Genomic DNA, 288,358 nt, shown 5'->3' with positions numbered 1-288,358 from the left:
TGATGTGGCTGACAGCTCTGCCCTTTATTCCTCAGGGTTGGAAGGTCGGCAACTACAACAGCCTCTGGTGTTGACTGGACAAGTACCCCAGGCAGCCAGGCCTACTCCATCTCTACTGATCTACACTAAAGGCTTTATGCCGCCCTCCCCAGCCCTTTATTCCGAAGAGATCCAAAACTCTCTACACTGAAGAATTAAGGCAAAACGGTCAATAGGCAGACACTTGGTGTTTCACTCTACCTAGGCCAAGCCCTAGCCATCTCAGACAAAGTAACACAGAGAAAGCACAGAGGTCTGCTCCTTTGTACAGCCACAGCACTGAGGTCAATGAACTCCCCCCTCTGTTGTGTGCAATCAAAACTCCCCTTCCTGATATGCTTCAAGCAAAATCCCAGTGTTCCCTAGGGAGCGCAGGGGGAAACAGGTTGTCTAATCATCAGCTGTAATAGCCACTAATTATGGAGAACTTGCCACCTGCTGGCCGCTGTGCTAAATACTTTCCGTATAACCCTTTACCAAAAGAGATTGGTAAACCCCTGAGAGCTGTGCTTTTATTAGTCTCATTCTGTGGATAGGAAGCTAAAGCCAGGACAGCTAAAGTATTCGTGAAGACCATACAGATCCTATAAGAAGGTTTCCAATGCATTATCTGCTCCCAATCCGGACCTCCTTAGAGGTCTTCCTAAAAGTGGGAATGGATTTGGAGGACATTGGTACCCCAATACACCCAGACCATGCCATTGCTAATAAAGGGGTTCAATCTGTAGCTGTGACAGCCTTGGGAAAATGGCACCAAAACTCTGGCTTTGCAGATGTATGACTTGGGTCAACCATCAGCGTGCGAGGAATCTCATGTTCCCAGAGGGCAGAGACCCTGTCTGTGTACTTTGCTTAATTATTTCTGTATACAAAATAATTCCATGCCATGCTCAATGCCACGCACAATTAGGGATTTAATACATGCTTTTCTGGGGGAGATAAAGATCTCATCATCTCAGCCAGCAAAATAAACACTGCCTCCCTTCTCCCAAAGAGGAACAAAGAGCCACAGGAGGCTGTGACACCCCAGGCAGCTGGCACAGTTGTGCAGACAGCATAGGTAGGTGAGTCTCGCACACCTGGGTTTGGAGTCTGACTCAGCTACATACTAACTGGCCCCTGGGGAGAGGCCACTGACTTCTGCAAGGCCCAGTTCTCCTGAATGGGGGACAAGGTCACACAGCACCTACCTCATATAGGTTACTGTGAGACTTAGATGAGAAGATGCAGGGAGGCACCTCATAGAGGGTGGGTATTTCACATCAGTGTCCTTCTTCATACCCAGGAGTCTGTCTTCTTCCTTACCCAGAGATCTTAGCACCGAAAACATTTTCATTACATTCTGCGACACAGTGGCTTGTGGATGCTGGAGCTCTGGCCAGGAGCAAGGACCTCCACTTGAGGGCCTGGATCTTCATTGGTTCTCCTCGGCGCTGGAGACATTCCCACCAACATGTGCTACTGATGGCCCGCCATGTTGACTGGCATGCTACCACTGCTCTTGTCCAGACGTGGGTTTCCAGGGGCTTGTCTGAAAGCAGTCTGCAGCTTTTAAGATGCGGAGATCACACAAGTGGGGTTCACCAGCCGCTGAGAGCACACTGTGGGTGACTCATAGCTGCTTCTTTATCATATGGTGGACAGCAGGAAACCTTTCTGCCCAGCCCTACCAGTTCCAAAAGGGGACCCATCCAGGGTCCTCAAGATGCAGGCTGGAGGGGAAAAAATAAAGAGGCTAAACTCTCTCCTCAGTCCCTGCAACATCTGTTTTCTGAGTTCCTACTACAATAAACCCTGCGCCTAGACAGACAATGTCTCCCTACCACAGAACAATAGGAAAAGGAAAAGCAGTTTTTTTATGTCTTATACTGGCTCACTGGATCCACACAACAACACATCAGACAGGACTGCCATTCCCAGCCTGCAGGTATCTTGGAGGAGATAATCTCAATGACTGCCTAGCAAACAGTAGAGGAAGTAGCCATGGCCTTGCTGTAAGCACAGTTCTCTGTCCTCCTGCCCTTGAGTCCAAGAACTAACCTCTGTCCCTAGTTCTTCCCTAGCGCCAGCAGGGCTTCCTGGAGTCAGCATGAGGGGGATTTCCCCAGAGCCCTGAGTTAAAGGAACATTGATGCGCTTACATGTATGAGGCAAAGGCTAGGTTATGAACGTTGGGAAGCCTACATTCAAGTCCAGCTGTTGTCACGTGGAAGAGCATGTGGTCTGAAATCAGTACTCTCCGTGCCTCAGTTTCCACTTCTGCCAAATGAACAAGAATACATCAGCTAACACGCATAAAGCGTCTAGTACTCTCCATGCAGGTCCAGAATGATGGAGGGGTATTGAGATGAGTGCTGACAGTCCCTCTCTGTGTTTTGTGGGAGATGGCAGGTGTGAAAACATGTTGTAATTAGCAAATGTGAAGGGTGGACATTCATGGGCTGAGAGGGGAATCTGAAAAACGCTTGGCTTCTTTTTTTTTTCATTTCTTTCTTAAAATATATTGTATTTATTCTTTGAGAATTTCACACATATATATGCTGTATTTTGGTCATCTCTACCCTCTTTTCTGCCTCTCCAACTCTTCTTGCACCCCCACCCTGGTTCCCTCTCAGTTGTGTGTCCTTAGATTTTTTTTTTTTTTTTACTAACACATTCAATCCAGCTAGTGCCGCCTGTATCTGCGGACGTAGGGCCATGAGCCAGAGCATGGCAACCTGTCAGGTGCCACATACCTGAAGGAAACTGGCTTGCAAGCTTCAACAGAAAGCACCGAAATACTTTCCCCAAAGCAGCTATTTGTCATGTGCTTCTGTTTCATTTTTATGTCCAATGTGGCTGTTCGCCTTCACTTGTGTGTACTCAGTTATCACATACCACAGGCACTGTCTCACGTACATAGCTTCTGAGTGTCTTAGTATGAACAGAGAAGACAATTAGGCTCTGTCTCTCCTTCTCGACTAACCCAGATGCAAGCCTTCGCAAAGGTCTGGGGGAAGCAGGCCGGCCAGGGATTCACTGCCGGCTGCCAGGCATTAGTGGTAGCCCTACCAGGCATGGCATGCCACCCCTCCATACCTTCTAGCAAAAGCTCTTTGGACTGTCTCTCACTGAGTTCAGGATGGTGTCTGACCAGATTGCCAAGCATGAGGGACTAGGTGTAACTCAGTGCAGGGTCAAGCTGGACACGGTGAGTAAGGAAAGTATCTTAGTACAACCACTGCCTTAGGAAGCTCAGTCTTGCTGGTGGGATAAGATCAATGAAAGAGGAATGAAGAGAGAAGCTCGAAAGGCAGTAATATAACAGAGGGTGGGTGTAGATGTTACTAATAGAGTAGAGAGAGATGGACAACAGCTGGAGCAGGCAGGCAGGAAGAGGTCTGCTAGTGGGGCCTCGGCAGCTATGTAGGAGTTGCACTGGGAGAAGGGAGATGGGAGATGGGCATCTGGGAGGTAGGAAACCATTAGGGCTATTCACAGGGGGAAACAAAACCAACCTAAGGGTGGTAGAGAGACGCCTTCCTCCCAGCCTGCTCATTGCTTTGTAAGAGCCCGGGAAAGAATTCCTCATGGACACGGAGGTCATTTGAAGGTGGTTGGGTTCCTCCTATTCTACTGTTCACATACATAGTTTTATGGGAGCCTTGGTGACTCCTTCAAACTCTGTCTCCTCACCAATAAAGTGGGGTGGTGATTCCTGTTCAGCAGAGTGGATTAAAGGGAACCAGGAGAATGGAGGGTGATGTTCCTTTTCAAATAGCCCAGGCTCCAGTCAGTGTTCTCCCTTTCTCTCTCCCCCCCCCCCCCCAATGCTCATCTCTTCCCAAGGCTTTAGAGGTTAGGTTGCTTTGTCCACCTCTCCTCTGGCTAAGTTTTGCACGGTGGCTAAGCAGAGTCTTCTGGAGGGCCTGTGTGCTTCTCCTGCTCTTGGCAGTGACTTACATACAGCTGATGCCTGATATAGTTGCTTAAGCCCACCTTCCCAGAAAGCCACTTGCACCCCAGTCATGGTTGAATCTAGTAAATGCCCACCCGCCCCCAAAGCTCAGGGGCTCTGAACAGATAGGGCTTTCTGAATGGAGTAGTTGTCTGTGTGTGTTGAGGTGTGTACCCTGCTCTCACCGTGCCACTCTCTTGAGGGGACAAAAGTGTGGGTATGGCCAGGAGAAACTCCAAAGTGCTGGCTGTCCCAGAAGACACTGGTGGCCTGGTAGGGAGCTGCCCAAAACTGACGGAGCATGTCAGAGGTTGATCGGAGAAGGAAATGAGCCTGCTGACCTCTGCAGCCTAGCATTAGGGACTGCATTTGTAAACAGAACAAAGGAAGGAGGTTGCTAGGTTTGCAGATAAACAAACAACCCACTGAAAATGATTTGGGAGGAAGGAACATTTAATCAATCAGCCCCGAGGGACAGCAGCACTGCCTTACAATGTTCCTGTGCCTGGTTTCAGGCCACTGAGTCCAAGTTTCTGCCACAGACTCCGGTTTCCAAAGAGCTCCGTAATTGTTTTCTACCTGTGCCTTGCCCAAACCACTGCCAGGCGTGCAGAGCTCTTCTTCCAACCCAACCTAGATATAGAGAAGCGTGGGAGGGGAGGCCGGGGCAGCTTTGAGCCAGCGAGCCCTTGGAGGGTCGCGGGAGCCACAGGTCTGCTGAGAGCTCTGAGGTTCCGTGGGGAGCAGGAGCAGGGGGGTGTAGCTCCCTGAAACTCTTCAGCCTGAACATTTGCTGGGCTGTCCCAGCGGCAACACTTCTCCAGAGCAGTTGTGGGCCCTGGTCACGGCACTGGGCTTGGGCTTGGGAAGATTGCTAGAGACGGAGCAGTGCCTGCGCTGGCATGGGTGTCTTGAACAGTGTGAGCAAGGTGTGAGCGCGCAGGCATCGCATCCTGAGTAAGTGCGTTATGAGTGTGTGCACCAGGGGGGACAATGTTATGCGAAGGTATGAGGTGCATTCTTGGAAACAGTAGTCTGAAGGGGGACCCTACTAGAGAATTCTCAGCCAGAGGAATTCCAGATGCTGTTTGATTGAAGCTCCCTAAAGTAGGAGCTCCTGGAGGAGAGGGCGTTTTATTTGTTCAGTGCTACATCCCGTTGTGATACCTGGTACACAGGGAGGGCTTTAATAGATCGTTGCTGAATTACAGAGTGTTGCCAAGGAGGGATAATGTAGGATTGGAGAGAAGCCCGAGCTTCCTCGAATGTCGTCAACCTTTTGCCGGCTCACGGGGCTCACTCACGTTGGTCCTATGCTTCCCTGCTGTGCGAGCAGAAGACAGGAAAGTGGCTATCAAGGTGGCCTCCTACTCCTGGGGGGAGGCAAGTGAGATGATGCGGCCTGGCACCCTTCCTCCACTCCCCTGACCCTCTGCTCCCCCACTTTAAGACAGCAGCTGTTCCTCTGGCCCCCCAAGTTTGTTGTGAAAAGCTAAGACAGGTGGAGAAAAATGATCTGAAAGCCACAACAGGTCCCCCCCAATCTGAATGTCCCCTATGTGGGAGGGGTTAGTTAGGGTTTGAGAATCTATCAAAACACATCTCCTCTCTCCCCATCCCCAGCAGATACCTGGAGGGGAATTTAAAGGTTGTGAAAAGTGCAGGCAAACTTCCTTTGAAAACATTCAGAAGTTCTGCCAGGGTCTCTTCTGTCAGGAGTAGGACTCTCCAAGGGATTAGCAAGTGGTTGTGACCAAACTCAGCTCAATAACCCTTGCCCCTCCCCTGGGAGACATACTGCTGCCTCCAAGGTCTCTGTGGGGATCAGCTAGATACCACTCCCACCTCCCCCGCTTCAGCTGCAGAGGAGGTGTTGAAAACCTACACTGTGGTAAATGCCTCCTCACCCAGTCATGAAGGAAAAAAAATCAGATTTCACCCTCCTGGATGTGTTTAAGGACCCACCAGGAAGAGCAGACACTGCGGGTAATTAAGAAATTTTTCTCTGACATATGGGAAGACGTCTCCTTTCTTTTCTTTGCAGGTGACTGAAAGAGGTTTTTTCCTTTGCTGTGATAGCGATGACGCAGCGGAAGCTAACCACACCACCAAGGTCATGGTTCACACGTGGGTAAGCCGATAGCTTGCCGTTCCTGGCACACCTGCCAGTGTACTCCAGATCGCCAGGTCCCCTCCTGCAGCCCTCCCTAACGAAAGTAAAACCTCAGCGCTGTTCAGTGACAGCAGCTCCCTAGTCAGAGGTGGCGAGCTATACCAGAGCGAAGGAAAGGCCCCAGGATTGGCAAAACACGGGTTTGTTTAAGAGGAATGAGATGTGTTTCCATCCGAGCCTGGTTAACACTACCTGTCTCTGAACTTACAGGAAATAGCACAAATATAGACAACTCAGGAAAAAAAATTACTCAGAACCTAGAGAGAATTTTTACTTTGATAGCAAGGGAAAGTTTCTGAGATTTATATGCCTTGATCTATTCTAATAAATCTTCCAAAAATCGCTGAAGAATAAGACCAAAAGCCCAAGCCTAAAATTGGAATCAACCAACATCGTCCATCCACCCCGATGTATTCCATCTAACACCCCCTAAGTTCCACCTCTAGATAGCCGTGTTCCCCACAGGGCAGACAAGTCTTCTGGGATTTTCACTCTGCTAAAAGAAGTACTAGAATTATATATGGCTGTAACTAGTGACCTGCTTTGGCACTTCTGCTTAGCCCTCAATATATCAACACACGCATTCTCTCATTTAATGCAATCCTTAAAATAACACCGGGTGTCAGAAGGTGTTGCTATGCCCAGTTTCACTGAAGAGGAAACTAGGCTGGAGAAGGTGCAGAGACTTGGGAAACATCATGCCACCAGGGCGTGGAGCAACAGGATGGAGTCTACCCTCCCAGGTCATTAAAAATGACTGTCATCTCCTGGGGCTCTTTATGAAAATGATCTCATAATTAAATTAACACCCTATTGTTGATCTCTGAGAAAAGTGACAAGGGCTGCCCCTTCCAAATGCATTTGCATTTCAACACAAAATAATTCAGAATTCAAATGGAGAAATCACAAACGATAAAAAAAAAAAAAAAAAAAAGATCGGGCACCAGTACCAAGCTAGAGGCAGCAAAATAGAAGGGCTGAAGATGAGTTAGGATCTCAAGTCATGAGCGAACTGGCAGGAGGTTTCTTTCTAGTAGCTTCCACAAGCCGCATGGATGCCTCCGTGCCTCTAGCCGGCGCCCCCAATCTACGCTGCATGCTGCTGACTGTTGGAACAGACCTGGATGTGGAAGCGTCAGAATGCGCACCATAGTGGAACGGCTCCCTAAGTGTAGACCCAGCGCCAGCAACAGATACCCAAATCCTAAGACCCTGCTAAACCAGAAATGCCAAAAAAGCTCCCAGTCACATGTACTCTAGCGTTTTATAATTTGGACCTCACAGGCACCCCCAAAGGCTCCCGTGTGGAAGACTTAGCTGCTGGCCTATGGTTTTAGTGAGAAGTTGTGGAACCTAGTGGGAGTTACGTCATTGGGAATGTATCCTGCAAGAGACATGGGGAGCCTGGCCTTTTCCTGTCTTAGTCTTTGCTTCCTGGGCACCGTGAGGAGAGCAAGCCCACCTGCTGTCCTGCTACCATGATACGCTGTAACACCACAGCCTTCAAAGTCGTCAGGAGGCCAAGTGGCCGCGGACTGAACATTTAAAACCATGAACCAAAGGAGACCTTCCCTTCTTTGTGTGGGAGGTTTGGGTGTATATGTGTGCACCTCTACACCTCAAGGCCAGAAGGCAATGCTGAGTGTCTCAGTCGTTTTCCGCCGTAATTTTTCAGTTTCTTACAGATCTGAATCATGCTGAGTCAGCTGGATGGGTCACTCCGCAAGCCCTGGGATCCTCCCATCTCTGTCTCCCCAGCACTGGGATTACAGATGTGCGCCTCATTCTTCTGCCTGGGAAACTCCTATTTATCATTTCCAGCCCTTACCAAGACCTCCCCTCTGGAGTCTCCGCCTATTCCTTCCCAGCTGAGTTCTACTTACTCCCCCCTGACCCCTGCTGGGCCTTAATATGTCTTAGCAGATTGGCTACATGAAAATATTCTGCTTGACCCTGACAGTTGACTATAGTCTTCTAGGGGTAAGTGCATACCAGGGTGCCAGGAATATGACAGGTGCCTGATACATATGCATTAGGTAAATGAATAAGTTAATGCATGAGCTCAGGTATTATATCATCCTTCCCTGAGAAACCGAGAGAGGCAGCCTAGCTGCCCTGGGGCACAGAGCTGTCTGCATTGGAACCAGGTCTGGCTCCAAGGCATCCTGATTCTTGCTTAGGTTAATAAGTAATCATTGGGTTTGTTTCACCCAAATTCTTTGCCTTTAGGTGAAGAATTGCTAATAAGAGTCTTTTATTTGGCTACTCTGTGATGGATAATTAGGCCAAACACACAGACATGTAAAATCCTTCCCTTTGGGCCATTAAGATATGATTTGGTGAGGTCACAGCCTGGTCTCAGTTATCTCTGCATCTCTGAGCTCCTATTTATATATGGCACCAACCTATCACAATGGTATCTAGACCAACCATTAAACTATTTATAATACCCAGGAACCAATTTGTGGCAGCCGGCAATTAGTCCTAGTCATGTTTTTAATTTTTCTTCCTTTGAAGTTTTAATAGTTGGTTATTATGAGGTCGTCTGTACAGCCTCCAAGGCTGCAGGCTGCTTGAAGTCTGGCTGCAGCTAGAGAAAAGTCGAGTCTACAGAGAACCTGTAAGTCATCTAATGTGACTCCTGATCTGTGTCTGAGTCTTTCTCCAGGCAGAGTTGGCATGACTGCCATCTAGAATACAACCGCTGCTCATTTATTCCCAGATACTTCATGAGCTTTTTTCGATGATTGAGGTACAGGTGGCATACAAGGAAAGACACGGCACCTCCCATTCTAGAGCTTTTAGACTTTTGGGATGAGGGGAGGAATTTGCAATTGGGGTGATGAGCCTGTGACAGAGGGATCTGGAGAATGGATGGTTGTCTACAGAACTCTCAGAGTAAGGGGTGCCCAGCCAGCCAGAGACAGAAAACTGGCACAGACGGGACATGTAGACAAGAGGGGACGGGGTACTTCTGCAGAGCCCTGTTGCTGTAGCACAGGGTTGCTATGGCAGCTGCATCTGGATGAGATGCCTCAGACTCTCACTATACTTGCAAGCTCACAATTTCTCTCCTTACTTCATTCACTGACCCACAAGTTCCTTGGGGAGAAACCACGCTTGCCTTTCCACTCGTTCTATGTCTGTACACAGCTGCCAGGCTTGTGCCTATAACCGATGGCAGAACCATAGTGACAAAAGTTTCCGGGGCACTTCAGTCGCCATATCCTATGGTCCTATTCATGCAACAAGATCTAGTGTGAACTTCTTTTAGTTCTTGGATCCTTGCCACATTTGCCAGCATGGACCTTCATGTTCTGGGAATGCTAGGTACCCCATGATACCATGTGCCATAGCGCCCTTCTGTCTTATAATTCTTCCTTCGCTGTCTTATTTGTAGACTCTGCTTTCTCTGCCTTTTCTCTAAAGCCTGATACTAAATGTGGTAATCTCTGGGTCTGGGCTAATTCCCCAAAATTCTGTCTTTCCTCTGACACACACACACACACACACACACACACACACCTCTTAATAGCCATAGAATCAGCTAATTCTGGTCAATGCTCATGGACAGCTCTCAACACAGACATACCCACAGGGGGTCTTTGTGTGCTATACCCCCAAGTTGTTCATTCTGCGTTCTCCATCTTGCTGGATCCTGTCATGTCATGGTAGAAGCTGGAAGCCAGCTTGGGCTCACTGTTTTCTACAAGTGTGCTCCCTGTGCCCAGGCCTTTGTTCTCATTCAGGGTCTTCATTGTCCTTCCTGGAAACCACCATAGTCTCCTGATTCCATCCTGCTCCCTTCCGACTCACCAGCAATGCTGCTGGCCGAGTGTTTTTCCTGTGTTCCAAATTTGGCCATGGACCTCCTCAATAGTCTTCATCCCTTGTAGCAACAGATCTTAAAGTACAACCCGGGCTTATTCAGGCTTGGCAATTGGTTTTTGTGTTCTCAAAGTTAGTGAACTGAGTGTGCCACTTCAAGGAAAACAACCAACAGTGTTTGCTTGTTTGGCAAACAATCAGTCAAAGATAAAATAGGAATTTGACTTCTGTCATCTTGAGCATGACAACATCCCAATACCTGGTGATTTTCTTGGTGAGACTGGTGGTGACTTTGACAGAAGCGTGGCTTTGTTTGGAACCTTGTGCAATGAGATACACACGTGTTTAAAAGAATCATATGACTCGCTGAGCTAACATTTCCAGAATGATCAATTTTGGGAAGACAAAAACGTGCATATGTACAGATGATCTACCAGGGTGCATTTTAATGCAACAGAATCTGAAATCTTCATCAGTGTGGCCTCATGTTACACATTGCAGCTAATCTTGAAGAAAATACCACTTATGACAGACTGACACCTCTAATCACAGCATTCCTGTGTAATCTCCAGGCCTCACCATGGGTAAAAATGGACATATTTTGAATGATGAATGAAAGGATTATACTGGGCTTATTGCTGTCACTAACAAGTCCATGTTGGACAGGCACCCACAGGTCCTTTGGGGCACTTGTACACACAGTTGTCAAGAGAAAATTCCTGGAAGGAGTATTAGGTCAAAGAGTTTATGTATCTTCATTGTTACTAAGTGTTGCTAGGCTACTTTCCAAAGTGCTTGTAAATACGAATCTAGAACCAGCAATGAATCAGAACTGGTCTCCCCTCATTCAGCACTAATATCATCATGCTAATCATTTTCACTAAATTGGTAGCTCTGAAGTTTGTTATTCTCCTAATTGTTAATAATGGTAAAAATGCTCATTCAACAGCTCATTCATGTTACCTTTCCTATGAGTTGTCTTTTTGGAAGTATCCTTTCTTATTTCTGTGTGTGTGTGTGTGTGCACGCACGTGTGCATGTGTGTGTGTGTGTGTGTTTCTTCCATTACCTTCCAATTCCTTCTAAATTCTGTATACTAAATCTGGCCCGCTTCTGCATTTTTGCAAATTACTTCCTGTGTCTTTTAATACCATCTCTTTCATTTTGGGGGTTATAAATTTCAATGCAGTCAAATCTAGCAGTCTTTTTCTTTACACTTTATGCATATTGTTTAACAAATGTGGGTTTATCTTTTCTTAACCCTTTACATTTGACATTATGTACACAAATTTCCAACAAGATCTGTTAAAAAAAACTATTGTGTATAGTTTTATCTAAAACAGTGAGTTTTAATTACCAAGTCTTTAATTCTGCTGAATATAACATATATAGTATATAAAGCATATATAATACACTTCATAATAAGATACAAAGAAGGATCTACCTCTATTTCTTCCCAATTGTGACACAAATCCACTAGTTAAATATTCCATCCTTCATTTGACACGTCCTTTCTGTGCATATAGTCTTTGATCTTTCTCAGAACCTTTTATTTCATTCAAGGGTTAGAAAACATTTTTATGTTGAGAGTCAGATGATCATTTTCTGTTCCATGTACCTTAGAATCTGGGACAGCCACTTCCCTTATTGCAGTGCAAAAGACAAACACACACCAATAAAGAGAAGTTGTGTGCGAATAAAACTTTGCTTACAAAATGGTCAGTGGGCCAGATTGGCCACAGGCCATAGATTGATGACCTATAATCTATGTGATTGTTTGTGCCAATATCACATAGTTTTAATTATTTATAGCTTTATATGTGTTTTGAGTTTTATTTCAGTTAGACTTTTCTTTAGCAATTGTACTTCTTTTTAAATTTGTTTCATATCCCTGTGTTTTCATTGAAGCACTTATTCATATTCCCTTTAAGGTCCTTGAACATAAAATTGCTATTTTGAAATCCTTGCTTGGGTGTCAGCTAAATTGCTTTTCTTGGGGGCCTATTACAATAAGCTTGCTGGCTTCCAGAAGAAGCATATTGTCTTGGTTGTTCATGTTTGTGTTTTTGTTTGGGACCTGGGCATCTGGTGTTATGATGTGTGTGGTGTTTCTTGGTGTAGATATCTAGACTCCCTTTGTTGCATGTTCAATTCTTTGGTTGATATCACCCCAATCTGATGAATTGTGGACGAGATGATCAGCTATTTGTCTTGGGGCCACTCTACGTTTCTCTGCTCAAACTCCAAATGGCCCCAATCTGAGTTTCTGGTTGGAACTCTGAGTTCAGATTTCCAGACATCCCAAATCAGTGCAGTAGGTGGCGTGGGTGGGGTGCTAGTCTTAGCAGGCAGGGACAGGATTGACTCTGGGGGCTCTTACGTGGAATCAGGGAGTGACAAAGAAATGGAGGCCTCCTCTTTGTAGCTGTTCAAATGAGCTGTCTCCCTCCTTCGTTCCCTTTGGCATTGTCAAATATCCCCATGGCCTTTAGGTCACCTTAGAAATTCCTTTAACATTCTTTATTTTGCAGACATGGAGTAGCATGCCTATCTTCCTAGTACTCGGGTACCTGTAGATACCCTGAGCTCTACAGCTAGATCCTGCCTCAAAACAAAACAAACAAACATCAACAAAACAGCTGACTGTAAGGAGGCGGTGTGTGGCTTCTGTTTTTATTAATTTCTTCAAATGAACGGCTAACATTTTGGTTTCCATGTCTCTTCTGCCTGCCTTTTACTACTATCTTGGCTATCTGTGTCTTGGGCTTGGCTGCTACTGTTTCCATTGTCACTATAATATTTCATTGACAATTAGGTATAATGTATCACAACAGTGATATCTTGCTTGAACTAGAGATAATTTAAAAGTATCCACAAAACTAATTTAATATTTAATTTCTCTGTGCTTGAAAAGTCTGTTCTAACTGTATAAAGTGGATGTTTTGGGGAGGATGGGTTTGGGAAGATGGTATTGTTGAAACTTTTTTTTTTTAACGTGGAAACTTTCCAACACCATTTCTTTCCCAGTCCAATGGCCTAAGTGCCCTTATGAATAATTGATTGGCAAATAATTGTGTGTACAGCTTTATTTCTGTACTCTGAGAATCATTGCATTGGTCTATATTAAAGTTTCAAAGTTTTTCAAATAGTGGTCCTTTAAAAATATTTTATTATATATATATATATATTTTATACATATATTTATATATAAGTGTTTTGCCTGTGTGTATGTCTGTGAACCATGTGTGTGCCTGGTACCTGTGGAGGACAGAAGAGAGCATAGCATGCAGACAGTTGTGAGACATCATGTCGGTGCTGAGAATCAAACCTGAGTCCTCTGGAAGAGCAGCCAGTGCTCTTAACCTCTGAGCCATTTTTCCAATCATTCATGACCTGTTTTACACAAGAAATCTTTACATGATCCCAGGTATTAAAGTGATAAAGTAGATGTATAAATCAAATGTTTGCTGATCAAAACTCGTAAAGAAATTCATTTAAAAATTTGTCTGGTTGGGGTTGAAGAGATGGCTCATTGATTAGGAGCATGAACTGCTCTCCTAGAGGACCAGGGTCAAATTCTCAGCACCAGCACCTACATCAGCAGCTCACAGCTCAACCATGTGTGACTTCTGCTCTGGGGGACCTGACACCTCTGGCTTCTGTAGGCCCTGCACTAATACACACACGTGTGTGTGTGCACATTAAATAGTGAAAATTAAAAATTTAGAGTACTTTGATTATATCTGTGTGTATGAAGAGAGAGAGGGGGGGTAACTTTTATAATAGTCTCAAAAAAAAACTCTTGGTATAATCCTATCCAAATAAGTGAAAGACTTACATAATAAAAAAATTAAGAAATTGAAGAAAAAAATTAAAGGAGATAGAAGCTCTCCCATGCTCATGGATCAGTAGAATTAATATTGAGAAAATTGGCATCCTATCAAAAGAAATCTACAGATTCAATGCAATCCTTATCAAAATTCCAACATAATTGTTAACAGAAACTGATGAGACAACTTTCAGCCTCATGTAGAAATGCAAAATACCCAGGGTAGATAAACAATCCTGAATAATAGAAGAACTTCTGGAGGGACCACTACCCAGATTTCAAGTTCTACTGTAGAACTATCACAATAAAAACTGTATAGTATTGACATAAAAACAGACATCTTGATCAATGGAATTGAATTGAAGACCCAGACATAGTTCTATATACCTAGGGTCACCTGATTTTTTGCAAAGAAACCAAAACTAAGACTGAATCTTCATCAAATGGTGCTTCTCAAAATGGACAACTGCATTAGAATGTAAATAGATTCACATTTCATATCATGATACACAAAATTGATCTCCAAATGGATCAAGGACCTCAACATAAGACCAGATACCCCAAACCTGATAGAAGAGAAAGTGGGAATAGCCTTGAATTCACTGGCACAGAAAAAGACACCAATAGAACAGGCATTTAGTCCAACAATTAATAAATGGGACCCCAAGAAACCAAATAGCTTCTGTACATATATATGAGACAATGGATTTACCTGTGTATATAATATTATACAATGCTATGGGTAGAAATTTCACAAGTAAATGAATAATAGATGTAAGGAAATAAAAATAAGTTAAAAGATTTGAGTAGATACTTCACCAATGAAGATACATTATGGCTAATCACATGATAGATTCTCAAACCTATTAGTCATCATGAAATATAAAGTAAAACCACAATTAGATATCACTTATACCCAATAGCATGTTTACAATTAACAAGATCAACCACGCCAAGTATTGGCACACATTGTGAGGCAATTAGGAGTTGTAAAATGATATATGCGCAGTAGAAAAGTGTGGAGATTCTTAAAAATAAACATACCAAGCATATGAACCAGTCGTCCCACCCCATGGCATTTCCCCAAGAGAAATAAAAAACATGCATGAAGACAAAAGCTTATACAGGGATACTCATAACACCCAATAGCCTCAAACCAGAAACAACCCAAATGCTCATCAACAGGTGACTCAAGCAAATCCAGAATGTTCACTGTGCTGCAGGCCAGCAGGCCTCGTCTCTGCAAGGGATCCCATGGAACAGAGAAGAACAAATATCTCTGATGTGAGGAATGAAGGACACGGTGACCACCCAGAATGCTTAGACTGAATATGGATCCTAAATGGAAAGGGAAAACAGAAAGCATATGACCAAGGCAACTGAAAAAGATGTGGTGACACACAGGATGTAGCAAGACAGAGAATGACGCTGCCTTTCCAAGACACGGTGGTAGGGTTATGGCTTTTGTCCTTTGGAGATGTCTGCTGAAATATTCAGCGATGGAGAATCATGATGTGTGTTGACTATTTTCAAATGATGTACCTAAATATCAGTGAAGTGTGAGCTGGGCCTGGTGATGCACATCTTTAATCTCAGCACTACAAAGGCAGAGGCAGGCAAATTTCTGTGGTTTGAGGTTCGGTTGGTCTACTTAGCAAGTGCTAGGACAGCCATGGCTACAAGAGATCTGGTCTTGAAGGAGGTGGGGAGATATATATATATGTAATGAGGAGGTGGGGAGGAAAATGGGGAATGGAGGGGGGAAAGGGATGGAGAGAGGAAGACAGAGAGACAGAAGAATAAAAGTTATAATTTGCATTTTCCTGATGGCTAAGAATTTTGTACAGTTTTCAAGTATTTCTTGGCTGTTTCTATTTCATCTGTTGAGAACTCTCTGTTTAGTTCTATACCCCATTTTCTAGTTGGGTTGTTTGTTTTCCTGATGTTACGGCTTTTAAATTATTTATATATTCAAGATACTAACCCCTTATTAAATGTATAATAGGTATCTTTTGTCATTCTGTAGGAAGCCTCTTTGCTTGAGTGATAGTGTCCTTGTAGGGGGAAATGTATCGCTGGAGTGGGCTTTGAGGTTTCAAAAGCCCATATCAGACCCAGTCTCTCTCTCTCTCTCTCTCTCTCTCTCTCTCTCTCTCTCTCTCTCTCGACCTGAGGATCAGGATTCAGGATGTCACTCTCAGTACCACGCATACCACCATGTTCCCCAACACGATGATAATGATCTTCGTCTCTGAAACTGTAAGCCAGTCCCAATTAAATGTTTTCTTTTATAAGAATTGCGGTGGTCATGGTGTCTCTTGACAGTGGCAGAACAGTGACTAAGACAGTCACTTTCTGCTTGGTTATTAAACACCTCCTCCACAGCTGGATACCCTCTGGACTTCACATGTTCACAAAAAAAGGAAGAGCCTTCATCTTCATCTCTCACATATTCCTTGTGGTGAATCTGCTAATCCTGTCTTTCCCAAGTCTCTGGTCAGCTGGTCAATTGGTTAGCAACTTCCCCCAAACCAGTTTTAAATTCACACCTCATCTTCCCCACACACAAAAAAACTATATCTGCTTCCAGGTGTGCTGTCAATTGGAGTGACTTCTCTTCATGACAGTCTTTCAGGGAATCCTGAGGGGAATTACACTGCCACGTAGGTGCCTTATATTTCTACCACTGCCCATGTATTTCACAGACTTACTTTAACAATGGGCCTGCGAGTGTTTCTTCTTCATTAGTAAGCCATAAAAATGTTCCACAAGGTCATAGCTATGCACTGAGTCTGTGATGACAAAGGAGTCAGTGCAGATACTATAGGATAGAGCCTAAGTCACCTGCCCATGTCACTTATGTGAGTCCTGTCTATGTAACATGTTGTATGTATCCAGATTTACAATGTAGAGGACCCAAGAAAAATCCTTTCCGTGGTGCATGTTTCTAATATGGTTGCTTTTGCCAGACACTCCCCTTCCCCAGGGGTGTAGTAGCAACCAAACTGCCTCTTGTCCTAATTAGCAGAAAATGGGGAGCATTACTGCCCACTCCTGGGGATGTCTGCTGCGATTGTCTCATTGGTTCTTACTAAAGGCCCCCCAAACCTCTCTGTCTGTGAGAGACACCATGGCTACCACTGGGACTGGCAGGTCATAAAGCCCAGTGGAAGGATAGCTTATGTTGTGATATGGATCAGTTTTTGAGTCCTTTGCTCCAGGACTCATTAAAATGGATACATTTATAAATTACCTGGTAGTTAGGTCTTAGAGGAACATTTAAGTGAAGTGTACGTTTACTTTTTAATCTAAAGAGGCTCATCAGGCATTATGCCTCTGTCTTCATGGTGGGTAGTATGATTGTCTCCTCACTTTAAATAAGCCCATGGACTTTTAAATTTATTTTTCTGTTCCCTGAAGTTTCCTGGGGGGTTATCTCCTATCTCCTGGCATGTATATGTCTGATTAAGATATTTATGCTATGTGATACTTCCTGCTCACCAGATATAATTAGCATACTGTCATCGTTGTAATGTTCCAGAATTGGGCGTTGTGGAATATCAAGTTTCTCAAGATCCCTCAGTATAAATTATGACAAAGAGTGCTATGCCTCTGAGGAATGGCAGTGAAGGTGAACTGCTGACCCTGCTCTATGAAAGCAAATGTTTCTTGTCTATGTCTGGTTGTCTTTATTCGTAGAAATATAATAGAAAGCATTGGCTGTAACCATCCAATCAGTATGTGGGAAAATGAAATGACTGGACAGTTCTCGAAAGAAGAAATACAAATAGTGAATAGGTACAGGAGAAAAAAATGTATAATGTCTTTAGATGTTGGGCAAATATGAACTAAAGCTATTGCAGCTCATTACATTCAGAATGATTTCCAACAAGTAAACAAATGGAAGAAAATGATAAAAAGATTATTGGGAGAAAGGAACTCTTATATACCTCTAACAGGAATGTAAATTAGCGCAGACACTACAGAAGTTAAAAACTGAAAATTGAACCACCATGCCTTCCAGCTATACTGCTTCTGGAATATATCTGAAGGAATCAGAGTTTAGTATACCACAAAGTTTCTTGTACACCCATGGTTTAATATAGGATGCCCTTCTGTATGTTGAGAATATGTTTTATTACCACTTGTTAATAAAGAAGCTCATTTGGCCAATAGCCAGGCTTGGAGGGAAATTCAAGCCGGGAGTGGGAGGGAAGAAAGCCAAGTAAGAGAGACACCAGCAGCCACTGAGGAAGCAAGATATGAGGTAACAGGCCATTAGCCTTGTGAGAAAATATAGAATAATAAAAATGGATTTATTTAAGTTGTAAGAGCTAGTTAATAATAAGCCTGAGCTAATAGGCCAAATAGTTTGTAATTAATATTTAAGGCTTAGAGTGGTTACTTGGGAACTGGGGGTGGGAGAGAAACCTCCAGTTACAAATGGCTACCAATATGAGGCTCTCAAATTTCCATAGGACCTGAGAAAGCTTTAAAAAAAAGTTCTAACCACACAGAAACAGAGCTGTACTGGGCTTTCTAGTCTCATAGTCTCAAGTCAGCAGCAGTACAGAGATGCATCTTCCAACAACTGCCTACAAGATGGAGCTGGCCACCAGCTGCCATGAGCTAAGCAGTCTCACACAGGTCTCGATACAGAGAGGCCAATCAGTCATGTGCTGTGTTGAGGATTTAGCTTTTACTCATACAGACAAAAATGGTCTGTGGGCCCAATGCTCATGGCAGCACTGTGGGGCAAGGGTAAGTGTGATGCTCATTGCCACCACCCCATGGTGAAAAGCTGAATGGTATGGAGCCAGCAGCCAAAGCAGACACTTTGGACCCAGCCACACCCACTTTAAAACAGTTTAAAACAGTGATCATAAAAGATCACAGATACACAATAAAGAATTACATACAAAAATAAACCTTTAAATGGGTTACAGTGTGTTTAGTAAATATGTGTAGGCTTAAGAGAGAGAGGAAAAAGAGTATAGGTAGTTATAAAAAATAGTTTTAAAAAATAAAAATAGAGTCTTTAAAGAAACAGTAAAAATAATATAAAATTATAAGCCACATGAAAATAGAAAATATATAGAGTCTGGATTTTGTATATTATTGTGTTTTCTTTGAATTTTTTAACTCTTAATGAGCTAACTGCAGAGAGATATTTCATTGTGGGGGCTGCTAAGCTAAACCAACATAAAAGTATCTTAACTTCAATATTTGGTTCTCAGGATATGTTGCTTTGGAAAATAAGTTCTGCTTTTGTTTACACAGACGATGAAAAGCTGTGGATTCCTTTCAGGCTAATACAGTTTGATGAAGCAAGATCCCCTTGAGAGGTCTCCCATGGGAACAATGACCCAGGTGATCCAACATCCAGACCAACTTCAAGACTACGGACTGAAATGGAGCAATCACACAAAATACCCTAGTCAGAATGTAATCATAATTCTAAATTTTCTCAGGATCCCCATAAGATTACCAGTGCCCCCAATCAGCAGGAAGTAGTATAGAAAACTATACCCAAATTCCCAAAATATTGTTCATAAATGTTTATTTTCATTTAAAGGGGGTTTGTTATAAATGGTTCATGGTTATAGTAGTCAATTTTGTAGTCAATCTTTTTCTAAAAAAAAGGGGGAGATATGATACAGAAATGATAAAAAGGTAGATTATTAAATCTACTTTAATCCAAAAAACAAATTGTTAATCTCAAAATGCTTCACATTGGTGTGGATTTTGTTTTACTGATATAAATTTAAGGTCAATTTTGTTATACTATGTGTGTATTTATACTCTTGTTATTATATTTATGTACTTCATTTAAAAATATAATGGATAGTTAAGAAATATAAATTAATAGTCATCTATAATAGTCAAACTTATAGGCACATTAGTTAGATTTTCTAAAATATGCAGAGATATATTTCATTTGGATTGGTATTCTTCAAACACTTCAAAGACCTACAGAAAATGGCATTCCAAATGTTTTAATAATTTAGACATTCCTCAACAGTGAGACACATCTGCTTCTGGCAGCACTAATTACTTCAAGAGGATAATAGGCATTGAGGAAGCTCCTTATGGAGTTTGCTTTTTTTTTTTTTTTTTTTTTTTTTTTGATTTTCGAGACAGGGTTTCTCCGTAGCTTTTGGTTCCTGTCCTGGAACTAGCTCTTGTAGACCAGGCTGGCCTCGAACTCACAGAGATCCGCCTGCCTCTGCCTCCCGAGTGCTGGGATTAAAGGCGTGTGCCACCACCGCCCAGCTGGAGTTTGCTTTTAATGTGGAAAGACTAGCCATTTGGGAAAGAAACTGCTCTTGTCTGAACTGCTTGACTGTATGCTATATAAATTAGATATGTAGGACCCACAGGAAAATGACTTCTAAACGTTGTCAAAACAAGGTGGGATGGTCCTTCAGGGCTCCTATTTCACAGAAGAAACTGCCAGACATTCTGCAGGACACAGAGGAATATGACTGAAAAACTGCCAAGATAAATGGGGTAGTCCTTCAGATTTTCTGTTTCACTGAGAAGTCTGCCAGACACTCTGGGCCTGTAGGCTAAGATGGATGCCCCAACATTACAGAGGAGTTTAGAGTTAATGTCCAGGCAGCCAGATATCTCTGTCATTTCTAGAGTTTTAGAAGTTGCTTACAAAGCACTTCCTGTTTACTTAGATTATATTATAATCTTCTGGGTCTTTGATAGAGTTTAAGACTAGATAGTTATAAATTTAGTTTTCCTTAGTTGTGACAAAAGATAAATTCGATATGAAACTTTGGACTCACAATGACAGAATAGATGATAAAGTACTTTCTTTGGTTTTGTCAAATACAAATAAACTAAATATTATAGCTGTACTTCTTGCTTGATAACTATTTTGTTATATGTAATTTTACAGTGTTAAAGTTAAAACCTTCCTTTTCAATTAGACAGAAAGGGGAGATGATGTGAGATGCCTTTCTGTATTCTGTGAATATGTCTTATTACCATTGATTAAATCAGAAGCTGATTTGGCCAATAGCCAAGCAGAATATAGCTAGGCAGGAAATCCAAGCCAGAGCATGGATGGAGTTGGAGAGACTCCAGCAGCCACCAAGAAAGCAAGATATGCGGTAACAAGCCACTAGCCTTGTGGTAAAATACAGAATAATAGAAATTGGTTAATTTAAGTTGTAAGAGCCAGTTAATAGTAAACCTGAGCTAATATGCCAAACAGTTTGTAATTAATAATAAGCTTCAGAGTGGTTATTCAGGAACTGGCAGGTGGGAGTTACAATGGTTATTTTTGCACAAATCAAAATAATCTAGCTATGGGACCAGTCTAGATGCCTATCAATAGAAGAATGGAGAAAGAAAATATACTGCAAAATGGAATTATATTCAGGAATAAGGAAGAATTAACACATGTCATGTAAATGAAAACAGGTAGAATTAGAAACCATCATGCTAGTTTAGTCCAAGTCCAGAAAAGCAACTATTACATGTTTCCTCTCAGATGAGGGATCTAGGTGTAAATGTTTATGTGTAGGCATGAAAGGAGAAGGGGAACTGCGTGGGGAGAGGTAGAAAAAAGATGGGAGAAGAAAGAAGATAAAGAGAAAAGATTAACTCTGAGATAATCCAGTCCCTCTCACAGATCCACATTTTTTTGGTCAACAAAACACGTTATTTAAAGTAAGATGTCATAGGTATCACCACCCCCCCCATGCCTTTAAAAGTTCTTGATGAAAAAAATAAATGTAAAATGTCCTTATGAGAAGTCAAGTCTAAGGGCTCTGTTTTGGCCCACCCTAACCTAATAAGCTCACATCCCTTGGGTCAGAGATGCAACATTCATGTAATGAAGCCTGCCTAAGTTCACTATACAGTCTTGAGTGGGAAAGGAGGACAGGTTAGCTTCTGTAACTCATCAGCCTTGAAATAAGATGGGTTTGTATCTTGAGTCCATCTGTTAACCAACGCTGGTTTTCTTCTGCTCAAAGCATTGTGTTCTGGAGCATTTTAGAGCTTTAAGAATAGTCATCAGCTCAATACAGTGCCTAAGAACATTCATCCATCAGTTCTCAGTTGTCCAGATAAGCCTGGGTTCCTGAAGTTTGAGAAAATATTTATTGTATGTGTGTGTGTGTGTGTGTGTGTGTGTGTGTGTGTGAGAGAGAGAGAGAGAGAGAGAGAGAGAGAGAGAGAGAGTCGGAGGGCCCTCTCCTCAATCTCCAAGTTTTGTATCTTTGGGACTGCCATGTCTGAGATTTGGCATGAGGCTGTGATACCTCCACTATAGTGACCATCATCATATTTCTGCCCTCCAGACCTAGATTCCTTCTAGTTGTTCATTTCATCAGTACTTCTGTAGGCTGACTGGTCATTGTGTTCCTTGGGGACTCTGATCAGTTTGTCATCATATGAATTCATATGACTAAAAACGCAGTTGCAGGTCTGTCTTTGTCTGTCTGGAACAGTAGAATGTATACCATCAATTGGGTGGACTGACAAGCACCAGCAGTGCTGTGGGAGCACATTCTGCTCCTTCAGCCAATAGCCTTTAAGATACCAGCCCACTTGGGCATGGTCTCTTATAGTTTAAAAAGCAGCAGGAACCTTGCGCCCGCTCTCTTGCTTCTGGCTCCCATTTTGGCTGTTAGACTCTATTTCATGTTTGCGCTGAAAGGACTGTTGTTTAGGATGGTGTTCTGTAAGATTTTCCCTTAAATAATAACCCTTTTTATAATCAATAATTCTGAACTGGTGTGGGATTGTTTTACGGCATCACAGCAGCTTATCTCTCATAGTTGTACAGGCTGAGTAGCCTGACCAAAGTCCTAGGAAACTGTCTGATGAAGGTTGGACTCCCATGACACCTTCACTATGTCTTCACATGTTGAAGGAAAGACCTGCCTCTTATTTACATTTCAAAGCATAATTTTTATTTACTCTTTGGTAATTTCACACACATATATACTGTATTTTGATCTTATCCACACTCAACTCCTCCCTGCTGCTTCCAGAAATCCTGCAGTATATACTCCACTCACATTCAAGTCCTCCTCTTTTGTAATCCTCAGAGTCTAACTAGTATTGCCTGCATGTGCATGGGTGTGGAGCCATCATTTGAGCCTGAGCAACCTCCCAACACTCATATCCTTTAATAAAAATAGCTCCTTCTTCCCCAGCAGCCATCAGTTGCCAATAACTGCTCTGCTAGGGATGGACCTCATGAGCTCCTCCCCCATCCATGCAGGAATGATTGACTGGCTTGATTTTGTGTAGCTCTTATGCACAGAAGCTCACGAATACAACATCCATGCCATGATCAGAAGACAGCTTTTCACGGCAGCACACCTCCTGGAGCCTTATAAGGATAACCATGTTCCTGAGCCTGCACCTTCATGATCTAGCCAGAGGACAAAGTCCCCAAGCCTCCCTCTCTCCCCTCACCCTCTCTGGTTGGTCAGGACAGAGTTTCTCTGTGTAACAGAGCCCTGGCTGTACTGGAACTCACTATGTAGACTCGTCCAGCCTCAAACTCACAGAGATCTGCCTGCCTCTGCCTCTCAAATGCTGGGCTTAAAGACATGTGCCACCACACCCGGCAAGTCCCTATCTCTTAATATCATCACTCTGGAGAATTCAACATATGGACTTTGGGACGACACAAGTTTTTACACCACAGTACCACTCTCCCAGCAACCTATAATGACCATTTTGTGCACCCCATCTTTGATAGCTAAGCACTGCCACCCACAATCCTCCACCATGATGCAACACATGATTTCTGCTAAAAGCAGAGAAACTCACTCCATCAACACCAGCCACCACAGTCCCCAGCCCCTGGCCTGCAGCTCCAACCCACTCTCAATAGTTCTTGCACTTTCCCGAGCAATGCTGTTTTTATATCTTACCAAAGGGCTATTCTGCGGGACTACCTTGGGACCACTGAGTTGCTCATGTAAGTTCAGTCACACATCTTGTCTGAACTTACATAGGATGCTTTCCCTCTATGATTGATTGCAGGCTTCTGACACTGGAGTGGGATAGATGCTTTAGAATCTGTCTGAAATGTATAACGTCAGGCGCGTGCCAGACCTACAAATTCAGAATCTGTATTTATAACAAGATCAACAGGTGGTTCTTCTACAATGTAAATTTTGAGAAACTCTATTATAGATTATTGTTGAGACCAGCCTTCTGTCAAATACATTTCTGGTGTCCTAGTCAATATATATTTAATCTAGGATGCCAGGTGACTGCTATAATGACAATGAATTCAGCCCAATTTCATCTCCTATCTTCCTGTATATCGCAGCTTCAAAATCTGTTATTTCTGCTATAGATTCTACTTAGAAGAAAACACACAGAATAAAACTAGCAGAAAGAAGCCAGGGCACAGCCACCATAAGGTATACAGGGTCCTGAGAAGACTTTTTTTTATCTGCAAAACTTCTTTTTTATTGAGTATTTCATATATGCAAATAATGTGTTTTGATCAAATCCACCCTCTATTCCAGTTTGTTTTATGTTCTCAAACCTTTCCCTTCCTCTGCTTTATTTGTTGTTGCTGTTGTTGTTTTGTTTGTTTGTTTTTAAACAACTCACTGAGTCCAATTAATGTTCCCAAATACATGCATGGTATAAGGTTAGCTACTGGAGTCACATCCCTGAATAAAACCAACACTCCCTCTCTCAGCAACCACCAATTGCCATAGCTCCTCAGCCAAGGGTGGCATTTCATAAGCCCCTTCCCATCCATGTTGGGATTTGGTGGCTTGATGTTCTGTAGGTCTCATGCATGCAGTCACAGCAGCTGGAGTTCACATATACATGAAGCCCTGTGGTGCACAGCAGCCCTGCTTTGTCCAGAAAACACTACTTCACTGCAGGCATCTACTGATTCTATTTCCTATACTCTTTCCACCTCCTCTTCTGAGATAAGCCCTGAGCCTTGGGAGGAGAGAGTGCAAAATAGATGTCCCGTTTAGGACCAAGCACTCCACAATCTCTTATTCTCTTAATTTTGACCAGTTATGGGTCACTATAGTAGTTTCCATCTCCTATAAAAAGAGGCTGCTGCAGTCAGGATGGCTAAGATCCAGAACAGCAAATGCATGTGGAGAAAGGAAAATAGTTACATTCACTACAAACTGTAGCGGGCACTGTGGAAGTCAGTGGGCTAGTTCCTTAGGAAGACAGAAACCTGATCCAGCTATACAACTCATATACCCAAAGAACTCTCTACCTTATTAAGATATACTTGCATGTTCATTGCTGCTCTGTTCACAATAAGCAGGAAATGGAAGTAGCCTAGATGTCCATCAACTGATGAACGGATAATGAAAATGTGGCACTATACACCATAGATTTTATTCTTTTAATTTATATTGTTCAAATAATTTGATAAGATTTTGTCTGCATAAACAATTCCACTTAAAATGCATTGCAAAATTCATAGTTGCATATGATCTGGTATAATTTCTAATACATGTAACTCTGCCACCTGTTCACAGTACGGATTTCCTTAGCTCTGCAGATTCCCAGACATTGATTGTCTAGTGCAGTTACATCACTGCTGGTGGCTTTGCTTCGTCACACGCGCCAGGGAGTGCTAGCTGCCAACAGCTCTCTCAATAATCATTACTGCGCATCATTTATGGGGACCTAAGTACCAGGGTAAACACGACATGGGTTTTCTTATCCTGTTGAATTTACCATTCAGAATTCTATAACTTAAACATAGGATAGTGTTTCTTTCTGTCATGCATGGAGCTCGTTGGACCTTAAAAACTGCAGCCCTAACTGGTGCTTCTTTAGTGTTAAGTACAACCCTGTCCTTCACACATCATCAGCAAAAAAGAGAAAGAAGTAAAAGCTTCTTGGAAGAGATGATGTCCCATTTGTACCTGGGAATGTGGCCCTTGGAGAGCCTGGCTTAAGACTGATCCACTGAGCTGAGCACACGACACATCTTTGTTGACCCCTTTCTGTCTGCCTCCGCTTAACTCCTGGTCATAGAGAGCTCCTCTTAACTCCTGGTCCCTTGCTGTACCAACTTCTACCCTGCCTCCCCATTCTGCTGTTGCACCGACAGCTTCCGGACCATAGCAGCGATCTTTCGGGATTTTGTTCTTTTGTGTTGTTTTAACATTTCCTTGTTTATCTTCTGAGCTCAGCTTGGTTTTTAAAATTTCACACCCATAGGCTATCTAGAACTTCTGGGAATTTTCACTGGGAGAAGTGCCGTGCTGTTTTGGCCTGCCGTGTTTCCAGAAGCAGAAGGAAGGCCTCCTTGGCTTTCTCTTTCAGGTAAACCCATTGAATTCATCCTCATTTATCAAGCATCTACTGAGACTCTTCAGTGTGTCCATTCATCAGTTCCTACTTGTAAGAAACACAGTGAAGTTGGAGTGATGGTCACGGTTAACAGTTTATTCAATTTGTCAGAGACTAGGAAAGTAATCATTGGAACATGGGCCAGGAGGTGGGGGTAGAGGTGGAGGGGTGGGGTTTGAGAAATGGGGTAGAGGTTTTATAGTGCTGGGGGGGGTGGGATTCCCAACATTTACAGTGAAGTATGTATGTTTTTCTAAGCCTACCTTAAAATACAATTGAATTGTTTTAATAAGACAAGAATTAGCTTTAAAATGAACACAAGGATACTGTTGAGTCAAGGGAATTCACGGACATCAAGACAAAAGTAAAGGCAGGGATTCTGAACTGCAGAGGCAAATCTTAAGACTGGAAACTGTGACGGAACTGCGTAAGAAAGAGGCAACTGTGAGCTAATCATTCATTGCTTAGGGCTATTTCTGTGTTGTGAATGAATTCTGTGCCCCTGTCTGCTGGTGATAAGTCATTCTTTAAAAAAAATTAAATAAACAAATATTAATAATTCTGTATGAAGTATGCATCATACAAGCTCTAAGAGCACTTGCCAGGAAAGAACAAGTTAGGAGCAAAGTGAATATCCAAACAGGCCATCTTGTCATCCACACCCAGAGGGTGCCAAGGACATGTTAGAAGACCTGAGCATCGTGTTCCGTGAGCATTACCCAAGGATCGCTGGCATCTTCTAGTGTTTACATCTGTATTAGACACTTGGTTAACTTGCAGATATTTTAATGGAAGGCTACAACATTCTAGTAAAAAAGCAGAAAGTTATCGAAAATTTGAACTAATCAAAGTGACGTCTATTTCAATAGCCGTAGGAACGCAAAGACGAACAGACAAAATAGTTTCCTTGATAAAAAAGGGAATGAACTTAATTGAAGCAGTATGTTCCCTAAAGGCCAACTCAGAGATGATTCTGAACACATCTTCAACCAACCAATTCAACTAATATCAAAACAACGTGAAAGACACTTTTCTATATCTAAAACATGGTTCCCTCCCAAAGATCAAAACCCTTCAACAACGACATGCATACTCAGTTTTAATTTGAATGGTCTTTAAATATTAGAAACTTGGAAGATGATTTTCATTTATTTATTTATTTATTTTATTAAAGAAAAAAAAATTTCCGCCTCCTCCCAGCCTCCCATTTCCCTCCCTCTCCTCCCACTCCTCTCCCCCTCCCTCTCCAGTCTGAAGGCAGTCAGGGTTCCCTGCCCTGTGGAAAGTCCAAAGTCCTACCCCCTCCATCCTGGTCTAGGAAGGTGAATATCCAAACCGGCTAGGCTCCCACAAAGCCAGAACATGAAGTAGGATCAAAACCCAGTGCCATTATCCTTGGCTTCTCATCAGCCCTCATTGTCCGCCATATTCAGAGAGTCTGGTTTTATCCCATGCTTTTTCAGTCACAGTCCAGCTGGCCTTGGTGAGCTCCCAATAGATCAGCCCCACTGTCTCTGTGGGTGGGTGCACCCCTTGTGGTCCTGACTTCTTTGCTCATGTTCTCCCTCCTTCTGCTCCTCATTGGGACATTGGGAGCTCAGTCCGGTGATCCAGTGTGGGTCTCTATCTCTGTCTCCATCCATCGCCAGATGAAGGTTCTAAGGTGATATGCAAGATATTCATCAGTATGGCTATAGGATAGGGTCATTTCAGGTTCCCTATCCTCAGCTGCCCCAGGAACTAACTGGGGATATCGCCCTGGGCACCTGGGAGCCCCTCTAGGTCCATGTCTCTTGCCAACCTTAAGATGGCTCCCTTAATTAAGATATGTGCTTCCCTGCTCCCCATCCAACCTTACTTTATCCCAATCATCCCGTTTCCCCCATCCTCCCCTTCTCACTTTTCTCTCCCCATCACCCCTTACCCCCCTCTCACCCCACCTCCAAGATCCCAATTTTTTGCCCGGCAATCTTGTCTACTTCCCATAACCAGGAGGATAGCTATATGTTTTTCTTTGGGTTCACCTTCTTATTTAGCTTCTTTAGGATATCAAATTATAGACTCACTGTCCTTTATTTATGGCTAGAAACCAATTATGAGTGAGTACATCCCATGTTCATCTTTTTGGGTCTGGGTTACCTCACTCAGGATAGTGTTTTCTATTTCCATCCATTTGCATGCAAAATTCGAGAAGTCATTGTTTTTTTACCGCTGAGTAGTACTCTAATGTGTATATATTCCACACTTTCTTCATCCATTCTTCCATTGAAGGACATCTAGGTTGTTTCCAGGTTCTGGCTATTACAAATAATGCTGCTATGAACATAGTTCATTTTTTTTAAAGAAAAGTCTTAAGACAAAGTCTGGCAATGCTTCCCAAACTGGTCTCTAAACTTGTGGTCTCAAGCAATGCTCTTGCCTCTACTATCTAGAATGACAGATAACACAGGTGCCACACGTCCAGTTTACATCTGTATTTTAAATTTTTCTTTCTGTGTCATGTTCTGTGTGTTAATGTTCTGTTCTAATGCTTCCTTTTATCGAATCATATTTATTGAAATGTATCATAATGGAAATATATAATTAAAATGTATAAATTTATCACAGTATTTTGGTCTACCTTTAGTAGTAGTAGTAATAGCAAATTGTTTGATATATCTCCTTCTTGCTCTGTGAGAAAACTCAAATTTTTAGTAGAGCCCTATTAAAGAAAAATTATTTGTTCTTTATTATTACCACCACCGATTATGATAGAGACGCACGTAAGTTAAGTGTCATGAAAATATTGAGTACCTATGAGTTTGGGAGTTTAGCGTCTGCTTTTCCACCAAGAAAGTCGGTGTCTGTCAGGAGTTTGGAATCACTACCGTGTTCTGTGATAACGGTGAAGAGAGACAAGGCTAGAGAGACTTGTAAAAAGCAGTATCATCAGGATCAAATGGTTGATTAGATGGAAAGACAAGGAAAGAAAGGGGAATCTGAAGACTCTTTACATCTGGATCTGTGGGGTTGAATAATAAAGGCTGTGATGGGTGTGAGGTGGCGGGGAGCCTCCCTGAGCAGAACTGGTTAGGACACATGCAGGGGGCTGAGTTCTTCCGGTGTCTGGAGCTGGCAGAAGGGTTTGCTCTGGGGAAAGAGGGCTGAGACACACTAGCAAGCATGAGAGTTTCAGTCTCGGACAAGTCAGCATTTGTTTCCAACCATCTGGGGCTTGTTTAATCTCAAATGTAACAGAAGAGGTAAGTTGGAAGGAATATGGGATAATTATTTTACGGCTTTCCCGTCTCACCTTAGTCATTCTGCAAACACGACGTGACAGCTGCCTGTGGCTTTTAGCCTCTTGAGGTACCAGAGTGACAGATTTATATTCCATAAAAGTAAAAGACAAATGTCATTTTTAAAAAATTTTTTAAGTGGGTATGGATGTTTTGGCTGTGTATCTGTACACCACAGGTGTGCTTCGTGCCTGCAGACACCAGAAGAGGGCATTGGATTCCCTGGAACTGGAGTAACAGATGGTTGTGGGCTGCCATGTGGGTGTCAGGAACTGCACTGGGACTTCTGCAAGAGCAGGAAGTACCCTTAACACTGAGCCATCTCTCCAGCTCAGCCATTTGGTTTTACTTTAAATTTAAACCAAAATTTTCGTGAGGAGCAGATATTAGTTTTTATCTCTCTTCCGTTGTCTTCCATACACACAGAGGGACGTTTGTGAAAATAAATATAACCAATCAGGGAAATAATCCAGCATGGGTGAGACAATGACCAACTTTTTCATATCAATACAAAGCGGGGAACCTTTGCAGCACGGTACTCCATCTGATTTATTTTTTAAGCGTTGGAGATCAGAGGCCATATTCCGATGCATGTATTACAGAGCTCAGAGTTACGGGCAAACGCTCCAGAGTCGGCTACATGAACGTTTGTATCTTGATTCTCTTGCTTCCAAGCTCTGTGACCTTAGGTGAGCTTTGTAATCCTTCTAAGCTTCAATTTCCTCCTGCAAAGAATGAGTCACTCTTGACTTCTCCAATCCCCTCACCTCCTTCAGCCACACACTCAACATTCCTTGTGCTCCTAAGTCCTCTCCATCCCACTGCCAGTAGACAAAGGTATGGGCAGCTCTTGCGTGGACCATTTTGAGAGCCTCCCCGCATCAATCCCTTGAAACTCCTTCTTGCATCTTAGCCAGTGGAGTGACTTCAAGTTGTGAGCCAAATTAGGTCACTCTGCTGCTCCAAAGGCTGTAGGGTCCTCTGCAAAGTCACCAGAGCTCTCTGTGGCCACTGCCATCCCACAGAGGAGGGACTGGCAAGAGTCTCTAAACCTCCTCTGCCTTCTGGTCTTTGGACAAAGTGAAGACATTTTCCATCTCCTCTACTCCATGAACTTTGACCATCTCTTTTCAGCTTTCATCTCTCAGCCCGAAGGTCAATTTCTCAACAAGCAGCCCCCTCCCTGAGTGTTCTTTGTCAGTGCGCCTATAACACAGTCAGCACACTTCTGTCATCAATACACACATCTGTCTTGGTCAAATCTGGCTGCTCCCTTGTCTGGGACTACAACTGGATACTAAGCATCTTAGGGACAGTCACCATGTCCATTCTGTTCACTGTCGCACCCTGCACATTAACAAAGCACTTAGGAGCGAGCAAGTGCTCACAAAATGTGTTGCATGGACAAGGACTTGAATCAAACTTCGTGCTTTCAAACCTGGTATGGTGTCTCAAGCAGGCTTTGCTTTCTGCTTACCATGCCGGATTCCTGCCAGGTGCTGATGACATGTAACTGAATGCTGACTTACAGCAGATAGCGCTAAAAGTTATTTTCTGCATATTTCCTACCCATGGTCCCTAGACAAAGCAATGTCTCAAGCCAAATTATGCAAGAACATTGTGATTCTGTTTATCTAAATAAGTCTTTACTCTAAACTCATTTATTTAATAATTATACCCATCTAGAACATATATGTGTATTTGAGAGCTTTGCATGTCTAATATATTATTGCATAAACATAATTATTTTATAGTTAATTAAATACTTGATACACTTTTTAAAAGGGATAAAAGAGGAACATGGGATGTACTCACTCATATTTGGTTTCTAGCCATAAATAAAGGACATTGAGCCTATAATTCGCCATCCTAGAGAAGCTGAATAAGGAGGTGAATCCAAAGACAAACATATAGGCATCCTCCTGAATATTAACCTTCATCAGGCGATGAAAGGTGACTGAGACAGAGACCCACATTGGAGCACCAGACTGAAATCTCAAGGTCCAAATCAGGAGGAGAAGGAGAGAGAGCACGGGAAAGGAACTCAGGACCGCGAGGGGTGCACCCACACACTGAGACAATGGGGATGTTCTATTGGGAACTCACCAAGGCCAGCTGGCCCAGGTCTGAAAAAGCATGGGATAAAACCGGACTTGCTGAACATAGTAAACAATGAGGACTACTGAGAACTCAAGAACAATGGCAATGGGTTTTTGATCCTACTGCACGTACTGACTTTGTGGGAGCCTAGGAAGTTTGGATGCTCACCTTAGTAGACCTGGATGGAGGTGGGTGGTCCTTGGACTTCCTACAGGTCAGGGAACCCTGATTGCTCTTTGAGCTGATGAGGGAGGGGGACTTGATCGGGAGAGGGGGAGGGAAATGGGAGGCGGTGGCTGGGAGGAGGCAGGAATCTTTAATAAATAAATTAAAAAAAAGATGTTTATTAATTATGGCCTGGGAACGTAGATTCTTTATCCCACATTCCATGTTCCAACATAGTCACAGTTTCATAACCTTTTTAGTAACAGAACAGAGGAAATCATAAATCATTACACTTTTCAGATACATTGGTGAAAACATCAGGTAGGCGGGTTACAGCAGAATGGAGAAATCTCTGCTCTGGGCCACAGATGTTATCAGATGGCATTCTTAGCCTTTTGGTTGGTGGAAGCTCATGATATGTTTATACGTTCCAAAGAATATACCCAACCAACAGTCACAAAGTTATTAGGTCACATTTACATGTGCGTAATAAATGGTTATTAAAGGGTCAAGATAATTGTCAAGTAGGTTCTAGACCTGCAGCATTCCAGCCCCTCCGTAACCAAAGTTCTAATCGGTCTATGGCCAAGCAGATGGGTTTTCTTTTTTATTTATGTATGTATGTATGTATGTATTTATTTATTTATTTATTAAAAATTTCTGCCTCCTCCCCACCACAGCCTCCCATTTCCCTCCCCCTCCCCCAATCAAATCCCCCTCCCTCGTCAGCCCAAAGAGCAATCAGGGTTCCCTGACCTGTGGGAAGTCCAAGGACCACCCACCTCCATCCAGGTCTACTAAGGTGAGCATCCAAACTGCCTAGGCTCCCACAAAGTCAGTACGTGCAGTAGGATCAAAAACCCATTGCCATTGATCTTGAGTTCTCAGTAGTCCTCATTGTTTACTATGTATCAGCAAGTCCAGTTTTATCCCAGGCTTTTTCAGACCTGGGCCAGCTGGCCTTGGTGAGTTCCCAATAGAACATCCCCATTGTCTCAGTGTGTGAGTGCACCCCTCACTGTCCTGAATTCCTTTCCCGTGCTCTCTCTCCTTCTGCTCCTGATTTGGACCTTGAGATTTCAGTCTGGTGCTCCAATGTGGGTCTCTGTCTCTGTCTCCTTTCATCGCCTGATGAAGGTTAATGTTCAGGAGGATGTCTATATGTTTTTCTTTGGGTTCACCTTCTTATTTAGTTTCTCTAGGATGGCGAATTATAGGCTCAATGTCCTTTATTTATGGCTAGAAACCAAATATGAGTGAGTACATCCCATGTTCCTCTTTTTGGGTCTGGCTTACCTCACTCAGGATAGTGTTTTCTATTTCCGTCCATTTGTATGCAAAATTCAAGAAGTCATTGATTTTTACTGCTGAGTAGTACTCTACTATGTGTATATTCCATACTTTCTTCATAAGCAGATGGGTCTTCTCTCCAGCAGTGTTTAGCCATAGCTCATCCTGTTAATGGAGCATCACATTGTATTTACTGGGGGAACTGGTGTGTTTTATTCTTCCACTGGAAAATCTTGTTGGTTTTTTTTTAAGTCAATGACATTGGCAGCTGATTTTAATCAGCTGCTTATATGTTGTTTCTTATTTTATGTTGATGCTTTAATAATTATTGTATCAAGTTGGATTTTAACGGGAAAATTAAATTCACTGTCTTTCAAGCAGATGTTTCTGCAGACATCGGGAAGGTATTTGAAGCCATTGTTGACCCTGTATAGCCCGGGGGAAGGAAACATGTAACTGGGGACCTCACCACAGAAAAGTTCATGACTCTCGTAGCTGCTGCCACCCACGGTCTGTAACATGGTAGAAAAAAATCTCACATCTGAGGCCTTCTGTCTGCAGCTGCCTCTGGAGAACCCTGATCCCCTCTCCTCTCCTCCTATGCCTGCATGTTTGTGTGCATGGCCTCTCCTGGACACTCCCAGAGAAGGGGGTTCAGTGAAATTCAACTGCTGGCTTCTCCTCTGCAGAGATGCCCGTCAAGTGGCATATCTCTCATGCCATTGTGATTCAACAGTTCAGCACACTGGCCCTGCGCTCACCAGAAGGTGGTCGCACCGATAACAGTGGTGGACGAAATAGACTCCTCGTGCACCTATTTTTACATAGAACTGCAGAAGCTGGCTCGGGGAGACGCCTATTGAGCAGCCTATGGGATGCGCTTTCCAGTCACGGCTGAGCTGATCTCATTACTTACTGCGACTCTCCACTGGGTGCATGAGTCACATGCTTATGTCCTACGCACACATGCATGAAAAAAAACAGGCCTCTACAGACCTGGGAAAATGAGGCCGTCTCACACTGTTAGATTCTATACCTGCCAAACATGCCATAAATCTAAATGATGTCAATGGAATCAGATTTTTCCAGGAGCAACTAAACCGCATTCAAACAGTCCAAAGACCAACATCCTATTAAAAATGATCAACACACCACAATCAGCTAAAAGAAAATTGTTTTCTCTCTCCACAAGATAATGAATGTCAAGCGTCAGAAAGCATAGAGCTACCATGCATATATATATATACGTATATATATATGATTTATTTTATCTTTATTTTACGTGTGTGAATGTTTGCCTTCATGGATGTATGTGCACTATGTGTGTACCTGGTACCCATGGAATCCAGAAGGGGTTGGGCTTCCTTGTACTGCTATGTAGGTTCTGGGAGCTGAGCCCGAATCTCTGCAAGAGCAATAAGTGCTCTTAAGGGCTGGACTACCTCTTTACCCACCAAGCACAAATATCTTTCATGTTCCTCTTTGTTCAGCTTACCACAGTGAGTATACAGTGATGCTGTATTTGTTCAGGAAATCATTGGGTGCATTCTGGCAAGATGGCAGAAACTCAGGAAATTATAATACTGTTTTGAGAAACAAACACAGGGACACGTGTTTGTTAGTGTAAGACTGTTTACAGCCAGCCTATGTGGAAAAGCATGAAAAACGTGGCTCCTTGAGTTCTTGATTTTACTTTCTGAACTACTGTCTCACATATTACAGCCAGTCCCTGATACACAGACCAGAATTCCTCCTTGCAAACTGCCTTTTGAGTCGGTGTGATTCAGGTGGTGGATGCTGTTTGCTTTGTGGTCCAAATGTTCATTTGTCTGTTGTCTTCTATTCTTCCCCTGTCCTCTCTCCTCCTTCCATCTTAGTGGCTGATGCGAGTTGTCTTCTCTTGAATTGTCTTTATTCTGGAACCAAGGGGTAGGTACTGGGGAGTGCCAGGGGGCTGTACAATAGCGGACTGAAAAGAAGGCAGCAGAAATAACATGCCAGGGGGAATCTATTGCCAAGGAGACAATAGACTCCAGGCCTTGTAGGGACTTAGCACTCTGCTGAGAAGCATGGCCTCGGCATCCCAGGAGTCACCAACAAGGCAGGTTTTACCAAGTATCTGGGAACTTTGGCATCACCATCTGTGAATTGGATGTGTAAATTACCATGTCTGTTCACTCACGTTCTATATAGTAAATTAGGCATTGTCTCCTTGCATAAGGAATACAATTTGTGTCACTCACTAAACTGCAAAGATAGAACTAGGTAGGGGAGGGCAGTGGAAGTTTAGGTGGGAATGACAAACTGTACACACTTACTTGAATTTTGATAGCTCCAGAAAAAGGGGAGGGAGACACTTGGGTCTGATTAGATGTAAAGAAATACTCATGAAGAAGGCTGACTCTCAAGAGGTGTTTGAAAAATACGAGCAAGAGGCACAGCTTGGGAGTTGCTCAATACAATTGGCTAAATACTTCAAGGCCCTGAAAAAAATGCTGATTCCGGTTACAGGAACTCCTCCATCCTGCCTGGGACCTCCTCCCTCCATTGCCCGCGTCTCCCTCTTGGCCTCTGGGACTTCTAGCCAGCATGGAACCTTTCTGACCAACTGGTAAGGATGAGGGTTCCTCCTGCGGAGAGCCTTGTCTGGGTCTGCACCTACAACCAGGACGGAAAATTCTACTCCTGTAAAACTGCCCGGGATTTGCTTCCCTCTGTTGAGTTTGTGCTAGTCAACTTCAATTGCGGGCATTTAAAAGCAGTGATTCTCAACCCGTGGCATACCAAATACCCTGCGTGTCAGATATTTGCATTACAATTCATAACAGTAGAAAAATTAGTTATGAAGTAGCAATGAAATAATTTTATGATTGGGGGGTCACACAACATAAGGATCTGTATTAAGGGTCTTGGCATTAGGAAAGTTAGAACCACTGTTTAAAAGGAAGAACCTATGTGTATGTTTTATACCATTTTGCTCCCAAGTGGTGCATTTAACAGTGGATTAACTGCTGAGAGAACCAGATGGCCTTGGATATATTAAAAGTTGACCTCATTTCACATGACTTCCAGCATTGTTGTTGCCTAGGCGATCTCTATAAACGTTCTACATTTAACACTGTAAATGTAAGAGGGACCAGGGAGAATGTGTTGAAGGATCTCATTGGCCCATACTGAGCTCAACACTAGCCTGGCTTGTCCCAACCTGAGCCAATCTCTTGCTGTCTTCATTTTCCTCTTCCTGGGATAAGGAGTATCTTCTGGGATTTCCTTCCTGGACTTGGCTACACTCAGAGACCCTTCAAGAAGAAAGGATTGATCCACCGCTCCCACCCCAGCGGCTGAGTCAGACTCTTCCACTGGCTTGCAGGTAGAAGAGGAGCCAACATGAGAGCCCCTCCCTGCACCTGGAAGATACAAGGCCAGGATGCACTAAATAATTCACTCAGGCTACAGGAACTGGCTGGGAGAGCTGAAAAGTACATGAAGCCTAGGCCCTGGGCTCCAGGCTGCTGGACATGAACACAGCAAGTCAGCAGGAAAGGACCACAGCCCTGTAGGCCAACCTCTCAGTTTACAGAAATCTAGAATTTCCAGAAAAACAGTAACTTGTTCCCTTATTCTAAAGGAAACCTCACTGTTCGGGTTCAGTTTGCTTCCTTATGTTTTTTTTTTTTTCTAAGCACATAGGTTAATTCTCAACAATGGTGTGGAGCTTAATTCTCAACAGTGGTAATTGTTCAAGAATTCTAAAGGCCGAGAGACAACTGGCAACACGAGTCCACCCTGCTCCATACTCGACTGTGTCAACGCCACCTTCAAAGTCCCAACAAATGGTAGAAGCAAAAAGCACATTTCGGCTAAATAAACAACACGAGGTACGTTTTTTAAAGTCAAAGGCTGGCTAGCTCATAGAATAATCTAGAAGAAGGAAACTAAGCAAAAGAAAATGCTACAAAATGCAAGCAGAATAATAGATTAAATACATGAAAGGAAATAATAAAACCCTGAATTCTCAAATCTTTGTCTTCAAAGCCCGGATAAGTGTGTTGTTAATAACAAATTTATTGCTTTTTCATTAGCTTGTTTTTGTTTACTTCCTTTCTAGTCTGCTGATACACATTTCATTGATGCCCAGACTTGACAAGTCCCCCAGCTTCTGCTTCTCACATTGGTGCCCCAAGGGCCTCTTCCATAGGAAAAGTTGAGGCTCAGTGTTAGAAGCACGTGACATGCTCCAAGGAAATACCAGGAAACATCCATAGCAACTTAAGAGCTGGGAGGTCTCTCCCTCCTTACACCATCAAGCAGGATAGCCCCTGGTGCCCATGGGAGCCCCTCTGAAGCCTGGTGACAGGACAGGAACCACTGTGCAGTCCTTCCAGGGATCGCAAGATGCCCGGCACAGAGAAGCAGCCACTGCTGTGTGCTTCCTATGACTCATCTTGTGCTGTGTGTACAGAACCCTTTTCCCCCCTCTTCCCTCTGAGAAGGGCACCTTGCCTGCTGGAAAGTTACTCCAGGTGGGGAGTGGGGCAAAGCCAGCTCCCACCGTTTATAAGCACTCTGGAGCCTGGGCCATTCCCCGGTGATTTACAATGTTTGATTTCTCGCCGGGACAGAGGAGTGCTCTGTAAATCAAACCTGTCTTGGTTTGTCAACCTGTGTCAGTGTTCGCTGAGTCCTCCAGTCAAAGGCAAGTCGGAACAGCGTGGAGACCTTGGCATAGGACTCGCCCCCCCCCCCCCCCCCAGCTTCCCATTTTGATGAAACAATTCTAGGGTGAGGTTGGCCCTAGGAGTTATTTCTCTGACTCATATTCCCCTTTGCTCTTTTCACACACTCAGAATGCAGCTACTTTGAGTCCCTCGTAGCCCTGAGCAGAGAAAGAGGCCAGAGTTGGGACAAAGCCCTGCTAGGGTCCACTCCCAAGGCTGAGAAGACAAACAGGGAGGTGTCTCTCCCAAGCTGATTTCTTTCATCACCTCAAGCCATTTGGGGACACCATTACCACACACTTGGTGAAGAGGCCTCAAACTGGTTCCAGCACTCGAAGATGTGAACAAGCCTACATACAAAGCTGACATAGAATTAAGTCAAGCCAAGAGGGAAACAGCTGGTTTGGGATCTGTTCTTTGGGTGAGACGAGGAATTTCGGGGGACCCTACATCTTTAGAGACTTGGGTTAATGTGAGAAACAGATCTTACCTCAGGAAAACATTTATACGGCCACCTCATTTCATACTTTGTTTTTGATTGAAAGTTCTTGGAGACATAGGACTCACCTTCAAGAATCTCACAACTTGGAAGGAACAAACACCAATAGCTTCAACACATCTGCAGGTGCAAACACAGAGTTCTGCATAAGGCGCCATCTTTTCTTTCCTGGGATGTAGACAACTAGCATACACACGTGCTTACTCGGAAGACAGACTCTGTATCTTTAGCTGTCTCTGTGCACGGCTGGGATCACAGCAGTATTTGAAGTGGAGAAAGAAGACCTCAACTAACTGAGAGTAGGGACGTTTGTGCAAGGGCTCCCGTGCCCTGGCACTCTCGAAAGGGACTTTCACGCTTCAAATTTTTGCAAGTCCTGATTCATTCCACATGTAACAAAAAAAAAACGTGAGTATTGAAAAGTTTTTAGAAAGACACAGCACCCGACCTCCATAAGAGCTGGTCTGGGTCACATTTTCTGAGAATAGAGAAAATGTCGATTATCCACATCTCAGGATTCTCAAGTTCTCCGTCCGGACCTTGACTGTCCTCCTATGATTTTGAACAAGCCTCTGACTTTGTATACCTCAGAAATCAATTGAATAAAATAAAGAAATTGGACTGACTGAAAAGTGAACATGGGTATCATTAGGATGCTTCATCTGAGTGGCAGCCATTCACTGATGTATTCATTCATTCTGAATACACATTTCATCACTATATTCGGATGTTGCTTTCTTTGGTTGAGTTCTGGAATGTCACCCCAAAGGCTCAAGAGTTAATAAAACTTGGTCCCTGGCTTGTGACACTATTGGGAAGTGGTAGGAACTTTAAGAGGTGAGACCTGCTGGTGAGCCTAAGGTGACTGACTCCCTTTAAGTGGAACTGTGGGAGCCTGACGTCTTATTCTTTCTCCTTAGTGTCTCAGCCAAGGGGAAAAAGCTTTGTTTTGACTTAGACCACCATCATTATGTGCTATCTAGCCACAGGAACAAAGGCACTGAGGCCAATAACCTCCAAAGCCGTCAAGTTATAGCTGCCACGTGTTTGCTACAGTAGCAGAAAGCTGGTCAGCCCAGTGCCCACTTTAATAAGCAGATGCAAAAATTATGTATATGCAAAGGACAAAGATGAGATGCACCCGATCTGAGGGATCTGCCTTATGTATAAGAGACCCAAGTTACCCCATTAGCAAAAATTCATGGAAGATTGATGCTAATATTCCAGTAAAGTATATCAGGATTTTAGTTTTTGATTCTGCACCTGGAGGACTTGGAAGTGGTCCCTCTATCCTAGCAACAAGCAGAAAGAAAAAGAAAGAAGGAAGGAAAAAGAAAAGATTGACCCTTTTAAAATATGTAAGAGAAGTGAGTTACTACACCAAACAAACAAACAATGTCCCCCAGTCCAGAGAATCACAAGTTGCCAGAGCAAAAGCCACTGGCAGCCAGCATCTATCCACCAATCACACAAGCCGTCACTGTGAGTAGCTGGAGGCTCAGCACAGAGTAGCCAGCTTCAGTCATGTAGAGCCCTGGCCTTAGTGAGTTTTGTCTCCAGAAGCTCAACCCGTTTCTTATAGTGAATTTTGGAGAAAATAGTCTCCTCATGTTTCCATCAGGAAGGACAGGAAAGAACCATTCTGAACACTTGGTACTCAACAAGAAACAAATTAGTAAGCCTGCAGAGATGTCACCAGAGTCCGTGTGGCCAGTGAGGAAACAAAGCACACAATCCAAGTACGTTCTGACCCCCTCTACTACAGACATTGTGAAATCCCAGCACAGGGCACAGAACCACCAAACTAATGCGTGAGGGAAAGGAAACAGCTCAGGGGAGACTAAAACCTTTTCAACTAACTGAGAATGAAAACACATCTTAGCAGAGCTTGTGGGGCGGGTGGAACTGATATTAGAGGGGGGTTGACAGCAATTAGAAAATGAGAAGGATCTAAGGGCTTTTCTGTTTTGTTTTTTTTAAGTATCAAATTCTACCCTTAGGAACTAGAAAAGACAGGAATAGATTAAATCCTCAACAAGTAGATGACAAGACCCTCCCCCCCACCGCAAATATAGCATTTTAAATTAAAATGGTAGAAAATCACAAACAATAAGGAAAATGTGATTCTTAGAAAAGATCAATAGAGCCAGGAGGAGGTGGAGCAGGCCTTTGATTCCAGTACTTGGGAAACAGACAGGAGGATCTCTATGAGTTCGAGGCCAGCATGATCTACAGAGCAAGTTTCAGGACAGACACTGCTACACAGAGATACTCTGTCTCGGAAAAAAAAATAAAATAAAAGGAAAAAAGAAGAAAAGGAAGGAAGGAAGGAAGGAAGGGAAGAAGGAAGGAAGGAAGGGAAGAAGGAAGGAAAGAAGGAAAGAAGGAAGGAAGGAAGGAAGGAAGGAAGGAAGGAAGGAAGAAAAGATTAATAGAGCCTTGGAGTATCTAAGGAAAAAGAGAGGACATAAATTATTTATTTGTAAATAAAAGAATGGAGATAACAAAGGATTTTTTTACAAACTACTATGCCTGCGAACTTGATTACCTAAATGAAATGGATGAGTTCATAAAAAGACATAAACTGTCCAAACTCAAGGAGTAAGAAACCGTCAGACAGGCCTGGCTGGTAGGACGAGTGCAGTGGATAACGTATACCCTCTAAAACAGAGAGCACCACTCCAGGTGAGCTCACTGCTGAATTCTACAGAACACATACAGAACAGGTAAACCACATTCTGCAACCTTTTTCAGAACATGGAAGTGAAGGAATCTTCCCTAATCCATACTATGAGGCCAGCATCATCCTCATGCCCATATCAGATAAAGATTATGATAAGAACAATACAGGCTAATCCCTCTTGTTAACAAAGATATAAAAATTCTCATATTAGCAAGTTGAATTGAGCAATATATAACAATATGCATATCTAATGTAGAAGAGGACTTTACCTAAAATAGAAAGGTCTGATTCAACAGAAATTACATGACCACAGCAATGGAATACAGAAAAATGTTGAAAAGAATGCTACACTCATTCATAATAACAGATCTCTGTAAACTAGGAACAGAAAAGAATTCTTCAACTTAAGGACTATATATACACACAAACACACATATGCAAAATTCCACACCTAATCCATGTGACATTAAGAAACCAGAAGTTTCATATGAAGATAAGGAGCAAAGCAAAGAGGTCTCATTTCACTGTTCTTTTTCAACACTGCACTGAAGGTCCTAACTAATGCAATAAGATAAGAAAAGTAAATTAAGTTTGAATGTATTATTAAGGAAGAAATAAAACTATCTTTTCTCAAAACCAATGATTTACTGCATAGAAATCCCAAGGAACTGACAAAAGCTCTTGTAATTAATAGGTAGTTACAGCAACATTGAGTGTAATTTAATAAAAAAAAGCTAATTGTCACAGCAATATATATTATATATATAAAATCAACACATATAATATATAATGTGTATCATACATAACATATATATAGATGGATGGATATGTGTAATGGTCTGTCCTATCCCTTTAAGAGACAAGCCCTGCCCACTCCCTACCTGTCCACTGAGGCAAGCAGATCTTCCTTCCTCTTCCAGCCTGAACTCCTTCTTTTCTGTCTCTCTCCCTTCTCCCCATTTATCTCCTTCCCACCCTGTTTCTCTCTCTCTCTCTCTCTCTCTCTCTCTCTCTCTCTCCCTTTCTCTCTGCCATTCTTTCTGCTCTTCTCCCTTTTTCCCTTCCCCACTTTCCCTTCCCCTCCATAACCTACTAAATAAATACCCACTTTCTCTGCATGGCATGGCTAATAGATCTCTGTCTCTCACCTGCAGCGCAGTTCCCTGCCTAAGACATGCTGCCTTCATGGTGGCCCGCCTGCCTTCATGGCCCACAATGGTCTCATACCTGCTTCTCACTGCCGCCACTGGGGGACCTGCAGCGTCTTACCATAACAATGTGTATAATATATTTACAAAGTATATGCAAACTAAAACACACTAGTCATATTACCATACATGATAGTGAAGCACTTTGGTGTATATTTGACAAACTTGTGCTACATGAAGAAAACTATAAAATCTGGATGAAATAAATAAAAAGAGTTAACTAATTGGACATACAATCATATTCACAGATGATAGGGCTCCATGTTGTTAAGACATCATTTCTTTCCAACTTGACCCACCGAGTCAATATAATCAAGATCAAAGTCCCATCAAGTTCTGGTAGGTATCAACAAATGAACTCTAAAGTTTATATTGATCAAGAGAATACCTATAAAAATCAACAAATTTTTGAGTAAAAACCACAAAGGTGAAGGACTGACACTATCTGGTTTAAAGACCATAAAGCTATTATAATCAAGATAGTGGTATTAGCAGAAGTAGAGATAAAGAAACCAGAGGAACAAAATACAGAGTTCAGAAATAGACCAACATAAAGGCCATCAACTGATCTTCAAAAAGGGAAGGAACACAACACAGTGGAGAAAAGATAGACTTCAGTAAATGGTGTTTGAATAATTGGACATACACGTAAAAAAACAATCTGAACATAAAATTAATACTCCACAAAATCAATGCAAAAATATCAAAGATAAAGTATGAAATATTAAACTTTAAGATTCTTAGAAGATAGGACAAAAACCTAGGTGACCTTGAGTTTGGATATAATGTGTTAGTTGTAAACCAATGACACAATCATTGGGAATTCATTAAAGTTAATTTTTATACACTATAAAACAACTGTTAAAAATGGAAAACAAAACAGAGTGGGATCAAATAGAGTCACAATTCAATTTATATATCTGATAAAGGACTACTACTGAAAATGTCACCTTAAAACTCAACAATGAGGAAACCAACAAGCCAATTTAAAAGTGGAACCGCGGTGACAGGCACATCACCAAAGAAAATATACAACGGTAAATAGCGTATGAAAAGATGTCCCTAATCATATGTCATTAGGGAACTGAAAACTAAAACAACACTGAGGTAAAACTACACCCCTGTTAGGACAGCCCGAATCCAGAACTAACAACAGCAAACGCTGACAAAGGGGTGAACAATGGGGCTCTCATCCACATCTGGTGAGATGGAAGGACACAAACCCTTTGGAAGACAGTTTTCTTGTTTCCCACTAAACTAAACACACTCAGACTGTACAATTCAGCAATTATGCTCTCTAAGAAGGACTGAAAAACTTATGTCCACACAGATCGTTTAGGCACAGATATTGGTAGTGTCTTTGTTATAATTGCCAAAGCTTGGGAGAAGTCAAGATGCTCTTCAGTAAGTGAACAGTTAAATAAATTTATGTCAAGATATTCAGAATCCTCAGATGAAACAAGGGCTGAAGACAAACTCATAAACCACCTGAAGAACTGTCTATGGGGTGAAGGAGTACATTTGAGAGCCAAACAAAGGCAAGAAGCAGACATAGGACCTTGAATACATAGGTGTTGATGATAAGAATTGTGATCTATGGATATTCAAACAGATTGAAAAGTAAACAAGAGGGTAAGAGACACAATTGCAACAGGAGTCATTTGGGGAACAGTAAAAGAAATTTAATATGAACTTAAGATTTAAAATTCCAGGAGCTGATTCACTAGGCATAACAAAAACAGCAGTGATAGTTTAAGAAGCTGACCAATCGTGCAGTCTGTGTCCTAACATTTGCATTTCTTGTCACAGAACCAAAAGAAACAAAGTGGCAATGATAATGTTTATAGTCACAGAGCAAACACTTGGAGCAGGCACTTGGAAGCAAACCAAGTGCCCATTGACAGGAGGGTGGAGAAATCAGATAAAATGTGACATAGTCGCATAGTGACACAAAAGAACGCTATAGCGCAGGCAAGACAAACCTGTTACAGCCCCATAGAGCAACTTCAATCTCGACATCTCTATGACTAGAAAACAGAAATACGTTCAAGAGGCTATTTTCACCATTTTTACACTGCAACCAAGTGTCGCAAAGTTTAAAAGTTAGAGCTAAACAAGGGACTTTCTAGAAATTTTAGGAACATCAGCAGTCTTTAAAGTGATAAAAAAAAATTCAAAGTGTCTATCATGGAATAGAAGGGTAGAAGGATATGGCTTGATAGGAGATATGTTACTAGTGAGAGGAAAAGCACGAGAGGACTATGCTAAATAAACAACAAAAGCATATTTATGTAATTAGTCTTCTGTTATTTATTATGACAAAATATGTAAAAAAATAATTAACTTATAAAAAGAAAAGATTTCTCTTGGCTTACAACTTCAGAGACTTTTTTCCCCGCTGAAATTCCTTTTACACAAGCAGGTTGCTTCTGAACAGACAGCTGAGCTTCAGCAGTATGTCTTACGACCCACTGCACAAGCCATGCAACAACAACCACAGCCTGCTTATGATCCCCTTGCCTGTGCTATGGTTACAGATTGCAATATATCCCCACCAGCAATTTTAGAGGCATCACTGTCTCAAGAGGCAGACCCCATTCATCAAGGAGACATGCCACTCCTTGCATATTGAGAGAAATGACCAGCCTGAGTGTCATTCTTCCACCAAGGATGCTCCCGACTCAGTTTAACCTTTGTTGTACATCCTGTCATCCATCATAAGGAGTACGTATCCACCACACAGCAAGGGTGTGTAAGGAGGCCGGCAGAACTTGGCCTGGTCTGAGTAATAGGAATGAGTCCCTGTAAGAAGGGCAGGGTTATCTCCTCCATCTCCCTATAGATTGTCACTAGTACAAACTGCTAACCTCATGCTGGGAAAGAGCCTATCCAAGGGAGGATACCCCAGGCAGGACCAATCAGGGATGAGAGGAAATCCAAAAGGCTATAAAAAGTCAGACTCAGAGCCCCACCACACCTTCATGGGCACCCACCTCTAGGGGACCTCTCCCATCCCTTTGATGGAGCTGTTTGTCGGTTCTGATGAAGTCTGTTGTTTTTGGTTTTGCTCTCTCTGTGGCTAGTGCTTCTCAGTTCCCTGTCAATCTGTGACTTACTTTACCCCCGCTGTGACTGTCACTTTCTATCCAAGACCTTCACCATCTTACTTCTCCTCTCAGGCAGCCTGCAACTTATTTTTTGTCAGGGACCCTGACTATTCCTACTTACACTCTGAGGCAGTGGTGCTATCCTTGATGATGCTGCCTTACCCAAGACCCCTGCAACAGATGCACACCGCTCCATACCACATATGGAAAGGTAACCATATCAGGATTGCCCCCTTGGACGCTCCACCCCCAGACACATAATCTTCAATCACACTTCTCATCTCCCTTCTAAGGACAGTCAACTGTCTCCTCCCCAGCTCAGTTTTGAGCCTCTTGGTCCCTGGTCCCTTTCTCTGCTTCCTGGGGGAAAACCATGCTGGGTTTATATTATTTTCTTCCTGGTAGGAACTCATATCAAAGACTACTTGAGCCTGGGGTCGTATTTTGACATTCTAGATCTCACAGTCCTCAGCTATGAAAACAGGGAGGTTGCATCAAAGACCTTGTAAAGAGTGTACTTAGTTCTGCTAGTATGTGTTCAGGTATAGGAGAATGTGCTGGATTGTGGGCAGTTTATCAGAGGCCCTGAAGAACCTGATCTTCCCTCCTCCAGCAGCCATCAATGGCCAATAGCTCACGTGCTAGGGGTGGAACTGCACAAGCCCCTCCTACCCAAGCTGGAATTTTGCCTGACTTGATCCTGTGCAAGTCTTGTACATGCTGTGGTCATGGAAGAAGGATTTGGAAGATCCAAACAGCGAGAGGTGGTGCCTGTATATGAAGAGTATTGACTGCACAAGACAAGGATGTCTCGGGTGCTCACAGCAGCAGAGCCTGCACACACAAGGACTGCAGTTCTCTATAGGACAACTTTCAACTATAAATTCAATTTTTCAAACAGTTATGGAATCATTCAGATTTTCTATTTCTCCTTGCATCCATTCCGGCAATCAGTTTCTTTCGAGGAATTTGTTTATTTCATCCAAGTTAGGAAACTAACTCTGGTAAACTATTCATATTTACCTCTTTATTATCTCTGATAATAAAATATTTTTCATGATAGTGTTTAACTGGCGTCTTTTCTTGATCAGTCTAGGTAGAAGGTTTCAATCTTATTAATCTTTTTAAAAACCACTTTCAATTTCTTTGATTCTTATTTTTTATTAACTTCCATTTTGATATTTTTCTACTTACTTTAATTTCCTTCTTTCTTAAGTTTTATAAAAGTAATGTAGATAACTGCTCACCTTTCTCGTCTGAAAGCATCATCTTAAGCTTCATGTACTGCTTTAGAGGTCTTCACTAACTTTTTTTCATTTTGTTTTCATCTCAGCATTTTCCTAATTTCCTTGAGATGTTTCTGTTTGATATGTGGTTGTTTGGAAGTATAGCAACACATTGCTATATGTAATGGTCTATCCTGTCTCTTTAAGAGAAAATCCCCATCCACTCCCTCCCCTGTCCACCACTGAGGCAGGGAGATCTTTCTTCCTGCTTGCAGCCCAAGCCCTTCCTTTCCCATCTCTCTCCCAAAGAGGTAGCTGTCTGTTGTGGCTCCTCTCCTCTCCCCCTCCCCGCCTCTCTCTCCTTTTCCCCCATCTCCCCTTCTCCCCTTTTCTCTTACCCCTCCATAACCCACTAAATAAATACCCACTTCCTCTGCATGGCATGCCTACCCATCTCGTTCTCTCACCCACCATGCAGCTCCTGCCTAAGACCTGCTGGGCCTCATGGTCCACGGGCCACTCTGGGGCTTCCAGCCTGGGACCCACTGCCCACCACCTGCCACTGCCCAGGGACCTACAGCATTGTACTTAAACCATAACACTATGGGTAAGGATATGTTCTAAGATTTCATCATTATGGAGACATCATACAGTATGCCAAAACAATGATAGCTATGACCTTACTAGGCAAGGTAGTTCTAGTATCATCATGGTATATATGCTCAAACACCGACAGAAACATGTGGTATATAACTATATGCTGTTTAGTCTTCACCACTGGAGAAAGTTCCCCACCGCTCGTGGGTGTATGAATATTCACAATTTGAGTGTGAGCTCATGATATGCCACGACACATATTTGGAGGTCATACAGCGTCGTTTGAGACAGTTTCTGTGTTCTCTACTACATAGGTAGGCTCTCCTCTCTCCACCTCTCTTCTCACTAGAAGAGAGCTGGAAGTACAGACATGTGTTCTCATGTCTGACTTTACATTGGTTCTGGAGATCTGAATTCAGCACCTCATATTTACAAGACTTTACCCACTAAACCATTTACTAAGTCCCCAAATATTATTAATGAATTTTAAATTTAATTACCCAAAAGTTGGAGAACACAGTTTCAGTTTCAAAAACATATTAGCAGTTGTTTAATTGTTGAATATACCATATATCTTGATTACTATTATTATTATGTTATCCCTTAACATAATAAAAGGTATATATGATAAACTGGTATCCAACAATGAAGAAAAACATGATGCAATCACCCTGAAATCAGGTCTAAGTAGGGCTGTCCAATATTCCCACTCCTTTTTATTATTGTACTTAAAGCACTAGTTGGAACAAGGAAGAGAAAATCAATAAATCTGGAAATCAAAAGGATTCAAAGTGGAGAGGAAGAAGCCAGTTCTCCCTATGTTGTAGCCACACATTTGGTGTGACATCGGTCAGAGTCCAGCCTCAAGGGTTCCTACGCTCCAGGGTAGGGGTGTGGTTTGGAAATGTTAGGCAGAATAAAAAGAGATACAAAAGAAATACAGAAACATAGGATAGTACCTGGAGGGCAACTCAGTAAATCCTGAAACTGCCCCAAGTTTATTTCTTTTAATCTTTAAATATCCCAATCCAAAAAAAGGGGAAGAAAGCAAAAGATTTTTTTATCATGATACAAGAAACAAACAAAGTAATTACCATCTTATTACCCAAACACCAAGTAACCACACCCTAGGTCAAGATAGCTTTGTTAGTAGCCACACCTTAAGTCAAATCTCCTGTCAATGACCTGAAGAAGCAAGAATAGGCTTAAACTCTCTAGTCTTCAGTCAGGGTGAAATGGAACCACTTCTGTGGGCCCTTATAACCCTATTTACAGATGATATTCTGCATAAGAAATCACAAAGATTCTACCAGGAACTTATAAAAACAATAAAAATTCATCCAAGTGACTGAAGAAAAAATCAAATTGCAAAAACCAACAGCTTCTCTATAAACCAACAGTAAATACCAGAAAAGGAGGTTGTAGGCAAGCTCTCATTCACAGTAGGCTCAAAGAAAATAAACTGTCTAAGAATAAACATAACCAAGGAAGTGAAAGACCTTTATAAATGAAGACTTTAAACTTCTGAAGAAAAAAAAAATAAACTTCTGAAGAAAAAAAAAACCTTATAAGATAGAAAGGCATCTCATGCTCATGGGTTGATAGAATATTGTGAAAATGACCATTGTACCTAACACCATTTACAAATGCCATACAATCCCAACCAAAGCTCACATATCCCATTCTTCACAAAAATAGAAAAAAAACTAACCTAAAATTTATATGGAATCACAAGAGACCTTCAAGAGCCAAAACAATAATGAATAGAACTAGCAATGCTTCAGAATTGTCATTCCTAACCTTAAGATATGTTATAAAGTCTTATTAATAGAAACAGTATGACATTGTCACAAAAACAGGCATGTAGACCAATGGAACAAAATAGAAGACCCAAACATGACTATGTGTAGCTATATCCATCTAATATTTGACAGAGATGTCAAAAAGATAGACTGCAGAAAATACAGACAAAGGGTGTGAGGAAATTTGAATATCCATATATAGAAGAATGAAAGCAGATCCATATCTATCACTCTAAAGATAAACTCCAGGTGAACCAAAGACCTAAAAGTGAAACCTGAAACACTGAAATTGCTAGAAGAAAACATATGCAGTACCCTACAGAATACAGATGTAGGAAAGGACTCTCTGAATAAGATCCCATTGCCCAAGGAATAAGGTCAACAATTGACAAGTGGGACTTAAAAAACCAAAATGCTCCTTCACAACTTAAGAAATAATCAATCAAGTGAGGACTAAGTCCACAATGGGAAAGACTCTTTGCCAGCTATATAACTAAACTAGAAAGAGAATTGTAGGAGAAGGCCCCCTTTGTTTTATCCCAGCGTCTGGCTAACTTACACCCAAAAAAATCACACAGAATTTATATTAATTAAATTACTGCTTGGCCCATAAGCTCTAGCTTCTTATTGGCTAACTCTCACATCTTGATTCAATCCATTTCTAATAATCTGTATGTCACCATGAGGTAGTGGCTTACCAGGAAAGATTCAGCATGTCTGACCTGGCAGCTTCATGGTGGCTCTCTCTGACTCTTCTTCCCAGCATCCAGTTCTGTCTACTCTGCCTACCTAATTGCTGCCCTATCAAAAGGCCAAGGCAATTTCTTTATTTGACCAATGAAAGAAACACAAATGCAGAAGGACCTCCTACACCAGAGAATTATCAAAAGAAGGAAAAAATGGCTAAGGAATGTCTCAAAAATTTTCATTATCAGTCAGGCAGTGGTGGCACATGTCTTTAATCCCAGCACTAGAAGGCAGAGGGAAGCTGATCTCTGTGAGCCTGGTCTACAAGAGCTAGTTCCAGGACAGGCTTCAAAGCTACAGGGAAACCCAGTCTTTAACCATAAATAAATAAATAAATAACAGATAAATAGATAGATAAAATTCACGATCCCTAGCAATTAGGGAAATGTAAATCAAACAGTGTTGTGATTTTATCTTACCCCAATCAGAATGGCAAACATCAACAAAACAACCAATAACAAAGGCTGGACAGATTGTGAGGAAAAGGGAACTCTTATTCACTGCTGGTAGGATTGCAAACCAATCAAGTCACTTCAGAAAACAGTATAGAGATTCTTCAAAAGGCTACAGATAAATACCATATGACCCAGCTAGACTGCTCCTTTGACGTATGCCCAACAGAATTGACATCCTACTCCACAGATACTTGCTCAGCCATGTCCATTGCCCTATTTACAATAACTAGAAAATAGAAAAATATAAATGTCCTTTAACTGACAAATGGATCATAGAAACATGGTACATGTACACAATGGAATACTATTCAGCTGTAAAGAAAAATGAAATTTGTAAGCAAATGTATGGAACTGGAAAAGATCATACTGAGTGAGGTGACCCAAGCCCAGAAAAACACCACATGTTCTTTCTCATCTGTGACTCTAAACTCCAGACCTTCATGTTACCTGGAGTAACTGCAGAATCCAGGAAAGTCTAAAGGGACCAAGTAGAAAGGGCAATAGAGAGAACAGCAAAGTGAATGTAATTTGATAGGAAAATTGGGCAAAAATTAGGAAAGGGAAGGGAGGTCAATTTAAGAAAGGGGGAGGAGAACAAAACAATAATAAGATTGTTTGAAAAAATCATAACAATTGTATTATTTATCTAAAATTACATAGATACATATGTTTATGCATATATGGTTAACAATGCTCTCTGTAAGAGCCAAAGACTAGCAAAAACCCAAAACCAGGCATGAGAAAGTCCCCTATGAGCTGCTGGTCAGGGGAGTTCAAGAGACTCCCTCAACTTTATAGGCCATTACTATTGACCTTGGTTACCTCTCAGAGATGGGAGGTAAGTCTCTCTTTATGAAGACACCATGCATTTCTGACAGGACTCGAAGGAGCTAAAGTGAGTCTGACCGAAAGCTTCCTCCCTGAGGACTAGCTTTCCTGGTTCCAGAAGGTGCTATGAAAGCTCCCAAGGGAGGGAAGCAAGCAACAGTCCTATCTAGCTATGAAGTCTATGGACTACAACAATGACCAGCACAGCATGAACCCTACAGGCACAATAGTGGCACACATACCATGGTAAGTAGCCAACAGCTCTCCAATTGGACTTAGGGCCCACTCAGCAAAAAAACAAATAATGTCTGGTACAGGAAGCCTAGCCAAACACCTGGAGCTAATGAAGCCATGAATCTTAGAGGGAAGCCTCTAATCATTACTTTACAAAGCATAGTTTCTAACTGCATTTTAAATATTTAGTCTTATAGCCACAGGTAAGTGTAGCTTTCACTCTTCAGCAAAGAAACTTCTCTTTGCAAAGGATAGAGACCATTACGTTAAAAAGCAGAGAACAAGTGATCATATGGTGCCTAGCCCCAACTCACTGATTTATAGCACATTCCTGCATCTAAGGCTCAGGGAACATCATGGAAGAAGGGTCAGACAAACTGTAAGAACCAGAGGTGTGAGGTTGTGTCTCCTAGAAATATTAGGGAAGCTATTTCCATAAAGTGTTAACAACATAGCTGCCTACACAGGACCTAAACAAGGATGACACCAACAGACATGTTAATGTGGTAGAAAGAAATTTCATGGGACATCAACCCTAGACAAAGAACTACAGGCAACTAGGAAATGCTGAAAGCAAGAGAAATAGTCTTCCCCAGGAAAGAGTCCCCCATGATTGTGCAATACCAAGTGATCAGCCTTGAAATCATACACATGCAGTATATTGACTGAAGTGTGTGTGTGTGTGTGTGTGTGTGTGCTTAACAATTAGAGGAAGAGAGGTCAGAGGCTATGAATTTGAGAGATATCAGAGTGAGAAGGACATGGGATGGGTTGGAAGGAGAAAAGGGAAGGGGAAATGATGTAATTGTATTTTAGTTTTAAAAAATAAAAAAATATTCATTCAAAGCAACTCTTTATACCAGCTTATGATACAAGGTTTTGTTGGTGTATGTTTGCCGTTTCTAGCCACCTCATAGGATAGTTCTCTTAATTAATATGTACAAGACTGATTTTTAGAGAGTACAGGTTTGAGTTACCAGTTTTGTAGCAGTTCCGGCCCTTAAGAGGGTAGGAGAGACCAGTAGTTCAGAGTTGAAGGCCAGTAGAGTCTGGACAGCCTGAACAACATGAGACCCTGTCTCAAGCCCCATCTCTCCCAAATAAAAAGGAAATAAGAAAAAAAAATCAGTTCCCTTCCATTCTAGACCCACATGGACTGCATGGACATAAATAATTAAAACATTATTGTGACTTTGGCTCATGCTAAGCAAGCACTCAACAACGACTTTCAGCCCATGTTATGATTTTAGCCAACCAGCATGGCTGGCACTTCCAGGTTCCAGGTCCACGCATGTGCAGATTAGCCCTCAGGCAAAAGCACCTAGCCACCCCGGGGACCTTAAGAGGCCCTATGTGACCCACATGTGGCATGGTTACATCACCTACATAAGACGCAGGTACGTAAGCCCTTGTGGGCATGTGTGAGCTCCATCATCTGCGTATGACGTAGCTATGTCATCTCCCTGTGCGCATGTGCTAGGCAGCCTTTAAAAGCTGGACGCGCTCTCTTCAGCCCTCTCTCTCTGCACACCGACTTCACCAGGCCTCTACACGTCTCCTCTAATAAACTCCTGAGCAGTTTCGTTGTGTGTTTCGTGCTTCCTTCTCACTCGTGCCAGGGACTCTCACCCAGCCCAGCCCGCTATGCGTTAGTCTCTACGACATTTCTAGACTTCAAGGCATAGTAATCACTTCCCTGTTGATAGTCACATTGGGATTTCTATCTCCATTGTACCCTCTTATAACTAAAGGACAGAGCTATTGAAGGTCCAGGCCCTGGCCAGAGCTCAGAACATTACAGCTTCCAGTGTTTCTGCTGACCTGTCAAATACTAAACAACTCAGACTTCCTAAGGCAGCCCAGCTTTGTGAGTTCTTTGTCATCATCTGCCACTTTTGGAGGGAAGCTTAATGTTTTTCCATCATCAACACAGGAAACACTGATCTAAAAATAATAACAAAGCATTTGAAAAGTTCTATTTACACAGATATAAATCTTTTTTCTTAATTAAAACTTAGTTAAGGTCATACTACATGAATGTTAAGCATAACGTGTTCCACGGCAGCTTCATTGGCCTGTCAGGTCCACGTCTGGGGGATTACCCAGCCCACGGTCATGAATACGAGAGACGAGTCTGTGGAAGCCCTTTCCACAGTGAGGATTTATCTTGAATTGTGTATTTAGGATGATGGCCCATATGAACAGTTTCACAAAGAGGACATTTTTATTAAAGGCTTCTTATCTTCAGTGAGAGAAAATAATAAAATATCTGAATGTTTTCTTTAATCCCTTCAGGATTAAACTTTTGGAAACTACAGCCATCCCTTGTTGGATATTAACATGCAACCCAACTTGAGCTGCCATCTCCCTGTACTTTGTCCCAAGTGGGTTTAGAAGTATATCCTTTAGCAAAGATGGAGAAGATACATTCACCCATGTTTGGTTCTTACAGGTCCCCAGAGGGCTGTCTGCAAAAACAACAGTGTCATGCTGTTGGCAAGATTTCAAATGACACTCAATTCGGTTGGTAATTGTTTTTTACTGGAGCCTGATTTATTCAAGATGAGGTCCAGATGCCTGCAGTTAAACTTGGACACTCCAAGTGATTTCACCAAGCCAGCATCTTTGCAACCTTCTAGTGCCTCGTAAGTAGTGCACAGATTTGACTTGTGATATAAACATTTGTCACTTTCATCTCTATGATAAAATTCCTCCTGGCTTGAAGGCCATGGGCAGTTCTGTGATGTAAAGATCTATATAACCTAGTTTGAGGGTCTCCAACATCCTCTTCCGGGATGGGCAGACCATCTCTGTGATATGATTTGTAGCTCACGTCTTTCTACAGTAGAAAATCTCTTTCCTCTTCCCCCTCCCTTCTGCTGTCTTCTCTAATGTCCTCACTGATTTCATGCTCATTGTGGTAAAGGTCATCCCCATCAATATATCAATATCCTGCATCAATGACTATTTTATTGATACAAGGTCTCCATAGGAATAGGTTTAAGATCTGAGTAGGTGCCAAGCCCCATGACTAAAATGCTATTTCTGTCACTTAGAGGTATTTGGGGGTTCTCATCACTGAGCTTCATCTTGGAGAAGGAATCCGAAACTTCCACTTTCTAGAAGTGATTCTGGCAAGGTCCTCCTGATGCCACTGAAGGCAAGTCATCCTTAGTGTTTCTCTTCCAGAAAACAAAGCCACCAGGTTTCAGGCAAATGAAACATTGCCTACAAGGCTACTTTATATTTTTGGTTGTGTGCCTAGCCTTTAACAGCTGAGCCATCTCTCCAGCCCAACACGGCTACTTCAAAAGGATTGCTTATATGATGTTTCAGCGAGTATGGTCCTGCATTCCGCCAGCAAGCTCAGATGGGCATTACAGTGGAAGAAGGGGTGTTTCACTAGAGCTTTCCAGTGTCCGTATCTCACACGGAGCACCCAGTTGTCTCCAGGATATCCAAAATCAGTGAGACGAATCTCAAAGGATGCCAGACATGCATTGTTTTTATCCTGAGGCTTTTTCTTCGAGTTTTCAGGTGTGTCGATTTGATCTGCGCCGATACCTGGATCTTCTTTTCTGGCATCCCCTGAACCTTGGTAGTCCTGGAGAACATCAGTGGTTGTACAAGTGACTAGATGTCAGCCTAGAATTCTCAAGGCTTAGAAAGATGTGGCCTCTATTTGCCTCTGGGGACCCTAACAGTTTTTGACGTTCCAGCTCTCATGGTCCTCAGCTATGAAAATTGGAAGGTTATGCAGAGGCTCTCCGAGGCCTCTTCCAGCATCTGTGATGTTCATTCTTCTTATCATTATGGGAAACACTAGGGAACATTATCTATACAGGTCCTGAGAACCAGCTATGGAAGGTGCTAGAGAGCCACTCTAGAGGCTCATCTGCTCCATTGTAACCCCCTTTCCTCACCCATGATGCTGCCTCAGTGGCATTAGTGACAGCAGACCCTCAGTACGTCAGTCTGAAGTAGATGCTAGCGCATCACTAGGGATTGGATGGGCTGGGCTCGGAATCTCTTCATCTTTCCTTTACATTTTGCCCTTGCTTCATGACAGCAGTGGGCACCCTGTTGAAAACAGCCATAGAAAAGCAAATACTGACTCTTGAGGATACGACGTAGGACCTCAAGAAGACAACACATTACCCGAGAAATTCTAGAGCTGAATTCTCCAGTATGGCAGCCACTTGTCACATGACCCTGAACTGTGGCTAGTCTTAACTGAGATGTGATATAAGCTATAAGGCATAGTGTAAAACATAAATAACAAATGTATTAATAATGGAATAATTGTTGATATGATCATTTTAATGCACTGGGTTAAAGTACAGATTTAAATTCACTTTTGACTCTTATAGTTCTTCAGTTAGGCTATTAGACAATGTAAAATTCTGGATATGGTTCACTTTGTGCTTCTGTTCTCTAGAGTCATATAATTTTATAGCTTTTGGTGATGGTGGTAAACCCACTTCTCAAGAAGGAACTCACCGTGGTTACATATTCATCACCCATCATGTAGTGTTAGACAGCCGATAAGAATTTTTAAACCACTTAAACAAAGCTAGTATTTTTATGGGGTTTTGGGGGTTTTCTTCCTTCTTTTTCTCTTCTCTTTTCAAATCACCGGGGATCTTAAGCGAAAGTGATGACAGGACACAGTAGGTTAGAGAGTACGTCTTTAGGTGCTAACTTGGTTTGTTTGTTTTCCCTGAAAGAGAAACACGGCCATGAGTCAGTTGTTTGTCTAAGACAATGAATTGCAGAACACCTGTTCACAGTTATACGTCCCCACCTTTGTTGAAATTAAACACACGGGGGAGGGGAGGGAGGGAAGGAGGTCCAATTGTCTGGTATGTACCAGTGTTGGGCCATCTTCCTTCTGGCTGGATTTCTGTATTCTTTATCATCAGCATCAGCATCCCAGTTAACGCTCCCCCTTCACTTTCTGTCTCTTGCAAACTGTGTGAACCAGACTCTTGCTTCCCTCACACAGCAACTGTCTCATAAATAACGGGAAAAGAACGTATGAACTGGATTGGCCTCATGACGTGTTAAAACGCTAAGTGTGCAGGTGATGGGGTGAGGGGGATCACTGAGGGCATCGAGTAGGAAGAACAACTCCTAATTCTCTGGAGGAAAGGATGGTGCTTGTGTTTAGAAAAGAATTCCTGCAATCAGAAAGGCCATCTCTTTCTCATTTTGTCCAGGCACTGGCTTTGGGATTTTGTGTCATCCCAGCAGCCAGGAATGGCAATCGTGCATACTTAGCTTACCCCATTCCCTCCTCAGTACTCTGTGAGGTCCCACCCACTTCTCCATCACACTCCATAGATAGCAAGTGTGGGCTCCTAAGTCTGGAAGGAGGAAAAGAACAGGTTTCTACCTAATACCACTGAGAATCCTTTTAGGGATTTCCACAGAAACTGTGCTGGGGGTGGAAGAAATGGTTTCTCATTGGTATGAATCCTATTTTAACACATATTTCCTGAGAACCACGTTCAGAGACTCCTATTGCCTCTGGGTTGACTACCTTTTACAGTACACACAGAATGATCTTCCAAAATGTCAATATGACCACATACTTGAAACTGTTCAGGAAACCTCCCATGATTAAAAACCCTTGGCGTGTCCTGCAAAGCCTTCCACACCCAATTCTTTTCTATTTTTCTAACATCATCTTTCACCCTAACACTTGCGACCCCCTTCAGACACATGGGTCTTTTACTTTGGCTTTTACTGGTGTGATGTCTCCAATATGTTCACTGTAGTGTCCCACAGACACTCATGTGTCACAGTTCTGTGACTACTGTATGAAGAAGACAAACACCCTGAGCCAAGGACTCAACTCCCAGAATGTTTGTCCCTGCTCACTAGGCCTGATTACACACACAATCATGCACACACGTGCATGCACACACGCACGCACGCACACACACACACACACGCATACCCTCATTCATGCATGCACTTGTGTGGAGGACAGAGAACAAGATGTGTAAATTGGTTTTCTGCTTCCACCCTGTGGGTTGCAAGAACTGAACTTAAGTCGTCAGGCTTGGCAACAAGCACCATTGCTCACGAAATGGTCTTGTCGGCCTCATATGGGTGATTTTTAAAGATGTATTTTCTTTATTGGTTTTCTACACATAACTTTTTGTTAAGTTTTAAAATTGCCCTAATCGCAGCACTATACATTCCAAATTCTTCATCTCCTTCACTCTCTTTATTTCTTCCTTGGGCCTGAAGCGCAGTGTCAATCTGCAAACTCTTTTGGGTTAGCATCATCAAGTACACTGGCTACCCCAAATGGTATTTAAAAAAATAACTAAGGCCTGTTTTGAAAGAGACAGTGTTGCCTGAATTGGGGTCAAGTTCCTTGTTCTGTACTGTACTCATGGGGATAGGGGAGCAGGGAAACACAAATCTTAGTTAAGGGAGCGACCTTAGGGTTGGCAAGAGACTTGAACCTAGAGTGGCTCCCAGGAGCCCAAGGCGATGTCCCCAGTTAGTTCCTTGGGCAGCTGAGGATAGGGAACCTGAAATGACCCTATCCTATAGCAATACTAATGAATATCTTGCATATCACCTTAGAACCTTCATCTGGTGATGGATGGAGATAGAGACAGAGACCCACACTGGAGCACTGGACTGAGCTCCCAAGGTTCCAATGAGGAGCAGAAGGAGGAGCAAGGAAGTCAGGACCACGAGGGGTGCATCCACCCACTGAGACAGTGGGGCTGATCTATTGGGAGCTCACCAAGGCCAGCTGGACTGTGACTGAAAAAGCATGGGATAAAACTGGACTCTCTGAACATGGCGAACAATGAGGGCTGATGAGAAGCCAAGGACAATGGCACTGGGTTTTGATCCTACTTCATGTTCTGGCTTTGTGGGAGCCTAGCCAGTTTGGATGTTCACCTTCCTAGACAGGGACGGAGGGGGAAGGACCTTGGACTTTCCACAGGACAGAGAACCCTGACTGCTCTTTGGACTGGAGAGGGAGTGGGAAAGGAGTGGGGGGAGGGGGAGAAGGGGGGAGGAGGGGGAGGGAAATGGGAGGCTGGGAGGAGGTGGAAACTTTTTTTTTCTCTTTTTCTCAATAAAAAATTTTAAAAAAGAAAGAAGCTAGAAAAAAATTATAAAAAAAAAAAAAGAAGAAGAAGCCGGGCGGTGGTGGCACACGCCTTTAATCCCAGCACTCGGGAGGCAGAGGCAGGCGGATCTCTGTGAGTTCAAGACCAGCCTGGTCTACAAGAGCTAGTTCCAGGACAGGCTCCAAAACCACAGAGAAACCCTGTCTCGAAAAACCAAAAAAAAAAAAAAAAAAGAAACAAGGGAATAGTTTTATCTTGGCAAGCCCAGAGAAGCCTTTCAGATGCTGGGACATTTTGACTGAGGCTTCAAAGATGACCAGGCACAGGGAACAGGAACAAACACTCTAAGAACTGTGCGCTCTTAAGTTTAGGGGCTTTTGTCTTCATCTTGGCAGCCACAGAACAACATGTAATACATCAAAAGTGTCTGTAAAACTGAAGTGAACGTGTTGGAGACGTCACATCAGTAAAGAAAACCCAGGGGTCTGGTTGAGCTGCAGGTGTCAGAGTGAAAAGATGATGTTGGAAGAACAGAAAAGAACCAAGTGAGGAAGGTTTTGCAGGACATGCCAAGGGTTTCTGAGTTCTATCCTAAAATTACAGTGCGGGGGAGTTACTCGAGCAGTTTTGCATGTATGGTCATAGGCACACACACATATGTACACACATATACCCAAATAAATAATTGTAAATTTAAAAATGTTTTAATCCATCTGTAGAAGATAGAACAAAATGGAACGTGGAGGTGGGTTAACAAAAACAAATAGTAGCACCACAGACTTAATCCCAAGCAGGCCAATTAGCACACTCAGTGTGAAGTTGGCTAGACAACCTGGCTAGAAGCAGATACCATTTGACTGGGTGACATGAGGACGCGATGCTGGGCTGCTCAGGAGAATCCACTTTAAACATAAAGACACAAATAAATCTATGTAAAACCGGGCCTGGTGCCTACAACCCCAGTACTCAGGAAGCTAAAGCAGAGGGTCATCATAGGTTTGGAGGCAGCCTGTGCGTCAAGAGAAATCCTCACCTAAACAACTGATCAACACATAAGCCTCGCTAACATTACTCCAAATGAACTGGAAGCCATATCACTATCAGACGATGGAGGTTTTAAACCAAGGAACATTATCAGGGATAATAAGGGTCACTGCACAGTGGTAAAGGGCTTTGTTCATAAGAATGACATAAACCTTTTGCCCTGATTACAGAGATTCAGAGAAAGTGCCAGAGAAGTAAATGAACATATCACTGAACGTGGAGATCTCAATGCCTCTCAGTAATTGTAAGGACAAGCACACAGACCGTTGATATGGAGGATATAGAAGATTTTAATACCTCTGTCTACTAAATTGAGCTACACAGCATTTTCAAATGCACATTCCTTTAAACAACATTTGCCATGACTTTCTTGGCCATTAATACACTTAAATTTTTAAAATTATAAAAGTAGGTTCTCAAGCCGGGCAGTGGCGCACATCTTTAATCCCAGCACTTGGGAAGCAGAGTCAGGTGGATCTCTGTGAGTTCTAGGCCAGCCTGTTCTATAGAGCGAGCTCCAGGACAGGCACCAAAGCTACACAGAGAAACCCTGTCTCGAAAAACCAAAAGAATAAAAAAAAAAATAGATTCACAGACCTAAATGGGATGTCATCATCAAAACTTTCCTTCCTGTGCTCAGAGAACCCTGTGGAGAGGAAGTGTAAAGAGTGTGAGAGCCAGTGGCAGTGGCAGACACTAAGGAAGCAGCAGCATCCAGACAAAATGGAACTGATGCAGCATGCACATGGCCTGCAGAGGTCTAAGCCGTATGGGGTCCCTGCGCTGAGAGGGGACGTGGACATGCCTGTGGACATGCCCCTACCCCTAACTCAGAAGCTATCTCCAATGGCAACTTCTCACAAAGGAGAAATTAGCTTTCTCCATTGGGGTCTCATCAAGTACAGAAACCACACTTCAGGGCAGGCCCATGCCCAGCAGTAGATAGCTAACACAAAATGAACTTGATGGCATTTGGGAGGCATTTTGTCTCATAAGTCTTTGGACATTATTTTTAAACTTAAGGTCTTTGGCTTATACATTGTGGTTTTCAATTTTGTGTTTTTATGTGTGCAAATGTGTGTGTCTCTGCATCTGTATGTGTTTCTTGTGCTTTTTTCTTTTTAAACTTTGTGTGTGTGCATGCATGCATACGTGTGTGTGTGTGTGTGTGTGTGTGTGTGTGTGTGTGTGTTTTGTACTATTTGTGTTTGGTTTGGTTTTTATCTTATTTTACTTAGATGCCTGTGTTTTCTAATGAGAGAGAGAGAGCAAGAAAGGATATGAATTTGGATGGGTGGGGAGGTGGAGAGGATCTGAGACAAGTTAGAAGGGAAATTATAATCGGAATATATTGTATGACAAAAACCTATTTTCAATAAAACTAAGGTATAGAAAAAGAAAAGTTCTTTGACCAGAATGAAATTAATTATACATTCATAACAGAAAAAAATTACATGAAATTCTCCCCAAATATCTGAAAGTTGAACAATGAACTTCCAAGTAGCCATGACCAAGACAGATCACAGAGGAATAGAGATTATTTTGAATACAATGGAGATAAAAACACTAACATATATAAAGACTATGAAAAGATGGGAGGTGAATCAGAAAGAAAAATATGATCAGTGATTTCAGTTATCACCTTACCACACCTGAAGAGGAAGAGGAAAGGAAATCTGAAATAAGCAGAAGAAAGAAATAATAAATTACATCAGGGCAGAGATTGAAGAAGTAAAGCACAGAATGAAGGGCCCAGCGAAACAAGAACTTGGCTCTTTGAGAAGGTGGGTGAGATCGATACACTTCAAACTTAATGGGTCAGGAAAAAATGCACCCCCACACTGAGACAATGCGGATGTTCTATCAGGAACTCACCAAGGCCAGCTGGCCCGGGTCTGAAAAACCATGGGATAAAACTGGACTTGCTGAACATAGAGGACAATGAGGACTACTGAGAACTCAAGAACAATGGCAATGGGTTTTTGATCCTACTGCACGTACTGGCATTGGGGGAGCCTAGGCAGTTTGGATGCTCACCTTACTAGACCTGGAAGGAGGTGGGTGGTCCTTGGACTTCCCACAGATCAGGGAACCCTGATTGCTTTTCGGGCTGATGAGGGAGGGGGACTTGATAGGGGAAGGGGGAGGGAAATGGAAGGCGGTGGCGGGGAGGAGGCAGAAATCTTTAATAAATAAATAAATTTAAAAAAATCACCAACACCAGCAATAAGAGAAGTGACTGGGCTATGCATTCTTTAGGTTCAAAAATATAAGGAAATGATACTGTTTGTTAATCAATTTGTGATTTTGCAATTTTAACCACTTAGGCAAATTTCTTAAAACAAAAAAACTATCCATATGCACTCAAGAAAAAATAGATAACATGGAGAGAAGACACACATGCACTGAAGGAACTTGATTTATTTATTTGTTTTGTTTTGTTTTTGTTTTCAAGACAGGGTTTCTCTGTATATCCCTGACTGTCTTGGAACTCTCTCTGTAGATGAGGCTGCCTTCGAACTCATGGAGATCCACCTGTCTCTGCCTCCTCAGTGCTGGTATTAAAGACGTGTGCCACTATCGCCAGTCAAAGGAACTGGATTTTTAAAATATATTTTTAATTTACACATAGCAATTGTACATATTTATGGCCATAGTATGGCACTCCAATGCATATACATAGGTACGATAATTAGATGTGAGTGATTAGGAAATCTGCTATTCCAGACATACTTCAGCTCTTCATCAGGAGCATTCAAATCCTTTCTACTAACTTTTTGAAACATTCAGTTCATTGTTGTCCAGCACAGTTATCCATCCTAATGTATAGAAATACACATCATAGAGTACAGAGTATGGAGTGGATGACAGCTCCTTGGGTAAAGTACTCACTGGACAGGCACGAGGACCTGAGTTCAGATTTCCAGCACAGTTGTTCCTGTAACAGCGGCACCAGGGGTAGAGACAGCAGGCTTTTGGGGCTCAGTGGTCCGTCAGGCTAGCGTAAGCCGTGAGCTTCAGGTTCAGTGAGAAACCTTACCTCAAAAACCAAGAAGGAGGACAATAAAGAAATACAAGTATTGTTGATTTCTAGTAGTCTCTATGGATGTATACAGGGGTGCACGCACCCATACACATACCAAACACACACACACACACACACACACACACACACACACACCCTAAAAACAAAGAAGGAAGTGGTCATTCCTAGAAGAACGATGCTAGAGCTGTCACAATGCCTGATCTTAAGTCATATTACAGAGCTGTGGGATCACACACAGCATGGTACTGATGCCAATTAGATACACATAGCCATGAGGCAGAATAGAAGTTAGAGACATGTCTACTGAAGAAAGAAAATAAAGTATAAATAATATATTATTCACTGGTGCGCAGTGATTGTACATATTTATGGGGTATGGTGTAGCATGCACGCAGGTGGCAATGATCAGAGACACACAACCGGCAAGGCTGTGATTTCAGGTTCAGTGAGAGGCACTATCTCAAAAGAGTTAGGGGCTGGAGAGATGGCGCGTGATTAAGAGCTCTGGCTGCTCCTGCAGAAGGCTCAGGTTTGGTTCCCAGCACCCACTGCACATGTGTGGTGCACAGACAGAAATGCTCACAAATAAAAACAAAACGAAATGAAAAAGACATGTTTCCTTAGTATAACCACCTGTTTTACAAAGATGTCAAACACACAGGAGAAAGGTGACCTCTTGACCAAATGGTGATGGAGAGGCTGGATCACTGGGCCAAGTCAGTAAAGCAACGGGACAATCTATAGGATGGGAGAAGCCTTTGCAAACTATACATCTGACAACCCGTTGATATCTAAAATAAATAAAGAACTCAACGGATAATGTGCACCTTCAATTCTATCACTCAAGAGATGGAGGCAGACAGATCTCTGTGAGTTTGTGACCGGCCTGGTCTACATTGAGACCTTGTCTCAAAAATAGATATAATTTATGAAGAACTCAAAACTAAATATAAAAACACCAAACAATCCAGGCAATAAGTGAGTTAGTAAAAGGAATAAACAGTTCTCAAAGATGACATAAAGATGAACGATAACTGCATTTAAAATGTTCAGCGTCCTTGGAAATCAGGGAAATGTAAATTAAGACTGTATTAGGATTCCATGATGCCACAGTCAGAACAGCTATCATTAAGCAAATAACAATAAATGCCGGTGAGGATGTAAGGATCCTTATACACTGCTCATGGGAATGCAAATTGGTCCAACCACTATGCTAACCAATACGGAGGTTGCTCTAGAAATTAAAAGTATAACTTCCACATGATCCGGCTATACTACCTCTGACCGTATGCTTGAAGGCCTGTAAGTCAACATATGCAGAGATAGATGCACATCCATGCTTACTGCAGCTCTGTTCACAACAGCCAACTTACAGGATGAGAAAACCGGAAATACATACACAGCGGTGTTTCAGTCAGTCGTAAAGAAGAAATACACTGTATCATTTGCTGGAAAAATGAACATACCAGGAAATTGTAGTAAGTGAAAGGAGTCAGACACAGAATAACAATAGAGTATGCTTCCTCATTTATGGGTCCTAAAATTCTTTATTGAATTCTATAAAAATTAATGAAACTGAGACTGGAGATATGGCACAGAGGCTGAGTAAGAGCACAGGCTGCTCTTACAGAGGACTAGGGTTTGTATCCCAGCGCCCATATGGCAACTCCAGTTCCAGGGATCTGTTGCCCTCTTCTGGCCTCCATGGGTACTACACATACACAATAATTTGTTTAAACAAAGTGTGTGTGTGTGTGTGTGTGTGTGTGTGTGTGTGTGATGAAAGCACACAGAAACTAGGGAAATAAAGGAGACTAGTGATGGGGGAAGGCGGCATGGTGAAAGCTGAATAAATTGTTTCTTTGAAGCACAATACTATGTAACAATGAATGCACAATTCATGCAACAATAGAAATATTCAGGAAAAACTGTCAGTGCTTCTATCCCATTGAGTCTTCTTCTGGCTTCTAAGGGCACTGCACCTAAATCACACACAGACAGGTAAACAGACAAAATATCCATACACATAAAGTAAACAAAATAAAGAAAAGTAAAAGTAAAGCATAGTCTCTACTAGATCAAAGAATAACTTCCAACTGATCGGCAATAAATGAGACAGACTCTTCAAACCTTTGTAACTGTCTGGGTAGTACAGGTACTATTGAGAGTCGTTTGTTCTAATATGTGGTCTATGACTCTGGTTCCTGACATGGAGCCCCGGATCCTTTGGGTTGTTCTGAGCTACAGGACTATCATTTGTTCTGATGAGGTGACTTTTGATGGGTTCCTTGGTGGAGGCTGATCATCATAAAGGCCAACCCATGATTAGAAGTTTGGGGTTGTCAGCTGTACCCCATCTTCTATGATTGAGGTAGCAGCTGGTCATTCCTGCATGGTTAAAACCTCCACCTATCTTCGGAGCCCCATATCCATAGTTCCTAGGCTGGCAGCAGCACCCAGCATGTGGTTCTTCTGGACTCTCTCTGGATGCCTGTTCACATGTATCCTTTATTGTCTCTTTTACTAAGTAACAAAGAGGGATCTCAGCAAACTGTGGAACCTGAGAAGGGGCTTATGGGAACCCCAACTTATAACTAGTTACTCAGAAATACAGGTGGCATCCTGGGACTGGTAGTTGCTACCTGAAGTTGAGGTAGAGGACATTCGCATTGTGTCCTTAGTCTCTGTGATCCACATTAGCACCGGTTAGTGTTGGAATAGATTGCAACCACAGGACACCTGGTGCTGCTGGAGAACTCCACGGTGTGGGGAGAAACACTCACTCATTCTGAGCCCCAAGCTGTTGTGTGTTCAGACTAGGGAAAACAGGTGTGCATGAGACACTGGTAGAAACATTGAGTAGACAGCGATACAACACAAGTCCCGTCAGAGTCCAGAAGTGATACAATAACACAACAACAGGGGATGAGATCACCAAAGAAGTCTGAGGCCCTGGGCAGCTGACACTTAGGAGCTGGAGAGACAAGAGCAAGCTTTCTTCCTTCAGAAAAACTGGCCCTTTGTGTCTGTCAGGATTTTACAAGCTCTGTAAACCCTTTAAACACCATGGCTCACTCAGTGGCAAGTCAGCAGATGGATTACAATGTTAAGGGATTCCCTAAGTATAAAAAAAATTGTTAGAACAAAAATAAATAATATCAATGGGAAGGCAATAGAGTCAAACTGCTAGGGAGTGGAGAGACGCTTGGTTAGGTTGTTCTTGCAGAGGACTTAAGTTCGGTTTCCAGTATCTATGCCACAAAACTTGAAGGTAAGACCCTACTGCTCAAAGACACCATACACTTGGGACACAGAACTTGGAGGAACTGAGCTGGAACTGACCATAAGCCTCCCTCCTAAGGCCTAGCTCTGCCAAACCAGTAGGTTATCCTCTAGGGTCTATGATCTCTCCAGCCATGGGTAGTTGTGTAGGTTTACAGTACTAGGCATAATACCCACCTACTGAGAAGGCCTAAGGGCCAATTAGACAGCTGTTGGTTCCCGCACAGATAAAAGTACCACTGTTGCTCCATCTGGGATACCTTGTCAGGACTAGCATTGGTAGGGTTTGTAGACTTTATGGCTGGACTGGACTATTGATTCCTTTTCTCCTTTGGTAGCCTGCACAGCACCTTAAGGTTCTGTGAGAGCTAGGAGTTGGAAGGATTTGTGCAAATTATGTAAATACAATACTCAGGTATGTAATCCTCAACATTTAAATTAAAATTAAAAGAATTCTGGGGCTGGAACCCAGATGAGCAGATCAGAAAAATCTGGGGCTTAATATATAGCTTCAAGTTCTGCGAGGCAAGAAAGAACAGCGGAGGTTATTGGACCTCCATAACCAACAACTCAAGGAGCTTTTCTCCCTGTCTGGCACTGAGGTTTCTATTAGATAGCTTATGGCCCTTGGAGGGAACATTACCACCCCATAAGGTATAACTACATCTAAACTATGTGTGTGTAGGTATATGTGTGTGTGTGTGCATGTAAATGTTTCCTATAGCTTTTTCAAACATGCCTAGTGGTATTTTTTAATTTGTATTCATTTACTTAAAAGGGATATTGCTGTCATAAGCCTAAAAGAGTCAGTGGCATCACTCTGAAAGTGAGCAGCTAAGCAAAAGTGAAATTAAATGAGATTAATAAATAGCCAGATACTATTGCCTGCTTTCCAAAGGACAAGGCTGCAACCCGCTTTCCCTTTCGTAATGGAGATGAGACAGCGTTAGGTCATACGCATACTCCCCCAACCCTTTCACTAATCAGCTCTGGTAATAAACGGTGTACCATGTGACCTGATTTAAAAGAAATGTTAAAAGCTCAGTTAGTCCTCTCATTGCCTTTGATCTCTGACTTGACCTTGACCGATACAGACTGAAAAGTTGTGTCCCTTCACAATCCAAAAACTGAAACCTTCACACTCAAGGTGACAGTGGTTGGAGGTGAATTTGTTTGAGAGAGCAAAGCCCTCACAAATGGGATAGTGCCCCCCCCATAAGAGGCTCTAGGGGCATTCAAAATCTCCCTTGACCTTCCCATGTGACGCTGGGTGAGAAGACAGCCCTCTGTGAACCAGGAATCGGGCCACACAGAACCCGCCAGAGCTTGGCTCTGAGACTTCCAGGCCCCAGACTTGTGAAGGGTAAATTCTCACTGCCTGTTAGCCACCCAGAACGCCATAGCTGTTATCGCTGCTCAAACATCAGGTGGGGGAGAGCAGGTGGAAGGTCAGGTGGTAAACACAGCAAACGGAAAACCATCCTTAATGAAGTAATAAAAAGAACAATTCTGTTCTTCCCAAGGGAGAGATGGAGAGACATAGTGGAGAAAAAAAGAATGTGTGGACCAGTTCTCTGGGCCTTCTGTAAGAAGTTCCCACAAACTCGGTGCCTTTGAACAGCAGAAATGGGTTCTCTCTCAAACCCAAAGGTCAGAAGCTCAAAGTCAAAATGTTGTCAGGCTAATGGCCGCCCCATCTCCAAGGCCTGTGGGATGATGTTTCCATGGCTCCTTCCAGCTGCAGATGCCACATGTAGGTGCCTTCCAGCTGGCTCGTGGCACATGTGTGTAGCCTTTTATTTCTCCCACGTGTCCCTTCTCTGCTGTCATACGTTTCTTCCTGGATCTAAGTGCCACTCTAGCTCTAGAGGGTTCATCTGAATATTTCTGACTTCATTATGTCTACAAAGACCCTTATTCCTGGTAAGGAACATTCATAGTCTCTACAGGGTCTGGAATCTGCTCACATCTTTCAAGGGTTCATGCTTAACCCACTATAAGACAAGAGGGCAGGAAAGCAATCAGCATAGCAACTTATTAGGATGAAATCAGTGGACTTATTAAATGCATGGACGTCAAATATGCCTTTTGAAATTATTTAGATTTCTGTAGTAGAAAATCTTGGATTTCCCCCTTAAGTCAGGTTATTGCGAACGCACACCTATATAGACTATTTCTGACTCGTGGTGGTTGGTGTGGTTGTAGTACAAAGGCACACCCACATAAACTATTCCTTGGTTGTAATGGTTGGTGTGGTTGTTAACTTGGTGGGAGTAAGAGATATTTTATTTTTTAAGGGGAGGAGAGGGCATGCATGTGCAGTCCATATATGGTGGTTCTGTTGAACTTGTCCATATTGGGTTTCATGGTCTAAGTTGATGAGGACAACGGACCAGGTCTCTTCCTCAAGAGGGCACCAGATCTCATTACAGATGGTTGCGAGTCACCATGTGTTTGCTGTGAACTGAACTGAAGATCTTTGGAAGAAGAGGCAGTGCTCTTAACCACTGAGCCATCTCTCTAGCTCAGGGATGGTCAAATGTACCTGTGTACTTGGGTGTGCTTGGGGTGTGTGGAGGGAGTGTTCCAGAGAAAGCTGGCATGTGACTACTAAGAAAGATCTCCCCTAAGTGTGGTAGCACCCTCCCATGGCGGGCTGTCTGAACAAGAAGCCCAAGGGAAAAGTCAGTGTGCATCCCCACAAGCCTTTCTTCTTTCTGAGTATATCTATTCTGGGGGCTAGCATCAGACTCCAGCCTTTTCAGCTTTGTGAGGTGGGCTCAACACCAGTAACTGCTTGAAGATGACCCAGTACCTCTCATGTGTATGTGGATGCACGCGCGCTCGCAAGCACACACACACACACAATGCAACTTCTTCCTGTTCATGCACACATATGCATGCATGTACGTCCATTTTCACCTGTGCCTAACTGAAAGTAGATAGTCTTCTTCCTTTCAAGAAGTGTTCTCTGCAAGACCCCTATTTGTCTTACTTCGTTTTTCCCATTCAACATTTTTAATACAAGCAACATTATTCTATTTTATTTCTTCAAAATGCTAGTCAATATCGCATTGTGTGCATATGTAATATAGTTTGCTGTTCACCACTGCATGTCCTAAGACAGACTCCTAAGACACATGCATCTCTTCAACACTACCATCAGTGTGGTAAATATTTATGATGCCTTCTTGTTTGCTATGTAGACTTTTTCTGCTTTGGAACTGCCTGATTATGAGGTATTTATACAGAAAGTACAATTAGGCTAGCTTTCAAAACTAGCTGCATCAATACATACTTCTAGTCCATGGAGGCAAGGGGCAGGTTCTCATTTTCCCCTATCTTTGCTCTTAATTAGTTTAATAATGTGACTTTTCCTAATCTTTATCAATCAGACAGGTTTTACTCTTTTGTATGACTTTTCTGATAATTGAACGTATTAATTACATTCCCACACACCTATTGACTACTCATATTTCCATCTCTGTGTATTGCTGCTCATAAGACTTTTCCTAACTTTCAACTGGTATTTGTATATTTCTTGCTTATATGCTAGATGTGCTTAGATTAAGCCTCTGTTTTTCTTCCCTGTTATAATATGCTCTGTTTTCTCAACTTTCTGTCGCTGTGTTATAGCATGAAATATTAGACAGATATTAATGTATTCAGACAAACCATCTTTTCCATTTATGTGTTGTTCATGGAGTTCTTAATACACTTGTGTCAAAAATATGTTCTTCCAAATGTCTTCATATTGGCTTTATAGTTTTTATTTCCATATTTAGATGTTTATCTCACACAAATTCTTTACTTTCTTGAACGAACTAAAATAAGAATTCAAATCAATCCTTCTAAAGAAACTGTGTTTCTTTTAGTAAAACGAATATTTACTAATAAGTGGCTAAAAGGAAAAAAAGATATCCCTAAATTGGCCAAAGACACAAGTAACAATCCCACCAAAGGAATTCCAAACACAAAGGAACATGGATGAACTCACTAATAACCCAGAAACAAAACTGAAACAAAAACCATTTTAATTTTTCAAATTAGCAAAGATTGAAAAGTTGAAATGTTTGCTGTTGGCAGACAGCTGGGAGAAGAGGTCTTCATAAGCTACTGATGTTTACTAAGCTGATGAAATAGTTTAGAAACTTGCCAATATCTAAAGCACTTGAGTTCTGACTGCATCCTTGACTTACTCTTCTGTATGAATTTAGCTTATATAAATAACCGTGGCAAGTCCGTATAATCAGAACAATGACTGATACAGGGAGAGGCTGCTGAACTTTGACTCTTAAGGAAATCCCTATCAGGCACAGGCTGACAGCAGAGATCACGGAACAATGATCACACAGAGAAAATGCAGACTTCGCCACTGCTAGGAAAATCCATTATCCAAGCCTGCAGTGAAACCTATAAAAGTCATCCTAAAGGGCAATCAGAGTTATCACATCGTCATCTGCAAACTGAAGTCTCAAGAAAATGTGTGGATTAATTTTTTTACTGTAGGATTGCCCGGTCATGTACAAAACATACCAAGAAGGAGAAAAATATGGACCACCCACAGAAAACAATAATTTGATAGAGCCTGTCTTTAAGGAAATCCAGACAGCAGACTTATTAATCAAAGGTGTTAAACCAAGTGTTCTAAGTGTGTTTGAGGAAGTAAAGGGAACCATAAGCAGGAAACTAAGGGATAGCAGGCCAACAATGTATAAACAGATAAGTAGCAAAGCACTATAAATTATCAAAAGACATCGAGTTCTAAAGCTGGTAATTATAATAAGTGAAATAAATCTCATGACAGAAATTCAGCAGCAGATTTGAGCAAGGCGGAAGAAGAAGCAACTGGGAATTAAGGCATCAAAAGTACCAAATCTGGGAAGCCAAAAATAAAGCTATTTTTAAAAAATAGACCCCAAGGGGTCTGTGAAAGACCATAATTACATCAATATGTCTGTGAGAGTTATAGAAGGAGAAGAGAGGCAATGTGTATTAGAAGAAATAATGCTTGATGACTCTTGAAGTCTATAAAAGTCATGACCTGTTGTAAGAAGACTGCTTGGTCATTCCTGACTGCTCAGCCCTGAAATAATCACACAGAAACTGTATTAATTAGATAACTGTTTGGCCCATTAGCTCTAGCTTCTTATTGGCTAACTCTTACATATTAATTTAACCCATTTCTATTAACCTGTGTATCGCCACATGGCTGTGGCTTACCGGCTAAAATTCTGGTGTCTGTCTCAGGCAGGGCTATATGGCTTCTCTCTGACTCCATCCTTCTTTCTCCCAGCATTCATTTTATGTTTTCCCGCATAGCTCTGCTCTACCCTATCAACAGGCCAATGGTATTCACTGCATACAGAGGAGAATCTCACATCACCTCCCCTTTTCTGTTTAAATAAAAAAGGAAGGTTTTAACTTTAGCATAACAAAACAGGTATCAAGCAGGAATTACAGTTACAATTTTTATATCTACTTGATCTTTTATTATAACTAAGGAAAACTATAACAATAAATTCTTCAAATCTATCAAAGACTCTAAAAGGATATACTATTACCTAAGTAAACAATAAGTTTATTGTAAGCAACTTCTAAAACTCTAGAATTGACAGAGAGAGACATCTCGCTGTTTGGAAAGTCACCCAAGTTTTTCTTTACCATTGGGGCATCCATCTTCAACCTATAGTATCCAGCAGACTTTTCCATGAAGCAGAAAATTTCAGAGACAATTTTGCCTATATTGGCAGTTTGTCAGTCACTTTCTTCTGTGTCCTGCAGAATGTCTAGCAGACTCTTTCATGAAGCAGGAAGCCTGAAGGACCATCTCACCTTTAGGCAAGTTCAGCAGTCATTTCTCTGTGGATCCTTCATGTCCAATTTACTCAGCTTACTATCAAACAGTTCAGGCAAGAGCAGTTTCTTGCCCAAATGGCTAACAAACTCCATAAGGAACCTCTTCAATGTCCATATTCCTCTTGAAGTAATTGGTGCTGCCAGGAGCAAATGTGTCTCACTGTCATGAAAAGTCCTAACTTCTTAAAACATTTTAAATGCCATATTCTGTAGGTCTCTGAAAGATTTGAAGAATATCTATCTAACTGAAATATATCTTTATAGATCTAGAAAACCTAACTAACATGACTACAAGCTTGACTTTTTTTTTTTTTGATTTTTGAGACAGGGTTTCTCTGTATTTTTTGGTGCCTGTCCTGGAACTAGCTCTTGTAGACCAGGCTGGCCTCAAACTCACAGAGATTTTCCTGCCTCTGCCTCCCAAGTGCTGGGATTAAAGGTGTGCTCCACCACACCCAGCTACAAGCTTGACTATTATAGATGACTCTATTAACCTATATTTCTTAGTTATATATTACACTTTTAAATGAGCTGCACAAATACAATACCTTAATCAAGAGCAGAAATATACCTAAAACAAAATTGATCTTAAATTTGTATCAATAAAGCAAGATCCATACCAAAGCCATATCCATCTCTATATCCTATCCTCCTTTAAATGTAAACAAACATTTATGAACAATATTTGGGAATATAGGCATAGTTCTCTCCAAACTGCTTCGTGCTATTTATTGGGTGAAGTAATTTTTGAGGGGTATTCAAGGGGTTTCAGGGGGTTTTGGTCCATCAAACCACATTAGCCTGGAATGAATCCACAGGTTCTCATCCTCTGTGGAAACAAAAGAAGGACCTCTTTTCCAAAGCAGCATATCCTTAGACTCAAATTCCTAAGTCAAGATACCTTTAAAAGATACATGTTGGTTTAGAGTAGCAGTCCGCAGAATCAAATGGCTCTCTGAAGTTAAAAAATTCAAAGATAACAAGAGAGCTGGTATGGCTACATTAACATTAAATGAAATAGACTTTAAATCAAAAACTATAATGAGGTAAAGACAAAATATTTTGATTAAAGAAACTTATTTATGAAGAAAATACAATAATTATGAACATATATATGTACCAAAAAATATCAGAATTGAAGAGAGATGCATAAAGATGTAAACACAGTTGGAACTTGTGTTCCTACAAAATCCAATAAAGAAGTAAACAAGCAGAGTGCTGTAGAACAGTCCATTGCGGACACAGGAGGGGCTCCTGAGAACCTCTCCCTCCCCACAGTTGCTGGCAGCAGGAGAATGTTATTTTCTTCAGGGGTTTTGGCACTGAGAAGTTGCCAGGGACCCAGTAAATAACCTCTCATCCATGTCATGCAACACAATTAGACTCCAGGGGTCACAGTAAAGCAAAGAAGGCTTGAAGGTTGGGACTTGGAGGGGTTCGGTAGAAGGGGAAAGAGAGAGAATGATAAGGAAGGGTAAAAATGGCCAAAAACATTATATACACTATAAAGTTGACAAAAATAAAATCTTTTAAAACAAAATTTGATTTCTGAACATTACGAACAATCTGAAAGGAGATTAGGGGAAAATTCTATTTGCAAGAGTAAAATTCTTAGGAAGAAACACAGCCAAGAAAGAAAAAGACTTGCTGTCTATACACAAATCTATGAAGTGTTGCTGAGAGATTGGAGAGGCAAACAAACAGAAGCCATCCAGAGCAGACTGGATTGAGAGGAGCCTGGGAGGTTAGAAAAGCATATATCTCTGTCAGTGAGGGAGTTTACAGGGAGGATTAAAGAAGAAAGAATGGAACAGTCTGAACGTGCGTATAAGCTAGAGGCTTGTGGAATGATAGAGAAAAAAAACACATGCACACTATCATCTGTCTGTCTGTCTATCTATTTACCTACCTACCTACCTACCTATTTACCTACCTATCTCTATCTCTATCATCTCTATTTCTCTCCCTCCTCCTCACTCACTCCTTCTCCTTCTCTCTCTCTCTTCCTCTCTCTCCCTCCCTCCCTCCCCCACCCGGCTCTCTGGCTGCTGTGGTGTATAAGATATTCTACTGTGTCATGCCCTCCCCAACATGACAGACTGAGCTCTCTAATGCTATGAATTAAGCATCAATAATCCTTCTCTTAAGTTGTCTGACTAATGTAGCCGGTGTTCACAGAATGGAATGTTCGTTCTGCCCAAAATGATGCAGAGTTAATGTGATTCCTATCCTGATGTCACGCTTGCAGAAAGAGAAAATCGCAGGTGTGGTTCAGGGGAAGTCACAAGTTTGAGGCTCTCCTGGACTATCCTGAGCTATAAGCTAAGGCAAGCACATGTCTCGAAAACAAACATGTAATTTGATATATAGTCTCAACAGAACCCTAATTCCCAAAGCCATCTGGGAAAAAAAAAGGCAAAAAGAATATGATGCTGATATAAAGCTAGAACTTCATTCCAGAGAACCAGAAACAATGATTTTCAACAGAAAGGACCATTCAATGCAGAAAAAGAATTTTTTTAAACAAATGGTGCTAGGCAAATTGGAATCTTAAGAATAAAGAAATCAGAACTTTGCCTGCCAACACATACAAATGAACCCAAAACAGATAGATCTCACTATACAAGCTAAAACTAGAAAACTCTTAGGAGGAAAACTCTGCAACACTGGACTTTGCAAACTGTCTTGGGTATGATACTAAAAGCATAGGCAACAAAAGAAAAAATAGACTCCCTCAAAATTAAAACGTTTTTGTGTATCAAAGGGCATTAATAAATGAAATGATAACCACTTCACTACAAACTCTGTTGTAAATTCTATGTGATAAGGAATTAATATCCATAATATATAAAGAACTCCTACGACTCAATAACAAAACCTCACGCATGTGAAAATGACTTGAACAAACACGTCCCCAAATAAGATACACGAGGAAAAGATGCTCAACATCATTAGTCATTACGACATAACTGAAACCACAGTAAGTTTCCCGTCATACCTGCTAGAATGACTCTACATTAAAAAAAAAAAGTAAAGAAGATATGTTGTCAAGGATGGAAAACAGAACTTGGGCATGGCTGCGGGGACAGTGGTACAGCCTCTGCAGAAATCAGAATGGAAGTTCCTTCTAACTTAAGCATAGATTGCTATATGAATTGGCAGTTCCACTCTTGGGATCAAAATAACTGGAAAAAAAAAAAACAAGGATCCAAACAGACAGGGTTTTTTGGGTTTGGTTTGGTTTGGGTTTGGGTTATTCTTCTATTATATATTGCATCCCTATTGTAACTTCCCCTCACTCCTATCCTCCCAGTGCCCCCCACCTAAGATCCACCCCTCTTCCTTCTCTTTAGAAAAGGCGGGCCTCCCAGGGATATCAACCAAACATGGCATGTCAAGTTATAACAAAACTAGGCACATCCTCTCATATAAGGGTGGAATGAGGCAACCCAGTAGGTGAAAAAGAAGTCCCCAAAACAGGCATAAGAGCTAGAGACAGCCCCTGCTCCCTCTGTTAGGAGTCCCACAGGAACACCAAGCTACGCAACCATCACACATATGCAGAGCACGTAGGTCAAGCCCACACAAGCTCCTTGCCAAACACATGGTCTTACGCCAATATCCATAGCAACATTATGTATAGTACTCAAAAGCTGGACATAATCTAAGTGTTCACCAAGTGAACTGGGTAAATAAAATATGGTTTATACGAACTAGAAAATATTAGTCAGCCATGAAAGAAATGCAGCTCTGACATGTGCTACAACGTGAATGAGTGGAAATGAGTGAAATAAGCCAGACATAGAGGAACAGTGCTGTATGACTTCACTCACACGAATGTGGACGATGGGGACAGAGACGGAAAACAGATTAGAGGAACCAGGGCCTAGGGAGAGGGGGAATTACTGCCTACTGAGTAGAGAGAGGCCCTGTGGAGTGAAGAAAGCTTTGGGATAGAGAGTGACGATGGTCATGAAATGTGACGATCATCTCTGTCCAGGCTGAACACTTAACATTCTAAACACAGAGTTTAATGTTGGTATATGTAAAATCACAGTAACATGTTTTCAAAAAAGAAGTGATCCTTCACACAACAAAAAGGAAATTATGAATACATAACATCATGGATAAATCCCCCAAACATGATGCCAACTGAATGACCGACAAAAGGTCGTGCAGAGAGGAATGAGATTATTACTGAAGAAAGATACCTTGGAAGATGTTGGGGTAAGAGAGAACTGAATGCAAGCGACCAACAAGGAACTCCTCTTGGGCATAGAAATCGTCAAGTCTTGCTCTAGTGGTGACTGCAGCCCTTGGCAGGAGCTCACCGCCTAGCTGTGCCCACCACACCTGGCTGTGCAACTCCTGCTCTTCGTATTTGTCAAAATTCATTAATTAACACTTAAAAAAAGAAGGACTTTTATTTCATGTAACTTTTAATAAAATAGAAATAGCCCTTGCAGAAATCTCAGCTTATGCTGCAGGAACTCTGGCTCCAGCAGTCTGGACAGAGGCATGGCAAGGAGACATTTCGAGCCCCCAGATCCCTGCCTAATGGGGACCCACTCTCTGGCTGAAGGAGGCATGGAGATCAGTTAGGGCAATGCACCAAACTGAAGGAAGCAGTGGCCAGCCCCTGCTGGACAAGATAGAGCACAGCCCCTGAGTGTCCTGTTCTCTCTTCTCCACTGTCCTGGGTCCCTGGGAAAAGGGCCAGCCGCTCCTCCCTCCTTCTGGACACAGCAGAATGAACAGATCGTGGCACACTCACTGGCATTGCTTTCAAAGTGGAATTGCCCTTCCTGACACCTTCAAATAAACGGGTTCAATTCTGGAACTGCAGGCTTTCCTTCCATGGCCACCCTGATGCTGCACCCACATCCTGCCTTGCCACCGTGCAAAACGCACTGCCTGCCTCGTCTTGCTTCCCTCCCACTAGAGACCAGTCCAGGCCTGTCACTTGTTCCCTCTCCCAATCCTAATCCTGCCAGCCCAGAAGGGGTGCTAGGGGCAGGCCTTGGGCTCCTGCTGCCATGGGAAATTGCACTGCCCCTGGTCCCAGCCAGGAGAATTAATTTCCTCGGAAAGAGTTGCTCTCAGCTCTTTGGGGGAGTGGCCATCTCTCCCAGTGACAATGGCTCCCACTTCCAGCTGCACATAGGGACCAGTTTCTATGGAACACACTAGAAAAGGGCAGGGGATGAGATGAAGCAGTCACCAGAAACTTGCCAGCAAGCACACCTAATGTCTCCTTTTAAAACTGATCCAGCACACAAAAGGTGTTGAAAATCTAAACCCCTCTCCAGAACCCCAGTTACATGAAGGGATGTAGAATTCTACCACATTCGAGATTAGCTTCTCTCTGTCCCACGGGCTAAATCATGGTGACCTAGCCATACAACTTGGAACGCCTCCCTCTCCTTCCCATTGGAGCTAAATTTGGCGACTCAGTCACAATGATTAAAAAACTATTACCAGGCCAGGATTCGTGGTGGTCACCAGGATTAAAGTCGTGGGTTGTTTTGTTGGGAACACTCAAATCCCAGTCAGCTCACTGCCTCTCGACATTTTGTGTGGTTATCTGATTGACAGCAGCAGACAGGGTAGAGAGTTACACTTACAGAAGCCCGCGCTTTGGTTTTTGGGTCCATTACCCTTCTTCATCCTCCTGACAACACTATAATCCAGGCATTGTCTCCATTGACTATTTTCAGAAATGGAAGCCCAGAGAAGGCAAGGGACTGGCTGGCCAAAGGTCGCATTACTCATCTGGAACAAAAGCAAAGACTCAAATTCATATTCTTCTCATGATACCTGGTTCATTCTGCAAGGCAGTCAACAAACATTTATTATAAGAATGAAGACCCCGGGGGACCTACTAAAACTGAGAAGCTTCTGTAAAGCAAAGGACATCATCAACAAAACAAAGCAGCAACTTACAGAATGGGAAAAGATTGTCACCAACCCCACATCTGACAGAAGACTAATCTCCAAAATATACAAAGAACTCAAGAAACTGGACACCAAAAGAACAAATAATCCAATTTTTTTAAAAAAAATGAGGTACGGAGCTAAACAAAGAACTCTCAATGGATAAATCTCAAATGACTGAAAGACACCTAAGGAAATGCTCAGCTTCCTTAGCTATTAGAGAAATGTAAACCAAAACAACTCTGAGATACTATCTTATACCTGTCAGAAGAGCCAAGATCAAAAACACTTTTTCTGATGACAACTTATGTTGGAGAGGATGTGGAGTAAGGGGAACACTCCTCAATTGCTGGTAGGAATGCAATCTTTGTACAGCCTCTTTGGAAATCATTATGATGACATCTCAGAAAATTAGGAATCAACTTACCTCAAGGCCCAGCAATACCACTCTTAGGCATATACCCAAAAGATGCTCAATCATACCACAAGGACTTTTGTTCAACTATGTTCATAGCAGCCTTATTCATAATAGCCAGAACCTGAAAACAACCTAGATGCCCCTCAGCTGAAGAATGAATAATGGAAATGTGGTACATTTACACAGTGGAGTAATACTCAGTGATAAAAAAAATAATGACGTCTTGAAATTTGCAGACAAATGGATGAAACTAGAAAAAAACATACTGGGTGAGGTAACCCAGACTCAGAAAGACAAATATAATATGTACTCACTCATAAGTGGCTTTTAGACATAAAGCAAAGAATAGTAAGCCTACAGTCCACAACCCCAGAGAACCTAGACAACAAAGGAGACCCTAAGAGTCTACATGGATCTAAATAAGAAGGAGAAAAAGATGTCCTGAGTAATTTGGGAGCATGGGGAGGGAGAAGGATAGAAGTGGAAAGTGGAGGAAGGAAGGGGAGTTGGAGAAAATGTACAGCTCAATTAAAAACAATAACCTATAAAATGATGAATACCTGGAGGCAAAATAGACAAGATGCACCAATTACATACACGTTTTTAAGAGTGAAGGATGAAATGAAGATCGCGGTGTAGGGAGAACATCCATTTTACAACAAACAATACATGTGTGCTGAGGGTAGAAGATGCTAAGAACGGGCAAGTGGGAGGGAAAGAGGGAAGGCTTGGGCACAGCCATGCTCCCCAGCTGTTCTGCTCGCCTCTTCATGGTCCCCCACTCTTCTGCTCGCCTCTGCACTCATCACTGTGGCCTTTCAGCTTGGGTGAGCACTGTGGCTCTGAGTGGTTTTGGTGTATTTTCTCCTTATAGGTTCATAGCATCCCTTGAGGCATGTTAGCTTCTCCACTTCACAGATGAGAGAATTAAGGTTCTCTGAGGCCGAATTCCTTGTCAAGACCACATACCTAAGGCAATGGGCAATCTGAGGCCCTGTTCAAATCCCTAAGGACTTCACAAGCCCAGGGTTCTCACTTGCTCTTAAATAAAGAGAACCACTCCTTCACTGCAATAATAAAAAGCAGCATTCAGAGGGGCAGAGACATGGTGGGGTTGGGTTAGAATTAACTCTTCACTGTTGTCAGCTTCTGGAGATTAATGTCCTAGACCCTGTAGGAGGGTTTGAGCACCTCTACCTGCCCCTCCTGACTGACCACACCTGGTCTGTCTGTGCAGAAGTTTTCTGCAGGGCAGCAGCTGTGGAATGTGGTATCTCAGATCCCTATAGCAGCTTCCTTTCCCTTGCCCTGCTTAGGGAGTTCTAGAAACATCTTGCTACTCCAGGAGCAGGCATATCACAGCTCAGAAAGGAACATGTGTTCCTGGCATTGCCCTTAGCTGAGGAAGACAGAGCTGGGCTGTCTAGTCTGAGGGGTTACCAGGACATCCCCACAACAATACTAAGCAACACTCTTGCAGTTTGCAAACCATAGCCTGGGAAGCCGTTTTAAATACGTCTGCCCATTACCAAGTCTAAAGAAAGAATGGATGAAGACATAAGCTCATCCCAGGGATACAGGCTGCCTTGCATGGAGGGAAGCCTGGGTTTCCTTCCCCCAGGGACCTTTCCATCTTCAGATCTCAGTCTTTATCTCTTCCCCCTCCCCAGGAATGGACTTGCATCTTCTGCTGTCTGCTCAGCCTTAGAGCCACACACTCCTGTGATCTGGTGACTCCTTCCTTCAGGATACCCGAGTGGTAACAACCATAGACGAGACAAAGTACACTGAACAAGGAGGCAGAAGGCGTGGCACTGAGTGCTGATGACTTCGCCCCTCATGAGTTAGGTGAAAATTAACAGGCGGGTGATTCCCTCACTGTCACTGGAGCGGACACACAGAACACACATATAGAAGCGCTTTGTAGCCACTCATTAGCCAGGAAAGGCGAGCGGCTGTGGGTAAATCCCAAAGAGCCCTTAGAGAGAGGGCGCAGCCTGGCCTGAACAGTGAGTAGATACTAATAGCAAATAATAGTAGTAAAAATGGTAGAAATAGAGAAAAATTAAAAACCCACCCCCCACGACAACCCTTCAGAAGAGATGGGGCCTCAGAGCAGAGTCGCCCAGGGCCCGACCAGTCAGCTCAGCAAGCTCTGGGCTTAGGACGGAGTGGATGCTCCATCAAGAGGACACAAGCCTGCTTGGGGTGCTACCTACTCACTTCTGCCTGCAGAGTGCCCAGGCCCTCTACACTCAGGGTCAGCCTTGGCCTGCAGGACAGTCTTGGCTGCTCAAGACTCCAAGACAACCTAGGTACTGGGAAGTGCAGGCCCAGGCCCCTGTCAACCAGGCCCCCTTGTGGGTAGAGGGATTGCTGCAGGACAGTTGGGTTTGTTGGACAGTGGATGTAGTCCCTGTGGGAAAATTGAACTTGGACTTAGAAGGACACGAAGTCTCATTAATGTCATTCCCCTAAGAAGCTGCACCAGATTCCAGCCTCTGGGTTATGTGGAAGTCTATTTGCTAGACATCACAGAAGCTCGCCCAACTGTCGCCATAGTCACTGAAGTTCACTTTCTAAGACCATCTCCTTAAAGAATTCCAAGGACACCTTGGTCTTCTAATGTCACAGGGTCTGTGATTCTGCCAAGTGTCGGAATGCTGTACCTGCATCCCAGGTCTCCCAGCCTCTCTGCATCAGTCCCTCTCTACCTCAGGAGACTCAGGCATGGCCAACAATGGGGGCCCCTCACCTGACTAGCCTGCAGGCACTTTCCTCTGCTGGCTGGGTGTACAAGGCTGTCAATGGGCCTGGCTCAGAGCTCTGCAGGTGTGCAGAGCCGTGCCAGCTCCTGCCCCTGCCTGCACCCTCCCACACCTCTCCTGCTGTCTGCCATCCAGGCTCCCACCACACCCTCTTGAGTCCTGGTTTACTCCTCCCCAGGGAATAAGCAGAGTATGGGGCACAGGGCTACTGTGGTGTCCCTCAGTGCTTAAAAGAGGCCAGACTTAGACTGAATAGCCAACAGGAAGGAAGTAGTGGCTGAACAAAAATGAGTGAATCTCAGGCCCCATTGAAGGGCTGGGGATTGAATAAAATGTCATCTTTTTCCATGTGGGGTTCAAAGTCAAGTTGGTGGGATATAGTCATTACTAGAAGGTGCACTCTGCTTGTAGAGATGCATCACTGGAGCTTGCCATAAAATAGCCGTGATTATGTCTTCACTGGTCAGGGAATGTTCCTCCAGGAGAGGTTTTCAGGGTCTCCAGGCAGAGCATCCCAGATATGAAAAGACACAAAATGTCCACACTGGGACAGAACAAAGTGGATTCCCTAAGGGGCAGGGACCACCAGTGTTGACATAGCTGGAGCCAGTGTAGGAGCAGACAAGGAGAGAACGGGAGGACAGGCTGACGGCCTGGTTTAGAATATCAACCAGGGTCAGACTCTGATGATGGCTGTGGGAGCGCATGACTCCCAAGGCTGTTTTTCTGGAAGAATTTCTTTGGCAATGTTATGGAGAAAGGATTTAGGAAGAGGGGTCTTGGAGGCAGGGTGCTGGGAAGAACCTGTAAGCAAAGTTCAAGAGAGGGACAGAGAGGACCCGCGTTGGATCTAGAGTACAGACAGCAGACTCAAAAGGCACTATGGAGAAAAGAGTTGGGACCTATTGGGGAATGGGGAGAGTATTGAGAGATGGGCACACAAGTGAGGGCATCTTTCTGCCACCACCTCTTTGTAAGCCTCACGCCCTCAGAGGACAAAATCCTACCACAGTACACAGACCACAGGCCAAGTTACACACATCTCAGTGGCTCCTTCTGAAAGAAAGATGTCTGTAGAGCCCAGCATGGACCGGGTGAGCTCATCTGAAATGGGTTAGAGGGGTAGGGGCCATGAACACTGAGCCAGTGAATTGGGGAATGAGCGAATGAGTGAGAACATGAACGACTTCCTTAGCGCTTATCCTAGGATGGATTCTGACTGACAGGTCCAGAGGGGCGCCCCTCACATGCCTTCTCCCCTGCTTGAGCCCACATGCGTGCCCAGGCTTTGCTAGCTGCCCGGGCTCCCCGGCGATGACTGCATGCTTAGGACAGAGGTGGAACTGAAGAACTTGAGAGACAGAACAGTAAAATCCTGTAGATTTCTCACCAGCTTGTTGATTACCTTGGAAGAGACTGGAAAGTCATTAGGGGCTTGCTAAGTGACATCACTCCCTTACCTGGAGATGATGGACATGACCTCCAAGCAAAAGCAGATAGAAGCCCAGAGCTGACATTACTGAAGAGATTAATTCCTCTACACAAAGCGAATTTTCCTCCGTTTTTTTTTCTTTTGCACAGGCAGCAATTCAATAAATAATTAATGCTTGTTAATCTTTTAGCTATTTCTCCCACTGTAAAAAAATTAATTGGTCTTCCATCATCTATTGCATTGTAGCCCGGAGGCATCTGGCCTCAGTCCACCGCCCTGCCATAACACGCCCCTCCTGGTACTCTCTGGTGTATGTCAGTGACACTCGGCAATCAAGCGTAGCCTCCAGATTCAGGGCATGAATAGGAGCATACAACTGTGTGGAAGGCTTCTTTGCAGAGCTTCACAGAAACATTGCCTCTTTCTTCAGGTCACTCAGGTAGTTTGTGAGCACTCGCTCTCACACACCTCCCACTGGCCTGAAACTCTGACGCTGTAAAAATAAGACAGGACCAGATGAAGGATGCCGGGGGCAGCATCTCTCTTCAGGTCTTCAACTGGAAAGGGCAGAGGTCTCAAAGTGTCTTTCTGACTCTTGCATTGTTTAGTGGGAAGAAGACTACCAGATTCCTAGGAACTGAGATGGGGAGGGTCAGAGTAAGACGTAAGACGCCTTCCAATGTCATCTTTCCCCCAGGACAACCACTGTGTCTTCATTTGAAATCACAAACCAATTATACCACACTCTACAAGAAGGTCTCCTGGATTAAACCTAATACCCAACTCGCCCTTCAGCCTCAGCAACAAAGTTCCATCAATGACTAGTCTGTCCTCGCGGTTTTCTCAAAGCTCTGAGAGAGTAGTCATACTTGTCCCACCCAGGAAATCTGGGCAGCCATCCCGCAGATCCAAAGGTCAAGCGCGACAGCGGCTCCTGTCTGAGCCTCCCCCATCATCAGCTTTTCTTGCTTCTGAGTGTTGTGTCACCTATCTTTCTCCAAACTCGGGGTTGTCTCTGTGAAGCTGCTTCTCTGTCTAGGCTGCTGAAAGGATCACATTTGACGCTGAGCAGTAGACAGCAAGCCAGTGCGGTCAGTTCTACGGTCTGTGTGGTCTTCTTGCTCTGGCGCCATCCACAGATGGACGCAGTCTGAATTCTAATTCCCGTCTCTGGCTTCTTCAGGAAGCCCAATGACAGAACACCACAAGACAGAGTGAGGATGGCCTCCTTAACATGCAGCCGTCTGCCTTTATTGGTGGGAAAACAGGTTTACACAGCAACACACATGGCTGGGGCTTTTCTCTTTATGAGGGGCAGTCAACACCAGACTCCTAACTCCACCTTGACATGGGATTCCCTGGCAGTAGCATTTCTGTGGGCATTCCTTGTGCCAGTCATTCATTTAACCCTCACACCAGACCTTGGGGGGGGGGGGTTGAGCATAGCTACCATCTACATCGGACAAGCGAAGATAAGCTAAGCACTGAGAGAACATGGAATTAAAAGGGCAATGGCAGACTAATGTAAATCCACAGTCTGTTCTTCATCAGTCAAATGTGATGCCCCGATCCTCTATTCTCTCAAGGGCAAATTCTCTCTAAGGAAAAAAATGATTTGAAAAATAGCCCATCAGCCATGAATTCACCGAAGGAAAAGGCTCAGTCCCTGTCTTCAGAAGTGTGTTCGTTCTCCCTGCCTTCATACCTCTCCTCCTCTTATCCTCCAAAACAACTAAGTCCTACATGCATTAGTGGACCTGAACGAGACAGGCTCCCATGTCTAAGGTCTGGAGTGATGCCCAGAATCACTTTCAGAACTCAAGCAAGGTGAAGTCATTCATGCAAGAGAAGCACAAGAGTGTTACAGCCTAAGATAGTCTGGGGGTATCCCTGTGGGAACTTCTATGCCCCCCAAATATGAGCTACACAAAGATAGCATCCACGCAGGGCAGGATCAGCATAGAATGCTGAGAACAGCAAGAAGAGGGTTTTGACATGGGTGAGGAAGACATCTCAGTGTGGGAGGTGGTGACAGCAATGATGGGAGTAATATGGAAGATTAACCAAAAGCATAACTGTGTGAAACACAGCAGGACCCAAAGCTTTTTCTTATGGTGAGGCAAAAAATATATAGAAAGGTGAGTACCATTCCACTATCAGCGTCTGTGAGATCAGCTCTTGTAGGTTCCACATGAATGTGATCAAACAGTATTGTCTGACTTCCTTTGCTTGATAATAATCCCCAGTTCCACCCAAGTTGTAAATGATAAGATGTAACGCTTTTATGGCTTTTCCCGCTAGGGCTTCTATTGCTGTGAAGAGACACCATGACCACAGCAATTCTTATAAAGGAACAGCATTTAATTCTACTGGCTTACGTTTTCAGAGCTTTAGTCCATTATCATCATGGTGCAACATGATGCATGGTGGCTTGCAGGCAGACGTGGTGCTGGAGAAGGAACTGAGAGTCCTTCATCTTGACCCACAGGCAACAGGAAGTGATCTGAGACACTAGGCATAGCTTGAGCATAGACCTCAAAGTCCATCCCCAGAGTGACACACTTCTCCATCAAAGCCACATCTCCTAATAATGCCATTCCCTATGAGTTTATGGGGACCAATTACATTCAAACTACCACAATGGCTAAATAGTTTTCCACAGTGTGTATGCACCACCTTGTCTTTGTCCATTCATTGTTTGATGGACATCTTGCTTGATAGCATATCTTGGTGACTGTCACAGATACCTCTTTGCTTTGCATATATACCCAGTAGGAGGCTTTCTGGTATCCCACTTTTAATTCCTTTAGTAATGTCCCAGTTTTCCATAGTGGCTATATTATTCATGTGCATTGCTGTAAATAATATGAAGGGTTCCTTTATTCTCCCCCTTCCCAGTAACACATGTTCCTTTTGTCTTTTAGACAGTAGCCATTCTGGCTTGAGGGGGTGGGGCTGTACTGTGGTTTGGCTGTGTGGTTGTTTCCTGAGGTCCAGGAGAGTAAGAAGGAGAAGAGACAGGGAGGTTCATCAGAGTTTGTTAGAGTGAAAAACAGTACACAGTAGTTAGACCTTGATAAGCAATGAACCATATGCCCTAAAAGATTGGATCTGTATGTACTAGAAAATCAAATGATACCTTATTAGTAGGTATAAATTTTATGTCTTATATGTCTGTTAAAAATAAAACCTTCAGGAGTATACAGCCCTCCAGCACAGATACGGTTCCTTCACCTGAATCCCCTCAGAGGCTCTTGAAATAAATCACTTGATAATAAAAGGTAATCCCCACTCACCCACTCCCACACCGGAACAGAGTCAACAAATACCAGGGCTATATGAAAAGGAAAAAGTATGTTTCATTTTCTAAATGAGTTTTAAAGGGGCTTGTTCCCCTATTTCCTTTCTCCTTTGCTTAGCTGTCCAGGCTTAATGAGACACTCCTAGGAAAATGCAAGGGTGCCGTTTCCACAAGGAGTGAGTCTCTGGGATTGGTGAAGGAGCATGTCCTGGAACGAGCAGGTTTTTAAGCCAAAGCAGATAAGAGCAAATGAAGAAAAGTGCACTTCTCTTTGTCCTTAAAGGAACTTCATCCATAGCATAGCCTCCTCCTCGGTGGTAATAACAGTGATAGGCTGGATTACTTGTTTAGCTAACGTTGTCTGCCTCACATCCATCATGCTGCGTATTCCTGCTTTCAGTCTGTTCCCACCGAGGGTAACTTCCGATTTCTGCCATCGAGTGCATGCTTTGTATTCTGCCTTCGTTTACGGCTTGATTTTGGTCTATTTCAAAATATGTACGACAAAAATGTTCCTTCTGATTTTTAACTCAGTACAGCTTAGGGATTGTCACTGATTTTTTTCTTTCCCTCTTTTTTATTCGTTTGTTAAAAGGTCTTTTGCATATGAATATAATAATGTATTGACGTCGCTGATGCTGTGACTCTAGGGAGTAAAAAAGCCCTACTGTGTTTTCAAAGGCTATCAAGTCTTAGTCCAGCCCTGGAGAGGACATCCTCCCTCACTGCATACTTTTATACTGTCACACTTTTATGAATTGTGTTTGGGTTATCGTTCTGGACTGGACTGTTAAATGCTGTGTTTGAGGCTGGGTTGTCATTTTTATAACTGTCTTGGTATTTTATCACCATTATTTATTACTTTTGATATACAGAATAAGCCGCATGCATTTATAGAGCAATAAGAAGATGTATTTAATGTGCCTTGTTTTTAACTGAGTAAGAGCCGAAAGCATGAATCAATAAAAGCTGATTAAAATGGTCCAAAAAAATAAAAATAAAACCTTCAAAAAATATTGTCGCTGTAAGCTAAAATGGGTCTTTAAAGATGGACACTATTATTTAAAATCTAAGAAAGAGGTTTTGCCCTTTTGTCTACCCCTCACCCTTACAGTGCTGTTGATGCTGACTTTAATCTTGGCTCTATGTCCCATCTGTTAGTTCTCCCATACTCCTTATCAGACATGATTAACATGGCTCACTCCATTTAGTTATAAATGGGTACATGTTCTGCTGTTAACTTTTAATATCTTATCCAAATGGGGAAGGGGGAAATGTTAGAATTATCCTGGTAGTGTTGGCTGCTGTTGGATGCAGCTCTCTGAATTCATGGATTCAACACTCAGCACTATTGCCTAAGGTAACTTTGGCTCTTCAGGAGAGCTGTGTTTCTTCAGGGAGTCTGGTGTGTTCAAGGATATAGAAATCTAAGCACCAGAAAACTTGATGTGAAAAGAAATGAAATGAACCATCGTAGCAGTTCTTGCTTGCTCCTTATTGATGATTGCTGTGGAACAATCTTTGTATATTGTTAATATGTATTACTCTCCTTGGTTAATAAAGGGCTGACTGGCCTATAACTGGGCAGGAAGAGATTGGGCGGGAGAGTTAGACTAGGAGGATGTTGGGAAGAAGGGTGGAGCCTGAGAAGTCACTAGTGAAGACAGATGAAGCAGGAGATGAACATTCTGTGCTGATAGAAAGTACCATCACATGGCAGAGGGTACATTAAAAAAATATGGGTTAATTTGAGCTGTAAGAGCTAGTTAGTAACAAGCATAAGCTATCAACCAAGCTTTTATAATTAATAGCAGTCTTTGTGTGGTTATTTGGGAAGTAGTTGCGGGGCAGAGAAAGTCTGCCTGCAGATGATGACAGATGGACAGATGAAGCAACACTAGCATCTCCTCTTGTTTCCACCCTTCAGAGAGCACCATCCTTGTAGGGCACCATCCTTGTAGGGCACCATCCTTGTAGAGCACCACCCTTCAAAAGTTCCCAGGCCCTCCTCACAGGCAGGCCTGCCATTCCCCAGCCTGGATAAACATTTGAATCATCTCAATCCTGGTGTCACCCAAAGCCATCAGGATCTCCAAGAACTGTGTTTGTTCCTGGGATTAGATGGGAAGCCACTAGATTGGAAAATATTGCTGATGTTTCATAACATTAGTGCTGCTGAAGAAACGTGGTGAAGAAAAAAACCAAAGCTCAACATGTGCATGGCCTGCCCCTTTTAGGCCTCACTGATAGTAACCTGTCTAAATTCCATTTCCACCAACCTCAGGACCTCAGTGTGCAAAGGTAATCCCAAGCGTCAAGATGGCTGTAGGCTTTAGCATAGTGTTATGGGGTTCAGGTGCAGAGAAAGTGGAGGTATTTCAAACCTCCACACAACCTTTGTAGGTGGCATACAGTCATTCCATACCATCAGCAGACTCCAGTTCTCTCTACAACTTAAAACATTTACCTACCCCCAAGAAAGTCACCAACATCCTAAGGCTTCTGAAGTCTAATTGATTGCTCCAAAATGGATGGAACCTTTTCCAACAAATTCCACAAAATCTTCTATTAGTAATCTGTAGTCACTGCTACATACAAAGTCCTTGACTAGTCAAATATACAATTTTAAGGTGGCCCTTTGCATCTTACAGAACATTCTCATACCCAAATGAAGGATAAATGTGTGGCCAAGAAGGCAAGAAAGGTTTCCAACAGAGCCAAAGAATTGAACCTGGGAGGGTGTATCCATTATATCAGATAGGTAACACATGCTGACCAAAGATCAGGGTACGACACAGGATTTGTGTCTTCACCTCTGGGGGGGGGGGGGTAGTACAGGGTCAGGAAGCTGAGAGTCATGTCGATGTGTATGTCTCTGGAATATTCTTCTACAGAATGATGGCATAAAAAGTTAGGATGTTACAATGGGCCAAAGACTCATGAACTTCACAATTTTATAATCGCCATTTTGCTTTTTGGGGACAATCTACTTGAAATGGAGCTTCAAGCTGAGAGAATGAGGCCACCAAAGCAGGGCTGTGGAGGAGCAGAAGACCAAACAAGCCAGCCTATTAGAGCCTATAGGTACCATCATGTTCTCCACGCCCTTGGCAATCCCACCAACCATGGGAGCAAGAGCTGACATCCACCCTGGCTCTGTCCCTGTTTACTGTGAGGCTTTGGAAGACCATTTAACTTCTGTGAACCTTGAATTCCGCTTCTGTGAACTGGAGATCAGAGCATCCGCCCTACTTAGCTCAGAGGCTTCTGTGGATGAGGCAATGCGTGGAGCACTTTGTCAGGGAGAAAACACTAGTGCAGCACAATGGGCTGTTGTTTCCCCTCTAGGTAAGCAAACATAGGCCTTCTCTGTCTCCGGCCTCCTTGCATTTTGCAGGTTGGCTACCTCTCCTATTCATGGGCTCTCAATGGTCTCTCTCTCTCTCCTCTGCAGTGCAGGCTCATTCCCAGGTAGTGTGAGTCAACCATTGGGAGACATCTCTGATTCTCATCCAGGTCCCCTGGCCCTGAGTTTCAGCTTTTCGGCTCCCACAGGTCATACAGGGTCATACAGAAGATCCCTTGGTCAGTCTTCCACATCTTCCTCTTGTGTCAAGCCTCAGAGTCAACCAACTGTAAGAGGAGCAAAGTCTTGATTGGAAATGTGATTCTGTTACAGAGTCTATACTGCTATTGTTTACCTAGCCTATTGAAGTTCTGTTTTCTGTAACGTACTTTCTTTGTATCTTATCCAGAACTAACTTGCCCAGAGTCCAGGACCGCTGGAGTCATCAGGGCCAAGCCACAGACCTCCTGGATCCAGGGAGAAGCAATGCTCCATCCCACATTCTGCAAAAAGAACAGAGAGTCCGTTCTCACCCATCTCCCCTTGCAGGCCCCATGCCTGAGTTTCCCTCTTTCTCCAGAGAAGAGATCTCAGGTTGTGAAATACCATGATGGAAAAACAGCCACAGGGCACCAGCTTAGCAGGATTGTATCCAAAACCATTATGTCATGAAAAGTTTCTTTCCCCAAGTACATGCAGGCTGGTTTCCAGCAATTATCCCAGCTCACTTTTTATAGAGAGATGGGGCCGAGGAGAAGGGGGGGGGGGTTACAGCTCAGAAATGCACAATCCCCCATTCATGTCTCCTGGCTCCAGATTATCTCACGTTAGTAAAGGGGTTCTTCCCCAGCCTGAGGCTCTGGGCTCTCCCCAATCTGTCCCCCTCACCAACACCCTTTTACTCATCAGGAGGGATTTTGACATGCAATTTGCTAAGTTGGTATTTATCATATTTTGCAGAGCCTTGCTGGGAGTAAGCTCCCTCAAGGCGGGAACGAAAACAATTTATCCCTATGTAAGATAAGCAATTACCCTGGGTACCCTCATGTGGAGCAATGCAACTGGGAGATGTTGGTGTGATGGAGAGAGATGGACACCAGTCTGAGTTCCATCATAAAATAGCAGATTGTGTAGAATCTAAGGCATGGTGCTGGCATGCCACTTAACAGACCCAGTCAGCCTCTAAAAGGACTGAGCTGTCTGTGTGTCTGTCTGATTCAGCTGAACATGGTGCCTTAGAGAGAGGGATGAAGCTAAAACATGTTGGAGTCATAATTCCATTGCTGTAGAACAGAACCAAGGAAGGTAACTATGAGGTGGCACGGAGGAACAGAGGCAAAGGTGGTGAGAGGCAGGTGCAGAGGATGATGGGAGATGGGAATCCTCTGCAGCGGATTTGCAAGAAAACCAGCACAATGATTGGCCGACCACTGTAGGGGCCAGTTCCCATGGCCTGGAATTAGCTAGCCAGAAACTTGAAGAAAGAAAGCCACATAAATGAGGTCACCACCTTCTCTCCTGTGGCAGAGAGGTTCAGCAGCAACATGGCCTTTCAGATATCTGTGTGGGTCAAGAGTGGCCATGATACATACAGCTAAACATGACATGGCAGAAACAGCACCCGGACTGCCTGCCACGTCAAAGAATCTATAACTTGCTACCACAGCAGCATTTTCATTCTGATTGTTTTTATAACGTGAAGTCAGTAGTCTGTTTTAAGACCCTTGTATGGTGTCGGGGGCGGGGTGTATAGACCTGTCGTTTCAGCAATGTAGCTAGAGCTTGGGGCGGAATGTTAACCAAAACCAACTAGATAGAGAGAGACCAGTGTCACCCAGTGGGTCCTTTCACATCCTTGAAAACTACAAAGGAAAAATAAACATAAAAGTTGAACAAAGAAGAGGGATTGCTTAGGACTGGGAGGGGATGTGAAGAGAGTACAACAAAGATAGAAGGATGGAGAGAGGTGATCAGTTTATGTAAACATCGGTGATCAGTACAATAACAGCAAAAGAAACAAAAAGGCAGATGCTCTGGGTAATTCCAAGAGCTGGGGGAAAGCACTGCTCCCCTACCTGGAGAGTGTTGTGTTACAGCCAGTAACAGCTTTCTGGAAGAACTTTTAAAGGCGGCACAGATACAACTTGACCATGCAAAGTGTGAGAGGCAAGGTCTGGCCATGAGTATTTATTTTTCCTATGCACGGTATTGCTTCAGCAGCCATATCCTTCTGGGGACAGCGCCTACGGCAGGGGGAATTCCCATACTGTTCCAACCCTCCTCACCAGACATTAATATTAATGCTTGCATTGATATGGTATAGATATCATGAATAAGTTTCCTGGTTTCAACACTGCAGCAAAAACAGGGAAAGTCCCAGGCATGGAACAAAGTTCATCCGCATTACTTCCCTCTCGTATTGTTCTCAATTATTTCTTGGCATCAACATCAAGAGAACCGAGGTCTTCTGTAGAGGCCCTCAGAGAACCTTCCATGTGGAGTGGAAGGACAGGGTTCAAGAGCCCTTAAGACTAGTATCAAAGGGGACTGATTCAAATATGTCATTACTTCAGTTCCAAGATCAGCACAAATACTTGAGCATAAATCTTTACGCACAAGGCCATTCTCTGACCTAATGACATAGCATAAAATCCAAGAAGTTAATGTGCCTATCTTCCTGTCACCTAACTCATCATAGCCATTGAGGGTGTGCTGACCATTTCAATAATGCTAGAGCCCACCTGTGGTGGCTGTGTTCCTTAACACCTTTCTAAAATGTGTCAGTGTTGTGCCTGCATGTTTGTGCACCATGTGCAGTCCTGGTGCCTGCAGAGGCCAAAAGAGGATCCCCTGAAACTGGAGTTACAATGGTTGTGAGCTACCACGTAGGAGCTAGGAACCAAACCAGGGTCCTCTGCGAGAGCAGTCAGGGCTTTTACCTGCCAAACCATCTCTGCAGCCCCTCCCTGGTTTTCTCCATCCGCTCTTGACCTTCCTGACTGCGATGTGGTTGAGAGCTGTGAGTTATTTTGTAGACAGTTTTTTGTGACTGGTTCAGGGATGTTTTGGGATCAAGAGTGTCACACACATACATGCTCTCCTTGCATTCTCTTTGATGACTGACTGTCATTACAGTTGGCCTTACGTCAGCTGCTGTGAACTTGTATCACCTAAATGAGATGCTTCTCCAAGTTCTCCACCAAAAGTTGCTCTTTTTCTCTTTGCAGAGACTAAGACACTCCTGGGCCACCTTCACATCCTCGACATGGCTTCCCGGGTGAATTAACTACCATGATGGCTACCAGCTGGTGATTTTCCAGTTTTACCCTTCCTTACGAGTGCTTTGGTTGGAAGAAGACTTCCTTCCTTTCTTTCTTTCTTCATTTGTATCTGTATCTGTCTGACTCGTGGATTTCATTTAACCCAATTGTATAGAATCCATTACTAACACTCGTTTTCATGACACATAACAGCATGCTTGGTGGTTGGGAGTCCCTTCAAACTGACTCCTTTGTGCTTCCTCAGCTTTGTGCTTCCTCTATGTTGCAATCCTTCTTTAAATACTTCCTGGTTTTCTAACACAACCACACATGGCAGCCGCCTTCTGGACTTTGTCAGCCACAACCTTAGAGCTGGCCGTTTCTCAAGGGAATCCTGTCTCCTCTTAGGGAAGAGGGGATTCTGAGGCTAAATTCCACAACTCAGAAATAAGCATTAAATCTTCTTATCGCTATTGGGGTATTCTTGCCCTCCAATCCTCTCTGTGGTACACACACACACACACACACACACAGAGAGAGAGAGAGAGAGAGAGAGAGAGAGAGAGAGAGAGAGAGAGAGAGACTGCCGTATCAAAAAGTATATTCATAGTTATTGAAAGTACATAAGAAAAATTTAGCAAAGTTACATTCTAAATATACAAATCAAACCTCAATAAAGCTGTAAAGGAAGATGAAAGCATTTGTGTCTGGTGAGAGTGAAAAGGTTTGGAAGTATGCAGAGAGGGAAAGTCACACAACATGAAGTTAATGTGTGCTAAGAGAGACATACATGGATCTAATGTACACAGGAAGTAGAAAAAGACAAGATCTCCTCAGTAAATCGGGAGCATGGGGACCATGGGAGAGGGTAGAAGGGGAGGGGAGAGGAAGGGAAGGGAATGGAGAAAATATATAGTTCAGTAAAGACAATAAAACAGGGGAAAAGTCAATGGGAGGCTTTTGCTGTGACTTCTGCCAATGAAAACCACTGGAAATAGATGTTTGTCTCAACCCCTGAGGAGGATCCATGGAGCATGGCAATAAAGGGGGTTAGGGAGAACTGACTGCAGGAGTTTATGCATGATTGGGGGTGCTAAGGAAGGGAGGGCTCACTTGACATTGGACTGTGAGTAGAGTAAGCTCTGTCTCCGAAACAGAGGGAGGTGGAGGGTGGATCTTCTGGGGAAGGACTCGCAATAAATCTTATCTGTAGGGAGTGGAGGCGGACAAGGACAAAGCCGTATTTGGAAAGAGTGGGAGAGTGGTCATTATTTCCCCAGCCAGTGTTGATCACCTTTCACGAAGCACAGTCATTGTCTACGTTAGACAAGGTAAGAAGTGGCTTGGCTTTGCCTTTTTTTATCATGACCTCGCCGTGGGGATTCTGTGTGGTTGTGTGTATCCAGTAGGCTCAGCTGTAAATGCCAAGCCAGCCTTTGAATGTCGCGACCCCCTCCCCACCACCACTCCTGACTCTGTCTCTTTCTCCATCTCTGCCTCTCCTCTCTCATGTCTCTGTCTCTCTGTCTCTCTCTGTTTCTCTCTGCTAGCCTGTTTGTTGCAAGCTATCACGAAGATGTTAGGAATCAAACCCAGGTTCTCTGCAAGAGCAGCCAAGGCTCTAACTGCTGAGTCATATCTCCAGTCCCTTCGCTTTGGTTTTGTTGTTTATCCATTTGTGTGTGTGCACACATGTGTGTATGTGCATCTGTATATATCTTGTTTTCTGGTTTTTTGGTTTGAGATGGGGTGTTATATAACCCAGGCTGAACTCCAGCTCACCATGTAGTTGAGAATGAGCCTGACAATTGCCTGCCTCCATCTTCTAAGTGCTGAGATTGTAGATGTGAGCCACCACTTCTCGTTCATATGGTGCTGGGAATCAAACCCAGGACCTGTGCATCCGGGGCTCTACCAACTGAGCTACATCCCTGGTCTCTAGAACTTAAAAGTTTAAAGTAGCCAGACACAAGAGGCCCTGACTTGGGTCCAGAGACCCAGCATAGAGGCTAAACTGGGACAGGCACCCATCTTGGGACATATGAGAGAGACTATGGACATAACTGCCTCTCCTGCCACCAGCCCCATCTCCAGAGGAGCCATAGCAGAACTGTGAGTACAGAAAGGACAGTAAGGATGTCAAGTCCCTTCTGCACTGCGGTTTCCCAACCTGATGCAAACCCAGCCTCGGGTCAGGGGTGTTTAAATAGTCCCATGGACTTAACTTTGTACTACTCCAAGAGATGTTTCTCAATGTTTATAAAGACCAGGCAAGTTTCTGCTGATGCTATCAATAAGAAGAGGAAGGAAAATCAGACAACCAGGTAGCTCCAGGCCAGCCTGGGCTACAGATCAAGACACTGGCTTAAAGGGTGGAGGGAGTTTCCAGACAAGACAATGGTATAAAAAAAATGCAGTTCCTTGTAAGTGTGCCAGCACACCCCATAGTGCTGGCACAATGACTCAATGACCATTGACTCAATAAGCCATTACATATGCACAGTAATGATATACTGGTATTTTTTTAATTAATAGACTTTTGTTAAAGCTTACCAAACATTTTCTCTGTCCCTCACTACCCACAGTTTTTCCTGTTATCAACATATAGCATTTATGAGACACTCATTAGCCAATATTGATGCATGATTATTGACTAAGACCCGTGTTTATTTTAGGGAGCATCCTCTGATTGCAGCTTCTGGGTTTTGACATCACACCAAAATGTTGGACAGTTGGAAATCACACCGTATGTAGTCTTTCCAGGCTGGCTTCTTTCTCTTGACAATGTGCATCTCAACTCCTCTGCCTAATTTTGCAGCTTAAGGCTTCATTTCTTTTTACCAGTGAATAACACTCCACTGTGTGGATGAGCTGTAGTTTATTCATTCATCGATTGCAAGACATTTTAGCTGCTTCCAGCTGGGCAATAAAGAATAAAGCTGCTATAAACATCCACTTGCAGGCTTTTGTGTAAACCTAAGTTTTCAAGTCCTTTGAATAAAAACCAAGGAATGTGACTGCTGGAGCTTATGGTCGGAGTATGTTTAGATTTGCAAGAAACTGTCTTTTGAAGTAGCCACGGGATTCTGCGGTTCCTGCCAGCACCGAATGAGAGCCTTTGTCATTCTGCTTTCTTGCCAGCACTTGATGCTGCTGGAACTGGATTTTAGTCTCTCACAAATGGCCAGTGGCTTCTCATTTGTTGTTCACTTGTGTGTGTTTTAAACCAGTTCTCCAGAAAAGGGAAAAGTTTGCTCCCTTTGTGAATCTTCATGGTGTAAATAGTCCCATCGTGGGAATATAAGTAATATAGCCATTATGAGAAACTGTACAAGTTCTAGAGAAAAGAAAAAATAGAACTGCCATATGACCCAGTGTCTGGCTTACTTTCTGTTGCTGTGATAAAAAAAAATGACCAAAGCATCTTGTGCAGGAAAGAGTTCACTCTGCATCTTATAGATCAGTCTGTCATGAAGGGAAGCCAGGGCAAGCGTTCAAGCACGACCTGAAGGCAGGAACTGAAGCAGAAGCCATGGGGAAGGACTGACTACAGACTTGATCCCCATGGCTTGCTCAGCCTGTTTTCTCATAGCACCCAGGACCACCTGCCCAGGGGTGGCTCTGCCCTCAGTAAGTTGAATCCTCTCATGTCAATAATTAATCAAGAAGATGTCCCACAAGCACATCCACAAGACAATCTGATGGCGGTAATTTCTCAATTGAAGTTCCCTCTTCCCAGGAGACACTAGTTTGTGTCAAATTGACAAAAACTGGCTAGCATACTTCTGGATATCTACATAGAAAACAAAGTTACTTTCTCAAAGAAACATCTCCACTTCAATGTTCCTTATAGCCCTATTCACAACATCCAAGATCGGGAAGTCACCTAAGTGTCCACCAACAGGTGAGTGGACAAAGAAGAGGGGATGCACACATAACAAGAGTTACTGCATTTGCTACAATGAAACATCACTCAGTCTTTCAAAATAAGTAAACGGCCACTTAGGACAACATGGATGAGCCCAGAGAACACTATGCCAAACAAATTAACTCGGACACAGGAAGCCAAATGTTGCCCGACTGCACAGGTGAAATCTTTAAAAAATCACACTCATAGAAACAAAGAGGAGTGGGTAACTGCTGTGTGGAAATGATGTTGGCCTAAAGGTATTAGCTTCCAATTATCTGTGAGCTCTAGAGGGCTATGGAAGTGTCAGAGCGAGCGGCGTCCTCTGAGATACTTTACAGGAAGAGCAGACCGTGTTCTCATCACAAAGGGCAAACAAAGCTGTGCCCACAGCTGTGCCAGCCTAGCTGAAGTCATCATTTTACCAGGCATCTGACATGTGTTTACAAAAATACCACATTGCATACCCTGAATGTATACATTGTTATCTGTCATTTATAGCTCATTATAAGTGAAAAACGGAATTTTTTGAAATTCCCATCCCAGCCAGTTTCCAGCAGCCATGATGATGTCACTGAAGGCAAAGCTATTCCCACTACCCAGTATGGACTAACATCCTCCACAGCCATCTTGATGACGTGTATTTAAGACCTTCCCTGGGTATCGTCAACTAGACGGCATTACTTGACTCAAAGTACTTAGAAGCTTTATAAGCAGCTTCCTCCCTCTAAAGATCCCAGAATCTAGAGACCCTATCGTAATGACAAAAATGCTCAGAGAGGCAAGTGGACACCTAACAATCACTGTGTCGTTCCCATCCATGTACCTGTGCCCCCGTGCATCTCCAGAACCCCAGGAACCTTCCCACAGTCATGTGAATGGGCCTACACCCTAAGGATAAAGCCCTGCATGCTGCTCATGCCTTCCTCATTATTCTTCTTGTTGCTTCCCTTTCTTCCTTGCTTTTCCATGATTCTCTTGTCCTAGGTAAAGAATTTCGCTGGTGACCATTTGGCAGCTTCTTTAATTGTGACACCGTGCTGTAGTAATATGGGCGGCGGGCCTGCTTTTTGTCCCGCCCGGCTCCCGCACAGCTAGCTTTACACCAGAAATAACAACACACAAACTGTATTCATTTAAACACTGCTTGGCCCTTTAGCTCTAGCCCTTACTGGCTATTTCTGATATCCCGATCAACCCATCTCTAATAATCTGTGAGAACCGGTCTTACCGGGAAGATTCTAGCCTAGTCCATCCTGGGTCGGAGCTTCATGGCATGTGTCTGCCCGGGAGCGGGGCATGGCATCTCTCTCAGGCGTCTGCTCCCGAGAGGAGAGATGTGGAGTCTGAGCTCACTTCCTCTTCCTCCCAGTGTTCTGCTCTGTTTACTCCTCCCACCTATCTTCCAACCAATGAGGGCCAAGCAGTTTCTTTTTACTTAACCAATGACCTTCCTCCATCATTGTGCAGTACATGCTGACTTCAAACTTGAGATGTTCTTGCCTTGCCTGCAGAGTGTTGGAAATACAGGCATGTGCCACCAGACTTGGCTATTGGAAATATAACTGAGATAGAGCAATACTGGTCTAAAAGGCATGGGGTGATCTCCATTCCCTCATACAGTGTCTTCTTCTGGCCCCTAACGCCTATGGATCACCCCCACTGCGGTCATTCTAGTGTCCCCTCTATTCTCATGGCCAGTGGGACTTCTGTGGCACCTGATACAGGGGCCGTGCTTTCTAAATTAAGAATATACGTGGACACACATAGTATTACCTTTCAAAACCTCCATGAGGTTCAATTATGTAGCTGATTGTCCTCTTCCTAGGGCATTTTTCCCCTTAGTCACCAATAACTGGAGTTGGCAATGAATGCCTGGTAACTTACTCCTCAGCAATTCTTTGACCAACACTAAATTTAGCCTTTTTATGTGAGATTATGCTTTGAAGTGTGACCAAATGAAAGTTGGAGCCTCGAGAATAAAACAGGTGCGGCCCTGAAGTCAAAGCAGGGGTGTGAGCGCAGGCCTCCCGGGTGCTGCGCCCAGTTCTGCCCTTGTAATCCTTAATCTGCCTTCACAGAAGGGGCACTTTGGCATAATTAGTAACCAGGATTAGTAGGGATGATCTTGCCAGAGGAGTTATTTATCTGAAAGAGAAGCAGCTCTCCTCAGCCCAGAAGGCCCTGTCAGTGGCTGCCCCCACCACACCGTAAGCTCCCTGCATGAAGCCTGATCTGACCTCAGGCGTGTTGCACAAGACCTGTGAGATTAAGTTCCTCATCTGTTACCTGAGACCACAAGCCTTTCATGATGGACAGGTGGTCTGGCTCTGCAGGAACAGCTATGGGCTAGAAGCAGACGACAAGGAATTTAAAACTAGTCGTGTCCATGGGTGCCATGTGATCTTGACTAAGCAAGCTACTTCACTTGAACTTGTTCCTCTCTCCTTGCTAAATAAGGATGCTGAAGGAGGAAGTGGAGAAGAAAGAAGAGGGGGGGAGAAACAGAAATTTGCAGCGTGATGTCCAAGAAGAAAGAAGAGGAGGGGAGGGTTAGAAAGTTGCACCATGAAGTTCCCTTGCTCTAAAAATTCCGTTAGGGCTGGCAAGATGGCTCAGCAGGTGAAGGCACTTGCTGCCAAACCTGATGGTCACATAACGAAAGGAGAGAACGGACGTCAGCTGTCCTCTGACCTCCGCTTGCACATCGAGGCATGAGCAAGTGTGCACACACACAAAAATGTAATAAACAGAAAAGGTAGGATGGGATGGGATGGGATGGGATGGCATGGCATGGCATGGCATGGCATGGCATGGCATGGCATAGCATAGCATAGCATAGCATAGCATAGCATAGAATAGAAATGTTCTTTTAAAAAGAGAGACTGTTAAACCTGGTGTGAGTCCAAGCTCATTGGCCTTTGGGAAGTCAGTCTTCCAACACTATCTCATCTCTATATGATGTTTGTGTTCTGACCTACCCTCAGCCTCAATGACCTCCCCCAACACACATGGGGGTTCACTTCTATATAAATGAACTTCTAGAAAACTAAATATGGAGAAAGTGTTAGGGGTTGACGTCACTCCACACACCTCGAAGATTTCGCTTTCCTGCTAGTTTGCCTCTACAACCTCCAGAGCACAGTTTTTTAGTTTTGTTGTTCTTTGTTTGTTTGCTTTCGTTTGTGGTTCTGAGGATGGGACCAAGCATGCTAGACAAACACTCTTCTCTGGCCTCTGTGAAAGAATGGGCAATTCCCCTCCAAAAATCCATCTCAGATTCTGGCTCTGCCAAGGGCCCTTTACACTTTGCCTTCAGACCCAAAGCACTGATCAAATCATTTCTCCAGAGATCATTTCCTCCCAAGGGGAACACTGTTAACTGGTGACATACAGGAATGTTCTTTCTCTATCATCCATCATTCAGGGGTCATAGCAAACCTTGAGAAGTGCAATTTTACAGATGGGGGACCTAAAGCCCAGAAATGTTACTAGCATTGCACATCAATCAGGCTGGCCCAAAACCTGTCTTTTTCTTCTACCCCTTGCCCTCTGTCTGATACTGAAGAGCCCATGAAGGCTGGTCCTGAGGAGCTTCTGCTCCCTGGGAGCTGTTGCCTGTCACCCCTATCCCACAGCAATGGCAGAAACCCTCTGATCAGCAAGTCAGTCTCATACTAAAGGTTCCCATGCACGGCCCTGGCTGTCAGGGCATTGGGGGCAGACACTAGCCTATTTCACTGGTTTTCTACTCATCTTATTCCTCCAGGTCTGTGTCTAGGAAATAATGAACAAAGGCAACAGAGGTGGCCCTGGTCCCTGCCTCTTCTCAGCCTGGACAGAATCACAGGCGTCCAGGGCTCAAGGATCTGGGCAGGGCACCACCAGGCAAGTCCTGTGACACCAGCCATTCAGTCATCAGTGAGACAGACAGACCGCAGGCACATCCTGCTCAGAAGTGGAAGAGGAGACTTCTTCACAGAACCTCAGTTCACTTAGAAAACAGTATGGGCATCTCTTCCATCCTAGGCCATGGTGGCCACCATGAGGGACTCTGCCTTTTCAGGACTATCCACTGCTCCTGTGCAGCCGAAGCTACCTTCATTCTGGTGGAACTAACTGAGTCACCCTGGATACAAGGCCCTGCTGCCTCTGGACAGTATCTGCTGTCTTCCTCCCACATGTGTTCAGATCACTGGCTCTGAAGAACTCGCTGATCCCTCTAAGGAATCCTCATTTTCCTAAGGCTGGCGACTAGTCATTCTATTTCCAGATTTCTCTCCTATTTATTTTCCAAAACCACACAATCAGGTAGGTTGGGAAACAGCTCAGTAGTAGAGTAAATGCCTTGCAAATACAGGGCCCTAAGTTCTGCCATTAACACAATTAAAGAATGTAAATAATAGAATAAGAATAAGCAAGCCCTGAAACGAGGTGTGAACCCTGCTGGTGGAATGGAAGACCCTATGACATCTTGACAGGTTTCTTTATGCTACCTGCCTACCTGCCTGGGTCTTGGATTGAAGTTGCTGCTAATGGTAGATCCCTGAATTGCATCTGGCACCATTTGAAGGTGACTGTGTGAAGGTCTCCCCCACGAAGAGAAGTTCCTCCTCAAACTGGAAGACAAGTCCCCACTCTAAGGAGAACTAAACATTTCACCCTAATCAGCCATGAACAGCTGGTCCCTCATAGACCATGCCTGAGCTCCGTGTTAAGGCCAGAATTCCCTAGCTCTCAAGAACAGAGTGGAAATGGAATTGTATTGTGTTTTGTAAATTGGTGTAGGAAGTCCTTCTGTCTATGTGTTGCTTTTGTTGGCTAATAAAGAAGCTGCTTTGGGCCTGTTGCAGTGCAGAATAGGGCAAGGCCGGAGTTCCAAGCAGATTGAGAAGGAGTGAGTAGGCAGAGTCAAAGAGATGACACGTGGCTACCAGAGGAGAAAGATGTGAGCTACCAGCCGAAACTTTGCTGGGTAAGCCATAGCCACCTAGTGATACACAGATTAATAAAAACAGGGTTAATTTAAGATATAAGAGCTAGCTAAAAAGGTACTTAAATTATTGGCCAAACAGTATTGCAAATAATATAGTTTCTCTATGATTATTTCAGATCTGGGCAGCTGGAAAGGAATTACCTTTATTTCCTATAAGTTTTACCACAGGATTCAAATATCAGAACATAAACAAAATAAAAATTAATACTCCCTGATGCTCCTCTTTCTTAATCCCACTGCCCTGAAGAGTCCAGTTAAGAGTTGAGGGTATTTAAACACACACACACACACACACACACGTACTCTTACCGCTCCACATAGAATTTCTTTCATTCAAACGGAAACAGACTGTCCTGAACCCAAAGGCATTTTCCCCTCTTCAGGAAATGTAAAGCTAACTGGACGAGGAATAGCTTGTTTCATCCTTCTCTTACTAAAGAATTCAAACTACTTCTAGCCACTCGGTTCAACACAGCACGGCAGCAAGCACCTCTTGACACACATTTTCATCCTGGTGTTTGCCCATGGGTGAGCTTCCTGGAATTCTTACAATCTTATTCTAATTTGCATTTTAAAAATTAAAAACGAGGTTGACTGACTCTTTGCAGTTCTTCTACAATTCATTTTAGACATGTGTGGTCCAGGCTGACCTAGACTCGTAATTATTCTACCTCAATCTCTGTAGTGCTAGGATTTCAGGCAAACCTTATCATACCTACCTTCTTCTGTAAATTTCTTCTTTCCCCCTCAGATGTCTGCCAGTTCAGATGTGTGTCATGGGACTGAACACTCTGCCTTCCACCTCTCGAAACCTTTATCCGCGGCCACCACTATTCTGATCTGTCATCGGATCAACTAATCCAGAGAAGAAAGAATGTGTATAGAGACATCACTGCCATCCAAGTGGTGGTGTGAGGGACACATCTAGAAAGTTTAAGGAGTGCCTCAAATAAAAATATACAGAGGAGTATAGCAGGGGACTGAGAGACATTATGAATGAGCACAATGGAAGATCCTTGTCATTACAGATTCCCGGGGTATGAGATTCTGTCCCATCTCTTGTCCCTCCCTGAACTGGGTGGCAAAAGGTGGTGAGTGAGCCAAACAGCATCACTGGTCCTCATTCTCTGATGCCATACTGCATTTCAGAGCTCCTGGAAGCCATTGGGAAGTGATGTGTCTGATTGGGGATTAGGGAAATATGATCATGGAGACCGTACTGTGTCACATCTGAGCAGTCACCCTTGAAACCCCAGCCCAGCTCTCCTCTCTGTTCCCTGTCTCATGAAGGACAAGCCGTAGGACCAATAACTCTGCTCTTCGAGTGTATTATTATTGCTACATGATGGATAAAACCAGAGTCGTAAGGGAACACCCCAGCCTTGCCATGTTGTTTCAGTCTATAATATTTAAGAGTTCTGCCTGGTTCTCTTCAGTGCCATCTCCTTGGAGCCTTTTGGAGATGGGCTCTGGGACTGGATAACCAACAAGAATGATGATTGAATGGTTTGATTAACTCTTCATATTTTATTGGGAAGATCTTATTTAAAAACTCACTTTTGAGGACTCAACTCCCAGTACACCGACAGAGGTGGGAAAAAAAACTTTGGAGTGAGGCTTCTGCTCCCCCTCCCTGCTCAGGGTAGAGCTGTGTCCAGATTGACTGCCTTCTTTTCCCTGTAGCTCTCTTGCTTTCCCCCAGGCACTTCAACTGCCCTGGATCTCTATGGATTTCCAAAGTGCTCTCTTTCCTTCCTCCCTCCCTCCTGTTACAAGGAACAGGCCCCTTGTTTGTCCCAGCTGCTCGGCTAGCTTACACCCAAAATAACCACAGAAACTGTATTAATTAAAACATTGCTTGGCCATTAGCTCTAACTTCTTATTGGCTAACTCTTACATGTTAGTTTAACCCATCTCCAAAAATATGTGTATCGCCGTGTGGCAGTGGCGTACCAGAGATTCTAACCAGTGTCCATCTGAGGCGGAGGATCCATGGCTTCTCCTCACTCTGTCCTCTTCCTCCCAGAATTCAATTCTGTCTTCTCTGCCTACCTAAGTTCCACGCTATCAACCAGGCCAAGGCAGTTTCCTTATTCATTAACCAATGAAAGCAACACACAAACAAAAGAAACTCCTACACCACTCCCCCTTCCTCCTTCCCTCCCCCTCCTCCCCTCCTTTTTTACTGTAGAGTCCACTTTGTCTTGTTATAACTGTTCTCTCTCACCAAGTACACAGAGGCAGCATCAAGTCCACCATCTTATTCAAAATTTTCCAAATGCTTGAACCTTGGCATTGCTTGTGGGTCAGTGAGGGCAAGGTTAGGCTTGTATGTCCTCATAGGTGACCGCCATTGTCTCTTCAAAGCAAACATACAAACATCATGCATTAAAGTTCATTTTAGTAGCATAAAATATCTCAGAGTAACTCTAACCAAACAAGTGGAAGACTTGTATGACAAGAACTTTAAATCTTTAAAGAAAGAAATTGAAGAAGACACTGCTCTTGGGTAGGCAGAATTAACATAGTAAAAATGGCAATCTTACCAAAAGCAATCTACAGATTCAATGCAATGTCCATCAAAATCCCAGCAAAATTCTTCACAGACCTTGAAAGAACAGTACTCAACTTCAAATGGAAAATCAAAAAACCCAAGATAGCTGAAACAATCCTGTACAATAAAAGAACTTCTGGAGGCATCACAATCCCTGACTTCAAACTCTACTACAGAGCTACAGTACTGAAAACAGCCTGGTATTAGCATAAGAACAGACAGAAGGACCAATAGAACCAAATAGAAGATCCAGATATCAATCCATATACCTTCGAACACCTGATTTTTGACAAAGAAGCAAAAAATATCAAATGGAAACAAGAAAGCATATTTAACAAATGGTGCTGGCATAACTGGATATCAACATGTAGAAGAATGAAAATAGACCCATATCTATCACCATGCACAAAACTCAAGTCCAAATGGATCAAAGACCTCAACATAAATCCAGCCACACTGAACCTTATAGAAGAGAAAGTGGGAAATACACTTGAACGCATTGGCACAGGGAACCACTTCCTAAATAGAACCTCAGCAGCACAAACACTGAGAGAAAAAATTAATAAATGGGACCTCCTGAAACTGAAAAGCTCCTGTAAAACAAAGGACATGGTTAACAAGACAAAACAACAACCTACAGAATGGGAAAAGATCTTCACTAACCCCACATCAGACAGAGGTCTGATCTCCAAAATATACAAAGAACTCAAGAAATTGGTAGTCAAAAGAACACATAATCCAATTTTAAAAAATGGAGTACAGACCTAAACAGAGAACTCTCAACAGAGGAATCAAAAATGGCTGAAAGACACTTAAAGAAATGTTCAATTTCCTTAGTCATCGGAGAAATGCAAATCAAAACAACTCTGAGATTCCATCTTATACCTTGAAAGATAAAAACACTGATGACAACTAATGCTGGTCAGGTTGTGGGGAAAAGGGAACACTTCTGCATTGCTGGTAGGAATGGAAGTTGGTACAGCCCCTTTGCATGTCAGCATGGTGATTTCTCAGAAAATTAGGAAACAACCTTCCTCAAGACCCACTTTTGGGTATATATCCAAAGGATGCTCAATCAAGCCACAAGGACATGTGCTCAACTATGTTCATAACAGCATTGTTTGTTATAGCCAGAACCCAGAAACAACCTAAATGCCCCTTGATCAAAGAATGGATAAGGAAAATCTGGTACATTTACACAGTGGAGTACTACACAGCAGAAAAAAAATAATGACATCTTGAATTTTGCAGGAAAATGGATGGAGTTAGAAAACATTATTTTGAGTGAGGTAACCCAGACACAGAAAGACAATTATCACATGTGCTCACTCATATGTGGTTTTTAAACATAAGCAAAGAAAACCAGCCTACAAATCACAATCCCGGAGAACTTAGACAACAATGAGGACACTAATAGAGATTTACATAGATCTAATCTACATGGGAAGTAGAAAAAGATAAGTCTCCTAAGTAAATTGGGAGCATGGGGACCTTGGGGGAGGATTGAAGGGGAGAGACAAGAGGCAGGGAGAGGAGCAGAGAAAAATGTAAAGCTCAATAAAAATCAATAAAAAAAAGAAAAAAGAACATTTTAGGCTAGGAAGGTAACTCAATGGCAGAATACTTGCTTAGTGTGTAAAGCCCTAGGTTCTAGTCCAAAACAGTTAAAGAAAGAAGAATGGAAGGAAGGAAGGAAGGAAGGAAGGGAGGGAGGAGGGAGGGAGGAAGAGAGGGAGGAGGGAGGGAAGATAAAAGAAAGAGAAACAAAGAAAGTGAAGTCACAGGGTTTTAGACTGCACGTAGGGGAGGAAAAGAATTAGCAAATGCTGATGAGCTTCTGTATTTAATTCCTAGGCCAAACTTGTGTGCTTGGTGTGGTTCCCTCCCCACTGTCATCAGGGAACACACAGAGGCCTCATGGTGAGCAAATAGCAAGCAGAAGAGTCCCATCCTGCTATGTCCAGACCACTTCTAACACACCTCATGGATTACATCATCTATCAACTATCTTCCATGGGGCAGTTCATGAGCAAAGCTAATTTGTCATGTTTTCTCTATCTTTTTGTTCTAATACACACACATCCCAAATGGGCAAAAGAGAAGGAATTGGAAGACAGACAGTAAATCATCAGCCTGCCCCAGAACATGCATATCAGTGGGAATGCAGAATATCAACTTGCAGTTGGGACAGAGGACTAAAAAGGGGACCATTCCTCCCTCTCCAAAAGAGGAACACACCCCCCTTCATGTGAGCGAGCTTATTATCACTGTTGCCTTTGGGACTGACAACATGCTAGAGAAATAAGATAGGTAAGGAAAGACTGGCAGAGTCAGAATCAGAGGAAATGTCAAAGCTAGCCGTACGGAGACAGGAAGAAATGACACGCCTCAGTGAGCCAGGAGCTAGGTTCTATGTGTAAAACAGATACCCTTTGCAATCTGTGAGGGCTTCGGCCTGCTTGCCTCTAGCTTCACTGTGGAATGGCCAGCCATGGTGTGGTAGGATGTGATTAATGATCTGCTCCTCAAGAAAAATAAACTCAGCCGGGCGGTGGTGGCGAACGCCTTTAATCCCAGCACTCGGGAGGCAGAGGCAGGCGGATCTCTGGGAGATCGAGGCCAGCCTGGTCTACAAGAGCTAGTTCCGGGACAGACACCAAAAAAGCTACAGAGAAACCCTGTCTCGAAAAATCAAAAAAAGAAAGAAAGAAAGAAAGAAAGAAAAGAAAAGAAAAGAAAGAAAAGAAAAATAAACTCCCTGAGTTCATGCACATTTCCGTGGTATAAGTATGACCCCTGTGCTCACTTTCAGTCTTTGGTGTGATATCACTGGCAAGCCTGAGCAGCTGGTACCAGGACACCACCTGCAGCTTTGGAAGTCTAAGAGAGAGAGGGGTCCTCAGACCAAGGAAGAGGGTCAGATCCCACAAGAGGGAGGAACAGACATCTTGGACAAGCCTTCCCCAGGTATAGTCTTCTCATCTGCCCTTTTACACAGAACTGAGGGTGGCACTTAACAAATAAAGCACTAGGGGGACAGAAGTTTATGTTTGGGAATCATCTGTTTCCTTTGCGATTTGGCCGGTTGTACTTCACCTTGTTTGGTTTGTCAGCGTTTTGGACTAGGGCTGTAGCTCGGCGGCAGCGGAGCGCTTGCCTTGCACCCAAGGCATCAGCATCCCCCGTTTGTACTTGGTCTTCAGAGAATCATCTGCTCATTAACCCATTGATTGTGTGATTTAGTGGTATTTTGGTTTTTTAGTCGTTTGTATATTCTAGATACTAATCCTCTGTCAAATGTGTATAATTAGCAATTCTTTTTTCTCCCATTCTCTAGGCTTGACTGTTTCCTTTGCTGCCCCGAAGTTTTCCATTCTGAAATCCCATTTGGCTACCGCTGCCATGGCTTTTTGAGTGATAAGAGTCCTTTTCAGAAAGGCCTTGTCTAGGCCTAGATCTTGAATTGTTCATCCTGGTTTCTTCTCTAATGATTTCACAATTCCAGGTCTCGCATTAAGTTCTTTGATCCATTCAGAACTGACTCTTGTGCACATCAAGGAAATGCAAATTAAAACTGTTTAATACATTGAGATTCAATCTTGACTCAGTCAGAATGGCTGCCATTTAGAAAAAAAGTTAACAATGATAGATAAGAGGAAACCTTTATGTAACTAGTATAGACATCAGTATGGTGGCTCCCCCAAAATCTAAACATACATTTATGGTATGACCCAACCGCCTCCCTCCTGGGTATTTATTTACCAGAGGCGCTGTGAGTCAGGGCACACAGAGGCACTTGCATAGCCATGTGTATTTCATCACCATCACAACAGCTAAGTTAGGCAATCAACCTAGCTATGCATTATCAGGGGACTGCGCAAGGAAAATGGGAGAGGGCTGGGGAGATGGTTCTGCAGGGAAAGCTCTTGCCATGCAAGGGTAAGGACCAGAGTTCCAATCCTCCGTATCCATGTAAGTTTTGAGAGGGTATGGTGTAATACTGGCACTCAGAAGGCAAAGACAGGGGATCCCTGGAGCTTATTATTGCTGTTCCCTTTGAACTGACAACATGATAGAGGACTAAGATAGGTAGGGAAAGACTGGCAGAGTCAGAATCAGAGGAAATGTTCCACTAATCTAGATTTGTGGAAATGCTGAGCCCTAGGTTAATCTGAAAGAGTCCGCCTCTGTGAATAAGGTGAAGAGTAATTGAGGCTTTAAGACTGTATACACTCCTACACCACACACACACACACATGTACACACATGCCTGTACACACACACTTACAGGCACGCACACATACACACACATGCATTCAAAAACTGTGATGTACGTACACAGTGGAATTTTATTCAGCCATAAAAAACAACAAAATTGGGTCATTTACAGAAACACAGACATAATCAGAGGTCATCACATTAATCAAATTAAGTCAGACTCAGAAAAAAAATTATGCCAATCCCCCCATTTGCGGATTCTAAATTGTATACAGATACATAAAATCACGTCTGTGTTTCAAATGGCACAAAAGCAGAAGAGAAAACTGTCGAATGGAAGGGATACGCCAGGATAGGTGTGGGTAGGAAGGGTAGGGCAGTGGGAGGGTCATGTGGTCAGAGAACATCACATACCCGGATGAAGACACCCTGATGTCATCTGGTACTATCTACAATGGACAGATGCCAGTAAAGAAAAAAATAGTTTGTTTGTTTTCAAAGAAAACAGGGCCATTTTCTTCTGTTGTCTTGCCTGGCCTTTATTTCAAAATCTGAGCCAGTGTGACTGATAGACCTCCACCTTCTAGCTATGGCCTAATTCCCTGGCCACCCTTCCAATTGGCCACTCATCAACCTCTGGTATCAGTATAGGAATTTTTCTAGTAGAAAAATCTACTCATGCCACTCTCCTGATTGAAAACGCTCCTCCTGTCCCTTTCTACTTCCTCCCTCAATGTCTAGCTTTCTTACCAAACGTTAAACTCCCCGAGGGTATGGACCTTGTCTGCCTGGTTTCTTGTGGTGCTCCAGCGCCTAGAATGGTGCTTGGCATGCAGGAGCACTGGATAAATATTTGTTAGCTGACTCTCAAACTGCTATTAACGTATTCATCAAATATTTTTAAGCTCCTCGACATGCTAAGAACTGACTAGGGCCCTGGAGATGTGGAAATCAATAGGTATCATTGATGCCGTCCAAACGTCGGCTTCTTCTTGTGCACAGAGACTGGAGCCACAGAGCGAAGATTCCCACAGCTCTCCTGGAAGGGCAGCCAGGTACCAATGGAAGCAAGACGAAAACCATGGATTCCAGCTATAAATTATACAAACACATGGCATTATAAAATTATTTTAGCACATCAAATATTAAGTCATTTGTACGCTCTGCAATTACTTTATCTGTCATCAGCACACTCGAGCTGTTTGAAGCGGTGACAGACAGAGGACAGCCATGCCAAGTTTTCCTGCAGGTGCGCATCTGGGCTACAGGGGAGGGTTCCGTACGTGCAGCAAGGGAGGGGAAGGGAAGGGTGACTGAGGTTATGAAACTAAAGCTGATGTTAGAGGCTTGGCAGAAAAATAGAAAATTACCAATTTGCATCCCGGCGAGCTTCAGGGCGCTGCACTCCCTGAGAACTGGGAATGCGAATTAGCTAGGCAGCTTGGGGAAGGGAACTTGCCTGCTGCCTGCATTGCTGCATAAGGGGGAATTCAAGGCTTCTCCTGCTTTGTCCTGAGTCCTAATCTATTCTGAGGGCAGCAACCCAGAGGAAGTCAGGCAAAAAAAAAAAAAAAAAAAAAAAAAAAAAGCAAAAAACCCTTAGGGAGGAGGCTCACCCTGAGAAGAGCACCTCAGAAGCCATCCTGGGGAAGGCTGGCATGCTGAGAAGACATGATCACACAAAATATTTGAACTGAGAAGAATGATTTTTCAGAACACGAAGGTTACAGAATTTAAGACCCACCCATACTGAATGGTACCTTCAAACCCAGCCCGTGGCAGAACTCCTCTCGTGAGTTGTTTTCTCCCTGGGATTTGCCCAGATCCGTTTGTCCTCATCTCCTCCCCCAAGATTCCCAGAACTTGAGGCTCTGCTCCAGGGCCAACATCCTTGGCTGCTTCTGGTGAGTGGCAACCTCTGCCGCCTACTCTGGAAGGCTCGGCCCGTCTCTGCTGAGCTCACCAATTCCACCCTCAGAGACTCCACCTGCCAACGCCCTCTTCCACCTGTCTGCATCCAAGCATGTTGATTTTGAGCCATGAACCCTTAGCTCTCGTTGGTAGCTTTGGTATCTCAGCTCGCCCCTGCTTCCCTCCATAGTCTCCCCTCAATGTCTGGAGAATTTGAGAACACACCGGTAGATTGACATCCCGTTCCCCTGCCACTGCACCCCACTCCAATCCAACATACATGTAGTTGGAATGTGAACGTGTATAAGAGAAAATTCATCTGTGGATTTCTTTCACTGAAGCTCAGATCTACTGGGCACAAGATGGAGCTGGTTCAGTTCCACCTTCTAAGTAGAAGAACGACTTTCAAGGCATGGCATGAAGGAACAGAGGTCACTATGAGACATAAATTCCACCCTGTGGAGTTGCACAGTCTGGGCTTACAGTTCTGAAAGCAACTTTTTTGTTTGACTATGGCGGAGGTTTTCCAGTTAGAGAAAAACTGGGCAGGGCATTGCTTACAGAGCATGGATGGATATCTTCCCATCTTCCAGGGATCTCTAAGATGAGGCAGTGGGGTTCCTTACAGAGAGACAATCACTAAATGGTGAGAGTACCAGGAAATAACCGACACTTAGCAAACTGAAGTCAGGGGTTGACCTAGAGCTGTCAAAAGCCTAAGCAGGCTGACGGCTCCTGAGGCAGGAGGATTGCAATGTTGGGAGACTGAATAAGCATATGTGAGCCCAATTGCTTTGAGTTGGCTTAGTATCAAGATTTTATTTGTTCTGAAATTTCAATAGCATTAGAGAGAAAAAGAAATGAGTCTTAGGTTTAATCTCAAAGGGGGTGGCTTTTTGAAAATTGTGCAACTTTGTTTCTAGATAACATGCATTTGTATCAGAGCAAAGGCTGCATTGAGCTCAGCGCTTTCTTCTCCCTTCATTTGTTCAGTCTGGTAAGCCCTAGTCATTCTTCTTCCTTTGTGGGAAAAGCTTGCCGAGAGGCCCGGGATTATGAAGATGAATAAGCCTAGTCCCCAGCCCTGAGAAAGGCATAATCCAACAGTCAGGAGCTGGCAAGAAAGGGCGAGATAAATCATTCTCACATGGGGCTGGTTCTGCTATGTCGAGGGCAATGGCCAAAAAGTAGAGGAAGTGGGCCTGGGATGAGTCAGGGAGACTCACAAGAGCGCCAAAGGTAGGTAGGGTCACTGAAAAGCAGCAGCCAAGGAAGCAGATGACATGTGTGAAATATGGTGGCCGGGGCATCACCAGGTGCTCAGAATTTCCCCCAATGATGATTTCTGAAGAGCCACGAGGGAGTGGTGGCAGCTGCCTCAGGGATGGCGAAGGGTGGTGACAGGGACTTGGAGAACCTGGGTACCAAGCTACTGAGTTATAGATTTGTTTAAAGGTGACAACGACCCATTAGATAGGTTTCAGGAGGGGGTGACAAGAGTCCTGAGACCTGGAGAAAGCACCTTGAGTGTAGACTGGAGAGGAGTAGCTCCACACAGGAGGCGAGGGAGACGTTAGGAGGTGACTGCCATGAACGGAGTCTGTGCCGCAATCTCCTCCATGTTGGCCCGGCTGACACACCTCGGTGTCCACCCCATAGAGCTGTGAGTCTCACCTGAAGTTTCATAAGATTTCCATCAGGAGAGGGGAATGAAATTGGGGTGAAAGGGCAGTGACTTTGGGGGGGGGGAGCAGAGAATCAGCTTCTACAAGACAGGGAAACACAGAAAGATCAAAAATCAACTTTAGGAACGAGCTTAAGGCCTGGTGATGCAGTTGCATGTTAGACGGCTTGCTTGGTGTGTGCAAGGCCCTGGGTCCAATCGCCAGCAAAGGGGGAGGATGAAAGAAGGGAGGGGTGGAGGGAAAGGGAGAAGGAAAACAAAAGAGAAACAAAGCAGAAATATCCCTTCATTCCATGAAAAAACTTTGCCCTGTTTCCTTTAAGAATATATTAAGGTTATTCAAGAAACTGAAGATTCCAGACCTCTGGCAGAGGAGCCCTGGTCCTAAGGTCACCTTGCCAGTACTCCCCTGTGAGTCCCCGGCGCCACCGTGCCACCGTGTTTTGTACAGAAGCCAGCTGCGCTCAGTTTCATGTGGTCATAAAGAGAGCTGACCTCCCTGACTCAGCGGTCCCGACAAGATCTCTGCCCCAGGAGGTCAAGCTCCCTGGCAAGCCCAGCTCCTTTGCCACACCTGATGTCAAGAAAGAATGATGCATCCTCCTGAGTGGATAGGGCTGAATGGGGAGACCAAGCCCTTGTCAGTCAAATGCCAACAGGGCAGTTCTGAACCTGCCGACTGGCTTAGTCATCACCTTTATAAAACAAAATACTCCAATAATTAATACAGGGCAAATTAATTAAAGGAAGTGGGAGCATTGCAAGGCCCATTATGAACTGGGTGATAATTATTAACAAACACAGGAAGAGGTTGAGCAAGAGCCCCTGCCTCCCGCTTCATTGGCAGTGAACTAAGCCTGAAATCTCACGTGTCAAAGGTCAGAAACAAACAAGGCATTGCGGGGCTGAGCCCACCCATTCACAGGACTTCACCCACGTGATTGAAGCACCCAGGGACCGTCTAGCTTGGTTCTTTCTCTGACCATTCTACCCACTTGAGAATTTCCTAGCATTTCTGTCTCTTGATGAGTTATGACTCTGGTGCTCCACAAGTACAATAATGGGTTTCTTAAGTTTTCTGGTCCCAATGAGGAGCAGAAGGAGGGAGAACATGAGCAAAGAAGTCGGGACCACGAGGGGTGCACCCACCCACTGAGACAGTGGAGCTGATCTATTGGGAGCTCACCAAGGCCAGCTGGACTGTGACTGAAAAAGCACGGGATAAAACTGGACTCTCTGAGCATGGCGAACAATGAGGGCTGATGAGAAGCCAAGGACAATGGCACGGGGTTTTGAATCTATGTAATGTGCTGGCTTTGTGGGAGCCTAGCCAGTTTGGATGTTCACCTTCCTAGGAATGGACGGAGAGGGGAGGACCTAGGACTTACCACAGGGCAGGGAACCCTGACTGCTCTTTGGACTGGAGAGGGAGGGGGAGAGGAGTGGGGGGAGGGGAGAAGGGTGGGAGGAGGGGAAGAAGGGTGGGAAGAGGGGGAGGGAAAAGGGAGGCTGGGAGGAGGTGAAAACTTGTTTTTTTTTTCTCCTTTTCTCAATAAAAAAAAATGGAAAAAAAAGTTTTGTTTGTTTTTTTTTGGTTTTTCGAGACTCAGTTTCTCTGTAGCTTTGGTGCCTGTCCCAGAACTAGCTCTTGTAGACCAGGATGGCCTCGAACTCCCAGAGATCCGCCTGCCTCTGCCTCCCGAGTGCTGGGATTAAAGGCGTGCGCCACCACCGCCCGACTTAAAAACAAGGAATATTAACCAAATAATAGTCAAGCATTTCTCCGGCTTATGCCTTCACACCTCTTTAAAGTGCACTCTCCAGCCCTGGGTGACATCCTACCCGGAGGGACAAAGGGCCACATTTGTCTGGACCAAAGTTTGTAAGCAACTGGAAATGCTTTCTCTAGCCTCGTCTCTCTTTTCCCATTTTCAAAATTCGTATTCCACGTTACTTTCGAAGATCCACTCAAAGCGACAGGCACGAGGATTGAAATGAAAAGAGCAAAATTATGCATAAGTGCAGGTGAAACCATGTGGCCTCGAGAGAACGCACAGCAGTCACCTGGAAAGCCACTAACATAAGTGCCCAGTGAGGTTGCACAATCAACCTTCGAAACTGAAACACGAGGTAAAAAACTTCATCTACACTAACATGGAAACAAGAAAATACCTAGGAATAAAGTTAACAAAAGTTCCACGATGTTTGCACTCTGAACTCCAAAAAAAGCCTCCAAAATAATTTTGAAAGAAACACGAGATCGCCTAGATAAACGGAAAGATGCCTTGGATTGGACAGTGTGATGTTGTTAAAGCAGCAACGGTTCCCACACGAACCTAAAAGGTTCCGATCTGACGTCTTGAACTCTTCTTTCCTCCCTAATGTGCAGGCAGCAACTGCCTTGTGGCTGTGCTGTTTTTCTACCCTGGCTGATAACAGAACAGATCTCTGCAGCAGAAGGTCGGCCCCAAGAGGTTAGGCTTCTCGACAGCATGGGCTCCCTTGTCACGCCTTGCATCAGAAGGAATGACGTTTCCACCCAAATGCGTCAGGCTGAATGTTGAGTCCGCAACATTCAAAAGAAGGAAATATCTGCATTCGTTGTTGTTCCCCTGCCCTGCTCCACAGTAACCGAAGTCCCCAGGTGAGGAGGTCTTCGTGTCGATCACAAAGGCTGTCTGCAAACCTAGCATAGTGCCTAGGAGAACACGAGACTGAAAACTGTGTGGACTTCCGGGGGTGAGCTCCCCAACAGCGTTGCACCCTTCTGTTTCCGTCTGTATCACTGCCGCACTTGGTACGGTGGGGACTACTGAGAAGCCACAAGGGATGAGAATATCGCTCCTGCAGCAGGTGACCCCACAGGCTGGGTGTAATCTGAGCTCTGAGAGTCCCCTGGTGTGCTTGGGGACTTGCCAGCACCTGTGAGGCGATAAGAATAGACAGACAGACTTGAGTTTATGACCCAAAGCTCTGAGCAGTCCTAGGGTTACAGGCCAGGCACTCACACCTCCCACTGAGGGTCCCAGACCACATCTCCAGCACGCTCAGACTGATCTCAGATCGCAGGCCAGCTAACCTTGTGTTCTGGGTATGCAGTGAGCAGCATGTTCTGCTCCTGGTGGAAAACCTTCGGCTGAAAGCCTAGCCATTAGTCCTGGTGCCTACTCTTCCCAAGGGCTGTGATCCACTTCTGGGACTGTACCACGTGACAGAAGGTGACAAAGCCAGTTCTCGGCTATGAGAGTATTCTGTTCTTCCAAGGCTCCAAGTAGGAACTGTGCTCTGCCGCTGCCTCTGCTGCGAGCAGCTGGCCTGCAGAAACTCAAGGACTCCCAGAAGGAAGTGTTTCTTCAGTGGAGTTGAGAGACTCTTGCAAACATGCCTGGTAATAGATAGCATCTCGTTAATCCAGGTCTCTGGTTAGAGGCCAACTGGAGTTTTATCTCTTTCTTCAGTGATGCTTAAAGTGCCAGGGTATTTTAGCTGTAGGGCAAACAGAGCCCCCACCCCAGGTGGAGTGGTAGGTAGGTTTCTGTAGCTGCCTGTCCACACAGGCAATGCAGTCAGATTAAGTGAAGAAGATGGTCGCAGTGGAAGAAGGTTTCTTCACCTTATCTGTCTCGCTTGAGGGGGCACAATAGGATCGGTTTTCCTCATTTGTCGGTGAAGCCAAGGGTTTGGAAATCGATTCTGGCGACCCTACCGAACATCGTGTCATCTTCAGTTCCCTGTAGAGCACACCAGTCCACACCATCTCTCCCTGGTGTGGGGGTAGCCAGTCCTAACTGGAGTCCCTGCAACGCCTCATTCCTTCCACACATGAGCCTCCCTGAGCCTTCCAAAGGTTCTTGTGGTCCTCGGTGTTGAGTTCAGACCCCTTCCCATCCTTCCAGCCTATGTTATCCACTCCTCCATCTCCCATCCAGGAAAGCAGCCATGTATGCCTTTCCATTCCCTGCATACCATGCCCCCAGCCCTACACGCTACTTCCTTTGCAGTGACGTCTTTCTCCCAAGGATTCCTCCTTCCGCCATCACATCCACAACTTTCAACTTTCCTTTGCACGTATTAATTCCTACTTTTCCTCATATTCTGCTGCCTTTGGCTCTTCTCTGACCCCTTGGCTACGTCTCGAATACATACTGTCCTCCGTCTGTAACACCTTTGTGATGGCCAGCAGCCCATGGACCTCACAGCCTATCCATGTCATCTTTTTTTTACCATACCCGATGTGTTCCTGGATTATCCAGGGTTCGCCGCGTGGGAAGACCGCACCCATTTTTCAAAACAGCTACAAACTCCCCTCTGTGCTCGGCTCCAGGTTTAGCCTGCAGCACTGCCTTCATTGCACACCTGGGACCCTCCTTGGATTCGTTCTCTCTACGCCTTTTTTTCCTGACGTGTCTACCACCATCTCCTTTCTTGCTCACTTATGAGTTCAGCCTCAGGTTCCTTCCCGAGATGGTAAATTCTATTTCACTTAGAACTCGGGTCCCCAGAGACATTGGGAATGATGAAAAATTGCCCGCTTGACTATTTAAAGTCATCGGGAGTCCTGGCATGCCCCCTAGAGGTGACGATAGTAAAATGCTTTTATAACCCATCTGTTCTGCCAACCATTACCAGCGTTGCAATAATAGTCAAGACCTTATTTGCTTAGGTAATATATAAAGAAACAACATACTTGAACTTAGGGGACACTATGAAAGCAGTCCTAAGAGGAAAGTTCATCGCACTAAGTGCCCACTTAAAGAAAACAGAGAAAGCACATATTGGAGACTTAACAGCCCACCTGAAAGCTCTTGAAAAAAAAGAAGCAGACTCACCTAGGAGGAGTAGGAGACTGGAAATAATCAAACTGCGGGCTGAAATCAACAAAATAGAAACACAGAAAACAATCCAAAGAATCAATAAAACAAAAAGCTGTTTCCTGGAGAAAATCAACAAGATTGATAAACCCCTATCCAAACTAATCAAACGGCAGAGAGAGAATACACAAATTAATAAGATCAGAAATGAAAAGGGGGACATAACCACAGACACAGAGGAAATTCAGAGAATCATCAGATCTTACTACAAAAGCCTGTATAACACAAAACTGGAAAATGTAATAATAGTCAAGACCATGAATGCCCGCGTTCACAGACGAAATCCCCAGAGTCACCTCACAGATGAAACCCCCAGAGTAACCCTGAGATGGGATGTGTCTTGACAACAGTTGTTCAGAAGTCCGGGACACAACCCAGCCTCCCTGTGTTGCTGCCAATCATAAGCGACCTCCTTAACTTAGAAGTTCCCAGTCTCTCTACAGACTGCCAGTATTCCCTTCAGCCCTCCTTTCTGATGGGAGAGCCCGTGGTAAGCATGCATGGAGGGCCCACAGACTTCCAGATGATCTTGAAGAGAAGCAGTGGTAGAGGTACTGACCCACAAGCTGCCCCTGGCCCACTCCTGGCATCCTTAACCCACCCCACTGTAGATTCAAAGAGGGTCAGCTAATGCAATCTCCTGTGGAAAACCCCAGCACCTGGGGCGGACCCTTCCTTTCTCACAGGGATGGAGAAACGTGACTTTCATCGTGCGAGCTTCTTTTACAGCCAGCAAAACGGAAGTCTGAGGCAACCAATGAAGTCTGGGCTCGTTTTCAAGGGAACATTCAGAAACTCTCCTCCTGGGTCTCTTTCCTAGAAACAGGCACAGTGAAATACTATAGCAAAACTATTTGTGTCAGATATCATTCTCTGATAGAACACCTAGAACATTCTATCTAAATTTAGTAATTGTATAAAATCAGAAGCATCCGCCACAGACATTTGTGTAGCACTCACACGGCAAAATGAGTGACATTGTCAAGGTTTGTAAGTCAGATAGATGCATCTCTAGCCCACTTCTGCTGGGTCTAAAGTAAGATAGACCTATTTCACCATCGGGACTCTGGGAGATGTTCGGGTTTGAAAGGTGAAGGGAGCCACGGCACCAAGGAAAAAACATGGCCCTGCCCAGTGCTATTAGGACTCAGCATGACAGGGAAACCCACAGTCCTGCCTGGGGTGCCGAGAAGAAAATACCCGCCCACCCGGCGCCTGTGGCACTGGGAGCCCAGCACGATTACAGTGAGCAAATAGATGGGAGAGAGAGAGAATGACCCATGTCTTATGGACAGAGGCAGATCTGAAGAGAGAGAGAGAATGGCCCATGTCTTATAGACAGAGGCAGATCTGAAGAGAGAGAGAGAATGGTCCATGTCTTATGGACAGAGGCAGATCTGAAGAGAGAGAGAGAATGGCCCATGTCTTATGGACAGAGGCAGATCTGAAGAGAGAGAGAGAATGGTCCATGTCTTATGGACAGAGGCAGAGCTGAAGAGGTGAAAGCCATGAGGAGCAGGCTGATGTAGGTGGCTTGATTGTTATCCATGGTAATGTCTGGGCCTGGGCTGCTGCCAGGGTCCCTGTCTGGGTTTATGTTCTAGAAAAGTCATTCACACATACAGTGGGTTCTAGAACAGTCATTAGCACATGCAGTGGGTTCTAGTACAGCAATGTTATAAACTATACCAGACATAAAGATGAATCGAAACCCAGTAACAGTGGTGACTACAATGCCTATCCACACGGGGCAGGACGATCAGGCAGAAACTGATGAATTGAAAACAGCACAGAATGACATATATATCAAACACTTATTTATTCAAAAGGATAAAGTTGGCAAGCCTTTAGCCAAAAAAAGAAAAGAAAAGATGGATCCATAATAAAAAAGAAGAAGAAGAAGAAGAAGAAGAAGAAGAAGAAGAAGAAGAAGAAGAAGAGCCCATTGTTAGGCTGTGCAATCTCAGTGGTCAGCCCTAAAAACACACAGATATGAGTAACACTAAATGGGCTGAGAAAGGGGTGTGTGTGTGTGTGTGTGTGTGTGTGTGTGTGTGTTTGTGTGTGTGTGTGTGTAAAATCATAATAAAGAAGAAAAGGTCATGAATTTGAGAGGGAGTAAGAAGGAAGCTGGAAGGAGGAGAGGAGGGAGCAGAAATGATTTAAATGTAACACTCATGCATGACACTCTCAAATAAATAAATTAATTAAAAATTTCAATACTAGGGAACCCTGATTGCTCTTCGGGCTGGGGGGGGGCTTAATTGGGGGAGGGGGAGGGAAATGGGAGGCGGTGGCGGGGAAGAGACAGAAATCTTTAATAAATAAATAAAAATTAAAATAAATTAATTAATTAATTAAAATAAAAATAAAAAAATAAAAACCTTTCAACAACCTAAAAAAAATTTCAGTATTATTCTTCAAAGAAACAGAAAAGGGAAATCCTAAAATTCATATGGAGTCACAAAGGCCTCAGGGTACCCAGAATATTCTCAGACAAAAAGAATAAGGTTAGAAGCATCATGTTATCTTTCAGAGCCATCATTTGTGTTTTTAATACATAGATCAAATAGTGGAATACAACAGAAGGTACAGAAATAGAGTCATGTGGCAATTATCACCTGGTTTTTAACAAAGAAACCAAAGACAAACTCTTCAACAATAGTCCTGGGAAAACACTAGATATACATATGTAAAGGGATGAAGCTAGATCCCTCACACCCTGTACAAAAGGCAATTCAAAATGGCCTTAATGTAAGACTTAAACTCCAAAACTGTTAGGGAAAAGTGCACAAGACAAAGCCAAGGATCTTCTAAAAGGTCTCCAGGGAGAACAAGTTGGCTCAGTAGGCAAAAGCTCTTGCCACGGAAGCCTGACATCCTACACATGATTTCCAGAAGCTACAGAAAGGTGGAAAGAGAGAACCAACTTAATAAAGTTGTCCTCTGCTCTCCACACACTTGCAATCTCTCTCTCTCTCTCTCTCTCTCTCTCTCTCTCTCTCTCACACACACACACACACACACACACACACACATACACACACACAGAGTTCATTTCTGAAGTTCTTCCCTCCCTTCACTGAAATGCTGTTATTTCTTCTTTATACTCCTGCAGTGCATATAAGTTGTAGGGTTTTATTAAGAAATCTTCTAAAGAACTGTCAAGATGGCTCAGTGGCTAAAGCCCTCGCCCCAGAGCCCACATAATGACAGTGATCACGGTGGGCCACCTGTAACTGCAGCCGCAGAAAGTTGAAATGAGACTCTTCAGAGCAAGTGGGCTCTCAAGACTAGCCAGATCAGCGACATCTGGGGAGGAGAGGGAGTCACCAGAAGCCCTTGCTTCAATGAATAAGGTGGGAGAGTGATTGACGGTAATTCCCAGTATCATCTCCTGGCGTCCATGCACACATGCATACACATGTGTGTCTAACATATGCCAACATGCAGACACACACACACACACACACACACACACACACCACATGAAAATAAACAAAGAAAACCATACCTTTGTGATTCCATGGGTATCCCAGGGGTTGTATTCATGGCAGAGAGAGCATTCATGACTCAGCACTGCTTCCTCCTCTCCTCTCAGCTTCCCAGTGTTCACCCTGTGCAGAGAAAGATGCCTTCCCTTCAAGAAGAAAAACGGCTGGCTTGATTTCCTAAAGCATTTTACAACATCACTGGATACTAGACACCCATAGCAAAAAGTACAGAACTGAGTGAAAATAATTGAACTGCCAGCCGCCAGTGCCTCCAGTGCCGCCAGTGCTCATGATCCAGCTATATCATCACTCTTGAGCACAAACCTGAAGAACCCTGTGTCACACTACAGAGATACCTGCTCATCCATGTTCATTGCTGCTCTACTCACAATTGCTAGAAAATGGAAACAGCTTAGATGGTCACCAACCAATAAGTACATAATGAAAATATAGTATATTTCTACAACGGAATAATGCTGTCATTACAAAAAAAAATTACGGCGTGTGCAGATAAACGGATAGAGCTGGAGATGCTGGAAACCTCCGAGCAAGGTAACCCAAACCCAGAAAGACAAACATGGCATGTTTTCTAATATGTGGATATTAGCTGTCAATATTCATATATGTGTGTTTCACTTAGAATACCCATAGAGATCAGAATCCAGTAAGGGGCCATGGGGGTGCTTTCAATGAAGGGAAGATATAATACAGTGCTATAAAGACTTAAAAGGGATAATGGAGTAGAATAGGTTGAATTGCATCCGTGTTGCTGCACTAAAACACTGATCAAACTCAGTTTGAAGAATAAAGGGTTTATGTCAGTTAACAGTTCCACATGGCAGATCCACATTGAGAAATAAGAGCAGGAACTCCCAGCAGGAGCCAAGAGGCGGGAACTGAGGTAGACACCATGGCGGAACACTGTTTACTAGCTTGCTCTCCATGGCTTGTTCAGTTTGCTTTCATATACAATCCAGGACCACAGTCCAAGGGTGGCGCTGCACACAGGGGGCTGGCTGGGCCTCCAGCATCACTCATTAATCACAGACTTAACTACCCCCCTTCTAAGACAACTTCAGCTTGACTAAAGTTTGACAAAAAACAAACAAACAAACAAAAACAAAAACTGATATATAGAAAGGGACAAACACTAAAGACTTATCTAATAAAGTCATCCAAAAACCTACCTACTAATGTAGAAGTTCACACACACACACACACACTCACACTCACACACAGTGACAACAGTGCCCCTAATAGATACTACAGGTTAACAAATAAAAAGCCCAGTACCAGGAATGGGTTACTTCCTCTTTTGGCCAGTGAGGTTCCATTGACCCCAGATATTGAAGATGACTGCCAACGCAATGGTTACCCTCTGGAACTTGACAGTAAGGCCGTATTGCTGAAGACATCACATAGTTGAGTCATAGAATACGACTGGAAGCTTCGTCCATTATTGGCTAGCATTCACGGTTGGAAAATGCTGTCCGTGGTACTGGGGAAGAAAAGTAATCATCACTCTTACCAAGCTCTGAACCTGCAAGCTACAATAATGAATGGCCTGTCTAGACACACCCAATAGTGGCATGAACATCACAGGAATAACCAACGACCTCCTGATCATATTAAGGCCTCCTATGCAAGTTATTACCCATACCTAGCACTAATATCAGGGCCAAGACTCTATGGTTAGACATAAGACCCAGGAGATAACCTACTATGATTATTCTACTAAACGGGCCTTGTATTGAACAAATTTCTAATGACTTACCATCATATCCATAGATTAATGTATCTCTCAACCCTTACCAGAGAAGCTCTGTCTGCAGTAGATGGGGATTAACACAGAAACAGAAAACTGGATAAAGTGCCGAGAGTAAGAAACTGCAGGATGCTCAGCCCTAAGTGGGACATCTGTATCACATCCAAGACAGCTTTAATTTACGACTTTATAAGATCAGGTGGTAACCTAGAATGCAGGATTGTTGACTGAGACAAAGAAAAACCTTTATAAAGCCGACCACATGACCCTTCCAAGGCTCAGGGGTCATTAAGGAAGAAGAGGTTGGAAGACTGTAAAAGCCAGAGGTGGTCCATGACCACAAGGAAACAGTGTCCCCTGGACACAACAGGGCAGCTGAACAAATGACCTCACAGTGCTTGTGACAGCAACCACAAGACCTGTGCAATCTCCAGACAGACAAGATCCCAATATGGAAGTGGAAAGCTAGCATGCAATGCCAGCCATGGAAAGGGCTAGAGGAGGGGTGAAAAGGATAAAAAATATGGTTGGTGGAGGAAGGTCATTCGCTAATTAATAAAGAAACTGCTTGGCCTCATAGGTTAAAACATAGATGAGTGGAGTAAACAGAACAGAATGCTAAGAGGAAGAGGAAGTGAGCTCAGACTCTATAGCCCTCCTCTCTGGGGCAGATGCGATGAAGCTCCTACCAAGGATGGATGTAGGCTAGAATCTTCCCGGTAAGCGCACCTTGGGGTGCTACACACATTAATAGAAATAAGTAATCAAGATGTAAGAATTAGCCAGTAAGAAGCTAGAGCTAATGGGCCAAGCAGTGCTTAAATGAATACAATTTGTGTGTCGTTATTTTGGGACATAAGCTAGCCAGGCGGCCAGGAGCTGGGTGGCAGGAACGCAGCCCGCAGCTCCCCCACAACATATGGTGGACACTATTTTCAAAGAGCTAATAACTTTTCTAGAAGATTGTATCCTGATAAAAAGGGAGGCAGTGTCATGTGTTAGGGTTTATAAAGATTTTTTTCCCTGCCTCGGTTGTCACTCTTGCAATCAAGATTGACACCTGGTCCTAGAAAGTCTTTAAGTAAAACTGTCTCGCTTTCAATTAAAAACAAAATTAAACATTTTAAAGGTAAGGATATTGTCCAAAATAGTTTGCACCTCTTTGCCCCAAATCCATGAAGTCACCTGCTTCTGCTCTGTGAATCATGGTAGTCCGGGATCGGGGAGGCAGCATGAATAAAAGAGTCTATGAGCATCAGAGATCAAAGTATGTTGACTGTGATTCTCTGTGAGTCTCCTACAAACTGGAGACCCACGGCTACAATTGATTTTATCCACTGCGGAAAACAAACTTTGAGTGTACTTGTGACCAAAGTATACAAAAGTCAATTAACACAAAAAAGAAACACAGTGGGATACATCTAATACAAATACAAACAAGTTCATATTTGTATAAGATACACTCGGATGCAGCTTGAGTTTTTTCTACCTAATGTACTCTGGAAAGTAGTTCCTAAAAATCTTTTTAATTCTTTTTTATAGCTGTATTGCATTCAGCTATAAGATCACACTGCAACTTGTTTGATTATACCTCGTGTTATGAATATACGAGTGCATTTACTCCTGCGCTCATGCCAGTGTGAAAATTGTTTATAAAGGAAATCTTCAAGGGTCCTACTGTGTCAGAGATTATATGACTTCCAAATTTTGACGGATATTGCTAAATTGCCCTGTGGTATCCTGTCAACATTAATGTAAAAGGTTTCTTCTATGTCCCCACAGTGGTGTCCACAGAGGAGTTATCAATTCTTTTTTTCATTCTGATAGGTGAGAACTGATCGTGTGCGTGTGTGTGTGTGTGTGTGTGTAATTATGGGGTATGTACATGTTTGTTCATGTGCACTCCTGTGCACGACGTCAGAGGAAAGCTTCAGAAGAGCCCTCCATACCATTCCTCTGCACTCAGAGATCAGGTTTTACAGCTGGTTAGCAAGCCCAGCAATCCTCCACACTGAGGCCAGGTTAGAAGCACGTGAGCCACCACAGCCGGCTTGTTTTGTGGGTTCCAGACTCTGGTCCTCATACTTTCACGGGATCTTCTTGTCATCCAGCCATCTCTCCAAGCTTCCTCAAGTATGTTTCAAATGTTTCAACTTGCACTGTTCCTACAGTATAGGGTTTGAGCCTCGCTTGAGTATATATAGGGACCTTTTGTACTTGATGTCCTGGAAATGATATGTTCACAAATTTCTATCCATTCTTCTTTGGGGTTTTTAGTATTTTGCAGGGCAGTGCCTATGAGTTCTTAACTCAAACTGGCTTTTCTGTAATGTGGGTTACAAGTCCTTTCTATTTTATTATATTTTTAAATCATATTTTTGCAATTCAGAGAAAGCGAGAGTGTTTGGTGTGTGTATATGAACTAGATGTAGACATCTCTGCACACCGGTGGAGGCCAGAAGAGGCTGTGTGGTGTCTTCCTCTTCTCCACCGTGCCCCTTTGAGACAGGGTCTCTCACCTGAACCTGGAGTATACATACTGTTTTTCCACCAATATGGTGCTCAGCAAGCCCCAAGGATCTTCCTACATCTGGCCCCCCATCCCTCCCCAGTGCTGGGGTCACCGGAACGCTTGGCCACAGCTGGTTTTTCACGGGTCCAAACTCACGCCTCCATTTATATAGTAAGCGTTCCACCCCACTGAGCCGTCTCCCTGTCCCCACAGACTCTTTTTTTACATTATTTAATTTACTTATTTTCTCTAGCTTTGCGATTTCTGAATCAGAGTCACAGTTAGAAGCATAACACTCCCTTGACGGTTATACAGCTTTTCTCTCAAATTTCTTCACTCAAGTATCCATCTACTGGTTACATTGATTTAAAAATAAATAAATAGAATTTTGTGCCAAACTTGAGGGGAGCCTGGCGTCTGGGCTGGCAAAGAAGTGGCCACCACAGCCATGGTGGTTCATCCTAGACCTGCATCATCTTTGTGTCCCACAGCATGAGCATCAATAAGAATGGAGACCTGTCCTGGTTTCTGCTCCGGAAGGAGTTCAAATCCTTCCAAAGAGAACCACAGCCTTCTCCGTGGGAGGTAAACAGAACCCGGTAAACAGGTGGGGAAACCTGGATCTCTGTTCCTGAGGAAAGCGGGCTGGTAAAGAACAGAATTCACGTAGTTCTCAGTGGAGACCTCAAGGGACCACCACAAGGGACTCATTTTTTTGTCAAAAGTCCGGACAGTGCCTTAAAACTTACTGAACAACCGGAATTATCAAATAAAGTAGACAAGGTTTGGACAGCCAGAGGCAGTTCTGTTCACGAGGGAGCCATGAATCAGCCAGAGCACCTCAAACTGTTTGCAATCACGACAAGGATCATGCAGGAATCTGAAAGTGGCATGGTTTTTCCAGAAATTGATTTGGGAAGATATAAACATCTCCCAGAATGCACAGGTGTCCTTTCTGAGGTCCAGGAGGAAAGGGGCATTAAGTATATAAACTTGAAGTCCAGGAGAAGCCTAATGGAAGCTGACTTCAAGTTGTTCTGTTTTCCTCCTAACATCGCAGTTTTGACAAGGCCCTGGGCCTGCGGTCCGCTGCAGATCTACGGAGCAATTATTTCTTTAGGGAGGGGTAGCTGGGAGTGCTTGCTTCATAATGCTGGGAATGGAACCTGGGGCCTGGTGTATGCTGGGCAAATGCTATGCTGTTGAGCCCCAACCCAGCCCCCGTATGATTCTAAATAATGTTTTTATTTCCCATTCACCTAACTAGATTGTATTAAATATTCTTTAAGGAAAAAAACAAGAATAAATAAACAAACCTTTCACTCATTTGGAGTTGTTTGTTACTTTTTCTCTCAAGGAGGAGGAGTCCTGTTTCGTCTTCCTCTGCCATCGCCCTCCTAAATAACATCCCTTTCATCCTACCCTGAACTTGGCCTGGCCCTGCTTAGACATCACAACAGCTGCCGCCAGCACAGACTTGAGGAAAGGCAGTGGCCTCTGCCTCCCAGACCGACCAGAATCCCCACCCCCACCCCACCCCACTGTGAATCTGAGCTGTCTGGGATGAAATGAATTCGGCGTAATTACAAGGACCCACTGAACGCATTCCCGTGGTGGGAACCCTCAAAAGGAGTTGCCTTGTCCACTTAAAATTCTTGGGAGCACTGAGAAGAGTCGCTCGGAAAGGGAGAGAAATGGACTTTAAAGGGTGATGTCAGGGCTTCACCATGTGCTTTTGGCTGGTCAGACTCGGGGTAAGGATTTGGAGGCGCTGTGGGAGTATCCGTTCGCTACTCTCCCCTAATCCTCTCAAATCGCCAGGCTCTACAGCTGTTGGTGCACCAGATAAACTATTTGTTCAATTATTCTTGGCCGGGATAGGGCGGCTGGCCTCAAAGGCTATGGGCTTCATAATTCCGGCTACTTCAATCAGCCAGGCCCTCCCCGGGGCTGCCCACCGGAGAGAGTGCCTGTTTGAAGCCAGGGTGCTGGGCTAGTCTTCTTTCCACCCTTTTCATCTCCACGCAGACGGCGGGGCGCGGATACCTCCCGGCGGACCCCGGCAGGGAGCAGCATCAGCCGTGGGCCCCGTGCCAATGAACAGAATCAAGGCGATAAAATAATTACAAATGAAAGGGAGATTAGCGGGCACTGTGGAGACAAATGCTTCCAAAATGGTTCTAGAAATCTCCTTGGTGTGTTCTCAAAGGGGACTTCGCTGCAGCTGCCGTCTCCATGGCAATCAGGCAGCAGATGCTGGGCTGGGAGCACTCTGGACACTTGTCAGAGCCACCCAACACCAGCCCGGGAGGGAGATGTAGGCTGGTCACCTTGGCATCGCGGAAATGCACAATTGTATTTTCCCCAAATTTAGTGCCCCTCCCCTTCTCTCAGCCTCTGCAGAGTCCCACTAAGTGGATGGCAGCTGAGGAGAGACTGGTCCTGTCTGGCAGTTGCTCTGAGAAATACTGAGGGGGGGGGAGGGGGAGGTGAAGTCTCACATGGCTAAAAAGTCCTTTGCAGCCAAAATGTCCTCTCACCACTCAGTTCATTTTCCCTGCAAACTTGGATTCAGTGTCTTGGGAGACTACATCAACACTGACAAACGACTTGGGATAACTCTCGCTTTACAGCCTACTGCTTCCATGGCTTCACGCAGATCTCCTCCAATAAGCAAAATCTAAGCTAACGGGATTGACAGTTGTGAAAGCTGACTCAGCACCAGCTGCACGCTGCAGCAAGGACTCCAGAACGTCTCAGAGGGCCTCTCCACCTAGTGTGACACACAGTCTAAAGCAAGGCCCAGCAGAGACTGCAGGATATCTTCCCCGGAGCTGGTGGCCAGGTACCTCAGCAGTAGTACAAGCTAGGGATGTGAGCGAGTGTCTTCTAAATCCGCAGCCAGTGGATAGTGGGGTACTGAGTACCCCAACTCAAAATTCCAAAATATGAAATGCTCTGTAGTCCAAAACTTGAACATCAACATGACACCCCAAGTGGAAAATCCTACTCCTGACCACATGTGTTCTTAGCAGGACAGTTCCAGCATTCATCCACAAAGAATGCTTAAACTGTATGAACTATGCTAATGCCTGGCATTATTATATAGTGACTACAGAAGAGCGGACAATGGAAATGAGTAGAAAGGATCTCCTTCCCTCCCACATTTGAGACCCCAGCACTGCCTCCAAGTGGTTTAGAGTCTGGTTGAGAAGGTTGAAAGGACACGGCCAGGAATTACTGCAGAGTTTTAAAAAAAAAAAAATAGAGGCAGGAGCAACCAGCGAGTGTCCAGGTGGGTCTCCCAGGCCACAGCCTCCACTGAAACAGAATGTTTTTCCTGTGTGCATTTTTTGCAAAGAAAGCTTCAAAGTTCTCATGTGATGTTCAAACGGATCTGAAACAAGAATGAGAAAACAGGCTTAAAGTGAGAACCAGGGAAAGAACCAGGGAAAGCACAGGCATCCTGCTTACATAGACTCAGCCCAGTGCACACCCACTCCCAGGGAGACTGAGCAGCTCCCAAGGTCTGAGGCTTTGTCTCTAGGTTGATGACTTACTCCAACTCCCTTTATATGTGTCCACCTTTCAGATAGAACTGTGGAATACAGATAGGTAAATCAGACATAAAGATGTCTGAGTTGAACAGGTTGATCCCGAGTTATCTTTCCTCCGGGTCCCCAGCTTTGACATCCTACATCGGGTCAGAAGTTTCCTGCCTTGGGCGTTCTTGAGCCTGTGGTATGATGGGTGTCCTCGATTTTACACCCTCCCCAGTCACATCCATCCCCCAGCTGCACCCCCACCCACCTCTGCTTCCGGTGCTGTCACGTAACTGTTTCCTCCAGGTAGGACATGACCATGGCCATCCTGAGTCAGAGCATCTTGGATGACCTGCACGAGTCTCTCATGGGTTCAGAGTGGGGCTCCAAAGCCTTCCCAAGATCCTCACATACTCTGTCCCTCTCCTGGGTTACATAGGAGGCAGACAATATCTGTGGCAGAAGTCTCCTGTAAGGTAGCCTCCCAGAAACCTCCACGGGCACTCTTTAGTGGTACAGCTACACACAAGCCACACAGGAGACTCAACAGTGGTGTAGCTACCGACACATTTCTCATAGGACTTCTTGGGGCTTTGGTTCCCTTGAGTCACCCATGATCTTGTAAATAATTCCAATCAACTGATTGGTTCATTAAACTGATCTTTGCCAGTCCTTTCTTTAGTCTGTCTAAAAGGATTGTATCCTGGCAGTCAGGAGCCAAGGGATACCACAAAACCACATCGTGCCACAAACCTCACACAAGAGATTTATTGGGGTGAAGGACAGAACAGTGACTGCCTCTGACTGGAAACAGAGACAGCAGGGATCTGGGCAGAGGAGAAGGCTTTTATCGGGCTTTTGGAGCATGCTTGAAATAAGCTAATTGAAAAGCACAATATTGTTTGACCATTAATACTGAGTCATCGGAGTGAGGGTTTTCAAGGTTCAGGATCCCTGCCTCAATCCAGGAGCGAGGTGCTTTTCCCTTGACCCTGGTCAAGGGCTTGGGGTCAAGTCAAGGGCGGTATGTCCTTTCCTCTGCCTTTTTTCTCTGCACTGTCAATACCCTCTTATCTGGGGTCAACAGATGTGTCTTTACATCTTCCTAGGAAAGTCCTGGGACAGCTGTCACCCTTGGTTCCTTTCCCTCCTTCTCTTTCTCGTTCAAGTCACCTGCTTACTCATTGAGACATCCCTTTCAAAACCTACTGGTGCAGAGCTGCCAAGGACAAGGTCCAGCCACAAGAAACTCCCCCAGCTCTCAGAAGATTAGCCACCAAGTAAGGAGCCCACAGAGGCTCTGCTGTAGGTCCACACTGCACGAATGAAGCTTTGGGCTACAAGGTGTAGGTGGACTTTTCTGTCCCATCAGTCAGTTCCCAAATAACCACATAGAGACTTCCTGTTAATTATAAATGCTCTGCTGATAGCTCAGTTTGTCATTAATCAGCTCTTATTACTTAAATTAACCCGTATTTCTTATCTAAGCTCTGCTGTGTGGCTCAGTACCTTTTCTCACTACTGCAAATTTATCTCCTACTTCTCCTGCGTCTCCCTCATGACCCCTGAGACTTTTCTTCTTCCCTCTCTCTGTCTGCCAGTCCTGCCTGACCTCTACCTGTCCAGCTATTGGCCAGTCAGCTTTTTTATTAAGCCAATCACAGCGACATATATTCACACAGTGTAAAGGAATATTCCACAATAGGGGGCATCAAAATTCACTCTGCTTCGCTTGAGCCCATCTCAAAGCGAAAGCTACAGTCAGAAGAAGGAAATTCCAAGACTGGATGTGGGTGGCTCTGAGGTGCACATCCTGTAGTTGGTTCCTCCTAGATTGAAATTCTCCATCCTAAAGAGAAGCTCTTCAAGACAGAAAGTAAACATCTCAAAAAAATAGCTTCAGGGAGTCCCTGAAACTGACCAGATTCACTACCCACAGAGAGTATATAAACAGCAAAGATTGTTGAACCTCGTACTCAAACGTGCCCTGGCCTACCTAAAAGCACCTGAGGCCAGCCCAATTTGCCCAGAAGAAACAAAGACCAGCAGATCCACCTGGAAGAGGTTTAGACCAGCTGAGCTGCTGGAAAAGGTCACTTCAACCTGTTGAGCTGCCTGCAGGCTATGCAGTGTGTTCCAGGTTCCCAGCTTCTGTGAGCTGTCACCCATGCTGGGTGGCTTTGGTGATGCAGCTGTCTTTGAGTCATTTCTGCTCCTATAAGTTTATCTCACCCATACTCCTGCAAGTAACCCCAGTAATATTCACTGGCTCACCAAGTTGAACTTTGGTGGTATCAGTACTGTGGTCTGACATGGGCTCCCAATTTGGGTGAGTAACTGTGTGTGTTGTGTCTCCCCAGGGAAAGTTGTACAGCAGTGCACACTGGCAGTGTGTCTTCTGAAGAGCCAGTCCTCTTTCTCAGGTCTGGGAACACAGTGGCTAGTCACTCTCAGGCTGGCCTTGTTATAACTTCATAGACTTCTCATGAGGCAAACCAGATCAGAGGAGAGGGGTTTATTGACCTGAATTCAAGACCTCTGCAGCCATGGTCCAGAGAGTTGTGAGAGACCTAGGAATGAGACAGTCTCTGAGCCTTGCCCTCTCCCCTTACAGTTAAAAAGTCAGCGATGCCTACGCCAACATATGATCTACCTGTGGAGTACGAGACACTCCTCAGATCTCAGTGGTAGAAGTGGCGTTTTTCCGTATTGACGCAGGCATAAAAACAGTCCAGAGAGCTGTCATTGTCGGGGTGGAAAAGTCTTAAGTCAGCTCTCCATGGTCTCCCACCTTTAGGCTGCAAATCAAGTTCTGGCTTTGACGAAGCCTTCACCACCTGGCCCGGGCCTGCTCTGCTCTAAGGACTGATGTAACGTCACTTACTCCGCATGCCTTGTTCTTTAGCTTCAGCATTTGGTTTCTGGCTCCAACAACTGATCACAAGCCCTTGAGAACAGACGTCTCATCTTGGTCAGTATCTCCCTGTACCTGTCACCACAGTGGATCCTCATGCACCCAGTGGATACCAGAAACTACTTCAAAGGGAGTAGTCTAGGAGAGGGGAGTCAGAGAGGACCACCAGTTTCTGGATGGTCGAGTACTTACCTAAATGCCAAGTGCTGTTGGAAGCACCTGTGTTATTGATCTCATTTCACAACCATCTTTTGAGGTGACCTGTGTTACAAAAGAGGTGATTTAATTACAGGCATGAAGCGAACTTCCTGATGTCATGGCTCAACTCAAAGTCAAAGCCAGGATTTGAACCTGGGAAGTCTAGTACCCAGACTGCCCTCTGTCATGTGTCCTATTGCTAAAGAGGGAAAGCTGTCCCTTAGGAGTAAAAGAGAGTAGTGAGGACAGAGAAACAGAGGAAAAGAAGGTGGATGCTTACTTAAAAACAAACAAAAGCAGCATTCTTTACCCAACTCAATTCTTAGGCCCAATGGCACCTCCACTGTAAGGACAGCATGCCTGGTCCCTGAGTCCCAGCTCTGCCTCCAGTTACTAACAGGGCCACTCTGCCTGCAAGGCATCTCTCAGAGGCGTGTCCTGCCTCTGCACAAGATGGACAGAGAGCATGCATGTGCCAATGGTGACTATCCCCAGATCCGAGAGCCTGGGCTGGTGCCTGGGAATGGCCTGTTGGGTGAACCCCAGGCAAGCTGTGACCCTATCTGACAAGAGAATTCTCACTGTTCTTAGATAGGCAAATCAAGCGTCCTTGCTCGTGTCCCTCCTCACCATCATCTTGTTTGGGAACTTTGCAATGTTGACTTACACGAAGATACTTGAGGTACCAGAGTCTCAAGCCTGCAAATACAATCCAAGCCACGGAAACCGCCACTCTGCGAGAGGTGACCTGCTGGCAGATGTGGCGGGACATACCTATAATCCCAGTCCTAAGGAGGCTAAAACAGAAAGGTTATGAGTTCAAGACAAGCCTGGGCCACATAGTGAGACCCTGTCTCCAGACGAAAGTGGAGGACAGAAAGGAAGAGAAGTAGAAAGAGGATGGGGTGGAGAGGAGTTCGCAAACATAGCCCTAGAAGAACCACTGCTGGGGAAAGGAGGGTTGTTTTTATAGGTAGCAACTCTGTGTGTGTGTGTGTGTGTGTGTGTGTGTATCTATGTGTGTCTGTGTGTGTATATCTGTGTGTGTGTCTATGTGTCTGTGTGTGTGTCTATGTGTCTGTGTGTGTCTCAATGTGTCTGTGTCTGTATGTGTGTGTGTGTGAATCTCTATGTCTGTGTGTGTATCTGTGTGTGAGGGGTGTATCTGTATGTATGTGTATGTCTCTATGTGTGTCTGTATGTGTGTGTATGTGTATCTGTGTGTGTATGTTTATGTGTCTGTATGTCTGTGTGTGTATCTGTGTGTGTCTGGGTGTGTATGTCTCTATACGTGTCTGTGTCTATGTGTGTATGTGTCTGTGTGTGAATCTGTATGTGTACAATGAAAAGGCATCAGATCAATTGCTTTATACTAATACGATGTCAACACTGTTCAACTATGTGAAATGGTGTGTGGTTTAATCCTCCCTCCATCCACTCAGCAAGTACCTGTGGAGCGTGGCTGCTGTGTGCGAGCCTTTGCTCCCCAGGCTGTGTGGTGAGGACAAACACTAAGGTGAGGGAGCCCTTGAGGAGAGGAGACTTTGTCTAGCCAGGTGACAGGGAAAATGTGCAGAGTGTAAGTTTTAGATGCATGGGACAGATGTCTATAGAGGGACTCTGCAGTGGAGACATATATCTATACATGACATAACAGTTTAGCATAGCACGGCACAGCAAGGCATTCTCAGCAAACTTGCAAGGCTGGTTCTACTGCCCACATTCCATGACTGAGAAGCAGCCCCAGTGAGCACTGACACCACCCATAAGCACCTCGGGCTCCTCCCCTTCTACATCCCAGGCTGTGGCAGGGCCCACCCCAGACCCACAAGCTGTCAAGAAGTGAATCAGTGGTTATTGCATTTCCTCTCTTCCTGCCCTTTTTCTGTCTCCCTGGGTAAGGTATGTTCTAGAAGGAAATCCTATCACGTACAACCTATATCAACATGGAAGACATTCTGCCATGTGAAGTAATTTAGCCATGGAGAACAGTGTGGCTACGTGATTCCACTTACAAGACATGTCTCTCTAGCTGTCAATTCTGTGCAAGAAGAAAATAGATTGGTGGCCCCTGGAGGCTTTGGAAAAGGGAAGTAGGAACTTGCCAGCAGGTGTAAGGTTACAGTTACAGAAATAGGTAAGCTCTAGACACTTGCCACCTATAACGTCTAAGGTTTTAAGATGTGGTGTTTATGGTGTTGTGCACTCAAAACCTGTTAGGAGGTTGGGCCTCGTATTAGTGTTTTTAATCCCAAATTTAAAAAAACGGTTTTTTTTTTTAAAAAAAAAAAAAAGGAAACTTGGAGAGGTGGTGGGTGTGACATTTACCTTGACTGTGGGATGATTCACAGGTAACAAATGTCCAAACTCACAGGATTGCATGCGTTAAATATATACAATTTTTATTTCAGTTTACACTGCAATGAGCCTATTTAAAGGGTAGCATTTTCTTAGATTCTCCTCCATCCAAAATTTCCTGCAGTCCTTTTCTAGCATTCAAACGGACCAACTCTGACCCAATTCAATATGTATGATGAACTTCCCTCTTCTCTCCTGCCTTTGAGAAAAGAATGAGCTTTCCAGTCAGAACCCTGAGACATGAACAAAGGGCCTCTTCTGTACTCCCTGGCTCCCAGCTGGCGTGCTTTGAGGAAGGAGGATGCTGTCAGGATGGTTTTAGGGGAAATGTCCTGATTTTTTTTTTTTTTATGTCACAGGATTTGGCATGCGCTGAGGCCAGAGGAGCCTCCACTCTGAGGTGAGTGGATTCGTGCAGGCTGTTACTTTCGGTTATTTTTCTTATGTCATTTAGCATGTTTTCCAGGTTTATCCACCTCAGCAATGCAAGTAGTTCGTGCTAGCCCTGGATGGTGTGTTCACAGACAACTGTCTTTCACTGACTGACAAAAGTCAGGACGGAGCAGACATGCCCCGTTGATCATTGTGCCTAGCTTCTTCAGAACACCCTTCATGCCTGCTTTTCCAAGGCCTGGCACCCTCTCTCGCCTCTGAGAATGGAAAGAGCCCGAGAAGCTAGGTGACGGTACTGTTATGAAATGATCTTGAACTGGCGGTGTAGGATCAAAGACCTAGCTCAGAGGACGAGGGGGATGAAGGGATGAAATGGGTCTTCCCACTGGCTGCTGCAGGAGAGCCGAGCACAGGCTATAGAAAGTGCCTCAAGGACTAAGTTTATACTGTTAGAAAACCCTCGCTGTCTAGAGGCCCGAGAGATGAAGCTGAGAGTCCCTGTTAAAGAGTAAAGGAATGATGGTTTTCCTTTCTTGGTGATAAATCAGTCAGGATCTCGCCGCTTAATTAGCCAGGCGCAACGCAGTGCCCCCTGGTGGCCATATGAGGTGTTTCCTATTACAAAAGTATGAACGCAGCACCATCTACAGGACGGTTTGTAACGTGCAGCCTTCCAATTTGCTTCCTTTAACTTGGCACTTGTAAAACAAAACGAGAATGAAAATAAAAAGCAACTACTTAAGAATGTGTGCTCCTTGTCACACTGATGTAAACATCGGGCTTCGCACGGCCATGAGGGAAGCATGGACTCTCATCAGATTCAGGCGAAATGGGGTTGTTCGTGACCTTTTGAGCTTAATAAAGTTAATCCCTTAAAGCTTTACTTTTTCTTATCTGTAAAGAAGAGGGTACGTTGATCTTGCAGTATTAGACAAAAGTCTAAATGAAATAATGCACATGCAATAAAAATCAAAAGTAAGCTACGGAGTGGGTATAATAAATAGGCTTCAAATTACAACAAAAAATTCACCTAGAAATTGGAAGGGAGGGTGTTGTTGAAATTGCGAACTATTTCTAAAATGAGTTCTGTCAAATGAAAAACAAAAGGAACTCTGTGAGTATTTTTTAAAGTCTTTCCGCTCTCTAGAGTGATTGATTGAGTCTGACCCGCCCCCCCAAAAACTCAATCCAGCCCTGGGCACAAGGCCTGGAAGCAAGGTTCTGCCAACAGTGTCTCCGCAGCAGGAACTGAGTATCTGCCCTGTGTTAGACACTTCCGGAAGTGTCCTTATCATGGGCAAATCTAACGCTCCCCCAGAAAGCGCTTTGCCAAGAGTCTGAGAATGTCTACTTTTATACTTTCTCATGCACTTGTGAGAGCAGTCAGAAAGTCTCAACGCCGCCAGGAGCAGCGTGAGCTCCTTAGAAGGCTCTGGTGTATGGTGGAATAGTACTGAGCAAGAAAAGGGGCCAAGAGCCATGGAGAGCACAATAGGGGTGAATGTCGAATCTGACCGGGAGCGTGGGGGGGGGGGGGGATCCAGACGAAAATGCTGCGTTATCATAATGTTCTAGAACAATGAGGTCTTCTTTATGGTGGAAATCAGCACAGCTGGGGAGTGGGGGGAGGGGAGGCTGAGTACAGAGGTGTACTAGAAGTGTTGGGTGGCGAAACTGGCCTGAATTCTGGCCTGGAGGTTGGTCACACAGGTGTAAACAGGCAGCGTTTTCCTGAGTCCATTGGACCCTCTGAAAGCAGTTTTTACAATTTCAGGATATCGCAAGTTGGTTCACGTTAGAATCACAGAGTCCACCATAGTGGAAGCATTTACACCACAGAAATCGGCAAACACCGTCAAGGGGAGCTTCTTCACCCCACTAGAGAACCAAATATCTAACAAACACGTGCACAGCCCTCATTCCACTCATGGAAACTGCCAAAAGACACAAAATCTATTGTATACCATTGTATGAAAATTGTATCACAAGTAATCCTACCTCAAAAAGATGCTTCTCCCTTCCAACGTTTGCAGAACACAGCTGGTGCAGAACTGAGCAGTTACTCACAAGAGGCTGAAACAATCATTGCCGAAACTGAACAACAGAACCTAAGGAGCTGGAGGTTGAAGCTCAGAGATTGTCCTAATGTAGCTTTTGTCAACTGGACACAACCTAGAGTTATCTGAGAAGTGGGGACCACAACTGAGGGCACCTTCTAAATTAGTGATTGCTAAGGGAAGGCCCCACCTGTTGTGAGGGAGGCTATCTCTAGGCAGGTGATCTTGGAGTACAAAGAGAGCAGACTGAACAAGTCCTGGGGGGAGAGGGACAAGCCAGTCCCTCTGGAGTTCCTGCTTCATTTCCAGCCTCAAGTTCCTGCCCTGAGTTCTTTCGATAATGGACTGTAAAATGGAACTCTAAGGTGAAGTAGACGCTTTTCCTCCCCAAGTTGCTTTGGTCAGGATATTTTATCACAGCAACAGAAACCCCAACTAAGACAAAGACAGCATTTGGCCTGCCATACTGAAGACCGTAGGTTCCATCCCCAGCACTTTTTGCCCAGTCAAAATGGAGCTAAAGCAAAAAAGCAGATCAAACACACAGGTTTCTGGGGGGAGATGTAGAGCAGGAAAACACAGACTTGCTGCACAGGCCGTAGATTATTAGCCTTCCCTTGGGAAGAACCTAGGCACCATTCCAGAGCCCACCATCCGTCCTCTGTCATTTAAAAAAGAATGTTAATCATGTTTGTCTTATTCGTGGGCGTGTCTTGCCTGCCTGTGTGTTTTTGCACTTGCATGCATAGCTAGTGCCTGCAGGGGCCAGAAGAGGGCATCTGATACCCTGGGACTGGAGTTAAGAATGGCTGTGAGCTACCATGTCCGAGCTGGAAACTGAACCCCAGTCTTCTGCAAGAACAGGTAAAGAGCTAATCAAAGCTGACCCTTAAAACCAGAGTGTTCTTTTCCCAAATGGCCTACAGACCCCTAGGCAACATCAGCTTTCTCCAGAGTCTACCCTGCCTATGTGCCCTGAAGAATTTGGAAGCCAAGTTCTCAAAATATTTCTTGTCCAGCACTCCACATAGTCACCCATCAATATGAAGAAGGCATTGGTTCTTGGTACCCGAATCCGAGATGCCTGGAGTCTCTTCTGTTGATTGCATGCAAACTGTGCCTATCTTCCCATAAACTTCATCTCTGAATTACTTTAATGCTTAATCCAATGTAAATGCTATATAAATAGTTGTTATACTGCGCTATTTAGAGACTAACAGCAAGGAAAACAACCTGTACATGATCAATAGAATTTCAGTTTATTTCAAACTCTTTTAGTTCGTGGTTGATTGACTCCATGAAGACAGACCTACAGTAGCAGAGAGGACACTGACTATGTCCATATAGATGCTTTATTGATTCTGTTTCTCTGTGTGTTTTGACCTTCTATCCTGCAACCTTGTCCAACACACCAGCCTAGGGAGGTGTTTGTAGACTTCTGGTGCCCTAGTTTGCTTTAATTGTCCACGTGACACAAGCTAAATTCATCTGAGAAGAATGACTCAATAGAGGAATTACATAGATCAGAATGGCCTATGAGCACATCTATGGGGATTTGTGTGTTACAAGAAAGCTACATAAGGGACGACAAGATGGCTCAGAGGTTAAGGGCACTTGCTACTTTTACAGAGGACCTGATTTTGGTATCCAGTACCCTCACTGAGTAGCTCACACCTGCCTGTAACTTCAGTTCTGGGGGATCTGAATCTGATCTGAATCTGATGCCTCCTTCTAGCCTCTACAGGCACGAGATAAGTATTGGCATAAGAACAGACATATGAATCAATGGAATTGAATTGAAGACCCTGACATTAATCCACACACCTATGAACACCTGATTTTTGACAAAGAAGCCAAAATTGGAAAATGGGAAAAAGAAAGCATCTTCAACAAATGGTGCTGGCTGGAGGTCAATGTGTAGAAGAATGCAAATAGATCCATATCTATCACCATGCACAAAATTCAAGCCCAAATGGATCAAAGACCTCAACATAAATCCAGTTACAATGAACCTGATAGACAAGAAAGTGAAAAGCAGCCTTGAACACATTAGCACAAGAGACTACTTCCATAATATAACACTAGTAGCACAGGCACTGAGAACAACAATTAATAAATGGGACCTCCCGAAGTCAAAATGGCAGCCTACAGAAAGGGAAAAGATCTTTAACAACCCCATATCTGACAGAGAACTGATCTCCAAAATACATAAAGAACTCAAGAAACTAGACATCAAAACACCAAATAAATCAATTTTAAAAGGGGTACAAATCTAAACAGAGAATTCTCAACAGAAGAATCTCAAAGGGTTGAAAGACATTTAAGGAATTGTTCAAAATCCTCAGTCATCAAGGAAATGTAATCAATAAGAATCTGAAACATCATCTTACACCAGTCAGAATAGCTAAGATCAAAAACACTGATGACAGCTTATGCTGGAAAATATATGGAGTAAGGGGAACCCTCCTCTTGCTGGTGGGGGTGCAAACTGGTACAGCCACTTTGGAAATCAGTAGGGCAGCTTCTCAGAAAATTGGCAATCAATCTACTTCAAGACCCAGCAATACCAATCTTGGGTATATACAAAAGGCTGCTCAATCATACCACAAGGACATGTACTCAACTATATTCGTAGCAGCATTATTTGTCATAGCCAGAAACGCAGAAAGATAGACAGGGCATGTACTCACTCATGAGTGGATATTAAATGTAAAGCAAAGGATAACCATGCTGCAATCCACAGCCCCAGAGGGGCTAAGGAGCAAGGAAGATCCTAGGAAGGATGCATGGATAGCCCTAGGAAAGAGAAATAGATAAGATCTTCTGGGTAAAATGGGGGCATGGAATAGAGGGGAGAGAAGAGGGGAGGAGAACATGAGGGAAAGGGATGGTCGAGTTGGGGAGTGATGGAGAGGGACAGCAATGAAAGAGATTTCTTGATAGAGGGAGTCATTATAGGGTCAAAGAGAAACCTGGTGCTAGGGAAATTCCCAGGAATCCACAAAGATGACCCCAGTTCCCAGTTAAGACTCCTAGTAATAGTAGAGAGGGTGCCTGAACTGGACTTCTCCTAGAATCAGATTAATGACTAACCTAATTGTCATCATAGAACCCTTCATCCAGTAACTGATGGAAGCAGATGCAGAGATCCATGGTCAAGCTCTGGGAGCCCAGTTGAGGAGAGGGAGGAGAGATTATCTGAGTGGGGGAGGGAGAAGGTGTCAAGATCGTGATGGGAACCCACAAAGACAGCTGACCTGAGCTAATGGGTGCTCATGAACTCTGGACCTACAACTGGGGAACCTGCATGGGACCGACCTAGGCCCTCTGCATGTGGGTGACAGTTGTGTGACTTTGTCTGTTTGTGGTATCCCTGGCAATGGGACCAGGATCTATCCCTGCTGCATGAACTGGCTTTTGGAGCCCATTTCCTGTGGTAGGATGCAGCCTTGATGCAGCAGGGAGGGACTTGGTCTTACCTCAACTTGATATGCCAGGCTATGGTGACTCCCCATGGGACGCCTTACCCTTTCAGAGGAGTGGATGGGGGTGGGGGGAGGGGAGGTGGGAAAGAAGGAGGAGGAGGGGAGGGGAGAACTGTGGTTGTTATGTAAAATGAATAAAAAATTAAAAATTAAAAAAAAGAGGAAATAAGATATCAAACACAAGCTGAGCAAATGCAGAGCTGGGGCACTGCAAATGCAGCAGAAAGGAAGCCTTGCCTTGTCTGTAGCCTCCAGACACTCCTACCCCTTGCTGGGAACTCCACTCTCAGATTGTAACTTCAATGAGACAGAGGCTCCCCACTCCCAGAGAACGGCATGGCACCCGTGCCCAGGAGCTGTGAGTTCTGATACACAGCATAAAAAAAATGTTCCCTTGGTGCTCGCAGAAACGCTGGGCTAAGGTTTCAGTTAGGCAGGGACTCTGTAAGAAAACAGGGTGTAAAAAAAAGCCAGTGTTAACTCATGAAAGGCCTCTATCTATCTATCTATCTATCTATCTATCTATCTATCTATCTTTGGGGTTTTTAGAGACAGGGTTTCTCTGTAGCTTTGGAGCCTGTCCTGGAACTAGATCTTGTAGTCCAGGCTGGCCTCAAACTCACAAAGATCTGCCTGCCTCTGCCTCCCAAGGGCTGAGATTAAAGGCATGCACAGCCGCCGCCCAGCGAAAGATTTTTTTCTACATAGCTGTGAAGCTAAGAGAAAGGAAAGCTCGCTATCTATCTATCTATCTATCTATCTATCTATCTATCTATCTATCTCTATCTCTCTCTCCCTCTTCTGAAGAAGCAGCTTCTACCTCTCTCTCTCTCCCTTCCCTTTCTTCCTCTTCTCTTCTGTTCCCCCTTCTCTCTCCCCTTCTCCCTTCCCCTGTATAACTCCTTACTCTTACGCCATTCCCAATATCCACTAAATAAACTCTATACCCAAGCTCTCTCTGCATGGCATATCTGTCTCCCACCCGCCAGGGGACCCACGTGGCCTTGGTTCACCCACCACCACCCCTCATGGGACCAGCCTCGGGTCACCCACATCATGAGTGATAACATTAGTGCTTGGCTTGGCTAGGCTCTCTCTGCGTTTCCTCCCACCCATGGGCGGGCAGCCTGAGGCATGCAGGAACCACTTTCCAACTTCTGTACCTACTCCATCACTGCAAATGTTAAGCTCCCCTTCTCCAAGTCAGCTTTCCCTGACACTCGTCTCTGCTGATTCCCCACGGCTAAGGACTGGGATCTCGTTTCTCATCTCCTTGGACTGTTGTCCTCATCTTGGGACACTTGGAGTGGTCCTGCCTGGTCCTCAATTCCTGTGCCAACGGGCCTTGGATTGGCCTGACTGATCATGCAACCCTCGCTCTGTCTCGAAGACGTTCACCAGCAGCTAGCCTTTGGGTGTCATCTCTCATATGTCCTCTGCCATAGAGAATACAATCTGTCCAACCACCCCCCTGGGATGTCTTTTACAGACCCTAAAACCTCTAAGCTTAATGCCTTACTTGCAAATTCCTAACCTCCCTCACCTCTGCACTAACGAGTAGCCTACCAGCAGACCCCAACATGGGAGCTTTCTAATTTCTATCAGCAAACAGGCAAATGAAAAAGTTTCTATCCAGCCATGCTTAACTCTGTCCACTTTTCCTTTGGCTGGGCTGCCCCATCCACCCTTTCCCTGTCAACATTCCTTTTCTTGCTCACTTCTATTCTTTCCCTGCCATCGCATCCTGGTCCCGCAGGAACTAGCAAAACTGGCCAGATCCATAAGGTTGCTGCTCCAGTCCCAGCCCTTGCTGCCCAAGGCTGGTGGCACTGAGTAATTTTCCTATCTACTTCATGTATGAAAGAATGTGTGAATGGTGTGGCCACACAGATGTGATTCTGTTTTAAATTTATTTTCTACATGGCCTCTATGTCTCTCTTGTTATTTGCATCTGTTTAAAATTCCCACTGTGGCTCTAAAAACACGGTTTCTCCATGCAACATGTGACCACCGCCATTCTAACTAAGGGCAAGGAGAGCAGGTCAGATGACCTCACTGCATCTTGACTAAGGGCGGGGCAGGTAACAAAGTCGCCATCTTTACTGAGGTACCCCTTGCCTTGTCTTGTCTTTTACTTATGTTTTTGTCTCTAATTCCTCTTACTGACTCTGTTACATGTGTGTTTTGTGCAGTGGCATGCTTTCAATAGGGCCCACCAGAGCATCCACTTCACCCAACAACTGTTTAATGTGTGTGTGTGTATGTGTGTGTGCATGCATGTGACTTTTGAGTTAACTTTATGTGTGAACATATCTTAGCTTTAATTTTGTGTGCATATGTGTATAAAACCTAAATTCAACTGTGTATATCTGTACATGTACTTACTGCTAAAAAATGTTTTAAGTAGTCCCAGTCCTAATGAGCTCTGTTCATTGTATCTTATTCCAGGTTAAGAAAGCAATAAGTCTCAACTATTTTAAATTGGTATTTAATACAACTCTGCTTTAAAATGTATTAGATAGATAGATAGATAGATAGATATAAAAACTTAAGGTTATAAAAATCTATTTCAGATTTACAAAAGCACCCTTTCCTGTAAACTGTTCTCCACTATTGTCAGTTCTACTGTTAAGTTTGTATTGCAAACAGTTTTTTTCTTCTTTGTCTTTCACATATATAAATCTCACCTGTTAAGTCAAGCTTGGAGTCAGCTCTCCATGCAGGTTCTATAACTGATCATAACTTATCTATACCCAATAAATAGCCCTCAACTGCTCAGAGATCTGGGGAATGTGGCATTTAAATTTTTAATTATTAAAAGGATTTTCATAACAGAGAGACTGGTTGGCTCCTAACAGCAGCACCCCATTTTCTCCAAAGAAGACAGAAGACAGATGGGCACAAAACAATGTCCATCCACAATTTGCTTCATCATATGAAAGTTCTAACCACTGGGAGAAACTGCCTTTCACCTAAAATCCTCAAGATCTCCAGACAGTATGAAAAAGAAATAAATGGAATTGATGGCCTAGCTGTTCAGGGCAAGGTAGGCTTGTCTTCCTACAGATTTCCTAACCCACAGGATCTTCTAAAGCCTGGCAGGCCCTGTGCTAAAGGCAAATACAGCCCTAAAAGTCCCTGCCCTCGAGGACCATGGATGACACTGAGGAGTGGCTCTAGGTAGCCAATCGAGTAAGTTCTCTGTCGTTTTTAATCGGTAACTCAAGAAAAATTTTATCCTTCTCAAAGATCTCTGATGCAGTTTGGCAGCTGAGAGGTTTTGCCTCTTTGAAAGGACAATCTCACCAAACCAATTTCAGTATAACTTCTTACTATGTTTTAAATAAAAGGTGTTTTAAGACATACAAACGCAAGTTATTAAAGTGTGAGGACAAATGCAAGTTACCAAATTTCTCTCTCATGCTGCCATTCATAGTCTTAACATTATCAAGAAAATGCTGACAAACTATTAATCCAGCTTTAGCAGAGTGTTGCTACTACCACTGCTGCAAGATCAAGGTTTTAAATTCTCTTTGGTCATTTTTTAAAAATACTTTTTATTGTGCAAAAATATCCATCACAGTTATTTGGGCATAAATATGCTGCTGTTTATACAATGTATGTGTCTAAAACTTTTGCCTTACAAACTCAAAGAATTATTGTGAGTTCCAGGGAGCTGAATTGAAGGATTCACCTTAAACAGGTCAGATAGACCCCTCTCAATTCCCTGGTCCTGATACTATCTTCCTCTTCAATTACCAGGATCTAAAGAAAAAATAAATTTCTTCCTAAACTTAACCTTGTTCTCTGCTAGGCCAACAACCTTGCCAGTTCCACACCACAAATCCTAGACAGGAGTAAAGTGACCAGCTGCCCCAGGATGTGACCAGCACCCAGCTTTCTCAGCCCCCTGTTCAAGACTTTGATACCCACAAATAAGCAAGAAGCAATCTTGAGAACCCGATGCCCTCATCCCCTTAACCTGCCATGGCTAACTCCTTGCCCTTTTATTGTAAGAAAAAGGTGGGAATGTTGTAAAAGTAAATCTGCTGGCCTGGCCTATCGCCTGGATACCTGTCCCTTTAAGAGACAAACCCCACCCACTCCCAATCTCTCCTTTCCCACCAAGGCAAGCAGATCTCCTGCCTCCTCTCCAGCCAGCTCTTTCTCTCTGTCCATCTCTCTTCTGAAGAGGCAGCTTCTGTCTCTTTCCCTTCCCTTTCTTCCTCTTTCTTCTCTTTTGTCCCCTCCCCTGCCCTCTCCCCTTCTCTGCCCCTTCCATAACCCCTTACTCTTATGTCAATCCCAATACCCACTAAATAAACCCTATACCCTAGCTCTTTCTGCATGGTGTATCTATCTGTCTCCCACCCGCTGGGGGACCTGTGGCCCGGGGTCACCCACTGCCATCTCTGGTGGGACGTGCCTTGGATCACCCACCTCATGAATGATAACAGTTTGTAAGCTAATTCAAGTATTTTTTTAAAGGAATTTGAAAAGAGGTATCTAATATGGGTGGACAGTGCTGTTCCCAAAAGACAGGGTTACTAAATGAAACTAATATTACCATGCACAGGAAATATCCATATGAGTTATTGTGAGTTCCAGGGAGCTGAATTGAGTTCCAGAGAGGTCTCAGAGGCACCCAAAAACATGACAGGTTGTTGGCATTGTTTGTGTTTGCCCATCATAACTAGATGGTAAGACTATTACTGAAGACATCACACACTTCAGTTGCAAACCATAGAAAAATCAGTCAGGAAATCTCTCTCTTTCCTTGCTGGCCTGCTTCTATACTGCTGGAAAGTGTTGTGCAGGCTTCCTGGGGAGAGAAGACATCAATGATCTTACCCAGCACTGGATCCTTCAGGCTATAGTAATGACCTGCCAGCCAGGCGCACCCACTGGGGCACCAGTGATGTGGATGTTTGTGGAGATAGCTACCTGTTTTCTTGATTGACTAGGAGGCCTGCTCTGCAGAGGCGATTCACAACTAAGATTGTAAACAGTGCCAAAATCCAAAGCTAGAAGGACTCTTGTCTTAACCTGCAAAATAGCACTCAGATTAAATGTTCTGTCCTGTAGCCAGCCCACTCCGAAAGTGGGCCATTCCACGGAACAGAACGCTTGCCAGCATTTCTTTAGGATTAACAGACTGGTTGCAAGCTCTGTCCTCAACCTCTTTCCAGTGGTCTAAAGTCAAAGTTAAGGGAGTAGTTATTTGTTGTCCCTGTTGTTCTTTTTTAAAAAATGCTCCAAGATCCCCGCGGCAGTAGGCAGCAGAAATGCTGTAGGTCCCAAATGGTGGTAGCGGGCCATGTGGTGGCAGGCAGCAGGCCCTGGGAGCAGCCAGTCCCAGGCAGAAATGGCTGCCGTCCCAGAGCGGCGGCCCAAGCAGTGGTGGTGGTGGTGGGCCATGTGGCGGCAGATAGCGGGGGCCCTGGGAGCAGCCAGTCCCAGGCAGAGACAGCTGCTGGTCCCAGAGCAGTGGTGGCAGGCCATGTGGCAGCAGGCAGTGGGCCCCAGGCAGAGATGGCTGCATGGTGGGTGGGCAGAAGACAGAAACATGGATAGACACAACATGCAGGGTGAGGTTGAATGTTTATTCAGGGGGTTATGGAGGAGGAAGGGTGAAGGGGGGACGGGGGGGGGGGGGGGGGAGAGAGAGAGAGAAGAAAGGGACAGAAGGGGGGCAGAGAAGTGGGGAGAGAGGCAGAAGTAAAGCTGCCTCTCCGAGAGGAAGATGAAAAAGAGAGCGAGCTCAGGCCGGAAGCTGAAGATCAGCCTGCCTCAGTGGATGGGGAGGGGAATGGGTGTGGCTTGTCTCTTAAAGGGACCAAAACCATAACATTCCCTGGTCTTCCTTATAATAAAAAGCAAGTACGTCAAGGAAGCAGAATAGGAAGGGCCCAAGATGTCCGTGGGCAGGTCAGAGGTAATGAAAGTGGGCGTGGCTTGTCCCTTAAAGCCACAGGAAAGCACAACAGTCCCATTGTACTAGATTCCAACTCAAAAACGAACACAAAGGGGGCTGGAGAGATGGCTCAGAGGTTAGAAGTTCTTCCAGAGGTCCTGAGTTCAATTCCCAGCAACCACATGATGGCTCACAACCATCTGTAATGAGATCTGGTGCCTTCTTCTGGCTTGCAGGCATGGAGGCTGTACACTGTGTACATAATAAATAAATAAATCTTAAAAAAAAAAAAAACGAACACAAAGACAAAAACAACAATACAAAATGACAGACACAGACTCAAAACCGAGAGCCGTGCGGCAACAAACTGATACGAACCTGGGAAGGGAGTGGGCAATAAGGGCCACACTCCCTAGAAACTAAGATGACCTGGTCTCTCCTAGTTTCACAAATTGCCAGTGAAGCGTCCTCCACGACTGGGCCAGGGAGTGTTCCCAGACACGTCTGTCCCACTGCCTGGTCCCCTTCAAATACTAGCCCTGCGCAGGTACAATATTCCTTCAAATTTCATAAACATAAAGCACAATAACAGAAATAGACAAACATAAAACATTCAGACGAGCGCTCTTACCTCCAACCGGGTCAGGAATGGGGCTGAGGGCGACCAGCACTTCCCGGCCAACGCACCAAATGTTGGGTCCTAAAGCCCCACCAAGGAGGAGGTCGCCCCTAGAGACACTCACAACACGGTTGATGCAATAGCAAGAGGAATTTTTATTCTGCCGCGGCAGAGGTCCCCCAGCCTCGAGAGGAGAAGGATGACTGCTTTGTCTATTACAAGCTCTTTTAAAGGAAAAAAACCACAAAATCAGGGAGGGGGGAGTACAAAATCAAAGGGAAAGCCCAAAAATCATTTGTCTACTATTTTGACTAGTTCATTTAACGGTCAGCTAACTCTACTTGATCAATGTTGTAACAGTTACAAGGAGGAACCTTGATCAATGTCATGGTTACAAGGAGGAGCCTTGATCAATGTTATGGTTACAGGAAGGAGCCTTGATCAATGTTATGACGGTTACAAGGTCGTCTCACCCCAGTTCCAGGGTCCGGGTCTTTACAATGGAGATGGAAAGTACTCAAAGCTCTCGTGCACGTGTTGTTGGTTACCAGGGCCATGGTTCCCAGGAAGGGGGGTGCAGTAGTACTAAGGTGCCTCTAAGTCTTTCAGAACCAGTGCACTGGGGCCGAGACTCATAACCCACGCAGGGGAGGAGTTCAACCCCGAGTAACTGGGAGAAGGGGTTTTTTAAGGGAAGAAACCACAGCCCAGTAATCCAAAGGGGTAGGGAGGGCGTCATAGAAAATTCCAAAAATACCACTGATAATCACAAGAGGGCAACTCCCTGTTTCTCAAGATTATTCTCAAGATTACAATCTAACTTTATCTTCAGCTAATTCCTGAAACTGAAATCCTAGATTTCTGATTTTTCTGTCCTGGCTTAGATTTTTGGCTCTATTTTTTCCTGCTTTTTTTTGGGGGGGGGGGGTCTGGATTTATCCAGGTCTTTCATTAGCATTGTAAAAATGGCTAGATTAACAAAAGTTATCGACAGAGTCAATGCAATCCCCATAAACCTTCCAATGATATTTGCCACTAGGAAGAGCAACCCAAAAATATATCTGGAAAAACCGAAGCCCATGCACCGCCAAAACCATTCTCAGCAGACCGAGCACTGCTAAACGTATTAGAAATTAAACTTCAAAGCCACAGAGACCAAAACAGCATGGTACTAGTGCAGTAACAGACATGGCAATCAACAGAATAGAATAGAGGACCCAAATGTAAACCCTCATGGCTAGAGTGTCCTGGTTTTTAACAAAGATTTTAAAAATACGCCTTGAGGAAGAGACAACATCTTCAACAAATAGTGCGTGAGAACTGATGCACGAGCTCCAAATGGGTCAAAGATATTGAGGTAAAACCTGAAACTCTTAAACTGTTAGGAGAAAGAATGGGGAAAACAGTTCTAGATATAGGCACAGGAAAGGGCTTTCTCAAAAGGACTTCAGCCAGGCAAAAAGGCCGAAAATGGAACCTGTGACTTCCTAATTGAGTGAAGAGACAACCTAGAGAATGGGAGAAAAATCTTCCTACCTAACATCTGACAAAGTATTAATACCTAGAATATGTGAGGAACTCAGAAACCTAAACAAGAAAGCAAGCAACCCAGTCAACCAGTGGACTAATGAACAGGATGTTCTCCGAAGATAAAATACAGATAGATGGCCAATAGATACAGAGACGAATGTTCACTAACCTTCGGGAAGATGCAACCTTTGGGGAGCTTCTGCCTTAGCCCAGTCAGGAGGAGAATCATTAAGAAAGAAATAAGAATTGCTAGTGAGGAATCAAACAAGAGGGGACCCTTACTATACCCCCTGGCGGGAATGCAAACAGTCCAACCCATGTCTCCCCTGACTCTGTGTGCAGAGGTGATGGGGTCTGTGTGCCTGTGTCATTGTGATTGTGTGATATCAGATTTATATGTGATAAGTTTTATTGTGGTGTTTAAAACATCATTAGAGTTTCTAAATGTGGTCCCTCCTCTGTGAAGGCTACTCTCCATTCTTTTTTATCTTACTTACTTACTTACTCTGAACCCTCACATACATTCCAATAAGCTCTACCGAGCCCTAGGCTGGCTCCACAGCTGTCCCGATCACTCCCATTGAACTTCACTGCAGTCCTGAGCCATGGACCTGAATCAAGGGCCAGCTTGCTTGCTTTCCACGCTGCAGCCACAAGAGGGAGCGCTGTGGCAGCTCGGCAGACCTAGCGGGAGATGCATCGCCTGGCCAGGTAAATTTCGTGGTGTCAGAAACCCAATAAGAAAAAAAAAAAATGGTTAAGAAACAGGCAAAGGTGCAGGGGGGAAAACAGCTCAAAGAGAAAAGCAATCAAGAAAACTAACCGAGAAATGACACAGTCTTTTGAATTGGGCTACAAGGACATTAAGACAGTTATTATATGCCATATATTCAAGACGCCAGAGAAGAAACCACAGCTGTTGATAATACCTGAAAGATTTCGAAAACGTTGAAGTTGAGGACAAAGGAAGTAGCTCAGCTTGGTGCAGAGGCTGTGGGTTGGATTCCAAGCATGATGAGCAGAGAAGGAAGAGCAGGGGGAGAAGAGTGGGAGGAAAATGGGGGGGAAGAGAGGAGGGGGAGGAAGGGGAAGAGGAGCGGGAAGAAAAGGAGGGGGAGAAAAAGAGGGGGAGGAAGAAAAGGAGAGAGAAGAAAGGGAAGACATAGGGGAAGAAAAGGAGAGAGGGAAAGAAGGGAGAGGGAGGGGAAAAAGAGAAAAGGGAGGGGGAAGAAGAGAGGGAAGGGAAAAAGGAAGCAGTAAGGGAAAGGAGAGGAGAGGAGAGGAGAGGACAGGAGAGGACAGGAGAGGACAGGAGAGGACAGGAGAGGACAGGAGAGGACAGGAGAGGACAGGAGAGGACAGGAGAGGACAGGAGGAGGGCGAGGTGGACAAGGAGGATGAGGAGGAAATGATCTTGTGTTAAGCAAGGCATGATGGTCCACCCTTGGCAAGTCAGGACGGGGAAGTGAGACTATCACAAATTCATAGCCAGTCTGTGCCATATAGTATAACAAGTCTCCATCTTTAATAAATGAATGACTAAATCCATTAAATTGGACTTCTGAGACTAAAACTACAAAGTCGAAAAGAAAATCTACAATGGTAATCATGAAAGAACAATGGATGGGATGAACAGAGTAGACACTGAAGGTAAAAATCAGTGACAAGCCATGAAAACTGAAATACAGAAGTGCTGGTGGCTAACGGAGCGATAGTGCACTGTGAACAACTTCAATCTCTCTAGAATATGAAGAACTAAAAGTGTTTCTAAATGTCAAAAAATGAAAGATGAAAGAAACTTCTAAATTGTCAGTCAGATCATGAGAATTAAGTTTTGTTGGAGGTAAAAACAAAAACACTTGGGCGGTGGTAACACAGGCAGGCCTTTAATCCCAGTACTCGGGAGGCAGAGGCAGGTGGATCTCTGTGAGTTTAAGACCAGCCTGGTCTACAGGGTGCGTTTCAGGATAATCAGGGCTACACAGAGAAACCCTGTCTCAGGGGGAAAACTAACAAATAAACAGAAACCATGTATCACTCTCTACGTATGTCCAGCTTGTGACTCTTTGTGAATTAGTTAGATGCCATCAATCCAAACAAGCTGCTCCTAGGTTTTGCTATGTAGCCCTGGCTGGCCTTGAACTTTCAATCCTCCTGCAAGCCTGGTTATTATAAGCGTGTGCCACCAGGCTCAGCCAATATTATTTTTATCCTATAAAATTAGTACCGGACACAGAAGTGTTCCTTCCGGAAATGTAAAGGTCATTCCATTTATATGAGAGTTCTGTGCATATAAATTGTTACACTCACAAACTAAGAAGAAAAGACATATAACTTTATGAATAATTGTTTTTTTTTGGTTTTTTTTGTTTTTTTTTTTTTTTTTTTTTGGTTTTTCGAGACAGGGTTTCTCTGTAGCTTTGTTGCCTGTCCTGGAACTAGCTTTTGTAGACCAGGCTGGCCTCGAACTCCCAGAGATCCGCCTGCCTCTGCCTCCCGAGGGCTGGGACTTTATGAATAATTGTAATCTTTCTTCATGTGTAATAGTCTTCTAATGAAAAACTCTCACTAAAATAAGAATAGAGACAGCTGAGCTAAAAACTGTGGCCCAGACAGAATCCTGCTTTCAGCCGTGTTAGAACATCAGAGACTGAATTTACTCTTTCCCACTTTGAAAACTAAAAGCTGTGCACAATATACGACGCTAGACAGCGGCGATGCAGAATCGTGGTCACTGAGAGGAAGAAATCAAATGACCAGGGCAATAGAGGTACCACGTCACTGCCTGGAGAGCTTCCAGCCCATCGTAAAAGAAAGAATCAAAATGGAGCCAAACAGGCTCCCCAGAAAAAGAGACAAAGTTCAGGGCACCAGCAGAGCAAGGGAACTAAGCCAAGTGTCAAAGAAGGGAGATCTCCTGGGGCAGCAGAGAGGTCCTCCAGCCCAGGGCTGAGCACTGTGGTGTGCACAAAAATTGGGGGAAGTTGGGGGGAATGGGAGAGGTATGGGCAGAGCCGTCTCAGTTCACCGAGGGCCAGAAACAGGGTTCTCACTAGCTAGACCAGCCAGACCCTCTAATACAACCTGTGGGTCACCACCTCTTTGGCAAACTTCTAGCTCTGAAAAGATATTTACATTATGATCCATAACAGCAGCAAAATTACAGTTTATGAAGCAGCAGCTCGAATAGTTTTATGCTCGGGGTCACCACAACATGAGGAGCTGTATTAAAGGGTCACAGCATTGGGAAGGTTGAGACTACTGCACTGGCAAGTGTGAAATAGCCTCCACCGGGCCAAATTATCTCTTGAAAAGTAGGTCTCCCCTAACCAAGCGAGACTCAAAATCCCCAGACTGCAGCCATCCTGGCAGGAAAGGAGCTATGAAAGAATGTGATCTTCCCAGGGTGTGCAAAACACCGCTGTGATCTAACCAAAGATTAAGACAATCCCTAAAGCTATTTTTTTTTTTTTTTTTTTTTTTTGGTTTTTCAAGACCGGGTTTCTCTGTGGTTTTGGAGCCTGTCCTGGAACTAGCTCTTGTAGACCAGGCTGGTCTCGAACTCACAGAGATCCGCCTGCCTCTGCCTCCCAAGTGCTGGGATTAAAGGCGTGCGCCACCACCGCCCGGCAAATGTGTAGCCCAGGCTGGCCTCGAACTCCTGCCTCTGCCTCCTTCAGCAAATCCTACCGGCATGCGCCACCACAACCGGCTCCATAAAGCTATCTTTTATTTAAAGAGAAGCTGACTCTCCAGCTTCGGTGTGGCTTTTCTTACCTCCTGGCTCCTAAGCCTCAGAGGCCCAGGAAAGCCTTCCTAGCTTGTCCTGCTTTAAAAAAAAAAAAAAAACAAATGATTTTTTTTTTATTACTGTATTTGTGTGCATGTGTACCTGCCAGTGTGGGTTTATGATTGCATGAGTTTGTGGAAGCCAGAAGAAGGCGTCAAATCTCCTGAAACTGAGTCATAGGAGGTTGTGAGCCTGCTGGGAACTGAACCCAGGTTCTCTGCAAGAAGAGTAAACACTCAGCTGCGAGCCACCTCTCCGGCCCCAGAGAATTCCTACTTTTTACCCACTTAACTGTTTGTTGTGTATATGGTGTACTTAACCTCTGACTCATCTCTCCAGCCCTGAGAAAAACAGTTAAATGATGGGCTAGGAAGATGGTTGAGTCAATAACCCTTGCCATGTAAGCAAGGCGACATGAGTTTGATCAACACCTACATAAGAAGGCCAGGTGTGGCAGTACATGCTTGCAATGCTGGCTCTAGGAATCTGGATACAGACTGATCACATAGACTCTTTGGCCAGCTCAGCCTACTCTGCCTGAGGACAAACACCTAAGGGTGACCTCTGACCTCTGCCTACACACACATACACACACACGAACACACACGTGAACGCATGTATCCATACCTCATACACACACAAAGGAAAGAAAGAAAGAAGTGAAGAAAGAACTGTGGGGCCTTGGATCAGCTTTGTGAGTGAAACACTTGTCTTAAGAGCATGAGGATCTGAGTTCACTCCCCAGAATTCAAATTAAAACAAAAATCAGGAATGGTGGCACATGCTTATAATACAGGTGCTGGGAAGTGGAGAGAGGCAGATTCCTAGGACTCACTGGCCCTGTACCACCAGGTGAGTTCTAGGCCAGTAAAAGACTCTGTCAGAAAGAAAGAAAGAAAGAAAGAAAGAAAGAAAGAAAGAAAGAAGCAAATGGCACATGAGGAACACCAGGGGCTACCCTTTGACCTCCACAACCATACTCACATACAAGTGTGCCTACATGCACACAAATATGCACACATACATACATAAAAGTGTAAGAAAGACTCTAGCTTTTTTAATTTATTGAAAATTGTTCATCAGAATGTATTAGACTGGGTGCTTGAGAGTAAAAGAGTTAATGTTTTAAATTTCTAATGCACATACAGTGTAAACATCTATATGTTTATTATATGTATGGAGAGCTGGATCTGGAGACTTAGGCCTGTGATCTCAGTACTCGGGAGGCCGAGAGAGAAAGATCTAAACTTTGAAGGTGGAGTTGAGCTATGTAGTCACTTGAGGCTCAGGGATACATGGGTGAAACCCTGACTCAATAAAAGTAAATAATTGATTAAAACTGTGTGTAAAGAAGAAGAGAGATTTATTATTCTGACAAACTGGCTCATGCAGTCACAGAGTAGGAAGTACCATAACCTGCCATCTAAAAGCTACAGACCCAAGAAAAGCCAGTTTGTTCTTGTCTGAGAGTCTGCCAGTCAGGGAACCAATGGCGGAAGTTCTGATCTGCAAACGGGGTGAACCTTTGACCTTTGTTCAACCCAAGTGCTTACCTAACAGACTGGACGCTGGCCACTTTCATAAAGGTGATCTGTTTTGCAGAGTCCACCAGTCCAGTTGCTAATCTCATCCGGAAGCACTCATACCCAGATTGTTTAATGTTTAATCCAGCCTCGTCATGTCAACAGAGAAAATTTAGCATCGCAAGGCTGGGCAGAGGGCTCCGTGGACATTTGTTACAGAGACACGAGGACTGGAGGTTTGCTCTCCAGAACCCATAACAAAGTCAGGGGTCATGCTGCCTGTCTGAAACCCCAGTGCTGGGGCTGGGGCTAAGGCTCGGGGATGGGCAGAGATAGGCAGATCTCCTGGGTTTGCTCGTCAACCAGTCTGAGCTCCAGGTTCAGTGAGAAATCTGGTGTCAAAAAATAAGGAAGAGAACAAGGAAGGAAGACACCTGACATTGACCTCTGGACTCCACATGCAGCTAACCTGCACAGACGTGCACACACATGTACACATTGTACACACAAGCACACACAAATAAACCATCACAGATCTATTTTTTGCCTTGGTATCTGTCCAAATTTCCTTACAGCCTACATAGTCTCCAAGAAAAGTAATAATGACTTTATAATTCTACTCAACTTGAAGCAACTGAAAATACACTAACCTCTCCTACAGGAAAAAAAAAAAAAAAGGTCAAGTCCTTGAGTGATGGCTTGGACCTTCTCGTTGCTACCCCCAAAACTTAGTACTGTCATATAAAATCAACAGTGCTTAAATAGTGTGACATAAAATCATTATATCTTATGCTAAGGGCACAAGAGGAACGAAAACAAAGGTCCACACATGCACACACAGTAAAATAAGGAAGTGTCACCATCCCCCTCTGTCCTGGGTCACGGGGTCATGACTGATATTTCCAGCTGCCTTCCTCCCCTACCCATTTTGTACTTTCTTTAAGCTTCAACGGGCATCTCAGTTGGTCACGGCTTATGCCGAAAGGGGTGACATAAACCCCTTCTCCTGAACAAACAGGGCATTTAGATCCATAAACCTACTGCTTCTATTTTTAGATTTATCTGTTTTTTTCTATCTGTGTGCATTGGGGGTGGTGTTGGGGAGGGGGGTAGGTACAGTGCACACAGAGGCCAGAAGGAGAAATCAGATGCCCTGGAACTGGAGGGACAGGTGGTTGTGAGCCTCCTATCGGTACTGGAAGTCGACCTTGGGGACTGAGCCAACTCTCTAGCCCCACCCCAACCCTACTCCCAACACACGGGTTCTTAAAAGAAATTAGGAGGCAAATTGATCAAGGGAAATAGATTTATTGCAGTGTGGCCTAGCTGGGGAAAGAGTGGGCCCTGGTTTTCCTCCACCTTTTCCTGAGCAGTGTTTCAGTTTTACAGGAAAGACTAAACAAAAGCCAGGACCAATCATCTGTTCACAGAAGTTGTCAGAACTGTGAAATCTCTTCCATCTCCAGCTGGCAGTGGGGCTTCCCTCATTTCAGTCCTTCAGACTGGGAGTCCTGGGGATTATTTTAATTCGTTGGGGTCCCTCATTTCAACAGTCTGGTAACCAGAGGGAAAGATTCCTTTAAAGTACGGCAGCTCCGACCAGAGAAGTCACACTTCCCTCTGTGTTTAGACCTCCGTCTTGAGAGATCTGAGTGATATGTTGGACTTCGTGTAAAAATTCCTAAAGTCTGCTCCTGCCCTAAAGATGTGTTCTGCTTGCCTTGGATGTCTTGGCATAGCCAAACATAGTGCTTGGGCTCTTTTGTAAGCAACTGTAATTCTATGGGGTGTTGACAGACAACAGAATACAAACATAGTCAACAAGAGCAAATATCTACAGAAAACCAGTTGACTACCGAGCACACATTAGCGTCCGTTTTCAACAGTCTGGTTGTAAATTCTTTAGAGAAGACAAAACTGTGGCATCAAAAGTCTTAGACTTTTCATGACCAGAACATTGCAGAGAACATTGGATGACAAAGAGCTGATAAAACGGTCTCATTATCTTTGCTTAAAGATCTGGTCATAAGGGCTGGAGAGACGGCTCAGCGGTTAACACTGGGTCTTCTTCCAAAAGGTGCAGGTTCTGATCCCAGACCCACAGTGGGATCCAATAACCCACTCCGGTCTGTGAGGACACCAGGCACACAAGTGGTACACATACACGCATGCAGGCAAAACACCCATCTATAGTAAAAGAAATAAATAACAATAAATGCCCTGATCATAATACAATTAGGGTCATATGCACACCAGCCAGAAGAGGGTTCAAATCACCAGTAATGTGTCTTAGAGGGCACAGCTTGGAAACCTATTCTCTTAAACTTTGTATACTAGAAGTCTTATATACTTAATGAATATAAATACATTCAAGTATGCGAAGAAAGCCAACAATTAACACACAGAATTCATTCTACTTTCGTTTTTGCTTTTAATACAAAATTTTGGATTCTTAGCTTATTAAATAACAAGTCTACAACAACTGCAAAAATGAAAACATGAGTCCCTTTTTATTATATTTACTTTATTTAGTGTGTGTGTGTGTGTGTGTGTGTGTGTGCAGTGTGTGTGTGTGTGTGGTGTGTGTGTGTGTATGTGTTGTGTGCCATAATTCGTATGTGGAGGTCAGAGGACAACTTGCAGAAACCAGTTCTCTTCTTCCACTATGTGGGTCTCAGGGATCAAACGCAGGTCAACAAGCCTCATCGGCTGAGTCGTCTCATTGTTTCCAAACTTTAGACTTCCTGAAGATTTAGGGGCCATGACAGTGACTGCAAATAGACTCGTTTTCTGATGTGCAAAGTGTGTCTCGCATGTACAATAAGAAAGTGCTTAGTCAAAGCAAATAGATGCAGAGCCCAGTTCTAAATACCAGGACTGCTCAGATGGCAGGGTTTTCTTCTGAAAGATACTGATAAAAAAAAAAATAGCAAAGATTTAAAAAAAAGTCCTCTTCGTATGTTGAAAGTCTAGATGCAATATTGTATGGAAAAGAACACTTCTGATAACTTTGCATATATTCAGCTTACATACTTTGGCTCTGCCAACATTTGCAAAATATTCAAATAAAATGTAAATTCATAGCTCTGTACATTTCCAGTCAGAGACAAACATAAGTATTAAATACACTAAATTCACCTTAAAATAATAATTATTTATAAGATGATCATCAAAGCATTTTGACATAAGCAGATATTTAAATGAGCCTTGACTTTGTTTAGACTTGCTTTCTTAAATAGTTAAAACTTGACAATATCAGCAGAAAACATAAACAATTGGCTTCATAAATATAAAATCTGGAAGCTGGGTATGGTGGCATGTGCCTTTAATCTCAGCACGTAGGAGCCAGAAGCAGGCAGATCTCCGGGTTCAAGACCAGGTCACCCAGGGCTACATAGAAAGACTCCTGTCTCAAAGAAAGTGAAAAACAGGAAATCTGTCTTCTGAGCCACTTCTTTTCATAAATGTCACAAAGAATGGAATGTTTTAAAGAAAAGCTTGTTGCTTCAGAACCAGAGAATTTGTTTCTAATTTTACAGTGGTGAATTAGTCCTGGCCTTAGAAAATCTAGATAAATTCACATTTAGAAACATTTTTCATAATTTTTAAAGTAATGTAAATGCTCTAGCTGCTTTTCTGGGGCTGGAACGAGCATCACAACCAGAAGCAGCCTGGGGAGGAAGCCACTTATTTTATCTTACAGGTGCCAAGGAGAGAGCCAACTGCTCTTGTCTGCTAAATGGATGCAGTATTACACTGGGCCCCAACAGTGCATTAGCGCATCCCTGAGCCCTCAGCAGAGGAGCTTCTTTTTGTTCTCAAATGGTGATTAGCACAGAGCCCCAACTGAGGTAGACTTAATGGAGATTCTGCAGGACTCTCAGCCCTAATAGGCCATCTATACCACGCCCTTCCTTTTCAGGCTCAGGATCCCTGCAGAAGAGGAAACAGAAAGGTTTTAAGAGGCAGATGCAGTGAATTACAACCGCCAGGAACATTAAATATTAGTCTTTTTATCAAACATTGTAAAACTTGTGTTTACAACAAGGAATTTAAATCTTTCTTCCCTACCTTGTAAGACTTTTGTGTAAATATCTCAATCCCTTCCACACACCCCAAACCTGGTAAGCCCTTGCTTACACAGAGGCTCTGTCACCTCCTCAGAATTTAAGCGACTGACCCCTTTCCACTCTGCTTCATTTTCTTTGTACTGGTTCTCTTAAGTCTAGACAGTTTTGAAAGGCTGTGACCAGATCCTAGCCAATAGGAAAAAGACAGCACCTACGTTTGATAATAACCAAGTTCATCTCTCTCACCCCAGTGCGCTTGCTCTCTGGCTCTAATGTTTACTACATCTCTTGATCAGAGTAAAGTTTTGCCTTGCCAAGAGACTTCAATTGAAGTAATGCTTTGTGTGTGTGTGTGTGTGTGTGTGTGTGAGAGAGAGAGAGAGAGAGAGAGAGAGAGAGAGAGAGCAAACTTTCTAACATTACAAGGAAACAATGTCTTCCAGACACAACAGGGTAGTTGCACATATGAATTCACAGCCGTGTTGACAGTATGTATAAGACCTGTGAAAACTCAAGTCAGACAAACTCTCCAAGTGGAGAAAAGAGATGAGCAAGACATCCCATCATTGGGTAAGGAACTACTGGTGATTGATAGCTGCTGGGATAGGGACGTCAGTTCTCTTTAAGGCTGTGGAGTCAACCACACTCCAGTGAATCCACATACACATAAGAGCATATAGGTAGGGCAAGTTAGATGTGATGGGTTTCTAAAAAGAGAAAGAGGACACAAAGTTAGGTGGGTAGGGAAGTGGGGATGGGTCTTGGATGAGGTAAACTTAGTATGAAATTATCCAAGAATGAATAGAAAATATGGGGAAACAAACTTCTTGTCTTTTGACACTTAGCGAAGAATAACCTGGGAATGAGAGAATGGGATCAGAGTGTCGGACCTCAGGGGTGTGGTTTCTAGGTGAGAAGAAGGGGAGAAAGTTGTGACAGAGGGAATTTTTGTGGGCTACATAAGCAATTCAGAAGTCTGGATTAAACTCAGACTTTTATTTTTATATAAATAGGACCAAGTCAAATGGCTCTAAGGAGTGGGAAGCTTTCCATCCTACTTTGACTACTGTAGTGAGCAAAACATGGATTTACATTAGCCACAAGTCAGCAATGGACTGGGCCAGAGATGACTTGGCATTTCTGAGGGGTTGGGTATTTTTGCCAGTCGAGGCAGGCATGGCTGGCTGCTTCCTGCAGCCCTGGAGGCAGATTTAGGCAGAGCAAAGGAAAAGGCACACAACTGGCAGAGATGACAGCAGTTTTAATAGCAAGAGCGTGGGACAAGGGTCAGATCTAAGAAGGAGATAACATTTAGGAGACTCGCTAGGATAATTTTTGTGAAGAAGGAGAAAATGTGGGGTAGAATGAGGCAATAATGTGGCAGGAGCCAAGCTAGACAAAGGTTTGGATCTAGGGAACCTCAAACCATGTTCCATCGTGCTGGAAGAAATATGAAAGTCTCTTTAATTTGTAAGCTAAACATGCCACTCCTGTGATCAACATTGGCCATTATAGAGGAGGCAATTCAGTCAGTAGAATTAGAGTAGAATGAAAGATGTTTGGGCTTAAGTGAATGACTCTTTGAAAAGGAAGGTTGTCCTGTGACCATCTAGTGAAGTGAGAAAGAAAATTTACAAGCGGACAGGCTCTGTTTGGTGAAGAGGTAACCCCTAGATCAACAGTTTCCAGCCTGTGGGTCATGAACCCTTTGGGGGTCAAACAACTTTTCATAAGGGTCACATATGAGATATTTACACCACTATTCATAACAGTAGCAAAATTAGTTATGAAGTAGCAATGAAATAATTTTATAGATGGGGTCACCACACTTGAGGAATTGTGTTAAAGGGTCACCACATTAGGAAGGTTGATGATGTGGGAGTCCTCTTTGTGTGCTGTTGCGATTACCATAAATGAATAAAAAACTACCTTGGCCTGCTGATAGGGCAGAACTTAGGTGGACAAGAAAGACAGAACTGAATGCTGGGAGAAAAAAGGGCAGAGTCAGAGAGCTGCCATGGAACCGCCAAAGTCAGACATGCTGAATCTTTGCTGGTAAGCCACTACCACATGGTGATATACAGATTAATAGAAATGGTTTAAATTAATATATAAGAGTTAGCCAATAAAAAGTTAGAGCTAATGGGCCAAGCAGTGATTTAATTGATACAGTTCCTGTGTGATTATTTCGGTTCTGGGCAGCTGGGATGAACAAACACCTCCTTGCAACAATTGACATGCCAACTTGGTCAACTAACTCCACATAAAACCTGAGAGGGCTTGAAAAGGAATTCTAGACCAAAAAATATACATATATACAGAGTTTAACACAGCTTCTTGCTGTTTGCTGGTGGCTTGCTGAAGCTCCTTTAAGAGAGGTTTTCCTGACTCAGCAGCAACTGCAGAAAAAAAAAAGCGGCACCGTTGGGCCAGGCTGCCAATGAACTCTGGCTATGGAGCATTTAAATGGCATTTGTGGGCTCAGATGTTTGTGTGCCCGCTTGGGGTCTGGAGGAATACAACTGAAACCATGCCCATGACTCAGCGCTCCCCGCAACTGTCAGGGACAGTCAGAGCACCAGTGGCTTTTCCCACCATTGAACAGTGGCTGTGGGATCAGGTCTACTGGACATGCAGAGGCAGAAAAGCATGGTGGATTCCTGCCGCCATACACAGAGATATTTCCAGCCCACGGATTTAGCTTTAAAAAAAAGTTTATATGTCGCATGGTGCTACCCAGAGTTTAGGTGGTGAGGATGGCTCCCACCCAGTAGTTCTAGAACTGAGGTGAACAACCTCCACCATATTTAAATCCTGAGAGAGGTGCAGCCAGCACCCAGGGCCACTGAGACCAAGCTGCTTAGCATTTTAAGAAATGCTTCTGATCAGAAAATAATTACAGATAACGCAATAAGAGACAGATTCAGCATAAAAGACCTCTAAATGGGTCACAGTGTTGGATAAATGTATGTAGGCTTAGAAGAGAGAAGAAAAAAAGTATAGAGAATCATAAAATAAAGTTAATACTTTAAAAAGGGGGTGTTTAAAGTCTTTAAAAAGACAGTACAGATAGTCATAGATTAAAAAGAGTAAAGAAAAATAAGCCACATAAAAATGGAAAATTCACAGAGAGTCTGGATTATGTACATTACTGTGTTTTCTTTGAATTTTTTGACTGTGAAGGAACTAAGTACAAAGAGACATTTCATTGTATGGGCTGCTAAGCTAAACCAGCATGTATAATATAGAGGTATCTTGACTTTAGAATTTGGATCTAAGAACATGTTTCTTGGGAAAAGAGGTTCTTCTTTTGTTTTCACAGATGAGAACCTGTGGATTGCTTCCAGGAAAATATGGTTTCATGGACCAAGGCCTCCTGAAAGGTTGCCGTGAACACCCTCAAAAAATTACTTTGCCCAATTGTTGACTGAGATGAACCTAGCACACAAGACACACGATGAAAGACCTGATTAACAGCACCCCCAAACAGCAGGAAGCAGTATAGACAAATCTACACCCATATTCCTAAATATTATCTATAAATGTTTGCTTACATTTAAAGGGGGCTATGCTATAGAGATTTGCATTGTTATGAATCTTGGTTTATTGATACAAATTTAAGGTCAATTTTGTTATATGTACATGTATTTCTGATCTTGGTTAAGGTATTGGGTTTGTATAGTACATTTAAAAAATGTAATGTATAATTAAGAAATATAGGTTAATAGAGAGTCATCTATAATAGTAGTCATATTAGTTAGATTTTCTAGATGTATAGATGTATATTTCAGTTAGATATGTATTTTTCAAATCTTTCAGAGACTTTCAGAATATGGCATTTGAAATGTTTAAAAACTTAAGACTTTTGTTGAGAACTACTGCCCTAGATAAAGAGAGGCAACATCCACAGATCCCTATGGAGGGGCATCAGTGATACAATCTGTGGAAAACTCCTCACCCAGTTTCAAGGTTTCTGAGAAGTCTCCCCTGTGGATGGTCAGAAAGCAGGCCAACCTCTTTTTTATTGAGTAGGGGGTCTTCAAATTCTCTCAAATTCATCCAGCTGGTGGTGGATGCAATACGCTCAATGGAGAGGGTCCCTGTAAGTTGCTCAAGAGGAGGGGGTACAATGAGTACTGGGGTCAGCAGGAAGGAGAAGGCAGAGGGGGACTACCATGGGAGAGTCCATACTAAGTTCCCTATACAGGCCACCAGTGTAGTATCAGTGACCAAAGACAGACAAGGGAACGAGCAGCTCAAGAACACCACAGGTTTTTATTCAGGTGAAAAACCCACAGAGGAAGCCTCTGAGCTGAGAACCAGAGCCTGATATCTACTTACAGACTGGGGTCCATATAGGACTCACAAAACTAGGGAGAGAGGTTGAGAAGTTTCATTTTATGGCCTGCAGTAGTTCGATGCTGGGGGTAACCAGTGAGTCAGCTAAAGACTCTATCAGATGATCTAGAAACATCTCTCACAGCTGGTCATTAGTGATAGCAGGTGGCGGGGGAACAACAATAGAGGAGATAGGGCAAGAATGCAGAGAAACAGGTTACTTCAATTCCAGGAACCAAGTTATTTTTAGCTTGGGAATTGTCATTGTTTGATTAAAATGGAGGAGCTTTACAAAATGGCATGAACATGGTTAACCTCTAGGTCAGCAGAGCATAAAGTCACACAAAAAGCAACAATTGTGTGGGTTATTAGAAATAATGGCAGGGCTATGTTTCCAGCCCTTGAGCCCTGAACCCATGAATCTTGTCTATGGGAGAAATGGCATTTTCGTCCACAGGATACGCACTGAGAGCCCAAGTAACAGTCATTTGGAGAACCTGGCCCCAGACCTTTGCAGTACTGCCATCCAGCCGGCCACTGTAGCCACAAGTTTACCTTCCAGATGACTTACCACCTAGATTTAAATCAACAACTTTCCAAAAGTCTCTAAAAGGCCATCAAAACTTCATCTAAAGCAAACTGCTTGGAGATCGTGGGGAACGCAGCAAAACTAGGGGATACCTTGAGTCACAGTCCCTGGTATCATTCTATTTTATATAAAAATGAGTTACTTCTTCAAAAGCAATATTGCGTAGACAGACTACCTTGACAACAGGTGAGAACTTCGGATATCCGCTGATGGTAGCTTTTGCAAAAGCATCACATAAAAGACAAGCAAAACATGTTTACAATAAAAACTCATTCTAGTAAGAACAAACTGTTGAAAGATAGTGTCCAAGAAAACTTCAGGAAAGAGATCCCAGAGCAGCCCACAGACAGAGTTAGCTAAGGAAGGATACAGCTACTTCTTGGTAGATGTGAGAACAAAGAGTTGCTCAGTGTAACTACAATTAACAAGGTGGAAAGGGTAGCAACAGCAGCCAGTGACTGACAGCTAGCAGACAGTCAGGGTCAGCAACTAACAAACCACAAACCAAAGGTGGATGGGGGGAAGGGAGGCTTCAACCACTCCTAGCCATCTCTAACCGGTTAGGAAACCATGAACAGTGAGCGATCAATGTTCCCGGGGTTGCCAAAGGTACATGCATACAAAAACCTCCAGACAAGAAACTTCAGCGACTTCCTACTCTCTTGCAAAACACTCCCTCTTTTGGGAAGTGTGTCTCACTTTTTCTTAATTTCTCAGTTTCTCACTTTTCTTTCCTCCTCCTTGATAAAGTTTGCATAGGCTTAGAAAGTCCACATCTTTAATCTTCACTGACACAAGACAATGAACTTGGAGCCACTATCTCAGGTGGATCTTTGGTGACCATGAATGTCCAGAATCCTAGGTCTTTGGGTCATGCACAACTAGACTATGACTTTCGTATTCAAAACGCTGAATTAATATCATCGCACTGTGGAGAACCATATGCTAATCATACATTTATAGCCATGCTCTCATTGTTTCACTGCTCTGCAGTTAAAGTCCAAGGTTTCTTCGGGTTGTGCAGGGGATCCTGGTGCATGTCTTCTTCCAGGTTTCGGTGCTTTGCTGGTCAGCTTTGGAACACTTCAGCCTGGGCTACATCACGTTACCTTCAACCTGCATGCTCACATGGACATGGCATTCTCCCTCTTTCTTTGTCTAAGGCAATTGTTGCTTTTAGTAGGCACCAGATATACTGGATTGAGATTTCATTCTATCAATATATAGATACATAAATCACAAAATTACTTTTGTGATAATCCTATTTCCAAATTACATCACATTCTGAGCTATTGAGAGTAAGGACTTCCATGGATGAAAGGGGGGGGGCATGGAATTCAATTTACATATCTAATAGTGATATCGTTCAACAAAGCAATAAATTTTTTTTTCAAACATGAAGATTTATTTACAGATCAGAATGCTCTTATTAAAAGAAGCATTTTAACAAGCAGAAGGAAAATGATCTTACATGAATGTTTAAATCAAAAAGAAATAAAGATGGCAGGAAATAGTAAATACAGAAGTAATACTTAAAGACTATTATTTTGCCAGTCTGCTTAGGAGTGGGTCATTGAGATGGGTTACACAGTAAAAGGGCTTGCTGCCAAGCCTGACAACCTGAGTTTAAACCCTGAGCCCCACAATGTGGAAATAGACATACACACACACACACACACACACACACACACACACACATGCACGTGTGTTTTCAATCTGTTTAGCCAGGGTTAGGGTTAAGCTTTAAATTTGTAATTCTAGTATACAGGGGGATGCATCAGGAAAATCATGAATTCAAGGCCAACAAGGGCAACTTAGGGAGTCCATATCTTAAAGCAGGGTACTAGGGATATAACTCCGAACACTGACCTAAAATGTGAAAGTTCTGGGTTCGATTCCCACAATCTCTCTAAGAACATTGTTTACCAGATAATTATACTTTCATGGCATTAGTTACTTTTCTATTGCTGTGATGAAATACCATGACCAAAAGTGATTTATGGAAGAAAGACTTTATTTGTATTAAAGTTCCAGAGAGTCCATAATATAGGGGCAGCATGGCAGCAAGGCATAGTCTGAAAGGTCATGACTTCAGTCTCAGGCAAAAAGCACAGGAAGCAAATTGGAAGTTTGGGTGGGGCTATTCACAAAGTCTGTCTATGGTAGTTTGAAAGAAAATGGCCCCCAAAGGGAGTGGCATTATTAGGAGATGTGGCCTTCTTGGAGTAGGTGTGGTCTTGGAGGAAGTGTGTCACTGTGGAGACAGGCTTTGAGGTCTCATATATGCTCAAGCTATACCCAGTGTTGCCTGTGAGACAAGATGTAGAACTCTCAGCTCCTTCTCTAGCACCATGTCTGCTTGCACACCACCATGTCCCACCATGATGACAACAGACTAACCATCTGAAACCATAACTCCTTTATAAGGGTTACCATGGTCATGGTGTCTCTTCACAGTAGTAGGAACCCTAACTAAGACAGTCCTGGTGACATCCTTCCTCAAGCCAGGCTTCACTATCTGTTTTAAACAGTGGCACCAACTGGGGACCAAGGATTCAAATTCAAATGAACCTATGTAGGAAAATTCTCACTTAAACTACCACATTCCAGTCCCTGACTCCCACGGCTTGTGGCCATATCAATACTACAGAATGTGTTTCATTCAACTCAAAAAGTCCCCATAGTTTTCCATGATCTCCACACTGGTTCAAAATCCAAACTCTCTTCTAAGGCTTAAGGCAATCTCTTAATTATAAACTCCTGTAAAATCGAAAGGCAAATTACTTATTTCAAATGCACAATAGTACAGAATATATTCCCATTCCAAAAAGGAGAACTAAAGATATAAGGAAAAAATATGGGATCAACGTGAGACCAAAACGCAGAAGAGCAAACACCAAATCCTGTATTTCCAATGATCCATGTCAAATGGCTCTACCTGTCCAGCTACACTGTCTGCAACACACATCCCTCTTCGGGGCTGTTTCTACTCTCTGTATGCAGCTCCCATTGGTGGATATCTCACATCTCTGTCCTCGCCAGCATCTCAGGATCACCACTGCAACCAAGGCTTCACCTTCACAGCTTCACACAATGATATCATGGGGTCTTCATGAAGAAACTTCCCTGCCTCATATTGCCTGGCCTCAGCTTGCTGATAGTGGATGCTGTCATGCCTGGTCCCGTAGCCGTTCAGTCTCAAAGAAGCACACAGAGGTCTACATTAATTATAAGCTGGTTGGCTTATTAGCTCAGGCTAATAAAGTTAACTCTTATAACTTTTATTAGCCCATAATTCTTGTCTGTGTTGGCCACGTGGCTTGGTACCTTTTATTGGTGAGACATTCTCACCTTGCTTCCTCTGTGTCAACTGTAGACTCACCTATTTCTTCTTCTCAGAATTCTCCTGTTCTCATCACCCCACCTATACTTCCTACCTGGCTACTGGCCAATCAGCATTTTATTAAAATACAAACAACAAATCTTTGCAGGGTACAAGACCCTTGTCCCACAGCATTAACTGCTCTCTGAAACTATAGAGGAAGAGTTCACAGGCCCTCACCATTGCATCCTTCATGTCTCTAAAGCCAGCATCACAGGAGACTGCACTGTCAAGTCTGGCTGACAGCTTGCCATGACTCCTGGCCCCCTTGAATCAGATTAGCAGCAACTCTTTTATCCAGAAGCTTTCGAGGAGCAGAAAACGCCCTAGGCTCTCTTTCACAAACTGGAGGTTTAGCTGGGTGAGGTCTTGCCACAAGGCATCCTTTCCATTGTTCTAGTATGGAGTAGGATGCATCTCTAATCCCAAGATTTACAACACAACTTTTAGCTTGTGCCTTGGCTGAATATTAGACTTCTTAGTACCTTTCTTTTATCTCCAAACCATATATATTTATTTCTTTCTACCCCACTTCCTTCTTTTCATTAAAGACTTGCAGATGCATTACTAGTGTCTCAGTTGGGCTTTCTATTGCTGTGATAAACACCATAATCGAAAGCAATTTGGAAAGGAAATGATTTATTTCACCTAACAGCCTCACATCACGGTCCTCCTCCATGGTGTCTGATACAGGTCCTGCCTCCAGGTTCCTGTTCTCTTTAAGTTCCTTCCCTGACTTCTCTTAGTGATAGACTGTGATGTCCATGATTGAGGGAAGAGGTGCATGCCAGCAAGCTGCAGGCCTGGTGGCAAGGACATGAAGTTGTAAGATCGCATCTTCAACTGTAAGCATAAAGTAAAGAGAATGAACTGGAAGTGGGGCGAGGCTATAAACTCTCAAGGCCATCCCTAGGGCCTTGTCCCTAGTGACGTACTTCCTCTAACAAGGCTGCAGTAACTCAAAGTGCCACCAACTGAGGACCAAGTGTCCAAATTCCTGAGCCTATGGTGGCATTTTTCATTTAAACCACCACATTCAGCACCTGTCTCCCATGTAAGAACGTTGAACATTGCCCCTCTTCCTTAGCAAGAAAGCCACCAACGAAACTGAAAAATTACTTCTTTTACATAACTAAGCAAAGCTGTGCCGTCTCCGGGGAAACTGCTACTCCTCAGATTGGAGCAACTGAGAAGTAAATGCAGAGCGTCACAACTTGCAGGGCAGAAACAAAGACCAGGAGCCTCCCTGGGAACGAGACTAGAGTTCTTACCAAGCATGAGGGTCACAACCTGTGCCCCGTGTCAGGTCTGACCAGCAGTCCTCAGTAAGCCAATTCAAAGTAGAAAGTGAAAAAGGACGATTTATTCAAGGTAGCCACATTAGAAAAGGAAAGACAGAGATCCAATAACTACCACACCAACCTACCCACCCCACTCCATCCCCACACACCTGTTTTCAGGGTCTTGAAGTGAGATTAAGGTTCAAACATAGCCAAGGGTTTGCACATCTAAAGAGTTCCAGTCAAGATGTGCTCCTGCCCACCACTGATCCATCATTGTCTAAGCTTATGTCTCGTTTATAATTGAGATGCCAAAGGGAATTCTAACATCACAATGTTCTGTGCAGCCCCCATGGCTAAGGGGAGGAAAAAAACGTGCTAAAATTTTCCATGGAGAAGTAGGCAGGAGTCAGGATTAGGTGATGTAAGCGAGGCGGCGGAAGTCCTGGGCTAGAGGATGTCACACTGTCCTCCCCAGAACTAGGGACAATAGAAAACAACTGAGGAAAACCCATCAAATTCTCTGTGCTGGCTAACCTCAGTTGTCAGTTTGACTACATCTGGAATTAACTGTAACAGCTGGGCACACAGGCAAGGGGCTTTTCTTGATTGGATCATTTGAGGTGGGGAGACCAACCCTAAGCCTAGATCGTGGGAAGTGGGAAGACTCACCCTAAATCTGGGCCACATCTTCTGGTAGCAGCCCCCACGAAAGGACATAGACGAAGGCTTGCCTTTTGCATGTCTGCTCTCACTCTCTTGGCAGAGTTCATCTATCCTCTCGCTGAGGCATTGCTTTGTTGGTGCTGGAACCTATGTCTTCAGGACTCCAACACAGACCAAAGACCAGCTGAGGCATGCAGTCTTGTGAACTTACAATTCACAACACTGAAATCTTGGCCTTTTCCTCAGGGAAACAGTCACTGTTGGACTAGCTGGAACACAGCCTATAAGCCACTCTATATATCCCTTGATTATAGATTCATTCTATCAGTTCTGCTCCTCTAAAGAATGTTGACAAATACATTATTCAAGATCTGTAGAACCACAAAGGTGCAGCATGCTGAAAAGGGTAATATAACAGGACAAAGGTTTCTTGGTTGGGGTGTGACTTTGTGTCCACTACCCCTTCTCAGTGCTGGGAATTTTTCTGTTCTGAATCTGTCTAGATTCTCTTCCCACCCCGTCTTCTATATAGATCCCTGTGCCTTCAGGGGAGGCATGTGATAAAGACATCCCATCCAGGGCTGAGAACTCCAAAGTCTCTTACTCGCTGCATATTGCCCTCTGTGGGGTTCAGTGCTAATCACCATGACAAGAAGAAGCTTCTCTGATGAGGGTGAGCAATGCACTGATCTACTGGTATAGCAATATATTAAGAGTCATTTTATTTCTTCAGTAAAATAATAGTAGTGGGTCTGGGAAGAGAGTCTTAATGAGGACCTGTCTAGATCAGGTGGGCCTACAGACATATCTGTAGCAGATTGTTTTGTTAATTGAGGTGGGAAGATCCACTCTCAATGTGGGTGGCACCAATTCATGGGCTGGACTCTGAACTGTATAAGAGAGAAGAAAGTCAGCTAGCTGGCAAGCAGCAAGCAAACCAGCAGCCCAAGTATATTCATTTCTCTCAGCTTTTGACTTGGCATTACTGGGATGCTGGATCCATCTGCTGGCTTCACCACACTGGCTGCCCCTGTGGAACATGTGGCACTTACTTTGTCTTTCTAGAATATGATCTCAAAGAACACGGTATCTCAGAAGTGTGGGCCAAGAGAGATGGCTCCATGATCCAAAGAGATGGCTCCAAGATCCAGCTCTCCTGGAGGACTGGAGTTTGGCTCTTAGCATCCTCTTTGGGATCACAGCGACCTGTAACTCCACCTCCAAGGAATCTGATGCCCTCTTCCGGCCTCCACCCACACGTGTTGCACACACTCACACAGACATACACATAAATAAAAATGAAAAGTAAGCATTTTTTTAAATATCCCTGGCTTGTGAAGTTTCAGAGGGAAGCAAATATGCTATCAGGCCATTCGAGTTAAGGATCTGTGGTTCGGGTTACCTGGGGCTGAAGAATCGACTGTAATTAGCAAGAGACCAGAACCACCACTAAGGTGATACCTCTGTTTTGCTGAGACAACTGATGGCAAAAGTCACAAAATAATCCCACACTAGTTCAGAATTATGGATAATAGAGGGTTATTTATTTAGGGGAAACATACAGATCACTGTCCTAGATAACAGTCCTCTGCACAAATGGGGAACAGGAACAGAGTCTAGCAGCCGGAAATGAGAGCCAGAAGCAAGAGAGCGAGCACAGGCTCTACAGCTACATTTATAGTATAAGAGACCACACCCAAGTGGGCTGGCATCTTAAAGGCTATTGGCTGACAGAGCAGAAAGAGTTCCCACAGCAGACAACCAATGGTGGTTAGCTGGAGCTGAGGAATCAGCTATGATTAAGAAGAGACTAGCAGGGAGGTGGGGAGGAGGTGGAAATTTTTAATAAAAAAAAATTTTAATAAAAAAAAGAAGAAGAAGAGACTAGCATCATTGAGGTGAAGTCTTATGGAAGTGTGTCCTCAGGGCCAGCATGCAGAAACTGTCTTCCAAGAGTGGAAAAAGTTGCACCTTCTGTTGGCAGCCAAACTCGGTGGTCTAGGAGTCACGCAGGTGGTGCTGGTCTTGAAAGCATGAAGGGATCATGGAGAGCAGCTGAGGTCTGGCATTGTGTGGCAGGGCTGGAGTCCCTGAAGAGAGGCCAGGAGAAGCTATTGGTGAAAGTGTAACCAGGTTGCAGTAGGGACCCCAGCATTTGGAGATGCCAGTATCAGGGATACCCTCCAAGCACAGAAGCAGGTGTGGAGAGGAGCCTACCTGAGCCTAGGAGACAAACTGTGTGCTGAGGGCAGAGAGAGAGAAGTGACCCAAGCCCTTGGAGAAATCCAGAAGATTATGATGGGTCCCAGAATTTACAGTGTTAGAGTTCATATACAGATTGTAACTGTGCCCTGGTTCTTCCCCCTTAAAGTAAGAACGTACTTAATTTATTTTTAATTTTATATGATCCCACAGTTGAGAGACTTTGAGCTTTTTGGATAAAAGAGATTTTGAGGTTTTTCAGAGAATTTGGACTTTAAAAGAGATTGGGTAGTTTTAAAGAGAAACTTTTAAAGTGTTTGAATTTATAAGACTGATATTTTTAAAGGATATATATATATATATATATATATATATATATATATATATATTTGGTTTTTCAAGACAGGGTTTCTCTGTAGCTTTGGAGCCTGTCCTGGAACTAGCTCTTGTAGACCAGGCTGGCCTCAAACTCACAGAGATCTGTCTGCCTCTGTCTCCTGAGAGCTGGGATTAAAGGTGTGCATCACCACCATCCGGCAAAAATTTGTAAAATGTTTTATATTGTGATGTCTTTATTAATGTCTATTCTTGGGGATTAACAAGAAAGAAAAGTTAAGGCTTAACAGTGATGTGTTTGTGTGTCAAGCTGACAAGGGGTCAGCTGTCCCGGATAGTGTTATGCCAACTTGATACAAGCTGGAGTCTTCAGAGAGGAAGGAGCCTCAGTTGAGAAAATGCCTCAATAAAATGGACTGTAGGCAAGCCTGTGGGACATTTTCTGAATTAGTGATTGATTTAAAACACTAAGACACTTGGTAAGCTAATTTTTAAAAATTAAGAGTTTCACTAAATGAAATTGGAGTACCAGGGGCTGGCTATCTTCCTATGAGTTCTTGGTATGGCAGGCCCCTGAGATCCCCATGACAGAGCAACAAATGCCACTGCTGTTGGTTTCCAACCAGAACCGGATGGTAAGACCCAATTGCTGAAGACGCCATATGCCCTGGTCACAGAACATAGAGGAAATCAAAGTGGAACTGGGCTAGAAGCATTCAGGCAGGCACAGATTCAGGCTCATACAGCAGTCGGGAACCACAGAAGACAAAAGGAAGACAGGATTCCAACCTGGGCTCTCTCTTGCTTTCTGTTAAATGACACGAAGGGGAAATGCTTTCATTGCTTTTTTTAATGCAACACTGATGCATTGTTGGTGACTCGAGTTTATTACTCATGCATTCAAACTGACCGCATTCTGGTGGTTTTTGTGAGTAATCTTTAATGCATTTAATCTATGCAACATTAGTGTAAATATAATGTTGTGGGACATTTGTTTAACTAGGCAAAGATGTGTTGCACTTGTTTAACTGCATAAAGATGTGCTGCTGTTTTACCTTACCTGCCTAAGGCATCTGATTGCTCTAGTAAAAAGCTGAACAGCCAATAGTGAGGGAGGAGGTATAGGTGGAACTTGGGGCAGGGAAAGTAAGTAGGAGGAGGAATTTAGGCTCAGGGAAAGAAAGAAAAAGAGACATCAGGGAGATACCAGGGGCCAGACAGACAGAGACGGAGAAATCAGAAAAATAGGGCATACAAAATAAAAAGAAAAAAAAAACAGGTTGAAAGAAGGCCTGAGGCAAAAAACATAGATGAATAGAAACAGGTTTTTTTTAAAAAAAAAAAAAAGTCAAAAGAGCTAGTGGGACAAGCATAAGCTAAGGCCAGGCACTCCTAATTAATAATATACCTCTTTGTATTTATTTGGGAGCTGGTTGTGGCCAAAGAAAAATTTTAACTACAATACGATTTGTTTTGATTTTCTGTGTTTGATGTATCTTTATGAGAAACACAGACATAATTGTAAACACCAAAGAGAAGGAGGAAATGAACCACTGAAGGCAAGAAGGGTGGGGTGGAAAGAAGTCAAGAGTGAGACAGGGTTTGGCAGTTTAAAGACCACGTTAGTCAGAGGAAATACTGTTGGTATAGTTTTTATTTTGTTTTCTTCTTTAAAACCTTTCATTCGTTAGCACCAAGGCCAGCAGAAAGGACATCAGTCTTTTTGTAATTTTTTTTTCAAAAATTCTTTTTTTTTAATTTATTTATTTATTAAGGATTTCTGCCTCCTCCCCGCAACTGCTTCCCATTTCCCTCCCCCTCCCCCGATCAAGTCCCCCCTCCCTCATCTGCTCAAAGAGCAATCAGGGTTCCCTGACCTGTGGGAAGCCCAAGAACTGCCCACCTCTATCCAGGTCTAGTAAGGTGAGCATCCAAACTGCCTAGGCTCCCACAAAGCCAGTACGTGCAGTAGGATCAAAAACCCACTGCGATTGTTCTTGAGTTCTCAGTATTCCTCATTGTCCGCTATGTTCAGCTAGTCAGAACCGCGAGGGGTGCACCCACACACTGAGACAATGGGGATGTTCTATCGGGAACTCACCAAGGCCAGCTGGCCTAGGTCTGAAAAATCATGGGATAAATCCGGACTACCTTTTTGTAATTTTTGACTCAACATCTGCTTCTAAGAGCTCAGTGGAAGGAGCATGAAGCCTTCGCCGAGGCAGAGCTGAACTGTGGTTCCGTGTAGTGCTCTGGACTGAAGAGCAGGGGTTGTACACTCTGACACACAGCAGGCTAAAGCACTTCTCATGGCCAAGCTTGCTGAACCTCCAAGTCAGTCCCCCAGAGACTTTTTTATATTCTTCTTCACACATACTGAAAATGTTCAGCAAGTAATTAAAACCATTCAAGGGGCTCAAAAGGAAAGGCGAAGGAGAACTCCAACTCCGACTGTAATCGAAGTAAATTACTCAGGAAGCTATTAAACTATATTATGAGAAACAAAGTGAGAAAATGGGAGCAGACAGATGCTGTAATGAGCATGTCCTAAGCAACAATACACCAGACATCACTATAGCAATTTTTTCTCTGTATATTTTAGCTAGGGCAATCCAAAGTGCCAGTGTTGGGGATGGCAAGTTGGCTCAGTAAGTAAAGATATTTGCTGCCAAGCCTGTTGACCCAAGTCTGTGTGTGTGTGTGTGTGTGTGTGTGTGTGTGTGTGTGTGTGTAAGTAGTGACCTCAGGGCAAGATCTCACTCAGCTAAGTTTCCAACTTGTAAAAAGGGCCTGAAGAAAAGCTTAGAGCTGGGTGTGGAGGGGCACACTTTTAATCCAAGCACTGGGAAGGCAGAGGCTAGCAGATCTGAGTCTGAGGCCAGCCTGGTCTACAGAACAAGTTTTAGGACAGCCAAGTTTAGGGAGTTTAAGACAAAAAAACTGGTGAAGATGTAATTGAATGAGGGAGCCATGTTCCAACCCCAGCAAGCAGCAGAACTTGGAGCTTCAGCCTCATGGTTCTGGGTTTAGAGTTAAGGATAGAAGAAAGGGGTTATGGAATAAAGCCACTGAGGTCAGGCATGTGTCAGGGTGTCCCTGAATGGAGGCCTAGTGGAGAGGCCTTTGCATGAGGCTGTGAAGGTAAAGCCTGCTTTGTCTTTGAGAATCCAAGATGTTAGAGATGCCAGAGCTGTGGGTACCTGCCAACGAGAGCTGCTAACAGGGAGTGAAATCAGCTCAAGAGAAAGAAGTGTGCTGCAGTCAACAAAGCTGAATGGAGGTGGAGATGTGGAGAGCATTATGACATCGGACATGGGGATGCAGAGTTTGGAGTTTGCACAGCTGGTTTTCAGTCTTGCTTTGGTCCAGTATTTCCTCACTATACTCCCTCCCTGTGTTTTGGAATGGTAATGAATAAGGTTTATCCTGTGCCATTGTATGTTAAAAGTATGTGATTTTTGCTTTTGATTTTTATGGAGGGATTACCTTCAAGAGATTGCCATGTGTCTCAGAAGAGACTTTGGATTTTAGACTTTGAGACTATTGGGATTTTTGAAGTTGGACTGAATGAATTTTTTGGCATTATGATATGGCTATAAGCCTTTGGAGGCCAAGGCATAGAATGTGGTGGTTTGAAAGAAAATGCCCCCCAAAGGGAGGGGCACTATTAGGAGGTGTGAACTTGTGGGAGGAAGTGTGTCACTGTTGGGGAGGACTTTAAGGTCCTTTTGGCTCAAGCCTCTATCAGTGTGACTATCAATTGACTTCGGTTGCCTACAAGATGTAGGACTCTCAGCTCCAGCACCACATCTGCCTGCACACCACCAGGCTCCCCACCATGCTAATAATAAACTGAACCTCTAAAACTGTAAGCAAGCCCTCTCAACTAAATCTTTTCCTTATAAGAGTTGCTGTGGTCATGGTGTCTTCTCACAGCAATAGAAACCCTAACTAAGATGGACCCCAAGAAACACTCTGGAGAAATTCCGACCACATCGATGCAGAGCCGAGTCACCTTGGATAGGAAAAGAAGAGACTTAGGGTTGACAAGTGTGGGGTAGCATAAAGGAACTGGCCACTGTCTGAATCATCTGTAGTCACATTCAGAACACGGCCCTGGACTTCTGCTACGAGATGAGATCTGTGTATGCTCACTTCCCCATCAATGCCATCATTCAGGAGAATGGGTCTTCGTTGAAATCCGAAATTTCTTGGGTGAAAAATACATCTGTGTGTTTTAAATGAGGACGGGCATTGCTTGTCCAGCCCAGAAGGATAAATCAGTCATCGAAAGAAATGTTAATGAACTTGTTTCAAATTCAGTGGTTCTGATTCAGCAAGCCACAGCAGTTAAAAACAAGGATACTGAAAAAGTTTTAGATGGCATCTATGTGTCTGAAAAGGGAGCAATAAAGCAGGCTGAGGAGTAAGCCCTAAGTTTTCAGGCTCCAGAAACAAGATCCTGAATTATAGGTATAATTTGGGTGTCATTTGAAACAATAAAAGACTTGTATTGGTTAAACAGACTGGAAATCAGTCTTAGGTGTTAAGTGACTTTGAGGAATATTCTTTTTTTTTTAATTTTTTTTTGTTAAAAAAATTCTGCCTCCTCCCCTCTTCCCATTTCCCTCCCCCTCCTCCCACTCAGGAAGGTGAGCATCCAAACAGGCTAGGCTCCCACAAAGCTAGTTCATGCAGTAGGATCCAAACCTAGTGCCATTGTCCTTGGCTTCTCATCAGCCTTCATTGTCCACCATGTTCAGAGAGTCCGGTTTCATCCCATGCTTATTCAGTCCCAATCCAGCTGGCCTTGGTGAGCTCCCAATAGATCAGCCCCACTGTCACAGTGGGTGGGTGCACCCCTCGCGGTCCTGACTTCCTTGCTCATGTTCTCCCTCCTTCTGCTCCTCATTTGGACCTTGGGAGCTCAGTTCGGTGCTCCAGTGTGGGTCTCTCTCTCTATCTCTAGCCTGTTTGTATGCTCACCTTCCTGGACCTGGATGGAGGGGGGAGGACCTTGGACTTCCCACAGGGCAGGGAATCCAGACTGCTCTTGAGGAATATTCTTAACTCTGGCTATGAAGTCCAGCCAAAGCTCTAGTCTCCTAGAATGAAAGAGTTTTTCATCATATTACCACACAGTGTGTGCATATCCTCTATCAAAGATGTTACCATTCTCCCATTTTAACACTGGATCTCTCTAATGGAGAACATTCCACATATGTTTCCTATGCGCCAAGCACAGTAAGTGCCATGTAAATATGTACCTGCTCTCATATAAATATGCATGTTTGAAGTATCACTCCAACCCTCTATGGTAGATATTACCATTTCCACTTTACAATAGAGAAGTGGAGGAATACAAGGCATGCGGAAACTTATCCTGTCTTCTAAGGAAGATGGCGGATGACACCCCAACAGTCTGCTGGAGTCTCGGGGAAGAAGCTACGGCAGGTTGAATAATGGCTATCAGAAGAGGAGGTGTTGATGACATGTCTCTAGCTTTAAAAGTAGGAGAGGCAGCCTGGCAGCTATCCTGGAGGGTGCCAAGTCTGGGAGTGCTACCTGTTCCTGGTGAGGAAGAAGATGGCTGGCGTCACTGCTTAGAACAGAGGCTTTGGATATCTGAGCTGTGTTTCAGTAATAGACATGTTAAAGAGCATAACATGGGGGCAGAGGCAGACAAAAGGCGTGTGACTGGAGAACTGGCAACGGAAGACCCTGGAAGGAAAGACTCTCTTCTTAGCACTCAGCCCTTGACCAGAATGACCACAGGACACCATCTTTAAAACAAACAAACTCTGAAGAGTCTGCAATTTGACACCAGACTCTTTGTAAACCAAGTGTCACAGGACTAAACTCTGAAACCTCACCTACAGAATACCTCTAGGAAGAAATTTTGACTCAGAAGTACACAGGATTCAATGAGGTCAAACCCAGGTCAGAGTCAGGGTGTACAGGAAAAAATAGACAGAGGCTCAAAGCAGCAAGCCAGACATCAGGAAAAATCACACAGGGGTAGGGCCGGTCTTCCCAGTCTGACTTCTGAAGGATTCCCAAGAATGGGCAGCAGTGTTCTTGCAGAAGACCTGAGTTTAGCTCCCAGGACCCACATCAGACAACTCCCAACTGCTGGTAACTACATCCCAAGAGTGGCATACACTAACAAACACAAATACACATTAATTAAAATGTTTAAAGGGTCTTTAAAAAAATAGAGTTTCATGCTAAAGACAGAGAAAACATTTTCAGTAAAAATCATAGCCTGTATTCCCACTGATTGTATGGGTTGTTTTTAGTAAGATAGCCATTTTGACACTGTTAATTCTTCCAGTTCACCAGCACGAGGAGTATAACCAACTTCTAATATCTTCCTCTATTTCTTTTTATGATCTTTTCATTGTAAAGGTCTTTCATTTCTAATATATCACTTCCTTGGTTAGTTTTATTCCAGGGCACTTGCTCATTCTTGCATTTTCTCTTGCTCTCGCTCACTCTCCATCCCTCTCCCTCTCCCCAACCCCAAACCCACTCTCGTATTGTGAATGAGATATTTTCTTGTGTTTATCATTTATATAGGAAGGCTACCAGTTTCACATATCAATTCCATAGTCTACCATTTTGCTGAAGGTTTTGGTATAGTCTTTAGGATCTCTCTCTCTCTCTCTCTCTCTCTCTCTCTCTCTCTCTCTCTCACCTTTATGTTGTTGTTGTTTTCTTATCTTTGTTTTTGAGACAGGGTTTCTTTGTGTAGTCTTGACCATCCTGGAATGGCTCTGTACACCAGGGTGTAGGAGCTCTTGCGCTTAGACTCGCACCATCTGTGAGTAGGGGTACTCTGACTTCTCTTCCTAGTTGTATCCTTTGTATTTGTCCCCTGGTCATTGCTCTAGTTAAGATTTTAAGCACTATATTGAAGAGGACTAGAGAGGGCAGCTACCCCTGTTTTGTTCCCAATCCTCATGATAATGCTCTGTGTTTTTTCCATTTAACGTGACTCTGGTTATAGAGTTATCTTATACTGCCTTCATTGTGCGGAGGTATGCTCCTTCCATTCCTAACTTCCCATGATTTCTGTCATGGAGAGCTGCTGGTTTTCATCAAGGCCTTCCCTATGTCTACTGGGGTGATTATGTGGTTTCTAGGTTTGAGTCCATTTATGTGATGAATTAAATTTATTGATTTATGTATATTGAGCCATCCCTACATGTCTAGAATGAAACCAACTTGATCATGATGATTTTAGGGGTTCTTTCCGGTTTCATGAGTTTAGTTTAGCTAAGGGTTTGCCAATCTTGTTTACTTTTTTAAAGAACCCACTCTTCGTTTTCTTGATTCTATTTTTAAAATATTTCAATTCTTTAATTTCTACTCCCATGCTAATCATATCTCTATATCTACTACTTTTGGAATGGGTTTGTTCTTGTTTTTGCAATAAATCTTCCAAATGAACTATCTGTAGCCACTCCTAGAATTTATCCAAAAGACCCCAAGTGGATACATCCAAGACACTTGCACATCTATGTCTATTGCAGTGCTAATCACAATAGCTAACTTATATACCAACTTAGGTGTTCAATAATAGAGGAACAGATAAAGTAATTATATGTATACACATATATACATATATATATTCACACAATGAAATTTTTTCAGCATAAGGAAGAATGAAGGTATGTTACTTGCTATAAAATGAATATGGCTAAAGATAGTTATATTAAGTACATTAAGCCAGCTTCCAAAAGACAAATGTTGTATACTTTCTCTTATTTGTGGCTTATAGAGTTCATATTGTTTCATAAAATCATGTATACATACATCAAATGAAAGAAGTTAAATTAGGACAATAAAGGAGAATAAAGCGGACAAACAGGAGGGAGACTAGAAAATAGATTGTGTATCTAAAATAGCTTTTCAAAAAGCTTGAAATTTTCACAAGGCCTCATGGCATAAGCCTTTGATCGCAGCTACTTTGGAGGCTGATGCAGGGGCATTTCAGAGTCTTCATGTTCTAAAGAGTGAGTACGAGGACAGAGTTTATAGAGGAGTGCTGGTCTGGCATGTTTGAGCTCCTAGGTTCAATACATAGTACCACGATAGGTAGATAGATAGATAGATAGATAGATAGATAGATAGATAGATAGATGATGGATGGATAGATAGATAGATAGATAGCTTTGCAGAAGACTAAGTAAAAAGAATGACAAAAGAAAATATAGATTTGACAAAAATATTTGCAAAGTAACCTGAACTTATTCTTGTAATTGCAGCACTCAGGCTGAGCAAGGAGGATGATGGTGTCTAGACTACAGAGTGAAGCCCTGTCTCCAACAACAACATGACACACCTGGTAAAAACTGCTATAAACACCACACACACACACACACACACACACACACACACACACACACACGAAGAATTGTGTGTCTTTCTGTCTGTCTGTGGACATTTGCATGTGAAAGCTGGTGTGCACAGAGGCACTGGGTTCCCCTAAACCTGGGATTGCAGAGGGTGTGAGTTACCCCATGTGGCTTCCGAGAACCAGATTCAGGTCCTCTGCAAGAGCAGCAAGTGTTCTTAACTGCCGAGCCATCTCTGCAGCCCTTCAAAGATTAATTTAAAAGTCCAGTTTCTTACATGTGGCCAAAAACCTTGATAAAAACCTTACCAAAGACAATTGCTAGACAGGGAATAAGCTTGCAAAAATATGCTATATCATATGACTTCAAAAAATGCAAATTAGTAATGAGATCTCATTAAACACTAGAAAGCTGAATTCCAAAACACGACAACAGATATGATCAAGGAAGAAGAGAGCCGGTCTGGTGAGATGGCTGAGCAATAAACACCCGTGTCCTGAGTTCAACCCACAAACACAAGGTGAAGAAAGGGGAAGCAACTCCTAAGATGTTCTCTAACGATATATGTGGCATGGCATTTGTGTGCCTGCATTCTACACATGTGCCCGCGCGCGCACACACACACACACACACACACCGGCAATAATAATATAAATAATTATTTAAAGGATACTGAGTCTTTTATCCCTCCCTGCTCATACCTTAGAGCTAGAGCCAGCCCAGAAACTCAGCCTGCAGAGCAGCTCAACTCTGCAGCCTCAAAGATATGGCTGGTGAAAAGGTGGAGGCAGCTGCACAGACTACTAGACCAGCAAAGCCTGGTTTCTCTGGCCAGTGGATGAGGAACCCAATCCTGCCCCAGCTGTAGGTGGCTGGCAGCTTCCATGAAGCCCAAGACCATGAGGATCCACAGCAAAGGACATTTCCCACGTGGAATCCAAAACAAACTTTAACAAATCATCTTCGGAACCTCTGAAAACTGATAGCAGATCAGAAAAATCCAAACAAAAGCCACTTTTGGAGTATGATAGTCTATCTTGCCTTGCCTTCTGTTGCCATATCTACAAACTACAGACATAAAGGATCTTGGAGGGCGAGTTGAAGAATTCCTCAGCAAAGATATCAGATCACACATATTTTTTTCCCAATAAAAGGAAAGCAAAGTGTACACGAACATTGGGTGGAATTTCTCCAAGTACAGAATCTGCATTTACTGCAGAAACCACCGCACCTCAACCCAGGTATAATGGATGTTCCTTTCAGTCTCCAGACAGTGTTTGAACCAAGAAAAGTGAGTGGTTGAAAGAGCTCTTCGGGACTCTGGTTTTAGTCCTGCTAATAGCATATAATCAAATGCCCTATTGTGAAGAGTAAAGCATTTTCATATTGAGGACATTAGAAAGTTGTATGTACTCAAGAAATCATGAAAGAGAAGTGGTGGAAAGCTGATATTGGAACACACAACTAGGAAGATTTGAAAAGCATTTTTTTTCAAGGTTGAAGAGGTGAGCCAGTTTTGACAGGCAGTTTTACCTTCAGCTGCTAGTATACCTTCCATAAAATATTCTACTCAAACGCCTTTGATCCCATTTGATTAGATAAGCCACCTAGCATTCAGTGCACACTGAGGCTAAATTCAGAATTCATGTGGATGGCAATAAATTCGGTGGGACCCCAGTTCAGCACTTACTATTCTGATTGTAGTTTGCATGATGAGAATTATCAATACTGTGCATTTCTCTTTGATAGAACACAGTTTTTGTTTATTTTGTGCTGGGGCTGGAACCCGGAACTTTGCAAATTTTAGCTAAGCATTAACATTGATTGACATAGCCAGTTTGAAGCATTCAAAAATTGTAAGGGTCCAAAGAAGAGAAACCAATACTAAAAAAAAAAAAATGTTTATTCAACAGATATTCATGGACGATTTACTTACAACAAGGATGAGAATGAGAAGATTGGCAGGGTATTTGAAAGGTGATGGAAAGTCCCGTGTCACAACATTTTGGGTCTGCATAATTGCAAAGGTTGATCATTGTTTAGTAATAAGAAGAGAAAATGGAAGGAAGTAGGTAGGTATTAGAGATAGTGAGTTGCATGAGCATGTTAGGTGAGGACAGTTTTTAGAGATGGGAACTATCTGAACTTAAGAGTCTGGCGTAGAGAACAAAGCTTTGGCCCCACTGACTGTGTGCCTGTGCATGGCAGGTACTCATTCATCTTAGCAGTCGTTAGGAGAATTCCTAACTTTTAAAGCAGTTGCCAGACAGACAGATGTGATGTACAGCTAGCACATCTGTTAATACCAAATCCAAAGGTAGCTGAGGCGGGAGGAACATTTGAGTGCATAACTCAAGATCAACATGACCAATACAGCAAGTGTCCCACTCAAATAATAACAACAACAATAATAATAAACAACAATAAATGGTTGTTTTGATGTTTTGTTTGACTTTAGGAGGGCACAACAGTAAACTTAGAGAAAGAATAAAATCTGAAAATGCCAATTCATTAAAGCATTTTTGTCTTCATATTTTAAAGTCAGAGTTGGATTGTTACTGGGTGGTGATAGCATGCGCCTTTAATCCCAGACAGAGGCAGGCAGATCTCTATGAGTTCAAGGCCAGCCTGGTCTACAAAGTGAGTTCTAGGACAGCCAGAGCTATTATACAGAGAAACCCTGTCTTAAAAAAAAAATTTTTTTTAATTTTTAAAAAGGCACCCATATTCAGAGTTGGATTGTTTTATAGCCTATAATGTATTAATACTTATCAGGACTTTAGTTTTTGCTTTATTTATATTAACAAAGGAGAAAATAGAGGTTTAAAAACAAAAATGTACAGAGCAATGGGAACACTGTTGGTTGCCATTGTGAAAGAAAATTCTTGCAGCCTCTCTGGGAAGGTCGTTTTGAGGTTTCTTGTAAACCTAAATATAATCTTTTGAGTCTGTGTGTTTTCCAAGACAAGGTTTTTCTGTGTAGCCCTGGCTGTCCTAGAACTCATTCACTCTGTAGACCAGGCTGGCCTTGAACTCACAGAGGTCCTCCTGCCTCTCCCTCCTGAGTGCTGGGATTACAGGTATACACCACCACACCTGGATAACACACTCTTTTCAGGGTGCTATCAATTGCCCTGACTAGCACTTACCCAAAGCAATTTAAAACAATCTACATAACAACCTATACATGGATGTTTATGATACTTTTATTCAAAGCTGCAAAAATGGGGAAGCCATCATGATATCCTTTAGTATGTGGATGGATAAATAAACTGATACATTCAGAAGATAAAATATTCGGTGCTAAAAAAAATAAGCCATGAAGAGACATGCTACAAACATTATTTATATTATTAAATGAAAGGTGCCAATCAGAAAAGGGCACATACTTTAATTATAATTAATACTTTAATATGATATTCAAGAAAAAGTAGAACTGTGAAGACAACAAAAACATCATTGATGGAACTAGAGAGATGGCTCAGCAGTTAAGAGCACTGGCTGATCTTCCAAAGGCCCCAGGTCCAATTCCCAGCAGCCACATGGTGGTTCACAACTATCCATAACTCTGTAACTTCAGGGCCAGAAGATCTGATATCCCCTTCTGGCTTCCACAGATGCCAGTCACACATGTAGTACACATGAAAATACCCATACACATAAAATAAAAATTTTGGAAAGATCAGTGGTTAGGAGAGATTAAGAAAAAAGGAAGTGATCAACAGTCAGAGCACAGAGGATGTTTTTGGCAGGGAGATTACACATCATGCTATAATAATAGTATATGACATTGTGAGCTTTAAGTACAGGGTTTTGTGATGGTTAATCTTTATTGTCAACCTGACTGGACTTAAACAGAATCACCTAAGAGACTGAGGGACAGTTACGAGTCACTATCATCTAAATCCTTTTTTGTTTTCTAATCAACACTTCCCAAGATAACCATGATTTCTAATACTATATGTCAATTTTGCCTAATTTTGAAATGTTTATACATAGGCTTACATAACATTACATATACTTTTCTGCTTTTAACCTAGTCTTGTTCCTTTGTAAGATTCTTATATTTTAGTGCATGTAACAATACCCAGCCCATTCTTACTGCTGCACAGTGTTCAACTGAATCAACTCATAGCTGTCTACTCAATCTGTCCACTGACTACGGCATTTGCATTCTTTTCAGTTCGGACTTTGGTGAATAATGTTGATTGTGCCAGTCTTTGGAGAATCAACTGAGCTCATCTTGGGGAGTATATTCTTAGAAGTTGGAGTTGTCAGGTCATAGATTGGTGGGTGTGTTCAAGATCAGCATATATGATAAAGAGGATTTCAGAAGAGGCTTCAGCCAACCTACCCTTCCAGTAGTAAGAGATAAGGACGGTAATTGCTCTATACCCTTGCTAACACTCGACACTGCCACTCATTCATTTTTGCTGTTATATAAACATTCATATCTTACTGTTTGTGTTGGCTAATGTCAACTTGTCTCAATTGAGAAAATGCATCTACACACCTGGGCTATAAGCAAACCTGTAGGGTGATTTCTTAATTAATGATTGATGGACGAGGTCCTAGCCCAGTGTGGATAGGGTCATTCCTGTGCTGATGGTTCTGGGTTCTATAAGAAAGTAGACTGAGCAAGCCATGGGGAGCAAGCCAGTAAGCAGCATCCTCCATGAGCTCCACATCAGCTCCTGCCTCCAGGATCCTGCCCTGTGTGAGTTCCTGTGCTGACTTCCTTTGGTGATGAACAGTGATATTGAAGCTTAAGCCAAAAAAACTTTACCGCGAGGCTGGAGAGACTTCTCAATGGTTAAGAGCACTTGCCGCTCTTGCAGAGGACCCAGGTTCAATTCCCCACACCCACCTGGCAACTTCTAAGCTTCTGTAATTACAATTCCAGGAGATCGGATGCCTTCCTCTGGCTTCTTTAGACACCATGCCTGCACACAGTGCATGTATACACATGCATACACATAATCTAGAAATAAATATTTTTATATTTATTTATTATGTATACAATATTCTGTCTGCATGTATGCCTGCAGTCAGAAGAGGGCACCAGACCTCATTACAGATGGTTGTGAGCCACCAGGTGGTTGCCGGGAATTGAACTCGGGACCTTTAGAAGAGCAGGCAATGAATGCTCTTAACCGCTGAGCCATCTCATCAGCTCAAAAATAAATATTTTTAAAGTTGACCAATGGTAATTTTTTTATTTTCAGATTAACACATTTAAAGGAGTTATTTGTTTACTTATTCATTTATTTAGTTATTTACTGGTATTGTTTAGCTAAGCTCTCTCTCTGTAGCTCAGGCCTGCCGTGAACTTGCTGTGTAACTCCAGCTGGTCTTGAATTTACAGCAGTCTTCTTACTTCAGCCACCCAAAGTGCAGGGATTGCGGATGTACCGCCACAGCAGGCTGAAAGAGAACACGTAAATGAGTCTGTGCCAAGGGAACAAAAGGATGAAACAGCTTGTGTTGGCGGTTGCCCTTTCTCACTGGTGAAGACTGGCCTTGGGAGCCCTGTGTCCTCAAAATTCCCACTGTGCTAATGGGATCGTTGAGCGGACTGCAAAGCCTCAGAGAAGCCACAGGGCAGGAAGCAAGAGACCCGGGTGGAGGGGACATCCTCTCCGTCTGCACAGGACTGACGGAGATTGCGAGAACTATTCGCCACAGAGTAGATAGAAAGAAGAGTTGGGGGTGTGGAGATATGGAAGCGTTTGTTACCCAGAAGGTGCTGAACTCCGCCCATCTGGAGATGCGGACACCCCTCTTCAGCTCAGTAGAGGGGCCAGGGAGCTTCCCAAAGTCATCGCTGAGAGAAGCAAGGGGACAGGCTGCAGTCTCCCCTGCTCAGCTGGCCTGAGGTTATGACTGGGACAATCATCAGTATCCTAGACTCCCTCAGCCCCACTTCAGAAGCAATACGCTTCCGTGAAAGTTATCCACCCCCCACCTCCCTCATGCCTGCTGTGACGCCTACAACAGAACCAGAGTAGCTTTCTAGAACTTTGCATGCTCAGGCACATAACCCAAGGAAACTGGGTTATGTAAGAAAAAGGTGTGCCGTACAATATCATTATTGTGAAATAAATGGACTAATGAAACTAGAAAATGCCTGACCTGACTAGCATGCAGAACACCGTACTCGTAAACAAAAAGATTATGGCTCTTTTATCAGGTACCTGGGCCTTCTCCAGCTAGACCATATGCTAGGCCACAAATCAAACCGTCCACAATGAGATGAGGCTGGAAGCCTATAATAGAAGGAAAACCAGAAATCACGAATGTATTTTAATGTAAAAACACACTCTTGAACAATGAGTTGTTTGCCTTAGCGCAAGGCAGCTCCTGTCCTGGAATGGTTCCTGGTCCCTCACTCTAGACTCTCTTGGCTCCAGGGGAAGGAGCAGGATGCTGAGATGACTAAAGTTGAAGTCACTCAACCTAAGGACAAGACAATGTATTTTCAGGAAAACCAGCGCCAAGGTGATCACAGCCACGCTCACCATTTGGATGTCCACAAACTGAGACCACCCAGGCACCACCTAGGAACAGACCATCCAAAGGAAATTCCTAGTGTTCCAACCATTGTAGATAGGATCACCTGCCAGCACACAGACATCACCGTTTCACCAGAACACTCCTAGACAAATTTCAGCCAATCAGGATTGAACCCATCACCCACACCCTGCTAATATAACTTTTCTGTTTTTTGCCTTTAAACAATACCCTTTAGAAGAGCAGGGTACCTCCTCTCGCTGCTGCGCTGATGAGGCCCCTACCAGCTTGTAATCATGCACACAATAAACCTTGCTTTTACATTTCAGTGAGTCGGTCTCCCTGGTGGTCTTTTGGGGTCCCCGTGGATTGGGCATAACACACATACACACACACACACGTACACACACATATACACAAGAAACCCTGGAGAGGTTAGGAGGTGCTTAGATATGATGAAAATGAGAACACAATATTCTCACCCCTCCAACGTGTGTGTGTGTGTGTGTGTGTGTGTGTGTGTGTGTGTGTGTGTGTGTCTGTGTTTTGTTAAAGATCAAATGTAGGGCCTCAACATTCTACCTCTGAGCTACATACACTCTGGCATGAGAATATAGCCTCCCCAAATGAATGGGGTCCAGTAAAAGCAGCACTAGGGAAGAGAGTTACAGCTAAGAACACTCGCCCAGAAAGATCTCAAGTCAGCAACCTGACGTGACTGCTCTAGGAATCAGAGGGAAAAAGACTAAACTCAAATTTACAGAAGAAAGAAAATAAAAACTGCAGTAGATAATCAAACAGAGAGGAGGAAAATATGGAGGGGGGGTCACATCTAAAAGTTGGTTCTTTGAGGAGGTTAATACAATTGACAATACCTAGATTGACTAAGAAATAAAAAAAATCCTGAACTCATAAATAAAAAGAGGAATTTGCTGTAGATTTTACATAAATAAAGAGGCTTGTAAGAGAGTTGGCAGAAGCATTTTACTCCAACAAACTGGATAACTGATACAGCTTTAATGTTCGTGTCCCTTCCAGAATTCACATGAATTCATCCCAAGTGCAAGGGCATCATGAGCCATGGCCCTTAGGAGGCCATTGAGTCACAGTGATTCACCTTCCTAACAGCATCCGGAATCGTTATTACAGGGCTTGGTGAAGGAGTCACACTCTCCTCTCCCATTCCTTCTGCCATGTGAAGACACCGTGCTCCCCTCCTTTGGAGGAAAACCTGGTCCTCTTACCAGGCATCATACCTACTCAGTATTTCTTGATCTTGACCAATTCAGCCACCCAAATTGTAATAATAACCTTCTGTTTACAAATCACTCCATCTTATTACACCATAAAAGGTGTGGCAACACACCTATTGTGTAAAGATGTTTTATTATTGCATCCCTAATTGTTTATACTATCAGCTGGGTGAAATGTACAAACTCCTTGGAGGAGACAATCTGCCAAAACTTATTCGTGGAGGAATGGAAACCCTGAAGACTTACAGTCAGTAAGTCTGACTTAGTAATCAAAAGAAAAGAAATCTAATAACTTCCCAGTATAGAAAAGGCCTTTACTTAACGGCTTCATGACAAATTCTGTCAAGTGGTTGAATAATTAACATCAAACTTTCCCAAGCTCTTCAAAGAAAAATTGGAGAGGATTCTTCCTAAGTCATCTCGTGAGGCCTGTTACACCAGAAAGCTATAGACAAATGTCCCTTGTAAATACTAACGTAAAATCGTCACCCAGCTACAGGCAAACTAAATCCAATAGCATGCTAGAAGAAGCCAAATAATCCCTATTTTCAGATGATATGCTATGTATACATAGGAGAAACCACAGATTCCACCAGAAAATTTCTAGAAACAACAATGATCTCTTTTTTCCATTAAAATATATACTTATAGTGTATACATACACACACACGTGCATGTGTGATACATGTGTGTGTGATCCTAAATACAAACTGCTCAGTCTGGATAATGTTACTTTATGTGTGTTTTCAGGAATGAGCATTTGGTACTGGATAAGCAACTGGTGTGCTCTTCCCCCTCCCAGCATTCCTTTTTACCTGTAGTTTTTGTGTAGGGTTGGGCTTGTGAGCTTTCCCTCATCCATGTTGGCGTGTCTATTTGTGTCATCCTTGTTCATCTCATGTTAGGCAGTCACGTCGGTGAGACTTTATGAGTGTACCTTCTGACATTACTAGGGGGCAAGAATCTCACGACAAACTCCCTATTCCTCCAACTCTTACAATCTTTCAACCCTCTCTTCCTCAGTGATCCCCAAGCCTTAGGTGCAGGAGCTGTGTAGATTTATTAGTTGGGACTGGACTCCACAACCCTAAATTTTTTTTTATTGGTTGTGGGTTTCTGTAATGGTTTCCATCAGACAGAGAGTTCCAAAAAGAAGAAACAAAAATGGCTAAGAAATATTCCAAAAAGTGCTTATCAAAGCCAGGCAGTTGTAACTCACCTCTTTAATCCCAGCACTAGGGAGTCAGAGGCAAGAGGATCTATGTGTAAATAAATCTACCATGACCCAACTATACCACACCTTGGCATATGCCCAACAGACTTGAGAACCTCCTTCATAGATACTGGTCAGCCATGTTCATTGCTACCCTCCTCACAATAACCAGGAAATACAAACAACCGAAATGTCCCTCGCTGGTGAATGGGTAATTAAAACGCAGATAATAAACATGGAACACTATTAAGCTGTAAAGAAAAATTAAATTATGATCTTCTCAGGCAAATAGATGAACCTAGAAAGATTCTATTGAGTGAGATAATACAGACTCAGAAAGACAAACACTGAATGTTTTCTCTCATCTGTGGTTTCCAGCTCCAAATCTTCAGAAGTGTGTACACAATATAGAATAAGCACAGAAACCAGGGAAATAGAAAGGCTGAGGGGATTTGGGGAGGGTGGCTTGAGAGAGGAATAGCAGAATACAGGTGATTGGAAGTGAGAAACAGAAAAACCGGGCAGGGGGCTCCAACTGGGGAGGGAAAAGGAGGGCAATATAGAAAGAGAAGGGGGGACGAAGGACAAATAACACCAAGGTTGCTTGATGAAACTTCAAAGAATCTTATTATTTTATATTACCTAAAAATCAAACTATATATGTGTATAGGTACATATATGTGTGTGTATACAGTACATACATACATATACACACGTGTGTGTGCATACATACACAAACACACACACACATATGAAACAAAATTTCTAGAGTGGCTGCACCAATCTGCATTTCCAGCATGCCCCCAACAGTGCTGCAGCATGCATGGGCAACTCGTTTATGTTGGGTTTCATGGTCTGAGTTGATGAGGATAACTGACCAGGTCTCTTCCTCAAGGAAAAGGTTCCACCAAGATGCAAACTCAGATCACTGAATTCAGAGTCTATATATATATATATGGAAAGGCATGCCCTTAGTGCTAACAAAGCTTTCCACAAGAACCATAGGCTAACGAAAACCCCAGTCCCAAGCATGTGAAATCTCCTTCAGGATGGTTGGTCAGGGTAGTCCACGTAACTCTCAAAACAACACAGACGATGGATGTTACCCTCAGTTGCCTCACAGAGGTTGAAGCTAAGTCCCCATTGCTGAGGACACTGGATGCTTAGGACACATGATTATTCCAGATGGATCTAACCTGAAAGCCCTCCAGCAGTCTAGCCTCCATGGTACCAGAAAATATCCCTCAAACTGCCAAGAGAGAGAAGCAAGAGTCCTACCCAGCTTCAACACCTATGAACCACCTATGAACCTGTCTTAGTCATTGTTCTATTGCTGTGAAGAGACACCATGACCAAGGCTTGCTTAGAGTTTCAGAGGCTTAGCCCATTCTCATCATGCTGGGGAGATGGCGGCATGCATGGTGCTGGAGCAGCAGCTGAGAGCGACATCCTTTCTTGCACAAGGTCACACCTCCTAATCCTTCTAATACCTTCACTCCCTGGTAACTAAGATTTCAAATATATGAGCCTCTGGGGCCATTCTTATTCATACTACAGCAGAACCACTATGACCATCATGGCAAGACATCCATAAAGGTGTGGTAAGTGGCACTCACACGCAATAATCAACTGCTTTCTAATTAGACCTAAGGCCCACTCAATAGGAGGGAAATCATGCCTATGATTAGAAACCTAGCTAACTTCCCAGGGCTAGTGAGATCTTGGATATTAGAAGAGAATCTACTAATGCCCCTCTGCTAGGCCAACAATATTCTGACTACATTCTAAACCTTGTCCTTATACCCACAGGTAAGTGTAGCTATCACCCCTCAAGAAGCTTCTCTTTTAGGACATTGGTGGCATGTGCCTTTAATCCCAGCTCTTGGGAGACAGAGGCAGGCAGCTATCTATGAGCTGAAGTCCAGCCTGATTTACAAAGCGAGTTCCAGGCCAGTCAGGGCTACACAGAAAAACCCTGACTCGGGGGGATGGAAGGAGTGGGGAATAGAAGCTTCTCCTTACAGTAAGTGGAGACCACTGCAGAAAATCACAACTAGACACGACACATAGTCAACAGATCATGGAGATCTCAGCCCCGTTGGATACATCTACGTCACAGCCCCTGCATCTGTGACTCAGGGAACATTGTGGAGGACTGAACAGAAAGACCATAAGAGCCAGAGTAGAGGATGTCTGCTGTGAGGCCATCTTTCCCAGAAATAACTCCATGAACAAGACCTGGGGGAACAACATCAGTAGATATGCTAATGAGGAGGGGGAAGTCTCCTGGGCCACACCACTGGACAGAGAACTATAGCAACTGATGGCTGCTGAAAGGGGGAAGGAACCCCTCCCGGATGAGCTCCCTAATCAGGTACCCAATGCTAAGTGTTCAGCCCGGAAACCATACACATAAACAACAAGAATGGACTCAGCATGTCGTATTTATATATTTGTGGGTATATTTGCATAGATGTGTAACAATAATAATTGGGGAAGAAGGGACCGAACATTTGAGAGTGAGGAGGACACGGAAGAACTTGGAGGGGCTAGAGGAAAAAGAAGAAGGAAAATTATGTAATTACATTTTAATTTTAAAAATATCTTTATATACAAAGGATTATAAACTGTACTGATTTTACTTCTGTTGCTGTGATGAACCACTGACCAAAAGTGACTTGAGAGAAAATGGTTTGGTCCATCACTCAGGGAAGCCGAAGCAAGAACTGAAGCAGAGCAGGGGTCTGGAGGCAGCAACTCAAGTACAGAGGAGCACAGCTTCCTGGCTTGCTCTCAATGGCTTCTCCATTTGCCTTTTATACAGCCCCTGGACCATCTCATCCGCCCAGGGGAGGCATCAACCACAGTGAGCTAGGCCCTCCCACATCCATTATTAACCAAGAAAATGTCCCCTCAGACTACAGGGCAATCTGATGAGGACATTTTCTCAATTGAGGTTCCTTCTTCCCAGATGAACCTAACTTGTGTCACGTTGACAAAAAAAAAAAAAAAAAAAAAAAAAAAACCTAGCCAGCACATACACCATGACCAAGTAGAACGTATTTCACTATGTATAGGAATGTTTTAACACATAAAAATTGGCTAATGTAATTTAGCACACTAACACGGGACAATGACATGAAACTCAAAAGAAAAAAAATCATACAGTCATTTTGGTTGACGCAGAACAAGTATTTGACAAAACAATGCTCCTGAGAACCGGGCATGGTAGAGCCCACCTGTAATCCCAGCACTAAGAGGTGGACAGGAGCACGGGAGGTCAAGGAAGTACCAGTGAGAATTCCAAGACACGTGTGGTACTCTGAAGAGACCAAATCTAGAGATAATAGGCATAGAAGGAAAAGAATCAGCCAATCAGCAGGTGGTGGTGGCACACGCCTTTAATCCCAGCACTCGGGAGGCAGCAGCAGGATCTCTGTGAGTCCAAGGCCAGCCTGGTCTACAGAGTGAGTTACAGGACAGGCACCAAAAAAGCTACATGGAAAAACCCTGTGTCAAAAAAAAAAGGGGGGGGGCTGGAGAGATGGCTCAGAGGTTAAGAGCATTGCCTGCTCTTCCAAAGGTCCTGAGTTCAATTCCCAGCAACCACATGGTGGCTCACAACCATCTGCAATGGGGTCTGGTGCCCTCTTCTGGCCTGCAGGCATACACACAGACAGAATATTGTATACATAATAAATAAATAAATTTAAAAAAAATAGAAGAAAACGAATCTCACTATAAAGACAGAAAAATATATTTAAAGATCATATAACTTCCCAGAGTTACAAAAGATTGTTAATCCAGACACAGGAAATATTTACAGTCAAGACCAGAAAAAGAAATCCTCATCATCATTTTATAATTAAAACAATAAATATACAGAGTAGAGAAAATATCCAGGAACCATCAAGAGAAAAACACCAAGCCACTTACGAAGGCAGGCCAATCTGAACGACCACAGATTATTCAACTGAAACTTTAAAAACCAGGAGCTCTGGACTGACAGATTTCAATTTTCAAAGAGAACAACCCTGATTATGATACTCAGCAAGACTGAAAGAAAATTTAAAACTTGATGAATGAAAACAGGCTAAAGGAATTTATGGGCACTAAGCCAGCTCTTTAAAAATAGAATTAAAGAATCCTTCAGACTAAAGGAAAGGCAAATTCATCTATCAGGGACTAGGAAAAAATAAGTCATGGTAGAATAATAGTTAAATAATGGAAAAAGAAAGCAAATACTGCAAAAAGAAAAAACACAAAATGATAGGAATCAATACATGCCTCTCCTTTGACTAATAACTCTAAGTGTTAATGGCTCAGTTCCCTAATCAAAAGACACAGAGTACTATACTGAATCAAAAAGCAAGAATCACCTGCTTGCTGCTTCCAAGAAATGTACCTCACCACCAAAGACTGCCACTGTGTCAGGGTAATAGGTGAAAAGGTGTGTTCCAAATAAATGGAGCTAGGAAACAAGCAGAGGTCCATCCTGTGATATTTAGCAAAATAGACTTCAAACCAAAACTAGTGGACATTGGTAAAGACCAGAGGCGGAGCGGCGGCGGCGCCAGACGCGGCGGAGCGGCGGCCAGACCCAAGCGGCTGGGACAGGCGTGCAATAAGGAGAGCAGATCGCCCTACTACAATTGAATCAAAGAGGTAGGCCTTTGGTTGGCCAGGTCACTGGCACAAGGGGAGCCTGGTCCTGTCCTGAAGATCCTTCGGAGGGGTGAGAGGGTTCTTGGCCTGCAGCAGGAACCACGAAAGAGAGTGAGGGCATTTTGTAAGCGGAGCCCTTGGCCAGCAGGGAAACCTGATCCGGTTTCTAAAGGATCCATTGGATAGGATCAATAGGAGGAGATGGGCAGGCGCCAAGGCAAGAACTCACCCAATAATCCGAAAAACAACATGAAAACATCAGAACCCAATGACCTTACAACAGAAGTATTTGAACAACCTAACACAGAAGAAGTGGAAAAAATCGACTTTATGAAGACAATAGAGTCCCTTAAACAACATGTAAAAAATGCCCTTATAGAAGTGGATGAGAAGTATAACAAAAAGTTTGAAGAAATGAGTAAATACGTACATGATACCCTGGGAAACCAAGAAAAAACCATCAAACAGGTAATGGAAACAGTTCAAGAATTGAAAACTGAAATGAAGGCAAAGAAGAAAATACAAACTGAAGACCAGCTGGATATGGAAAATCTAGGCCAACGAGCAGAGTCTACAGAAATAAGCATAATCAATAGAATACAAGAGCTAGAAGAAAGACTCTCAGATGCTGAGGACACCATAGAGAAAATAAACGAACAGATCAAAGAAAACAGCAAAGCCAACAAATTCTCAACACAAAACATTCAGGAACTATGGGACACAATAAAAAAAACCAAACCTAAGAATAATAGGAATAGAAGAAGGAGAAGAGTCACAGCTCAAAGGCCCAGAAAATATTTTCAACAAAATTATGGAAGAAAACTTTCCCAACTTAAAGAAAGATATTCATTTAAATATTCAAGAAGCATACAGAACACCAAACAGACTGGATCAAAGAAAAACATCTCCTCGCCATATAATAATCAAAACACAAAATATACAGGTTAAAGAAAGAATATTAAGAGCTGCAAAAGAAAAAGGGCAAGTAACTTATAAAGGTAAACCGATCAGACTTACACCTGACTTCTCGATGGAAACTATGAAAGCCAGAAGGTCCTGGATAGAGGTTCTGCAGAAGCTAAGAGACCATGGATGCAAACCCAAACTACTATACCCAGCCAAGCTATCGTTCACTATCAACGGAGAAAACAAGACATTCCAGGATAAGAACAAATTTAAACAATACGTAGCCACAAATCCAGCCCTACAGAAAGTAATAGAAGGAAAATCGCAACCCAAGGAATCCAACACTGCCAACACTGCCTACAATAACCCAGGCATCTAATGACCCTTCACGAGCACATCTCAAAGAAAGGAGACACACAATCTCTACTACCAAAAGCAATAAGAATAACTGGAGTAAACAACCACTGGTCATTAATATCACTTAATATTAATGGGCTCAATTCACCTATAAAAAGGCACAGGCTAAAAGATTGGATACGAAAACAGGATCCAACATTCTGCTGTTTGCAAGAAACACATCTCAACCACAAAGACAGGCACCTACTCAGAGTAAAGGGTTCGGAAAAGGTGTTTCAAGCAAATGGTCCTAAGAAAAAAGCAGGTGTGGCCATACTAATTTCTAACAAAACTGACTTCAAACTAAAATCAATCAGAAGAGACCGAGACGGTCACTTTATACTCATAACAGGAACAATTCATCAGGAGGACGTCTCAATCCTGAATATATACGCCCCCAATATAAAAGCACCTACTTATGTAAAAGAAATATTACTAGAACTCAAGGCAGACATCAAACCACACACACTAGTAGTAGGAGACTTCAACACACCTCTCTCTCCAAGGGACAGGTCAATCAGACAGAAACGTAATAGAGAATTAAGAGAATTATTGGAGGTAATGAAGCAAATGGACTTAACAGACATCTATAGAACATTCCACCCAAATAGGAAAGAATATACCTTCTTCTCTGCAGCTCATGGAACCTTCTCAAAAATTGACCACATACTCGGAAACAAAGGAAACCTCCACAGATACAAAAATATATCAGTGTCCACCTGTGTCTTATCAGATCATCACGGATTAAAGTTAGAAGGCAACAACCACGCTGCCCCCAAAAAACCGACAAACTCATGGAAACTGAACAGTCAACTACTGAACCACACCTGGGTTAAGGAAGAAATCAAGAAAGAAATTAAAGTCTTCCTTGAATTTAATGAAAATAAAGGGACAACATACTCAAACCTATGGGACACAATGAAAGCAGTGCTAAGAGGAAAGTTCATTGCACTAAGTGCCCACTTAAAGAAAACGGAGAATGCATACATTGGGGACTTAAAAACACACCTGAAAGCTCTAGAAAAAAAAGAAGCAGACGCGCCCAGGAGAAGTAGAAGACTGGAAATAATAAAACTGAGGGCTGAAATCAACAAAATAGAAACCCAGAAAACAGTCCAAAGAATCAATGAAACAAAAAGCTGGTTCTTGGAGAAAATCAACAAGATCGACAAACCCCTATCCAAACTAATTAAACGACAGAGAGAGAACACGCAAATAAATAAGATCAGAAATGAAAAGGGGGACATAACCATAGACACAGAGGAAATTCAGAGAATCATTAGATCTTACTACAAAAGCCTGTATGCCACAAAACTGGAAAATACAAAAGAAATGGACATTTTTTTAAATAAGTATCATATACCAAAGCTAAACCAAGACCAGGTGAATGATCTAAATAGACCGGTTTCTCGCGAAGAATTAGAAATGGTTATCAAAAATCTCCCTTCAAAAAAAAGCCCAGGACCAGATGGTTTCAATGCAGAATTCTACCAGAACTTCCAAGAAGAACTAATACCTATACTCCTTAATGTATTTCACAATATAGAATCAGAAGAGTCATTGCCAAATTCCTTTTATGAAGCTACAGTTACCCTGATACCAAAACCACAAAAAGACCCAACCAAGAAAGAGAATTACAGACCGATCTCACTCATGAACATCGACGCAAAAATTTTCAATAAAATACTGGCAAACCGAATCCAAGAACACATAAGAAAAATTATCCATTATGATCAAGTAGGCTTCATCCCAGAGATGCAGGGGTGGTTCAACATATGCAAATCTATCAATGTAATCCACCATATAAATAAACTGAAAGAAAAAAACCATATGATCATTTCACTAGATGCGGAAAAAGCATTCGACAAAATTCAACACCCCTTTATGATAAAGGTCTTGGAGAGAATAGGGATACAAGGGTCCTACTTAAATATAATAAAAGCTATTTACAGCAAGCCAACAGCTAACATTAAATTAAACGGAGAAAAACTCAAAGCCATCCCACTAAAATCAGGAACACGACAAGGATGTCCACTCTCGCCATACCTCTTCAATATAGTGCTTGAAATTCTAGCAATAGCAATAAGACAACATAAGGAGATCAAGGGGATTCATATTGGAAAGGAAGAAGTTAAGCTTTCGTTATTTGCAGATGATATGATAGTGTACATAAGCGACCCCAAAAATTCTACCAAAGAACTCCTACAGCTGATAAACAGCTTTAGTAACGTGGCAGGATACAAGATCAACTCCAAAAAATCAGTTGCCTTCCTATACACCAAGGATAAGGAAGCAGAGAGGGAAATCAGAGAAGCATCACCTTTCACGATAGCCACAAATAGCATAAAATACCTTGGGGTAACCCTGACCAAGGAAGTGAAAGATCTACTTGACAAGAACTAAAAGTCTTTGAAGAAAGAAATTGAAGAAGACACCAGAAAATGGAAAGACCTCCCTTGCTCTTGGATTGGGAGGACCAACATAGTAAAAATGGCAATTCTACCAAAAGCAATCTATAGATTCAATGCAATCCCCATCAAAATCCCATCAAAATTCTTCACAGATCTGGAGAAGACAATAATCAACTTTATATGGAAAAACAAAAAACCCAGGATAGCCAAAACAATCTTATATAATAAAGGTTTGTCTGTAGGCATTACCATCCCTGACTTCAAACTCTATTACAGAGCTACAGTATTGAAAACAGCTTGGTATTGGCATAAAAACAGAGAAGTCGACCAATGGAATCGAATAGAAGACCCTGACATTAACCCACAAACCTATGAACACCTGATCTTCGATAAAGGAGCTAAAAGTATACAATGGAAAAAAGAGAGCATCTTCAACAAATGGTGCTGGCAAAACTGGATGTCAATCTGTAGAAGAATGAAAATAGATCCATATCTATCACCATGCACAAAACTCAAATCCAAATGGATTAAAGACCTCAATATCAGTCCGAACACACTGAACCTGATAGAAGAGAAAGTGGGAAGTACTCTACAGCACATGAGCACAGGAGACCACTTCCTATGTATAACCCCAGCAGCACAGACACTAAGGGCATCATTGAATAAATGGGACTTCCTGAGGCTGAGAAGCTTCTGTAAAGCAAAGGACACTGTCACTAAGACAAAAAGACAACCCACTGACTGGGAGAAGATCTTCACCAACCCTGCAACTGACAAAGGTTTGATCTCCAAAATATATAAAGAACTCAAGAAACTAGACCGTAAAAGGCTAATCAACCCAATTATAAAATGGAGTACTGATCTGAACAGAGAATTCTCAACAGAAGAACTTCAAATGGCCAAAAGACACTTAAGGTCATGCTCAACTTCCTTAGCGATCAGGGAAATGCAAATCAAGACAACTTTAAGATACCACCTTACACCTGTCAGAATGGCTAAAATAAAAAACACCAATGATAGCCTTTGCTGGAGAGGTTGTGGAGAAAGGGGTACACTCACCCATTGCTGGTGGGAATGCAAACTTGTGCAACCACTCTGGAAAGCAGTGTTTCGGTTTCTCAGGAAATTCGGGATCAACCTACCCCTGGACCCAGCAATACCACTCTTGGGAATATACCCAAGAGAGGCCCTATCATACAACAAAAGTATATGCTCAACTATGTTCATGGCAGCATTGTTTATAATAGCCAGAACCTGGAAACAACCTAGATGCCCTTCAACGGAAGAATGGATGAAGAAAGTATGGAATATATACATATTAGAGTATTACTCAGCAGTAAAAAACAAGGACTTCTTGAATTTTGCATACAAATGGATGGAAATAGAAAACACTATCCTGAGTGAGGTAAGCCAGACCCAAAAAGAGGAACATGGGATGTACTCACTCATATTTGGTTTCTAGCCATAAATAAAGGACATTGAGCCTATAATTCATGTTCCTAGAGAAGCTAAATAAGGTGAATCCAAAGACAAACACATAGGCATCCTCAGGAATATTAACCTTCATCAGGCGATGAAAGGAGACAGAGACAGAGACCCACACGGGAGCACTGGACAGAAATCTCAAGGTCCAAATCAGGAGCAGAAGGAGACGGAGCACGAGCAAGGAACTCAGGACCACGAGGGGTGCACCCACACACTAAGACAATGGGGATGTTCTATTGGGATCTCACCAAGGCCAGCTGGCCTAGGTCTGAAAAAGCATGGGATAAATCCGGACTAGCTGAACATAGCGGACAATGAGGAATACTGAGAATTCAAGAACAATTGCAGTGGGTTTTTGATCCTACTGCACGTACTGGCTTTGTGGGAGCCTAGGCAGTTTGAATGCTCACCTTACAAGACCTGGATAGAGGTGGGCAGTCCTTGGGCTTCCCACAGGTCAGGGAACCCTGATTGCTCTTCGAGCAGATGAGGTGGGGGGGACTTGATCGGGGGAGGGGGAGGGAAATGGGAAGCGGTTGTGGGGACGAGGCAGAAATCCTTAATAAATAAATAAATTTATAAAAAAAAAAAGGAACAATCCATCAAGAAGATATTATGGTTCTAAACATATACGGCCCAAACAGAGGTACACCCAACTCCACGAAGAAAATACTATTAGATGTAAATAGTAATTACATCGGAATGCACAGATTGATCCTAGTACAGTAGTAGTGGGTGACATTAATACCCCAAATACTTTCATTAATTTACAGGCCTTCCATTAAAAAAATCAATGGAAAATGTATCAATTAAAAGGTCATCACAGATCCAAAGGACTAAAAGGGCATCTACACCACATTCTTTCCAGCAACTGGCTCAGAAATTAAAAGCACTGGCTACTTTTCCAGAGGACCCAAGTTTGCATACTGGTGATGAACCCATGGCTGTGGGGACTCATTACCATCTGCACCTCCAGTACAGGGGATCCACTGCTTAATTCAGGCCTCCAGGAGCACCAGGCATGCACGTGGTATACAGACACGCATGCAGGCAGGCAAAACAGTCATACACATAAAATAAATAAGAATAATTTTGTAAAAATTCAATCCATTCTAATGCTACAAACTATGTATTCTTCTTAGGAGTTAATGAGTTCCTCTCCAAAACAGATTATATATTAGAATACAGAATGAACCTAAATAATACAGAAAACGTTAAAGAATAACTTATATCCTATTTGATCACAGCAGAATAAGATTGAGAGTCAGCAGCAAGAGAAATCCTAGACTGTACCCAAACTCATATCAATTAAACATGATAAATGATAAACAAGTTACTGAAGAAATGAAGAAGGAAGATTTAAGAATCACATGAAAATTAAAACAGCATACTAAAAATCTGTGAGCTACAATGAAAGCAATCCTAAGAGGGACTAGCTCTAAGAGTCATCATTAAGAAATCAGAGAGTGCCAGGTGGTGATGGTGCACACCTTTAATCCCAGCACTCTGGAGGCAGAGGCAGGTGGATCCCTGTGAATTCAAGGCTAGCCTGGTTTACATAGTGAATTTCAGGATAGCCAGGGATATGTAGAGAGATTCTGTCTGAAAGAAAGAAAGAAAGAGAGGGAGGGAGGGAGGGAGGGAGAAAAAAACAAAACAATGAAAAAAGAAAGAGAGAGAGAGAAAGAAATCAGAGCAATCTTAAATAAAGAGCTAAGAGACCAGCCTGGTCTACAAGAGCTAGTTGTAGGACAGGCTCCAAAGGTACAGAGAAACACTTTTCAAAAACAAACAACAAAAAAAACCTTAATGATATATCTTAAGGACCTGAAAAAAGAACAAGTCAAACCTAACAAGAGTAGAAGAAAGAAAATATTATGATTAGGGCAGAAGTTAATTTTAAAAAAATAGAAACAAAAACATACAAGGAATAAATGAAATAAACAGTTGGTTCTTTGAAAAGAAAAGGAAGACTGGAGGAGAAACCATTACATCAAATACCAATGAAATTCAGAAAATAATCAGGTCATGCCTTGAAAACACATAGATGGAACCCATGCCCAACACTGCTTGGTTGACCAAGAATCTGTGACTAGGTAACCCAGGAACCTAGGATAAAACCAAATGCTACTGCTTTACTCAAAGGTTGTGGTAATAAAAGGCATGCTGCTAGTCAGATGGTGGTGGCGCACGCCTTTAAATCCCAGCATACAGAAGGCAGAGGAGGGTGGATCTCTGTGAGTTAGAGGCCAGCATGGTCTACAAAGTGAGTTCCAGGACAGCCAGAGCTGTTACATAGAAAAACCCTGTCTTGAGAAACAAAACAAAACGAAACAAACAAACAAAAAAAAAAAAAAAACCCATGCTGATTTGCCAGGGTTCTCAACCTATGGGTCACAAACCCTGGGCATTGAACAACCTTTTCACAGGGGTTACATAGCGTGCCAAATATTTGCATTGCAATTTACAACAGTAGCAAAATTACAATTATGAAGCAGCAACAAAATAATTTTCTGATTGGGGCTCACCACAACATGAGGAACTACATTAAAGGTGACAGCATTAGGAAGGCTGAAAACCACCATGCTTGCTCAGCTGTCATCCGAGAAGCTTCCTCCTGCAGCAGATGGGAACAAGCATAGAGACACACAGCCAGTCATGTAGAGAGCGAGAGACTTTGGAACACTCAGCCCTGTGTGCAGAAGAGGTGGAGAGGATGTACGAGGCAGAGGTGATGGAGGACACAAAGGAAACAAGGCCCTCTCAATCATCCTGATGAACTCTCATCTGAACTCACAAAGACTGAGGCAGCACACACAAGGCCCTACAGGCCTGTGCCAGTCAAGTCCTAGAGCTGAGTGAAGAAGCAGGCGCATGTCCCTGTCCCTAACCCAGAAGCTGTCTCCAACTGATAACCACTTGCAAATTTAAAAAATAGTTTTCATCAAGGGAGTCTTTCACTGCGGAAACAAACTAAGGGTAGGCTGCACACCCAACAGTAGAAGTGGCCAACAGAAAACAAACTCAGAGGCATCTTTGGAGTTTCCTTGTCTCATAATATCATGAAAGCATTCCTTTTCTTTTATCTTGTTTTTATTTCATTTCATTTTATTTTACTTATATATTTTTTCTCTTTTTACCCTGTAGGTCCTTTCCCTATATATTATGGCTTCCAGTTTAGTGTTTTATTATGGAATTTATTAGGTGTTCAGATGAGTGGGTCTCTGTGTCTGTTTCCTGTGCCTTTTCTTGGGCTCTTTTCCTCATATTTATTTTGTCCTAGTCTGATGTGTTACTTTTATCTTATTATATTTTAGTTTATTACTGTATTCTAGTGAGAGACAGACAGGGAGTGGGTCCAGATGGGAGGGGAGGTGTAGAGGAACTGGGGGGGGGGAGTAGAGGGAGGGGAACCAATAGGATATACTATATGAGCAAAAAAAGCTATTTTCAATAAAAGGGGAAAAAGAAAAAAGAAAGCAAACTGAGTGAGCCGTGGAAGCAAGCCAACACGCAGTGTTCCTCCACAGCCTCTGCTTCAGTTCCTGCCTCCAGGTTCCTGTTTTGGTTCCTGCCCTAATTTCCCTTCGCAGTAGCCAAGATATGAACGCCACTATTGAGCCTCTAGAAGTATTTGCAGGACTGATCATTGCTGTGGTTTGTAGGCAATCTTAGATAAATATATTTCCTTAAGACTTTTCCAAACAAATTTTTTTATGTTAAAAATGAAGCTGCCCAATTATCCAGACATGCTGCTCCTGGGTATAAACCCAAAGACTCTATAGCCCCCTACAAAAGTGCTTGCTCATCCGTGTTTACTGCTGTTCTCTTCACAATAGCTAGGAAATGGAATCACCTGATAAATGGAAAATGAAAATGCAGTACATGTTGACAATGGAATGTTTTCCTGCTAGAAAGAAAAAGCTATGAAATTCACAGTAAATTGATAGAACTGCAAAGTATTAAACTAAACAAAATAAGCCAGGCCCAGATGGACAAACGCCACATGTTCTCTCTCATATGGCGATCCTTGCTTCGACTTTTTAGATTCCTGTGTTTAATTCGGAGTACCTGTAGAGGTCAGGAAGTTAGAATGGGCCCGTGGGAAGGAGAGGGGATAGCAGAACATATGTGATACAAAAGTAGAATAGGAAAATGCTGGGGGCACAAGTAGGAATGGGTGAAGGGCAGGAAGAGAAGGGGCTAAGAGTGCTTTAACTAGAGCCAAGGGTGTATGTGAAGCCTACTATTTCGTAAGCTAATTTTTAAATATAAATAAATAAATAAAATATAAACATTAAAAGTTTTGAGCCGGGCAGTGGTGGCGCACGCCTTTAATCCCAGCACTCGGGAGGCAGAGACAGGCGGATCTCTGTGAGTTCGAGACCAGCCTGGTCTACAAGAGCTAGTTCCAGGACAGGCTCCAAAGCCACAGAGAAACCCTGTCTTGAAAAACCAAAAAAAAAAAAAAAACATTAAAAGTTTTAAAAGAGCACAGGTACCTTTCATGGTTAGTCAATGTTTCCCCAGAATACATTTAATAAAAATCTCAGTGCCAGGTGTGGGATTCTTCCCTGAGCCACGCCCCCTGCCCCCACAATAAAAACACAGGCTATTGCTGCCTCTCTTGGTTGCCCACCATAAGTACATGGTAAGGCCTTAGTGCTGAAGACACAGCACTTTGGCTGTAGGATACAGAGAAATCAAACTGAAACTGACCTGAAAACTCCCTGTTGGCTATCTTTCATAATACCGGGAGGTATTATATACAGGCTATATACAGGCTGACAAATTATCAGTGGGATTATTCATATGTGAACACCAAATTCTGGGTAAGTTGTCCCTGTGAATGTAATAATGATATGAAGTTTATAGGGTTAACCCACTGCTTTCTGATTGAATTTGAGTCCTAGGTATGATCAAAATGGCTTTGGGTGAGCACAGACCCTAGGACAATACCTACTACTGCTGTTTTGCTAGATGGACATATTGTCAAACTGCCTTCTGCATATTTATGTTTATATCTGTAGAGTATGCTGCTGCCAGCATTGGCTAGAGAAGCTTCTTTTGTGGTGGGCAGCAGTTTGTAAAGACTCATAACCAGTCCAAGTGCTGTAAATAAGAGATTGTTGAGTGCTCATTCCTAAACACAACATCCATAGCAATCTCCCAGGACTCAGGGGACACTGGAGAAGTGGGGACAGGAACAGCGTAAGAGCCAGAGGATAGGGAGGAGTGCTGTACAAAGAGGTCCTCTGTATATGATATGGCGATCACACTCATGAACTCAGAGCAGCTCTGGCTACCTACACAAGACCTGCAGAGAATCAAGCCAACAAGATCAGCCAATATTCCAGCAGACAGTACAAACTGGACTCAGTGAATTACAGAAGAGATTGGGAGGGGGTGGGGGTAGGGAGAACACAAGGTGATAGAGGACTATTGGAGTTGTCGGGGATATCCAGGAGAGGGAAATGAGAGGGAGGATTTAGGGGTGGATGAGATCAAAGTACATTTTATAGGTGTATGAAATTGTTGAAGAATAAATTTGAAAAATATTAAAAAAATAAAGCAATGAAAGATGTAAAGATTGTCTTGGTTACGTTCCTGTTGTCATGACGAAACACCATGACAGAAGAAACATACAGAAGAAAGAGTTTCATTTGGGGCTCAGGGACCCAAGGGATAAGAGTCCATGACCCTCATGGCAGGGAGCATGGCAGAAGGCAGGCAGACATGGTACTGAAGCAATAACAGTGAGCTTACATTACTATTTGAAAGTAGGAGGCAGAGAGAGAGAGATGACTGGGAATGGCAGGGCTTTGAAAACCCTAAACCCTGTCCCTACTGCTATGCCTCCTCCTACAAGGCCACACCTCCTAAACTTTCCCTAACAGTTCCACCAGCTAGGGACCAAGCATTCAAATACAGGAGCTTATCAGGGCTATTCCCATTCAAACCACCACAGATAATAAGAATTTGCAACTGATCAAATTAGGAAGAGAAAGGTAAACAGACTAGAAGGAGGAATCTAGCGTGAGTCTTAGATTTTAGGCTGTTGAAAGAGACTTAAGGAGCTGGAGGGTAGTGAATGAGGAATCCAAAGATCGACCTGGTGAAACAGGGTTTGACTTTAGGACTTAGAGACAACCAGTAGAGAATAAAGATCGGAGCTAAAGCCTAAAAGGAAAGGCGTGCAAACACATGCTGGGGTTTGTAGTGCTGAAGCTTAAGGAGCACTGCCTGCAGAGGAGGTGCCCGGCAAGATGACACTCTTAGGGAGCACAGCCTGCAGACGAGGTGCCCGGCAAGATGACACTCTTAGGGAGCATTACCTGAAGACGAGGTGCCCGGCAAGATGACACTCTGAAGGAGCCCATCTATAATCTTGTTTGGGGACTGCACTTCTTCAGTTAAATGATACAACTTTGTGTGTTTCTTTATGGTCTCCATTTTCAATGATGTAAGAATTGCTTGCTAATATGGAAACCATCTTTGTCTTTTTAATATTTATTTATTTATTATGTATACAATATTCTGCCTATGTGTATGCCTGCAGGCCAGAAGAAGGCACCAGACCCCATTACAGATGGTTTTAAGCCACCATGTGGTTGCTGGGAATTGAACTCAGGACCTTTGGAAGAGCAGGCAATGCTCTTAACCTCTGAGCCATCTCTCCAGCCCCTGGAAACCATCTTTGAATGAATTATTTTTATAGCCTTTAATGCTGTGGTAGTGAATCAGCTCTGTGTAAGGCAAGACGAACTGCTTCCTTTCTTCCTTCCCTTTTTTTCAGTTTCTCAAGACAGGGTCTCTCTGTGTAGCCCTGGCTGTCCTGCAACTCACTCTATAGACCAGGCTGGCCTTGAACTCAGAGATCTACCTGCCTCTGACTCCCAAGTGCTTGGATTAAAATCATGGGCCACCCACTACTTGGCTTGAAAGAAGTTTTTAAAGTCTCGCTTACAATAGCATCATGAGGAATAAATATCTAGAAATACACTTGTGATCTTGGAGTGTAGATCAGTGAGAGAAGGGGAGAGGAGAACAGTTGTGTTAGGGATGTAGCTCAGGAGGTAGATTTCTTACCTAGCACGAACTCTTGGGTTCAATCCCTAGCACTACATAATCCAGACATACTAGAATATATGTGTAAATCCAGCTGCAGAGGCAGGAGGAGCTCCATCTAGGGAGTTGAAGGTCAAGCCCTGTGGCAGGGGTCTGGGGAGTTCAGAAGAAGGGGGAGATGAGAGAGGTAAATTCTGGGCATATTAACAAAAACTGAAAGCAGAGACTCAAATGTTCATAGCAGCCTTATCCACAGTAGCCAAAATGTGGAAACAAGCCAAATTTTCACCATAAGATGAATACATGAATAAATACTTTATAAATATGCAATAGAATATTACCAAGCAAGAGAAATGAAAATCTGATACATGCTAGAATATGGATAATATCTGAAAATACTACAATTCATATTATTGTATCATATTAAAGTTAATTTCTTGATTTTTTTGTTTTTAACTACTTCATTGAAACTGATTTCAATGAAGTTAAGGGCAATCAAAATTATACTTTAAAAACTGGCTTGTCTTAATATCTGGATGCTACCATGATCCTTTCCTAAGTTCTGATTTTTCACGGTTAAGAAGCATCTCAGAGCTGAAGAGGCGGCTCAATAGGTAAAGTGCTTGCAGCACAAGAATGAGGACCTGAGTTCAGATCCCCAAGGCTCATGTAAAATGCTGGGCATGGAGGGGGCCCCACACACCCGTCATCTTGCTGCAACGAGGGAGGATCCCGAAGGCTTGCTGGTCCATCGTCTAACTGAACAGGTGAACCAGCTCCAGGTTCAATGAGTGACCTTGTCTCAAGAAATTAGATGGAAAGTGATGGGAGACACCCACCATGGACCTCTGCCTACACACACACACACACACACACACACACACACACACACACACACGAAGTAAGTATCTCTGGGCTGTGGATGCATTTCAATTCGTAGAGTATGTTCCTAGCTTGCCCAAAACGCTGTGTTCAACCTCTGAACTACATAAACCAGACGTAGAGGATAACCTGTAATCCCTGTTCTTTCAAAGCAGGAGCAGAAGGATCAGAAGTCCAAGGTCATCTTTGGCTACCTGGCAAAGTTGAAGCCAGCCTGCGCTACGTAAGAGTCTATCAAAAAAAAAAAGTAAAAAGAAAGAAGAGAAAAAGAAATTTTAAAAGCATCTTTGCTAGTCAGTCAGTAGCTATATAATTAAAATGACACACGTTTGCCTCATGACCTTTGCCTATGAGGAAAATAAAATCTCCCTGAGCAGAAAGCCCAGAGCAGCCCCTCCCAGACTGATGACTGTGTAGGGTTCCTCCCTTTCCTCTATTTCAAAACCTACATGTGTGAGCAAACTCCAGGATGAGGTCTGACTCTTCCCAGTACTAGTCCCCAAGCTGACAATATAAATGTTTATTATAATACCTTTTCTGAAAACAGAGCAGCTTTTCGTAGATTCCTCTGCTGCTTCTTACCAGCCTGTGAAAAGAAATCCTTAGTACTAACATTCTCCTCTTGTCATTAAAGGGTAAGGGGCAGCACGGGCGCAGGGGGAGGGCGGATGCAGAATAAGGTCAGTAAGGGCTAAAGAACTACAAAGGTCATAGCATCTTAAACACTACAGTGAGAGCCGTGCATTTCAAGGGAGGAAGGGAACTCTGCTTGGACTTCTCCCGGAATCTATGCCCACCTGGTAGATTTTTGTCAAATGTATACAGAGCAGATGATGGACGGACGGACGGAAGGACGGATGGATGGATGGATGGATGGATTTCTTTTTCTTTAAAGGCGTCCACTCATGTATGTACTGCCCACCAGAGCCTTCTTTGGCAGCAGGTGAGCAGTTCATGGCCAATTGTCCCATGTATGTTGGCTGTGGTTCCCTGACTGGCAAAATTCAGAGCTATACCTTCCCTACTTCCCAGGACAGGAATTGTTTTACATAGTAGGAAGTTTCCATTAAGAAGTCTGCCTGGATGAGCCAGAAGCCTGGGCTTCAGCAGCACACTCTTTAGGGAGTGCCTGTGGCAGGGCAGGGACTGTCTATGAAGCAGGGTCAAGGGGCGCGAAGGAAAGCGCAGTGTTGGGCTACCTGCTTGCGGGCTAGCAGGGTGGTTGCCAGAGCCTGCAGCGGGCGGGGCCAGGCGGAGCGGGGCGCGGACGCCTGTACCTGCTGGGCACCAGCGGCCACATTCGTGACCGGACCTGACAAGTGGACACCTCTGAGGCTCGGAAAAGGTCAGAAGTTCCGCTGGGGCAGGGGCTCGGGGCTGGGAAAAAAGGAGGCACTGCCTGAGGGAGCTCCACCTAGGAAGGGAGGCGCGGATAGGGAAGGGGAGCGCCGCCAAGAAGGGGACTGAGCCGGATAAGGGGCACACTGGTTTGGAGGCCTCTCGGGTGGAGGAAGGGTGCTGGAGTGCTGAGGATACCTAGTGCGTCTTAAGCCGTTGGTCGCCTCTTTGGGGCTGGGAGTAATCCTGCTCACCAGTTCCTGCCGAAGTTGCTCCCGAGGTCCAGGAATGATTCCGGACCACAACGTTACTGAGAGACGCCAAGGTGCGAAGTCCCGCATCCATTCCGCCTTGGTGAAACAGGGGACTCAATTTAGGTGGTGTGCCTGTTGCGGAGACCAGCTTGGCTTGTGCTCACTTGAACCCCATTTGTCGCGCCTTGTTAGCTAGGGATCCACAAATACAGGAACGAGACACATTCCATAGACCAGGAAATCTGATAATGAGAGACAGTTGTGACAGCCCCACCAGCCATCGTTTGGCCTTGGCCTCTCAAATCAAAGAGTAAAGCTATAAGATTGGCTCTTAAGGAGAACCTGAAAGGGGGCACCTGTCTGAATCGAGAGGGATTGACCTTGGAAACAAGAACCACCCTAAATGAGGGGAAAACAACAACAACAATAACAACAACAGCAACAACAAAACACGGATTTGTCCTGCAGTCAGGGAAAGGTAAGGCTTCGTAAAAATGAAATTTAAAAAAGCTTAAGAGCAGCTGCCTCTCCTAAGATCTCAACAACGGCTGTTTCCGTTTGTTCCGTTCTCTTTGGAGCCTCTTCCCCGCTCTCCGGTGTCACCCCACCCTGGGTTCCATTTGACTTCAGGATTAGCGTAGCCATCAAAGCTGGAAGGCAGATGCATTTATCTCACTACACACCCATCTAAATAGATACCACGGTTTATTGCTCACAAGCAACCTGTGCTTTTGTTTTTGTCAATATGTACTTTCTACTCAGTAGAGGCTGGATTTTGAACCCCAAGAAGCAGCTCTTTATGGGTTTGTTGACTCAATGTGATTACCTGATGTTCTGTAGTTTCTGGAGAAGGCATGGGAAAGATATTCCTTTGAATATGAGGTTCCTGTGATAAGCAGCAAGCAAGACTGTATCTGGTTGCACATATTTGTAACAGTGTAATAGAGACCCACCATTCTTCCTTCTCTCCAAAGGCTTTGACTTGCTCTGAGTAAGGAAAGTGGAACCCGTACCAGTGCTGTATTTCCCCTTGCATTCTGCAGTCTCTTCCCCTGTCTTTCCGGTGGATGCCGCCTGTGATGGCCAAGGTGAAGCTGTTGAGCATCACTTTATCTGAGGTCTCCCCTGAAAAGCTTTGGGTTATAGCTATGACTTAATCTTGGGCCTTAAAGAGCTATGATGCAAAAATGGCACTTTGAGGTGAGCCCAGAAGCAGAGATTAAGAAAAGGACTTCTCATTCTTCCCATTGTTTCAGGATGGCATGAGATGCATGCTCAATTATTCAAAATATGTTGGTGTAAGGCATAATCAAAGGACAACCAAAGGTTATCATGCTTTTCCTGGTTGGACACAGTAGGTAAGGACAGCATTATCACATGTACAGCCACCTTCATACCTGAAGTTCCTGAGATGGCAAACCTTTTTAGTTATAGGGAAACTAAAGTCACTGGTATGTTAAAAAAATAAATAGCTATATAAAGATATTTCCTTTCTGTATGTTTCTACAGATGGCCATAAGACAAACAATAAATTGTTTACAATAGTAGAGCATACTGAAGGTGAGCAACCAGCGGCCACACACAAGTGCTGTGATTCCCTTGGATTTCCTGTGGCTCGCTCTTCACTTGAACTCGGAACTCCCACCCTTTTAACCAGCCAGCTCTCTCTTCCCCAAACCTTCTCTAGAATTGGAAATAGGCAAAATAGATTAAAGTAGAACTGTATGGGTTTCTTCTACTGACCTCCTTTAAAAGTAGATGCACAGGGACATACTCGGAGGTCAGAAGGAAATTGAAAAGGGTCCACCAGCCGCCTGTATGTGGTGCATAGTAATGCCCACACGCGGCAAACCACGGTGTTGCCCTGCCAAGGACTGGGTTTTCATAAAGCATCGTCAATATCTTGTGGGTAGGACAGCAGAATGGGGATTTGTAGAGCACAGAGTGATTTGTGCACTGGGATATAAGGGTAGGGTTCCTATTCCACATGCAAAACTGAAAGCACATCATTCTGTGCCTGGCCAGGGCTGTCCGCTTATGAAATAGTAGCGTTGGAACTCGCACCTGAATGTTCTCTAGAATACTCCAGTCCATACTAGATAATTTTTATTACTATTTTTTCCAATTTTGTGATAGAAGATTATAATTTTTTTCCTACTAAATACTTGCACATTTGTTTTTATGTATTATTTATTCTTTGATAATTTTGTAGATGTTTACAATGTATTTTGGCAATATCCAACCCACAAATTCTTCCCTCCAACTCATTCTGGACCCTAACATACACACACAAACACACACACACATATACACACATACACATACATACATACTTCCCTCTCAACCTTCTCTCACCTTTTTTTTTTAAAGTCACTACATCAAACTAGTACGACAACTTCTCCCATGGGTGTGGAGCCTTCTAGAGTATGACCAACTTACCAGGAGCCACACCCCTGAAGAAAAAAATGACTGTCCCTCCCCAGTGTAGCCCAGTGGTCATTGACTGCTATAGTTCCTCAGCTAAGGATGGTACCTCAAGTGCCCCTCTACTATCCATGCTGGAATGTTGACTTGTTGTGTTGTACAGGTCTTCAGGTCTGACACACATAACCACAATCACTGTGAGTTTGTGAGAAGCATCCATTAAAAAAATCAAAAAACAAACAACAACAAAAACAGATCTCAGCAATTCTCCCTCACCTTGGACCTTGGGCTCTTCCAAACTTTCTATCATTTCTTCTGTAGGTTCCCTGTACCTTGGGTAGGGAGAGAGGTGACATAGACATGTAACCAGTTCTTTTATGTCTCGCCAGCCAGCTCCCGAATAATGACGTGGAGACTTCTTAGTAACTATGAAAGCCCAGCCTATACCTTAGGCTAACTAGCTCTTACAGTTTAAGTTAATCTATCTACATTCTGTCACGTGGTGTTACCTCTTTCGCATCTTGCATCTCCTGCTTCCTCTCCTCTTTCTCGCTCCAGAAATCCCACCTATACTTCCTGTCTAGCTATTGGCCATTTAACTTTCTATTACACCAACAGCAATATACCTTCACATGGTGTACAAATACCCTACAGCATAAGCACTCATTTAATGCTGAATACTCCAATGGTTACTTATTCTTTGCATGTTGACCAATTGCATGTCTCTTCATTAACAACCACCCATGGCAAAAAAAAAAAAAAAAAAAAAAAAAAAGTGTCTCAGATGAGGACTAAGAGCTGCCTTAATTTATGGGTATGAATAAAATTATTTTGAAAGCAGTTTGATACTATATTTAGCATAATAATAGTAGTAGGCTCTCCCCCAGAGCTTATGACCTCTCCAACCACAGATTCCTGGCCAGGTTTATACAAGAATGAGCTCCCTCCTGTGGAGTGGGACTTATATCCAATAAAAAGTCACCAATTATTCCCATAACATTCATGCCACTATTGCAACACCCATATTATCTTTCCAGGCCAGTCATTAATGTAGTTCTCAAGAATTCACAGCTGGATAAAACTATTGATGACTTTTTTCCCTTGGTAGCATACAAATAATTTTTTTAGCACCACAAAAGCTAGTCAGCAGGGAGGAAGTGCCCAGTTCAATACTGGATTGACTGTCTCATGACCAAAATATGTAGTGTCTTCACCAAGAGAGTCTTACCATCATGTTCTGGTGGGTAATCAAGAGTAATGGTAATAACTTGTATTGTTTTAGGGATTGCTGAGCTGCCTCTCACCAACAACACAAAGGGGAGTATCCCATATCAGGCACTGGGATTTTTGTTTAATAACATAGCTTCTGGAAAGAGAATTATCCCTCCATCTAGGGTACTTCTATTCAAACATTTTAAATCATATTTTTCAGTGAGCTTTTAAAATTGATTTCTATATGGCTTTTTCAAATCTCCTAAGTGTTAGTTATCCTTCCCACAACCCTTCCCTTTGCAATCCCACCCGTCTTTACCTAACACTTGCCATTGTTGCCCTTTCTCCTTTCTATCCCGTGTTCTACTATTCCCCTTCCCTTAAGATCTTCCTAAACCCCTGTGCACTTGTTCATTTCTATTTCCCTGGCTTGTACAGGTACCCTAAGTTACACCCAAATCTAAGTCCAAGCTGGATCTACCTATGAGACAGAGCATGTGGCATTTGTCCTTCTGGGCCTAAATTGCCTTACATAACCGAATATTTTCCAGTTTTAATACAATTCCTGCATATTTTATAATTTCATTTTTCTTTACAGATGGATAAAATTCCATTGTATCGATTCCATTTCTTAGCTTGTGTAATTAGAACAGCAATGAGCATAAACAGGCAAGTAAGCCTGTGATGGTTTACAGAGCTTTGGGTATATGCCTCAGAGGGCATAGCTGTATCATATGATACATCTGCCTCTAGCTCTTTGAGGAGTCTGAACACTGACTTCCAAAGTGGCTGCACCTATTTATAGTCTGCCAGCAGTGGATAAACATTCTCCTGCCCAACGTCCTGGCTGTCAATTATTGGTTTTGGTTTTCTTGATCTTAGCCATTCTGAATACGGTAAGGTGAAATCTCAGTGTAGTTTTAATTTTTATTTCTCTGATTGCTGGGGACGATGAGTGCTTTTTAAAATGTTTATTAGTCATATTTATTCTTTTGAGAACTGTGTTCAGTTCCAGAGTCCACTTTCTTAAATTGCACTGTTTACTTTCTTTGTATTTAGTTATTTTTATATTCTACATACTAATCCTCTGTCAGATGTATAGCTGGCAAAAAAAAAAAAAAATCCCCAGTCTGGAGGCTACCTCTTTAGTTGATTAACGGTTGACTCCAGAGTACAGTAACTTTTTAATTTCATGATATTCCATTTGTTATTTTGGTCTTACTTATTGCAAAATCAGGTCCTTTTCAGAAAGGCCTTGTCTGAGTCTATATCTTGAAGTGGACTCTTCTTCGTTTCTTCTTCTTCTCCTTCTCCTCCTCCCCCTCCTCCTCCCCCTCCTCCTCCCCCTCCTCCTCCTCCTCCTCCTCCTCCTCTTCCTCCTCTTCCTCCTCCTCCTTCTCCTCTTCCTCCTCCTCCTCTTCTTCTTCTTCTTCTTCTTCTTCTTCTTCTTCTTCTTCTTCTTCATTTCAGAGCTTTGGGTCTAGTATTCAAGTCTTTCATGCTTTTGGAATTAATTTTTGTACATGGTGAGAAATAATCACCTTTCAGGGCTGGAAAGATGGCTCAGTCAAGAGCACTTACTACTCTTGTATAAGATTCAGGTTTGGTTCCCAGAATTCACACTGCAGCTCAAAACCATCCATAAAAATGCCCTCTTTGGGGCTCTGCAGGCAATGCACAGATGTGATGCACACACATACATTCAGGCAAAACACTAATGCATGAAAAGTAGAATAATCTTTTACCAAAAATTTAAAGAATGAACTTTTATTCTTCTCCAGGAAGATATCCAGTTTTCATTCTTTTACAGGTAAATATCTAGCTTTCCCAGCACCATATTTTGAGATGCTCTCTTTTCTTCAATGTGTATTTTAGTTATCTTTGTCAAGAATTAGGTTGCTAAATGTCTTTGCTAAATTTCCTTTGACCAGTGTGTCTACATTGGGGCAGTGACATGCTGTCTTTGTCACTGTGGCACTGTAGTGGGCCTTGACATCCGGAGTCTGACACCTCCAGCAGTATTTATTGTTTGGGATCATTGACTCTCTGGCATCATTTCTGCTCCCATATAAATTTTAGGATTTTTTTTTCTGTGAAAAATTGAATTGTAATTCTGATGCAAATTACATTGAACATTTGGGTTGACTTTGATACAGTGACCTTTTCACAATATTAATCCTACTGATCCATAATCATAGGTGGTCTTTCCATCTTATGATTTCTTCCTCAGTTTCTTTAATGTTTTAAAATTTTCATTTATAAGACAGACTGTGGTGGTGCACACCTTTAATCCCAGCACTCAGGAGGCAGAGGTAGGCAGATCTCTGTGAGTTTGAGGACAGTCTGGTCTACAAAGTTCCAGGACATCCAGGATTATTACACAGAGAAACCCTCAAAAAATCCCCCAGAGCCGGGCGGTGGTGGCGCACGCCTTTAATCCCAGCACTCGGGAGGCAGAGGCAGGCGGATCTCTGTGAGTTCGAGGCCAGCCTGGTCTACAAGAGCTAGTTCCAGGACAGGCTCCAAAAAACCACAGAGAAACCCTGTCTCGAAAAACCAAAAAAAAAAAAATCCCCCAGAACAATTTTTTTTTCATTTATAAGTAATTCACTTCCTTGTTTAGGTTTGTTCTAAGGAATTTTCTTTGTAAGCTATGGTAAATGGGGTTGTTTCCTTGATTTCTTTCCTGGTGTGTTTGTCCTTGTAGGTAAGAAGGGCACAGACTTGGATATGTTAGTTATGCTGAAACCATTCATCAGCTCTGGGAGTTTTCTGTTGGAGTTTTGAGGATCATGCATGGATAGAATCACATCATCATCCAATAGGACTGCTTCCATTACTGTGTGTATCCCTTTTTCTTACTCCTCTGGTCTAACTACTCCAGCTAAGATTTCAAGCACTGTATTGAACCAAAAAGGAAAGAGCGAGCAGCCTTGTCCTGTCCTCAGTCTCAGTGAGAATATCCTTCAGTTTTTCCCTATTTAACAAGATGGTGGCTATATGTTTGTTGTACATGACCTTTATTGTGTTGAGATATGTTCCCTCCACCACTAGTCTTTCAAGGGTTTTTCTCCCAAGGTTATGTTGAGTTTTGTCGAAAGTCTTTTCTGAATATATTGAGATGATCATGTGATTTCTGTTTTTAGTCCACTCATGTGATAGATTACATTCATTAATAGGTTATATTTATTGATCCCTAAATCCCTAGAATAAAGTCAAGTTGATTATGAGGAACAACCTTTTTTGATGTGTTCTTGAACTCAGTTTGCAAGTGTTACATTGAAAATTTTTGTGTCTATGTTCATCAAGGGAACTGGCCAATAATGTTTGATATCAGGGCAATAATGGCCTTTTTAAAGGCAGTGTTTGAACAGTAGAGGGAAGTGCACAAAGAGCATTGCGTGATATGCAGAGGCTGTGGGGGTGCTAGGACTGAATGGAGATACAAAATAATGAAACCTCCTGCCTGGGTATTATTTTTCAGTCTTTCTGTTCCAGGCTAAACTCATTGATTTTAACTAGTTCTGACTTTCAGGGATTCTCAGTCCCTCTGCTGTGCAGTTTTCTGTGAGTTGGGACCAGCCAAAGGCACTGTTTGCTCAGGTGTGGTTACTGCAACCCCACCCTGTTGGCATGGGCAGCAGCTAGTGGAGGCACTGTTAAGAGGTTGTCTGTACTTCCCACGGTTTCGGTCCTCATAGATGGTGGTCCCAGTGGCAGTTGCTGGGGACCCCGTAGATAAAAATCTAGATTTTGTGGATTTCCTGAGAGAAGAATGACAGCCTGGTTTGCAACCAACTTCAGAGTCCCCATTCTTCAGCTGCAGTGGGCCCTGAGTTGGTTGCTGTCTCAGCAGGTCCATCAGTGGTAGAGAACTCACTCTGTAGACTAGATGGCTTCAAACTCAAAAATCCCCCTACCTCTGCCTCCTGAGTGCTGGAATTAAAGGTGTTCAAAGACAGGGTCTCACTGCGTACCCCAGGGTAAAGCTTTCAAATCCCCTGCCTCAGTCTTTCAATTGGACAAATTATCATTTTGAAATTCTTATTGAAATTAAACCATACAAAAATATAAAAGTATACAATGTATCATAAAATCAGTTGTTCGAAGTAATGTTAATACAAACTGTTTGATGGACACTGAGCACTTAGTCTTGATTCTTAGAACTCTTAGGAGATAATTTAGAGGTACTTTGTTCAGCCCATTTTATTCCCAGCTTTGGTGTTGTAGGGAGAGTGATTTAGAGCTGCATAGAGTCTTAAAGATTATCAAATCCAATCTTCTCAAAGATGAAAATTTGGTTCAAGGAAAATCAAACAAATACCTCAAGTTGCATTCTCAAATTTACTTCATTAAAGAATACCAACCAAGATGGAGTCCTCTGATGTTTACACAATTGCTCCTTTTGGCATGTGATCCCTGGGCAATTTCCTACATACATCAATCACATGACTTCTTCTGATTCATTGTATTGGTCTGAGGTCTGCAATACCAAGCAATATCCTTCCTGAATTCTGGACTAAAATATAGATGTTCCTTGAGTTATGGTTTTGTTATATGTCCTGAAAAACACATTGTAAATGGAAAATGTCATAAGTCAAAAATACATCTACTGCACTGTTCCACGACCATTTACCTTAGTGGCACAGAATGCTGTGGAGTGTAGGTTGTCTGCCCTTGTGATTTCATAGCTGCCTGGGAGCTGTCATTTACTGCTGCTGGCCAGCATTAGAAGAGAAGATCAAATTTCAAACATATGGTTAACTCAGAAACTAGAGTGGGATGAAGAAGAAGGAGGAGGAGGAGGAGGAGGAGGAGGAAGGAAAGAAGGAAGGAAGGAAGGAAGGAAGGGAGGGAGGGAGGGAGGGAGGAAGGAAGGAAGGAAGGAAGGAAGGAAGGGAAAAACTCAACTTTATGTTACTCATCAGCTGCCAGGTCCTTTCGCCCTAATTGGATAAGAATTGTGGGTTTGCAATGGGAAGCATTTCCGGTGATGGCAGACCCTAAGTCTTCAGCACTCAAGACCTGTCTGTGGGCTGGACTGGTGGCCGAGAGACTTACAGTTCCAAACCCTGAGGGCTAGGCACATATGCTCTGGACCTTTGATGCCGGATCTATGGACTCAGGTTGGAGGTTTGCTATTTGAGTCTTTAACTACCAATAACCTCAGGACTTGACAGATACTGCCCTCTTGTTTTCAGGGGCGGTGGCCCAGCATCCGTGAGCAGCAGCAGATAGTACCTTCTAGTATTACAGCTCTGATACAGGTTGCAAGGAATGGGACCCTCGGCTCTCCAGTGACACATTACAGCTCTCAGGCTCCCCAATCCTGGGCAGCTGCTAGCGCTATAGCTCTTGGTCCAGATGTGTAAAATTCTGGGGTTTAGCAGTCCTCTGAAATGTTTGCCATGCCTGGGGCTCACAGTTTTCTTTCTTTGGTTCATCACCTCTACTTCCCATCATTTCTGCTCCATCCATTGTCTGGAATTCTTCCGTGACTCTCCTGGCCTTACTATTGCTGCAACTACTACTGCAGCCTTCAAAACTCTGCTGTGTTTCTCATCCCCACCCTTGGTGTCGCCACCTCAGCCTGCTCTGCTGATAAGAATAAACTACGACGGAGCAGGACCCGAGCCGCGCACCGCTGCAGCCCGGCGTTCAGCCCCCCCATGAACGCGGCCATGCCCAAAAGAAAGGCTGAAGGGGATACTAAAGGAGATAAAACCAAGGTGAAGGACGAGCCACAGAGAAGATCGGCAAGGTTGTCTGCTAAACCTGCTCCTCCAAAGCCAGAGCCCAAGCCTAAAAAGGCCCCTGCAAAGAAGGGAGAGAAGGTACCCAAGGGGAAGAAGGGGAAGGCTGATGCTGGTAAGGATGCCAATAATCCTGCAGAGAATGGAGACGCCAAAACAGACCAGGCACAAAAAGCTGAAGGTGCTGGAGACGCCAAGTGAAATGTGTGCGTTTTTGATAACTCTGTACTTCTGGTGACTGTACAGTTTGAAATACTATTTTTTATCAAGTTTTATAAAAATGCAGAATTTTGTTTTACTTTTTTTTTTAAAGCTATGTTGTTAGCACACAGAACACTTCATTGTTTTGGGTGGGGAGGAACATGTGTCACTAGCAGTGTCTCCCAAGCTGGATGAATGATGGTTCATGATGGAAAACATCTTTCCCTGATAATTTTGAAAGACTCCTCTTGGCTCCCAGGAGAGGCGTCCTGGGGACATGTTGACATGTGTGGGAAAACTCAGTTCATTTTTATATCCTCCTCCCCCTGTACCATCAACATAGACTTAACTCCCTTAAGATCAGAGACCTGTTGGAACCTGATCCCCAAAATTGGTTTTGCCAGTCTGTTGGGCAATCCGGACTTTGCAGTGATATCATTGAGTGTCCTCAAAAGCACAGCGGTTCCTTTTATAGAAGATTGTGGATCTGCAGATTGATAATTCTGCCATTTTCATTTCATTTCCTGAAAGTCAGGGTCGGCTTGTGAAGAGTTGTGAAACAACATCCTCTATGTGAAATGTCAGCCCTCACTCTAAACTCCTCCCCCTTTGCAGAGCATCCAATGAAGACTCACCAGGTTTTATAGTGGCTTTCTGATTTTGGTAGTCATACAAGAAGGGAGTTTGGAAGTTCTTGTATACTGTTACTGATTGTCTGCCCATGTTCTGCCTGGAAAACCATGATTGTTTATGGAAAGTGTCTTTAATAAAGCTGGATACAGTTTGGCTTGGAAAAAAAATAAAATAAAAAAAGAATAAACTACGACCAAGAAAAGATCACCAGAAAGAAACCTTGTACTGAGGACAATGCCGCAATATCTCAACTGTATGAGTGTGCCAGTGTGCACAGGCCACAGCTTGTGTGGAGGTCAGGGACAGGGAACAATGCTCCAGAGTCAGCTCTCTCCTGACATCTGCAAGCTCCAGGGGTGAGCACACTTCTACAAACTGGGTCATCTCACCGGTCCCATGTTCATTTTCAATGGACATTTTCTCTTGCTTTGGGTTCTGCTAATTATAACTTATTGAAGTGACCTTGGTAAAGAATGGCATGTCGCCACACGTAGTGTTGCTTACCTGTAACCCTAAAACTCAGGAGGCTGAGGCAGGAAGATCGTGAGTTTAGCCAGCCGAGAATACATAGTGAGTTTCAGGACAGCCTGAGCAACTTAGAAAGAAAAAAGAGACAAAAGAAAAAAGGAGGAAAATAAATAAATAAATAAAAGCCGGGCGATGGTGGCACACGCCTTTAATCCCAGCACTCGGGAGGCAGAGGCAGGCGGATCTCTGTGAGTTCGAGACCAGCCTGGTCTACAGAGCTAGTTCCAGGACAGGCTCCAAAGCCGCAGAGAAACCCTGTCTCGAAAAACCAAAAAAGAAAAAAGGAGGAAGAAAGAAGGAAGGGATAAAATAGGAAGAAAAGGAAAAGGCAAGCATCGTGGTCTATGAACTCAGCTTGCACAATGGTGGCCTTCTTTGTGTGGTAATTAATTAGGTAGAGCGTGTTTTTTGTTGGTTTATCATTAAATGTATAATTAGTTTCTCAGAAATAGTTCTACTCCAGTTTATTTCTCTTCAAATATATTTTACACTTGTGTATGTGTGTCCACTTGTGAGTGCATGAACTTGCCATGCTGCACACATGAAGGTCAGAGAACAACTTGCAGGGGTCAGTTGTCTCCTTTCACCTTGTGAGTTCAGGGGTTTGGGGTGGTTCTGTGTGTCAACTTAGCACAAAAAAGAGTCATCAGAGGAAGGAACCTTCGCTGAGAAGATGCCTCCTTGAGATCCAGCTGTAAGGCATTTTTTTCATTTAGTGACCAATGAAGGAGGGTGGTATAGAAGGAGACTGCTTGTTCATTTCCCAGTCATTCAGACCTGGATGATCACATAGAAACTATATTAATTATAACACTGCTTGGCCAATGACTCAGGCATGTTTCTGGCTAGCTCTTATATCTTAAATTAACCCATTTCTATTATTTTATATTTTACCGAGGCTTGTGGTTTGTTAACTCTTGTTTCTTGGACAGCTGCACAGCATCTGCCTCCTTCAACGGCTCCATGGCATCTCTCTGACTCTACCTACTTTCTATATCTCTGTTCGGATTTCCCACCTGGCTTTGCTCTGCTAAGCCAGTGGCTGAAACAGCTTCTTTATTAACTGATGGTAATAAAAACATATACAAAGCATACAGAGGGGGATCCACATCAGGGTGGTGCTGTTCCTGGGCTGTTGGTCCTGGGTTCTATAAGAAGGTAAGCTCAGGGCTGGAGAGATGGCTCAGTGGTTAAGAGCATTGCCTGCTCTTCCAAAGGTCCTGAGTTCAATTCCCAGCAACCACATGGTGGCTCACAACCATCTGTAAAGACGTCTGGCGCCCTCATCTGGCCTTCAGGCATACAGACAGAATATTGTATACATAATAAATAAATAAATATAAAAAAAAGAAGAAGGTAAGCTCAGCAAGCCAAGGGAAGCAAGCCAGTAAGCAGCACTCCTTCATGGTCTCTGCATCAGCTCCTGCCTCTGGGATCCTGCCCTGTTTTGAGTTTCTGTCTTGCCTTCCTTATTATTGCAGTAATAAACATCAATGCTGAAGTATGAGCTAAATATAGCCTTTCCTCCACAACTTGCTTTTTGGTCATGACGTTTCTTCACAGCTGTAGAAGTCCTAACTAAGACGAGTTTGGTACCATGAGTGGGGTATTACTATGGCAGACCTGACCATGTTTTGGGGAAGAATAGAGAAGGACTTTGGAACTTTGAGCTAAGAAAGCCATTGAGCATTGGGACCTCAGTGGGATGTCTTTTGGGAACCTGGAAGATAAGAATGTTAAGAGCAGCGCAGAAAATAGAGGCCTGGCTTGCAAAGTTTCAGAAGGAAGTCTAAAAACTCTATTAGGGCCATTTCTTATTTTGAATTAAGATCCTGTGGTTCTGGTTAGCTGAGGTTGAAGAATCAGCTGTGGTTAACAAGATACCTGAATTACTGAAGTGAAACCTTTACATTACTGGACAATTGATTCTGGTCAGGTGGAGCTAAGAAATTAGTGATGATTAAGAAGAGACAATATTACTGAGGTGAAATCTTCCAGGAAGTGTTTCCTGAGAGTGCAGAGAAGTTTTGTTCCAGAGGTGTCCAAGGTTGTACCCCATGCTGCAGCCAGACTTGGTAATATATATTCTGCTTTCCAGTTTGTACATCATGCATTCTGTTAGTCAAGGCAGGGGCAGTTCTTTGCCCAAAGACCAGTTTTTCCAAGAAGAAAACAAACTCCAAGTGGAACTCTTGGGAATAGGTCGCTGCTGCCAGGAGCAATCGTCAATAGAATCCTAAGTTACTTAAATGCCATATTTTTGAATTTGAAGTTCTTTGAAGTGCTTGAAGATTACCTGTCTATGCAGAATATAATCTCTATGCATCTAAAGAACTTGATATAGTCTAACTATGACAAACATGGATAACTATCTACCTGTAATTCTTAATATCTTTATAGCTTTAAAGACTAAGGCTTCATATTTAAAAATCAGCAGTCTTTAAACAAATGTGCATCCTACTGCACGTACTGGTTTTGTGGGAGCCTAGGCAGTTTGGATGCTCACCTTACTAGACCTGGATGGAGGTGGGTGGTCCTTGGACTTACCACAGGGCAGGGAACTCTGATAGCTCTATGGGCTGACAAGGGAGGGGAACTTGATTGGGGGAAGGGTAGGGAAATGGGAGGCGGTGGCGGGGAAGAGACAGAAATCTTTAATAAATAAATAAACGGAAAAAAATAAACAAATGTGCAGCAAATGAGGACAATGACCTCAAAATGTAAACAATATATATACATATATATATATATGTATCTTGATCAGAGGTAGAAATGTATAGTGCAATATGATAAATATATTCTAAAAATGCATCAATATACAAAATATCTTAAGCAGAGGTAGAAATATGCATGCATATAATATGACAAAATAACTTTGCATAGGTGCACAAATATTGTAAACAGAAATGGGAGCATATTCAATATAACAAATATAATTTGAATTTTTACCAATATATAAGAATCTATACCAATGTAAATTGTCTAAAAAGAATAGCTCACAAGTAATACGCTAATCTATCTATTATCCCATCCCATCAACTTTCTTTTTTTTTTTCAAAAGATATCCCTGAGCCTACTTCATTTCCGTTCTATACCATTTTCTTTTAACCAACGCTAATAAATGTCCCTAAGCCTGAGGACAAACTTGGTTTGGAGAGGGGACATGGGTTTTTAGCTATCATTACAGCTATTATGGGGGATGTTATTTCTATGGGATCCTGTAAAATCTAAAATGATGTGGGAGGAGGGGAGGGAGTGGGAACTTGGATTGGTATGTATAATGAAAAAAAGATAGTTTGTTTTCTTTTCTAAAATAAATAAATAAATAAAAACTAAAATGATGGTTAAGTTTCAAGGTTACTGTCTGGTACAACTGCAGATAGTCTCTGCGTGGTCAGTAGTGTCCTTCTGAAGTTCTTATTTGGAGTTCTGGCCAGAACATTGCAAGAAGGTGCACCATCTCAGCTAGCCGAGTTAGAATCATCTTGAGCAGTTTGTAACCCAAAACAGATCTTTTTTTTTTCTTGTTGCTCTTTTTTTTAATTAATTAATTTATTTATTTTTATTATGTATACAATATTCTGTCTGTATGCCTGAAGGCCAGAAGAGGGCGCCAGACCTCTTTACAGATGGTTGTGAGCCACCATGTGGTTGCTGGGAATTGAACTCAGGACCTTTGGAAGAACAGGCAATGCTCTTAACCACTGAGCCATCTCTCCAGCCCCTTGTTGCTCTTTTTTTTTTATTGATTTTTTTTTTGAGCACTACATTTTTCTCTGCTCCCCTCCTTGGCTCTCCCCTCCCCTTCAACCCTCTCCCAAGGTCTCCATGATCCCAATTTACTCAGGAGATCTTGTCTTTTTCTACTTCCCATGCAGATTAGATCTATGTATGTCTGTATGTCTCTCTTAGGGTCCTCATTGTTGTCTAGGTTCTCTAGGATTGTGATAGTGGGCTGGTTTTCTTTGTTTTATGTTTAAAAACCACTTATGAGTGAGTACATGTAATAATTGTCTTTCTGTATCTCGGTTACCTCATTCAATATGATGTTTTCTAGCTCCATCCATTTTCCTACAAAATTCAAGATGTCATTATTTTGTCTGTTCTGTAGTACTCCATTGTGTAAATATACATTTTCCTTATCCATTCTTCGATTGAGGGACATTTAGGTTGTTTCCAGGTTCTGGCTATGACAAACAAAGCTGCTATGAACATAGTTGAGCACATGTCCTTGTGGCACGATTGAGCATCCTTTGGATATATATCCAAATGAGGTATCACTGGGTCATGAGGAAGGTTGTTTCCTCTGTTGAGAGTTCTCTGTTTAGGTCTATACTCCATTTTTTTATTGGATTATTTGTTCTTTTGATGACCAATTTCTTGAATTTTTTGTATATTTTGGAGATCAGACCTCTGTCTGATGTGGAGTTAGTGAAGATCTTTTCCCATTCTGTAGGCTGTTATTTTGTCTTGTTAACTGTGTTCTTTGCTTTACAGAAGCTTTTTAGTTTCAGGATGTCCCATTTATTACTTATCTATCAGTGTCTGTGCTTCTGGGGTTATACTTAGGAAGTGGTTCCCTGTGCCAATTCGTGATATCAGCATGAAGAAGAATAAATAGACCCACATCTATCACCATGCACAAAACTCAAGTCCAAATGGATCAAAGACCTCAACATAAAGCCAGCCACATTAAACCTTATAGAAGAGAAAGTGGGAAGTACGCCAAAACCGATCTTAAAGTGGTACTATCAGCATAATGGCATCATATCAAACAGGGGGAATAGTTGTTGTGGGTCCCCATCTTCTTCCTGGAGACTGTAAAGATTACTACAGGAAAATTTATTGTTCATTATGTAAAACTTAAACATTATTTATATTAAAACAGAAAATTTGAATTTCTATAGACATATATTTAACAAAAGATACTATAGAGACAAAAATAGGTATGGGGAGAAGTAAAATTTTTGAGAGCAGAGTTTTGATAACCTTAGTCCCTAGATTTTATCTTCCTTCTGTCCCACACCAGGTGGCTCCTGATATGAGACAGAAACTCTCATGTTTTTTTTTTAACAACATGTTTGGATTTAAAGAAGGATAGCCACTGTCCAACTTCAAAGCCAGCTTTGGTTTTTAATTGGGAACTACCATTATATGTTTGTAAATAAAATATTACCCTGCAGAGGATATTGGTATCATAAATTAGACTTTTCTTTGCTTGGTGATTTTTTTAATAGCTATCTTTTCTTCTTTAAGAATTTAGATGTCCAAGGTCTCTTGACTTTTCGAAGATGGGTATTTTCCTGCAAATATAAATACCCTGCCCCCAACCCTTATGAGGTTTCCTTACAACCTGTTGATTGTCACCTCTGTGGATAAGCTGTCATTTCTCTTTATCAAGAGGTTTCTCCTTTTTAAACTGAATCTTGATTAAGTTTGATGGTATCCATAGCTTTCCTTCTCCTGGGGAAACTAGAAGTTCCCACAACAGTGGCGGCTCATGCCTGTACTCTCAGCTACTTGGGAGGCTATGGCAAGAGGTTTTGCAAGTTCAAAGTCAGCCTTCGAAACTTAGCAAGGCCACCTGTCTCAAAGTTTTTAAAAAGGGTCTAGAGGAATAGCTCAGTAGTGGAATACTTTCTTCTCATTCCCTAGGTTCAATGCTCAGTGCCACAAATAATACTTAGTAGCTTTTTTAAAAAAACTGTATAGTCAGTAGTAGGATTATTGCTGTGTCAAATACCTGAGATAATCCTCTTATAAAGAAGTTTCTTTAGGCTCACCACGAGCCAAAACCACTGTGGTCTATGACCATTTGTCCTGTGACTTTGGACCTGTGGTGGCTCATCATAAATAGAAGGTGTAACAGATAAAAACAGCTGACCTCATGCTGGGATGGGACAGAAAAGAAGGAGCCAGGGTGCCTATCTTCATGGAAAGTCATCCCAAACAACCTTCCAATACCACTACACCGTGAACCTAGCCTTTAACACACTGACCTTTGGAGACACTGTAAGTTCTAACGATAGCAGATCCAGGCAGACACATAGCTGTTCAGCAGGTGGATTCTGTTCTTGACTCTGTTCCTACTTTAAAGTTGCTGATAATGCTTCTGTGTTTCTTCTTTCCTATTGAAAAATGTGAATCATATTTAAAAACAAGATTTCAAAGCAGTGAAACCTCTTTAAACACACGAAAAACTGACTACTTTAGGATAAATACTTGTAAACCCTGGATGAACTCGCCAGTTCATTATTTATATACTAACTTCTTTATATGTGTGTAACAATAATAATTAAAGAGAAAGAGGCCATGCATGTCAGAGGGAGTGGAGGTAATGTGGGAGGATATGGAGGGACAGAAGAAGAAAATGATGTATGTATAGTACACATGTGTTAAATTAAAAATGAATAAATAAAGTATTGTTACCCACATATAATGGAATAAGTGAATAATTAGTGGGTAATAAGTTCTAATTCTGAATAAATTAGGACCTTTAGAGATATTACATATCATGCCAGAGGAAGATGAAAAGATATCTTAAATGAAAAGACATGGTTTGAGGTGGGGTATTTAGCCAGTTCTGGAAGCTTCCAGAAAACTTTCTAGAGGAGACAAGGACTGAGTATTGAAAACTGAGTTCCTGTGAGTCAGGTGGAAAGAGCATATTAGGTGGTAGGAACAGTGAAAGCAAAGGTATCTGTAAGGTTCATGGTAGAGCGAACAGGTCAATGAGTGGGAAGGAACTACGTCTTGTATGCATTCAGTATAAATTGATGTGGACCACCTCACATGGTAGGCAGTTTGTGAAATGCTTTACACTTGATTGTAGTATAGTCAGGTTTATCACAGATGATGACTAGACAGAAGGAAGTTTGATGGGGAGCAGGACCTGAGCACTGTAAGTAGCCAAGACAAGAAAAACACAAACAAACTGAGGAATAAAATGTGGTTATTGTTGCCAAAACAGAAGGAAACGAGAATGCTAGACTATTTAGGGAAACAAAATAAGCAGCATTTTGAGTGTAGGTGAATGTGGCTTGGGGAATCATAAGAGAGGATGATGAGCCCAGGAGTTCTCCTAGGATACTGGCTTTAAGAGTCCTCGATGTAGAGGGAGCTGCGGGCCGCTTCCCACCACCTGGCTCCCAGCCGCCTTAGCTAGCTTATGTCCCGAAATAACAACACACAAATTGTATTCTTTTAAACACTGCCTGGCCCATCAGTCCTAGTCTCTTATTGGCTAACTCTCACATCTTGATTAACCCATTTTTAATAATGTATGTAGCACCACGAAGTGGCGGCTTACCAGGAAGGATCTTAACCTGCATCCATCTTGGAGAGGAGAGCTATAGCATCTGCTTCATTGCCTTCTTCCCAGCATTCTGTTCTGTCTACTCCGCCTACCTAATTTTCTGTCCTATCAAAGGGCCAAGGCAGTTTCTTTATTAACCAATGAAAATAACACATAGACAGATGACCCTCTCACATCACCTCGAGTTTGGGATATAAGAAGGGAGGCCACCTTGGTGGCAGGGAAGATGATGAATTTGATCTGGGACACACTGGCTTTGAAGGGTCTAAGAAACATCTATGTGCTTCTGTGTATCTGTCACATTAGCAGAGTGTCAGGTTATGAATCTGATGCGCTCACGCTAGAAATGAAGTTATAGGAATGAGCACCATGGAAATGGTACTTAATCTACAGCTATACACTTTTACAGGGAGAATGGGAGATGGAAGTAAGTTTGCATGTAACAAATGACCCCTGAGAAAAAGAAAAAAATTAGCAGAGCAGCCTGCAGAACAAGAGAAAAACTTTTCCAGTTATTCATCTGGCAAGAGGTTAATCTACACAATCAAATAAAAACTCAAAAAAAAAATGTTTGGATGTTCACCTTCCTAGATATGGACGGAGGGGGGAGGACCTAGGACTTACCACAGGGCAGGGAACCCGGACTGCTCTTTGGACTGGAAAGGGAGGGGGAGAGGAGTGGGGGGAGGGGGAGAAGGGTGGGAGGAGGGGGAGGGAAATGGGAGGCTGGGAGGAGGAGGAAACTTGTTTGTTTGGTTTTTTTTTTTGTTTGTTTCTCCTTTTCTCAATAAAAAAAAAATGTGAACACCAAAAGAAGTGATCTGCTGTCAGGTACATACCTATATCCCAGCACAGGAGGCAGGAACAGGAGGACAGAGTGAGTTCAAAGCCACTTAGGTGAGTTCCAGACCTGGTGGATCACATAATAATAACACCCTGTCTCAAAACAGACAAACACAAGAACAACCAACAAGTGGTCAAATGAACTGGACATTCAAGGGCCTCAGAGATAAGAGTATTCACAGCCTGAGAATTTGACTTGAAGGCTTTACAGAGATATTTTCACTATCTCTTCCCTTTCTGAATTCAATGTAGTATTTTCCTTAGCTGAAAGGGGGGGGTGGGGAGAGAGAGAGAGAGAAGAGAGAGAGAGAGAGAGAGAGAGAGAGAGAGAGAGAGAGAGAGAAACCAAGATCAAACTATCAAACTAGACAGGAACTGAGCCCTCCTTGTTCATGGTATTTTTGTTCCAAATGACGATGGTAAGCAATTTCAGACTCCAGTCTGGTCTTACTCCTTCCAAGTGTGTTGTTCTTGAAAGGTGGTAGTGGCTGCCAAGTTTTAGAGGGCAGTGCACTCTAAACCTGCTTCAGGTCACACTGCTGACAGCAGGGATGGGCCTTAGTGGACTTTATGACCGTGGCCACATAGGAAAATCATGCAGTATGCAAGTGATTGTCCACCACACGCCCGCAGTCTGTTACTAAGCAACTCCCAGAACAGTGCAAACAGCAGGTCTGGGTGCATTCCAGATTAAACCTGAACAGAAAATAGTTACTCCAAGTAAAAAATTCATTAATTTAATGTATATGTATTCTGGGGCTGAAAAGGTGGCTCAGCAGTTAGGAGTGCTTGATGCTCTTGACGATCCGGGTTTGGTCCCCAGTTCCCATATAGGGTGGCTCACAACCACCTGTAATTACAGCTCCAAGGGGTTTGACACCACCTCCTGGTTTCCTCCGGCCACACACTCACACAGACACTTAAAATAAATCTAGAAATACATGCACCATGCAAACCAAATGTACACTCCATATCCATTACAAAAATATCCTCAGCCTTCACCATCTTGGCATTTGATGCCCTTCAAGGGGTCAGCTACTGACAAGCAATAAACGATAGTTTTTGTTCAACAGTATATTGCTCTGAGGATAGAATCCAGGTTTCTCCCCATTGATACTGGGACCAGGTATTAAAATCACCAGATTAAAGAGGAAATACCCATTTATAAAACACTTACTCTAGTTAATTCTTAGTTATTTTCAGCTAATTCTCACAATATTCCCCCATAATGGAGGTGTGGTTATAAGCAGATTATAAGCAATGCTCTTCATTATAAGTAGATCCAAATTAGAATCACTTAGGCATTCAAGATAGAATTCAATGGAGGACATCCCAACAGGGTAACTGATGGGAAAAAAGCCATCCTGAATATGCATGGCACCATCCCACGGGCTCCTCTAAAATGAAAGGGTAAAGGAGCCCAGAGGGCTGGAGTTCCTTTTCTCTGCTGCCTGGCACTGACCCATGCCTGAACTGCTCTTGGCTGCCACGCCCTGGCTGCCCTGGTGGACTGAGGCATCTAAGCAAAACAAGCCTCTCTCCCCTGAGTCGTCTATGACAGACATTCTGTTTCAGCAAGGAGAAACTGGATACAGTGGGAGTTCCCATTTTACAAACGCTGAGAAGCACAAATCTAGGAAACGTGACCAAAGGGTTTTACAGCAGACGTGGCAAAACCAAGGCTGAGTGTTCGTCTGACACTCTATGCTTCATGCTTTATGACCGTGCTCCGCTCTAAGGAAACTCTGGGAACCCGGGTGCCTTCAGGAACTAGGATGCATGTATACTGATTTCACACTTCACTTCGATCTTTTCTACCTTGGGCTTTCTCGGGCCATATGTGAGTTGGTGTATACACTTTCCCAGAGATCCTTGGGCATCTAGGATCACTGTGTCGGTCTGATTTGACCTTTCAAGTATACTCTTTAATCAAGTTCCAAATTTCAAAGTTTAATACCTGGTGAGCCCAAGGAAGACAGTGACTCATGATCTTTCTTGCTAATTGAGGTGAGAGAGCAAGAATGATGAATATAGCACTATTCTTCCGGCACTGATTTGCTCTATCAGAAATCAGCTGCTAATATCTGCCAGGCTTTGCAAGTGGCATGGGCCCTTCCTGGAACCACGCCCACATTAGCTGACTAATGCCTGCCTTATTTTCAAGGAAGCTTTTGAGACATTTCCTGCCTATTGTCTTTGTGTCATTTCCCCCTGAGTGACAGGAATACTCCCTTTATTTTCACTCTTTCTAGACTCTAGAAAAGGTTTTATTACATGTGTCATGCTGGATTAACTAATCTCACATCAACACCGCTTGAACAGGTTAAAGGCAAGGTCCTCCCTTGACAAGTCACAAAATGTGCTTTCCAGAGTAGAAAGCTGGGGCTGGAGAAATAGCGCACTGTTTAACACGTAAGCATGAGGGCCAGCGTTAAGATCTCTAAAATGGACGGGAATTCAGACATGATCGTGGCGTAGGAGGTAAAGACAAGAGAATCCCCAGAAACTAGAGGGCCAGCTAGCCTGGCATGCAGGGAAGATAACAAGAAACCCTATCTTAAACAAGGTTGAAGGAAAAACTGAAACAGAAGGTTTACAGAGGCTGGGGTGGGTGGGGGGGAGGAAGGGAGGGAGGCAGGGAAGAAGATCTTTAAAAAAAAGAGTAGAAGATGAAACAAGGTGCCGAGACAATTCATTGGGGAAAGAGTCAACTTTTCAACAGTTTGCTTGGACACTCGACACTGATGTGAAAGAATGGAACTGGAACCTCACAAGTGGAACAGAGTTAGTTCAAAACAAATCAGCTACAAGATACAGGCACTACAAATATAAAACTCTTAGAAGAAAACATAGGAGTGAATTTTTCTTGACCTTTGGTTAAATGGATATGATATCAAAAGTAAAACCAACAAAATTAGGGAAGATAAAGTAGAACATAAAAAAAATTGCCAAGTGTGAGTAGCACTTAATCCCAGGAGGCAGAGGCAGGTGGATCTCTGTGAGTTCAAGGCCAGTCGGGTCTACACAGTGAGTTCCAAATCAGTCAAGGCTACACAGTGAGACCCTGTCTCAAAAGAATAAAATAAAAATTTCTGTATATCAAGAACACCATTAAGAAAGTGAAAACAGCCAGGAGGTGGTGGCACACACCTATAATCCCAGCACTTGGGAGGCAGAGGCTGGCGGAGCCAAATAAATAAATAAATAAATAAATAGAAGGAAAGAAAGAAAGAAAGTGAAAACATAACTTACATACGTAAAGAAAATATTTGCAAGTCATTTCTCTGACTTGTTTGTATCCCAAACACATATTAAAATCTAACAATAAAATGACAACGCAATTACAAACGGCCAACACAACTGAAAGACTGCTCTCCAAAGAAGACATGCATACATGAAAACACATAAAAACAGTCTGAGCGTTAGCAGGCATTTGAGAAACAAAGCAAAAGTGAGATGCAACTTCATACTTTTCTAGGATGGAAATTTAAAAAAAAAAAAAGACAAATGTAAGTACTGGCAAGAATGTGGAGCCGCTGGAGACCTCGGCCATCGCTGCTGGGGTTGTAAAATGCGGAAGCCACTTGGGAAAGCCTGACAGCTCCACATAGGCTAACGGTGGACTGAGGACACAGCTGAGCGGTTCCATGATTACCTGGTTTCTCAGAGCCCAGGCTCCCAACACCAGGAAAACAAACAGAATTACAGGGTTGCCATTGGAGTTGGATTTTTTGAATTTGGGGAAAATCTTAAGTGTACTGTACTGGGTACTGGGGGTAAGTCAAGGAGTTAGAGGAAGAACACAGGCATCGTCAGAGGAAAGAGTGCTGGGGCAATCTTTTGTTGTTGTATCAACAAACCAAAGAATGTTTTGGATAGGTAAACCATTTATACGGTGTGTTAGAGAAGACTGGGGAGGAAAGCATCAGAGTAAAGAATTTTAAAAATTAATTTTCACTTATTTGAGCATTTCACATAATATTCTTTGATCATATTCTTTCCTCTCCCCAACTCTTCCCTATCCTCCCTTACCTCCCTACCCACCCAACTTAAGGTTGTAAAGATGGTTTTTATTTGGGTTGTCACTGTTTTCTTTAAAGTTAATTCCAGTTGACTGATATAGTAGCTTTAGCGTCTATGCCAGGACAATTAATTGGCAGGGATTAGCAGACCAGATCTTTCCCTACAGGTGACAGCCTCTTCCATTTCGTAATAAATCTCTGTGCTCAGTCTGTGGATGGGCCACATTATTAGGTACTGTCTCTAGCTCCTTTTTGTTTGTTTGCTTTTGATTTTTTAGCAGAGGACTGGAACTATTGGTCTTGCATGCTTCCTTGTGAGTAAGTGTCTCTCATCTTCAGCCTTGACTTGATGCTGTACGCAACCCCAGCCTAGAGAGGGGCCACACAGGCTATAAGGGCAGACAAAACTTTAAAAGAGAAGCACATTAGATCATAAGTGTTGGGTTCTTTGAATAATTGTAATGTGGGAGGGAATAAAAATGGCAAAGGAATATTTTTTAAGATATTTGTGGTATCTAAATGCAGAGATGAACCCTGGCATACAAAAGAATGAATGGTTCCACCCTGAAAAGTAAGCAAACTCTCATGTATAGGTCTAGTATATGAAGGAGAATGCCAGGGTTGGGGATTTAGCTCAGTGGTAGGGCGCTTGCCTAGCAAGTGCAAGGCTCTGGGTTTGGTCCTCAGTTTCTCAGCAGAGAGAGAGAGAGAGAGGGAGAAAAAGAGAGAGAGAGAGAGAGAGAGAGAGAGAGAGAGAGGGAATGCCCAGTTTTGTTTTCCACCCTGTTCACAATCCTCTTTGCTTTAGGCCTAGAAGTTACCTGGAAGTTCTGGGTTTTCTAACTGGCAAGGCTACTCCTAGCATTTTAGAAGATGAGGTCATCTCAGTTTCTGAAGGCCAAGGATCCCCCAGCTAGTGACCAAAGGACAGAGCCACTGCCACCATCAAGCCAAATGAGAGTATGCCTCAAAGACTATAGCCCAGAACAGGCCTCTCAGCATCCCAGTCTACCATTGCTTACCTGGCTGGCTGGATCTTCAGATAAGGAGTTCCCAGGAGTGCACTGCCTGAGACTAGTTGCCTAAATCTTCTAGCACAAGAGCTGCTGTCACAGGAATGTCAGGTCACAAACCAAGAGAGAGAGAGAAATTGGCTCTATTTGAAAGGCTTAAGTAGCCAGGCATGGTGGTTCACCTTTAATCCCAGCATTTTGAGAACAGAGGCAGGAGGATATCTATGAGTTCAAGGTCAGCCTAGTCTACACAGTGAGTTCCAGACCAACCAAGGCTCCACAGCAAACCATATCTCAAAAAATAACACAAACTTAAAAAAGGCTAAGAAAAACCAATATGCTTTGGTCTGCAATGCTCTGGCTCGCCACAATCACTGAGGTTCTAGTCCACCTCAAATATTTAACAGGGACACAGTATTTTTCTGGGAACTTTAGTTTATAGCTCCCATTAGCCAAACATCACATTTTAGGCATACAGAGGCCTAATATTCCATGTCCTCTGGTGTGAAGACAGCTTATTCCTAAGATTGGATTTAGATGAAACTGAGAAGACAAGAAAGCAGTCTCAGGAGGTAGAAGAAGCTGGCAAAGCAACTAAGGAAAAAGTTCCTGGATCATATCAAATGTATTGGCCATCATAGTCTGGATCTGGACTTTCTCTTTTGTGCTCTGTATCTGACATGGTATTTACATGTGATATATAACAGAAGTATTTATCTAAAGTTAATTAAGAACTGAGTGCGACCTAAGGAAGCAAAGTAGGGGGTATATATGAAACTGTGAATGAATCCACTTTCTAAAAAAAGAACTAAAGGTCGTAGCCGAGAGAAACAGGCTTTTTATCTTTGTTTATTTAATCAACCAAAAATGCATTTATGCATCAGTTTTATTTAGAGTACTGTATTTTAAGTTTTCTTTATTGAGAAAAATTTGTCATACAATATGCTCTAATCATAATGCCCCCTCCTCCAACTCCTCTCCATCTCTCCACCTACCCAACTCTATGTTTGCGCTCTCTCTCTCTCTCTCTCTCTCTCTCTCTGGTGGCATCAACAACAAAAACCAGAATTTTTTTAAAAAAGGAGAACACATACATACAAAAAAAACAAAACATAAAAACACAAAATTGGAAAGCATAATATGCAAACAAAAAACCAGTAAACAAAAAAAAGTCCAAACAAAGCAACGTGAGACAAAAAGTCTACAAAAATAGCACTGAGTTCATTTTGTGTTGGCTTCTACCGCTGAGCATGGAGCGTGCCCTGAAATGTGGTTAACAGCCTAGTGAGAAACAGTCATTTTCCATAGGAGAAAACTAATTTTTCCTTTGCAAGTGGATGTCAATTGGAGATAACTTCTTGATTAGGAATAAAAGCTTTTATGTCTACTTCCCCCTCTCAACACTGGGACCCCATCTAACTCAAAACTGTGTTTGCCTGTGCATGCTGCCAGGCTCTGTGAGCTAAGATGTTGGGTACTGAATTTCAATTTAGCAAATTCAAGAATCTTTTAACTATCATCAACTTTATTATTTCCTGTGCCCTTTCTTTACATTCCAACTTTCATCACCTTTTCTACATTACACAAAACCTCTAGAATTTGTCCTAATATATTTTTTCTTTTTTATTTTTGTTTGTTTGTTTGTTTGTTCATTGAGACAAGGCTTCCCTGGGTAACAGTCCTAGCTGTCCTAGAACTAGCTCTGTAGACCAGGCTGGCCTCGAACTCACAGAGATGCTTGCCTCTGCCTCCTGAATACTGGGACTAAAGGTGTGCACTACCACCTCCTGGCCTAATATATTTTCATTTTGAATAATCTTTTCTTTTAGGATCAAATCTTATTTTGCTATATAAAATTATTCTCATCCAAAAGCATTTTCCTTTTTCACTAATCTTCCTTACCAACAATAAAATTCATATCTATGGCTTTAGATCTCTTTTTCTTATATGACAGTTCCTTTCTATTTTTTATATCTTTCTTATCCTGAAAATATCTCTTTCTCAATAACACAATTAATTATATTTTAAGTGATAACTCAGAAAACTGTACTTGAAACAAAGAAAACAACACACACGTGCTTTCCAAATGCTTAACAGTCATAAACACAGGCAAAACATTAACGTTGAAGGCATAAAATAAAAATTATATAATGGAACACTATATAATATAATTATATGCCTATATAATTAAAGTTGAAGTTCATAAAAGAGAAATTATATAATGAAACATATTAAGATTATAAATCTCAAGATGTCTTCATTTTTTTCAAGTAATATTATCCTTGAGAATTCCATACAATATATTTGGCCATATCTGTGCTCTCTACTTACCCACCCAACTCTCCCCATCCCCCAGCACCTTGATCAAGTCCGGTTTGTGTTGCCCAACTACACTTGGAAGTAAGGCCTGCTTTGGAGCATGGTCAACCCACATCACTAAAGAAAACCAGCTCTCTCCCAGCAGATAACAAATGCCAGCAGCTACTCAGCTCGTAGTGGGATTTGGGTGCCCATGTTCCCTCCTCCATGCTGGGATTTTGTCTGGTTGAGCTTGAACAGGTCACGTGCACACACTATCATAATTGCTGGGAGTTCATATGCATGACTGTCCTGTTGTGCCTGCAAAAACGTTTTCCTTAATGTTATCCAGCACCTCTGTCTCCTACAACCTCTCCACCCACCCTTCTGAGAGGATTCCCTGAGCCTTGGGTAGGGAATGTGATATGTACATCCCATCTGGGACTGAGCACGCCACAGTCTCTTTTCCTCCACACATTTAACCAGTTGAGGATCTCTTCACTAACTGCCACCTATCGCAAGGAGAAACTTCTCAGATGAGGGTTGAGAGATGCATTAATTATAGGTCTAGCAATGTCATCACTGTATTACTATGCTGCAATGTTACATCCATTTTATATTCATCAAGGCTAGCCAGTAGAGACGAAGCTTCCAGATGAGCACTAGATTTATTTCTTCATGTTCTGTGACTCAAGTCCCCAGTGTCTTCTGCAATAAGAAGGAACATCAAGTTCTGAAGATTAGTCAAGACTATAACCAAGGCCTATAATGCCTAGAGGTTTTAGGGGACCTCTTAAGATGTCTTTATACATCTTTACGCAGTGTAAGAAACTCTCTTCCCACAGCTACCTGTCCCCTTAAAACTGACAAGGCTTTTCCTGCTGACAGCTGTACTCTGAGCCCTGAAGGACAGCCTAGTGATTTGATTCCTAAAGCAAACTTTTTTTTCTACCCATGGATTGTTCTAGTTCAGTGGTTTCGGTGTCTTTTGCTTATAACCACAAAGCTTGACAGCTACATTTGATCCCTGAGTGACGGCACCCCACAAGTTGTCCTGACTAATAGGTTTTCTGTACCCCAATAATAGGGTTCTATGCTGACACGATAAGCCAAATTAAGCCCAACTGACACAGTAAAGAAAGGGTTTATTTGAGCAAAGCAACTCCCAGGTGAGTTCTCCAGTTCCAGAGGTCAAGGCTGGAGAAGTTACTCTCCCGAACTAAAGCAGGGAGTTTATATAGTTTGTAGGTGAGGGATGATGACATGTCCACCACAAGCTGGGTTTGTGCCCAAGTACAGTCAAAAACTGACTGCTTTAGACAAGGTCTTGGACTGCTGGCAACTTCAGGGGAGGAAACTGTAGCAGCCACCAAGTATGCAGAACTTTAGGGTGGGATTTTTTTTTTCCTTTGATTCCTTTCTTTGTTTGGTTCACTGAGAGGGCAGGGTTTGGAGAGAAAGACAGGAATGGAGCCTTTTAGTTAGGCAGGGGAGAGCTGGAGATTCCAACCAAACATTGACTCCCCAGCACAGTGGCATATGTGTGAACACACACACACACACAATAAATGTAATTTTTCGGAGATTTTAAAAATTTTTAGAGTTGTATCTTATCCTGGACTGACAAAAATAAGAGCTTTGTAAAATCTGCTTTTAACAGTTAGAAATAATCTTAAAATGCTCATATGAACAAACATATACATGTATGCTCTTAAAATTAAGCATATACCAATAGTACTCAATGAACACTTTAAAATCTATAAAGAGGCCACATATTTTGTTTTTCATTTTCCCCTTAGGATATAAAAAAACATATAACGACAATTATATCAAAACAATTGCCAAGGATATATATAACAGCAGGTCTACACAATTATGAATGCTGTATCAGGGACCTCAAAGGACAGCTAACATAATTAAGAGAAGGGAGACTTTTGTTGTTGAATCCTCTGCATGAGCTTCCTCAGTAAGTGTGAAAGAAGAGTTTTCATGAAGTCCACCTCAGCTTGGAGAGAGCTTCACCCTGAAAGAAGAGAGGAGGAGAATGAGTCGTCTGAAGACATTTCTGTCAGCCATTGTAGATATGAAGGAGAGTACAGCCAAAGGCCTCTGGAAGAGTCCAGAGTAGGGAGAGAAAGTAGTACACAAAAATGGCCAGTAGATTTGGGCCATGAGAGAAGGAGGGTGGGGAGCAAGAGAAGAGGACCAAGAGGGAGAGAGCTAAGAGAGCTGAGAAGGCAGGGTTATACAGGAATGAGAAGCTGGGGGAAGGGAAACCCAAGACCTGGAGAAGCTTCAGGAGGAAAGCAGGGTGAGAAGAGCTGAAAGAGGCCCCTGCCCAGGAGGATCCATTGAGGCTTGCCTCTCAAGCTCTTAGCCAAACAAAAAAAAAACTAAATATGGACGTAGGGAGCACAACAAGTACAAGCCTCCCACAGGGTGATTTGTCTCCATTTGTCTTAGTTTGAAGAAGGGAGAAGAAACATGGGGACTCAAAAGTCAAATTGTTCTTCAGGTAAGGTATTTATTAACAGCTGTCATGGTGGGGGTCCAAGGCAAGAAAGAGGCTTCAGTTCTGCCAGAAAAACCAACTGTGACCCTAACTTGTCATAGTTAGGGTTTTGTTGTAACAAAACACCATGACCAAGGAGCAGGGCCGGACCTGGAGGCAGGAGCTGATGGAGGACTGCTGATTGCTGGCTTCCTTCCCATGGCTTGCTCAGCCTGCTTTCTTACAGACCCCAGGACCACCAGCCCAGAGGTGGCACCACCCACCATGGGCTGGGCCCTCCCCCAGTGATTACCAACCGAGAAAATACCTTACAGCTGGATCTCATGGAGACATTTCCTCAACTGAGGCTCCTTCCTCTCTGATGACTCTGGCTTTTGCCCAGTTGACATAAAACCAGCCAGTGTTGCTACTCTTAAATGTTCTGAAGGAACGGGAAGTCCTGCACTGAAAGGAATCAGGCTTGATTAATACATGGCCTGTGCTATGAAACCTGCATGTCTTTGGCTATATGACACAGATCAGACAGACACAAGATAGGGGAGTGAAGAGGGCTGATTGTGATTGCAGCCAGGCTGCCTTAGACAGACCCTGTCTGGCAGGGGCCCAGTTTTGTTTTCCACCCTGTTCACAATCCTCTTTGCTTTAGGCCTAGAAGTTACCTGGAAGTTCTGGGTTTTCTAACTGGCAAGGCTACTCCTAGCATTTTAGAAGATGAGGTCATCTCAGTTTCTGAAGGCCAAGGATCCCCCAGCTAGTGACCAAAGGACAGAGCCACTGCCACCATCAAGCCAAAAAGGATTACTCTGAAGCCTTAAAAGCTAATGGACTTTTCAGACTTGTTTGAGACCCCACAACTTTCCTCTTTATGGTCCCTCCTGTTGTGATGGCAATGTTCATTCTATGCCTATTTAGAAAGCAGGTAACTTCTTGTGTTAAAGCATCCCAGGTAGAGCAGAGTTTTCTAAGTCTTACCCACAGCCAGCCGAGGAGATTACCTGGGGTTCTGGAGTCGAAGTGTGTCTTAGTGTTCTTTATCTGTGAAGAGACACCATGATCAAGGCAACTCTTATGAAAATAAAGCATTTAATTGGGGCTTGCTTACAGCTTCAGAGATTTCGTCCACTATCAGCATGATGGGAAGCATAGTGTGAGGCAGACAGACATGGCGCTGGAGGAGGAACTGAGAGTTCTACATCAAGATCTGCAAGCAGCAGGAAGAGAAAGACTCTGGGCATGGAACAGGCTATTTGAAACCTCAAAGCCCACCCCTCATGACACAACTTCCTCCAAGATGGCCACACCTACTAGTCCTGGCAAATAGTACCACTCCATGGTGATCAAACACTCAAATCTCTGAGCTTATACGACTCTTCTCATTTAAACCACCACAAGGCTGGAATGGGCTAAGACTTCAACACTGTTGGGAAGAAGTGAAGATACTTTGCATGTGAGAAGGCTTCCCAAATGTGAAGGGAAAATTAGGCAGGATGTGATAACAAACTACATCCATCAAATTTATTTGCTGAAGTCCTGATTCCTAGTACCTTAGAAGGTGGAATTTGGCAGTAGGGCCTTTAGGAAGCAATTATGTTAGATATGAGGAATTATGTTAGATATGAGGTCACTGGGTGAGCGCTCCTCTAACACAACTCGAGTTCTTATAGCAGGAATGTTTGAACCCAAGCACACACAGAGGGAAGACTATGTGATGAAGACAGAAGAAAGACATGTATCTATAAGCCAATAAATGAGGTCCCAGACCAAAAAAAAAATCATAACTTCACAACTTTAATTTTGGATTTTAATCTTCAGAACTGTAAGAAAACAAATTTCTATTGTTCAACACCCCATCCCCACTGCAGTACTTTGTTGTGACAGGCCTAACAGACCATATAACCAGTTGGGTTTCATATAGTGAACTATTCGACAATAAGGACCTATTAGGATTGGGGATGTAGCTCAATGGTAGAGGGTTTGCCTCTCTTATGCGCTGAATTCCATCCGTAGTCTGGGGTGGTTAGTGGTGACAGAATTATCCCCAAGTGTGTCTGTCAGTCACTTTCTGTTGCAGTGATAAAATACCATGGCCAAAAGCAACTCATAGGACAAGAGTTTACTTGGGCTTATGGTTCCAGAGGGAGAGTTCATAATAGTGGGAGAAGCCGGAGAGCAGGCAGTCAAAGCAGGGAGCGGAGAGATCAGAGCTTCAGCCACAAACACGAGGCAGAAAGCAAACTAGAAGTGGGTGATGGTATAAACTCTCAGAGTCTGCCTCCAGTGACAGTCTGCCTGCAGTGACATGCTGCCTGCAGTGACATACTGCCTACAGCAAGGCTACACCTGCATCTCCAAGGAGCACTAGCACCTGGGGACGACTGGGGCCCAAGTATCAGAGCTTATAGAGGGTATTTCTCATTCAAACCTCCACATTCCACTCCCTGGCCATACCATAATGCAAAATGCATTTGAGTTCAACTTCAAAAGTCCCCATCGTCTTTCACAGTGTCAGCACTGTTTAAAGGTACAAAGTCTCTTCTGAGACTCAAGGCAATCTCATAACTATGATTTCATGCAAAATCAAAAAGGAAGTTTTTGCACTTCACAACATACAATGGCACAGAATATACATTACCATCCCAAAAGGGAGGAATTAGGGCACATTGAGGAAATACTAGACCACAGCAAAACCAAAACCCACCAGAGAATGCTTTTTCTTGCTCATGTCTTCTACTTTTTCATCCATGGATTTCAGGATCCTAGACTGGGGAAAAGAGTAAAAAGGAGAACAGGAAAATGAAGCCAACGCCACCACTCCAGCTGTTAATGTCCTTCTAACAATCTTCCTAGATAACGAAACAGAAGGAGACTGCTGGCTAAACCATTAGGCAAGTTCTCACTGCTGCCATCCCTGAAAAACTGGGACCTGATTATAAAAGGTTAGAACATGTATTGAAGGAAGAAAGCTGGGACTATCCCTTTGTGAGCGCATCTTCTTGTGTTTGTTTCCCTGTTGGTGAACTTTTCACTCCACTGGGAAAGTTCTGTTGTGTAGTGGCCACTCTTCCTATGTATATCACCAAGCACATTGCTGAAGTACTTACTTTTTTATCTGGTACTTATTTTTAAAAAAAATACATAGCATACATATGGTGTTGAGAAAAAAACAAAACTTACTAATCAAAGGACTCATTTTTTTTTTTTTTAATGAAGCAGTTCCCCTTATTTTAGAGGACAGGAGAAGGAGACCTCAACTAGAGAGGAGACCACTGAGGCCTTAATCTATTTACTTATTCAAATTATTAGAAATCTCTTTCTAGTTAAGTTAGTCATTGCCTGGTTTCTTCTTTACTAAAATTGGCTCGGCCTATAAACTCTACCATTTGTTCCACAACGCAGCTCATCCCGGGAGGTAAGCCATTAATCTGCGACTGGGAGGAATCATCCCCCCTCCATCTCTACCCACAATCGGGTCAAGGTGCTCAGCCTTCCATGTAGGCCTGCCTTGCACCACTGTGAACTTTAGGCCAATAAAAAAGCAAGGGCAGAGCTTGGCAAACTGGTACCAGGTGCACAGATGCAGATAAGGTCTCAGCGTTTACATAATCTATTCAGGAGAAAAACTAAGGAGGGCCAGGGAAAAGGAGAAGCCAGTTCGTCTCCAAAGCTCCACCAGGCGCTTGCAAAGCGGGTTTTTCTGCACCTTTAAAGTCAATAAAATGGAGTATCACAGGCTTGATCTTAATAAGAAACTGAGTTAACCATTAAGCAAAATAATGGAAGGAGCCTTTGCAGCTATATCAGAATGAAGATATGGTAGGTAATTTCACCTGCAAAATAGAGGGGGGAAAGATAGATCTAATTCTACACATTAGATAAATCTGCCAAAACCAATCACTTCATAGAATTAGAAGCTATTAGAAGCTATCAATTGTAAGCAACAAATCGAGAAGCATTTATTCTTGGAAAGCTTCTATCTTCAGGTAAGAACATGAATGCCCATAGATAACACACTGGTTCAGTTGATGACTTTTAAGTAAGATTAGCTGACCATGAAAATGTTTACACACAAAGACTAAATTCCAAGTGATGGTTGAGGGGCTGAAAAATTTTTGGCTTTATTGAGCATGAGAAATGAACATATAATGAATACTCAGGAATGAGGAATTTAAAAAAAAAAAACAGCTTTGCTAGTCCGTCATTGCAGTCCCACTCATGGTGAGCACCAGACCAATGAGGAATTTAGCAAGGAGTTTTGCAATCAAGTTATATAAAAGGATTGAGAAAAATCTCTCTACACATCCCCTATTAACATGTTGAGGGGACCTGAGTAATTCGAGTAATAAATGAAGGTCTAGGAAGACAGGAAAGCTGGCCTTCTCTAACCCATATACAGATGGGTTGGCATAGACTGCATGCCATGCAGAATTAAGGTACTCAAGCAAACCTCTACCCAAACAATTCGCTGACTACTCTCAATTATTTCTTATGAAAATAAGGATGAGCTGGGCAGTGTTGGCACATGCCTTTAATCCCAGCACTCCGGGGACAGAGGCAGGCGAATCTCTACATTCAAGGCCAGCCTGGTTTAGAGAGAGTTCCAGGATGGCCAGTGCTACACAGAGAAACACTGTCTCAAAAAACAAACAAAAAAGAATTCATGAATCCTCATTATAGAGCTGGAGAGATGGCTCAGCAGTTAAGAGCACTGACTGCTCTTCCAGAGATCCTGAGTTCATTCCCAGCACCTACATGGCAGCTCGCAACCATCTACAATGGGATCGGATGCCCTCTTCTCTCTGATACTATGTTTTGCCATGCAGGAATACATGCAAACTCTCAAATATATATATATATATATATATATATATATATATATATATATATATTACATGAATAAATAAATCTCTTTTTAAAAAGGTGTAACCTTTATGAAATTAAGTTAATAAATTAAAGGAGAAGAATTATAGGCAAGTAAAGATGGAATCTGCACATCATGCAGGAGACAGATTCCATAATCCAGGCAAGTCACTGGAGTTAGAGCTGCTACAGAAAAATGGGCAAGACATAGAAACAGTAAATGATGAACTACTTCAGCGATCAAAGACAAAGGAAACTGGACCAAATTCTAAAGGGCTTGAATGCTATATTTAATAGACAAAGACTTCAATGCCATTTTTTAAAGTATCTTCAGAGAATTGAAACTGTTTAAAGGATTAAAGGAAAATATAATGAAAATGACTTGCAAACTACAAAAAAGAGTAGAAATTCCTTTTTATTTTGTTTTGTTTTATTCAAGACAGGGTTTCGCTGTAGCTTTGGAGACTATCCTGGAACTAGCTCTTGTAGACCAGGCTGACCTCGAACTCACAGAGATCTGCCTACCTCTACCTCCCAAATTCTGGGATTAAAGGTGTGTGCCGCCACTATCTGGCAAGAGTGGAAATTCTAACACTGACAAGTATGATTTCCAAAGTTAAGAACCCGTGAGAGCAGGACATTATGGTAATGTACATCTGTGATCCTAGAATGTGGCAGGAGTAGCTGTAAAGTGAGACCTATTTCAAAGGTGAGGGAGAATGGTAGAGATGGAGGAGCAGGAAAGAGAGGGAAGGGGAAAAGACGGGGTGGGAGGGAAGAAAGGGGACAAAGAATCAAGTAACTGGAAACACTATTTTATCTGTTTTTTATTTTATTGATATTTATTGAGCTCTACATTTTTCTCTGCTCCCCTCCTTGCCTTCCCCCCGCTTCAATCCTCCTCCAAGGTCCCCATGTTCCCAATTTACTCAAGAGATCTTGTCATTTTCTACTTTCTACTTCCCATGTAGATTAGATCTACATAAATCTCTCTTAGTGTCCTCATTGTTGTCTAAATTCTCTGGGATTATGGTTTGTAAGCTGGCTTTCTTTGCTTTATGTTTAAAAACCACCTATGAGTGAGTACATGTGATAATTGTCTTTCTGTGTCTGGGTTACCTCACTCAAAATAATGTTTTCTAGCTCCATCCATTTTCCTGCAAAATTCAAGCTGTCGTTATTTTTTTCTGCTGTGTAGTACTCCATTGTATAAATATGCCACATTTTTCTTATCCATTCTTCAATGGATGGACATTTAGGTTGTTTCCAGGTTCTGGCTATGACAAACAAAGCTGCTATGAACATAGCTGAGCACATGTCCTTGTGGCACGATTGAGCATCCTTTGGATATATACCCAAAAGTGGTATTACTGGGTCTTGAGGAAGGTTGTTTCCTAATTTTCTGAGAAATTGCCACACTGACATCCAAAGGAGTTGTAACAGCTTGCATTCCCACCAACAATGCAGAAGTGTTCTCTTTTCCCCTGCAATCTCTCCAGCATAAGTTGTCATCAGTGTTTTTGATCTTGGCCATTCCTACAGGTTTAAGATGGACTCTCAGAGTTGTTTTGATTTGCATTTCTCTAATGACTAAAGATGTTGAACATTTCCTGAAGTGTCTTTCAGTCATTTTAGATTCCTCTGTTGAGAGTTCTCTATTTAAGTTTGTACTCCTCTTTTTTTTTTATTGGATTATGTGATCTTTTGGTGTCCAATTTCTTGAGTTCTTTGTATACTTTGGAGATCAGACTTCTGTCTGATGTGGGGTTAGTGAAAATCTTTTCCCATTCTGTAAACTGTCTTTTTGTCTTGTTAATCATGTCCTTTGCTTTACAAAGGTTTTTTAGTTTCAGGAGGTCCCATTTTATTAATTGTTTCTCTCAGTGTCTGTGCTGCTGGGGTTATATTTAGGAAGTGGTTCCCTGTGCCAATGCATTCAAGTGTACGTCCCACTTTCTCTTCTATAAGGTTCAGTGTGGCTGGCTTTATGTTGAGGTCTTTGACCCATTGGGATTTGAGTTTTGTGCATGGTGATAGTAGATATGGGTCTATTTTCATTCTGCTACATGTTGATATCCAGTTATGCCAGCACCACTTGTTAAATATGCTTTCTTGTTTCCATTTGATATTTTTTGCTTCTTTATCAAAGATCAGGTGTTCTAAGATGTGTGGATTGATATCCGGGTCTTCTATTCGGTTCCATTGGACCTCCTGTCTGTTCTTATGCCAATACCAGGCTCTTTTCAGTACTGTAGCTCTGTAGTAGAGTTTGAAGTCAGGGATTGTGATGCCTCCAGAAGTTCTTTTATTGTACAGGATTGTTTTGGCTATCCTGGGTTCTTTGCTTTTCCAAATGAAGTTGAGTACCGTTCTTTCGGGGTCTTTGAAGAATTTTGCTGGGATTTTGATGGACATTGCATTGAATGGAAACACTTTTTAAAAATCTAGTTTGAGGATCAGAGTAAAAAAGAATGGAGACAAATAACAGAGCCAGCAACTCATGAGAAAATATTAAATTTCCCACATACATCTAACATGAGCTCCAAAAGAAGGGGGCGGGGGATGAAGAAATACTAAGTGAAATACTCCCAAATTTGATGAAGAACTTTACATTATAGACCCAAGAAGTTCAACTGACATTGTTTTAAAGGTAGAAACACCAAAAAGCCAGGCATAGTGGTGAGCATGTGTGACCCCAGATGTTCAGTTCAAGGCCAGATTTTCAGTTCAAGGCCAGCTTGTCCTACATAAGACCCCCACTTCAAAACAAAACCAAAACATACAGAGAATCACTCACAGAGATGAAATCAGAGGCATGGCTGAAAGCTGCTGCCAGCAAGAAAATTCTGGAAAGTGGCAGAAAAGGACTCTTTTAGAGGAATTATAATACGATTGGTGGTTGATATATGTATATATTTCTTTTAATCAGAAAGTAACACCAAAAGTACCATGACCTTGCAAAGCCTTAGAGACTGGTCTAACTGGGATGATGGGAAATGAAGAAATGACGCACATACAGAAGAGCTCGTGGGCAATGTGCTCTGACGGAGTTATACCAACAGTAGCCAGAAGACTTGGCTCATTTATTTTATACATCTGAATCGGGGAGGAGTCGGGGCTATTGCAAACATACAGTGAACAAGAAGTGGGTTTTGCTAGACCTCTGTAGGGAGCAATTATCAGAACGCAATTCCAAATAACTGCTTTAAGGAAGCACAGTAAGCTACAATAGAATAGATTGATAAAGGAATCAGAATATCGATAAGAAGAAAACAGGAAATCCAACAAGAAATCAGATGGGAAGAGGCCCCATGAGTGAATCATCAACCCCTATTCCACCACTACAGCCACCAAGCCTGGCAGTGAACCAGTTTGGCATGTGTCACAGCTCCAATTCCCCTGCCCCCAAGACAGGATTTCTCTGTGCAGCCCTGCCTGTCTTGGAACTCCCTCTGTTGACCAGGCTGGCCTTGAACTCTAGAGATGCTGGGCTGCCTCTACTTCCTGAGTACAGGGATTAAAGGGTGTGCCACCACTGCCCGGCAGCTCCAATCTTAAAAATAAAATGACAACAACAGCAGTGGTTAAACAATCTGCTTCGTTAAAGGTGAAGAAATGAAAAAAATTCAAGGAGGGTCTGTATGAGGCGTCCTGGTTAAAAGGCCAGACAGAGGCAATCTCCCTGACAGCCCGACAGCCAGAGACGATGGAATGTAGAGAGGAGAGGCTAGAACAGGATTTCACTGTACTGCTGAGCTTCACTGCTGGTTCTGGGGAATTTAAGCAGTCAAGAACTGTGTGTTCATTACACATCATGAACATGAACAGTGAGCCTGCATGCCTACTATCAACAATCGTCTCCCTTCCTCCATGTTCGTTCAGTCACCACCTAGTTCCTAACATGTTCTTCAAAATAAATCGTTAACATTCAGAATTTTGACAAACGGAGTAAAAGCACATCACGTCTGAGCTTTAATGACGTACCTTCCCAGTTTTACGAAAATGGCACTGTGCTTTCAATTGCACCTGTCTAGATTAACCATCAGGGATAGGGTACCCAGGTGACAGGGACCATCAGCAGAATGATAACATCTCCATCTTTCTCTTATAATAAAAAGGCGAGGAATTAGGCATGGCAGGCTAAGGGGATGGGGACATCAGCTTCTCAAGACTGCTTCCTGCTTATTTGTGAACTTCCAGAGTCTTGGGAGACCTGAGAAAGCTGGGTGCTGGACACGTCCTGGGGTATCTGGTTGCTTAACTCCTGTCCAGGATTTGTGGTGTGGAACTGTCATGTCTGGTGTCTCTTGGACCTGGCGAGGTGTTGGCAGAGCAGAGGACAAGGTTAAGTTTAGGAAACCAATGAAAGATTCATGCAACTCTGGCAGATCCCCTGGTGGGAGACCTCGGTGGGTGGGAGACAGACAGATAACGCCATACAGAGAGAGCTTGAGTATGGAGTTTATTTGGTGGATATTGGAAAGGGTATAAGGGTAAAGTAATCACGGAGGGAAGAGATAAATAGAGATAGAAATAAAAGAGAGAGAGGAAGGGGGGAGAGGCTATGGTTACCCCTTCAAAAGAAGGACAGACAGAGAGAGAAGATGGAGAGAAGGTGCGAGATCACCACGATGAACTCAAGCTCAAACTATAGAGTGGAAAGACTGTTCATGTAAAACAGCTGGGCATGCTGATGTCTCCTTGTGATCACAGTGCTAGGGAGACAGGCAGGTCTGCAGAGCTCACTGGCCAGTTGGCCTAGATAGTGTGCTCCAGGCCAACAAGTCCTGTCTTCGAGTGAGGTAGGTGGCACTGCATACCTTAGGTTGCCCTCTGGCCTCTACACACATATACACACACACATACACACATACATACACACACACACACACACACACACACACACATCTATATGTATTTATGTCTTCATCACTCAATTACCTAATAGTTGTCCCCATCTTTTAGGTGTCCTAAAATACTGATGGCAAACTTCAAGGGCCACGCTCTCCCAGGGAGTTTCTTTCTGATATTTGGGCTATGGTGGTCAGTGAAGTACCCACTGAAGTACTTTCATCAAAAGGGATTGAAGAAGAACAGACTGAGCCAGCAGCAACAGCGCATTGAGATCATCGAAGGTGCAGTCAAGACTGCGTTTGCAATCATTGGTAAGAAGAGAATTTTGTCTATGGTATCTCCTCCCACACCCAGAACCTTCAACCCATTTCCTGGAAATGGAATGGATATCTTCCTAACAAGCACAACAGGGCATGATCTTAGGTGACTGTTTGTCTGTTTTATTTTACTAGCCATTGTGTATGAAGCTTTATACCAATAGCTAACAGGACCTTACATTAGTATATACCCCATGAAAAACTACCAAGTAAACCAGTTTTTGCCCTACAGAAGTTATAGAAACACAACAAATACTACGTGAAAAACAGAAAATACAAATTTAAATGGGGGGTAATTTTTTTTAAAACAAAGGAAAACACTAAATAGGATTTAGTTTAAAATAAATAATCTTTCCCCAAATAGTCTCTTTCTAGACCTAAGAGTGGTTAACAGCAACCCACTGTCATACCTCCCACCCAGGAGTAGCAAGCATTTACTAGGAAGGTTACCCTCAAGGAGGCCAACAAGGCAGGCAACAGAAAGGTTGAGAAGTCCTCAGAGGTCTGTGAAGGATTTTAACCCTGCTTCTTTCTCACCAAATCCCCCACTACCACTCTGCAGCAGGCTCCAGGGACCGGCAGTAACAACAGTAGCAAGTTGTAGCTCCTGGAGCTACACCTGCTGGGGGCACTGGCGAGCTGATCCCCAAGATCCATCTGCAGCTTGTCCTTGGCCTACCATTGTCTGGCCGTGAAGCTTTGATACTAACCCCTCCTGCAAGCCAGATGTAGCCAGGACTTCTTGCAGGCATCAACAGCTCTGTGTGGAGCTAATGGTGAGGAAAACACACTGCCCTTTCATAAAGAAGAAAAAAAAACGACATTTTATCTGCCCTCCTGAGTGGGTGAAAGTGACATTTGTTCAGCACCGCTCTAGGGCTCTTGCCAGATGCCAGCAAGTCACTGTTCTGAGCACACACAGTCCCCACTTCACAGGTCTCCTGTTCTATTATCGGTGGCACTTTCCTGGACCATTTCACTAACCTCCTGATCCCTTACAGGCGAATGCAAATTTGAGCCACTTCCAGGCTTCCTCCAAAATATTTTGGACACCAAGCATAAAGGCAAATCTGCCTTCTAAACATGATAGAAGGTAGAAGGGACAAAAGCCATGAGTGGTACAGGCAATCCCTGCACTTGACAGAGTCAACAGGATGGCAAGTTTAGGGCCACCAGGGCTTGCCAGTGAGAGAGAAAGAGAAGAAACCCCAAAGTATAGCTTCTTCAGTCTGGCTTCACTTCTCTCTCTTTAGGCACCGTGGCTGGAAACTGTGAGGCCTCACAGGCTCAACCGTGTTTTAAACACAGGGCTGTGGTGAGGAAGGGTACCCACTCTATGGCAGCCCCAGCACATACCCTCTCAGGTCTGCACATCGGACACCACTGTGACTTCTGTTCCGTGTCCCTTCAGCCTCATCCTCTCTTGGATCTGCCTGGCTCACTGATGTCCAAAGATTGCAGCAGGCCTTCTTTTGGACCACCGACCAGCTCCCAGATAATGACGCAGAGACTTATTACTTATGAATGCTCAGTCTTAGCTTATGCTTGCCCCACAGCTCTTATAACTTAATTTAACCCGTTTCTCTTCAGCTACTTTTCCCTCAGGGATCTTTTACCTTTCTTTCTTTCTGTATGTCCAAGTCCGAGTCTGCTGGCTGGCGGCTGCCTTTTCTCCCTCGTTCTCTTCTCCCTTCTTAAACCTAGATTTCTCCTCCTTATTCTCTCTGCCCACCAACCCCACCTATCTCCTACCCCTCTACTGCCTAGCTATTGGCTGCTCAGCTTTTTGTTAGAGCAATCGGGTGCCTTAGGTAGGCAAGGTAGAACAGCAACACATCTTCATAGTTAAACAAATGCAGCATAAACAAATATAATACATCTTTGCTCTTCCACAACAGAAGAGCAATGTCTCAGTCACAATGCTGTTATCTCTGCTGAGGAACTCCCTGGGGACCAGTATGTTCTATTTCTGTCCTTGTGTCTCCAACCTCAAACCCTGAAGGAGCACCCAGGGCCAGATGTTTCCATCGGCTCCTCAGAGAAATTTTCTCTGGCTGTAGTTTTGCAGTCAGTCCGCTGACCTTTGTCCACTATCACCCATATCTGGACCTGGCTCATGTCTTCCGGCAACTTCTGCTATCTCCTGTTTGTCTTGTTGACACCTTTGCCATCACCTTTTTTATTTTTACTTCCTGGCAGGGATCCTGGCCGAGCAGTTTGTTCCAGATGGGCCTCACCTCCACCTCTACCATGAGAATCAATGGACAAAGCTCATGAATTGGCAGCACAGCACCATGTACCTGTTCTTTGGTGTCTCAGGAATCATTGACATGCTCACCTACCTTTACTTCAACACTGTGCCCCTGGGGGTGGACAGGCTGGTTTTGGCTATGGCAGTATTCAGTGAAGGTAACTTGGAGACATGGGGAAGAAAGATGGACAAGTTGAATTTGTATCCAAATTTAAAATATTAACATATGACCTTCCTCAGAAAAATCAATCCTCAAGACATTATATGTGCGTATATGTGTTCCCCCGTTCATCCAACTGCTTACAACCCAGCACCACAGCTGACCTACTACATGCACTCTGGATTGCTTGTCATGGAGTCTGCAGACAGACACATTCTTTTATATTCTCAAGAGACCCACAAAACTAGCCGTCTGCATGTGCTTGCTGTCAGTGCTCATGTCAGCTGGCTTCCTGAATGCTGAAGAATCTTGATTTGAGACAAGTATTGGGGGGAAAAATTCCAATAATTGGGAAAAGCTAGAGTGAACCCTCTTAACTAGAAACAAGCAAGTTTCTGATGGCTGTCATTGGTTTGCAACAGGTTTTCTCTTCTATTTCCACGTCCACAACCGACCTCCACTGGACCAGCACATCCATTCGCTTCTGCTGTTTGGTTTGTTTGGAGGGAGTATCAGTATCTCTTTAGAGGTGATCTTTCGGGATAATATTGTGCTGGAGCTTTTCCGAACCAGTCTCCTCATTCTTCAAGGAACCTGGTTCTGGCAGGTATCATTCAAGCTCCTCATATGGTCTGGGTTGAGAAGTCCCCTTGGAAATGCCCAAGAAAAGTCCCCAAGTGATTTGTCTGAAAATGCAGCAGATACAGTAGGGGTATAGGGGAGTGAGGGCATGGTGTCTGGTCTAGGTGACCTTTTAATCCCCACACCACCCCTTGACCTATGCAATTTTTCTCCACCAATAGCTTTCTGGCACTCTGTATTTACTAGAGTACTCATATAAAATGAAAGCCCTAAAGTTTAGCTATTTTTAAATCATCCTATGAAGCAATCAGACTTTGTGCAGGACCTGTGACATAGCGTAGAACACATGGAGACCACTGGGCTGCTTCTTAGACAATCAACCAGAAACTCTCTCCTCTATTCCTCCAGATTGGATTTGTCCTGTTCCCCCCATTTGGAACACCAGAATGGGACCAGAAAGACATGGACAATATCATGTTTATCACCATGTGCTTCTGCTGGCACTATTTGGTTGCCCTTTGCATCACGGCCATCAACTTCTCTCTTGTTTACTGGTATGTTAAAACCAATGCTGTCAAATTTCTCCCCCTAACCAGGCTCTAAGTGTTGGTGGTTCACTCCTACTACTTAGTTACTGCCAACTTTATGCTGAACTCTGTATGAGGTACTCTTCATTTGTAGGGCAATTACCACAATTCTTACTTGCCAGAGAGTGTAAGGAGGCTCAGCTATGTTAAACAGGCTGACTAGGGCATGCTAAATCTAGGTTTCAAGTACAGTTCAGACTTTTGGGGAAAAAAAAAAAAAACAACAACAAAAAACCTCTCTGTAGCTTTAGAGCCTGTCCTGGAATTCGCTCTGTAGACCGGCTAGCCTCGAACTCACAGAGATCCGCCTGCCTTTGCCTCCCGAGTGCTGGGACTAAAGGCATGCACCACCACTGCCTGCTTTCCTGGCCTCAAACAGATTTTAAGCTGGTACATAATAGGAAAATCCTCAAACCAGCAATCTGTCTGGGTTGATGTCCCTCCTGTCACTGGTTTGGTGGATCCATCACCTATGTTCAAACTTGTTTTGCTTACTTCCCAAATATACAGACATCAAAATACGTCTAAGAGCAGAAAGTGCTTTCTAATTACCTTTTAACATAATATAGACTATAAGAACTACTGGCTGCCTGCACTTACTGCCCCAGGCACCACATGTTAACTCCTTTAACCCTCATCACTTTATTATGTAGCTTCATTTGTTTTTAACAAACGGGGAAACAAGGCTATAAAGCCTGAGTAATCTGACCAACTACTAAATGGAAAACTAAAATTTGGCATGTGTTATTATGGAGATCTGTTGCTGTGGAAGCTGCCTCTGCCTTCCCCCGCCCCAAGTCTTATTTCCCCTAGACTAAAGGAGATATATACTTCATCCAGGAAGAACCCCAGGCCAAAAAAAAAAAAAAAAAAAAAAAAAAGTTTCCTCCAGCTCTACTTTCTTGTCAGTAAAATAGATGACAAGAGGGAGGCCTAAATCTAGTCTCAATAATAATAATGTTTTGGTTACCAGTTGATTTTTTCTCTTCTGTAAATAGAATCCTGGAAGTGAAGTGTGTAGATGTGCTATAACCATGTTTAATAGATACCTAAAGAAAGGCTCTGTCATTCTCTTACATCATGGAGTTAGTGAACAGAGGACTTAAGGCTAATTCAATGGTTCTTATGTCTGCTGCAGCTTTCTGACTAGGGTGAAGAGACATGCAGAAGGAGAAATCATTGGGATTCAGAAGCTGACATCATCAGATCACACTTACCAGTCAGCCCTTTTGAGTGGCTCAGATGAGGAGTGACATCAGGCCTTGGGGAAGTGGAGAGAGACCTCATCCTTTGTCAACAATAGCTGGAACAAAAGCAGCTTGTCCCCTCTATTTAAGGTTCGCCCTACTGTGCTCTTAGGGCTCCATATTTGCATTCCTCATCTAACACAGAGTTAGAGACTCAAATACAGGAAATTGGACCTCAGGTGTTTATGTACCATGCTACTTGGATTTTTACACATAATTTAACTTATAAAGTCCATATTAGAGTAATACTATTATAGACCTTTCAGTAGCAAGCCTGTTCTTGTAGAGGAACTGCTCTAGGACTCTGAACACCTACAACAGGAAGTGACCGTGTGGATGAAATAACCCATCAATCTAACAAGCCAGCACATGCTGCTTCTGATAACTTGCCCCTCTTCTCTCAATCACGCAGGTACTTTCTTCTCAAAAATATATTGAGACTTAAGTGATCGACAATGCATTGCCTTCAGTTCAGAGCCAAAATTCTAACACGTTTGTTAAATAATAAAGAAACTCGCAAGCTTTGGTATTTTAAGTGCTGACTTTTGAAACATTCTCTAGTAAGTCATCCCAGAGCACTACCTTTTGGCCTTGATCGGAGACTAAATTAGGTGAAAGATGATTTTCTTCAATCAAAAGGAGCTAGTTGACAACTCAGCTGAGAACTCAAAGTCCTGATTCCTCAACATTATCCTATTGACGAACATTATATAGCAAGTCTGTAGCTCCTAGATACAGAGGGGAAAATCAGATTATGAAAAGGCCTCCAATTTTAAAACAGCTAAAACCAAAGGGTAAGAATTTTGAATTTTTTTATATAGACTTGATTCTGTACCATTGATTCTGGACATGTTGTTTTGTAGAATTTTAACTTTCCTCACCAGGTATTTATTAAACAGCCACTTCCCTAGCATTGAAACATTTGCAAGAATTAATGAGATATCCATCAAGGAATTGACAGTAAGAGAGAACTCCTGAGGCTATCATTAGGCAGTGTGATGTGTAGCGAGATTAAATAAAAACTCAGAGACAGATACTGGTTCAACCTAAAGGTCAGAAAAGTGAAACAGCCAGTCACTGGCTCTTACCTCTACCTCGGTCTGAAATGGCGATCCTGCCTCCAGAAATCCTCAGAATGAGACTGTGTGAGAACTGTCTCCTTCCATCTTATATTTTATATTTCTCTAGTGCTGGGATTAAAGGCGTGCAGCACTACCACCCGGTTTCTATGGCAAACTAGTGTGGCTACTGGGATTAAAGGTGTGTGTCACCACTGCCTGGTCTGTAAGCCTGACCCGGCTGGCTGTTTTACTCTCTGATCTTCAGGCAAGCTTTATTTATTAAAATACAAATGAAGTATCACTATAGTGATGGACACTGTTAAGAAGTACAGAGACAGACTGGGCGGTGGTGGCACACACCTTTAATCCCAACACTTGGGAGGCAGAGACAGGTGGTCAAAGCCAGCCTGGTCTACAACTTGAGTACCAATACAGCCAGAAGTCCTATCTCAAAAACAAAACAACAAATAAACAAACAAAAACAAACACACAGGACTAGAGAGATGGCTCAGCAGATAAGAACACTTCCTGTTTCTCCAGAGGACCCAGGATTGACTCCAAGCACCCATACGGCACTTGACTACTGTCTACAACTCCAGTTCAAAGGGATGTTATCCTCTGACCTCCAGGGGCATCAGGCACGCATGTGGCGCACATACATACATTTAGGCAAAACACCCACATGCATAAACCAAAGGAGGAGCAGAGGAGAAATGGGGAGTTGGTCCTTTAGAAAAGGTACACCAGGCATAGGACACAGTACATACAAAGCCACAATAATACACGGAGAACTAAACATATACGTTAGTTCCTGTGTAAAAAGGGCTTCTGTGCTGGCTGAGGTTGAAGGGCCTTTCACTGTGCAGCACTCTGATGCTGGGGTGCAATTTATCTCATGGGCCCGCACAGCCTCTGCAATCTAAGCATGTGACGTCCTCCTGAGGTTGGTCAGCAGAAGGTCAAAAAGCTATGAACTGGCAAAATCCATCAAAACTGTGACTGGCAAGTCTGGTGTCTTTCTCTCATCCCATACCCCTATCCTTCATAAACACCTAAAAGAGAAACTTCACAAAGTTCTGCAAAGTCACATGTAGGGATTCGAATCATCTGAAAATATTAAGTATTATAGAACTCTGGGCTCCCTTTTCCCTTGGCTTGCCAGTTGAGAGGAACCCAACCCATTCAGAAAGTATTTAAGGACTCATTCACTAACAATAAAAAAAAAAAAAATTGCTTTCCTCAGGTCCAGGTTGGAAAAGGAACTTATTTTCTGTTTTATTCATTTAAAAAAAGATGTGAGACTTCTCATATTGGCAGAAGAAACAATATTCTTGAGAGATTGGCAGACAACAATTAAATATAAAATACTAAAATTTATTTTTGTATCTCTAACCAGTGATTTGGGACACCTTTATTGAAAGATCTTCCATGGCAAAATATTCTTCAACAGTGTTAGAAGTACATGCCGCAGGGCTGGCAAGCACCCCCTGCTCTTCCAGATGCCCAGAGCTCAGTTCCCAGCTCCCACATCTGCATGACTTCTTCTTCCACCAGTTCCCACACATACTCACACAAACACAGATACACACAGAAAAAATAAATCTTAAAGTACAAGTAGATCCGAATGCTTTTCACTAAATCCTGTCTTGGGTACATGGTCTGAGTAATTTTACCAATCTGTCCAACAGAAGCTCAGAGGATCAATGATGCCACTGTATTACAAGAGCTGTTCCCTGCAAAACTAGACTTTTGGGGAGTCAACCCCACAAACTGGCATCATTAAATAAGCCTGTATTTTAACTCTGTATTCGCTAGGATATACAATATATTTGCATGTACTAATCAGACAGGCAATCAGATACCCTCAGTATATAAAAGTTTGGAGTAGATCTGAAGCCGAAAGTAAGAGTGACTTTTATGGGATTTTCTAAGGAAAATCTCAGAGGTTTTAGCCAACAGTAAATATCTCACAGAGTATCTCCTACCTTCCCTTATTATTGTCTAAGAACTACCACATCATTTTCTGTATGAATATGATATCCAAAAATATAAAACACACAAGGAATTTTTATTCCCCTCACTATAGTCCTCCCACTTCTCATCATTTCAGTCCATTCCCACACCATCAAGAGTATGACTTCATCTCATCCTGTCACCTGCGGTTTGAGAGCCAGGCTTCCCACACAACTCTAATTACCCTGCGGTTTCAGCAGGACACCTTAGTGAGTCTTCCTTAAAAGTACAGCACACAGGGGACCTGACTTGGAAGACCTAACTTTCTGCTCTAATGTAGCACCAGGTGGGCCTCTAGCCAGCTGAAGTGAGCCAAGCATGAGTGTGAAGTTCTAACCCTTCGCTCCGATGTCCAGAGAAGAGATTACTACATCACACTTTAGCAGTACCAGGAATCCAACCTGCTAGTTGGTGCTCTCTCCCCACTAAGTTACATCTCTAACACTGGGAACTGACTTTGGTTCTCATCTTAGTTTCCTCTAATTTCCACTCAGATTTATATCTTCTCACTATTAAAGAGGGATGACAGTTCTAATTGTCAAAACTGCTATAAGAACCAAATGTAACTGTAAAGTCCCTCTGTAGCTGAAAGCACTCTAACCCTTTTCGGTTTCTCTGCAACTTGCTAAACAACCCAGTTTCAACCCACCTACCACTTAAACCAGGCCGTTTCCATTCTATGTGGCCTCTGGCTCTACTTCCCCATAAAAGAAAACAATTAAAGGCCCAAGATGAAAGATAATTTTTTAATAATTTGGATACTTTCACAGAGAGACAGGGAAGCCCTGTCCCTACAGAAAGGCGTTCCCACCCACCCCTGCACCACAGCAGGATACAGAAGGTGTGACCAGTGCACTAAGTACGTAGGACTTTAAAACCATCCTTCTGAGCTGTCTGCGGCTCGTAGTGGCTGAGAAGTGTGAAATGGCCAGGAATAAAAACCGCAAACTCAGACTTACTTCTCCTAACACTGCCCCACCTCCACCATTTTCTCTATGCTCCAATCAGGTGGCCAGCTTCAAGGGTCTGGTTTGCAACTGCTGTTCTACAGCAGATAGAATCTCTGGGCTGTACGCAAGTGCACTGTGAGCAGCATCTCGGCCAGCATCCCCTACTGTCTCTTGACAAATGTCAAGGACAATCCCACAAGTGAAGATACAGGGACAACCAAGACCCTGACACCCACCTTTAGTAAGTGGTACCAAACTGGTCTCACTTGACCTCATGGCCTACATTCCCTACTATGTAACCTCTCATTATCAAGTAAGCCCCCAACCTGTTAAGAGTATTATTATGCTCTCATTCTGGCCAAAGGAGTAAGGGATCAGTTTAGGGGCACTAAAGCCCTCATTTCTATTTGATAAAAGATGCACAATAAGTTTTTTTAAAAAAATAAGTTACACAAAATTTTCTTGACACAAAACTCATCTGGACAAGTCACCAAGAAGGTCGAAAACTAAAAAGTAAAATCCTCACACAGAATGAGGCTTATTCGCTGCTGGCCCGCTCCCCAACTGGAAGGCCTGCTCCCTGGGCATCCACCACTCAGGAGGTAAACTCTGGCTTTTGTGACTGTGACCTCCCATGACTTTGATGTTCTCTCCTCCTGGACTAGACAGTGCAGCCCTGAAACCCTAAAATGGAACCTCGTCAGGGCTTCATTCTGGAGTGTGGCTGCAGAACCTAGGCCATAGCTGGCATCACCCTCCACCACTCTGCCTCAAGCAGGAGAGCTCTGAGGAATGAAGCAAACAACTTCCCTGTTCCCTTTCTGTCAGCCAAGATGCATGAGGCCTGGTCTCTTAAAGCTGCCTCTCTTTCTCAGTCACTGTTGTTCAGGTGCTTGTTTAGGAGAAGGAGCGGTGGTCACAACAACAGTGGAGACTGCTTTGGAGGAGCCAGAAGCTGTGCCCTGTTGGAGATGGGATGCGGGAACAGTCTGGATGCGCACCTGCGCACAAAGAGAGGAAATCTGGTCAGTGAACTGCAAGTAGGCACATCAATGAAGGAAAGCAAAGGAAACAGACAAGCTGAGATGGTCAACAGTCAGCATTAGACCTTACCTGTGTGGCCTGACCTTGTTGCTGAAGTTGCTGCAACTGCTGGGCAGTGAGGAAACTCACTGGCTTATTGCCAGCAATTAGCTTAGTACCTGCTGGCATGGTTGTGAGGATGATGTTGCGACCCAGCCCACTGAGACTGTGGAAGGGAAACAGAAGTAAGGTATGACCACACATTGCTCTGGCTCAGACTGAAGCTCCATATGGAATGAAGGACAATAAAGAGGCCTTGTGCTCATTAAAAACCTCAGCATTCTGAATTCAAATGGAATCTTATACTAGGGCTACCTTTCTTCTAAACTTCTATACTCTCCATGGCTGGAGCCTCCAGAGTAGTGGATAAAATACTCTAAACTCTATACTCTGCCCAGCAAGAGACAGGAACCATGAGTCCCTGGCAAGAATCTCTTCCAGTTGGACACATGGAAGGAGAGCTGACAGCACTACAGACAGTACAGGTGTGAGGCAGCCCCAGCAACCCAGCAAGATCCCTGTCCCTTAGGAAAGAAAAAGGCCGTGCCCACATCCCCAAACAGCCTCCTCATGATTAAGAATGCCCAAATGACTGCATCAGTCTTTATCCCTGTTTAAGGCAGGGCCAGAGGAAGTCAACATTTGCCAAACCGTCTTAAGCTCGGGCTCAAATATCAAAGGAAGGATCCTTTGATCCAGCAACATCTTCCAACCATCCCACCCCAACACCCTGCCCCTCCTCATTTTCTACCACTCAATATATCCCCGCTTTAGTACTGCTGTTGTATTCCTCCTACTCTACAACAGAAGCCAGGCACAGAATGGCTCTTTTATGTCTTAATTGTTGCATCCAAAAACAGTACTGGGGATTTGATGTGTATCACTGATGGAAATGTCAGGCATCAAGCACCTTCGCATTCTGCAAAACTGCATTTGCTCTTCCACAAACAGCACTCACTTGGCTCCAAGGTTGCCTTTGATAATGGGGGCTGTGACGACACTCTTGCCCTTCATTGGCTGGCTAATCACAGAGAGAGGAACTGTGATCCTTGTAGGCAGCTTCCCCTACAAAGAAAACAATCAGCATTTGTGAGCTAGAAGGAGATACAGCAAACAGCTAGTTCCTACAGAGAAGAAGCGAGAGCACTAGAGACAGCGCCAATCCTCATTCCCCAAGGGTTCCAATATTCCTGCAGTCAGAACCCAAGTAACTCCAATAAACTTGCTTATACGTTAAGTTATATGCCTGTTTATCACGATGAGCTCAAGCTCTGAGTTTGCCTTAAGTCTCAGGAGACTCTGAACTTAGAAGTCCAGGAGGAATGGAACTTGAGACTAGGTCTCTCTATAGAGCCCAGGCTATACATCAATTCAGTCTTCCTGCCTCAGCTTCTCTAGAGCTAGGATTACAGGAATGCACCATATACTCAGCTAACAGACCCGGACTTTTGAACAGTGCTGGAAACTGCGTTTTGTGTTATGTGGGGACAAAGGGTGCAATGTTATAGTTTAAGTATGAAATGTCCCCCACAGGCTCATATACTGATTACTTTAGAAGATTGTAGACACTTTTAAGAAGTGAGTCTAGTTGGAGGAAGTAAGTGCAGTAGTGTGCTCTTGAGGTTATGCCTAATTCCTGGTTCTCACTGACACTTCCTCTCATGAGCTGAGCAGCCTTAGACATGCTCACTCCTACCACTATGATTTGCTGCTCACCACTGGTCCAGAATCAACAGAGCTAAGGACTGGGACAGAGACTCTGTGACCATGACTCTAAGTTAATGTTTTCCTAGTTTATGGCAGGTATTTTGTCACAGCAATACAAAATCTGACTAATAAAGAGTATAATTCTTTAAAATTTTTTTGATTAATTTTACGTGTGTGTTTTACCTACTGTATATTTGTGAATTGCATGTGTATCTAATGCTAGTGGAAGTCAATGACCCTTCTGACTTAGGCTGCCTAGTTTTTGATGTTTGATTAGTAACAAAATTACCCATCCCACCCAGTACTGGGGATGAAACCTAAAGTCTCCCACATGCTAAGCATTAGGTGTTCTACCACTGAGTCACACACCCAGCAGGTAATTTATAACCATGTGTAAACCTTGCTTGTTTTTAAAAGATAGAAGAGAGATGGCTCAGAGGTTAAGAGCAGTAATTGTATTTTCAGAGGACCCAGGTTCAACTCCCAACACCTACACAGCAGCTCACAACTGTCTATAACTCCAGTTCCATGGGGATCTGACACCCTCACACAAACATGCAGACAAAATACCAATGCATATAAAATAAAAATAACGTTAAAAAAAATACAAGAGGGGCTGGAGAGATGGCTCAGCGGTTAAGAGCACTGGTTGCTCTTTTAGAGGAATCAGGTTCAGTTCCCAGCACCGGCTCACACCTGTCTCCAATTCCAGGGCTTTACTACCTTACACAGACACACATGCAGGCAAAACACCAGTGAATATAAAATAAAAAAATAATAAATGTTTAAAAAAAGATAGCACTAATTGTGCTACCAAAAAGTCTATCAGCTATATATTGTTACATGCGTAGAAAATATTTTCTTCAGTTTGGAACTAGGAATGTAGCTCGTAGAGTAGTTGCCTAGTAGGCTCAAAACTCTGGCTTTTAGCCCCAGTGCTGCAGGGTCACAATTAGTGTGTCAAACTTTCAATATGTGTATCTTCGAGACTCAGTTATCTACGCTCCAGAAATACTTTTTTTTTAATATTTATTTGTTTATTTATTTATTATGCATACAATATTCTGTCTGTGTGTATGCCTGCAGGCCAGAAGAGGGCACCAGACCTCATTTCAGATGGTTGTGAGCCACCATGTGGTTGCTGGGAATTGAACTCAGGACCTTTGGAAGAACAGGCAGTGCTCTTAACCGCTGAGCCATCTCTCCAGCCCCAGAAATACTTTTTAAAAAAACCTTGCACTAGAGCATTACTGTAGCACACTGGCAGCAGAAGCTCTCCTATGTATTTTCACATCACTAAACAGGGCTTGGTCAATATCCGAGAATGGCCTACATTCTTAACTAGGTGTATATACATGGAGTGCTCAGGGAAAGGGCTGGAAGGATAAATACATTATTCATTAACCCTTGTAAGGACAAGAAAATTTTGTATTTTACCCTATGCTTCTGACATTATTCTTTATATTTTAAGGATATGTATGTGTACATGTATACACACACATGCTACACTTTTCTAAATTGTATTCCAAAAACAAACAACACAAATCTATATGTCAAATTGAGTGATATGGACAGATCAGTTTCCTAGTTCTTAGTCTCCTAAGGGACAGGGGCCGAACCTGAAGAACTTTTCCAGGCGGGCCTTGGCTGTACACACCTGCAATTCCAACACTTGACTGAGAGAAGAAAATCAACAAACGAAGAGAGTCAAGACCAGCTTAGGCACATAACAAGTTCTAAGCCAGCCTGGGCTATAGCAAAATCCTGCGTCCAACTTAATACAAGGTAGGGTCATCTGAAAGGAGGGAACCTCAAGAAAAATGTCTCCAAAAATCCAGCTGTAAGGTAGTTTCTTAATTAGTTCTTGATACGGGAAGTCCTAACCCATTTTGGGCAATGACATCCTGGGCTGGTGGTCCTAGGGTATATAAGAAAGCAGGCTGAGCAAGCCATGAAGAACAAGTCAGTCAGCAGCAACTCTCCATGGCCTCTGCATCAGCTCCTTCCTTGCTTGAATTTCTGTCCTGACTTCCTTCAATGATAAACAGCAATATGGAAATAGAAGCTGAATAAACCCTTTCCTACCCAACTTGCTTTTGGTCATAGTGTTTCATATCCCAGCAACTGAAACCCTAAGACACCCATCTCCTTCCAGAAAATAGTTTCCTGAGCAGAAGGCTAAAATCTTTACCATCAACAATACTCACAGACTGGGATGTGGACACAACTGTAGTGTTAACAGGGACCTGTCGCACCGTGGGGGCTCCAGTCCCAATGCTGATGGGGGTGCTTGTTGCTCCAGAAGCCACAGCCACAGTCTTAGACACAGTAGCATTTATACTGGGCAAGGACACCGTTGAAGAATGGACAGTTCCAGACCCACCAGCGACAGAGGCTCCTTGCTTTGCATGTGCTGCAACAGTAATAGTCTGGCCTGCTTTAGGAGGCATCACTCCCAGACCCTGCACAATGCGGATTGTGGCAGCAGGTTTTGCTTCTGAAGAGGCCACTGTGTTCTTTCCCTTCTGATCTGCCACACTCACTCCAAGAGCTGGCATCAAGCGAAAAGCTGAATTCGAGGTTTCTGTTGGCTTGAGATCAGGAGTTACTTTGACCACGGTAGTACCTGCTGGAGCTGATGAAGGAACACTGGCTGAAGGGGTCTTGGCAGGGCTGTCTGCTGCATGGACAGGGTTGGAAGTGACGTGTAAGGTAGCGGAGATGCCTTTGCCTGCAGTGCCACTTCCTGTCCCAAAGAGGTCCTGAGTCAATTTGACTGTGGTAACCTGAGACTTGGCCAATGTGGCCATCATGTCCGGAGTGATTCTCAAAACCGTCTGGCCCTTGGCGTCTGTGGTGATGGAAGAGGGTGGCAGGCGCAGTACATCTTTACCCTGGATACGGAAGTTAGTGGCTGTGAGTGGAATGCTGCTGCCTGTCTGGGGCTTCACGCCAAGCTGCCCAGTTATTGATACCTGGACGGGGAAATACAATACCAATGAAAAGATTCACAGTGCTAAACTGGTGTCATGGATGAGGCAAACCTCTACTCATAGGCATACAATTCATGTATCTTTAACTTTTCATTTTCAAAAATGGTCAACACAAACAAAAGTAAAGAAGAATATAACAAACCATATACCCTTTACCCAGCTTCAAATGCAATTATTTTGTCAATCTTATCTATCCTTTCCTGGCTTTAGCAAGGAATAGAAGAGATTGAGCTGGCGTTTTGGCAGTTACCAGCAGTACAGGTAAGCTGGGAGTTGAGACTTGCCCTCACAAAGGGTTCTAGAAAATAAATCCAAGGCCTCACCACTAAGCTACACCTACCAGCCCCACCCCACAAGAACTGGAATATTTTAAAGTAAACCAAGATACATTATCTTGTTGAATGTGTGTGTATCTATGTGTGTGTGTATATATATATAACTTACTTAGCAAAGGATTTTGAGTTTTTTATTTTCGTTGTCTTGTTTATTGGGTTTGTTTGTTTGTTTGTTTGAGACGGTTTCTCTGTGTATCCCCAGCTGTTCTGGAACTCACTCTGCAGACCAGGCTGGCCTCGAACTCAGAGATCCACCTGCCTCTGCCCCCGAATGCTGGGATAAAAGGCATAAGACACCACCATACGGTGTAAAGGACTTTTTAAGCTAAAAATATTATTCACAATGCCATTACAATGGAGTACTGTCAGCACGTATCTGATCATCCCCACCCCATACCACCCTCCAGTAATTCAAATCCATCTATTTACAGTTAGTCCACGTGTTTTGAGCACTAGCATGGTGCACTAGCTCCAAGAAGGGACTCTGGAGTCAGACTCCCTGAGTTCACCACTACCAGCTTCACGGTACCCAACATGTTATTAATAACCTGACCCTCTGGTCTACTCAATGCCTTCCTCTTGGTAGCCCTTCTACTGGACCACTATCATAGAAAGCAAATACATAAGATACTGGCCATCAAAAGAACAAAAAAATCAAATCTGATTGTTTCATGATTCATCTGTACACAATACTCCAGCCCAAATTCTATGTTGTCTTCAGAAGCAACATCTCTCTTTAAATTATTCATAATTACTTATTTCTGCTTCCTCACCTGACATTCCCTTTAACAATCCAGATCCTGGTCCCAGTCACAGCTGTTGAATAGCTACACACAGTGAATCTCATCCATACTTTACCACATCCCACACAGGTGCTGCCCAATATTAAATCTATATGTCCCAGATTCTCCATACTCCAACTTTATTCCCTCTCAGTAAATGATACCACTATACCTAACTATTCCATCCAGAGCCCACAGGAACACTTCTTTTAGACCCATATTCAAGCACCAGCAAACCACACGAGCTACATTCCCCTCTTGCCACAGCTAACAAACACCCTCCATCCCTCTTACCCAGGCTGCTGCAGCTGCTCTACAGTCTTCTTGCTTTCAATCTTGTTCCCCAAAGTGCACCGTATCCAGTAGTAGCTAGGGATTAACTACAAACCAGATCCAGCACCCGATGAGTTCACAATCTGCCTGTGTTCACCGTCACATCAAAGCTTGACACTGTGACAAACGTCAACCTCACCAAATGCACTGCTTATGCACTAAGTTCCCTGTCACTCCACAAAAGTGTTCCTGATGTACCACACTCAATCTCCAGTCTACACACATAGTACTTTATCTCCAGGTCACCACTACACGGCACAACGACTTCATCCCCTTAAATGTCATTTCTTCAGAGAAGCTACTTTCCATCATCACAGCTAAACTAACACACGATGTCCCATCCATCTTCCATCTTTACCCAAATCACCACAGTTTGTTTTTGTTTTTGTTTTCTTATGATTTTTCAAGAAAGGATTTCTCTGTAGTTTTGGAGCCTGTCCTGGTACTCACTCTGTAGAGCAAGGTGGCCTTGAACTCATGGAGATCTACCTGTCTCTGCCTCCTGAGTGCTGGGATTAAAGGCATGCACCACCACCGCCTGGCTACAGTGTTTCTTATTATCTCATACTGATACAGTTTTTTGTCACCTACTCCTATGACATGTGAGCTCCACAAAGGGGCTTAGTCTCTTTAACACAGCCTAAATTCCCCAAAGACAATACATACCTGTTAAATAAAAATGTTATTTTGTCACTGAGTGGATCTATTTCTTCACCCACCTACCCACGATGCCATGACAGACTGGCTAATGTCTATACAAAACACAGTGGGGTAAAATCGACAAGAGGCACTGCTCTAGTACCAGGTGTCAACAGGCTTCACAATTTTTAAAGTGAGAAGATCACATCTGCATATTCACAGTCAAGAAAAAACAAATGTATATTCCACCTTTACAAGCGACAAACTAAAAACTCTGTAAAATACGCCATGAAGCTAACTGCATAACCAGGGAAGCTACCCCATAAATCCAAACTCCAGCTACCAAATATTGAAATACACAAAAAGAGATGAGCATAAAGTTTGCTTCTGGGGTGGGGGTGGGGCACTCACCTGATAAATCTCCAAACCATGAGACAAAGGCAATAAAGCCTCCTCCATAGGCACCCAGGCTGCTCAGTCTCATCCTATGCCTTAACTCCTTTGCTTTTATCTTTAGGACACCACTCAGAGTCAGGTCCACATACCTGCTTGATGATGTTCTGTCCTGTGACATTCTGGATGACGGCTGTCGTGGAGGCACTTGGAGCAGAGTTCCCGGGAGAACTCATGGCTGGCTTGCTCACTGGGCTGACTGCAGCAGGGAGATTTGTCACTGTAAGCCCTGTCTGCCCAGGTCCAGGCCGCTGTACAGAAGCCGCTGCAGTTTGCCCCTTGACTGGAACAGTTGCTACAACTGCCTAGTTCAGGATGTGAAGTTAAGAGACCAATTAGACACCAAAATGGGATCAGCAGTCATGCAAGGGCCCTGTACAACTCCGCTCAGAAAGTATTCTGAAAGTACCCTTGCTATCAGAGCCTGAAGCTCACCACACCCTGGAATGTACACTCTATCTCCTATATTTGTATCATGTTCACAATGTTTTACATTTAACCTCTTATTTCATTTCCGTATGCTGAAGACATTTTACATACAGGAAAGGAAAATGAAGACAAAATATGTGAATCTTTCAAACAAGTGATCAGTGGCATGGCTAAAGGCACAATGGAAATTTAGAAGCACAATTCTCCTTCTACAGGGCCTTGATATGACAATGAAGATCTTGTTTCTGACATGCAAAACAGAGTACCTAAAAGTACTTTTCCAAGCTTTGAACATTTTCCCTTGAAACTTTGAACATTAAATGAGTTCACTGAACTTCATCATTAATACCAACAATATAAGACTTCCAGGTCTTCCTCAAGCTCTACTTGTTTGAGTCACTGAGTAGCCCACTTCTAGGTCTATATGGTCCCTGTATCCCAATGGCATGCAGCATCCACTTACCTGGGGTACTACTTTGGTTTGTGTAGCAGTGACTGGCACACGAATCTGTGGTCCTGCTGGCATCTGTGGTAGTGTCTGTGCTGGCCCTACTGACTGCTGGGAAACAGCAGGAAGGCTGGGCTGGGCTACCACCCGAACCTGGGGCAGTCCTGCTGAGCTAGAGTGGCTTACAACCCGAGCAGTAGCCTGAGAACTGGGTGGAGTCTGGATGGAAGCTGGGGAAAGCATCGTTCCTAGCTGTGGCATTGTTGGTGAGGACACCAGAAGAACACTATATGAAAAATCAAGGGGGAGAACACAAAACTCAGAACATGCATACAGAAAGACTCTAGAGGGAAAGAACAAGAGAAGAAACACAGGTACTTACCCTGAACTTGACTTAGCTGGCTCAGAGACAGTGGTAGAGCCACTTTTGCTCACTGCCGATACAGGTGGAGGAGATATGGGGGTGGTGGGCAATGCTGGCGTGGTGGGGGTTACAGGTGTAACTGGGGTAGGTGGCATGCTGGAGTCACTGAGGCTCATCTGGCTTTGCTCAGAAGGGCCACTAAGACCCTTCATGGAGCTCTCCTTATTACTGGACTTCTAGAAAAGAAAAAGGCACCTCAGGCATCATGAAGGCTCCTGATGCACTCACTGGGTCAGGTAAAAGCCGAGTGTCTCTGCTGGCACACCTCATCTTAGAACCTCTAAAGTAAACGCCCTCATGAAATAACTTACCACCTTGGATGGCGGCTTGGGTTTTTGCTGAAGAGCTTTTCTGGCTTTAGCTGCTGCTGCTTGAGCTTGATGGATCCGTTCTATAAAAAAAAAAAAAAAAAAAAAAAAAAAAAAAACATTATACAGTTTAGGAAATTTGGCCTTAGCATGCTTAATGAGAAGATCTTTGTTAAAAAACAAAAGCCTCTCCAAATAAAAGTTGTAATCCCACTTCTAGGGAGCCTGAGGCAGGGAAACAGTAAATTCAAGGCCAGCCTGTTACCAGGCTAGACTCTGTCTCAAAGCAAAGCAAACAAAACAAAAAGCTGGACTTGACTATGCACAATTGTTAAGTCCAGAACTGTGGAAACAAAGACAGAATCATATCAAGTTCAAAGCCAGCTTGCCCAAACAGCAAGATCCTGTCACAAAAACAAAGTAAGACAAACCATGGCCTTGTTGGTGGACTGGATTCTGCCTCCATAATCCTATCCTAACTGAATGCTACCAGAGTAACAGATCTGGAACAGAAGGCAGAAACCCCGCATCTAGTCAGCACTCTGAAGGGCTCACATACCAAACTCTTCCTCACTCCGGTCACGATGCAGGTAGATCCACAGCTTTCGCCCAATGTCATATTTCACACAAGGGTCTTTTTCATAATGCAGTCGATCCAGTGCACCACTCACTACAGTGTTCACCTATGAACAGAACAAAAGGAGACATGGGAAAAGTCCAGCCAAGATAATAAAAGTTATCTGGACTCCCAGGAAAAACTAGCAGATGTAAGTCACAGAGAATAACAACCTAGCTCTGTCCTTTCACTGGCTTACTTTGTAAGGAATGATGTACAGCTAAGATACTAATTGTCTTCACTGTAATGCATCCTGTGAACTAATTAACTGTAGAAACCTTTCCTTTATTACAAGAAGGCTGGAGAGATTGCTCAGCAGTTAAGAGCACTGCTGGTCTTGTTCCCAGCACTCATATCAGGTGGCTCAAACAATGATAACTCCAGCTCCAAGGGATCCAATGCCCTCTGCTGGCCTTCATGGTCACCTACACTCACATGGCATGTGTTAATATAGACACACATACACAGAAATAAAATGTTTTAAAATATATCTTTTAAAAAAATACAGTTGTGAATTACTGGGAATTAAACCTGGGTCTTCTGGAAGAACACTGTTCTTAACCATTAAGTCATTTCTCTACCCACTTGGCCATAGTATTTTTATTGGATTATTTTAGTGTTCTTACTATATGTATGATATGAATATAGTCAAACATTTGCCATAGTACGTGTGTGGCAGTCAGAAGACAACTTTCAGGGCTGTTGCTCACCATCTACCTTGTTGAGACACAATCTCTTGCTGTTTCTAACACACTGTGTTTTCCAGGCTAGCTAGTCCAGAGAAAAGGTGAGTCTCCCTTGCCTGACTCCACCCTTACTTTAGAGATGCTGGGATTAAAGATCTGTCACCTCATCCAGCTTCATATACAGACTCCAGTGAAGTTAGGTCATCAGGCTTGCACAGCAAGTGTCTTTACCCACTGAAAAATCTCCCTGGCCCATTGATTTTTGAGGCAGGAATCTTACTATGTTATCTAGGCTTCAAATTCAAAATCGTCCTGCTTCAGCCTCCCAAGGTAGCTGGTATTTATTATAGGTACATGTCATCATGCCTAGATAGCTTTTATTCATTTGATTTGATTTTTTGTTTTGTTCTGATTTTTTGTTTGTTTTTGATACAAGTTTCTCTGTGCAGTTCTAGCTGTCCTAGAACCCATTCTGTAAACCAGTCTGGCTTCAAACTCAAGAGATCCACCTGTCTCTGCTTCCCAGGTGTGGGATTAGATGACTTACTCATTCATTTTATTAAAAGATTTTATGGTAGAGGAAGCACATACAGCTCCTAATGGGTATAAGACTCTGGGGGAAAAAAAGTGTAACTTACATTTCCTAATAGTTTTTCTCAAATACATTCTGAAATGAAGCCAAAAAAAAGCTATTTCACTAACTTACCTGAGTGCTGGTGACATCTGGAGCAAGAAACTGAGAGTCCTTGAGCAGTTCGCAGATCTCTGCCCGAGTGCCTTCTCCATTAGGCAGCCGCGCTGCAGCATCCCGAACTGGTATCAGAAAACGCAAAATCCAGGAGTCAAGCAAAGCTTCCAGTGAATATGACATCTCCTGACCTGCTCTGGTGGGACTGAGCTCCCTAGAATGAGGTCTCTGAGCCTCATCTGCCAGGCGAAGACACACTGCCCTCTAGTGGCTATAAACACTGCATGAACTTAATACACTTTTAACATACCCTATGGGGCAAAATCAGGCCCATGGATACCTTAGAACTGAGTGAAGTGGTTCTCATCCCCAAATAGGACATCACACCGACCCCTTACCAAGGCTCAGGGAGGTCATGAAAGAGTGGGCAGAAAGATTTTAAGAGACAGAGGTTAGGGAGGGTTGCAGGAAACAGCATTTTTTGGACAAGGAGGGAGTTATACTCATGACCTCTCAAAAGCTGTGGTCACTACACAAGACCCGCACAAGATCTACCTAGTCACTATTCCAGCATGGACAGAGGGGTTCAAAAGGTTCCACTTCTGGTTGCAAAGCTGCAGGCAGTCAGGGCAGCCAGTGGAGATAAGTCAGTTTTCTTTGAAGGAGGGATAGGTTACCCCTGCTACAGTGAAGGCCTACACCCACACCACACACACATGCAGATGACACTAAATGAACTCATCAGTAGGATACATACACACATATATAATATACATTTTTAGTGAAAACATAAAGTTGGGAGGGCATCTGAGGTAAGGGACTAGAAAGGTGTTGAAGGAGGGAGTATGGGGTGGGTTAGAGCAAAATAAAATGAATTCATGTATATATAGGATAAAAGAAAAGTAGTTCTATAAACTTGATTGTAAAAAAGTAATTTAACACTTCCTTCAATTATCAACTAACATTATAAATCACATATTGATATTATTGTATTATTACAATAGAAATCAAATACTTTTTATGCTACAGGTATTGAAGACAACAATTCAAATCACTTACATTCACCCCCATTGGAAGTTAGAAAATTTGAAGCATCCGCTACTGGGTACTATCATTCAATATAATAACAAAAACTGTTTTGCATTTAAATTTGTTTTAACGTCTTAATAGTTACTAAAACATGACTGGCTTCTTCTGCAAATCTAAGTATTTCAAGAATTTAAATGCAGCTGGGTTGGGGAGGCACATGCCTTTAATCCCAGGAGAGGCAGAGGCAGAGAGATCTCTGAGTTTGAAGCCAACCTCATCTACAAAGTTCTGGGACAGCTAAGACTACATAGAAAAATCCTGTATCAAAAAGGGGGGGAGGTTTAAATGCATAATTCTAACTCTGGGAAGGAGTTCAGAGGTCTCACTAGACTACCAACAGGACTCATAACACAAAGAATTCTTCTCTTATTTTTTTTTAAAGATTTATTTATTTTTATGTGCACTGGTATTTTACTTGCATGTATGTCTGTATGAAGATGCCAGATCCTCTAGAGCTGGAATTACAGACAGTTGGGACCTACCATGTGGTTGCTGGGAATTGAACTCAGGACCTCTGGAAGAGCAGTCTGTTCTCTTAACAGACTGCCAACTCTACTCTACAGGCCCTCTTATTTTTTGAGACAATATCACTAAGTCGGCTTCAAACTCACTATGTAGCATAGGCAGCCTTTAAATTCACAATAGTCCTCTAATCTCAGCATCCTAAGTACTGGGGTTACAGGCATGTGACCTCTCTCAGGAAAAAAACAAACAAACAAAAACAAAAACCTCTTTAACGAGGCAGAGTGCGATACCTAAAGTATCTACCAGCTTGTAAGCAGAGTTCATCAAGATGAACACGGCTTCAAAAAGAAGAACTAGTTCCTGGCATCCATCTCCCAGCACAAAATCTATGCTGCCACCTCTTAGATTAGAAAACTTATGAGACTGATCCTCAATGGTTGGAGTGTGCGAGGGGTTAAGGTTTGGTATAGGAAAATTCTGAGGAAAGTTCTGGGGTAAAAATAAGAAATTCCTAGTAATTAAGGCATGCATGCCACATACCAAGAGACAGAATGGTGACATAGGCAGGTCGGTCAGAACGCAGCAGGGAATGTTCACGAGCCTTGTTGAGGGAGGTCTCCTTGTCAAACACACCCTTCACTGGCCCCACCACAGACTCAAAGCCATGCATGCGAAAGGTAAATGCCTTATGAGGTTGGCTATACCTGTAACGCTCCTACCAAGAAAAAAGTCAGAAAATTACCATGTCACAATTAGTGGGGTTCTTTCTAGCACTCCCTTAAAATAAATGGATCAAATGAGATGTTACAATAAGGAGGAAACAAGCAAAGAACTATGACCCAACCACAGTGGAAAAAGGACAATCCTCACAACTGGTCACCTAGGAAATGGCAAGGAAGTAAAATGCATTCTGCTACCTGGAAGAAAAGACAGTCGGGAAAAAAAAGTTTCTTTCCCGCCAGGTAGTGGTGGTGCACACCTTTAATCCCAACTCTTGGGAGGCAGAGGCTGGCCAACCTGTTCTATAAGAACTAATTCTAGGACAGGCTCAAAGCTACAGAGAAACCTGTCTCAAAAAACAAAATAATAATAATAATAATAAAATTTCTTTCCCGTTTACCAAATCAGTTCTACCCCAACAAGTAAACTCAACCATCTAAGCTAAAGGACGTGAACATCCAAGGAGCTGATATCAAGGAAAACTCGGGCTCAGTGCTTCTGAAGAGAGCTTACCTGCTCTTGAAACACCCGTTTCTCTTCTCCTGTGCTAGGCCGCACCACATAGTCAGTTCTTCTGGAACATAAAGAATTCTATGTCATCTCTGAGAGCAAGAGGGTCATGAACCATTCCCTTAGCTACATGGGAAAATGTCCCTTCAAAAGTGCTCGTCCTACTCAGTCTACTCTCCAGTTATTACCATACAAGTCTTGTTGATATTTCCCATGCTACCCCATTCTTGGGATCCTCAAGTGTTTGGAATAAACAGAAAGAGAACGGCATCTTTACCTACTGTTTTCAGCATGGCTAAAAAGTGAGCTAAATGACAAAATGTCATTCTTGGTAGAACAAAGCACTTCAAGTATATTTGATGACAAGAATGCTATTTCTGCCTTCCAAAGAAGTTGAGTTCTTAACCCCCCCTATGTGAACGCATATATATATATATATATGTATGTACGTAAGTATGCATGTGTGCATGTAATGGTTACAGTAAGGATGGGCCTCTGAACTCCAGTTTGAACAGGCAGGAATCAGGAACGTGAGATGACTAAGCATGAAGAGCACTACTAGAAGGCAAAGGATCTGAACTCTAGTCAGGGTCCAGACACCACCTTTAGCAAGTCACTCAACTTCATGGATTTCTTTTTACAAGTAAAATGAGGAACTTGAACAGATTAATCATTCTGAAGTGGAAACCAGGAAGGTTATACAGGACACTGCCCAACTACAAGGCAGATCATCTTAGACTACCGTGGTCAGGAACCATTCTTACTAAGCATATATGTCCTCCTCCAGTATGTTGAGGCATATTAGTCCATGGACTTCTAGCGTCTTCCAGTCCACTACAACTCAAACACACTAAAGCAGCCAGCAGACCCACAGCGATAATGTTAAAAGTCGTGGCTTCATGGGAAACCACCCACCATGAGAATATACTCACACTCGAGGGACAGGTGTCATGGCGTCTGAGCTGTCTTCATTCTCCTGCTGAAGAAAGGGAAAACATTACCAGGTAAATGAACTAGACAATTTTTACTAACTTAAGGGCTCTAAAAACCCAAGTAATGAAAAAGTAAGAGATGTACCTTACAGAAGATCTGGTCTTTGGTTTCTAACCACAGGTGGAAGAGAGCAGCTAATTCCTTTTCATTATCTTGAGACTGAACTGCACGGGTGGGGGTACACACAAAAAGTAAGAAATTTAGAGTTTTATTCAGAATCCTGCCTTCTCTTCACCAGCTCTATCCATGCCAGAAAGAGAACATGTCAGAATTCATCACTGGTCCTTCCCACATGTTCATGCCACTACCCTCAGGGCCTGGACTTCTAGACCAGGATGTCACTTGTTCAGATCTTTTCAATAAGTATTTACAGAGTAGTCACTGTGCACCAGGCACCTGGATGAAGTTGAGATTTTTTTCTTGGTAGGAGCGCTACAGGTATAGCCAACCTCATAAGGTCGCATGCATGGTTTTGAGTCTGTGGTGGGGCCAGTGAAGGGTGTGAACATAGATTAATATAAATGGGTTGATTTAAGTTAAAAGAGCAGTTAGAAACAAGTCTAAGCTATAGGTCAAGCTTCCATAATTAATAAGAAGACTCCATGTGTTATTTGGGAGCTGGCAAGCAGGACAGAAAAAGGTTCATTACAGAGTAATGAGTTCATATAAAAATCAATCCTACAAGAAGTAAATGTCATATGAATGCTACAGAAATTTACATGAGGGAAGGATCCTATTCTTGTAGGTGAGAAAAAATGTACTCTCACACTGGCAGAGCAGTAAGAAGACGAGGCAAGAAGAAGCTTAACTCTGTGACTGCCTAGAAAGACTGAACTCTGTGACATCTTCTTAAATTCTTAAGTCACAGCATATGCAAAACCCAAAACAGAGTAAAGATTTGATTGTAAGTCCTACTGCACGTACTGGCTTTGTGGGAGCCTAGGCAGTTTGGATGCTCACCTTACTAGACCTGGATGGAGGTGGGTGGTCCTGGGACTTCCCACAGGGCAGGGAACCCTGATTGCTCTATGGGCTGACAAGGGAGGGGAACTTGATTGGGGGAGGGGGAGGGAAATGGGAGGCGGTGGCAGGGAAGACACAGAAATCTTTAATAAATAAATAAACGGAAAAAAAAAGAAAAAAAAGATTTGATTGCAAGGCTTCAGCTATAAGAAAACATTTGGAAAGGCCCCACAGCCTTGATCTTGGTGAGATTCTTTATATGACATAAAAAGCAAAGGCAACAATGATGAAAAACACAAGTGAGATTGCATCAACTCAAAAACTGTGTACAGTAGAGAAAACACCAGAAGGAAAAAGGCAACCTATAGAATGGGAGAAAATATTTATAATCTACCTACGAACTAAGACGTTAACCGAGCTGGGTGTGATGGTGCACACCCTTAATCCTAGCACCTGGGAGGCAGAACCAGTTCAAGGACAGTCAGGGTAACACAGAGAAATTTGCCTCAAAATAAATAAACAAACAAACAAAGAAAAAAAAACAAGGGGATGGCTTAGTAGTTAAAAGCACTTGCTGCTCTCCCAGAAGACCCAGGGTTCCAGCCTCAGCACCTAGCTACACCAACAGCTCACAACTGTCTGTAGCTCCAGTTCCAAGAGATTCAATGCTTCTTCTGACACTCTTGGGCACCAAGCATATTTACAGTGCATAGACAGTGCAAGCAAAACACCCACACGTAAAACAATAAAAAAGTAGTTTGCCAGGCAGTGGTATAACATGTCTTTAATGCCAATATCTGGAAGGCGGAGCCAGAGGCCAAGCTCCTCCAAGTTGAGACCAGCCTGGTTAACCAAGTAAGTTCCAGGACAGCCAGAACTACACAGAGAAACCCTGCCTTGAAAAATTAAAACCAAAAAAAAAAAAAAAGTTAATCAAAATTTATAAAGAACTTCTACAAACTGATTGCAAAAATAGATCAAGATCTAGATATCTTGCCAAATGACAGTTCACAACAGCCCAAAAGAAGGTACAGGAAAGGGACTCAGTATCTTTAACCACAGAGAAAATCAAAATCACTAACAGTAGCTAGCTACTATTTAAAAAGCCAAAAAATCAAAAAGTATTAGTGAGACCAGTATGGTGGCAGACCTAAACTCCAAGCAGGAGGCAGACTTCTGTCAGTTTAAAGCAGGTTGGTCTGCAAGGGGAGTTCCAAGGCCACTTAGAACTATACAGAAAGAGCCTGTGTCCAAAAAGAAAAAAGTGCTGGCAGAGATGTGAAGAGAACCCTTGTGCACAGCTAGTGAGAGTGTGAACAGGTATAGCCATCATGCAACAGTATGACGGCCCCTAAAAAATTTAGAAAAATGCCCTATGGTCCAGCAATCTCACTTCTTACCAAAAGAAAACTGAAATCAAGGTCTCACAAAGTCTATTCACCCTTGCAATTCCAGCACTTGGGAGCCAGAGGCAGGAGGATCAGTTCAAGGCCATCTTAGCTACGTAGTTAAGTTAAAAGGTTAGTCTGATATAGATGGTCCTGCCCTTAAAAAGAAAAAGATCTCAGTGATCTGCACTCTGAGCTTTGCATCATGCCCAACTATCATAATCAATCATCAACTATCCAATCTCCACTCTTCTAGTGAGGTCCCTGATGACAGCCAGAGAAACAAGTGAAGAGAGGACAGAGGATGCCACAGTAGTAGGAAATAAAAACTGCCACGGGCATCACAGCTCTCACTGGTCAGTTTCACACACCCCATCTCCAAACTCTCCTTCCTTTTGACTTACAACAGACATGAGCTCACTGTTGTGGAGCCGCTATCCCCTTTCCTTCTACCACTACAAGAAATGTGGCACCTCCTCAGAAATACCATGACACATTTCCCCTTCTCTCTTGAATTTCCAAACCCCTCCTTTCTGATATTCTTCCCATCACTGACTGCTCTCATTTAAAAAAGAAAAAAAAAAGAAAAAAGAAAGAAGGGAGGGACGGAGGGAGGGAGGGAGGGAGGGAGGGAGGGAGGGAGGGAGGGAGGGGAAAAAAGCCTCTTAGGGGCTTATAATACTTACCAAGCAATTTCCACTGCTGGGTTTTCTCTTTGAATTCAACAAATGGAGAGAAACTAGAAGGAACCGCTGCAAGAAATGGAGCACATGAACAAGACATACATCAAGGTAAGTATACAAGTAAGACAGTGTTAGCCTCAGAGTGGCCTTCACCCTGAGCTCTTGGAGAGCTTCTGAGTTTTTGTTTTTTATTCTGGAGTGTCAAGAAAGGAGAGAAAGGGTGTGTCTGATGCAAATGTACTATTGTACAAATGAGCAGCTACAGTTCACTGCAAGAATTAATTCTCTAGACAAAAGAGATGATGAACCCCCACAGAAAAGACCTCACCTCGGCTTTCTCCGGCAAGATACTGCAGAGCAGGCAACACCAACTCAGCCCAGTTGGGGGCAGCAGAGAACCAGCTGTTGAGGGAGCTGGCTGGAGAAGACTGCCAGTCCAAAACCCGATCCTCCAGCTGAGGGAGAGGAAAAGAAGGAACCTTTGGGTTTCTCTTTACACCAACAATCCCAGGATGTGTCAGAGCAGCAGGGCATGTATATCGTTTGCCAAATTTCCAATGTACGTTAACTGAAACGATGTAGGAGGAGTCCAGCTGAGCTCCTCTTCCCAACAGTGCACGTCAGTTTGTCAAGGTGACACACGCCAGTCCTCTGGGGAAAGCACCTTCCTTGAGGGACAGCCTCCATCTGACTTCAGTGGGCAAGTCTGTGAGGCATTCTCTTGATTAACTGATATGGGAGGTCCCAGCCCATTATGGACAGCACCACACCTGAGCAGGTGGTCGTAGGTAATACAGGGGAAGTAAGCCACGGGAAGCAAGCCACGGGAAGCAAGCCAGTAAGTAGCATTCCTCCTTGTAACTACCTTGACTTCCCTTACTGATGGACTGGACTGTATGCTGAAATAAAGCCCTTTCTCTTTGAGTTGCTTGGTCCGTGATCTTTACCACAGCCACAGAAAGTAAGGAGAAGCAGAAACTAGAGACCCACACAAGAGCGTAGCAATTGCAAAACTTGAACACCTCTGAAACTCTTACCACAGGAAGGCTAGCTTGACCCTCCAGCAAGATTTCTAACAGAAGAGAGAAAAAACTGGAAAATAGCTCATTGATCCCGAGGCAAGGCTTGATGTCTTCCAGGGGCCTAACAAGAAGGGAAGAAAATGTAAGTGTTTGATGTCTGAGCCCCACACGCAAGGGTGCACCAACTATTCCAATCTGTCCTCTGACTTCCACATACACAACATAGGCATGCGTGCACACACACACTGTTACAAAGTGTTTTTTTTTCTTCTCCAATGTAGGAGAAATCAAAATGACCAAGAATACATGCCAGATTGGTTCAGGTCCTCTGAGCCTCCTTATAAGAAAAGAAAACATGTTACATTTTCCCAGCAAGATCCTGGGGCTCAGCACACACAGTCAGCTCACACAAGTCCCAAGCCTGGACGCAGTCTATACTTAACTCCCTCCTGCCCAGCACAGCCAGTTATCTCTGTGGCCCACTCACTCTTCCTTGATAGACGATATTGCCAGTGGAGAAGGGGCCTGTGAGAGAGCTGGGACCCCTTCAGTATTGCTTAGAGGCTCAGCCAGATCTTCTGCCTCGGATTTAATCAATTTTATTTTCTTCTTCTTTTCTTTTTCCTTCACCTTTTTTTTAAGAACAGCCAAATCATATAAGGCTAGGAAGGGGAAAAAAAACACAACTCATAAAACTGCATTATGGTGAGAAGTCTTTATCTGCATTTGCTTTCTCAAAGACTGTCAAAGACTCAATAATAAGACAATTAGATTTTTTTGAAAACCAATATGACTTTTAATTTTAACACCTAATGATATGCTGTGCTGATTTGGTCTGATTTCATTTTATTCGAGTATTCATGTGCATGGTACATGTGCACGTATATGCATGTTCATGTGCAATGGCATATGTATGTGCACATGAAGGCTAGAAGTTGACATGGAACATCTTCTTCAATCACTCTCCACTTTGATTACAGAAACAGGGTCTTTCTAGCCTACCTAGTTGACTTGCCCAGGAGATCCCCTCTTGGCCTCCAGAGTACTGGAGTCACAGCAGGCTGTGATACTTAGCCAGCTTTTACATGGGTGCTAGGATACAAACTCAGGTCCTCACACTTGCACAGCCAAGTACTGTATCCACTGAGCCCTCTCCCCACACCCTGCTGTGCTAATTTTACATTCAGAGGGCAATTACAAAACAAAGGAGGTCAGCATAAAGAAAGCTATGGTTCCACTTATTTTTGTCACATACAGACAGTATGTCATACAATAACATCATAAGGAATCTAAGAGGGGACCCATAGTCCTTTACCTGCTAGAGAGCCCTTCCTGCCAGCATTTACTCGAGTCATGATGTCACTGAGGGTCAGGTCCCCTGTCAAAAGGTCTGGGTGATCCTAGATACAACATCAGAGATCTGGTTATAGAGATCCAAAACAGAACCCCAAACTGATGGTGACTGTGCCAGTTTACCCAATGGATAGTGTTTCAGGGACACCTGAGGGAATCGTGCTGAATTAAAATATATAGAAACACCAACTACTGGTCTTCACAGTGGTGCACAGAAAAACCTGGCCCCTTTTCTGCTGTAGGGCAGCTGCAGTCCATAAAGCCCTTCTGCATTCTTTCCCATGCTCATAAAATGGTTTAAATACTATTATAGATTACAAGTCTGAAAATAAGATTCTGAAGACTCAAGAGGTCTGCTTGACATCTGTGTTAAGTGTTAATCTTCCTACTTCACCCCTCTGCCTCAGATGGCTGTCTCCTCCACTGCCATTTCTCCACCGTTTTGTGTCTTCAGTGAAATGACAATGGAGGCAACACAAAACAGAAGAGCACAAAGTTTGACTCTTGGCACTGCCATTTACTGGCTCTGCAGGACCAAGGATAAACTCAGCCTCTGGGAATGGGAGAGGAGATCATGATTCATTCACACACCAGTGTAACCACAAAGACTAAATGAAGCTCACACTGTCAACCATGCCTTACAAAGCCAAAGCACTTGACTGGCCTCTCATACCTCTGATGCTAAGTAGCCTCTCTTGCTGCTCCTGTCTCTGACTGCCACTGTCTCAGGACAGCCTAAAGCATCAGACTGAACATTACAAACGGCCACTCCCACCACAATCTTACTGGTTGATGTTTCCGCTTCTCATGGTGCTTCTTTAACATTATCTTCAGGTCACTGTCCCCCAGCTCTATTTTATCTGAAAGTAAATGAACCAAACCACATGGACCAGATCATTCACTACGATGATGCTCTAACTTAAATCTGCCTAGTCACTCAAGACATTCAAAAGGAAGCTACTTCTGATTCTGGGTACTATAAGCAGAGAGGTCTTCACAGTTCCAGGATCAGCATTCCATCATTTCTCTACACGTTGCCCAATAAGTGACTTCAATTAGGTAGCAGACCCATACACACACTCAGGAGGCTTGGCATTCTCCTACTTCCTATTTCAAATTCAAGTTCTTCTTTGTCTTTACAGCCTAGAGAGTTGCTATGGGTCTGGTTCTACATTCTACTGCTAGTTCAAGCAAGACTATTTTTTTTTTTAGCCCAAAATAGCAACTGATCAGCTCCTGTGGACAATTTCAAAATAAAGGAAAACAAGGAAGCCCACCTCTGGAAGGTAACAGTACAGCATGGCACCACACTTCTCCAAATCTCCCACTTCTAAGTAGCACTGCTATTTCCTGACAGGCAAGAATCTAGTCCCTACCTCCCTAAGGGGCTCTCACTTTTCTGTACCATGATGTCTTGAAACTGCAGTAGCATCAGCTCAGTTCTCACCTGCAGTTTTCATATCCGTAGTGGAAAGCGTGGGCACCACCCTCAGGGGCACCGCAGGACTAGGAGAACGTGCTGGAGAGCTTGGAAGCCATGAGCTGAGATCTTCAAAAGAAAATTTTTCTTGTAAATCCAACGTGGCTGTGGACTCCAATAGGGGAGATTGGGTAAGTGGCCATTTGGGTTCAACAGGACTAAGCCAACAACATGGAGGCCAGGGTTCCACATTCCTTTCTGACCCTTCCCCAGATGAGCTGGAGCACACTTAGGTCATTTAAACGGCTCTTCCAGGAGAGAGACTTCAACAGAGTGATGGGGTCGCATTGCAGCAGGCCAACAGTCACTACTACTCTCCTGTAAGGGGAAAAGCAGTTCTCTCAAGTGGCACAATGGGACCAGAGGAAAGGCCCTGTCCTGCAGGGATCTGTCCAAGATGTTCTCATCTAACCTAAGTGCCACATGAGCACAAGAGTAAAGAGTAAGTAGTCACTCTTATCACAATGTCTCCGCAACTCAACCACCAAGAGCTGATGAGTCCCACTCTCCACCCCCAAATGATAACTCAGAGGGCTCCTTTATTGAAAATACATGGCTACCACTGGCTCCAGTACCCTAGAATCCCAGAAGTACCCAAAGACACTCACCCTCTTCATCAGAGGACAGGGCAGTGTCACCACATTCCTCCTTCACTTCCCGCAAGACCTTCAAGTAACGCTGCTGGGTCCGCCACTCACGCTCTTCAGGGCTTCGGGATGGTGAATGGTGCTTGTGGCGAAAGGGAAGAGCAGGGCCACTCCTACGAGCCATCTCCAATAGATCCTATCAAGAGTCCAGAGAGGCCAGGTCATCAGCAAATCTTGCCCTCTGGACAGTCTCCAAGTTCGTGTTTTATTTTCTTTAATGTTAAAAAAAAAGAGCCTAATTCTCACTCCTCCAAACAAAGAAATAAATGATATGATTATGTATAAATAAAATGTACCTAAATTTCTTTGTTTGATCATCCATGATATAAAAAACAAATCTGAAATTTCCTGAGTACCAATACAATGCCACAAGCAGACTGAAGCTCAAGAAATATGCTGCAAATACTTTGCAAAAATCACCTTCAGTCTATATATATGAGCTTTGTGTCAAATCTAATTTTATTTACAACTATGTCTTAGCCCAAAAAATATATACAAGTATTCCAGACCTCTGAAAAAAATCTTAAATTCAAAACACTCCTGGTTGTAAGCACTTCAAGTAAGAAACACTTACCAGGCAGTGGTGACACACGTCTTTAATCCGAGCACTCCGGAGGCAGAGGCAGGCAGATCTCTGTGAGTTCTAGGCTAGCATAATCTGCAGAGCTAGTTCCAGAACAGCCAGGGCCACAAAAACACCCTGCTCCCCACCCCACCCCCCAAAAAAAACAATTTTGTTAAAGGAAAAAAAGACACACTCAACCTGAATTACATGACAAAAATAACCAATTTTAGTGTTGACCTGTTCCACTCAGAATTAATACTTATATTAAACATCCAGGTATTTCTATACTAAATCTCAAAGAACAATTCAAATTGTAATAGGTTACAGTAAGTAAAGACACTTGCCACCGAGCCTGACAAGTTTGTTCACTGGGACCTAAGTACATGACAGAAGAAAACAGACTCGCGTAAGTTGCCCTCTAAGCACCACACATGCTCTGTGGCACATGCACACCCACACAAATAAGGACACACTTGCACACAATTTAAGTAAATAAAAATGTAATCAAGTTAAGAACTCCTAATAACTCTGCCTCAGAGAATTATCAAACTAGAAGGGATCATGAGGCCATGAAATTCTGTTCTACATTTATGTGACAGAGTCAAAGCCAGCATGTATTTGTACATCAATTCCAAAAGCATCCTAGACAGCCTCAATAGCCAATGAGTCTGAGTCCCTTTGCTAATTCTAGGAAGAACTTTGTTTTTCATGTTTCAGCATCTCTGAAATCTAAACAACTGCTCATAAGAGGATAAGAGAAAGCCCAACTTCTGTTAATGGTTCTCTTGGTTTTTACATCATAACCACTACTTAAAGCTATGCTTGCCAGGTCACTGCCCATGCTGAAAACCTAGTTCTGAGCATTACTTACACTTCTGGAAGCAAGAATCTGTTTCAGCAGCCGATGGAAATACTGCTGTTGGGAGTTGAGATACCGCTTGTACTGTGACTTGAAGCAGAGCTGACGATACTTGACCACTTCAGGGTTAAAGTGTCCATCTTAAAAACACAGGTACAACTATAAATGCATCAATCCATACATATGTAATGAGTATACAAGAGATGTGGTTGTGGCACCAAAAAAAAAAATAAAAAATAAATAAATAGACTAAGAGAATCAAGAGAGAGACCCAAAAATAAATGAATGGTGAAAAACAATAATAGCTCCATTAAAGCTGGAAACCATAGCAACTACAGTAACACAATTATCTTCATTAAAACTAGAAATACATAGTCTCTAGTCAGAGAGATACACAGAAATCTGTCTCTTCCTCCATCACTTGTGTGTACACAATCATACTGTGTGGGGGATGCACAGCAGCACTGCCCACTTACAAAAGAGCCCTTATATAGCCCTCTAAATCCTGCCAGGGACCCTACTTTGTTTTGCATGAGGGAAGAGAGTTCCCTCCCACCAGAGATCTGAGCCATAGTAAAACAGACTGTTACCAACCAAAGGGAAAATTGTCTTTAAATTAATAACCATCAAAGAAGAAAACAGCTGTGTATAGTGGTATGCCTATCACCCTAGCCATTTGGAAGGCCAGGTAAGAGGATTATAAACCAGGGCTACTCTGGACAACAAAGTGAGGACTATCTCTTACAAAAATAAAGGAGGCTTTGGTCCAGGCAGTGGTGGTGTGTGCTTTTAATTCCAACACAGAGATGGGTGGATCTCTGTGAGTTCAAGGCCAGTCTGGTCTACAAAGCAAGAGCCAGAACAGGCTCCAACACTACAGAGAAACCCTGTCTCGAAAAACCAAACCAAACCAAACAAAAACCCACAAAAATAAAGGAGACTTGGGCTGCAGCTCAAGGGTAAACCATTTGCCTCGCGTGTGCATGTCAGAATTCAATCTCCAAAACCATTCATTAAAAAAAAAAAAATACAAACTTAATATCCACAAGAAAACAAGAGATTTGAAATGATAGGTCTGTTTACTCTAGCCTTTAGCGAATATCAAGTATTTCAGTTTAACATAAGTAAAGGAAATACCACTGCCCTTTCTGGCAAGTCTGCCAAAACGAAGTCAATTGAGAAACAAGGAAGAGGCTTCAGCTTTTCTCCATAGGTCAGAGAGCAAACTGTGAATCTAAGAGTGACTTCAAATTGTCTTGGAATACTTGAGGTAATAGCCAATTCAGGCAAAGATCACCACAATAGTTCCTGGCCAGCCAGGACTACATAGTAAGAGAGACCTTGCCCAAAATAAAAATTAAAATTAAAAAATTTTAAAAAAATAAAGAAAAAATGCAAGGAATATCTATGTTATTCATTCAGTGCAAATTTTCTTACAGTCAGCTAACAGGACTATGATTATGTGGGAGATGTCCTCTGTGAAAAGATACACATGCTAAGAGTGGTGGTGGCTGTGTGTGAAATTCCAGGGAGACTAAAGCAAAAGTACTGTCCTAAACACAAGGTCAGCCCAGGCTACACAGCAAAACCCCATTTTTAAAAGAGAAGGTGTACACGGTGGTGAGATGTCATGTTTTTCTGTAGGGAAAAGGGAAAAAAAAAGGAAACAGTAAGCTGGTTTCTTTTTTTTTTCCCCCAGATTTTAAAAATCAGTCATAAAGATCTTTGGGATGCTGACAATATTTTGTTTCTTTTCTAGCTCTCTTGGAACTAGCTCTTGTAGACCAGGCTGACTTCGAACTCAGATTCACCTACCTCTGCCTCCTGACTGCTGGGATTACAGGCGTGCACCACCACTGCCTGGCAATATTTTATTTCTTTTTTTTTTTTTTTTTTTTTTTTTTTTTTTTTTTTTTTTTTTTTGGTTTTTCGAGACAGGGTTTCTCTGTGGTTTTGGAGCCTGTCCTGGAACTAGCTCTTGTAGACCAGGCTGGTCTCGAACTCACAGAGATCCGCCTGCCTCTGCCTCCCGAGTGCTGGGATTAAAGGCGTGCGCCACCACCGCCCGGCTTGCAATATTTTATTTCTTATGATGGTTACATAGTTAAGTTCTATTATGTATTTCCTATCATAAATCAATACAATCATATTTTTTAAAAATAGCGTGGGGAGCAAACAAATACACAAAACCACTCTCCTCAGAGGTCACATTAGTATAGGAAAATCAAGATAAAAATGAAAGATATATGTGCCTAAGTGAATGTGTACTCAACTCTAACAAAAACAAAACACTGAGCTACAGACCTCGGAAAAGCTTCTGGGCAATATGAAGAGGGTTTCCAAAGCGGAAGTTCTCCCCACTGAACAGGGCAAGGATGAGCTCATTCTGCTGCTCCACATTGTCTGTGGAAAACTGAGGCAGAAACTGCTGGAGATGTTCACGCTGAGAATCACTTAGGACTTCCTGCCATGTAGAGAGGCTGACGACATCAAAGAATATCTCAGGCTAGGAGAATTTGGAGAAAAAGTAAGCAACAGATAAATAGGCATCTGATGTTTTGTGTCTGCGCAGCCAAATACATAGAGCATAAAACTTACCATTTTATCACTATTAGGTACACAGTTCAGGAGTTTTAGGTATATTCACATTTCTTATGTAGCCATCATTATGATCTTCAGTGTTTTTTTGTTTTTGTTTGTTTTTCAGTTTTACAAGACAGGGTTCCTCTGTAGCTTTGGAGCCTGTCCTGGAACTAGATCTTTTAGACCTGGCTGACCTCGAACTCACAGAGGATCCACTTGCCTCTGCCTCCCAAGTGCTGGGATTAAAGGTGTATGCCACCACCACCCGGCTATCCTCAAGTTTTGTTAAACAGACTAAAATTCTAATGATCTTGACTCAATTCTAAAAATCAGAGATTAACTGGTTATGGCAACACATACCTGTAATACTAGCACCTGGGAGGCTGAGGCAGGAGGACTATGAGTTTAAGTACAGTCTGGGCTGCATGGCAAGACTGAATCTCAAAACAAAATAAGAGTTTATTAAAAAGAGCACACAAACCACAATACAGCAGTATACTCCAGAGGAAAATTATATTCAAGAGAAGCCCATTTGGAAGCTATCTCTGCCAACTAGAGTATGATGGCAGCCATGTGAATTCAACTTAAACTAAGCTGCAAGAAAAAATTAGGAGGGGGATGTCTAAGAAGTGACTAAAAAAACTAAGAAAAAACAGAAAACAGAATTGACTTCAATTTTTTAATTAATATATATTTTATTTTACTTGGCTGACTGGAACTTGCTATATAGATCAAACTGGCTTTGAACTCAAAGGGATACATTGACTCTGCCTCCCAATGGCTGAGATTATAAGCAGGCACCAACTCCAGCATGGGTTTCACTTTTTTTTTTCTTTTTATTTGCATTTGTGTTTTGTCTGCATGTATGTATGAGGGTGTGAGATCGTGGAGTTACAGACAGTTGTTAGCTGCCATGTGGATGCTGGGAATTGAACCCAGGTCCTCTGGAAGAACAGTCAGTGCTCTTAACCGCTGAGCCATCTCTCCAGGCCCCAGTTTTCACTTTTAATTCACTCAATATATATTGGATATATATGTATCAAATAATAAGCATAACACACAGGTACAAAGTAATTCAAGAACAGTTAAAGTATACAGAAGTACACAGTTCAAGAAAGTCTACCTGAGATAATGTTAAGATAGTTAAAGGGATAGGAAAGAGGAAAAATACGCTGGAAAAAGAACAAGCCAGGTGGGTGGTAGTGGTGCACACCTTTAATCCCAGTACTCAGGAGGCAGGGGCAGGTGGATCTCTGTGAGTTGGAGGTCAGCCTCGTCTACAGAGCTAGTTCCAGAACAGCTAGGCCTGTTACACAGAGAGAGACCCTGTCTTGAAAAACAAAACAAGCGAACAAACAAAAAAACAGAGTTAGAACAATGCCATAGAAGCAAAAGAATTAACAGCAAAGAGTAATTATCAATTGAGGGAAATTGAAAGGTAATAAAGGTAAAACAGAGAAAAATACATAGGGCTTCAATGGCATTAATTCTGTACCACCCTAGATGGGATCTACATAGTTGAGCTACATAGTTTTGGGGGAGGTGGAACCTATTGTTTTTTGATGGTTTCATTTTAAGATGGTCCTGACCTAGTGAGCTCAGGTGATCTTTCAGCTTCAGCCCCTAAATATGTAAAAATACCAGTGAATGAATTTACTTACACCTACAGACATGCATGTCTTATCACTACTTTAAATATATACATAATATATAAATGTGCCTAAACACAGGTATTTGTTTATATACACTTATCTGTAATTTTTTTTATTTTTTAATTAACAACTTCAGACCATGTTTGGCTGAACCAAGGAGAAGAAAGGTGTGACAGCAGACAGAAGGGCACATAAGCCTGCTAAGTATTTGTGACTTTAACCTAAAACATGGAAATTTAAGCAAGAAGCTACAGGATAATTCAACCACCAAACACCCTTTCATGAATGTATCCATATCACCTTAGACTCACTATCTAATATCTTTCCCTCAAAACTCATTTTGCACTCAATTTTAGTTTTAGCATCTAACCATGTCTGGCATGAAATAAAGTAAGCATCTGATGATAGAATGGATGTCATAAAGAAATGTCCTTGAAAGAGTACACAAAGAAATTACAAATAATGGTTGGAGATGAAGTTCGTTTGGCAGAATGCTTGTTTCTGGGCTGGGGATATAGCTTAGTTGGCAGAATGATTGTTTACCAAGCACAAAGCCATGGGTTCTATCTCTAGTACCACATAACCCAAACATGGTGGTACCATCTATAATCCCAGTGCTTGTGAAATAAAGGGTCCCAAGTTCAAGGCCATCATCAGTTACTTGGTAAAGTCAAACCTAACCTAACCTGGGCTATGAGACCCTATGAGAAAGGGAGCGAGGGAGAAAGAGAGAGCATAAGAAAGCACTCTCTTAATAGTTGGTAGCCTCCTTACCAATGATGACTATACATCTGACCTGTGAAAGTCAAGGCATGCTGATGTTCTATCCCAAGCCACATATTACTCCTGACCAGGTTACCTACCTTATGGACATAGAGAAACCTGTGTTTGTTAACGATTCACAACAGGAAATCCATTTTTAGAGAAACATAATTCTGCTCTTAAAGTATTTAACCTTTTTTTCTTATTGGTGAAAATTATCTGTTATAATAGTGTTGATTTATATCATGCTATTATTTTGACTTGTTGATCAAACATGTAACTACAGTTTATACTGTCTTCCTTAATCAGAATACAAACTACACTATACTTTTAAAGGTAATAAGGGAACCCTTACTGAAATGAAGTAAACAAAAGGGAGCAAGAAAGGTGAGGTACAGAGGAAAAGGATTCAGAAGAGGTGGAGGGAAATGACTACAAAAATGTTATCACTCACATCCTCCAGAAGGTCTTCAGGCAGACTAACCCTGGTACCACCCAAAAGGCAGTCTTCCATGATCCGTGTACCATGGCCATCTCCACAGGGACCCAGTTCCAGGGGATCTGTCAGCATGTGATCCAAAGAATCCATTGTTTCTTCTCCCCAGGTATTCTACACAAAAGTATACACCTTGAGACAGAAAAGCAGAGATCTGGTTGAGGTAAATATTCAATCTCAAATCTCTAAGGCAGGGGAAGGGTCTCATTCTGCATCCCAAAATGGCCTGGAAATCACTATGTAGCCGGCTGGCCTCAACATGCACCAACCCTCCTGTGCCAGCACTAAGTATGACAGAGTGAGTAATCAACTCTCTTACACCCCATCCTCTCCTCGAGCCATGCTGCTCTCCTCCCTCCCTTTCAATAGCCCCTTTCCAACAATGTTCAAGCCTTACCCAGTAAGACTTTTCAAAATGCTTTTTTAACAGTTCCTAAATTCTTAAGTTTCTTACATTTTCATTTTTTAGAAGAAAAAGACTCAGGAATTGAGTGATAAACCAGACACGGTGAATCAAGAGCATAATCCCAGCATTTGGGAGGCTGAGGCAGGAGAATCACAAGTTCAGGCCAGCCTGGGGTATGACATGAGGCCGTACCAAAAAGCAATAAATAAATGACAGATCGTGGTCCATAACTACAAGTTCCAAGGTCAATAATCTATTAGAACATAATGTCTTTAGTAACTGGCAGGATACCCCAGAAGGTAAAAGTGTGTGCCACACAAATTGATGTCCTGGGTGTGATCCCTAGGTGCCACCACAAAGGAGGTAACTCCTGAAAGCTGTCCTCTGACCTTCACAGGAATGCTGTGACATATCTGCACACTTACATATCTACTTTTTTTTTTTATTTTTCGAGACAGGGTTTCTCAGTCTTAGCCATCCTGGAGCTAGCTCTGTAGACCATACTGGCCTCAAACTCAAAGAGGTCTGTCTACCTCTGTCTCCCAACTGCTGGGATTAAAGGCATGCACCACCAATGCACCCAACCAATGACAATATTTTTAGTGTAAGATTATTTTTAAAAAGTCATAAATTCCACAAACATTAGTAAAGCTCAGATGCTAACTTATATAAGCTATTTCTCGAGGATAAGGTGCCAGATCTCACATAATTTTTACAACTGTGCTTATTATACCTTTCTTACAGATACTGAGGCTCAACATATGGAAATAATTTGCCCAACTCCAAATGGACCTGCCTACAGATGGGAACATCACACACAATACCCACTATACCTCTAGCATATACTCTCAATTAAATTATAAAAACTGCTTGACATGATTTCATTTGCCCACATAAATTCCCGCGGCACCAATCACCAGACCGTTACAACTAGCTGTCAGTGGTCAATCTAATCTTCAGATCCATGTAAATTAATGCAATTCTCCTCTTTCCTGCACTAACTCAACAGGGCTGGCTACCCTTTTTAGAAAACTAAATACAAGAAAGAACATGTTTAGAGAGCATCTTCCCAAAGCTAGAATCAGGTGTGAAACCGAGGCCACAGCTCACAAAGGGCCAACCCACAGTAAACGCACCCTATAGGGATTGGATCCATTCTCTTACCCGCTACTACCAACAAAAAGACCAAAAAGCATACAAAAATGGAAAGATGAACTGTATTTAATCAAAACACCAGATTTCTACCCTTGTGCTGTCATTAATCTGGGGCATCTTACCTCGCCGGGTGTCAGGCTCCTTTCCTATAGGTAGATGGGAGTTGAACTGGGGGCCTCCCTACCATTATTTCCACTCTTGGGATCTTACAGTGAAGAATCGGCCGCTAAATGAATTTACATAACTTTGAAAATCCTTCCCACTTCCCAAGTTCTCAAACGATAACGTGCAGGCCTGTGATCGACCTAGAATGGAAGTACTTTTCCGCGAAATGATTTCAAGTTCTGACAACATTTCAGACGGAAGGATACAGTGTTACAAGGACGCAGCTGTGTGGTCCCCGGGCAACTGTGTGATCCCAACATCTTCAGCACGCTACGAGATGAAGGGCATCCTGAATGCATGTGGCGGCTAAATAACTGAGAAAGGAACAAGATAGGGGGAGGAAAAAGTAGAAGCAACCTGATGCTTGGAACTAAATCCGCTTAACACAAGTGGCATAGACCAACCTACAAAGTCAGTACCCCATCTGACAGGTGCACAGTTTACACAACTCACTCATAAGCTTCTTCCAGTGCCGACGGTTGGTTACGCTAAACGTAGGACCTAGTGACAACTTCAGCCTTGTCACTTATTCCGCACAAGAACTCAAAATCAGAAACGCAGGCGGCTACCTGCGAGCTGGAACCCCGGAAGCCGTGGACTTTTAAGTCTTGGGGTGTCCGGGACTTCCTCGCTCATCAGGAAGGCCTCCTCCCTGCACCTGGGCTAGCCTACCCTCCAGACCCTCGCGAGGCGCCGGCAGGCCAGGCGATCTCGCTCGCTCGGGCCGGAGTCCCCGGTTACCAGCCCCACCTGCGCGCAGCGCGCCGCGGCCCCGCCCTTCCCCCACCCGTCCTCACCCTAACCCTCGCCCACCCGGCTGCCGCAGGCCCACGCGTGGGGCTCGCCGCGTGCCTACGGGGACGGGGATCTCGAAGTCCCCCTTCTTCCCTCCGCTCCGCTTCTTCCCTTCACCCGGCACCGTCCGACTCCCGACGCCAGGGCTCGCCCTCACCTCAGTCGGGTCCGCGGGTCTCCCCCGCTGGCTCGTCCGGCCGCGGGCTCCGGGACGCGCTCGCTCCCGCAAAGGCGTCTGCGTGCGCGCACGCTCAGGGCTCCGGCAGCGGAAGGGGCGGGACCTGTGGGGCGTAACCTAAACGGCGGGGCGGGGCGTAGTGAGCGGGGCGGGCTGGGGTGGATCTCTGTGACTGAGTCTGAACAGCTCCGGTGTCCCGTACGTCCCTTCCACGTCTTTCATCCTTTCCACCCTTTCACGGGCTGCTAAAGCAGAGCACAGCATGATCAGGAGCCGTGCTAACCACTTGTTGTGTGACAGAATTTGTCCTAGGAGACGCAACGCACGTCTGCTCACCACAGGGATTCCATGCCACCACAGTCCAACTTGACGAACCAATGAGTGTTATTAGGGTTACTTGCAGGAGTATGAGTGAGGGGGCTACTTATAGAATCAGAAATGACTCAAAGACAGCTGCCTCACCAAGGCCCACCCCAGCATGCGTGACAGCTCACAAAAGCAGGGAACCTGGGACACACTGCATAGCCTGCAGGCAGCTCACCAGGCTGGAGAATGCCCTTTCCAGCTGCCTCAGTTGCTCTAAGCCTCTTCCAGGTGAGCTCAGCTGGTTTCTGCTTCTTTCAGGCGGCTGGTCTGGTCTAGAGTCTTTGCAGCTCCTTCCATCTCGGAGTCCTCTTTGCAGCTCAGCCTCCTTCCACCTGTGGGGGTCTCTCAGCTTTATCGTTTGCTCTGGTGGAGAGGAGCCTAAAGAATTTGGTCCGTTTCAGGGACTTCCTGAAGCTAAGAACTACCCTGCAGGAGGAGAAAACTCTTAACAGCAACACTGCTCTCTGCAGAAGGCTTTGCTGAGGCCACCGGACAATGGAGGAACTCTTGCAGTATTGAAGGCTGGCCAAGTAGAACGCCCACCCTAGCTGGAGAAGCACAAACCTGGAAAACCGTACTCTTCTCACTCATTATCACTGCTTCTCTTGACCAACTGAGTCTTATTTAGAAACAGCATCTTCTCCAGTACCCCCCAGCTTCGCTCTCTAGTCCTGTATAAACTACCCACAGTTCTTTTTATGACAGTAGACATGTCAGAGGAGCAGGACATGCCATGCTAATGCCCTTCCCGCAATGGAAAATAGTGCTTTTCAAATATAGCTAAATCTTTGTGCCCCTACTGGCTCCACAGATATTCATAGATTCTTTTAGAGTTAGAAACCAAGTATGAACTGATGAGCTATGAAATGTACGTAGGAATGAAATGAGCACTAGGAAAACCAAGTATGAAGCATCGTTCTGCGTGACCAGACAGGACAGCAGCAATACATTACCATTTTCGTCCAACTTTATTTTTAGAGCAGTTTTAGGATTACTGCAAAATTTAATGAAGAATAGGTTTGCCACAAATTCCCTGCCCCTGCCCACACACACATGCACATAATCTTCACCCACACAGGTGAGATACTTTTTCTTATAACTGATGAATCTATGCTGATGAATCTGAGTGATAATTGTTTCACTGCCCACCCCCCCAAATTAATCTATTTTAATTAATAATTTAAAATTTAAATTAATCTTTTCCCCACCTACTCATCTCTACTTCTCTATTTCCGGCATCCACTGATCTTTTAAGTGCCTCCATCATTTTGCCTTTAAGCCTGCCATCCTCCTCCCTTAGACGTCCTAGTAGTGCTAAAAGCACTTTGTGTCACCACTCTTCTCCGTCCAATGAGACAGTAATAATATGGTTTTGGTTTCGGTGGTGGGGATCGGATGTAGGCACCCTGCCTCTGAGCCACACCCAAAGCCTTATATTGTTTTGATATTAATTTGAAGTTCCCTGGTGATAACAAACATGGAGAGTATTTTCATATGTTCATTTGTTATTTGTATTTGTATATTCTTTGCTAAGGTGCCTTTGGGCCATTTTTTCACTAGGGTTGTTTGTTTCTTTTCTCTTTTTTTTTTTGAGTTTATGTTCCTTGTCTATTTTGGATAACAATCCTTTATCAGACAAATCATCTGAAAACATTTTTGCTGGGTCTGACTCTCCATCTCTTGCTCTCACTCTCTCGAATTCTGTCTTGGTGGTAAACACCCTTAAACTGTGTTCTGTTTGGTTTTTCTTTGTTTGTTTTGTGCCATGAGCCATGTGACTTCTTTATGGGAC

At 43.2% G+C, this 288,358-nt stretch overlaps 3 protein-coding genes, 1 long non-coding RNA gene and 3 pseudogenes across 8 annotated transcripts; 4 read left to right on the top strand and 3 right to left on the bottom strand.

The window, feature by feature from the left end:
• Positions 1–53,323: 53,323 nt before the first annotated feature.
• Positions 53,324–54,168, bottom strand: LOC121451372 (annotated as a pseudogene).
• A 62,816-nt stretch (positions 54,169–116,984) lies between these two features.
• LOC121451371 lies at positions 116,985–124,812 on the top strand (annotated as a pseudogene).
• Positions 124,813–147,402: 22,590 nt separating this feature from the next.
• LOC121451369 lies at positions 147,403–173,403 on the top strand (annotated as a pseudogene).
• Positions 173,404–182,740: 9,337 nt separating this feature from the next.
• Positions 182,741–205,686, bottom strand: LOC121451446. The gene is made up of 4 exons (XR_005974725.1): positions 205,659–205,686; positions 204,655–204,708; positions 183,528–183,599; positions 182,741–182,757 (listed from the first exon to the last, which is right to left on the bottom strand). It is a non-coding gene; the product is annotated as an uncharacterized LOC121451446 (long non-coding RNA).
• Tmem45b (transmembrane protein 45B) lies at positions 205,321–250,441 on the top strand. The gene is made up of 6 exons (XM_041656900.1): positions 205,321–205,467; positions 244,291–244,490; positions 246,696–246,905; positions 247,330–247,514; positions 247,898–248,043; positions 249,215–250,441. The coding sequence occupies exons 2-6, from the start codon at positions 244,307–244,309 to the stop codon at positions 249,327–249,329; spliced, it is 840 nt and encodes a 279-aa protein (XP_041512834.1). The 5' UTR covers positions 205,321–205,467; positions 244,291–244,306; the 3' UTR covers positions 249,330–250,441.
• LOC121451445 (non-histone chromosomal protein HMG-17) lies at positions 214,985–216,097 on the top strand. Its single transcript, XM_041656901.1, has one exon. The coding sequence runs from the start codon at positions 215,020–215,022 to the stop codon at positions 215,302–215,304; it is 285 nt and encodes a 94-aa protein (XP_041512835.1). The 5' UTR covers positions 214,985–215,019; the 3' UTR covers positions 215,305–216,097.
• Positions 250,442–250,935: 494 nt separating the features above from the next.
• On the bottom strand, positions 250,936–286,249 carry Nfrkb (nuclear factor related to kappaB binding protein). Of its 5 annotated transcripts, none has more exons than XM_041656894.1 (26): positions 286,180–286,249; positions 283,460–283,633; positions 280,313–280,514; positions 278,021–278,148; positions 276,546–276,720; positions 275,905–276,042; positions 275,244–275,317; positions 274,420–274,504; positions 273,592–273,766; positions 273,120–273,225; positions 272,411–272,537; positions 272,086–272,151; positions 269,133–269,212; positions 268,988–269,034; positions 268,059–268,119; positions 267,366–267,540; positions 265,290–265,396; positions 263,841–263,964; positions 263,285–263,364; positions 262,932–263,149; positions 262,565–262,835; positions 261,765–261,977; positions 258,345–259,112; positions 255,389–255,495; positions 254,461–254,596; positions 250,936–254,348 (listed from the first exon to the last, which is right to left on the bottom strand). In XM_041656894.1, exons 2-26 carry the CDS (start codon positions 283,592–283,594, stop codon positions 254,223–254,225), a joined length of 3,924 nt encoding a protein of 1,307 aa, XP_041512828.1. In that variant the 5' UTR covers positions 283,595–283,633; positions 286,180–286,249; the 3' UTR covers positions 250,936–254,222. The 5 variants fall into 5 exon arrangements, with proteins under 5 accessions (XP_041512828.1, XP_041512830.1, XP_041512831.1 ...); XM_041656896.1 differs by having other exon boundaries at positions 268,059–268,116; XM_041656897.1 differs by having other exon boundaries at positions 275,905–276,006.
• Positions 286,250–288,358: the final 2,109 nt, after the last annotated feature.

This window comes from Microtus oregoni, unplaced genomic scaffold, assembly GCF_018167655.1.
Source record: "Microtus oregoni isolate MIOR12 unplaced genomic scaffold, Mior012 000008F_ref0000371, whole genome shotgun sequence".
NCBI classification, from domain to species: Eukaryota; Metazoa; Chordata; class Mammalia; order Rodentia; family Cricetidae; genus Microtus; species Microtus oregoni.
This window is presented reverse-complemented; position numbering and strand designations above follow the sequence as displayed.

Coding starts and splice junctions, on each gene's coding strand:
- LOC121451445 (XM_041656901.1), top strand. CDS start 215,020: ATGAACGCGGCCATGCCCAAAAGAAAGGCTGAAGGGGATACTAAAGGA.
- Tmem45b (XM_041656900.1), top strand. CDS start 244,307: ATGGCAAACTTCAAGGGCCACGCTCTCCCAGGGAGTTTCTTTCTGATA. Junction 244,491..246,695: donor GACTGCGTTTGCAATCATTG/GTAAGAAGAGAA, acceptor ACTTCCTGGCAG/GGATCCTGGCCGAGCAGTTT. Junction 247,515..247,897: donor AAGGAACCTGGTTCTGGCAG/GTATCATTCAAG, acceptor CTATTCCTCCAG/ATTGGATTTGTCCTGTTCCC.
- Nfrkb (XM_041656894.1), bottom strand. CDS start 283,594: ATGGATTCTTTGGATCACATGCTGACAGATCCCCTGGAACTGGGTCCC. Junction 272,152..272,410: donor TCTTGCCGGAGAAAGCCGAG/GTGAGGTCTTTT, acceptor CATTTCTTGCAG/CGGTTCCTTCTAGTTTCTCT. Junction 254,597..255,388: donor AAAGGCAACCTTGGAGCCAA/GTGAGTGCTGTT, acceptor TCCCTTCCACAG/TCTCAGTGGGCTGGGTCGCA.